The sequence below is a fragment of the Papio anubis genome, chromosome 16 (assembly GCF_008728515.1).
Source record: "Papio anubis isolate 15944 chromosome 16, Panubis1.0, whole genome shotgun sequence".
Lineage (NCBI taxonomy): Eukaryota > Metazoa > Chordata > Mammalia > Primates > Cercopithecidae > Papio > Papio anubis.
Window position 1 is genome coordinate 63,188,140 of NC_044991.1, and position 285,784 is coordinate 63,473,923.

The 285,784-nt window shown below is 48.1% G+C and overlaps 4 protein-coding genes, 1 long non-coding RNA gene, 1 other non-coding gene and 1 pseudogene across 42 annotated transcripts in view; 4 read left to right on the top strand and 3 right to left on the bottom strand.

Annotated features, from left to right (window-relative positions):
- CNBD2 (cyclic nucleotide binding domain containing 2) overlaps nt 1-15,545 on the top strand; it is a 76,676-nt gene extending 61,131 nt beyond the window's left edge. For 2 of the 5 annotated variants that reach the window (XM_009216202.4, XM_021921099.2), the window contains 2 exons: nt 7,725-7,894; nt 15,186-15,545. In XM_009216202.4, the coding sequence (XP_009214466.1) occupies nt 7,725-7,894; nt 15,186-15,504 (489 nt within the window). In that variant the 3' untranslated portion in view covers nt 15,505-15,545. The remainder of the gene's footprint in view (nt 1-7,724; nt 7,895-15,185) is intronic. The other 3 variants (XM_003904800.4, XM_009216205.4, XM_021921100.2) reach the window with 3 other exon arrangements.
- Nucleotides 15,546-34,178: 18,633 nt separating this feature from the next.
- On the bottom strand, nt 34,179-35,422 carry LOC103888036. The gene has a single exon (XM_009216201.4). The coding sequence runs from the start codon at nt 35,170-35,172 to the stop codon at nt 34,837-34,839; it is 336 nt and encodes a 111-aa protein (XP_009214465.1). The 5' UTR covers nt 35,173-35,422; the 3' UTR covers nt 34,179-34,836.
- An 11,181-nt stretch (nt 35,423-46,603) lies between these two features.
- Nucleotides 46,604-48,178, bottom strand: LOC108580827. Its single transcript, XR_001892367.2, has 2 exons — nt 47,110-48,178; nt 46,604-46,942 (listed from the first exon to the last, which is right to left on the bottom strand). It is a non-coding gene; the product is annotated as an uncharacterized LOC108580827 (long non-coding RNA).
- A 1,418-nt stretch (nt 48,179-49,596) lies between these two features.
- EPB41L1 (erythrocyte membrane protein band 4.1 like 1) lies at nt 49,597-214,404 on the top strand. Of its 29 annotated transcripts, XM_031656722.1 has the most exons (31): nt 49,597-49,672; nt 56,803-56,881; nt 57,573-57,705; nt 59,262-59,314; nt 60,214-60,288; nt 68,523-68,585; nt 95,157-95,211; nt 103,357-103,481; nt 105,377-105,445; nt 155,092-155,282; nt 156,877-157,041; nt 159,250-159,354; nt 159,925-159,967; nt 163,526-163,601; nt 166,277-166,495; nt 168,826-168,913; nt 169,499-169,651; nt 171,726-171,823; nt 172,067-172,242; nt 175,523-175,671; nt 179,504-179,686; nt 182,534-182,638; nt 187,281-189,212; nt 190,918-191,328; nt 193,749-193,853; nt 195,838-195,921; nt 200,349-200,435; nt 201,236-201,319; nt 203,385-203,465; nt 203,799-203,915; nt 210,931-214,404. In XM_031656722.1, exons 10-31 carry the CDS (start codon nt 155,106-155,108, stop codon nt 210,937-210,939), a joined length of 4,647 nt encoding a protein of 1,548 aa, XP_031512582.1. In that variant the 5' UTR covers nt 49,597-49,672; nt 56,803-56,881; nt 57,573-57,705; nt 59,262-59,314; nt 60,214-60,288; nt 68,523-68,585; nt 95,157-95,211; nt 103,357-103,481; nt 105,377-105,445; nt 155,092-155,105; the 3' UTR covers nt 210,940-214,404. The 29 variants fall into 29 exon arrangements, with proteins under 29 accessions (XP_031512582.1, XP_021776787.1, XP_021776788.1 ...); XM_021921095.2 differs by lacking the exons at nt 200,349-200,435; nt 201,236-201,319 and adding an exon at nt 176,643-176,678; XM_021921096.2 differs by lacking the exons at nt 200,349-200,435; nt 201,236-201,319 and adding an exon at nt 176,643-176,678 and having other exon boundaries at nt 195,841-195,921.
- LOC101007699 lies at nt 60,703-61,684 on the bottom strand (annotated as a pseudogene).
- Nucleotides 103,647-103,750, top strand: LOC116270906. Its single transcript, XR_004179210.1, has one exon. It is a non-coding gene; the product is annotated as a small nucleolar RNA U13 (small nucleolar RNA).
- A 3,175-nt stretch (nt 214,405-217,579) lies between the features above and the next one.
- Nucleotides 217,580-247,058, top strand: AAR2 (AAR2 splicing factor). 5 transcript variants are annotated; one of them, XR_002515144.2, is made up of 5 exons: nt 217,580-217,712; nt 221,036-221,845; nt 226,193-226,422; nt 230,289-230,422; nt 236,977-237,079. XR_002515144.2 is itself a non-coding variant. In XM_009216187.4 (4 exons), exons 2-4 carry the CDS (start codon nt 221,089-221,091, stop codon nt 246,385-246,387), a joined length of 1,083 nt encoding a protein of 360 aa, XP_009214451.1. In that variant the 5' UTR covers nt 217,580-217,712; nt 221,036-221,088; the 3' UTR covers nt 246,388-247,058. The 5 variants fall into 5 exon arrangements, 4 of the variants coding, with proteins under 4 accessions (XP_009214451.1, XP_003904847.1, XP_003904848.1 ...); XM_009216187.4 differs by lacking the exons at nt 230,289-230,422; nt 236,977-237,079 and adding an exon at nt 246,292-247,058; XM_003904798.3 differs by lacking the exon at nt 230,289-230,422 and having other exon boundaries at nt 217,581-217,712; nt 236,977-238,332.
- Nucleotides 247,059-285,784: the final 38,726 nt, after the last annotated feature.

Consider the following 285,784-nt stretch of genomic DNA (forward strand, 5'->3'; position numbering starts at 1 on the left):
CTATACATGTACACAGTGTTAACACTGAAATAAATCAGTTCAGTAAATGGATGGCAGAGGGTGGGAGCCAGGTTTTTCACAATTTAAGCAGGAATGTATAGAAAGCAGGGGGAGCCTAGAATGCTCCATGTAGTAATGGATTAGAGTTGAAAACATCAGTAGATACTCAAATTTAGCTCAATATATACTTACAGATAATTATGTATAGAAATATATGTGTAGGTGGGTCAGGCATGGTGGTTCACGCCTGTAATCCCAGCACTTTGGGAGGCTGAGGTGGGCGGATCACAAGGTCAGGAGATCGAGACCATCCTGGCTAATACTGTGAAACCCCATCTCTATTAAAAATACAAAAAAATTAGCTTGGCCTGATGGCGGGCGCCTGTAGTCCCAGCTACTCGGGAGGCTGAGGCAGGAGAATGGCAGGAACCCGGGAGGCAGAGCTTGCAGTGAGCGGAGATCGCGCCACTGCACGTCAGCCTGGGTGACAGAGCGAGACTCCATCTCGGGAAAAAAAAAAAAGAAATATGTATGGGTATGGTTAGAAACATACAACTGTTTTGCTCTGTCAGATAATAGGGCCTAAAAGAAATGATACCCTTCCAGCAATGAGCACACTTAGCACTTGGATCTTGGTTGGTTGGTTGGTTGCTTGGTTTCTTTCTTTCCTTCTTTCTTTTTTTTTTGTTTTTTGAGACAGAGTCTTGCTCTGTCACCCAGGCTGGAATGCAGTGGTGCCATCTTGGCTCACTGCAACCTCTGCCTCCTGGGTTCAAGTGATTCTTCTGCCTCAGGCTCCCGAGTAGCTGGGATTATAGGTGCCCGCCACCATGTCTGGCTAATTTTTTGTATTTTTAGTACAGGTGGGGTTTCGCCATGTTGGCCGGGTTGGTCTCGAACTCCTGACCTCGTGATCCACCCACCTCAGCCTACCAAAGTGCTGGGAATATAGGCGTAAGCCACTGTGCCCGAACTCTTTTATTCTTCTTAAGAGACAAGGTCTTGCTCTGTCACTCAGGTTGGAGTGCAGTGGCGAGTGATCATGGGTCACTGCAGCCTTGAACTCCTGGGCCCAACCAATGCTCTCACCTGAGTATTGTGAATAGCTGAGACTGCAGGTGTGTGCTGCCATGCCCAACTAATTTTTTTATTTTTTGTTAGAGACAGGGTCTCACTATATTGCCCAGGCTGGTCTGGAACTCCTGGCCTCAAGCAATACTCCCACTTTGGCCTCCCAAAGGGCTGGGATTACAGGCGTGAACCATCGTGCCTGGCCTCCATACTGTTTTTCATAAAGGCTGTCCTAATTTATATTCCCACCAATAACGTTTGAGGGTTCCCTTTTTTCCAATCTTTGCCAACATTTGTCATATTTTGTCTTTTTGATAGTAATCGTTTTAACAGGTATAACTCAATATCTCATTGGATTTTCACTTTGCATTTCCATGATGATCAGTGATGTTGAGCATTTTTTTCATATACCTGTTGGTCATTTGTATGTCTTCCTTTGAGAAATGTCTATTCAGAGTTTTTGCCCACTTCTTTTTTTTTTTTTTTTTTTTTTTTTTTGAGACGGTGTCTTGCTCTGTCGCCCGGGCTGGAGTGCAGTGGCCGGATCTCAGCTCACTGCAAGTTCCACCTCCCGGGTTTACGCCATTCTCCTGCCTCAGCCTCCCGAGTAGCTGGGATTACAGGCGCCCACCACCTCGCCTGGCTAGGTTTTTTTTGTATTTTCTAGTAGAGACGGGGTTTTACCGTGTTAGCCAGGATGGTCTCGATCTTCTGACCTCGTGATCCGCCCGTCTCGGCCTCCCAAAGTGCTGGGATTACAGGCTTGAGCCACCACGCCCGGCCTTTGCCCACTTCTTAACCAGGCTATTTGATTTCTTGAGACTGTGTTGTCTAAGTTCGTTATACATTTTAGATATTATCCCCTTATCAGATGTACAGCTTGCAAATATTTTCTATCATTCTTTAGGTTGTTTTTTTACTTTGTTGTTGTTTCCTTTGCTATGCGGAAGCTTTTTAGTTTGATGCAATCTCATTTGTCTATTTTTGCTTTTGTTGCCTGTGTTTTGGGGTCATACCCAAAAAAAACCATTGCCCAGGCCAATGTCAAGAAACCAGATCATGATTTCTAATACAATTTCCCAATAAAAGGAACAAGGGCTCTTTGGAAGAATGGTTGAATCTAGGACTAGGGCAGGAAATACACAGGATGAGTCTAGAACATATTGTAATGCCGGAAAGTAAGGAAGAGCTGGGGGAGGGGCAGGAACTACTTTAATATGGGAGCATGTCCAAGGACACGGGGGCCACCTAAAATATCTCCCAGTGGCCAAAGCTGAAACAATTTGAAAAACAAAATAAAGCAGTGTTGGATTATAACCAAAAGTACAAAATAAACATTCGTGAGTACATATTGATATAAATGAATTAATAATGAATTAATAAATGGAGGAGAAGAGACAAATCTCCCTGCAGAATAAATTTCAAGCAATTTATGTAGCTACACTGTCTTAAAGGAGAGAGAGCCTAACTCTCTACTCCTTAAATTTGGGCCATGCATAGGACTTCCTTCCAAAGAATACAGTATGGCAAGGGGGGAATGAAGTAACTTTACAGTGGAAAAAATCTGAAAAACACAGCCAGATCATCAAGGCCAACATCAATAGTAAAACATCATGTTGATAGTATTGTTCCTTGATAGGATGTGATGAAAATATCACTTAACTTCTGTGGCCATCCTCTCAATATCTTATAACTCCAGTCTAATCATGAGACATGATTAGAGGGAAAACATGAGACAAATTCTAACAATGGCATCCCACAAAATACTCAGTGAGTACCCTCAAAACTGCCAAGATAATAAAAAATGGCCTGAGAAAATGCCACAGCCAAGAGGAGCCTAAAGAGCCCTATTATTAAACGTAATGTTGTATCCTGGATAAGATAGTGAACTAGAAAAAGGGCATTAGGTGAAACAGGAAATCTAAGCAACTCATTGACTTTAGCTAACAATAATGTAGCAGCAGAGGTTCACTAATTGTAACAAAGACTTACCAATGTAAGATGTGGGAAACTGGACGTGGAGTATATGGGCACTTTCTGCACTATCTTCTCAATTTTTCTGTAAATCTAAAACTGTTTTAAAAAATAAGACCACCAGGCCAGGCGCGGTGGCTCACGCCTGTAATCCCAGACGCTTTGGGAGGCCAAGGCAGGCGGATCACCTGAGGTTGGGAGTTTGAGACCAGCCTGGCCAACATGGTGAAACCCCATTTCTACTAAAAATACAAAATTAGTCAGGCATGGTGGCACACACCTGTAACCCCAGCTACTCGGGAAGCTGAGGCAGGAGAATCACTTGAACCCAGGAGGCAGAGGTTGCAGTGAGCCAGGATTGTACCACTGCACTCCAGCCTGGGTAACAGAGTAAGACTCTGTCTCAAAAAAAATAAAAGGAATCCAAGGCTGGGCACAGTGGCTCACACTTGCTGAAGCCCAGGAGTTCGAGACCAGCTTGGGCAACAAAGTGAGACCCTGTCTCTACAAAAACTTAAAAAGTTAGCTGGGCATGGTGACATTTGCCTATGATCCCAGCTACGTGGGAGGGTGAGGTAGGAGGATTGCTTGAGCCTGTGAAATCGAGGCTGCAGTGAGCCATGATTGTGTTACTGTACTTCAGTCTGAACAACAGAATGAGAGCCTGTCTCAAAAAAAAAAAAAAAAAAAAAAAAAATGCAGTAGTGGTAGCAAGGGTAGTATGGATGACCATGCTTGGCTATGAGCTGATCACTATGGAAGCTCGGTGGCAGGTGCCAGAGCTGAATGAGAGGAGGAGGAGCAGTGTGCGGGTGCAGAGGTGGGGCGGGAGAAGGGCCTTCCAGGAGGAGAAATGGGACTCAGCCCGCCTGTGCCTGCAGACGGCTGTCTCCTGAAGCCTCATATGTGGTCATTTGGCATCTGGGAAACCGTTCCCTCACCAAGCCCTCTCCTCTGTTCCTCTGTCACTATCTCCAAGGTTGTCCTTACACCATTCTTACCCTGTGTTATGGTGGACTGTGCATGCTCCTTCTCTCCACTCACACCAGCCTGTATGTCCTCAGGGCTGGGAAGGTCAGTCCAGTACTGTCTGAGAGGTCCAGTCCCTAGCACAGTCCAGTGGACAAAGGTCCAGTCCCTTTGTCAATGCTGATTATTTTTGAGCTCTTAGAAATTTCTTCCTTTTGTTTAGTAAAACATTGCCTCCTACAACTTTAAACTAGCTCCTCTCTTCTCCCTGCCCTATCCCCTAAAACAGAAGGAATCTACTTCCTTAGCATGTGATGCCCTTAGGTATTTAAAGAATGCTGTTTTGTTTTTCATTCAACATTTATGTAGCCAGGCACAGTGCCAGTGTTCCGTTAATTATTTTCATATTCACACAGAGTGGCCTCCATTCCTTTGGTCATTCTTCAAGGAGCTTAGTTTCCAGCCTTCCAGCTCATTGCTCCTCCTGGAAAGTCCTTCTGCCTGCCCCACCTCTGCGCCCACATACCGCTCCTCCTGCCACTCAGCTCTGTCACCCGCCTCCCAGCCTCCATAGTGATCAGCTCACAGCCAAGCGTGGTCACCCACACTCCCCCTGCCCCCACTACTGGATTCATTGTTTTAGTGGTCTTATTTTTTAGAACAGTTTTAGATTTACAGAAAAATTGAGAAGATAGTACAGAGAGTCCCCATATGTCCCTCTCCCAGTGTCCCCTGTTATTAACATCTTACATTAATACGTCTTTGTTAGAGTTAATGAAGGTGGTGTCTGCTTCACTTCAATTTGTTAATGTTTCAGAGTAAGGTGCTCAGAGCTGAACACAGGGCACCACAGGACACTGAGGCCTGGGCAGGATGGAGGCATGAGGACGGAAAAGGCCTTGCTCAGTTTGGTAGGCGGTGACAGGAGGGGAGGCTGTGTCAGGAACAGGAACAACAGGATCTGTTTTGTCCAGGCCCTGCAATGCTGGAACAGGGAGTAAGGCCTTGATTTCCTAGAAGTCCTGGAAGGCTTTGGGTGGGGACTTAGCAAAAGGACCTGGCTGCTGCTTCCCACATAGGGCCAGCACATAGAAGGCCTTCAACAAAGATTTGTTAACGTGACCCCTTTGAAGAAAATGTCTGCGGATGCCTCCGTGAGGTGCCTGTGATAGGACTCTGAGCTCTCTGTGTTGAGGCCCTGACTTCAGCTGTAGGAGAATGAGAGTGGTAACTGCTTGACTGAACCCGCCCCCTGGAAGGTGGGTCACATTGTCCTCACCCTTGGGAGTAGCAGTGTGGAGCTGGGTCAGCCCTGGGAACAGCAGAGGGTGGGGCCTAGGGTAGAGGGACGCAGGTTTTGAGCCAGGAGATATAGGAAGTCCAACTTCTCCATGGAACAGGCAGGCTGAGGCCTCTGAAGTGGTCAAGACTGGATGGGCCAGAGCCATGGGCATCGCAGAAGAGAGGTGGCAAGCAGCACTTCTTATTCTCATTTTGCTTCTAATAGTTAGCTGTATGGCCACGGGCAAATCACTTTCCCTTTCTGAATCTGTGTCATGAGAAAATGAGGAGATTCATCTGGGTGAGCTGCCACCTCTAAAGTTGTGTGACTTCATTTGGGTCGCTCATTCAGCAGATATTCCTTGAGCACCTACCATGCTCCAAGCATGGCACAAAGTGCCAGTGTGGCTGAGTAAACTGACATAATTCCTGCCCTCATGGGGCTTATGATCTAGTCAGGACAGACAATAGGTAGCTAGTAAATACATAGAAAATTACAAATTGCTGTTAGGAATGGAATGGAAAGCAGGGTGGGTGGAGAGATTCTTAAATGGGGTGGCTAAGGGAAGGCTGCTCTGAGGAGGTAATGTTTAAGCTGAGACCTGAATGATGAAAAGAATAAGCTATGGGGCTGGGCACAGTAGCTCACACCTGTAATCCCAGCACTTTGGGAGGCCAAGGAAGGAGGATCGCTGAGGCCAGGAGTTCGAGACCAGCCTGGGCAACATGGTGAAACCCCGTCTCTACCAAAAACAAAAATTAGCTGAGTGTGGTGGTGCACACCTGTAGTCCCAGCTACTCAGGAGGCTGAGGCAGGAGGATCTCTTGAGCCCAGGAAGTTGAGGTTGTAGTGAGCTGAAATCATCCAACTGCACTCCAGGCTGGGGACAGAGTGAGACTTTGTCTCAAAAAAAAAAAAAAAAAGAATAAGCGATGGAACAACCTGGCAGAAAAGTGTTCCAGACAGAAGCAGCAAGTTCAAGGTTCAAGGCAGGAGGGAGGAGGCGTGTTGAGGGGATTGGAAGGGAGGGCAGGGTGGCTGGAACAGACTAAGCAAGGCAGCAGTGACACGAGGCTGAGATGGAGGGCCTGGAAGGGTGAGACAGCCCAGGCCTTAGGAGGCATGAGGAGATTTATTTGATCCCAGGTGCTTTGGGAGGCTATTTGAAGCATCTAGCCAGAGAAGCAACTGACTCCAGCTGTGTGCCTGCAGCATGTGGGTTGGAGGTGGCTGAGAGAGCAAGCAGGACAGCAGTGCTCCTGAGTGGATCCCTGGTTCAAGGTTGGGCTCTGCCACTTTATGTCTCCTTACCTTGGGCAAGCTACTTAACCTCTTTGTGCCTCAGTTTCCTCATTGTAGTTGCTGAAAGCACAGACTCTGAAGACAGACCACCTGGTTCAAAGCCTAGGTTTATTGCTTTTCTGATGTGTGATGTTGGGCAATTTTCTTTTCTTTTCTTTTCTTTTCTTTTTTTTTTTTTTTTTGAGACGGAGTCTCCCTGTCTCGCCCAGGCTGGAGTGCAGTGGTGTGATCTCGGCTCACGGCAACCTCCACTTCTTGGGCTCAATAAATCCTCCCACCTCAGCCTGGGACTATAGGCATGCACTATCACACCTGGCTAACTTTTGTAATTTGTGTAGATGTGTGGTTTCACCATGTTGCCCAGGCTGGTTAAAATTCCTGGGCTCAAGTGATCTACCCCCTTGGGACTCCCAAAGTGCTGGGATTACAGGTGTGAGCCACTGCACGTGGCACCTAACTGTTTGATTTTTGTTGTAAGTCCTAAGGAAGAGAAAACAGATTTACTCAACAAAAAAAAGAGAGAGCTGTAATTAGACGTTGGGGAAAATTTGAGAGCAATAGTGGCAGTGAGATTGCTGGAGTAGGACAGTGGGTAATCTGATTTAGGTGCTCTTCTAATTCCAGGGTCAGAGAAATTCCATGTCATGTAGCAAAAAGGGCCCAGGATTTCTCCTGCTGGTCATTTGCTCAGTGATCCCAGATAAATTCACCTCCTGTTTGAGGCCTTCTTTTTCCCATCTAGAAAATCTGCGGGTAGGCCAGGCACGGTGGCTCATGCCTGTAATCCCAGCACTTTGGAAGGCCAAGGCGGTGGATCACCTGAGGTCAGGAGTTCGAGACCAGCCTGAGCAACATGGAGAAATCCCATCTCTACTCAAAATACAAAATTAACCGGGCGTGGTAGTGCATGCCTGTAATCCCAGCTACTAGGGAGGCTGAGGCAGGAGAATCGTTTGAACCTGGGAGGCAGAGGTTGCAGTGAGCTGAGATTGGGCCACTGCACTCCAGCCTGGGCAACAAGATCGAAACTCCGTCTCAAAAAAAAATAAAAATAAAAATAAAAGAAAATCTGCGGGCAGACCTGGCCAGTCTCTGAGGTCTAACTTTCTGTGACTTCTCTCCCGAGGGTCTTCACCAGGCCTTCCTTCCAGAGGGTGAATGCGACACACGACCCTTGATCCTGATGAGCCTGGGAAATGAGTTGATACGGATAAGGAAGGAAATATTTTATGAACTGATTGACAATGATGACGAGATGATAAAAAAGTTGTTAAAGCTCAATATTGCATTCCCCAGGTCAGTACTGGAAATGTGCGTAAGTCCCATTAGGTGAAATGAACAATTTTTCACCTGTTATTTTAGTAAAAGAGGGAAAAATGTAATACCTACTGCCTACTGACAAGGGTGAAATGAAATGGGAGTTGTTGGTACACTCTAGATAGGCTCAATCCGTTTGATGATAATTTTAGCATTACATTTCAAATGTTATAAAACTGTCTTGACACTTTGAGACAGAGATTCATCTGTGAATTTATAGAGCCAAAATATAGAGAAAGCCCCTGCATTAAGATGTTCATTGCAGGGTCAGGCGCAGTGGCTTACGCCTATAATCCCAGCAGTTTGGGAAGCCAAGGCAGGCAGATCACTTGAGGTCAGGAGTTTGAGACCAACCTGGCCAACGTAGTGAAACCCCATCTCTACTAAAAACACAAAATTAGCCAGGCGCAGTGGCACATGCCTGTAATCCCAACTACTCAGGACGCTGAGGTAGGAGAATCGCTTGAACCTGGGAGACAGAGGTTGCAGTGAGCTGAGATGGCACCACTGCACTTCAGCCTGGGTGACAGAGTGAAACTCTGTGTTAAAAAATAATAAGGCCAGGCGCGGTGGCTCACGCCTGTAATCCCAGCACTTTGGGAGGCCGAGGTGGGTGGATCACCTGAGGTCAGGAGTTTGAGACCAGCCTTGCAAACATGGTGAAACCCTGTCTCTACTAAAAATGCAAAAATTAGCTGGGCGTGGTGGCGGGCACCTGTAATCCCAGCTACTCGGAAGGCTGAGGCAGGAGAATCACCCGAACCCAGAAGGCAGAGGTTGCAGTGAGCCGAGATTGCACCATTGCACTCCAGCCCGAACATGGGAAAAAACTCTGTCTCAAAAATAATAATAATAATAATGGCAATAATAATAACTAAGGCCAGGGTGGCTCATGCCTGTAATCCCTGCACTTTGGAGGCAGTGAAGTGTATCACCGAGGTCTGAGGTTTGTGGCCAACATGGTGAAACCCTGCCTGTACTAAAAATACAAAAATTAGCCGGGCATGGTAGTGGGCCCCTGTAATCCCAGCTACTCAGGAGGCTGAGGCAGAATAAGCAGACTAGGAGGCAGAGGTTGAAGTGAGCCAAGATCGCCATTACTGCCTCCAGCCTGGGTGACAGGCGAGAGATTCCATTTAATAATAATAATAATAATAATAATAATAATAATAGGCTGGGCATGGTGTGGCTCGCCTGTAATCCCCAACACTTTGGGAGGCGAGGCAGGTGGATCACCTGAGTCAGGAGTTTAACCAGCTGGCCAACATGGGTGAAAACCCGTCTCTACTAAGCGTACAAAAATTGGCAGATTGTGGTGGTGGCCATCTTTAATCCAACTATTCAGGAGGCTGAGGCAGGAGAATCACTTGAACCCGGGAGGCAGAGGTTGAAGTGAGCCAAGATTACGCCATTGCACTCCAGCCTGGGTGACAGAGCGAGATTCCATTTAATAATAATAATAATAATAATAATAATAATAATAATAGGCTGGGCATGGTGGCTCACGCCTGTAATCCCAGCACTTTAGGAGGCCGAGGCAGGTGGATCACCTGAGGTCAGGAGTTTAAGACCAGCTGGCCAACATGGTGAAACCCCGTCTCTACTAAACGTACAAAAAATTAGCCGGGTGTGGTGGTGGCCATCTTTAATCCCAGCTATTCAGGAGGCTGAGGCAGGAGAATCACTTGAACCTGGGAGGCAAAGGTTGCAGTGAGCCAAGGTTGCGCCATTGCACTCCAGCCTGGGCAACAAGGGCGAAACTCTGTCTCAAACAAACAAAAATAATAATAGTAAATAAATAAAGTAAGATGTTCATAGCAGCCATATTCATAATAGAAAAACAATGACAACAACATTCATGTGTGCCACACTAAAGGGATAGTTTACAAAATTGTGGTATTTTCTCTTGATAGAACATAATTGTTTTATTTAAAAAATGGTAAGCTTAATGGCTCTGTAACAGCAGGGTAAAATGGGTGATATAATGATACTGGAAAAGGGCAGTACAGAATTGTACAGGTGCTATGACTATGCCTTTGTCAAACACTTACCCGAGAGAAACCTAGAAGGAAATAAGCGAAAATGACAATGCCTGTGGTAAGAGTCGTTTTCTCCGGGAGGTGAGACTAAAGGAACTTTCTGGTTATATATTCCTCTCATATTTGTTCTTGCAATGCATATGCATTGCTTTTATTTTATTTTATTTTATTTTTATTTACTTATTTTTTTTTGAGACAGGTTCTCACTCTGTTCCCCGGGCTGGAGTGCAGTGGCACAATCATGGCTCACTGTAGCCTTGACCTCCTGGGTTCAAACGATCCTCCCAGCTCAGTCTCCCGAGTAGCTGGAACTGTAGACATGCACTACAATGCTCAGCTAATTGAAAATTTTTTTGTAGAGATGCGAATCTCACTATGTTGCCCAAGCTGGTCTTGAACTCCTGGACTTAAATAGTCCTCCTGCTTGGTCTTCCAAAGTGCTGAGATTTACTTTTATAATTATTAAAAATAAGTATGTATCTTGAAAGATTAGATACATTTTTTCTTCACTTTTTCATAGTGTCCAAATTTTCTAGAGTGAATGTTAATGCTTTTATAATGAGAACAAATAGCTTTATTTAAATGTAAAAATTAATTTATTGCCCAGACCAGTGGTCTCAAAACTGTTTTCATCTCACGTTGGTATTACTAAAAAGTGTTCAAGCATGTACTCCCTGGTATGTATATATATATGTATAAATAACATCTGTTGATTTGTTTTTATTATATCCACATATAGTATAACTGTACCAATATATATTATAAACATATGAAAATCGATCTTTTAAAAGAATAAGAGAAAGATAAATATAAATGAAATCTTACTATTCACATACTCTAGTGGATCTTGTACATCTCCCTGGGTGACATGTCTCTCCACCCCAACTTTGTTTCCTGTGTGTGTGAAAGAGACGGGGTCTCACTCTGTCATCCAGGCTGGCATGCTGTGGCTCAATCTCAACTCACTGCAGCCTCCACCTCCCGGGCTCAAGTGATCCTCCCACCTCAGCCTTCCCACTAGCTGGGACAACAGGCAGGCGCCACCATGCCTGGCTAATTTTTTGTATTTTTTGGTAGAGGCAGGGTTTTGCCATGTTGCCCAGGCTGGTCTCAAACTCCTGAGCTCAAAGGATCCACCCACCTTGGCCTCCCAAAGTGCTGGAATTGCATGCGCCACCGTGCCTGGCCTCCAACCCCACTTCGGGACCACCAAGCTAGATTCCTGCAAGAGTCTTATCACGGGTTCCTCCCTTTAGTCTCCTCCCTGCCGGATTCTTTCTGCCCACTGTGTTCTTGTTAAAACCCTAATCTAGTTGTGTTAAACTCCTGCTTGAAACCTCTCAATGGTATCTCACTGCCTATAGGATAAAGTCCAAACTCAGTGCTACCGCAATGACCCACCACAGTCTGACCCCCTACTCAAGCCCCCTGCAGCATCTCCTGCCACCTCCAACTCACTCCAGCCACCCAGGCGGGTTGCCTGCTATATGCTGAACATACCTGGCCTTTGCCAATGCTGGCCCTTTTGCCTGAAATGCTGACCCCAGTCCTGCCTTCATCCTTTGTGTGATAAATTCCTGCTCATTCCGTAAGATTCATCTTCTGCAGCAAACCTCCTCAGACTAACCTGTTTGGGATAAGTACCCCCTTTCTGCACACTCATAATATTCTCTGCACAGCTCTGTCATTGACCATGTTGTGTTGACATATAGTTACCTGTTTGCACAGCTCTTTCCCTTCCACCTGATCAAGTGTTTCAGGAAGGCAGGGTTGTGCTATATCCACTTTTGGTCTCTAGCACCTGTACAGTGCCCAGAATGCAGAAGGTGCTTAGTAAATGTTGACTAAATGTGAATGGGCCATACTCATTGCAGAAAATTGAAAAACACTGAACAACGAAAAAGACAAAACCCAAATCATTTGCAATCCTCCAGCAATCCCAGTTCATATCTTCTGTATTTCCTTTTAATGTTTTTTTCACTTCATGAATATGTGCCAAATATGCATTTATCGTCGTGCTCCATTTTCATAACGGAGCTCATACTTCTTACACAATTTTGCATCCTCTCTCTTTTCTTTACTTGTGGTGATATTGTGATCAGACACGGTTTTGGCAGCAAGTGTAGGAAGCGAGTGATTCCAATGGTAGAGAAAGGGGGTATGAAGGCAGACAGAGCTGCAGGTGATTCCAGCCCTGGCCAGTAAGCACACAAAAGGCTCTGACATGAGATCTTCATGACCTTGAGCAATGTGAGGTCTTCGTGACCTTCTCTAGTCTTCCGACTCCAATCAGCAAAACAAGAAAATTAGAGTAGATCAGTAGTTTTTAAAGTATGGAACATATTCCACAGGAGGGTTACAGGATGATTTTAGGTGGCTCACAGATTGACATTTTTAGTTTTAACAGTTATGTATTTATTTGTATGAATTAGAAAAAGCAACATGACTAGCTTACTAACCATGTGATCTGACAGATCTTGTTGCTTAAGACAAAGTTAAAGTAAATATTTAAGTAAAAGAAACTGAACAGATTGAAGGAAAATCATTAGTAATTTTTTTTTTTTTCTTTAGACAGAGTCTTGCTTTGTTGCCCAGGCTGGAGTGCAGTGGCATGATCTTGGCTCACTGCAACCTCCGCCTCCTGGGTTCAAGTGATTCTCCTGCCTCAGTCTCCCAGGTAGCTGGGATTACAGGCGCTGCCACTACACCTGGCTAATTTTAGTAGAGACAGGGTTTCACCATGTTGGCCACGCTGGTCTCGAACTCCCGACTTGAGGTGATCTGCCCGCCTCAGCCTCACCTGGGATTACAGGTGTGAGCCACCGTGCCCAGCCTGGAAAATCATTAGTAAATTTAAAAAGCAGATGATATGTAAATAAGGCCAACACTGGGGCAGTCTTGTGAGAAAAACAAGCTGAGAAATACTGGTGGTTCCTTCTGGTTCAAGGATGCCACACTTCTCTGATTCCTGGGTACTACCAATATAGGAAATAGCCATTTAGACCTGCCACTCAAAAAAGGGTTTAAGCAGCCTTAGCTCATTGCATAATGCCTGGCATGTGATGGGGATTGGTTAATATCTGTTGAATGGAAATTCAGAAAAGGTTTACGTAGACTTGCGGGTGGTGGGGGAGCAGATGGAACATTCAGCATCCGCCCTGCTCAGTCAGCATTTGCGGCCCTCATCTAGAATGCTGACTTACAGAATTCTGTCTTATTCATTAATTGTTGAACTCATGCCTTTCTAGACTGCTAAAACAGGCAGAAAACATATCCATTATCTAGCTCAGATCCCTCATGTTTTAACCAAAGACTCTGAGGTCCTGAAGATCATAGAGCCAGTGGCAGAGGTACCTGTCCTATGAATAGTGCAGGCTGGATATCCTGAAAATCACCCCTACAGAGCACAGCGGGGCCCATGCGGGGTAGAATGCATGGCTGCGTACACAAGAAAGTCAGGAAATCCCCCAAGGCCAAAGTGAAGAGAATCACCCAAAACAGACTGATAGTACGAACTAATGCTGGGGATTGCCCAGGAGGGCTTAAGGGCGTCATGGGCTGATTTTTTTTTTTTTTTTTTTTGAGGCGGAGTCTCACTCTGTCATCCGAGCTGGAGTGCAATGGCGTGATCTCAGCTCACTGCAATGTCTGCCCACTGGGTTCAAGTGATTCTTGTGGCTCAGCCTCCTGAGTAGCTGGGATTACAGGCGTGTGCCACCACATCTGGCTAATTTTTGTATTTTTAGTAGAGACAGGGTTTCACCATCTTGGCCAGGCTGGTCTCGAACTCCTGATCTGAAGTGATCCACCCGCCTGGCTTCCCAAAGTGCTGGGATTACAGGCGTGAGCCACCGCGCCCGGCCATGGGTTGATTTTTTAAAGCCTGAAAGGACAGATGCAGCTTTCAGTTCAAGTGAGACAGGGGATTGGAACTGAGACCACTGTGTGAAGCCGACGCTACCCTGTTCAGTGAAAAAGTAGACTAGAAATCAATGTGAACATCAACATCAGGAAGTGACATAGAGTCTTGTCTGTCTTAGCTTAGAATCTAGGTTTTAAAAAAGTTATCCCTTAAAAATTAGTCATCACATGCTAGCCCCCTCCTAGGTTTTGGTGAATTCCTTAGCCTCACCCCAATTTCTATGTTTGTGAAATGGGGTGATTGTGAAAATTAAATGAGTTAACAAATGTAAAGTGCTTGACACATGGTAAGTCCTAAGTCAGAGTGAGATGTTGTTATTATTTATTATGTAAGAAATTGGGAGTTAATGGAACTTTTTAGGTGAGGACTACCCAGTAGTGTGCTCAGTGGATGTTTAACAACCAGCTCTCCAAGATGCAGGAAGAGGACTCTAGCTTGCAGTGTTTGCTGATTTCTGTGGTGTAAATACTCCCACCATGGCCAGTTTCAAACTACCAACCTGCTGCCACAAGCATGGAGTTGAGAAGAGGTGCACATGCCCAGCTTTCATGAGCGGGGGGAAGCTGGCTTTGCCATATTGCTGACGCTACAGGACTAGCTTGTAGCCATGCTGACCTCTGGGTTTTTTCTTAAGCCAATCTCTACGGATCAAAGTTGACTTTATCTTTGTCAATATAATCTGGCTGGAAGAATGTTCTGACTTGTGAGTGAAGTATTCAGCTTGTCTGCTTAGGTAAGGGGGTACAGGTGAGTTAATTGAAGTTTAACACCCCCTTGCCTTGATGTGGTCTCAGGAGGCTCCAGTCCTTCTTCCACCTTCCTCAGCATTACTTGCTACGAGGGAAGGGGGCAGGGTGGAGCCACAGCACCATGGCCAGTCCACGGCAGCCACCAATCTATTTCCTGTCTCTACAGACTTGCCTGTTATGGACATCTTACATAAACAGAATCATGCAATATGTATATACCACACTTTATCCATTTATCAATATAAAATGATTAATGAGCTATTTTACATTCTTTTGTTATTCTAAGTCTGGTTTGTGTTTTACACTCACAGCACATCTCTATTTCAGACTGGCTGTATGTCAGGTACTCAGTAGCTACATGTGGCCCATTGCTACTACATGAGACAGCACAGGCCTAAGGGAAGAAAACTGTGGAAAGGGAAAGGGTGCAGAGGGAGAGTCTGGGAGGGTCAGAGAAGCAGGATGAAGCACCACGTGCTTAGGGAGGGGAGAGTGGCAGGAGGCAAGGCTGGAGGGGCGGGACTGGCATGAGAACCTTGGCTTTTGTGCCTGCCCTTTAGTGATGAAGATATGTGCCAGAAGTTCCTCCAGGAGAACAGCTGGAATATCTTTCGGAAGGACCTGTTGCGGCTGCTTGTGGAGCCTCGCCAAAGTCCACCATTCCCTCCAATCCGGCCCAAGAAGAAAGAGATCTACAACCCTAAGTCTGTGGTCCTGGATTTGTGCAGCATCAACAAGATGACTAAACCTCGTTATCCCATTTTTATGGCACCCCAGAAATACCTCCCCCCATTGAGGATTGTCCAAGCCATCAAAGCACCTCGGTACAAAATCCAAGAACTCTTGCCTCAGTATAAAAGTGCAGGGGTCCTTATTTAGGACAAATAAAGGATGGTGGATTGGCCACCGTGCTTTCTGAATGACCACCATGGGAGTTGTGGGACTTGGAGGAGGGGGTCCTGGAGGGCTGAGCTGTGGGTCCAGAGAGGTGTTTGGGGGACAGCAATGGGGGCACAGTCTCCCTTGACGCTCGAGGGCTGGGCTGAGTGAATGGATGGTCAGAGGCTGTGTGTGGATGGGTTAATCACTGGGCATGGTCTCAGGATAGGATGGTCTTATCTCATGAGCTGGATGTGGGGAAGGCTCAAATCAAAGTGGTCAAGACTAGGGTTGCGAATGCCTTCCAAGGTCAGACAGGTCATCTAAAGGAGCGCAGCAGCAGGGCTGGGAAGGCAACAGGGAATGGTGGAGATGCTGGGGCCCGCTGTATGAATTCCCCATCCAGATGGGGCAGCTGCCCCTTAGCCCAGTCAGTTGCTGTCCTGCCAGAAAATAATTCAGGCCTCATATTGTCAGTCTGTAGATTCTTCAAGAGAATCCAGAAATTCAGTATTTTAGATGATTCCTACCAGTTTTTAAACACAAGCAACTAATTCAGATTGTTTTCAAATAGTGTCAAACAAAACACATATGGGCCCGCAGGTGGTGGGCTGGGTCCCTGTCAGAGACAGAAGCGAGGCCGCAACTAGATGGGAGGAGGGTACAGGAGCGAGAGAGATGCTGATGGGACAGCATGACAGGAGCAGGCATCGGGTCCAGGATGACGAGTGAGCAGCTGTGATAGAGGAGGTGGAGACAAGGAGGCTGCAGAGTCGAAACTAAAGAGGGCTCCTCACTCTCTCTGCTGGGTCCTTAATCTGGAGCTACCCATCACTGATCTGGGCTTAGAACTCAGGGTTCTTGTCTCCAGCAGCCTCAGCACCACAGACCAAGCTCCAGATACCTGTTTCCCTTTGAGAACCCCATAGGTTAGCTTGAGAGCACTGAGGAGCCTGGCGGAGGCCATGGCGGCACAGGAGCCTGCCCGCTTCCAAGTCACCAGCCCTGTCCCTGGCAAGGCATAGACTCTGAGGAATGCCTGGGCGTCGAGCTGGGCACCAGGAGCTCTGGCAGTCCCAGGTGTGCTTCTGTCTCACTGGACCCTCTTGAGCACTTTGATTCCTTTATCTGTACCTCTGTTTCCCCAGTGGTGAAATGAGCAAGTTGGACAAGATCAATGGCTTTCATGAATGGGGGTGAGTCTAGTTTGAAAAGCATATTCAACATTACAGTTTTGTTTGTTTAATTTATTTTTTATTTTTATTTTGAGATAGGATCTTGCTCTGTTGCCCAGGCTGGAGTACAGTGGCACAATCATAGCTCACTGCAGCCTCGAACTCTTGGGCTCAAGCAATCCTCCTGCCTTAGCCTCCAAAGTAGCTGGGTGTACAGGTGTGCACCACCACATGGGGCTAATTAAAAATTTTTTTATGTAGGGACAGGGTCTTACTGTATTGCTCAGGCTGGTCTCAAACTCCAGACCTAAAGGGATCCTCTCACCTTGGCCTCCCAAAGTGCTGAGATTACAAGTATGAGCCTGATACGGTTTGGCTGTGTCCCCACCCAAAGTCTTATCTTGAATTGTAATAATCCCCATGTGTGAAGGGCAGGACCAGGTGGAGATAATTGAATCATGGGGGCAGTTTCCCCTGTACTGTTCTCATGATAGTGAATGAGTTCTCGTGAGATCTGATGGTTTTGTAAGGGGCTTTCCCCTTCACGCAGCTCTCATTCTCTCTCCTGCTACCATGTGAAGAAGGATGTGTTTGCTTCCCCTTCTGCCATGATTCTAAGTTTCCTGAGGCCTCCCCAGCCATGCGAAACTGTGAGTCAATTAAACCTCTTTTCTTTATAAACTACCCAGTCTCAGGTATGTCTTTATTAGCAATGTGAGGACAAGCTCATACAGAGCCACTACACTGGAACTCTGTTGAGTTTAAAAGAAAGCTGTTTTCATGTTGCATACCAGAAAAGAAGCAGCATGAAATGTTTCTCTCTGAAGGGAGTGTGGACATAAAGGGTAAAGAAGCAGTGGACTTACAGATCTTCACTTCCCTGATAGCTCTAGAGGCAAGGAGTCAGGGATGTCTGCAGCAGTCCTGGAAAGGTCGACTGTGACCTACAAGAACAAGGGGTCGCTGTTCTGGGACAAAGTAAGTAGGGGTGTCTGATCATATTTAGGTATCTTTTTGTATTTAGGGCTGTGGCTCCAAGATGATTGGTGTGGGCTTCTTATTCATCCATTTGAAATTTATTTATTTATTTATTTATTTTTGGAGAGACTCTTGCTTTGTCGCCCGGGCTGGAGTGCAATGATGCAATCTCAGCTCACTGCAACCTTCTGGATTGAAGCGATTCTCGTGTCTCAGCCTCCCGAATAGGTAGGACTACAGGTGTCTGACACCATGCCTGGCTACACACCTGGCTAATTTTTTGTATTTTTAGTAGATATGGGGTTTTGCTGTGTTGCCCAGGCTGGTCTCAAACTCCTGACCTCAGGCAATCCACCTGTCTTGGTACTTCCAAAGTGCTAGGATTACAGGCATGAGCCACCATGCCCGGCCTTGAAATTTATTTATTGAGCACTGTAGAGAATCAAAGGGAAGATAAGATGCATTTTCTGTTGCCTTTTATTTTTTAGGCTGGGGTCACCAAATTCCTTTTAAATTTTATGTTTTTAAATTTATTTTTGAGACAGGGTCGCTCTCTGTCACCCAGGCTAGAGTGCAATGGCATGATCATAGCTCACTACAGTCTCAAACTCCTGGGCTCAAACGATCATCCTGCTTCAGCCTGTCAAGTAGCTGGGATTACAGGTACGCACTATCATGCCTGACTAATTTTTTTTTCTTTTTTTTTTGTAGAGACAGGGTCTCGCTGTGCTGTCCAGATTGGTATCAAACTCCTGGCCTCAAGTGATCCTCCTGCCTCAGCCTCCCAAAATGCCAGGATTACAGGTGTGAACCACTATGCCCAGCCCAAACACTTTATGTAAGGGGTCACATGTTGAGCACTTATTACGTGGCAGTCACCTTGCTGAGCATCTGACTGTGGAGTTCAGTGACCTGTTGAGTCCTGCAGGCTCTGCCACTTAATGGCTGTTGAGGATTAAGAGAGGTGGTATGTGTATAACAAGGTGGAAGATTTTTTTCACCAAGATCTCTGGGTCCTGCTTCCTGGGAAATAAGAAAATGCTTCCAGAATAACAGGCAGAACATGTTTTCTAGGGCAGTAATGGGTGAGAAAATAGCCTGGAAGAGCAACTGAGGGTGAGGGTACTGAGAAGGGAGAGAGACTCTGGGCTGGGCTTCAGGAGGTCTTGCGGAGAGCTGAGGAAGAGCAGAGTTCCTGAAGCCACTATTGACAAAAGAACTTGAGAAGGAGAAATATCTGAAGAGGACTTCAAGGAGTCCTCTGTACTTTTCTGTGCATTGAGAATGTGTCCCTTTTTGGCATTTGTTTGAGAAACCAAGTGAACATTTGAATAGAATTATAGAATTAGGCAGTACTGCTCTATCTTTGAATCCAGTAACCAAGCAGGGAGTTGGCAGCAAGAGGTGCTTGTTATATTCAGTGTATGGTGTAAAGTCCCCGGCACAGTAAGTGCTCAGCACTCGCTAAGTGTTATTCACGTCTTTTGGACCAAGGTCAATTTGATCATCTAGAAACTCTCTTCCCCTTCAGTGGAATAGGAAACTAAGACTTTGGAAGGCTGAGCCCTCATAATCAGTGATAAAGGCCATCACTGAGTGGATTGGGGTAGGAGGAGCCCAACCCCCACACTCTTCTCTAGGTGAAGGAGCTCACGGACACATGAACAGACAGCCTCTCAGGGGAGAGTGGAGACAGGGCAGCAAACCATACCAAGCACTGTGTGGGGAGGGTACTGTTTGGAAAAAGAATGAGTGGGACAGTGTGGGGAAGGTAGGGCAGGGGGAGTGGGACTTGTGTGTAAGCACCGCCTAGCTTCCAGGCTGTGAGCTGCAGAATGAACGCTGGTTCTCAAGGCTCCCTTCCCCCAATACACACACACACACACACACACACCATATACACATACATACATACACATACACATATACACATACACACATACACACATATACATACACATACACATATACACATACTCTACACACATACACATGCATATATACATACATACACACATACATACACAAGCAACAACATGGGATCAGATTCAGGCAGGAGACTGGGTGTGGTGGCTCACGCCTATAATCCTAGCACTTTGGGAGCCTGAGGCAGGAGTTCAAGACCAGCCTGGGAAACAGTGAGACCCTGTCTCTACAAAAAATACAAAAATTAGCTAGTCATGGTGGTGCATGCCTGTAGTCCAAGCTACTTAAGGGGGCTGAGGTAGGAGGATTACTTGAGCCTAAGAGGTCAAGGCTGCAGTGAGCCATGATGGTGCCACTGCTGCACTCCAGCCTGGGTGACAGAGTGAAACTCTCTCTCAAAAAAAAAAAAAAAGAAAGAAAGAAAAGAAAGAAAAAAGAAGAAGAATCAGGCAGGGGAAGACATGACACGAGCATTTACCTGGGAAAGGAGTTCATTCAGAAGGAGTAAATACGATACCCCCTGGCACAAGTGTTTGGAACAAATTACATTTTCAGTGCTCCAGAGGTCCTCACTGCCACCTAGGCACAGATCCAAGGGTCCCGGAAGCCCAGGGTGATCTGCCATGCCTAAGAAGCCAGGGAGAAGGCCTGGGCTCAAGTATGGAGTACCCGGTGTGTGCCAGGCATTATGTGAGGCACTCTACAGAAGCCATCACTTACTCTGAAACTATTTCCTGGCAGCTAACTGGATGGCAGCATCCATTTGACAGATGAGGAGCCTGAGGCCCCGAAGGCAAAGCTCACTCAGCTACCAGGTGGTGGTTCCAGAAAATCCAGGAAAATCACAGCCCAGCACCCTCCTAGTGAATCAGCATTGAAGTGTGTGGACAGTTACACCACCATTACTCATCTATCCCAAATGAGCCACCTATTTTCAAAAAAGGAAGTCTGTACACACAGCCCTGAAACTGTGCTGGGGAGAATATAATTGCCCTCTGGAATTATTTTCCATATGTAAATAAGCATAGTCATAGTTGGAGAGGCACGCCCAGGCTGCTCGAGCCAAAAATATAGCCCCTAGTGCTAAAAGCTTCCACTGTTTGGGGGAAAAATAAAAAAAAATCCACTTGAAAAATAAATACAGGACACATTACAGCATTTGTTACAGGTAGTGTTTAAGGTCCCATCCTGGGTTTGGAAGAAAGGCATTGTTCAAATTTTCTATTCTGGTGGGGCGCAGTGGCTCACGCCTGTAATCCCAGCACTTTGGGAGGCTGGGGCAGACGGATCACGAGGTCAGGAGTGCGAGACCAGCCTGGCCAACATGGGTGAAACCCGTCTCTACTAAAATACAAAAAAAATTAGCTGGGTATGGTGGTGGGCACCTGTAATCCCAGCTACCGAGGCTGAGGCAGGAGAATGCAGCTGAACCCAGGGTGAGGAGGTTGCAGTGAGCCAAGATTGTGCCAGCTGCACTCCAGCCTGAAGCGACAAACAAGACTGTCTAAAAAAAAAATCGATTCATTTCACTTATAACTCCTAGGAAAATCTTACAGTTAAAGTTGAAATGGAGGCCCAGCGTGGCTCAACCTGTAATCCCAGCACTTTGGGAGGCCGAGGCGGGTGGATCCGCGAGTTCGGGAGATGAGACCATCCTGGCTAACACGGTGAAAACCCGTCTCTACTAAAATACAAAAAAAAAATTAGCACGGGCGGTGGCGAGCTGTACTCCTCGGGAGGCTGAGGCAGGAGAATGGCGTGAACCGGGGCCAGGGCTTGCAGTGAGCTGAGATCCAAGCCACTGCACTCCAGCCTGGGTGACAGAGCCAGACTCCGTCTCAAAAAAAAAAAAAAGAAGTTGAAATGGGTCCCTTTGCTCATCTGCAAGGCTCACGTCATAGTAGAAATACTTTCCAGGGCAGTACAGTACAGGTCATTTTACCGTGATGCCTTTCTACTGCTGGGGATTTAGGGACTTAACTGCAAAGAGGTGCTGAGTTGCCGAATTTGCAATCACTGGTTCAAGGCAAACAATGAGGGATGAGTAGCAGTTTCTAGGTATTGATAAGCAGGATCAAGAAAGCAGAAACAAAGTTTTCATGGCTGCTGCCAAACTGTGGGCTGTGGGGACAGACACTCGAGGGGCTGGGAGGGCAGTGAGAGGTGGCAGGATTCAGATGTGGCTGTGTGACTCTCGGCCAGGGCTCCATCCTTTCCTGAGCTTCATGCCTAGCATCTGTGCAATTCGAGGGGTGTGGCTGTTCTGCCGCGCCAACCTCCATCCCAGGGGCCGGGCCCCACCCCTCTCTTTTTGTTTTGTCCTCACACCTATCTCATTACTTCCGAAACCACCCGCCCCAACAGAAAGTCAGGATCAAGAAAATGGATTATTGGGAACCCCCATGGTGACATGTGAAAATGAACTGTGCAGATTTAAATGATAGTATTTATTATTTTATTCCAAGACAGGATCTCACTCTGTTGCCTACTCTGGAGTGCAGTGGTGTAATCACGATTCACACAGCCTTGACCTCCTGGACTTAGGGATCCCTTCCCACTTCAGTCTCCTGAGTAGCTGGGACTACGAAGTGTTTTGTGCCTGTGGCTAATTTCTTTTTTATTATTTGTGAGACGGGGTTTCACCATGTTGCCCAGGCTGGTCTTGAACTCCTAGGCTCAAGATCTACCTCAGCCTACCAAATGTTAAGAATTATAGGTGTGAGCCACCATTATCTGACATTGTATTTCTTGATGTCTCCTAATTGTACTGTTATATTGAGAGAATCTCTCCTTGTAGTTAGGGAAATATGCACTGAAGTACTTGGCAGTTAGAGAATTTCTTCAATTTACTTTTAGATTATTTAGAAAGGTATGTATTTCAGAAGAATGGCAAAGAAAATATAGTCAGGAAATGATGACAACTGGCGTCTGGGTGAAATATTACTTAGGAATTGTTGTTTTTTGGGGCAGGTCTGGCTCTGTTGCCCAGGCTGGAGATGCGATGATAACGGATCTCAGCTCACTGCAAGCCCGCCTCCGGGTTCACGCCATTCTCCCTGCCTCAGCCTCCCAATAACTGGGAGTACGAAGCCGCCACCTCGCCCGGCAATTTTGTATTTTAATGAAGCGAGGGGACGCTACCGTGATGCTCAGGATGGTCGCCGTCTCTGACCTGCGTGATATCACGTCTGCTCCCAAAGTGCTGGGGATAACAACCACCGGCGCCGACCTAAAAATTTCTTTTTAAAAACAATTCCTGGCGGTATGGTGGCTCCAGCCTGTAATCAGCACTTTGGGGAGGCGAGGCAGGCGGATCGCGAGTTCGGGAGATGGGGCCATCCTGGCAGCCGCGGTGAAACCCTGTCTCTACTAAAAATGCAAAAATCTGAATCAGGTGAGGTGGCTGAGGCCTGTAGTCCCAGCTACTCGGGAGGCTGAGGCAGGAGAATGGCGTAAACCCAGGAGGCGGAGCTTGCAGTGAGCTGAGATCCGGCCACTGCACTCCAGCCTGGGCAACAGAGTGAGACTCCGTCTAAAAAAAAAAAAAAAAAAAATTTAACAGAGGTGGGGTCTCACTGTATTGCCCAGTCCTGTCTTAAACTCCCGGGCTCAAGTGATCCTTCCACCTCAGCCTCTTTTTTTTTCTTTTTCTTTTTTTTTTCTGAGACAGAGTTTCACTCTTGTTGCCCAGACTAGAGTGCAGCGGTGGATCTTGGCTCACTGCAACCTCTCCCTCCTGGGTTCAAGAGCTTCTCCTGCCTCAGCCTCCCGAGTAGCTGGGATTACAGGCGTGAACCACTACGCCGGGCTAATTTTATATTTTTAGTAGAGATGGGGTTTCACCATGTTGGTCAGGCTGGTCTCAAACTCCTGACCTCAGGTGATCCAACCACTTTGGCCTCCCAAAGTGCTGGGATTACAGGTGTGAGCCACCGTGCCCAGCCACTGTCTCAGCCTCTTAAAGTGCTGTAAGCCATTGCCTGGCCTTAGGAGTTCTTTGAACCATCCTTGTAATTAAAAACATATTTTTAAATGTGGTAAAATATTGCATAAAAATATATCAACTTAATCCTTTTTAAGTGTACGGTTGAGTGGCATTAAGTATTCTCATTGTTATGTAACCATCACCACCATCCATCTCCAGAACTCTTCTCATCTTGGAAAAATGAAACTCTGTACCCGTTAAACAATGACTCCCCATTACCCCTTCCCCCCAGTCCCTGGCAACTACCCCTCTCCTTTCTGTCTCTATGAATTTGACTACTCTAGGTACCTATATAAGTGGAATCATACAATATTTGTCTTTCTGGGGCTGGTTCATTTACTTAGCATGTTGTCCTCAATGTTCATCTATGTTGTAGCATGTGTCAGAATTTCATTCCTTTCTAAGGCTAAACAGTATTCCATTTTATGTGTATATACCATATTTTGTTTACCCATTCATCCACCGATGAGCACCTGGGTTGCTTCTGCTCTTTGGCTATTGTGAATAATGTTGTTATGAACATCGGTGCAAATACATCTTCAAGACCACTGCTTTCAATTCTTTTGGTTATACATCCAAAAGTGGGATTGCTAGATCCTATGGTAATTACATTTTTAATTTTTTGAGGAACTGCCATATTTTTCATAGTGGCATTATCATTTTTGCAATTTTAAGTATGAAATTATTTTAAAATAAAAATGACAACTGAAAAAAGAAAGTAAAGGAAGCTAATATGGAGATGCATAAATATTGGCTTTAGTTGACTTAATAATTAGATAAAAATTGATTTTTAAATTTGTTGAGGCAGGGCGTGGTGGCTCACACCTGTAATCCCAGCACTTTCGGAGGCTGAGGCGAGCAGACTGCTTGAGCTCAGAAGTTCAAGACCAACCTGGGCAACATGGTGAAACCCTGTCTCTACAAAGAAATTCAAAAATTAGCCAGATGTGGTGGTGTGTACCTGTAGTCCCAGCTACTCAAGAGGCTGAGGAGGGAGGATCGCTTGAGCCTGGGAGGTGGAAGTTGCAGTGAACTGAGAGTGCAGTGAGCCTGGGTGACAGAGCCAGACCGTCTCAAAGAAAAACAAAAATCATTGATAAGCTCCGTGATATTCAGGATAAAAAAAGGAACATATTATTCATTAGAAATTAGACAATTAAGACCAAGAAGAAAATTAAGAAATAAGACAATTAAGACCAAGACCAAAAGAGGAAGTCACTCTGGATTTGTATAAGCATTAGCCATGATAATTACAAAACCTGGCTTTCACACGCCTATCAGAATAGCCAAAATCCAGAACACTGACACCACCAAATGCTGGCAAGGATGTGGACCAAGAACCATCTTTCATTGCTGGTGGGAGTACCAAATGGTACAGTTGCTTTGGAAGACAGTTCAATGGTTTCTTATAAAATTAAACATTCTCCTACCACACAAGGAGTTGAAAACATATCCATATGAAAACCCATACATAAATGTTTATGGCAACTTTATTTGTTGCTAAGACTTGGAAGCAACCAACATGTCTTTCAGTAGGTGAATGAATAAACAAACTGTGGTATGTCGAGACAATGGGATATTATTCAGCACTAAAAAGAAATGGGCTATCAACCCATGAAAAGACATGGAGCAACCTTGAATGCATATTACTAAGTGAAAGGAGCCAGTCTGAAAAGGCTACAAACTGTATGTATGTCCAGTTATATGACACTATGGAAAGGCAAAAACTATGGAGTTTACTTCAAAATTAGTCATTGCCAAGGGTTGAGGAGAGGGAAGGATGAATGGATATAGCACCAATGATTCTTACAGCAGTGAAACCACACTCAGTAATACTACTACTAATGGTAAAGCCATGTCATCATACATTGGTCCAAACCCATAGAATGTAAACTGCCCGGAGTGAACCCTGTTGTAAACTCTGACCCTGGGTGATAACAGTGTGTCAGTATTGGTTCCTCAATTGTAACAAATGTACCACTCTGGTCGGGGACATTGATAATCAGGGAGCTGTGCATGTGTCGGGAACAGGGAGTATATGAGAAATCCTTGTATTTTCCACTCAGTTTTGCTGTGAACCTAAAACTGCAATAGAAAATAGAGCCTGTTGGCCGGGTGCGGTGGCTCATGCCTGTAATCCCAGCACTTTGGGAGGCCAAGGCGGGCGGATCATGAGGTCAGGAGATCGAGACCATCCTGGCTAACACGGTGAAACCCCATCTCTACTAAAAATACAAAAAATTAGCCAGGCGTGGTGGCAGGCACCTGTAGTCCCACCTACTTGGGAGGCTGAGGTGGGAGAATGGTGTGAACCCAGGGGGCGAAGCTTGCAGTGAGCCAAGATCACACTGCACTCCAACCTGGGCGACACAGCAAGACTCCATCTCAAAAAAAAAAAAAAAAGAAAAAAGAAAATAGAGCCTGTTAAAAAACAAAACAAAACAACTGGCTTTGAGCCTCCATCATCTCCTACTTGGATCCAAGTGGTTGTGGTGGAGATGTTGAGATGGGACCAATCCTGGCCATATCTTGACAGCAGAACTGAGAGGGTTTGCTGTTGGACTCAATGTGAGGAATGGCAGAGAATCAAGAATGACTCCAGAAATGTTTTTTGAGCAAGTGGAAGGACTAGCTGCTTCCTGAGGTAAGGAAGGCTGTGAGGGAAGCACAGTTGGGGGTGGATTTCAGGAGTGTGGTTTTAAACAGTTTACAGCAAAAGGATTTAAAGATGAAGTGACTTAATATACATTAAAAACTGAGGACAGGACAGGCACAGTGGCTCACGCCTGTAATCCCAGCACTTTGGGAGGCCGAAGTGGGCGGATCATGAGGTCAGGAGTTCAAGACCAGCCTGGCCAAGATAGTGAAACCCTGTCTGTACTAAAGATACAAAAATTAGCTGAGCGTGGTGGCAGGTGCCTGTAATCCAACTACTCAGGAGGTTGAAGCAGGAGAATCCTTTGAACTCAGGAGGCAGAGGTTGCAGTGAGCCAAGATCGCACCATTGCACTCCAGCCTGGGCAACAGGGTAAGACTCCGTCTCAAAAAAAACAAAAACAAAACAAAACAAAAAAAACTTTAGGACTCTGTCTCAAAAAAAAAAAGAAAAAGAAAAAGAAAACATAGGACAGGACAGGCACAGTGGCTCACACCTGTAATCCCAGCACTTTGGGAGGCTGAGGCAGGAGGATCACTTGGGGTCAGGAGTTTGAGACCGGCCTGGCCAACATGGCAAAGCCCTGTTTCTACTACAAATACAAAAATTAGCTGGGCTTGGTGGCGGGCACCTTTAATCCAGTTATTCAGGAGGCTGAGGCAGGAGAGTCACTTGAACCCAGGAGGTGGAGGTTGCAGTGAGCTGAGATCACGCCACTGCACTCCAGCTTGGACAACAGAGAACAGAGTGAAACTCTGTCTAAAACAAAACAAAACAAAACAAAAAGAAAAAAACTTAGGACAGTATTTGGTACTTCATAACACACATGCATGTAACGTTGACATTTATCTCCATTTTAAAAATAAGATTGAAGTCTGAAGGGATAAGCAACTTGTGTACTGTATCTCTTTGAGACCCCGCTTTCAATCCTTTTGGATATGCAGTTGACCCTTGAACAACATGAGTTTGAACTGGGTGGACCCCACTTATTCGTGGCTTTTTTTCAATCAAATGCAGTGGTGGGATGCCAAACTGCGGACAGGGAGAGCCAACTTTTCATATATACAGGTTCTGCAGCGGGACTTGAGCATGTATGGATTTGGGTATACCCAGGGGTTCTGGAGCCAGTCCCCCATGTATATCAAGGTATAACTCGAAAGTGGCATTGCTGGATCATACAGTAGTTCTATTTTTAGTGTTTTGAGGAACTGTCACACTGTTTTCCACTGCAGTTGCACCATTTTACAATCCCACTAACAGTGCATAATGGTCCCAGTTTATTCACATCCTTGCCAGCACTAGTTTTTATTTTTGTTTTCCTTTTTTCTTTCTTTCTTTCTTTCTTTTTTCTTTTTATTGAGACAGGGTCTTGCTCTGTCGCCCAGGCTGGAGTGCAGTAGCGCGATCTCAGCTCACTGCAACCTCCGCCTCCTGGGTTCAAACAATTCTTGTGCCTCAGCCCTCCCTAGTAGCTGAGATTACAGGCGCCCACCACCAGACCCAGCTCATTTTTGTATTTTTAGTAGAGATGGGGTTTCACCATGTTGGGCAGGCTGGTCTTGGACTCCTGACCTCAAGTGATTCACCCACTTCAGCCTCCCCAAGTGTTGGGATTACAGGTCTGAGCCACTGTGCCTGACCTGGTTTTTGTTTTCTAGAGTCTCACTCTATTGCCCAGGTTGAAGTACAGTTTTGACCTCCTGGGTTCAAGTGATACTCCCACCAAAGCCTCCAGAATAGCTGGGAATACAGGCCATTTCTTTATTTCTATCAGAATTGGACTCATGGCTTCCTGTTTTATTCAGTGTGCTATCATCTGGATTATACAAGTCATTCTACATTTTGATGCTCAAATTGTGACAGATTTGGCCAATGGAAGCCACTTCAAGCTGGCTTCTGTGTCCTTTTGATGTGTCCCTATCATTCTTGGAGCACTTTCTTGATTCCTGCCGTAAGAGGATATTTCAAGATGATCTTGTACTTTCTTTGCTGCAGCCCCGGAATTAGCCATTTCTCCAAGGCCCATGGGTCCTTTTAGTAAAGAACCATAGCTTCTGGCCCTGGCTTTACCCCTGATGAAACTCATGGCTTTGAAGGGCCCAGCATCTGATCTGAAGAGGCAGAACAAACCATTCATTTTACTGAGGAGCCTGAGGCCTAGATGTGGTCAATTGGCCAAAGTCCCCAGCCAGTGACAGAGCTTAGACATGAGCTGAGGCCCCTGACCTCCTGTCCAGTGCTCTCTGCCTGGCAATACATATTGCTAGCCAAGAGGTCTGCTCCCAGCAGGGCCTAGCCCTCTCTGGACCTCACTTTCCTCTTGTGGCCACTGAGGGTTATCTTTGCCCTGGGGGTCCAAGACTGCCTGAGAGCTGACCTTAGCTCCTGGCTCTTTATGTGCCTTACCTGCCTGGAGACTTTTATGGTTGAATCCACCTTAAATTACAGAAGAGGTCCTGCTTCAGCCTTTGTCTCCAGCTCTCGTGGATTTGGAGCTTACAAACCAATCCCAGCCTGAAATGACTTGTGGAAGTGCATGGACCTGGGGGGACACGTGGTTTGTTCCCTCCAGGCCAGGGATTCAAGGAATATGTGCCTCCCTGAAGCCCATCTTGGTCAGCTAAGACCTGTCTCATAGAGGAGCATCAACAGGAAAGATTGGGTCCAGGCCTGATAATGGGTTGGGAAGGCAATTGGTAAGGCCTCATCTGCCTGCGCTAAGGCTCCCAACCCACCCAGGTTACACCATCCGCATCTAGGGAAACAGAGATACTACCTTCCCACATCTGGAGGCCAGTGTCTCATTAGTCTCACCTCGAAGTTGAGAATAAGAACCCCTCTATAGTCATGTTCTCTATATGCCATTAGAGAATGTTTGCTGTGCCTGATTTGGGGATAGGTTATGCTGCATCTGACCGATACCCTCTGGTTTGGTCAGCCACGATAGAAACTTCCAGCCTGGAAATCCTTGATTATTCAATCAGTGCCCTTACTAGCGATGTCACACCAAGCAGCAGTCTGAAAGGCTTTCGTCTGTTGTATTCAAAAGACATTTCCTAAGCACGTGCTGTGTGTCAGGTGTTATGTTGCACCCTGACGTTGCAGAAACTATTTAAACCTTAGCTCAATCCAAGTAGGCTTTCAGGTAACAATTAGGATGCAAGTGGGATCCATCCAAATACAAGAGGAACAAGGAGGGGCAGCAAAAGAAAGGTTGTATCGGCCGGGCGTGGTGGCTCACGCCAGTAATCCCAGCACTTTGGGAGGCTGAGATGGGCGGATCACTTGAGGTCAGGAGTTTGAGACTAGCCTGGCCAACATGGTGAAACCACGTCTCTACTAAAAAATACAAAAAATTAGCTGGGCGTGGTGGTGCATGCTTGTAATCCCAGCTACTTGAGAGGCAGAGGTTGCAGTGAGCCAAGGTGGCACCACTGCACTCCAGCCTGTGACATAGTGTGACTCCGTCTCAAAAAAAAACAAGGCCCTATCTTCTGACGTTCGCTTCTGGCACTCTGGAGTGTCAGGTTCCTATAGGCAAGACTTTGTGGAGATAACTGAAATTTAAGCTGGGCTCTGAAGAATGATTTTGCCAAGTGAAAATTGTGGAAAGGGCATTATAGGCAGAAGGAATGGCTTCAGCAAACTACAGAACCTTTAAAGTGCAAGGTTATCCTGAACAGCAGAGCACCTGGGTGGCAGCAGCTAACACCCAGGCAATGGAGGGAGGAGTCAAAAATGAGAAATTCCAGATACCTCAGGGTCCAAGCATGAAGGGGCATGAACCTGTGCTTCTGTAGAGTGTAGTGACTCTATTCTACAAGCAACGAGGGCTTAATACAGGCTTTTAAAATAACCTTTATTTTTTAAAAGTTAATATGTGCATTACAGGAAACTGAAAAACACAAGAAGCAAAGAACAAAGTCATTAAAAATCACAAGCAGTTTATAGTTTGACATGTTCTTCTAGATCGTGTGTGTGTGTAGGCAAAACATCCAATTTTATGGGACTGAGATTGTACAGTATGTATCATGATTTTTCACACATCATGAATATTTACCAATTCAAAATCCCAAAGCTATATGAGTATTTTGATAACCAAGAATACACTACACCAACTCAAACTGCTAAAAAAAAAAAAAAAAAAAAAAAAAATGTAATCCTGCCTTTCTCGGGACAAAAATTTCATAGAAGACAAAAATGGCAACACGCCTCTAGATAAAAGCATTGGCAGAGTTCCGATTTAAATGCTGCATTCCCTTAATGCTCAATTTAAAATGAAACACACAGCAACAGAATATACTAAGTATAACGTTTTTAAGAGAATTCATTAGCAGATCTATACCATTAAAATATTAGCAAAGTATATTTCCATTGAATTACTTAATGTATTTCTATAGTACAGCTAAAAGAGATGCATACATCAATGGCTATCAAAATGTAAATATGGACATACATTGACACATCTGCATACACCTCTTCCTGTATACTTCCTTCTGCCTCTCTGCTGCCAACCTAATGAACAAGTAAGTCCTGACATACACTGCTCAGAGGTGGCTTAACAATTCCATGTCCAAGATGCATCTTTTCTATCAATTATAACAAAGGTATTTACAAATTGGCTAATTCACTAGCTCTAGTTTTTATCATAAGTTGTCACCCCATTCATAAAGCTTAGATGTTACAAAATAATGAACTTTGTCCACAATGAACACAGGCACTTTACTAAAAATGCTTATAGACCTGTGGTTATCATCTAAAACCATCGTCTAGATATGAAGATACTAGCAAAGAGCCCTTCCCTTCACCCTTCCTCGTCTCCCTCTTCCACCATCCCAGTGACTAAGTATAGGATGTCTAGCTCCAAGAGGTGAACTCATGAAGGTCACTCCCAGAACACAGGCCTTCCTAAAATATAACAAAAGGACATTCACAAAGGGACTGGTTTACTACATCTATTTTTAACATACTTTGAGCATTAAGACTTATCCTTTAATACACAATATTAACTAAAATGCACATATAGAACAATGGTTAGACCATCTGAACTAATCTCAGGAGCACAGAACCCTGCATACCTCCTCCCCCCTCCCCAACCCCAACCATCCAATGAAGTCTGCATTCGCTCCTAAACATCAAGTTTTAACAATTCCATTCCCAAATGCAACCACTCCTAGTAAGTATTGAAAACAAATGCTTAGAGGGGTGTTACTTAAGCCCTCTACTCTTAACCTATATTGTGCACCTTTTTTTGAAAGGGAGTCTTGCTCTGTCGCCAGGTTGGAGTGCAGTGGTGTGATCTCGGCTCCGCCTCCCAAGTTCAAGCGATTCTCCTGCCTCAGCTTCCCGAGTAGCTGGGACTACAGGTGCACACCACCAACGACCAGCTAATTTTTGTATTTTCAGTAGAGACGTGGTTTCACCATGCTGGCCAAGATGGTCTCGATCTCTCGACCTCGTGATCTGCCTGCCTCGGCCTCCCAAAGTGCTGGGATTACAGGCATTAAACCACTGTGCCCGGCCGTTGTGCACTTTTAAACACCTAGAAAGACTAGATGTTTCAAACTGGACTGAAGTTTTCCATTATATACACAGTAGCACTGAATAAATGGTATACATACATAACACAGACTATAATTTGAGTGTCTTCTAAATAGGAACATTCTGGCCTAGAACCCTTCCCTTTCCCACCTCTACCAACCTGGTGGACAGCTATAAGCCATCTGTAATGCTTAGGGGATTTTAACAATTTCCCTTCTGTTTTTAAGAAGTCTTCCCTGTGAATTTTAACACAAAGTACTCGATGTATCAGTTTACTAATTCTACTTTTGTCATACACTGGCAACCTCTTTAACATCGACTAGATGTAAATTAGGACTCCTGTGTCCACTTATATACACTATATACACAGCACAGTAAATGAAAATGCAGACACAAGGGACAATGGTCAATGTGCCTCCTCTTAAACACACTGGACACTGGTAGAAAGCCCTTTGCACTTTGTGCTCCTCCTTCCCCCTGAACCAGCACAAATATCTCAAAATGTGTACTGCTCAGAGAATTGATCAGTTTCCAAGACAATATTTCATATCAAAAGGATAGCTACAAAATGTGTTATTTACTACCTCTACTTTTAACATACTTTGTGCACTTCTAAACATCTAGAAAGACTAGATGTTTCAAATAAGGACTTAAGTTTGTCTGCTATATACACAGTAGTGTTGAATAAACTACACACAGGTAACAATGGTTATATCTCAAAGTGTCTTCTAAATAGGAACATTCTGGTCTAGAACCCTTCATTCCTTCCAACTCCTCTCCACCACCAACCTGGTGAATATAGGCACGTGTCACTTAGAGCTGATGTTATCATTTCACTTCCAAAAGTCCTTTTCAGAAGACAGCCTTTCTACAAATTTTAACAAAGTGTACAAAATGTGTTAGTTTACTAACTCTACTTCTGTCATACATTGGCAACCTCTTTAATATCTAGAGACTAGATATTACAAAATCAGGACTCATTCGTCCAGTATATACACAATATATACAGTATAGCAAAGTTAAATGAAATGCATGTAACATATAGGCAATGGATTAAGCTGAAATTTTCTAATAAACAATGGCAAAACACCTTTTGCAGTTTTTTCCCTCCCACCTCCCAGATGGTTCAACAATTCCACTTCCAAACAGCATTTCCCATCAGTTTTTAAAAGCTATTTACAAAAAGTGTTATTCTACTACCACTTTTAAATACATCAAGCACTTCCTTCCAAATATCTAGAAAGACTAGATATTTCATATAACTTGTTCACCACGTACAGAGCACTGTTAAATAAAATTGCACACATATAACAATGGTTATCATCTGAGGTATCTTCTAAATGTGGCCATTTTGGCCTTGAATCATTCCCTCCTCTCTTCCTTCCTTCTTTGTCTTCAATCCAGTGGACAAGTACAGGAAAGTATAATGCTCAGAGATGGTTGAACAAATTCCTATGCAAAAGTCATTTACAGAAGACAAGTTTTCCTATGAATTTCAACACAAAGCATACAAAATATGCTAATTTTACTACTTTGTCATACGCTGGCAACCTCTTTAACATCTAGAGACTAGATGTTGAAAAATTAGGACTATTTGTCCATTATATACACTATATACAGAGCAAAACAAAATGCACAAAACATACAGAAAAATGTCTGAAAATGTCCAAGTATGAACACACTAGTATATTACCTTTTGCAATTTCTTCCCTCCCACCTCCTCTAAACCATTGAACAAGTATAGACATTACTACACTGCTCAAAGGTGGCTTCACAATTCAATTTCCAAAAGTATTTCCTATGAATTTTAGCAAAAAGATATTTACAAAGTGGTATTTTACTACCTCTACATTTAACATACATCGGGCACTTCTAAACATCTAGATAGACTAGATGTTTCAAGTAAGGAGTTAATTTGTCCACTATATACATAGCAGTCTTGAATAAACTGCAAACATGTAACAACACTTATAATTTAAAAGTCTTCCAAATGTGAACATTCTGGCCTAGAACCCTTCCCATCTCCATCAACCCAGAAGACATCAAATTTTCAGAAGACAATCTTTCCTAGGACTTGTAAAACAAAATGTACAAAATATATTAGTTTAAACTCTACTTTTGTCATACACTGGCAACCTCTTTAACATCCAGAAAGACTAGATGTTGTCAATTAGGACTCGTCTGTCCTTTATGTACACTATATACACAGATAAGTAAAACAAAATGCACAGAGATAATGATTCATCTTGCCTCGCTGCATGCAAGATGGCATATAGCTCTCTGCACCTCCCCCTCCTCTCTCCTTCCCGAACCACTGCACAAACACAATGAGTATTACTCAACAGGTGATTTGGCCATTCCCCCCAAAAAACATTTCCTATGAATTGTAACAAAAAGATATTTACAAAATGTTATTTTGCTACCTCTAATTTTAACATATATCAGGCACTTCAGAACATCTAAAAAGAATAGACATCTCAAAAAAGCTTAGCATTGTCAATTATATACACAGTAGTGAGGAATAAAATGCACACAAAACAATGGATAGAATATGAAAATGTCTTCTAAATATGACCAGTCTAGCATAGAACCTTCTCTTCCTTCTCACGTCTTCCAGCTCCATGTCATCTAACCCACTTAACGTGGACGTATCGCTTCCAGAGGCCGTCTAACAACTTCATTTCCAAAAGTCATCTCCAGAAGACACGTATTTTCTATGATTTCTTTTAAACAAATGAGAATTTACAAGATGTGTGACTTTCTAACTCTACTTTATCATACGTCGGCAACCTCTTTCCATCTAAAAGGGCTAGATGTGACAAATGTTTTCTATTAAAAGGTTGGGGTGGAGTTGAGAGCAGCTTTTTCATATTATATACACAGGCCTTCCAAAATTGGCCAGTAAATCTTCCCAGAGGGTGGCGGGCATTTCCAACGGGCCAAACGTGGCCTGTCATTCTACCATTTCTCTCTTCCGACAGCAAAGTCTGGTAGAACGAAGACCAACTGCCCGATGGCCGCTAATCGTTCCACCCGTCGTCGTTCGGGGCTTCGCTCACCTCCCAGGCCCGTTAAGGCCTTTGTCCGTTGTCGTCAGGACTAGGTAGGTTTCGCCCAATGGCGACAGAGTGGTCACCCGGGAACCGGATCTGCGCGGCTCCGTGGGCTAAAGAGGCAGCCGAGCCTGCCTGCGTCCCTAGGCCGCCTTCCTGGGCCCTACACGCCCTAATGGCCTCCGCCGCGCGGCGTTCGAGCGGCCGCCATGCTTCCCGGCCCGCCACGCCCGCCGCAGCCCAAAAGCGCTGCGTCCCGGCGGCTCTGCGGGGGTTTCGTTGAGGCCCGGCAGGCTTGGGCCGGGAGACCCGGTGGCCGGCCGGGTCCGGGCTGGGAGAGGCCGCCGCCGCCATCAGTCACCGAGGTGGGGTGGGGAAGAGAGGTTCGCTGCGGCTTCAAGGCCTGGGCACAGCCAGTGGGCAGCCGCAGCAGAGGCCTCCGGTATCTGCATGGCACAGGGCTCGGCCTGTCCCGGGGCCCCCCAGTTCACCCGCCGGCCCAGGGCCGGAGGGCCTGGAGGGCCCTGAAGGAGCCGGCCGCGTTCTGCGTCTCTCCGCGTTCTCTGCCGACCGGAACTGACTTGGCAGTTCTCTGAGCTGGCGAGAGAGAGGAGGAGTACCGGAAGTGCCCTTGCGCTGGGAGCCCGCGAGCCATGGTTCCGGGTCTGCAATGTTCCGGCGTGGGAGTGGGGATAGGGTGTGGTAACGTGGGGTTAGGACGCCCTCCTGGCTTGCTCTTCTCAACGGTAATTGCTACTGGCCTCAGAATTCCCTCAGCAAACGTTACTTCTCGATTTCCTTACTCCTCCACTGCTGGTTAAGAAGACTCCAATTTTTCTTTTTTTTTTTTGAGACGGAGTCTCGCTCCTCGCCCAGGCTGGAGTGCAGCGGCGCGATCTCGGCTCATCACTGCAACCCGTCTCCCCTGGCTCACACCATTCTCCCAAGGCCAGCCTCCCCGACTAGCTGGGACTACAGGCCCCGCCACCCGCCTCGCTAATTTTTTGTATTTTTACTAGAGACGCAGGTTTCACCGTGTTAGCCAGGATGGTCTCATCTCCTGGACTCCTATGATCACTCACCGCCTCCCAATCCTCCCTGGGATTACAAGTGTGAGCCACCGCGCTCGGCCAGGCTCCAATCTTTCATTTATTCACTCATTTACCACCCGTTTACCGAGCACCTATGTGCCCCTAAGCACAGGGGAGTGCAGCAGTAAAGAAAAAAAAAAAAACAGGAAAATTTCTGCTCTCCTAAAATTTACATTCTAGTAAGGGAAACAATAAACAAGATCCTTAAAATGCATAAAAGGGCAGATAGCGAAAGTGCTTTGGAAAAATGAAAAGGAAAGAGGAATATGAAGTGCGGGTGTGGAATGTTTTATAGCACGGCCAGGTGACTCTGGAGCAGAGACCCGAAGGAGGCGAAGGGATGAGCCATGCTTGGAGATACCTGTAGCGGGACAGCTTATGCACAGGCCACAAGGCCGAAGCATGTGGGCCAGGCTTGTTCCAGGAACAGCAAAGAGGCTAGGGAAGAGAGGAGAGAGAAATGGGACCATGGGAGGGCGTTGAACTGCAGTGCGGAAGAGAGCGGAAGTGGGGGGCAGGGGCAGAAGCAGGGAGACCCGATAATTGACTGTTGAAGTCAAGCAGGTGAGATATGATAGGGGCTTATGCCAGGGTGATGACAGCAAAGGGGGCAAAAAGTGGTTGAATTCAGGGGTTGACATAAGGTCAAGTCTACAAGATTTGCTGATGGACCAGATGTGAAGTGTGAAAGCGAGGACTGAAAGATGACTCCACACTTTTTGGCCTGAGCAAATGAAAAGGCAGCTGCCTTAACTGAGATGGAAGAAACCATGGGAGGAGCAAGCTTTGGGGAGAACACAAGGAGCTGAGTTTTAGGCGTGTTAAGTTTGAGATGTCTGTTTAACATTCAAGTGGGAATGTCAAGCAGACAGTTGGATTTATGAGTCTGGCGTTCAGGGGAAGGTCTGAACTGGAGATGAACCTTTGGGAGTCGTCAGCATATAGATGTCTTTAAAACTTTGAGGCTGCATGAGGGAACCAAGAGAGGGACAAGGTTTGAGGTCTGATCCCTGGGTAATGTTTACAGGTCAGGGGATGAGAAGGAACTAGCGAAGGAGACTGAGAAGTGACCAGAGTGGTAGGAGAACAACCAGGGAGTGTGGTGTCCTGGAAGTAAATAAGTAAATGAGGAAAGTGTTTCAAGGGGAATTTATCAACGGTATCCAACGCTGCTGCTATGTCAATTAAGATAAGGTTGGAAATTACACTTCAGCTTTTTTTTTTTTTTTTTTTTTGAGAGGGAGTCTTGCTCTGTCGCCCAAGCTGGAGTGCAGTGGCGCAATCTAGGCTCACTGCAAGCTCCGCCTCCCGGATTCATGCCACTCTCCTGCCTCAGCCTCCTGAGTAACTGGGACTACAGGTTCCTGCCACCACACCTGCCTGATTTTTTGTATTTTTTTAGTAGAGACGGGTTTTCACCGTGTTAGCCAGGATGGTCTCTATCTCCTGACCCTGTGATCCGCCTGACTTGGCCTCCCAAAGTGCTGGGATTACAGGCGTGAGCCACCGCGCCCGGCCACTTGCAGCTTTCAGAATTAATGCTATGATGAACTTTCTCGTGAATTTTCAAGTTTTGTGTAGACTTCTGAGTTCCTTTGGGTTTTTTTTGTTTTGTTTTGTTTTTTTGAGACGAAGTCTTGCTCTGTCACCTAGTCTAGAGTACAGTGGTGTGATCTCCGCTCGCTACAGCCTCCACCTCCCAGGTTCAAGTGATTCTCCTGCCTCAGCCTCTCAAGTAGCTGGGATTACAGGCGCCCGCCACCACGCCCAGCGAATTTTTGTAATTTTTAGTAGAGATAGGGGTTTCACCACATTGGCTAGGCTAGTCTTGAACTCCTGACCTCATGATCCACCTGCCTTGGCCTCCCAAAGCGCTGGGATTACAGGCGTGAGCCACCACCCCCGGCCTCTGAGTTCCTTTGTTTGTATTTGTATTTGTATTTATTTTTTTTTGAGGCCAAGTCTCGCTCTGTTGCTCAGGCTGGAGTGAAATGGCGCCATCTTGGCTCACTGCAACCTCTGCCTCCTGGGTTCAAGTGATTCTCCTGCCTCAGCCTCCCAAGTTGCTGGGATTACAGGCACCTGCCACCAGGCTGGGCTAATTTTTTGTATTTTTAGTGAAGACAGGGTTTTACCATGTTTGTCAGGCTGGTCTCAAACTCATGACCTCAGGTGATCCACCCACCTCGGCCTCCCAAAGTGCTGGGATTACAGGTGTGAGCCACCGTGCCTGGCCTGTATTTTTATTATTATTATTATTATTTTTGAGACAGAGTTTCACTCTGTCATCCAGACTGGAGTGCAATGGATCCATCTTGGCTCACTGCAACCTCCAATTCCCAAATTCAAGTGAATTCTCCTGCTCCAACCTTTCAAGTAGCTGGGAGTACAGGCATGTGCCACCATGCCCAGCTAATTTTTGTATTTTTAGTATAGATGGTCTCGAACTCCTGACCTCAGGTGTTCCACTTGCCTCCGCCTCCCAAAGTGCTGGGATTACAAACATGAGCTACCACTACTCTACTTGAATGTTCCAACAGTGTCTGAAACTCCCCTTGTGCAAAACAGAGCTCTTGGTATCTCCCCAAAGCCTGCTCTTCCTTATCAGTAAATGGCAGTATAATCCACCTGTTTCCCAAGTGACATGGTTTGGCTGTGTCTCCACCCAAATCTCATCTTGAATCGTACTCTCATAATTCCCACGTGTTATGGGAGGGACCCAGTGGGAGATAATTTGAATAATGGGGGCAATTTCCCCCATACTCTTCTCATGGTAGTGAATAAGTCTCACGAGATCTGATGATTTTATCAGGGGTTTCTGCTTTTGCATCTTCCTCATTTTCTCTTGCTGCTGCCATGTAAGTAGTGCCTTTTGTCTCCTGCCATGATTCTGAGACCTCCCCAGCCATATGGAACTGTAAGTCCAGTTAAACCTCTTTTTCTTCCCAGTCTCGGGTATGTCTTTATCAGCAGTGTGAAAATGGAGTAATACACCAAGTAATTCTCGATCTTCCTTGATTCTGCATTCTCTCATTTCCCACACCCCAACCATCCCCAGTCCTATCTGCCTCCTGAATACATTTCAAATACAGCCAATTCCCAGTGCTGTCCATTACAGTAGCCACTAGCTACATGTGGCTATTTAAATTGTAATTCATTAGACTGACATGAAATTAAAAATTCAATTCTTCAGTCACACTACCCTCATTCCAAATGCTCGAGAGTCACAGGGAACTAGGAGCCAGTGGCTACCATATGAGCACAGGTGGAGAATGTTCCCACTATCCCAGGAAGTCTGTATCCAAGTCCAAACTAGCAACGTCTTTCATTTGGATGACTCTAATAGCCCCTTAATTGTTGTTCTGGTTTCTACTGCTCCCCCTTTCTAATCTGTTCTCCCTACAGAAGCCAGAATGAACTTTTAATCAAAAATCAGATCTTATAACTCTCCTGCTTAAGCCTTCAGTGGCTTTTCATCACACTTAGAACCACTGCCCTCCATGACCTGCCCTTTGACCTGCCCTTTGTGTCCCTCGTGCCTCATCTTTGTTTTTTTGTTTTTGTTTTTGTTTGAGAAGAATCTCACTCTGTCACCCAGGCTGCAGTGCAGTGGTGTGATTATGGCTCACTATAGCCTCGACCTTCCTGGGCTCAGGTGATCCTCCTGCCTCAGCCTCCCAAGTAGCTAGGACTACAGACACACACCACCATGCCCAGCTAATTTTTGTATTTCTTATAGAGACAGGGTTTTGCCATTTTGCCCAGGCTGGTCTTGAACTGGGCTTCCCTCCCCAGCCCGCCCCGGCCTCCCAAAGTGCTGGGACTTTAGGCATGAGCCACTGTCCCCAGCTTCATGCCCCATCTTGAGCCACTTTCTCCCTGTCTCATTACATCCCAGCCACACTAGTCTCCTTGCTATTCCTTCCACTCTCTGAGCTCTTTGCCTCAGGGCCTTTCCACATGCTGTCTACCTGGAAGGCTCTTCACTGGCTCTTGGCAAGGCTAAGTTTCTTCTCATCCTATAGGTCTCAGCTCCAATGTTATTTCTTTGGACAGCCTTTCCTGACCTCCCTTTCTCCAGAAGGTCTCTTCCAGTTATCATCACATTGCCCTGCTTATTTCCTTCCTTCATTTATCAAAAATCTCATTATTTTATTAATAGTAATGAACATTTCTGCTCATTTCTTATATGTGAGGCACTGTACTGAGGACTTGGCTTTATATGCTTCACTCTATTTATTTATTTTGAGATGGAGTCCCACTGTGTCACCTAGGCTGGAGTGCAGTCGCATAATCTCAGCTCACTGCAAGCTCTGCCTCCTGGGTTCAAGCGATTCTCCTGCCTCAGCCTCCCTAGTATCTGGGATTACAGGTGTGCACCACCACGCCTGGCTAATTTTTGTATTTTTAGTAGAGATGAGGTTTTGCCATGTTGGCCAGGCTGGTCTTGAACTCCTGGCCTCAAGTGATCCTCTTGCCTTGGTCCCCCAAAGTGCTGGGATTACAGGTGTGAGCCACCATGGATGACCTGCTTTATCTATTTTTAATTTAATTAATTTAATTTTGAGACAGGGTTTCACCCTTTAGCCCAGGCTGGAGTGCAGTGATAACGATCGTAACTCTCTATAGCCTCAAATTCCCGAGCTTGGGGACTACAGGAGTGCATCATCAAAAAAAACTTGTTTTTTTTGTTGTTGTTGTTGAGACAGAGTTTCACTTTGTTGCCCAGGCTGGTCTCAAACACCTGGCTCTAAGCAATCCTCCCACCTCAGCCCCCCAAAGTGCTGGGATTACAAGCATGAGCCACCATGCCCTGCCTGTCTATTAATTTACTAGTTTATTTTCTGTTCTGGTTTTCCCCTATGTCCCTGGCACTCAGCACAGTGCCTGGTATGCAGTAGGCATCAATAATTGTAAAGAAATTAATGAATTGAGCACGTACTGTGGGCCAGTCACTGTGCTAAGCACTGTACATATATTGTCTCATTTAACCAGCACAGCAATCTGTGAAGTAAGTACTACTACTCTCCTCCTTTTACAGAGCAGAAGCTATGTAACTTATCTAGTTCTCAGAAAAAACTAGGATTTTAATCCAACTCATCTGACTCCCAAGCTGCCTGGGAAGGCACGATAGGGGATTTAGAAGTCTGAGCACACACAGCCTGAAACCACCCACAGCTCAGACTAGAATTGGGGAAACTAAAGGATTCCTTTCTTGAAGGGCTTTCTATTTCAGATCAGGCCACAGATTCTGGTGTGTCACTGCTCAGTCAGGAGGCAGATTCAGGGCCTGGATCAGGGCTCAGGCTTGGACAGAGTCAAGAAAGCTAAATGGCTGGGTGCCATGGCTCAAGCCTGTAATCCCAGCACTTTGGGAGGCCGAGGAGGGCAGATTGCTTGAGGCCAGGAGTCTGAGACCAGCCAGGCCAACATGGCAAAACCTCATCTCTACTAAAAATACAAAAATGAAGCTGGGCGCAGTGGCTCATGCCTGTAATCCCAGCACTTTGGGAGGCCAACACAGGCGGATCACTTAAGGTCAACAGTTTGAGACCAGCCTGGTCAACGTAGTGAAACCTCGTCTCTACTAAAAATACAAAAATTAGCCTGGAGTGGTGGCTGGCGCCTGTAATCCTAGCTACTCGGGAAGGCTGAGGCAGGAGAATCGCTTGAGCCTGGGAAGCGGAGGTTGCAGTGAGCCAAGATCATGCCACTGCATTCCAGCCTGGGCACTGAGCAAGACTCTGTTTAAAAAAAAACAAAAACAAAAACAAAAATGAGCCAGTGTGATGGCGTACACCTGTAATCCCAGCTACTTGGGAGTCTGAGGCAGGGAGGCGGAGGCTGCAGTGAGCTGAGATCGCATCACTGCACTCCAGCGTGGTCAACAGAGGGAGATTCTGTCTCAAAATAGTAATAATAATGGCTGGGCATGGTGGCTCATGCCTGTAATCCCAGCATTTTGGGAGGCCGAGGCAGGCGGATCACCTGAGGTCAAGAGTTTGAGACCAGCCTGGCCAACATGGTGAAACCCCATCTCTACTAAAAATACAAAAATTAGCGGGACGTGGTAGTGTGTGCCTGTAATCCCAGCAACTCGGGAGGCTACAGCAGGAGAACCACTTGAACCTGGGAGGCGGAGGTCGCAGTGAGCCGATATCGTGCCACTGCACTCCAGCCTGGGCGACAGAGTGAGATCCGTCTCAAAAACTAACTAACTAAATAATAATAATAAATAAATAAAATAAAATAATGTTTTTTAAAAAAAGCTAAATGCTCCAGTTCAATTCTAAGCATCCTCAGCAAGGATGGGGGTGTGAGCCCAGAGACCCCAGACAAGACCTGGAACCAGGGGTGCACCTAGTCTGATTGCTGAATCCACCATGTATTCCGTTTTTCTCAGATTAAGGATGAAACAGGGATACAAAAGTAAAAAAAAACGCTGGGCGCGGTGGCTCATGCCTGTAATCCCAGCACTTTGGGAGGCCGAGGTGGGTGGATCGTGAGGTCAGGAGATCGAGACCATCCTGGCTAACATGGTGAAATGCCGTCTCTACTAAAAATACAAAAAATTAGCCGAGCGTGGTGGTGGGTGCCTGTAGTCCCAGCTACCTGGGAGACCGAGGCAGGAGAATGGTGTGAATCTGGGAGGCAGAGCTTGCAGTGAGCCGAAATCGCACCACTGCACTCCAGCCTGGGAGACAGCGAGACTCCGTCTCCAAAAAAAAAAAAAAGAACAGTAAAAAAAAAAACACACACAGACAAAAAAAAAAAAAAAAATGAGCCTCCCTAGCACTCCTTGGGAAATACCACATGTCAGGTCTATGACAGAATGGTGTTTATTAGGCCAAAGGCTCCAGGCTCGTTAGCAGGAAGGGTGCTAAGCTGCAAGCCACAGCACAGCTTGTTTGGGAAGCAAAGGCAGTGCAACATGTGTACCCTCCCAGGCCTGGGCATATAGTCCCACCATTATTGCTATTAGCACTTGTCTGCACTGAGGCAGATCTAATTGTCATCAGGGCTCTGGAAAACAGGTGGTGTGGGGGGATGTTCCATAGAGTCCACTTAGGATCATCATTTTTTTTTAAATTTTTACTTTTATTTTTTTTTATTTTGAGAAGGAGTCTTGCTCTGTCACCCAGGCTGGAGTTCAGTGGTGCGATCTCGGCTCACTGCAAGCTCCTCCTCCTGGGTTCACACCATTCTCCTGCCTCAGCCTCCTGAGTAGCTGGGACTACAGGCACCCGCCACCTCGCCCGGCTAATTTTTTGTATTTTTAGTAGAGACAGGGTTTCACTGTGTTAGCCAGGATGGTCTCGATCTCCTGACCTTGTGATCCACCCGCCTCAGCTTCCCAAAGTGCTGGGATTACAGGTGTGAGCCACCGTGCCCAGCCAGGATCATCATTATTATCATTACTTGAATTTAGGACTGGTTTTGCCCTACTACAGAGTGTCTCAAACTTGAATCATTTCTAAATCAGCTTAACAACTTCCTTCATATCTATGTAGCACAATGTCTCAGTCCATTCAGGCTGTTAGAACAAAATATCATCAATTGAGTGGCTTATAAACAATAGAAATTTATTCCTTACAGTTCTGGAGGCTGGGAAGTCTGAGATCAAGGAAATGGCAGATTCTGTGTCTGGTGAAGGCCCAGTTTTTTTTTTTTTTTTTTTTTTGAGACGGAGTCTCGATCTGCCACCCAGGCTGGAGTGCAGTGGCACGATCTCAGCTCATTGCAACCTCTGCCTCCCGGGTTCTAAGTGATTCTCCTGCCTCAGCTTCCCGAGTGGCTGGGATTACAGGTGCCTGCCACCACGTCCGGCTAATTTTTGTATTTTTAGTAGAGACCGGATTTCACCATGTTGGCCAGGCTGGTCCTGAACTCCCAACCTCAGGTGATCCAACCACCTCGGCCTCCCAAAGTGCTGGAATTACAAGCGTGAGCCACTGCGCCTGGCTTGGCCTCTTTTATAACATTGATCCCATTCATGGAAGCTCTTCTTCCCTGATCTAATCACCTCCTAAGGGCCCCACCTCTTAATACTGTCACCGTGGGGGTTAGGATTTCAACATAGGAATTAGAAGGTGAGGAGTCACAAACATTCAGACCATAGCACACTAGTACCAGTTTCTACTTAATACCTCTCTATGAATTGACTAATTTAGCCCACCTGTTGCTACATTAACCTTGTCCTCAGCAGTGTTTGTGAAATCATCAAGTTGACATGCTAGTTATATGTTTTTCTAACATACATTAAAGTAAATATATAACTCTTTAAAAAATGTTCTTCTGGGTTGCACTTGAAATCATCTCAGTGCAACCAGTGGAACCCAAACCACACTTGGTGGAGCAATTAGTGTCAAAGGGACACAGGCAACAGCCCAAAAAGCTCCCAGCCAGGCACAGTGGTTTGCACCTGTAATCCCAGCACTTTGGGAGGCTAAGGCAGGTGGATCTCCTAAGGTCAACAGTTCGAGACCAGCCTGGCCAACATGGTGAAACCCCATCTGTACTAAAAATACAGAAAGTATCCAGGCATGGTGGAGCGTGCCTGTAGTCCCAGCTACTCAGGAGGCTGAGGCAGGAGAATCGCTTGAACCCTGGAGGTGGAGGTTGCAGTGAGCCGAGATCGCGCCACTGCACTCCAGCCTGGGCAACAGAGCAAGATTCCGTCTAAAAAAAAAAAAAAAGAGCTCCCAATGGCCAAAGCTGGAACAATTTGAGCAGCAAAATAACATAGTATTGTGATAAATCTCAAAGTATAAACCAAATATCCATGAGTCCATACTGTTATAAATGATTAAATAAATAAACGGGGGAGGGCCGGGGGTGGTGGCTCACACCTGTAATCCCAAAACTTTGGGAGGCTGAGGCGGGCAGATCACCTGAGGTTGGGAGTTCGAGACCAGCCTGAACAACATGGAGAAACCCCGTCTCTACTAAAAATACAAAATTAGCCAGGTGTGATGGCGCATGCCTGTAATCTCAGCTACTCGGGAAGGCTGAGGCAGGAGGATCTCTTGAACCCAGGAGGCGGAGGTTGTGGTGACCCAGTATTGCGCCATTGTACTCCAGCCTGGGCAACAAGAGCAAAACTCCATCTCAATAAATAAATAAATAAATAAATAGGAGAGAAGAGACAAATGATCCTTAAAGAAGAATTCTAGATAATGTAGGTAGATACACCCCCTTCAGCATGTGGAGCTTAATTCTCCCATTGAGTGTGGGCTGTACTTAGTGACTTGCGGAAAGGGAGGAAAAACAAGCAACTTCACAGGGGGAAACTGGACAGACACTCGTTTGGCCAGGTAATCAAGTCATGTCGCTAACATGCACCCTGATGAAGTCATGTCGCTAACATGTACCCTGATGAGGTCATATCGCTAACATGTACCCTGATGAGGTCATATCGCTAACATGTACCCTGATGAGGTCATGTCGCTAACATGTACCTGTGATTTGATGAGAAGAGCACTTTACCTCTATGATATGTTTCCCCAAACTCATAACCCCAATCTAACTATGAGAAAAGCATCAGATGAACCCAAATTGAGGGGCACTCTATAAAATACCTGTCCAGTACTCCTCAAAGCTGCCAAGGTCTTAAAAACCAAGAAACACCTGAGTAATTCTTACAGGAAACTAAAGAGACATGAAGACTAAATGTAGTGTGGTGTCCTGGAAGGGACTCCGGAGCAGAAAACGGTGGAATTTAGTTCATAGGAATGTACCAGTGTTGGTTTCTTGGTTGTGACAAATGCCCTAGTAATGTAAGGTGTTAATAATAGGGGAAACAGGGTGAGGGCTATTCAGGAACTCTCTGTACTTTTGAGTATGATGGTTAAGTTTATGTGTCACCATGGAGGGTGGTTTTGGGAGAGATTAGCATTTAAATGGTTGAACTTGGGGTAAAGCCACCTTCGGGGTGTGGGCGGGCCTCATTTGATCAGTCGAAGGCCTGAATAAAACAGAAAGACTGGCCTCCCTGAGCAAGATGGAATTCTCCAGCAGGCTGCCTTCAAACTGCACCATTGGCTCTCCTGGGTCATCAGCCTGCGGGCCCACACTGTGGGATTCGGGCTTGCTGGCCATCATAATTAGGCAAGCCAATTCTTTATAATATCTTTTATACACACACATACACACACACACACACATGCACACACACACCCTATTGGTTCTGTTTCTCTGGTGAGCCCTAACACAATGGGAAATTTCTGTACTCTAAATCAAAGACCTACAATTTTTTTTCTGTAAATGTAAAATTATTTTAATATAATAAGTTTATTTTAAAAAGAGAGCAGCCTGGGCATGGTGGCTCATGCCTGTAATCCCAGTACTTTGGGAGGCAAGGTGGGTGGATCACCTGAGGTTGGGAGTTCGAGGCCAACATGGTGAAACTCCATCTCTACTGAAAATACAAAAATTAGCCAGGTGTGGTGGCACATGCCTGTAATCCCAGCTACTTGGAAGGCTGAGGCATGAGAACTGCTTGAATCCATGAGGCAGAGGTTGCAGTGAGCCGAGATCGCACCACTGCACTCCAGCCTGGGTGACAGAGCAAGACTCTGTCTCAAAATAAATAAATAAATAATAAAAAGGGAAAAAAAAGAGACATGAATTTCAAAGTCATGTAGATCCATTTATTTGTTTCCTGTGGGTGCCAAAACAAATTACTACAAGCCTGGTAGCTTAAAACAACAGAAATTTATTCTCTCATAGTTCTGGAGGCCATAAATTCAACATGAGTTTCACTGGGCTGAAGTCAATGTGTTGGCAGGGCTGTATTCCCTCCAGATGCTCTAGGGAAGAATCCGTCTGCCTCTTCCAACTTTTGGTGGCTGCCAACAATCCTTGGCTTGTGGCCACATCAATCTCTGCCTCCACGGTCACATTGCTTCCTCTTCTTCTGTGTGTGTTGGTATAATCTTCCTTTCCCTCTCTCTTATAAGGATATGTGTGATGGTATTTAGGGCCCACTTGGCTAATCCTCAATGATATCCTCATCTCAACATTCTTAATCACATCTGCAAAAATTATTTTCTCAAATAAAGTAATGTTTACAGTTTCCAGAGATTAGGACTTGATATATTTGGGTGGCCATTATTCAGCCTACTACACCCTGGCTGTGTGAAATATAGGACTTTCATAGTATGAGTAAGCCGGCTCTATAATTGAAAGTAAAAACTATAACCTATTTTTAAAAAATGTTCATCTGGGTTCCACCTGAAGTCATCTTAGTATGACCACTAGTGAGGTAGGAGGGAGGACTCGACTCTGAAGGTGGGGTTCAGACACTGGACCAAATTGAGGACTAGCTAAAGCAGGGATGGGGTAGAAGAAGCTTTCCATAAGACACACCCATCATTGTGCCATGTCAGTTTACCATTGCCATGGTAACACTCAGAGGTTACTGCCCTTTCCATGGTAGTGACCCAAGACCAAGAAGTTACCACCTTTTTCCTAGAAATTTCCGCATAATTTGTCCCTGAATTTGCATGTAAATAAAAGTGGGTATAAGTATGACTGCAGAACTGCGTTTGAGCTGCTACTCTGGGCACACTGCCTGTGGGGTAGCCCTGCTCCACAAGGAGCAGTACGTCTGCTGCTGATGAACACTGTCACTTCAATAAAAGTTACTGTCTGAGACCACTGGCTTCCCTTGAATTCTTTCAAGTCAAGAACCCTCCTGGGCTAAGCCCCAATTGGGATCACCTGCCCTGCATTGGTGGGACCCAAGCCACACTTTGCCAAACAGTGTAAGAGACTGGTCTTAGAGGTCAGCGAGTTCTACATTCTAACTCTGGCAAGCTTGTGACTTCGGTTAAGTCAACATATTCCTTGAAGGTTATCTCTTCATCTATACAAGAGGACACTAGCTCTGACTCAGAGGAATGCTGTCAGAATTCCTGCAGACTGTGAAACAGATGCACAACAAATGATCAGTCACATTCTCCTCCCCCTCCATTTTATAGTTTGTTACACTTCACAAAATATTTTCTACATACAATAACATTTGATCCCCATAAAATGTGTGAGATAAAGCCAAACGTTTCCTTCTCAGATGGAGGAACTGAGACTTGATGTCAACTGACTTAGCCAACTTTGCCTAACTAGAAGACTAGAGGCAGTGGGTGTCTGAGAGCACAGTCAGCAGAAGCAGAGAGGCAGATGCCCCCCAGAGATGGGGCAGGTTTGCTGACCTGGCATTTGATTTTTTTTTTTTTTTTTTTTTGAGAGGGAGTTTCACTCTGTTGCCCAGGCTGGAGTGCAGTGGTGCAATTGCAACCCACTGCAACCTCTGCCTCCCAGGCTCAAGGTGATTCTCCTGCCTTGGCCTCCTGAGTAGCTGGGATTTCAGGCACCCACCACTATACCTGGCTAGTTTTTGTGTTTTTAGTAGAGATGGGCTTTCACCATGTTGGCCAGGCTGGTCTTGAACTCCCGACCTCAAATGATCCACCCACCTCGGCCTCCCAAAGTACTGAGATTACAGGCATGAGCCACTGCACCTAGCCTGATTTTTTTTTTTCCATGATTTTCATTTCCTTTCTGTCCCTGGTAGGCATTTGAGTTTATGATCCATGATGTTCCTAACTCTGGTTCACACTGCTAGAACTTGATCATAGACTTTTGGACTTGAAGCTGTAATACTCCTGGGGTTCCCCGGTGACAGCCCACACAGTTTTCCAGTGGCTTCTTGGCCCTGGCTTCTCTGATCTCACAGTCTTCCCCTTCTTCTAAATGCTGCAAGGCAAACCCATTGTTTGTCCTCTGGTTTGACCAGGTTCTTGGTTCTGATAGCCCCTTATTCTGAGCCTTCCAGGAAGAGACTCCTACAGGACCCTTCCGCCTCAGGACCCAGCACAGGGCTGGATGTCCTGAAGGTCTGCTGAAGGGGACTCGTGCTGAGCCTTCGGGAGGTCACAAGGAGAGAACAGAGGATGGGTTGAGGGTCCACATGCCAACATATTAGGAGTTGGACTGCTTTGGTTCCAATCCGGCTCCCGCACCTCACTGCCCCGATCCTGGGCAAATCACCAAACCCTTTGTGATTGGTTTCCTCATCTGTAAAAAGGGAATCATCATAGAACCCCAAAGTAAAATTATGAGGCTCGGGTGAAATACTGTATATAAACCTTTCATAACAGGGCTGGGCACAAGGTGAGTGCTCGCCTTGACATTGTTGCGCCAGATTCCCCTAATCACATCACTGCATGGCTGTTCTCTCCTCACCTGACCCTGCTGGGTCTGGGTCTCTGTCACTTCTTGCTGCGTCGCCTTCCGTGAGTCCTCCTTCCCAGCCCCCTAATCATGCCCGCCTGAGCAAGAGGATGAGAAAGTGCCGACCCCGCAGCTGGGGGACTCTGCTGCTGTGCGGGGCGCAGTTCGCCGAACCCACTGGCCACTTCTAGAGAGTCGGCCCCAGGGCCAGGACCTCCACTTGGCAGGCGCTGGGGCGCCCAGGGGGAGGGCCATCGCGGGAAGGGCCCCGAATCCTTGGACCCGCCGGCAGTCTGGAATTGGGCCGCGGCTGCCATGGCAACGCCCGGAGGCTGCTGGTAGGGGAGGCAGGCCCAGCGCGGACGAGGCCCCGCCTCCAGCCAACGCTCCACCCAGAACGAAGCCCCGCCCCGGAACGAGCCCCGGACGAAGCCACGCCCCCAGTAACCCTCTACCAGGAGAGAGGCCCTTGTCTGGCCCTCGGTGCCCGACGTGCCGCCTCTGACCCAGCGACTGTTCCTGACTGACCACAGGTGCCACCACCGCCTGATAATACGAGTGTGTCTGGTTCCGTCTGACTGAACGCAGATTTCATGGGTGCCTGACAGACCAAGACTGCTGGATCTGTCAGCCTGACCACAGCTGGCTGGCTGGCTGACTGACTGACTGACTGAATGGCCGACTGGCTGACTGGCTGACTAGCTGACTAGCTGACTGGCTGACTGGCTGACTGGCTGGTTGACTGACTGGTTGACTGGCTGACTAGCTGACTGGCTGACTAGCTGACTAGCTGACTGGCTGACTGGCTGGTTGACTGACTGGTTGACTGGCTGACTAGCTGACTGGCTGACTAGCTGACTAGCTGACTGGCTGACTAGCTGACTGGCTGGTTGACTGACTGGTTGACTGGCTGACTAGCTGACTAGCTGACTAGCTGACTGGCTGACTGGCTGGTTGACTGACTGGTTGACTGGCTGACTAACTGACTAGCTGACTAGCTGACTGGCTGACTGGCTGGTTGACTGACTGGTTGACTGGCTGACTAGCTGACTAGCTGACTAGCTGACTGGCTGACTGGCTGACTAGCTGACTGGCTGACTGGCTGGTTGACTGACTGGTTGACTGGCTGACTAGCTGACTGACTGACTAGCTGACTGGCTGACTAGCTGACTAGCTGACTGGCTGACTGGCTGACTGGCTGACTAGCTGACTGGCTGACTGGCTGGTTGACTGGCTGACTTGCTGACTAGCTGACTAGCTGACTAGCTGACTGACTGACTGGCTGGTTGACTGACTGGTTGACTGGCTGACTAGCTGACTGGCTGACTGGCTGACTGGCTGACTAGCTGACCGGCTGGTTGACTGGCTGGTTGACTGGCTGACTGGCTGACTGGCTGGTTGACTGGCTGACTGGCTGGTTGACTGGCTGACTGGCTGTCTGGCTGGTTGACTGGCTGGTTGACTGGTTGGCTGGTTGGCTGCTCTTGCCCGGCCACCGACACCTGGGCCTGACGGGCTGCGTCTGACCGGGGCAGCCTAACTGCCTCTGCCTGACCAGCCTCCATTTGTGCTTGGCGAGCTGTGTGACCGGCCGCGACGGTCTGTGTCTGACGGACCAAAAGGTCCCTGCGGCTCATCAGCTGCTTGACCCCATCTCTGCTGAGCCGGCTGACACCGACGGATTGACACTGGCAACGCCTGGCCCGAGTGGTGCGACCGGCTTCCAGAGACTTCCTGACCCCTGCTGAGGTTGCACCGCTCGGCGCTGCTCTGTGAGGCGCTGACTGTGGCCGCAGCTGAGTCCAGCTGCCCCTCACAGACAGGGCGTGCATAATGACAGTCGCCTGGCTGTCCCTCCCTGGGCGCCCCTGGCTGGCTTGGCTTGCCCGGCAGCGTCTGTGTCTGAGGGACGTGTTGGTGGCCGCCGCTGGCCACATCTGTCCCCCCGCAGGTGGGCATCAGGTTGTCCCCCTGAAGTGCAGCTGGGGCCGAACCTGGCTGAGGGACGGCCACCTCCTCTCTAGCTATCCAGCGAGGGCTTCTGAGGTGGTGCCCTCTGGGACTCTGGGGCCTGGACCTCTCCAGTCACAGAGCCTTAGGGGATCCCAAGCAAGGGCATTCACAGGGAAGGGAGCCTAGGAAAGAGGCCAAGGGACAGGCAGGCAGCAGGGGTGGGACTTGGAGCCAGGCGAGGAACAGCTGGAAGAAGCTCTAGGGCTGGGAGGAGGTGCGGTACCTTGAGGTGCCCGAGTTTAGGGATCCGATTCTGTAAGGGAGGCAGCACCTTGAGGAGTTGGGTTGATGTGTGGTGTCCTCAGGACACGATCCCTGACTTTGAAAACCTTTTTTTGTGGGTTTTGGGGGAATCTCTGTCAGTACCTTGCTGCTCTGCAGAAGGGTCATCCCGCAGACTTCAGATCTCGTCCTGAATTAATTAATTAATTAATTAATTAATATTTTTTTGAGATGGAGTCTTGCTCCGTTGTCCAGCCTGGAGTGCAGTGGCCCAATCTTGGCTCACTGCAACCTCCACCTCCCAGGTTCAAGTGAGTCTCATGCCTCAGTTTCCCAGGTAGCTGGGATTACAGGTGTGTGCCACCTTGCCTGGCTAATTTCTGTATTTTAGCCGGGGGTTTGTAGAGATAGGGTTTTGCCATATTGCCTAGGCTGGTCTCGAACTCCTGGCCTCAAGTGATCTGTCCACCTTGGCCTCCCAAAGTGCTGGGGTTACAGGCATAAGCCCCTGCGCCCAGCCTCTTCCTGAATTTAAATCTCTCCCAGCCTGTGTGTGTGTGTGTGTATGTGCCAGTCACACAAACCACATGCAATGGCCTCCCCTCTGGAAGGAGTTGTTCTGTACCAGAATAAGGGGGAAGGAAATACTGGTCAGAGGGAGTGTTTTTTCTTAAAGCAAGCATGGGTGTGCTATGAGTTATTGCTATTAATAATAATACAATGAAAGCATCAGACTAGTTTATCTCGAACTAGCTCTAGCATGCTAAGATGTTGTCTCTCCATTAATAACAGGGCCCTGGCTGCCTCATTGATTTCATTATAGGCCATGGGAGGAATGGGAGGAAATGAACAGCTTCACTCCCAAGGGCTTTCATAGCATGGATTTGGATCTCAGCCAGTGTGGGCAGTGGGGTTTCTCAGGGGCAGGGGACTCCTGGGGTGCTGGGAAAAAGAGTCAGCAACAAGTTGCATGGAGCATTTGTACCTCATTTATTAATTCATTTATTCAACAAATATATTTTGAGTACCATGTGCCAGGCACTGTGCCAGACTCTCATTCTGTCCTCATGGAAGATAGCCTTACGGGATCCAGGAAACCTCTCCAGTGCCTCTCAACTCTGGTCCTGCCAAAGCCACATGCTGGGTACCAACTTCTTTCTTTCGGAGCTATCTACACAGCTAGAGTGGGAGAGCTAGTCGAGTACAGTGGTTCTCAAAGTGTGTTCCTTGGACAATCAGTATCTGGACCACCTGGGAACTAAGTAAAATACAAATTATCAGGCCCTACCATAGATGGACTGAATTAGAAACTATTTTAGTGTAGGGCACAGTGATCTATGTTTTAACAAGCCTCCAGGTCATGCTGATGTGTGCTAAAGTCTGAGAACCACTGGTGGAATAATTAATTGTGTTGGCTTTAGTATCACACTGTCCATATCAGAACCTCAATGCTACTACATAAGAGCTGTGTGACTTTGACCAAGTTATTGAATCTTTTTGTGCCTTAATTTTCTCATTTGCATAATTGGTACAATTATGATTACCTTAAACCATTGTTGTACATATTACATCATACAAAAAGGTTAGTGCACAATTTCAATTCTGGGAACATATCCTATGGGCATATTTCTTTTCTTTTTTCTTTTTTTTTTTTTGGGACAGAGTTTTGCTCTTTTCACCCAGGCTGGAGTGCAATGTTGCAGTCTCGGCTCACTGCAACCTCTGCCTCCTGGGCTCAAGCGATTCTCCTGCTTCGGCTTCCCAAGTAGCTGGGATTACAAGCACCCTTCACCACGCCCGGCTAATTTTGTATTTTTAGTAGAGACAGGGGGGTTTCACCATGTTGGCCAGGCTGGTCTCGAACTCCCGACCTCGGGTAATCCACCTGCCTCGGCCTCCCAAAGTGCTGGGATTACAGGCATGAGCCACTGTGCCCAGCCCTATGGACATATTTCTGCATATGCTGAAAGACAAATGTAAGGGATATTCATTAATGTGTTGTTTATAATAGAAAAGAAACACACTATTTATTTATTTATTTTTGAGATGGAGTCTCGCTGTGTTGCCCAGGATGGAGTGCAATGGTCGATCTTGGCTCATTGTAACCTCTGCCTCCTGGGTTCAAGCAATTCTTCTGCTTCAGCTTCACCAAGGCACCCAGCTAATTTTTGTATTTTTAATAGAGACGGGGTTTTGCCATGTTGGCCAGGCTGTTTTCAAACTCCTGACCTCAGATGATCCACCTGCCTTGGCCTCTCAAAGTGTTGGGATTACAGGCGTGAGCCACTGTGCCCAACCGATGCACTCATTTCTGTTAAAAAAAAGAATCTTTATAAAATCTTTATACAGGTATAAGCTCATGTACATCTGAAAGGATACTCAAGGAACTGGTAACAGTGGAAGAAGAAATGGATGGCTGGAAATAGGAGAAGGGAAACATTTTTACCATATATATATATCCTTTTATGACTTTTAGATTTTGCAGTATGTGCATGCATTTTCTATTCACAAAAAATGAAATTTTTTTAAAAAGGGCACAGTACTTAGCACAATGCCTAGCAGTGGTGGCGGTGGTAGTGATAGCCTTTCTGTAGCTCTGGGCAGATGATTCACTGCAGAAATGCAGCCCGGAGATATCTAGAGGCTGGCCATAGCCTCCAGACTGTCCTCCTAGCCTCTCAGTCTCCTTTCTTCATTCTATATGATCCATGTTTCCCCATCGGAGAATCTTTGCATTTTAGAGATGTAAGGGGGCTTCAGATTTTCTAGTGCAACTGTTTTAATGATGAAGAAACTAAGCCTCCAAAAGATGCCATAACCAGTCCAAGGTTCAACCTAGGGCCTTTTTCACACCATCCTAAGTTTTCTAAAGTTCTACTTTCATCCCATCACTGCTCTGTCGGTGACACCTCAACCTGGCTATTAAGACTAGCTGTGGTCTAGGCCAAGCACGGTGGATCACGCCTGTAATCCCAACACTCTGTGAGGCCAAGGTGGGCAGATCACTTGAGGTCAGGAGTTTGAGACCAGCCTGACCAACATGGTAAAATCCTGTCTCTACTAAAAATACAAAAATTAGCTGCATGTGGTAGTGCACTTCTATAATCCCAGCTACTCAGAAGGCTGGGGCATGAAAATCACTTGAACCTGGGAGGCGGAGGTTGCAATGAGCTCAGATGGTGCCACTGCACTCCAACCTGGGTGACAGAGCAAGACTCTGTCTCAGAAAAAAAAAAAAAAAAAGCTAGCTGTGGTTTAACTCTCAACCAAATTTCCAGCCTTATTTGCCACCCTTTTCTATGTGAATCCTCTACCTTAGCCAGATAGATCTCTTTATTGACCCCAAATGCTCCTGCTTTTCAAGTGCCATACCTTTTCAGTGCCATGCTGTCTGCCTGGAATGCGTTTCTCTTTCCTGTCCATTTATTGTGGAGATTCTACCTAAACATGGAAGCTAAGCTTAAATCATACTTCCTCCAGGAAGTCTTCCCTGATTACTTCAGCTCACAGAGCTGTTTCCCTCTGAACTAATTAAAAAAGCAGGGGCGGGGAGAGAGTGGGGAGGGGCTGGGCGTGGTGGCTCACACCTGTAATCCTAGCAGTTTGAGAGGTCAAGGCAGGTGGACCACTTGAGGTCAGGAGTTGGACACCAGCCTGGCAAACATGGCAAAATGCCATCTCTACTAAAAAAAAAATACAAAAATTAGCTGGGTGTGGTGGTGTGCGCCTGTAGTCCCAGCCACTCGGGAGGCTGAGGCAGGAGAATTGCTTAAACCTGGGAGGCAGAGTTTTCAGTGAGCTGAGATCATGCCACTGTACTCCAGCCTGAGTGACAGAGTGAGACTCCATCTCAAATAAAAAAGTTATTATAAAAAACTCCTCTCCTTAAGAGGGACATAGGATGTTTGTCTGCTCCTTGGGCAATGGGAAATGAACTTGGATAGAGCCTGTTCCTCATTCTCTATTTCTGCAGCTATAAAATTGGGCCAATGACCTTAGCCCTCCTATTGTCTCAGGAAAGCCCTGGGTCAGGATGCCACTAAGCCCGCCTGGAGCCAGGAGCTGGTCTGCAGAAACTGCTGGGCCTCTTTCTACTCTGATGTTTACTTGGCCTGGACGCCCAGTGTGATGAAACCTGGCCCTGTTGCTGAGCACCTTGGGAGGCCTCCCTCCAGGGTCCCTGTGTGCTCAGACAGTGGCCCTTTGTGGAGTGGAGGAGCAGACTGAAAGCGGAGCTTCTGGAAACCCTTTCCTCCCCCCTGCCTCGAGCAACCTCCTCCGGCAGCCACGGACCATCCTGTGCCTGGGTGGCCTCTGCTTTAAGTCTGCGGCTGGCGGGGTAAGATAGGGTCTCTAGGCAGTCTGCTAGGCTGGAAGGGTGAGGAGGGGTCCTGGCAGGATGGCCAGCTGAAACACAGCATCCCTTAACTCAATACAGACCGCTTATAATAGGGCTTTCCAAAGAGGAGACTGGCCCCTTACAGGCAAGACTGACATTTCACCATCCCCTGCCACCACCAAATAAGCCCTTAAGATTGAGGCTAGAACTGATGTGGTTTGTCCCTTCTGTCCCTACTTCACTGGCCCCTATACTCACTAGGCGGGGATTGGGAATCCTTAGACGTAATCCCAAACCTGGTGGAGTAGTAGTTCAGTAAGTGGGGAGGAACTGGGGACAAGAGGAAATAAGGTTTAAGAGTGTTATATAGGCTAGGCACGGAAGCCCACACTTGTAATCCCAGCACTTTGAGAGGCTGAGGCGAGCGGATCACTTGAGGTCAGGAGTTTGAGACCAGCCTGGCCAACATGGTGAAACCCTGTATCTACTAAAAATACAAAAATTAGCTGGGCGTGATGGCAGGCCGCTTGTAATCCCAGCTCCTCAGGAGGCTGAGGCAAGAGAATTGCTTGAACCTGGAAGGCAGAGGTTGCAGTGAGCCAAGATGGTGCCATTTCACTCCAGCCTGGGCAACAAGAGTGAGACTCCATCTCAAAAAAAGTGTAGTATAGGTTAAAGGACACTTACTGGTCTGGGGGGCAGGGAGCCTGGGATTCCAGTTTCTGCTGAGCTACTGACTTGCTGGGTGACATTAGCTAGTTGCTTCCCTTTTCTATGCCTCAGTTTCCCAGCTGCGAAACCATGGAGGTGGAGTAAATAAATGTTGAGGGTTTTTGCAGTTCTAATTTTTCCCAATTATTTGATCAGAAGGAGAAAAGGAAAGCTGGGGGTGGGTTGGAGGTAAATAACTGGCAGGGTGCCTTCCATAGATTCACCTGTAGTCCCCAGGCAGTTTCTTCTCTGCTACCAAGATCTCTTCCCCTTCCGTTTCTCCCCCTCTTCTTTCCACCCCACTCTGAGGGCTTCTTGTGATGAGATCTAAAATCTGTCTTACTTACAATTGTCTTATCCTATCTTTTGCCCCCAAAGGGAGGAGCCTGTGCACAATCATGGAGGGCACTGGCAAGTCTGGTGGAGAGGGAAGGAAGTCAGGAAGGAAAATTAAGAGGTAAGGATGTGATGGAAGGAAGTATTGAAAGAAAGCTCAGGGAGAGTGAAAAGGAAGGAAAAGGGGAGGGAGAGGAGGTAAAAGTGAAGGAAAGAGGTTGAGTGCAGTCGTTATTCCTGTAATCCCAGTACTTTGGGAGGCCGAGGCGAGTGGATCACTTGAGGCCAGGAGTTCAAGACCAGCCAGGGCAACATGACAAAACCCCGTCTCTACAAAAAATACAAAAATTAGCAGGACATGGTGGTGCATGCCTGTAGTCCCAGCTACTCAGGAGCCTGAGGTGGAAGGATCACTTAAGCCCAGGAGGTCAAGGCTGCAGTGAGCCCTGATGGTGCCATTGCACTCCAGCCAGGGTGACAAAGCGAGATCCTGTCTCAAAAAAAGAAAAGAAAAGAAAAGAAAAGAAAGAGTTGAATGAAATGGAGAATAAGGAAGGTAGAAACGGGAGAGAAAAACAGCAAAAGAAACCGTGGGAGAAGACCAGAGCCTGGGCAAACAAACATGCAAGTGGAGACAGTGTTTTCTACAACAACAAACAGTTTAGTTTGGCTACAGCCAACAATGTGGTAGGTAGACAAAATTAGAATCAGATTGTGAAAGGTCCTGGGATGCCAGGTTAATGATTCTGAATTTTATATTTCTTATTTTTTCTGCTCAAATCCCCTACGATAAGTTGTTTTATTTTGTTTAGAGTGGGTACCAGGCAGGTTTCTGGATGAGGCCCAGAGGAGCATTTTTATTCATCCATTCATTCAACAAGAGACTATGTCTTATCCAACTTGTATCCCTAGAGCATAACACAACGTCTGCACGTAAGAGAGAAAGTAAGTGCTTGTGAAAATTGAGCATTTTGGCCGGTTGTGATGGCTCACATGTGTAATCCCAGCACTTTGTGAGGCCGAGGTTGGGGGATCACCTGAGGTCAGGAGTTTGAGACCAGCCTGGCCAACATGGTGAAAACTGCCTCTACTAAAAATACAAAAATTAGCCGGGCATGGTGGTACACACCTGTAATTCCAGCTACTAGGGAGGCTGAGGCAGGAGACTTGCTAGAATCCAAGGGGCGGAGATGCAGTGAACCAAGATGGCGCCACTGTACTCCAGCCTGGACAACAGAGTGAGACTGTCCCCCCCCCCCAAAAAAAAAAATTGAGCATTTGGAGAAGGCAGTAGTTGAGACAGTCACACAGAGAATATAAGAATAATCATATTAAAAGGTAAAAAGTGCTAGGTGCCCCGAGAGAGGCCCAGATAAGGGAGATCAGAGGAGAGACAGCCTTCCCTGCTACCTTTAGCAGAAAAGTCCTAAAGAAGATTATAATCGGGCAGTCTTGGCACTTGAATTAATCCTTGTGGCCTGAAAGATACAGTCTGTTGGAGGATATAGGGTTTTGTCTATCTTCTAAGTGAAGGGCAAAGAGTTCTCCAAAGAAAAGGGAGGGATTATTACTGGAAGAAGGGAAATTGGAACTGGCATGTCCGCCATAGTCTGCTGTAGTAGAACAAGGTGAGGCACGTACAGGGAACAGTGAGAAGGATTAGGAGCTGTTCAAGAGTGATAACAGTTAAAAATAGAGCTACAGGCCAGGTGCAGTGGCTCACGCCTATAATCCCAGCACTTTGGGAGGCTCAGGTGGGAGGATTGCTTGAGCCCAAGAGTCTGAGACCAGCCTGGGCAACATAGTGAAAACCCGTCTCTACACAAAATAAAAAATTAGCCAGGGTGGCTGGGCGCAGTGACCCACTCCTGTAATCCCAGCACTCTGGGAGGCCGAGGTGGGTGGATCACCTGAGGTCAGGAGTTTGAGACCAGCCTGATTAACATGGTGAAACCCTCTCTCTACTAAAAACAAAAAATTAGCCACACGTGGTGGCATATGCCTGTAATCCCAGCTACTTGGGAGGCTGAGGCAGGAGAATCGCTTGAACCTGGGAGGCGGAGGTTGCAGTGAGCCGAGATTGTGGGCAACAAGAGTGAAACTCTGTCTCAAAAAAAAAAAAAAAAAAGAGAGAGAGAGAGAGAGGTGCACCACGGAGGGCCTCAAATACCAAGCTGTGGAGTTTGAACTTGTCTCTTGAACTGAGAGGGCGCTTGTTGAAGTTGTGCTTTGGGAGTACTAAGCAGGCACCAAGGTATGGAATGCACTGGAGGCCAGAAGACCAGACTGATGGGAAATTGTTCTGGCATGCCTTCTGGTAAAACCTAAGCACGAGATCCTTCACCCACATCAATGTGTTTTCCATTATAACTTGGTTTGGTTTTTTGTTGTTGTTGTTGTTGTTCTTCCCATTCTAGGTCAGAGGACTCAAAAGGATGAAAGGTCACACCTCTGTCAAAGGGTGCTGTCCTTTCCTGGCCAGGTCTCTTTTATTCTCTTAGGGCTGCAACCTCTTCACCTGAGAAATGAATTGTCCTGTGATTTACAAGGGCAGGTAAGCACCTGCCAAGGGCTTTGAAGATTGATGGGCAGAGTTTCCAGCTCAATTTTTGGGGAGCAGCAGTATCAGCAGCACCCTGCCACTGGCTCTGACATAACGATGGCAGAAGCAGCTCCAAGGCATCCTGCTTTTTTTCTGAGATGGAGTCTCGTTCTGTTGCCCAGGCTGGAGTGCAGTGGTGCAATCTCGGCTCACAGCAACCTCTGCCTCCCAGGTTCAGGTGATTCTGCTGCCTCAGCCTCCTGAGTAGCTGTGATTACAGGTGCGTGCCACCGCACCCGACTAATTTTTGTATTTTTAGTAGAGATGGGGTTTCACTGTGTTTGTCAGGCTGGTCTCAAACTCCTGACCTCGTGATCCTCCCTCCTTAGCCTCCCAAAGTGCTGGGATTACAGGCGTGAGCCCCTGCGCCTGGCCAGCATCCTGCTTTTGAGCATGAGGTGGCCCAGGCCATAGCCCAGAGTCAACTCTCTCCTCATCCCAAATATCTCCACAAAGGAAGATTCTGTAGCAGCAGGGAGCATAAAACTTTGAAGTCAGACATCCCAGGCCTTGGTCCTCAGCTGTGCTTCTTCCTAGCTCTGGTATTTTGAATAAGTTATGTAAGTTACCTGAGCCTATTTCCTTGTATATAAAATGGGGGTTGTAATGCTAATTTCCTGGACTTGTGAGAGCAGACTAAGCTAAAGCTAAAAAAGCACTTGGCACAGTGCCACACAAGCCACAGGCACTTGGCAAGTGTGAATTCCTATTCATTTTTTAAGAAACAGAGTCATGTGCTGTTAGAGGTAGAGAGATGTTAGATATTCCTGGTCTAATCCTCTCATTCTACAGTGGTAAAAGGACTTCCAGGAAGGTTTCCTCTTAACCAATCTAATTCTCTTCTGTCACAGTATCTGCTGATTCTGTCCTCAACTGGAAGCAGAGAACTGAGCTCCTCCTTCTATACTTAGCTACATAAATCCTATGTGAGTTCTATACTGTTCAAAAAAGGGTATTTTGGTTCCTCCATTTTTTTTTCCCCAAGAACATTTGCCTATCATTTGCTCTTTGCTCTGCTAAAGGTGAAGACAATTAGTGTACCATACTCAAAGTGATCATGAATATGTGGGAAGATCATGAGCAACACACTATAGGTGAATCCTAAGTAAATCCAGCAATCTTGGAATATCTGAAGGAATTTGCTCCCAATTATTCTTAGATAAGCTAAGAAATAAATACAACTGTTAGTTATTGTGTTTGTGTTTTTGTTTTTACTCTGCTTAATTTTTTAACATTTTTATTTATTTCTATAATTATAGAGATGGGGGGGTCTCACTATGCTGCCCAGGCAGGTCTCTAACTCCTGGGCTCACATGGTCCTCTTGCCTTGACCTCCAAAGTGCTGGGATTACAGGTGTGAGCCACGGTGCCCAGCTTCTGCTTAATTTTTATTTACCAGTTGGCAGGGGCTCCTTAATTCTTTAGCTTTACTTTTTTATTGGATAAAATATACAAGCATAAAATTTATCATTTTAACTATTTTTTTTGACAGATAAACAGTTTCTTTATTCCTCCTCCTCCTCCTCCTCTTCTTCATCTTCCTCTTCCATCTTTTTCCCAGCAACTTTAGCAGGACCCTTTGCACCATCAAACTTTCCTTTTGCCTTATAGTCAGCAACATCCTTTTCATACTTCTTCAGCTTTGCCACCTTAGTGATGTAAGGCTGCTTTTCACTGTCATTTAAGCTATTCCACATTTCACCCAGCTTTTTTTTTTTTTCTTTTGCCACATCTCCAATAGAGATGCCTGGGTTTGTGGATTTGATCTCGAGGGCGGAATTCTGAACAGAACGGGAAGAATCCAGACGGTAGCCTTTTGGGGCATTAGGATCCTTCTTCTTCTTGCCTTCCTTAGCTGGTCCGTAATGCTTCATTTCCCGATCATAGTGTACTTTATCCACCTTTGCCATTTCATCAAATTTAGACTTCTCTTTCCCAGATATGGTCTTCTACCTCTCAGAGTACTTCTTGGAAAATTTTGCAAAATTGACAAGGACCTCTGGGTTTTTCTTCTTATGTTCTTCTCTGCACAACTGCACAAAGAAGGCATAAGCAGACATCTTTCCCTTTGGTTTCTTGGGGTCACCTTTAGCCATCCTGACTGAATTTCTTCTTCCTTCCCGGCCGCCTAGTATGAGGGAAGGCGGAGGGGAGTGAAGGGCGTGGGAAGGAGAGGGAGGGCCCTCGGAGGCGAGGCAGCGGAAGACGGTGGTGTGTCCCGAAGTTTCTGCAGGCGCTGCAGTGGCGGCCCCATTTTAACTCAAAAAAAATTTTTTTTTTTGAGACGACAGAGTCTCCCTTTGTCACCAGGCTGGAGTGCAGTGGTGCAATCTCGGCTCACTGCAACCTCTGCCTCCCGGTTTCAAGCGATTTTCCTGCCTCAGCCTCCCTAGTAGCTGGGATTACAGTCATGCACCGCCACGCCCAGCTAATTTTTGTATTTTTAGTACAGACAGGGTATCGCCATGTTGGCCAGGCTGGTCTTGAACTCCTGACCTCAGATTTTCTGCCAGCCTTGGCCTCCCAAAGTGCTGGGATTACAGGCGTGAGCCACCACACCCAGCCCATTTTAGCTATTTTTAAGTATACAATTCAGTGACATTAAGTACATTCACAAAGTAGTGTAATCATCACCACTTCCTATTTCCAGAACTTTTTCATCATCCCAAACAGAAACTCTGTACTCATTAAATAATATTCCCCATTTTCCCCTTCCCTCAGCCTCTGGTAACCTCTATTTATTTTAATTTCTGTCTCTACGAATTTACCTATTCTAGAGACTTCATATAAGTGGAATCATACAACATTTGTGTTTATTTTTGTTTGTTTGTTTGAGACAGAGTCTTGCTCTGTCACCCAAGACAGAGTACAGTGTTGGGATCATAACTCACTGCAGCCTCAACCTCCCAAGCTCAAGTGATCCTCCCACCTCAGTCTCCTGAGTAGCCAGGACTACAAGCACACACCACCACACTTGGTTAATATTTAAAAATTTTTTGTAGAGACGGTGAAACAGGAACGCTTGAAGGGTGTGCAATAGGGGTGTGGCTCGCTTCTTCAGTGCTCTGCTGCTCAAACTTCTAGGGGAGCGTACGGATGGGCAGGCTGTGGGGCTCCCACCCCACATCAGTGTCTAGGGGGTGAATGTTTACAGCTCAAGCCCCAATGGGCGTGTGTTATAGGGTGCTCTTTTAGGTTGATGTCTATAGGTGGCTTGTGTTAACCAGCTCAATTAAACCCCCTTCCTTATCACAAGGACAGAGGGATTTCTGTATCCTGGGGTTTCTTGCCTTGGTGTACCTGGAAGAACCGGATCACATGTGGGCTTGGAGGATGAGCGAAAGGTTTTATTGAGTAGAAGTAGCTCTCAGCAGATGGGGGAGCTGGGGAGCCAGAAGGGAAATGGTTTTCCCCTGGAAATGTTCTCATCACGTTCACCAACATGGTGAAACCCTGTCTCTACTGAAAATATTTTAAAAATTAGCTGGGCATGGTGTTGTGTGCCTGTAATCCCAGCTTCTCAGGAGGCTGAGGCTGGAGAATCACTTGAACCGGGGAGGCAGAGGTTACAGTGAGCAGAGATCAAGCCACTGCACTCCAGCTTGAGTGACAAAGCAAGACTCCGTTTCAAAAAAAAAAAATGTTAATAAGAATGTGGAGAAATTGAACCCTCATATATTGCTAGGGGACTATCAAATAGTATCACTGCTTTGAAGTTCTTCAAAAAGGAAAACAAAGAGTTACCACATGACTCAGCAATTCCACTGCTAGGCATATATCCAAGAGAAATGAAAATGTATGTCCATAGGCTGGGCACAGTGGCTCATGCCTGTAATCCCAGCACTTTGGGAAGCAGAGTTGGGCAGATCACTTGAGGTCAGGAGTTCGAGACCAGCCTGGCCAACAAGGCGAAACCCTGTCTCTACCAAAAATACAAAAATTAACTGGGTGTGGTGGTGGGCACCTGCAATCCCAACTATTCGGGAGGCTGATGCAGAAGAATCACTTGAACCCAGGAGGTGGAGGTTGCAGTGAGTCGAGGTCATGCCATTGAACTCCAGCTTGGGCGACAGAGTGAGACTCCATATCAAAACAAAAACAAAAACAAAAGCTATAAACTATAAGTTTCTCCCAAAGTTAGTTCAGTCTATGCCTAGGAATGAGCAAGGACGGCTTGGAGGTTAGAAGCAAGATGGAGTTGATTAAGTTAGATTTCTTTCACTGTCTCAGTCATAATTTTGCAAAGGCTGTTTCAATAGGCATGGGATTTCTTTTTGGGGATGATGAAATGTTCTGGAATTAGAGAGTGGTGACGGTTTCACAACTTTGTGGATATACTAAAAACCAACTATACACTTTAAAATGATTAATTTTATATATTAATTATATCTCAAGAAAAAGTACAGTATATAATAGTAGGCACCCATGTACATACTACCTAATTCAAGAAAAAAACGGTTACACATACAATTGCAATATCCTATGTATTGTTCTTCCATCCCATTCCCCTCCCTCTCTACCCAGAAGTGGCCACTACCCTGAAGTTGGTGTTTATCATGGCAATTGTCTTCGTTTATTTGGGCTGCTATCACAAAACACTTTAGACTGATTATCTTATAAGCAACAGAAACTTATTTCTCACAGTTCTGGAGGTTGGGAAGGCCAAGATCAATGGGGTGGTGGTTTCTGGTGAGGGCTTACTTTCTCACAGACTTCACCTTGTACGGTGTCCTCACATGGTGGAAGGGGCCAGGTAGCTCTCTTAAGTCTCTTTTATAAGGGCGGTAATCCCATTCATGAGGGTATCCAATCATCTCCTAAAGGCCTCATCTTCTAACACTGTCACATTTGGGATTACGTTTCAATGTATGACTCTTGGGGACATACAAACATTCAGAGCATAGCAGTAATACATGTCTTTATAACTTTTAACAAACATATGAATATCCCTAAACAATATATAGCATTGCTTTGTGTGTTTTTAAGCTTAATATAAATCACATAAGTTGCATCCTCTGCAATATTCTTTTCCTACCAACATTATGTTTTTGAGAATTATCCATATTCTCTCTTTTTTGAGACAGTCTGGCTCTGTCACCCAGGCTGGAGTGCAGGGTGTGATCTCGGCTCACTGCAACCTCTGCCTCCCAGGATCAAGTGATTCTCCTGCCTCAGCCTCCCAAGCAGCTGCAATTACAGGTGCCCACCACCACACCCAGCTAATTTTTGTATTTTTTGTAGAGACAGTTTCACCATGTTGTTCAGGCTGGTCTCCCAACCTCAAGTGATCTACCTGCCTTGGCCTCCCAAAGTTCTGGGATTACAGGCGTGAGCCACCGCACCCGGTGAAGTATCCATATTCCTACCTCTCACTGCTGTGTAGTATTTTACTATATGACTACACTGTAATTTATTTTCTACATTTACCTATTGGTGGACATTTAGATTGTTTCTAATTTTTCAATATTTCAAACAATGCTTCAGAGAACATCTCCAACAGGTTTCCTTTTGTGCATGTTCATTTCCCTGGGTTTTCTATTCAGGAGTAGGATTGCCAAGTCAAAGGCCTACACATCTTCTACTTGGTTAGCTATTGCCACAAGTCCATGACCAGTTAGGTGGAGCGTTTTCATGTTTATTGGCCGTTTGTATTTCTTCAGTGGCTCTATGTTCACATCCTTTGTCCATTCTCCTAATAGACATTTTTTAGGAATTCTTTATGTAGTTTTGAATTCTCATCCTTTGCCAGCCAAAACATTGCAGAGATTTTCTCCCATTTAGTAGTTTATCTTTTTTCCCTTTATGACATCTTTTGGTGTACAGAATTTCTACATTTAATCTGGTTGACCATACCAAGTTTTTTCATTTTTGATTTGTGTGATGATTAATTTTACGTGTCAATTTGACTGGGTCATGGCATGCCCAGATATTTGGTTAAACATTATTCTGGGTGTGTCCGTGAAGGTGTTTGTAGATGAGATTAACTTTTGAATCTGTAGACTGAGTAAAGCAGATTGCCCTTCCCAAGTGGGTGGGCCTCATTCAATCCATTGAAGGCCTGAATAGAGCAAAAAGGTGGAGTAAGAGAATTCTTTCTCCCTGACTGCTTCATGCTGGTACTTTGGTCGTCTCCTGCCTTTAGACTTTTTTTTTGAGACAGTCTCTCGCTGTCACCCACACTGGAGTGCAGCGGCGGGATACTGGCTCACTGCAACCTCTGCCTCCTGGGTTAAAGCGATTCTCTTGCCTCAGCCTCCTGAGTTGCTGGGATTACAGAGTCCAGCCACCACGCCCGGCTAATTTTTTGTATTTTTAGTAGAGATAGGATTTCACTATGTTGGCCAGGCTGGTCCCGAACTCCTGACCTCAAGTGATCTGCCTGCCTTGGCCTCCCAAAGTGCTGGGATTATAGGCATGAACCACTGTTCCCGGCCTGCCTTTGGACTCTTATTTGGACCATTGGCTCTCTTGGTTCTCAGGCCTTTGGACTCAGACTAGAACTAAACCATTGGCTCTCCTGTGTCTCCAGCTTGCTGACTCCAAATCTTGGGGCTTAGCTTCTATAACCGTATGACCTAATTTTTTATAATAATCTCTCTCTATTCTGTTGGTTCTGTCAGAAGCATTTGAACCAGAGCAACTCCATCTTGAGTAGGTGCTAGGTAAAATAAGGCTAAGACCTGCTAGGCTGCATTCCTAGCTGGTTAGGCATTCTAAGTTACAGGATGAGATAGGAAGGCACAAGACGCAGGTCATAAAGACCTTGCTGATAAAACAGGTTTGCAGTAAAGAAGCCAGCTAAAACCCACCAAAACCAAGACAGCAACAAGAGTGACCTCTGGTCATCCTCACTGCTACACTCCCACCAGCACCATGACAGTTTACAAATGCCATAGTAATGTCAGGAAGTTACCCTATATGATCTAAAAGGGGAGGCATGAATAAACGACCCCTTGTTTAGCATATAATCAAGAAATAACCATAAAAATGGGCAACCAGCAGCCCTGGGGGTTGCTCTGTCTAAGGAGTAGCTATTCTTTTATTCCTCTACTTTCTCAATAAACTTGTTTTCCTGGGCATGGTGGCTTATGCCTGTAATCCCAACACTTTGGGAAGCCGAGGCGGGTGACCTGAGGTCAGGAGTTCAAGACCAGCCTGGCCAACATGGTGAAACCCTGTCTCTACTAAAAATTCAAAAATTAGCCAGGCATGGTGGTGGGTGCCTGTAATCCCAGCTACTTGGGAGGCTAAGGCGGGAGAATTGCTTGAGCCTGGGAGGCGGAGATTGCAGTGAGCTGAGATCCCGCCACTGCACTCCAGCCTGGGCGACAGAGACTCTATGCCTCCACCCCCACCCCGAAAACAAACAAAAACACAACTTGCTTTCACTTTACCCTATGGACTTGCCCTGAATTCTTTCTGGCATAACATCCAAGAACCCTCTCTTGGGGTCTGGATCCGGACCCCTTTCCAGTAATACTTCTGTTTTTCTGGAGCACTCAGAGTAATACAATTTGTGATGTTTTGCATCTTGTTAAGGAACTATTTCCTTACCCTCAGGTCCTGAAGATGATTTTCTTTAGTTTCTAAAGATCGTAAAGTTTTGCTTTTCAAATTCAGGTCTTTAATCTAACTGGGGGCTATTTTCATGTATGCTACAAGGTAGGAAGCCATTTTATTTTTTTCCCCAAATGATTAACCAGTTGTTCAGTGTTATTTTTTTTTTTTTTTTTTTTGAGACAGAGTCTCGCTCTGTAGCCCAGGCTGGAGTGAAGTGGCCGGATCTCAGCTCACTGCAAGCTCCGCCTCCCGGGTTCACGCCATTCTCCGGCCTCAGCCTCCCGAGTAGCTGGGACTACAGGCGCCCGCCACCTCGCCCGGCTATTTTTTGTATTTCTTAGTAGAGACGGGGTTTCACCGTGTTAGCCAGGATGGTCTCGATCTCCTGACCTCGTGATCCGCCCATCTCAGCCTCCCAAAGTGCTGGGATTACAGGCTTGAGCCACCGCGCCCGGCCTCAGTGTTATTTTTAAACAATCCATCTGTATTAGTTTCCCAAGACTGTCATAACAAATTACCACAAGCTGGGTGGCTTAAAACAACAGCAATTTATTTTCTCACAGTTCAGAAGGCCAGAAGTCTGAAATTAAGGTGTCAGCAGCACTGGTTCCTTCTGAAGATTCTGAGGGAGGAAACCTCCCATGCCTCTCTCTTAGCCTTGGTGGTTGCCAGCAATCCTTGGCATTCCTTGGCTTGTGGACACATCACTAATCTTTCTCTCCATCTTCACATTGTCTTATTTTCTGTGTCTCCCGGTGTCTTCTCCTCTTCTTATAAGGACACCAGTCATTGGATTTAGGGCCCACCCTAAATCCAGGATGAGTTATTATTGAAATCCTGAACTAATTACATCTGGAAAGATCCCATTTCCAAATAAGTTAATATTCTGAGGTTCTGAGGGGACATGAATTTTGGGGGGTACACTATTCAGCCCACTATATAGCATCATCTTTTGTTTTTTTGGTTTTTTTTTTGAGACGGAGTCTTGCTCTACCGCCCAGGCTGGAGTGCAGTGGCGCGATCTCGGTTCACTGCAAGCTCTGCCTCCCGGGTTCCCGCCATTCCCTGCCTCAGCCTCCCGAGTAGCTGGGACTACAGGCGCCCGCCACCTCACCTGACTAGATTTTTGTATTTTTTAGTAGAGACAGGGTTTCACCGTGTTAGCCAGGATGGTCTCGATCTCCTGACCTCGTGATCCGCCCGCCTCGGCCTCCCAAAGTGCTGGGATTACAGGCGTCAGCCACCGCGCCCAGCCAGCATCATCTTTTGCTACTCTTTTGTAAATTCTATTTCTGTTGTTTGTCAAGTGTCCATTTATGTGTGGGCAGAGTGGTCATTTTATAATGTAAATCTCTGATGAAATGGTGATACATTTTTCATGAGATAATCTTATTTAATCCTCACAACAGTGCCATGAGGTAGCTGCTGCTAAAATCACCTACTGTTGAGGGGTGTGTCAGTCAGCATTTGCTAAGTATGACGTGGTAACAAACAACCCCAAACTCTCAGTGACTTACAAAAAGCCAATTGCTTTCTTCATCACATTACACATCACAACTGTAGATTGACTGCAGCTTTGCTCTGTGTCTTTTCATTCCAGGGTCCAGACTGAAGGCACAGGCCCTATCCAAGACACAACATTTCCAGTGGCAGAGATAAAAAAGTAAGATTTTAGACTCAAACATGCAATGGCACTCCAGGTTTCTGCTTCGAACTGGCGTATATCTCTCTAGCTCACATTTCACTGGCCAAAGGAAGTCTTGTGGTTAAGCTTGACAATGGGCTGGGGAAGTGCACTCCTTCCTCTGGAAGGTACACAAGTCGCATGGCAACTGGCTAGGATGGATAATTCTCTTACTGGCCAAGGGAAGGGCAAATAATGGAGAAAAATAATACGTCAACCACAAGGGTTGAGTAACTTTCCCAAGATCAAACCACTGGGAAGGGACAGAGGCAGGGTTCAAACTCAGACAGTCTGTCTCCAAAGCCATAGTGAACTCCATGACTCCCTACTGCCTGTTAGATGGAATCCAAATATATTTAAGCTTTAGGGCATTCCTGCAGCCTGGAGGGCCCTTCTACGTAATTTGTGTGCTGAATTCACTCTTTAAGACTCCACTCTAATCTCAACTCCTTGGATTCACTCTTACTTGTCATGTGTTCCCTCTGCTCTAAGGCCCTTGCACAATGTTCCCAAATGTTTGCAGTATTTTGGGATGAAAGGAGTGAGGAGCACAAGCTGCAACTGGACTGCGCTCCTGAGGAGGAGAACACTTGGCCTACTTTTCCGCCCCTGTAAACTAAGCTTAGCACCTTGTGCTTGGGTGACTCTCACAGGTCAGCCCCACATGACTCACTCTGTAAGCCTTCAGCGCCGTCACCGCAAGGTCCTGGGCTAGGGTGTGTGAGTTGGTGGGTGGGGGGGGAGGTGGAAATTAACTTTCACCTTTCAGGAACCTTTCCCTTCCCCAGGAGAAGGACAAGTGTAAGTCCTTCCCTGAAACAGTCTGGGCAAGTCTCTACTCATCACTTCTAGGAGGACTGGGGAGGCCCTGGAAGGTGCAGAGGAGGAAGCTCTGAGAAGTAGAAAGAGCACCAAACTGCACCATGGAAGACTTTACTAATTTGTCCAAGTGATTGAATTTACCTTCTCTGAGCTTCAGTTTCCCCAGCTATAAAGTGGCAACAACACTGATCTTGCTGTCTTCCTTAAGTTGCTGCAAAAAGACATCGTAAAAATCTTTACGATGCTGGGCGGGGTGGCTCATGCCTGTAGCAGATCACCTGAGATTAAGAGTTCGAGACCAGCCTGGCCAACACGGTGAAACCTCATCTCTACTAAAAATACAAAAATTAGCCAGGCATGGTGGTAGCCACCTGTAATCGCAGCTATTCAGGAGGCTGAGACATGAGAATCGCTCGAACCCAGGAGGTGGAGGTTGCAGTGAGCAAAGATAGTGCTACTGTACTCCAGCCAGGGCAATGGAGCAAGACTCCATCTCAAAAAAAAAAAAAAAAATCTTTAAGAATGCAGCCTGAAATCACACAGACTTGTACTGGAATCCTTCTCATAAGCTATGTGATGAGAAAGTTATAGATCCCCATGAGCCATTACAGCTACCTCCCAGGGTGAGAAAATTATGTAAGTAACTTTCATAGCATATACTAAGTACTCAATAATGTTGGCTATTCCTATATGAGATGATAATACTTATTACTATTTAGGGAAAGGCCCAGACAAGGACCATCTATGAACATTGAAAGGAGGGAGTACAGAGGCTAACTTTTCTTAGAATTGGTTGCTTCTTTTAGCCAAGTATAAGGTGTGGCTCAAAGGAATGAGGAAGCAGTTAATGAGGTGACAGGGCACAGAATACTGTTTGTCTTCACAGATCTTCGGGGAGGGATAGAGTGGTTAGCTGACCTTCCCAAAAGATCAGAGATCCTCATCTCTTGTCCACCCACAGATGCAGGCCACTTGACTCTGTCCCATCCCCTCCTACAAGTCCAGTCACCACGTCCTGGTGAGGCTGCTTTGACATAATAATAACAATGGTACCTGTACTAATGATACTGTTACTTTGAAGTGTACGAAGGTTTTCTAATACATTATCCCAGTTATCCTTTGTTATCTCTCTCCTATTCACAGCATCCAGAGTTAGGAAGGATATTGCAGATCATTCTGCATTTTACAGATGGGAACTCTGAAATTTGAATAAAGGAAGGGATCTATCTACTCAAGGGCTGGGATTTCCCTCAGACTACACAATAGGTTAATAGCAGGGGCAGGACTAGAACCTGCAGCTCCTGACTACCAACCTAGTGCCAGTGCCTCTTTCAAGTCACATTTGCGTTGGCTTTCCATTCCCATGGCCTCCCAGTCTATTATCTTATCTCCTGGGCCACTACAGTGGTTCCTACTGGTCCTGCCTGCCTCTGATCCCTCCCCACCCATTTCTTCTATACATACAGTCACATAATTGTCTGGAAGCACAGCTTTGATCTTGTCTTTCCCTTCCTAATAGAACTTGCCCATTTTTTCAACTTGAGAGGTCACCAGGATCCAGTTCAGTTTCCCAATGAAGACTTAATCTTTCCTTGAATATATGTATTGACAAGGAGTTCATCACTCCCAAGGTGGTCCATTCCATTCTTGGGTAGCTCCAGCTGTTAGGGAGTTCTTTATAGTAAGCTGAAATTGTCTTCCTGGATATCCCCCACACTGGAGCTGATGGAATTCTCTCTCTCTCTCTCTTTTTTTTGAGACTGAGTCTCATCACTCTGTTGTCCAGGCTAGAGTGCAGTGGTGCAATCTCAGCTCACTGCAACCTCTACCTCCCAGGGTCAAGCAATTCTTATGTCTCAGCCTCCCAAGTAGCTGGGACTATAGGCATAAGCCACCAAGCCTGGCTAATTTTTTTATATTTTTAGTAGAGACATGGTTTCACCATGTTGGCCAGGCTGGTCTCAAACTCCTGGCCTCAGGTGATCTGCCCACCTCGGCCTCCCAAAGTGCTGGGATTACAGGTGTGAGCCATCACACTCAGCCCTTTTTTTTTTTTTTTAAAGACAGAGTTTCACTCTTGTTGCCCAGGCTGGAGTGCAGTGATGTGATCTCAGCTCACTGATTGTTCAAGACACTCAACCTCCCAAATAGCTGGGATTACAGGCATGTGCCACCACACCCAGCTAATTTTGTATTTTAGTAGAGATGGGGTTTCACCACGTTGGCAAGGCTGATCTTGAACTCCTGACCTCAGATGATCCACCTGCTTGGCCTTCCAAAGTGTTGGGATTACAGGCGTGAGCCACAGCACCTGGCCAGTGGAATTCTTTCATATCCATTCCAGCAGCAAATCTGTAGTCACTGTTTCATATGAACCAGGTCCTGGATGGACTAGGTGCTGAGAAGAGCAGCATGTAAATTTGATATGGATCCTTCCCTCAGAGAGGGTGGCCTAGGAGTTTGCTAATGCAGAATTTTTTGTTTTGTTTATTAGATCTAAACGAAAAGAAACAAATCAAATCCCCTTTCTATATGATAGCCCTTCAGAGGTGTGGAGATAGTCACCACGTCTCCCCTGTGCTTTTACCCTTCTCCAAGCTATTTAAATCATTCATCATACAGCATGGCGTCCAGGTCCTCTATGTTCCGGTCTCCTGTAGACATGCTCCAGTCCTCCTGAGAATATGGGGCTCACAAATGAGCTCGGTGGTCCAGCTGTGATCCATTTAGGACAGAGCTCGCCCAACTCTGGTTTCTTTTTTTCTTTTTTCTTTTTTTTTTGTTTTTTTGAGATGGGGTCCCACTGTTGTCACTCATGCTGGAGTGCAATGGTGTGATTTCGGCTCACTGCAACCTCCGCCTCCCAGAGTCAAGGGATTCTCCTCCCTCCCAAGTAGCTGGGATTATAGGAGTGTGCCACCATGCCTGGCTAATATTGTTTTTTGTTTTTTTTTTTTGAGACGGAGTCTCACCCTGTTGCCCAGGCTGGAATGCAATGGCACGGCAATGGCGCGATCTTGGCTCACTGCAACCTCCACCTCCCGGGTTCAAGCAATTCTCCTGCCTCAGCCTCCTGAATAGCTGTGATTACAGGCACGTGCCACCACACTCGGCTAATTTTTTTTTTTTTTTGTATCTTTAGTAGAGACAGGGTTTCACCATGTTGGCCAGGCTGGTCTCGAGCTCCTGATCTCATGATCCACCCACCTCGGTCTTCCAAAGTGCTGGGATTATGGGCATGAGCCAGTACGCCCGGCCTCAACTCTGGTTTCCGTTGATACAATATTCATATTCACTTTCTCCTCCTTCCTTTCTTCCCTTTCTCTTTCTTTCTTCTCTTTGTTCCCTCCTCCCTCCCTCCCTTTCTCTCTTCCTTACTCCTTTTCTCCCTTTTTTTCTTTCTTTTTGGCAGCACATTGCATTGTTGAGCTTGAGGTCAACTAAAACCTTTAAATCACTTTCACTGTAACTACCCTTGATCTAGATTCTTTCTACACTGTATTTGGGGCACTTGCTCATTTGAAAGGGCACTGTCCAATATGGCAGCCATTGTGGCCTTTCAAATTTAAATTACTTAAATAAAATTATTATTTTGCATTTCCTCAGTTGGACTAACCACACTTCAAGTGCTCAATAGCCACAGAGGGCTAGTAGCCACCATATCAGACAGCAAAGATTCAGGATATTTCCATCATCATGGAAAGTTCTGTGGGACTGCTCTGGTTTGGACCTAAGTGCAGGAGTTTATACTTACTTTGAGGCATGTCATCTTGAGAGTTCCAGCTTGGCCTCCAAGGCTGCTGAGAGCTTTAAGAAACTGATTCTGGTTTCCGGAGTGTTCACTTTCCCTCCCAACCTCATGACAACAGTAGATTTGATCAATGTTTCATACCTTCCTCTGCTTCATCTAAAACTAACTGATAAAAATCCCCAGCAGAACAGAGAGGCTTGCAACCGAGTCCGCTATGTGGCACCCTGCTCTCCAGCCCCATATGGCAGTTGTGCAGTCATTTAACAAATTAGACCTATATCCTAGGTATTGTGCTGGGTACCAGGTACCTACAAGGAACACGGAAGACATCAAAAAAAAAAAAAAAGAAGAGTCCTGCTGAGTTGGGTGCTCTAGTAGTTCAAATGTCTTTGCCTCCCATTCAAGGCTGCTTCTTCTGTTTTGTGGTTGTTAAAAGTGGAAGCTTGGGGCTGGGCACAGTGGCTCACACCTGTAATCCCAGCACTTTGGGAGGCCGAGGTGGGCGGATCACTTGAGTCCAGGAGTTTGAGACCAGCCTGACCAACATGGTGAAACCCTGTCTGTACTAAAAATACAAAAATTAGCTGGACGTGGTGGTATACGCCTGTAATCCCAGCTACTCGGGAGGCTGAGGCAGGAGAATCACTCGAACCCAGGAGGTAGAGGTTACAGTGAGCCAAGATTGTACCACTGCACTACAGTCTGGGTGACAGAGTGAAAGTCTGTCTCAAAAAGAAAAACAAACAAAACAAAACAAAACAAAAAAAACCCGGAAGCTTGGGAGTCAGCTTTCCAAGTTTGGATCCTGGCTCTGACACTTTAGAAGCTATGTGATGTCTTTTGTGTTTCTGTTTCAGCATGCGTAATGTGGGAATAAGAATAACCTCTAATGTTATTGCGAGAATTAAATGAGTTAATGCAAATAAAGCTGTTAGAACAATAAATACAGTAAGTGTTCCTAAAAAGTGAGTTATTATCAGTTCTTATTGTTAATCATAATCTTCCTTCCTGGACAAGCCATGTTCAGTTCTGCTTTGGGGCCTCAGTTCCCTTAGTGGTGCCCTCCCTTAGTTTGTGTAAGTCCTTGGAGGCCCAAACGCTGCCTTTCCTTCCTGCTTTCTTATGTTCTCTGTTGCTCACTTTGCACCTGCTCTTAGTATCCTATACTTGAGGCATGGACCACAGTGAAGAACCAGAATTGCTGGGCTTCATCTTGGCTCTGTGCTGCCTGGAGGGGAGACCTAGGATAGGCTCCTGTTCTGCAAAATGGGATAATCCCAGCTGCCACGTAAGTGAGACAAGTAGGTGAAAGCTACTTAGTAGGCCTTTGCATATGTCCTGACTTCCAGTAAAACCCTGGCAAGTGAGTGACATTTGCTTCTTCCTTCTGTTTCTTCCTTTAGCATCTAACAAAGGAGGCCCAGGCTCATTATTCCGGGCACTTCTGGAGGGCCTGGCCCTGCCCCAGGAGCCTTAGGGCAGGAATTCCTCTCTTTATCTGCAGAAGGCAGACACTTTATCCCTGCCTCATCTTCTTCCAGATGCTATCTTGGGCTCGCTGAACACGAGTTAGTTCCTCCTCTCTCCTAGCCTCGGTGTGTACTCCAAGCAGTACCTAAAGGAGTGCCTATAAGGGCTGTGGTGGTTATAACGCTAATTTAGAAAAGCCCATACTTTGGGGGTGTTTGGGCTTGTGGAGGATGGGCATCGGGATCCCAGAGCCAGGGACTCGGCCCTTGGAGAGCCCCCAGAGAGTCCAGAGGTTGCCACCTGCGAGGGGCTAGAACGCGCTGGGCGATCCTCCGCGAGCCCTGGCCGCGGGAACAATGGGAGCGCGGCGTGGAGGAGGGTGGGCGTGGGCCAGGTCCCGGTTGGAGGTAGACGAGGTCGGCTAGCTGGGCGCGGGGCCGCGGGGTTACTCCGGGGCACCAGGCACACAGCCGAGAAGTCTAAGCCAGTGAAAACGGAGGTCGGCGCTGGCGGGAACCCGGGAGGAGGTGGGGGCCCCGGGTGGGGTCTGCTCCTCTTCTTCGCCGGGCCTCTGAGCCCCGCCGCGGCTCAGGTTCACGCCGGGCCCACGTGGGGAAGCCGGCGGCGAGCCCCCAGCGCCGGGAGGGTTCGCGAGGCTCAGCCCCTTCCTCTGCTGCCCTCCCCGGGACCGGCGCGCGGCCACAGCTCCGGCGGCTCCGGCGCTCCCCTGGTGTTGGCTGCTCGCCGCCGCTGCTTGCTCTTTCGCTCGCCCGCCCGCTGCTGCTTCGGGGGCCGGGATCGCCGCCGCCTCCTTCGGGGGAGCCGGCCGGGGCGGGGCGGAGCAGGGAGAGGAGGTGTGGGGGGCGGGCGAGGAGGGGGCTGAGCGCCGTGGGAGGGAGAGCAGGAGCGAGCGCGCGAGCGAGCGGGGCATTTCTGCGCAGCTCTAGCGCGCCTCGGAGCCCGCCGGGGCACCCGCCGGACTCCAGAACCGCCAGCCAGACAGAGCCCGGAAGCTGCGCCGCCGCCGCCAGGTTAGCCGTGCCCGCCGTCCCCCTCCGCGTCTCGGGGACCCCGACGCGTCGGGTCCCTCGTGTGCGTGTGGGGTGGCCGCCAAGGGCGGCGGGCTCGATCCCCGATCTTCGGGCACTGACAGGCCGGCGGGCCGGCTCCGGGACCCGCGGGCTTCGGTTCGTGCGTGTCGGGACTGGCGCGGGTTTGTGTGTCGGGGCTCCAGTCTCTGGGTGTGTGTTAGGTGTGAGCGCGCGTGTGCCCGTGGATCCGTGCGAGCGGCTGCTGGGTGTGCGCGCGCGTGCGTGTGTGCATCTGTGTGTGCGTGTGTGAGGGTGTGTGTCTTGCGTGTCTTCGCGCGTCTGGACTGAGTGGTGCGTGCGTATCTGGGTGAGGGTGCGTGTGTCTGCGTGTGTCTGTCGATGAATGTGTCTGTGAGAGGGTGTGTCCGAATGTGTAGCAGTGTGTACACCTCTGGGTGAGGGCGTGTGCCAGTGGCTTCGCTTGTGGCTGGAGCCTGTGGCGGGTGTGTGTGTGTGTGTGTGTCGCTGTGTGCGCGCCAGTGTGACACCCGTGTGTGCGCGTGTGAGGGCGGGTATGCGCCCGCGTAGCCCCGTGTAGCCCCCCGTGTGCGTGTGCGCGGCTTTGTCTTCGCACTGCCGGGAGGAAGGGGTGGGGGCGGCGGTCCAGGCGCTGCCGTCGCTGGGAGCTGGGCACCTGGCCCGGGCGGTGGGTGGCGGCGGCGGGGGTGTCCCTTCCCCGTCGGGCGGAGACTCCCTGCTGGCAGGTGGGCGGCCACACCCCGGGGGCCGGGGTAACTGGGCTAACAGCGAAGCCTGCGTTCTGACCTGAGCTGGAGCGGAGGGCGTGTCCTGCTTGAAGCCCGTGTGCGTGTGTGCGTGTGTGCGTGTGTGTATGTGTATGCGTGGGCGCGCGCTCGTGTGTGGATATGGGTGTGGGTGCGGGTGCGGGGTGGTGGTGGTAGCAACAGCAGTTTCCAAACTGGTGACCAGCCGGTTCAGTGATTCATTTCCTGTTGTGGCCAGGGGACCTGTCCCCTCTGGCCTCCCCCTAGTCCCCCACCAGACCTAGCTTGTGCGCCCAGTCTCACCCGTGCAGGGCTCTGGGTGGGTGGGAAGGTAGGTGGGTAGAAGCTCAGGTGCCCTGAAAGGACTAGGAGGGAGAATCACTCTCTTAAAGGGCTAGCTCCTCACTCCAAGGAATCCCTCCTCAGGAGACCTCTCTACTTTGAAAGAGATGTCTCTGGGTATGTCCGTACCCCTTTCTTCAAGTACTGGTGCGTGCAGGCATTTCTAGATCTATAGTCTGTGTGCATGTGTCCTCCCTGTGTACTTCTTGTATATTTGGGTATATAGTGAACAGTGAATGTGTATCTCATGATGTATATGTGTGTGTGTTTTTATAAGTTCTGGTATATTTGTTTTTATGTATGTGTAGTTGTTTGTATATTAGTCTGTGCATGTGGGTTTGCAGAGAAGTGGCATTTTGCTGCCAACTGGAATAGGACAGAAACATTCTGTCCAGGGCCACGCTATTTTTGAAAAACTGTGTGAAAAGGAAGTTTGGGAATTTAGTCTGCGGCTTTGTGGGTTTCAGACACAGGTACTGAAATGTAGGTAGGTTGGATTTTGACTGTGATACAAGGGTAGAGAAAAGTAAAGTCTTATAGGAGGAAGAAATTGTTCAGAGAGAAGGATATCCAAATGCAAGAATTCTTCCATTAGTTCCAGTTCTTCTGGGTAATGTCACCTCCCCCTTTGCTGCTTGACTTGCCAGGATACAGGACACAGGATTCAGAGTGGAAAGGGAGGGAGCTGGGAGTGTAAAAGGGAGGAAGGTGGATGGGTGATAGGACTGGAAGCCAGCAGTAGATTTCTGCAATTCTTAAAAATGTTTCCCTGCCAAAGGCAGCAGAGGCTGGGGAAAGCTGAGCTTGCTGTCCCCTCCTTGAATCCCAGAATCCCAGGACATGGGAAAAGCTGGCCTGGAGTTCATGAGCTCTGGAGTCTGGGCCAGAGATCTTTTGCCTTGTTCTGTCACCCAGGCTGGAGTGCAGGCAGTGTCACAATCTCAGCAAACTGCAGCCTCCGCCTCCTGGGTTCAACTGATTTTCCCGCCTCAGTCTCCTTAATAGCTGAGACTACAGGCATGAGCCACGATGCCCAGCTAATTTTTTTTTCTTGTCGCCTAGGCTGAAGTGCAATGGCATGATCTCGGCTCACTTCAACCTCCTTCTCCTGAGTTCAAGCAATTCTTCTTCCTCAGCCTCCTGAGTAGCTGGGATTATAGGCGCCCATCACCATGCCCGGCTAATTTTTGTGTTTTTAGTAGAGACAGGGTTTCACCATGTTGGTCAGGCTGGTCTCAAACTCCTGACCTCAAGGGATCTGCCTGCCTCCGCCTCCCAAAGTGTTGGGATTACAGGCATGAGCTGCTACGCCCAGCCTGGGATCTTCTTTTGACTGTAGCCAACCCCTTCATGTGTTTATCTCTTCACCCAACACTTTTTATTAAGCTTCTTTACGTGAAAGAGACTAAACTCCCTAAGCCTTGGTTTTCCTGGCTAGGCAGCTAGTGGGCTAGATTTTGGGGCTTTGATGACCCTTCCCTTTCTCAGATTGCTAGAGTTTGTCTCGTTGTTACCCAGGTTCAGGAATCCACCCTTCTAGTCCCCAGAGATCCTGTCCACCGTCCTCAGTACTTATCTCCCCACCAGTATACTCTAGTCTAGAGCTGTGGTTTTTTCACCTCATCAACAGCAGCAGGGTCACCTGGGAGTTTGTTAGAAATGCAATTTCTTGGCCGGGCATGGTGGCTCACACCTGTAATCCCAGCACTTTGGGAAGCGAGGCATATGGATCACCTGAGGTCAGGAGTTCAAGACCAGCCTGGCCAATACGGTGAAACCCCATCTCTACTAAAAATACAAAAATTAGCCGGGCGTGGTGGTGCATGCCTGTAATCCCAGCTATTTGGGAGGCTGAGGCAGGAGAATCGCTTGAACCCAGGAGGCAGAGGTTGCAGTGAGCCGAGATCGCGTCACTGCACTCCAGCCTGGGTGACAGAGCGAGACTCCATCTCAAAAAAAAAAAAAAAAAAAAAAAAAAAAGAAATGCAATTTCTTGGTTCTCATGCCAGACCTAGGAATTGATAATTCTGGAGGTGTGGCCCAGCAATCTATGTTTTAACAAACACAGGTAGTTCTTATTTACTCTGAAGCTCAAGAGAGGTGGAGACAGGGAGCCAGGAAACATCTATTTTTTTTTTTTTTTTTTTGAGACGGAGTTTCACTCTTGTTGCCCAGGCTGTAGTGCAATGGCACGATCTCGGCTCACTGGAACCTCTGCCTCCCAGGTTCAAGCAATTCTCCTGCCCCAGCCTCCGTAGTGGCTGGGATTATAGGCATGTGCCACCACACCTGGCTAATTCTGTATTTTTCGTAGAGACGGGATTTCTCCATGTTGGTCGGGCTGGTGTCGAACTCCCGACCTCAGGTGATCCACCCGGCTCGGCCTCCCAAAGTGCTGGGATTACAGGCATGAGCCACTGCGCCCGGCTGGAAACATCTATTAATTGAAACACTTGGAAAGTCTCCCCTGACCCTCACATAGGTGCCTGAAATAGCCCTCAGGCCCCACCTGGTAGGTAGGAATTCTGCTTTCAAGTCCCAGGTCTTGTGATCTTGGACAAGTCTCTCCTTCAGTGACTAATGCAATGACTCTTTGACAGTGTGCTGTGGACCAGGTTCTGAGCGAGGGGTTTCCCTGATCTGCTCAGTTTCTCCAGTTCTTACTTTGATCTCTGAGGCCCTTCAGCATCCAGTTCCTGCGCACTTCTCTGGACAACAGCTACTTTGGCCTTTTAGTTCATCTAGGCACCATGAGCTCTTTTGCTTCTGGGATTTTGCACATCCTATTCCCTTTGTCTAGCACACTCTTCCCCTGCTTCTCATCTTGATTAACTCCCACTCTTCATATTTCAGCTCAGTAGTCACTTTCTCAGGGGGCCTTTGCCAACTCTCTAGGCCAAGTGAGTTTTCCCTGTTACACATTCTTAGAGCTCTCTGTGTCTCATAGGGCTTGTGAGAATTTGTAATTGTTGTTTGAGTGTCCCTTTACTAGACTGTAAATGCCATGTGGGCAGGAACTTGCTTACTAGTCTTCTTAGTGTCCCACACAGTGCCTGACTTATGATTTGTGTTCAATAAGCTTATCAAACTGAATTAATTTATAAAATGGCAGATGGCACTAAATGATACCCAAAGTTTCGTTTCAAGCCCAGACAATCTATAATCCAAGCAGGCCTTTTCTCAAGTTGATTTACCTGTCTTTTTTACTGCTGCATCTCCCATCTTGTGGCCGTAGATCTGAGCACTCACAGTGGGTCCAGGCCCATGCTGGGCTCTGCTCTAGTGGAGGCAGGTGGAAGCTCCTCAGGAGACACAGCCTAGCTTGGGTTCTGTGTCCTCCTGGATTAGGATTGTACTGGAATGAAAAGAGGAAAAATATTGGAAGAGGAATCCAAATATCTGGGTCCATGCCTTGTTATGTGACTGAGGGCCAATCACTTTCCCCTTTTGGCACGTGTCCTCCTCTGTAAAATGAAGGTATTGGGATGGATGGCATACTTGGTAGTGGTTACTAGCACTGGCTCTGGAGTCATTCGGGGTTTGCCATGTACTAGCTGGGGGGACTAAGGCAAGTGATTCCATCTCCTCATTTCCTTACTTGTAAAACAGGACCAGTACTAGTATCTGTTTCATAGGATTGTTTTGAGAATTAAATGAGATAACATCCTTGGAATGCCTAGCATAATGTGATTGCATAAGAAACATTTGATAAATGTCAACTATTATGACCATTATTGCTACTCCACAATTCAGCTCAACATTCTTGAAGGCCTTTGTATTGGGCCCTAGGCCTACAAAAACAGAAATGAATCCAGCAGTATTCACAGGCTGGGGGTGGGAGCAGATATGTAAAGATGCAATACCACTGCAAGGACAGTGTACAAACTGCCAGGGTGTGGCTGCTTATGGAGGAAAAGGCTTCCTGGAGGAGAGAGATGGTGTTTGGGCTGGATTTTACCATCTGGGTGTTTGGAATAGCATGTGCAAAGGCAGAATGGCTTCTTAGGGGAACCCCAAATAGTTCCACATAGTTAGAATAGGAGGTGGTGAGTGGCGGGAATGAGGGTGGAGGAGTGAATGGCTGGAGATAAAGCTGAGAGGAAGATTGGGGGCAGATCTAGCTTAGGCCAAAGAACCTGACCAAGTCCTACAGATGGCGGGGAGCTAGGGAAGAGGAGCAAGTCAACCAAGAAGGATCAGATTTGCATTTCAAAAACACAGCTCTCCAGGTGGTGACAGAGGATGGTTGATCTGGGAGGAAGGGGAGGACTGTTGACCTGGAGACCTGGGCCCAGAGGCTGCTAAACAAGCTCAATGAGAGGCCCCACTGGGGTGGATAGAGACCTAGAAGAGGATGTTCTAGGAAGCTTTTTCCTCTGTAAGCCTGTCTTCAGCCTGTTTTCAGGACAGCCTGGGCCTGGAAGGTGCAGGAGAGGTGAGAGTGACTTCTCATTAGGAGCCTCCGGGTCCTCTTTAACCTCTAAAGCTGCCTAATGAGTGGGAATCTGAAAAACAGAGTTTGAGGATCCTAGGTCTGCTACTCAAAGGATGCACAGTATATTAACTTCCTAGGGGTGCTGTCATGAAGCACACAAACCAGATACCTTTGAAGCACAGACATTTACTCCCCCACTTGTGGAGGCTAGAAGTCTGAAATCCAGGTGTCAGCAAGGTTGGCTCCTTCTGGAGGTTCTGGGGCAATCTGTTTCCTGCCTTTCTCGTAGCTTCTGGTGGTTGCCAGCAATCTTTGGCATTTCTTGGCTTGCAGCTGCATCTGCCTCTGTCGTCACGTGGCTTTCTCTCTGTTTCATTTCCTCTTATAAGGACACCAGTCATATGGGATTTAGAACCCACCCTAGTCCAGTATGACCTCATTTGAACTTGAGTAATTGCATCTGCAAAGACCCTATTTCCAAATATGGTCACATTATGAAGTTTTAGGTAGACATAAATTTGGGTGGGGAGGGGACACTGTTCAACCCGGTACATGCAGGAAGATGGGGAGGAGTGCATACCTTTTAGTTCCAGAAGGCTATGTCCAAATTTAGGCTTTGCAGTGGAGCCTCTATGAAATGGGGACAGTAAGCTGGGCATGGTGGCTCATGCCTGTAATCCCAGCACTTTGGGAGGCCAAGGTGGGCGGATCACCTAATCAGATTTGCATTTCAAATTTGAGTGATCTGAGGCGGATCATTCCTGAGGTCAGGAGTTCGAGACCAACCTGGCCAACATGGTGAAACTCCGTCTCTACTAAAAATACAAAAATTAGCCAGGCGTGGTGGCGGGTACCTGTAATACCAGCTACTCAGGAGGCTGAGGCAGAAGAATCACTTGAACCTGGGAGGTGGACACTGCAATGAGCCGAGATTATGCCACTGCGCTCCAGCCTGGGTGACAGAGCAAGACTCCATCTCAAAAAAAAGAAAAAAAGGGCCGGGCGTGGTGGCTCAAGCCTGTAATCCCAGCACTTTGGGAGGCCGAGACGGGCGGATCACGAGGTCAGGAGATCGAGACCATCCTGGCTAACACGGTGAAACCCCGTCTCTACTAAAAAAAATACAAAAAAACTAGCCGGGCGAGGTGGCGGGCGCCTGTAGTCCCAGCTACTCGGGAGGCTGAGGCAGGAGAATGGCGTAAACCCGGGAGGTGGAGCTTGCTTTGAACCGAGATCCGGTCACTGCGCTCCATCCTGGGCGACAGAGCGAGACTCCGTCTCAAAAAAAAAAAAAAAAAAAAGAAAAAGAAAAAAAGAAATGAGGACAGTAGCACCTACAGTAGTGTCATGATCGTGAGACTTGATCAAAATAACAGATATGAGCATGCCTAATGAGGTAGTACACAGTAGGCACTCAATAACTACTTCCTTTCCAGCTCTCCCTTCTTTAGGAGCTTAGACAAGTCACCTAATCTTGCTTCACTTTCCTCATCTATCAAATGTGAATAATCATCATCTAGCCCTGCCTACTTCACCAAATTGCGATCCCAGGAGATAATGAGAAAGCTCTTTGTAAATTGCTTAAGGGCTTGTAGCTGTGATTTTTAATTATAATAATCATCATCATAATAACCCTTGGCCATTGCCATATCCACTGCATTCTCCTCAGAGCCCAGCCCAGCCTGCTCTTCTCCTGAGACAGGTCCTCTTTGCCTGTTTGTGCTCAGAGGTGTCCCATGAAGTGTCGCCTCTGTCCGAGTTGGGAGGACCTTAGAGATGGTCCTTGCCATTGCCCTCATTAGCCTGAGGAGGGAAACTGATGCTCAGGGAGAAAAAGTGACACCCGCAAAGTCACACAGTTGGTCAGTGGCAATTGGAACACCTTATCTGTGGCTCCTGTCTTCAGTCTGAACAGTGCTTTTTCCCTAGTTGCAACTTTAGGCCCAGAAGCAGGAGCTCAGGGCAGATAGAGGCCTGGAGTGGGCTCTGCACATGTTCAGGAGGTGAGGATGCAACAGGAGAGTGTTCTGCTAAGTCAGAATTAGAACCCCAAGAAAGGAGTCCCTGGGCTCTGAGTGAGCAGGCTGAATGGGCGGGTTGTTCTGTTATCATTCTGGCTATGGCTATCTCTGCCTACTCTGGTGGGAGGGCCACCATGCGGGGCTCTGGAGTCTAGATGTAACCCAAGGCTTCAGTGTCCCTATTGACAGCCAGGGTGGCATTTCTCCACAGGTCCTGTCCCTCTAAGCCTTGCCTTAGTGGGTCTAGGGAAGGCTCTGGAAAAGAGAGAGGGCTTATACTGTCCTGGCAGTTTCTGGCAAGTCATCTTCCTTTCCCCCCACACTGGGGAAGCCAGGACCCTCCTTGGCCCCTTGATTCTTCTTTCCTTTCCTCCCTCCTCTTCTCAGTTTGCTCTCTTCCTTCAGTCTGCTTTCTCCCCTTCCCTCTCCCCACCTTGTCTCCAGATTAGAGGTCTAAAGATAGTCTCCAGGCCCACTTAAGGTGGGTGGTTTTGGGTTTGCTTGAGGCCACCTAGAATTAGAAAGTCTAGAGTCTTCCTCATAAGAGGCTCACTGTGGTGACTTATATGTTTATTGGCTTACTGTGTGCCAGGCCCTGTGCTAAGCACTTTACATGCCTTATGTCTTTTAATCCTTACAACTACCAAGCGAGGCAGAGATGATGATCCCCATCGTATTACAGGAGGCTAAATAACTTGCCCAAGGCCTACATAGTCCTCAGCCAGCAAGTGGCACAGCTGGGATTTCAATCTAGATCTGTCCGAAGCCCACCGGTGCTCTTGAGTCTTTCCTATACTCCCTGTGATGGGGCCTGCAGGAGCATTTAGGGGTCACAGAGGGGCATGCATTTGCTCAAATTAGGAGAACAAATTCTTGACTCTCAGAGCAGGACTTCTAATCCAGGAATCTTCCCTCCCAGGCCTGCACTCTGCCAGCACCTCCGGGACTGGCCTTTCTACAGCATCAGCCTTGGGGCCCGCCAGGGCTCTGAGCCCATCTGGTTCTAGGCAGCTGCCCACCTGTAGGAGAGACACTGCATCAGTGCCAGGGGTGGTGACAGGGCCTATCTGAAGGTACTTGCCTTTTTTCCTAGTTATTGTTTTGTCACTGGCCACCTCGATTTTTCATTGAATCAAGTCTTCCACTTAAAGAAGCATATCATCTGCAAAGAGCATTACTTTTGTCTCCTCAGAAGGGTGCTTGGGAGCTTGGATATGCTGCAGGCTCAGTGACGGGTGGAACTCTGGAAGAAGTGGGGAGGGAGATAGAGACTGGAACCAGGAGACCCAGGTTCAGAGGTATACATCCACCAGAAGAGAGAAAGAAGTAGCTGGCCTGAGGGCCAGAGGGGGGCGGCCTGGAGAGAGGGAGGAATAGGAAACCTGCTCTCACCCCAAGTGCAGCCCAGGAGTCCAGACTCCCTCCCAGGCAGGGCTGCTGGTCTCAGAGTGTCACTCAGGAATCTAGGCAGCTGCAGTCAGCTTGCTCAGCCTCCACCCACCCCAACTGAGACCATTATGTTGGTCAGCCTGGCCCAGCCCAGCCACCTGCCTGCCTGAGCAGGTGGCTCAGTCAGAAGGGACCTTGGTGAAGGAGTGGTGGCTTTGAAGCTTCTATCTGCAGAGCCACTCTTCATAGACAAGGAAGCAGAAGTTCAATTTGTGAAACAGCTAAAAGGTGGAGTGGCTTAGCACCCCACCCTGTCCGCCTCCCTTCTAGGGTTCCCTAAGGCTGGGCTTCTCAAACTTTCTTCCCCCTAAGAGCAGCAAAGGTGAGCATGCTAAAAAACAAAACAAAACCCGGGTGCCATGGCTCATGCCTGTAATCCCAGCACTTTGGGAGGCTGAGGCAGGTGGATCACCTGAGGTCAGGGATTTGAGACCAGCCTGACATGGTGAAACCCCATCTCTACTAAAAATACAAAAATTAGCTGGGCATGGCGGCATGTACCTATAATTCCAGCTACTAGGGAGGATGAAGCAGGAGAATTGCTTGAACCTGGGAGGTGGAGGTTGCAGTAAACTGAGATCATGCCATTACACTCCAGCCTGGGTGACAGAGTGAGACTGTCTCAAAACAAAACAAAACAAAAACAACAACAAAAAAACCCCAACACTCTTTTTCCAGGACTCACCCAAGAGATTCAAACCCAGCTGCTCCATATGCTGGCGGGTTGTGGGGTGGTCAGATCTGAGGTGGGGCCCCGGAAGCAGCCTGCTGTAACAGACTCCCCATGGAGATGATTGGGACACAGATGGTTCTCAGATTGCCCTTGTAGAAGGCTGGTCTCAGATGTTCATGAACTTCTGAAATGGCATGCACAATGTTAAGAGTGTGCATTGTCCCCAGGAGAGGATCCACAGGCACCATCTGTCTTGGAGTCACAACCCATAAAACTTTAGAACTGCTGGCTTCAGGGTTGTTTTATGGAGTTGGAGCCTAATGTCTAGAGAAAGGTCACCAGGGAGCCAATGGCAGAGCTGGGTGGAGAGGGCTGGTCTCTCATGCCTCTCAGCACATTGTTGGCTTTGCTGTGAAGGTGGTCAGAGACTGTAGACCTGTCCCTCTGTCTGGGCCTCAGTTTTCCCAGCTGTAAAATGGGGGTTGGACAGGATAATCCCAAAGTTTCATGCAGCTTTGATCTGTGGTTCTGGAAGTCAGGTCTCCTGCTGCCCAGTCCAAGTTCTCTGTCCTTTTCCTTGCTCCTTCCTGGCTTCACCCACCACTGGGGGGACCTTCCTCTTAAGCATCTTCCACCTTCAGAGATTCTGGACATAGCCTGCATTCTGGCCCCTTGAATCCCTTCTGTCGGACCACATGCCCAAATGCTCAAGCCCTTTCTCCTTTTCCATCCCCACTCACCATAAGTGAGCAAGGTGCCCATGAATCTGGGGAAGCTGAAGGTGGCCTCTGTTCAGAGCTGGACATATGGGTCAATGCCAAGGGGAGGGCTGCGAGAACTAATTTTCTGAGGCTCCTGGGACATGCCCAGTGCTTCCTATGTCTTTGCCCCAGCTCCCTCTGTTCCTCCCTGCCAAGAATGCCACCCCCATCATTCCCCAATCACTGTTGAAATCCTGTCTGCCTTTTCAAGGCTCAGCTCAGATGCCAGCCTATGTCCTACAAAACCTTGTAAGCCCTCCCCCTCACCCCAAGATGAAATTTGTCTTTAACTCCTCTGCACTCCCTTAGTACCTTATCTGTTCCCCTCTGGGGGATGAGTTCTGTTTGGTCTTAGCTTTATCCAGGGAGGTGGCTGTTTTCTTCCACCAGGTTGTGAGCACTGGGATGTCTTATGTCTTATTCTTTGCTTCCCAGCACCTAGCATGGGGCTGTGCACAGAACAAGTGCTTAATTGAGGCTTACTAAGTTTGCAGAATCTGCATCCAGCTCTGGGCTGAGCTGGCCTCTCTACAGCCCCTATGGCCCATGCCACTGGCAGGCCATGGTTTCTCACATGGCCCCTCCCTCTATTTGTGGACTGAAGGGAGGCCAAGTAGGGCAATGAGTAAGAACTTAAATTCCAATCTTGATTCTGCCATTTCTGGGCTGTGTAACCTTAAGTAGATCATTTCCCCTCTCTGAGCCTTAATTTTCTCAGTTTAAAACAAAGAGGTAGGGATGACAAGTCTATTGGGGGCTTGGGAGAATTAACTGAAGTGCTTTGTGTACAATGCTGATAAAAGCATGGCAAAGAACAAAAAGCTAATAAATGATTATGATTTATTATTTTTTGGTTAATAGTTATTACCATTGTTTCAACAAACATCTACTACGTTCTGAGCATTGTGCTGCGGGGGCCAAGGTGAGAGATAAAAAATAATAATAATAATGACAGGAGTTCCTTGGTCTCCAGGGTCTTAAGGTCAAATGAGGCAGTAAGACTCTAGTACAAGAAGTCAGTGTCTGGCAGAGATGTGGCTGAGTGAGTTGAGGGGTGAGTCATTAGTGTAGATGCCAGGCTAGAGGTGACATTTGAGCCAGAAGGGCATGAAGCAGGAAGGGCAATGACAGTCTGGGAGGAGGCCCATATTCCCTGTGGAGAATGGGGAAGTGGGGTGCATATTTGGAGAGTTTTAGGAAGGATGTGGGAAACAGCAGAGCAGAAGCAGAGTTAGAATCTCCGTGCAGAAGGGGCATAGGGTCGGCACCCCGGATGGAGCAGGAGCTTCAAGCTTTGTTTTGCCAAGAAGAATTTGGGGGAGTGATGACTCATGGTGCCGCCATTGAGAGTGAGAGAGAGACTGCGGGAAGGTAGCGTAGAAGAGGGAGGCTTTATGGCAGAGGAAGTGGGGACCAGGGAGGTGGGGGGACATTGTCCCTCTGCCCAGGCTTGTGCTAAGAATGGTGAGGTGGGCTTCAGTTCCGGGCTTCTGCAGGGCTGCCTGTTTATCTGGCCAAGATTGGGATTTGAACATTGATGTCTGAAGTTAAAGTACAAAATGACTCCAGAAATGTCAGAATCTCTATATGTCAGAGCCCACTAGCAGAAGTGATCTCTGAATCCACCTCCCTCATGCCACACCATGCAGGTGGGAAGCAGAGGCCTGGGAGGAGGAGATGGCACCCAAGAACACCTAGTGAACTGGCCCTGCGCGCTGTGGATGGACTGTGGACCTAGGCCTGTGTTAGGGTGAGGAGGGGGCCGGAGAACCCATGAAAGATGTACGTGACAAGCAAACGTCAAGCTGGGAGCAGTCTGTTGCTAGGGTGTGTGCGTGATCCCAGGTGAGTGGGATGTGAGTGGGCCAGAGCCGTCATCATTCCAGGCTTTCCTTCCGGAAAAGGAGAAAGGGCCACATAGGTGGGAGCCAGGGGAATATTGGGATGTGGGGGAAATCAGGGGGTGGCTTGAGAAGAGGAGGCTGTTGCCAAGCAGCAAGAGATATGACTAGATGAGAACAGAAGAGGCACCCTAGCGTCTGTGGGCCTGGCTCTGTACAGCCCTGGACTGTAGAGGTATCACCTCCATTGCAAGGGAAGAAACCAGGACTCCCAAGGTCAGAGCTAGGAAGAATGGAGTCAGGAGTGGCATCCAGGGCTGGAGGACTTCAAAGCCACGTCTCTGGCATGCCCTGGGTGGCAACCATTCCAGTTTTTGTGAGATCCTGGGGTCAAAGGGGTGAAGGAAGTACTCAGCCCAGGGCAAGTCATCTTTCACTTCCTTTCACTTCCCCTCCATCAATCTGCCCATCGAGCAGGACTGTTTTCTTCTACTTTACCCACCCCGCTTAATTTGTTGATGAAAAATATTTATTGAGCACCACTATGTGCCAGGCACTGCCCTTGATTTCATGGAACTTATGCCATCACTCCTTGGCACAGAGGGCTATCCCACATTGCCAGGGAAGGATGGGAAGGAGGAGGGGAGGGGGCCACTGGCCACTTCTCTCTCCCTTTACATGAGTCACTCCTTCTTCTCAGCTTCTATCCCCTTGCAAATGCCCTAGCCCCAGATGGTTCTTGTTGAAACTACCTCCTTCCTAAATGAAAACCAGTCAGAGTTAATTGTTAAACCTAATAGCTGGTGAGAGTTTCACTCTGCTGGGCTGGTGGGAGTGGGGCTGCACCCTAGGGGAGGGGTGGAGTCACCCAGGTTTTTCTGGCTGGTACCTGCCACCTTTTCCCTACTCTGGAATCTGCTTCCAGGGCCCTCTCCTCCCCTCCTCCCCAGGGGGCAGGCTGCCATCTGGCCCTTTCCCCTGCCTCCAGCTAAGGTGTCCCTGGGAGGTGAGCACTGGCTCTGGCCTTAGTCCAAGGGCCTCTGGGTGAGTGCTCTTAGGGGAGGTGTGGGGGAGGGCAGGGTGTCTAGCCCTGGAGACCTGCCCAGAGGCCAGGCAGCCAGTGGACCTTGCTGGCTTTGCCTTCTGCTGGGTGTGGGTGGGGGAGCTAAGGATGGTGTCACAGTGGCCTAAGCCCTACACACAGGACCACTGCCAGTGCAGCCCATGCTATGCCATTGTCCTGCTCTCCTTCCCTTTTGTCCTCTTCACTGAGTTTCTTATTCTGGGCCATTCTCTGCCAACAGACTGGGAGATATGGGCACCCTGAGAATAGTGGCAAAGGCTTATTCCTTCTTCTAGAAGACTGAGCCTCAGGGTAGGCCCCTGCCAAAGTTTAGGGACAGAGCTCAGGTTTCCGAGTCAGCGGGCCTAGTCAAAGCTGGGTGACTTTGTGCAGGTGACTTACCTCTGTGAGCCACAGCCTCATCCTCTGAACACTACAGGAGTTCCTATTTGGGGGGGTTTGAGGAGTCAGTGAAGGATACGGGGTACTCAGATCCCATTGTCACCATCACTGTGTAGGCACCAGAGGTAAATATTAATATTAGGTTCAGTAAGGTTTTGTTAAATGAGTAGATGCCATTCTATTCAGAGGTAAGCTCACAGAGGTATGTCAACTTTACCTCCGAGGCTTAGCTCTGGGCTAGGGCCAAGGAGGCCATCAGCCCAGGCCCTCAAGGACTTGACTGCAGAGCTGCAGCTGCCCCATACAGCAGCCTTAGTCACATGTGACTAGTGGACATGTACAATGTGGCTAGGACCACCGAGGAACTGAACTTTTTGAACTCTATCGCCCAGGCTGGAGTGCAGTGGCACAATCTTGGCTCATTGCAACGTCCATCTCCCAGGCTGAAGTGATTCTCCTGCCTCAGCCTCCAGAATAGTTGGGACTACAGGCATGCCCCACCATGCCTGGCTAATTTTTTGTATTTTTAGTAGAGACGGGGTTCCACCATGTTTTCTGGGCTGGTCTCAAACTCCTGAGCTAGGGCAAAGTAATCCCAAAGGATTACAGGCATGAGCCACCACGCCCAGCCGAATTTTAAATTTCATTTAATATTTAATTTTATTTGATTTTAGCTAATTTAACATTTTAAAAGAATGCTCCATTTATTTATTGACAAACTATACATGTTTGGAAACCTAGATTTGTGAATATACCTTTTTTTTTTGCCCCCCCGAGACGGAGTCTTGCTCAGTTGTCTAGGCTGGAGTGCAATGGCACGATCTCAGCTTATTGCAAGCTCCGCCTCACGGGTTCATGCCATTCTCCTGCCTCAGCCTCTTGAGTAGCTGGGACTACAGGCGCCCGTCACCACGCCCGGCTAATTTTTTTTTATTTTTAGTAGAGATGAAGTTTCACCATGTTAGCCAGGATGGTCTCGATCTCCTGACCTCGTGATCTACCCGCCTTGGCCTCCCAAAGTGCTGGGATTACAGGTATGAGCCACCGCACCTGACGCCTTTTTTTTTTTTTTAAATCATAAAGGTGGCTGGGCGCGGTGGCTCACGCCTGTAATCCCAGCCCTTTGGGAGGCCAAGGTGGGCAGATCACTTGAGGTCAGGAGTTCGAGACCAGCCTGGCCAACATGGTGAAACCTCATCTCTACTAAAAATACAAAAATTAGCCGGGTGTGGTGGTGCACACCTGTAATTCCAGCTACTCAGGAGGCTGAGGCAGGAGAATCGCTGGAATCCGGGAGGCGAAGATTGCAGTGAGCTGAGATCGTACCACTGCACTCTAGCCTGGGTGACAGAGTGAGACTCCATCTCAAAAATAAAATAAAATAAAATAAAATAAAATAAAATAAAATAAAATAAATTGTAAAGGCTTAAGCCTGTAATTCCAGCACTTTGGGAGGCCGAGACGGGCGGATCACGAGGTCAGGAGATCGAGACCATCCTGGCTAACACGGTGAAACCCCGTCTCTACTAAAAAATACAAAAAACTAGCCAGGCGAGGTGGCGGGCGCCTGTAGACCCAGCTACTCAGGAGGCTGAGGCAGGAGAATGGCGTAAACCCGGGAGGCGGAGCATGCAGCGAGCTGAGATCCAGCCACTGCACTCCAGCCTGGGTGACAGAGCGAGACTCCGTCTCAAAAAAAAAAAAAAATTGTAAAGGCAAGGAGAATCTAAATATCTTATGAATATTTAGCACCTGAATCAAGATGTATTGTAAGTATAAAATACACATTGGATTTAGAAGAGGATGTATTAAAAAGTAAAATATCTCTGTAGTCTTTTTCATTTTAGTTTTAATTTTTTTTTTAGAGACAGATTCTCACTCTGTTGCACAGGCTGAAGTGAGTGGCATGATCGTAGCTCACTGCAATCCCTGAACTCCTGGACTTAAGGGATCCTCCCACTTCAGCTAGTAGCTGGGACTATAGGCATGTGTCACCTCACCCAACTAAATTTTTTTATTTTTTGTAGAGACAAGGTCTTGCTATGTTGGCCAGGCTGGTCTTGAACCCCTGGTCTCAAGAGATCCTTCCGCCTCAGCCTCCCGAAGTGTGGGGATTACAGGCTTGAACCACCGAGCCAGGCCTGTAGTATTTTTTACATTGATTATATGTTGAGATAGATATATTGGGTTAAATGAATATATTATGAAAATTAATTTCCCTCATTCCTTTGCACTTTTTAAAATGTAGCTACTAAGGCCAGGCACGATGGCTCACACCTGTAAACCTAGCACTTTGGGAGGCCGAGGCAGGTGGATCGCTTGAGACCAGGAGTTCGAGACCAGCATGGGCAACATGGAGAAACCCTATCTCTACTGAAATTACAAAAATTAGCCAAGCATGGAGGTGCGTGCTTGTAACCCCAGCTATTTGGGAAGCTGAGGCATGAGAATTGCTTGAATGCGGGAGGCGGAGGCTGTAGTGAGCCAAGATCGTGCGTCTGCACTCCAGCCTGGGTGACAGAGCGAGACTCTGACTCAAAAAATAAAATAAAATAAAATAAAATGTAGCTACTATAAACTTTTAAATTACATACATGGCTTGCATTATATTTCTATTTGACAACACCATTGTAGACGGAGTTGAGCTGGACACATTCGATTAATAATAGAAGACTACATAAAGACTAGTTATTTGGGGAAGGTTGGGAGGTCAATGAAGGATGGATATTCCCCACCTCACCCCAGCCCGGGCCTTGCCCCTTGGTGGAATGTTACCTTGGACAGCCCCATAGCCTTGAGGATGAGATCAGGGCTTCTGATGGCAAATGAAAAACCTTGGTCTGGGTCCTCATCCTGTCCATGCCCTTCACTTGCTGTGTGTGTGACCTTGGGCACTTCTCTTTGCTGAACCTGAGCCTTTCATCTGCAAACTGAGACTAATGGTGGTTAAGGGGATGGCCTGAGAAATAATCTGAGTGAGTATTTAGCACAGTGCCTGGCATGCCCAAGCAATCAAATATTTGCTGTTTGGTGGTTGCTACTACTGTTAGTGTGGGGGCTGTTGCCACGACAGTACTGTTGCATCCAGCAGCTCATATTCAGTTATTCCATGTGTCTCAAGGGACACTGGCCAGAGGGGAAGAAGTTAAAATAGCTTGAGGGTGGGAGTTGGGATGGGGATTTGTATGATACCTCATCTCGTACCTTTGTATGATACCTCAAGAGATTGCTTGGTTTTCGGGTAGCTCCTTGGATATTCCTTTCTGCAAGTCATCAGGCAAAGACAAATTCCCATTTTACAGATTGAGGAAACTGAGGCCTGTGAAGGGAAAGTGACCTGGCTACACAGCCGGAACCTGAATGCAGGACATCCTGCCCCTGTCATGGTGGTATTGGTGTCAGCTGATGCCACCATTCGAGGTTGTAGGAGCAGCGCCTGACCAGAAATCCAGAGCTTGTAAGGAATGGTTATTATTAGTCTTCTGTAACTGGAAAGGATCTTGACATTGTTTAGTACAACAGTCTCATTCTGAAGTCGAAGAAACAGAGATGAGAAAGACAGACAGAGAGAGAGAGAGAGAGAGAGAGAGAGAGAGAGAGAGAGAGAGAGAGAACTGCTGATCACATAGCAAGTTGGTGGCCAAGCTGGAACTGATTCTGTTTGCTTAGATCCAACCTTCAGCTCAGCCCCAGCAGGATGGACGGCCCTGCTTGTCAGCGCCCTTCTCTCCTGCCCAGTCCCCAGAGAAGGCTTCTGAGAAAGAGGCTTTTGTTTCATCAGCTCCTCCTGGTTTCCTCTCAAGGTAGCTGCACACGCATGCACACACACACACTCACACCCATTGGCCCCAGTTTGCATTTGTTACACACACACACTCTCACATCCTATTGGCCTCAGTTTGCATTACACACACACACACACACACACACACACCCCATTGGCCTCAATTTGCATTTGTCCCTATTCCAGGTTTAAAGGGCCCTGAAATTTGAAGCCTATCCACACATACCTACTTTCTGGGTATCCCCAGAAAGACCATGAGCTTTTACATCAAGGAGGCCTGAGTTCAAATCCTTCTTCTATCTCTGATTCTCTCTGTGACCTTGGGCAAGTCACTTGTTCTTTTTTGACCTCAACTTCCTCGTCTGAAAAGCAGGAACAGGAATGGTATATGTACAACCTAGTGGTTTAGCTGAGTTCCAGACCCCAGCCACCAGTGTAGGGGTCTCAGCTCTGCCACTTATTCACTGCCTCATCTTCAGTGAGTCATTTCATTCTTCTAGGTCTCAGTTTCCCCATCTTTGAATGGCGCTGCTACCTCTTGGACAGTTGTGATAAGGTACCTTGCTGAGCTGTTCACAGGTGTCATCTCATTTAGTCCCCCCTATTAGCCCTGGAAGCAGACACTATTACTCCTATTTTCCAAATGAGGAAGTAAAATGACTTGCCCTGGGCCACATAGCTAGTTAAGTGTTAGAACCAGAATTCAAACCAGGTCTGAGTGACTCCAGAGCCTAAGCTCATAAACCACTGTACGTTCTTCCTGTTCACCTGATTTTCGTATTCTACATGAAGTAGGAACACCTCATCCCACCTGGAGACTGACTGTTCTGAGTGTGTGAGTCCAGGGTGCCTGTAGCTTCTCCCTCCAAGTCTCCTGCTCCATTGCATACTAAGCCTGACCTGTGGTTGGAGCTCAAAGAGGATTGAAAATGTACTTACATACTCTGAGTGAATTACACCAGAACAGGGTGTGAATGCTAAAAAGACCCCGAGGGAGGCCGGGCATGGTAGCTCATGCCTGTAATCCTAGCACTTTGGGAGGCCAAGGTGGGTGGATCACTTGAGGTCAGGAGTTTGAAACCAGCTTGACCAACATGGTGAAACCTTGTCTCTACTAAAAATACAAAAAATTAGCCGGGCATGGTGGCACATGCCTGTAATCCCAGCTACTTGGAAGGCTGAGACAGGAGAGTTGTTTGAACCTGGTGTACGGAGGTTGCAGTGAGCCAAGATCGCGCCATTGCACTCCAGCCTGGGTGACAGAGCGAGACTCCGTCTCAAAAAAAAAAAAAAAAAAGAAAAGGAAAGACCCTGAGGGATCACTGATTCCAACCATATTTATTTCACAGACGGGGAGACTAAGGCAAGGAAAGGCCAAGTGGACAGCAGGGGGTATAACCATGGCACCTGAGGAGGAACGTGGAGATTGGGGCCCCCACTTTCCTTCCTCCCCATACGTCTAGTCCACCAGCAAGTTCTGGGGATACCACGTCTTAAATACCTCTTGAGTCCGTCCACCTCTTTCTATCTCTTCTGCAACCACCCTAGCCTAGGCCCTTGTCATATCTCCCCTGGATAATCACAACAACCTCCTAACTGGTGTTCCTACAGCTTCCCCTGCCCCTCTTCCATCCAGCCTCTACCCTGCAAGCCAGTGGTTTCTCTTTGCTCTTACAATAAAGAGCGAATCTTCACCTTGGCCTCCAAAGTCCTTCACTGCCTGGCCCCTGCCGCCGCTTCAGGTGCATATTTGTTACTTTCTATTTTGCTTTCCGCCTTGTCACAAGGCCTTTTTGTTTAACAGGTTCAGCAACTTCCCTAAGGTGCCTCAGACAGTCAAATGCCAGCCTCTCAATTTCCAGCACATGCTGGGCTCATGAACTCCTGTTCTGAGGAGCTAATGCTGTTTCCTCTCTCTAGGTGCCTGACTGACAGAAGTTCTTGCCCCTGGGCAGCTGGTGTGGACAGAGGAGGGGTGAGTGTTCTAGAGGCACAGCCTTATTATTCTCCTACTGAGGTTGGACAAAGAGGTCTTCTAGGCCCTTGGGCTCTCAATTTTGACATATTTGACTGCTGGGGAAGTGTGAGGCTTTGTTTCTGGTGGCATTGAAAACAGGGGCAGTGCTGGGGGCCCTCCCTGGTTTTGGCTTGTTTTGGGGTAGGGGCTGAAATGCATATTCATCAAGCTCTGTATTCAACAACAGGCTTTGCCTCTATTGCTCATCCATGCCACCATTGCTGGTGAAGGACAGTGCTGGGCCTGGAAGCTGGCCCCATGGCCCTTGCCTGCCTTTGCTTCACCACTCCTAGGTCATAGACTAGATTCAGAAGAGAGTGTTTTCATCCTGGCCCTGCCCGTTGACTACTATATGACTTTCCTTTCTATTGGCCTCAGGGTTGCGTCAACATCAGGGGATAGGGGAAAGTAGGGTCAGACTAAATGATTTGTTTTCAAACTTTCCAGAGGGAACTCTCCTTTTCCATTGCACCCCAAAGAATCTCAATGTACAAAACAACTAAAGGGGTTGCAGTGTGTGTTGAAGTTGGCATGGGGCTGGCCAATTCCTCAACCCCAGAAGCCCCCAGACAATGCAACTGACCTTTTCTTGGCTTTATGGAAGACACTTTGGAAACCACTGACCTGGGGCGTGTCAAAGCTTCTTCCCAGCTTGGAGGTGCTGTGACTCTGGCAGGGCGAGGGAGTAGAGAGGGAACTCAGCCAATGGAGTTACATTGATTGGGAAATTTCGAAGTAACATGCAAATGTCACTGTGATGTTACTAGTAAGGCACAACTGCCAGGGCTGTGATGTTTCCATTCTGGAGTCCTCTGGTTTTTAATTTTGGTTCGATGTGAAGTATCTTTGTACCCCTAGGGAAATTTTTCATTTTTTTTTTTGTGTGTGTGTGTGTGTGTGTACACATGTGTGTGCACCTGTAGGGAGCAGGAACTATGGGGAATGAAGTGTGGCCAAGCCAGGCTGGGACAGGTAGAATGAATGGTGGGCAGAGCTGGGAGCATGTTGCTCCTGGGGGTGGTGGGGATAGGGGGTGGCTTTAGCTCAGTTAAAAGGAGCGATTTGGCTCCTTCCTACAGGGGCCCCGTGGAGATCTCTGGGCAGGAAGCACCGGGAACAAGGAATCCTCTGTCCGCAGCCACAGCACAGCCAGGACAGAGGAGGTGGATTAGGAGTTCCCGGGAGGGAGCCTACCCAGCCTTTCCCTGACATTTGGGCAAACTTGTGGGGAGATGCGGAGCTCAAGGTATGTGCGCATAGGGAAGGTGGGGCTCCGTTAAGGGGAGGTTGAGATCAGCTCATGCATTTATTCCACACATTCCTCAAGCTTCCTGAAGCCTTTCAAGGAGCGAAGCTCAGAGGCAGACAATTCTGTAGGAGTCAGAGCCAAGAAAGATGAGACTCTAGGTATTAACCACCATCAGTTTACTGAAGGAGACAGGAAATGTGAGAGATAATAGACTTTCACAGGCAGCTGGGTGCAGTCGGAGCTGTTTGGCCTGTGTGTCTAGAGCCCCACATTCAAATTCTTGCTCTACAGTAATGGTCTCATGATTTCCCCTTTCTGAGCCCTCGTTTCTCCTTCTATAGAACTCAGATGAACACATCAGCCCTAGCTACTTCTCAATGCTTTTCTAAGTGTCAATTAGAATAGAGTTTTTCAAATCTTTTTGGACAGCAGAAACCCAATACTGTAAGCATTTATAGCAGAACTTGTCTGGTTCTGGGGCAGTTTCCCCAGAATTTTGCCCTCCTCATGGCTCTTAGTTTCCTGGGTGCTTTTGGAGATACCTCTGCAAATTCCCAGGGCTCTAGGAAGCAGGGTCTAAAGACACTGGGTCAGGGTATTCTTGAGAACAGGCTTTGAAAACTGCCCAACTGCAACCCAGATGATAGGGGTGGTGCCACATACACAAGAGTCATTATAATACTGGCTTCTGCTTGGCCCTGCCCATGGCCAGCGCTGACCTTATCTTAGTTAGGGTCTATACAATTGGGCATGGCTTTTTTCCAGAAACCAGTGACAAAAACTCAACTCAAAGTGGCTTTAAACCAAAAAATGACTTTAATGGATCCTGGGGCAGTTCATGGGTCTGAAGAATGAGGAATCAGGTTGACACTCTCTCTGCCATCACTGTTTATTTGTCCCTTTTAAGCTGTCCTCTGCCCCAGCTTAGCAATCCAAACAGAAAAGGGAGACTCTTTTTCTTCTAGAATCTGTATGTCAATCCAAGGGAAGGACTCTGAGTGGTTCAGTCACTGTTGCTGGGAGGATAGGAATATTCTGAGTGGCCAGGTGTGGGTCAGATGCCTACCCATGTAGCTAATGTAGGGGCACAGCTAGCACCAGACATAGGGGGAGTAGAAGACTGTTGGCAGACCACGAGAACATGCTAGGATATTAGTGGAACCCTAGGTTGTAACAGCTCATAGGCCCGCAAGGGGCTGTAACTCCCCTCTTCAGTTATAGTAATGCAAATGCCAACAATAATAACAATAGCGAATGTGCATTGAATTACTCTCTCTGTGCCAGGCATGTTCTGTTGCTTTATGTGTATTCTTTCATTTAACTCTCATGACAGTCTTTGGGTAGGTCCTATTATTCCTATTATTTCCCCATATTATTGATGAGGAAACTGAGGCCCTGTTAAGTTAAGGCCACACTTTGAGTAAGTAAGGGAGCTGGGTTTCAAGCCCAAGGTGTCTGGCTTCAGAGACCATGCTCTGACCACTGCATCTCCAGCCTCTGTTTGGTAGGCCAAGTAGCCATCTTGCTTTTGCTTGTATGCATGGAGCTCATGACCTACAGAGGCAGCCCAGGCCCAGGTTGCGCTGCTCTGCCTGTTGAAAAGGGCTTCCCTATGCAGTGCACATGTCTACCTCCATACAAATCCATCCAGACAGCATATGGCTCTGTGTTAGGTGTTTCAGGAGATATCAAGAAAAATCATCCATGAACCTGCCTGAACGGTCACCATCACAATAAGTCACATTACTGACATTGTGCAAGGCTCCATGCTGAACTCTTTATGTGCATTATGTCATTTAATTGCAACAGCAGGCCAGGTGCAGTGGCTCACACCTGTAATCCCAGCACTTTGGGAGGCTGAAGCGGGTGGATCAATTGAGGTCGGGAGTTCGAGACCAGCCTGACCAACATGGTGAAACCCCATCTCTACTAAAAATACAAAAATTAGCCAGGCGTGATGGTGCACACCTGTAATCCCAGCCATTTGGGAGGCTGAGACAGGAGAATCACTTGAACTCAGGAGGTGGAGGTTGCAGTGAGCTGCGATCGTATGACTGCATTCCAGCCTGGGCGACAGAACAAAACTGTCTCAAAAATAGAATAATAATAATAATTGCAACAACAACTCCAGAGAGTAGGTTCTGTTATTGTCCCCATTTTCCAGGGGAAACTGAGGCTCAGAGGGAATAAGTAACTAAGAAACTGCAAAGCTGGTATTTGAGTTCAGGTCTGCCTAGCTCAAGAGCCTGTACTAGAACCCACTGGAGTCAGCTGTGTCCCCTAGAGGGGGAATACATGTGTGCAGATGCGATTGTGACACAGTCAGCATGCAAATTGCCACTGAGAGGGACAGGAAAAATGCAACTGAAGTTCAGAGGAGAGAGGTGAGGGAAAGGGGGAGAAGGGGACATTTGATCTAAGTTGAAGGGAACTAGGATTTGGACATTCAGTTCAGGGAGGGATCTCCAGGAAGGGTTGGAAGAGAGAAGCAGGGGTAGTGAAGCTTGGGGAGAATGAAAGAGCTGAGGTGGGGGTGAGGATGGGGGGTGTTGTGGCCAGCTGTGCTTTCAGGCCCCACAGAAGGTGCCTCCTTCTTCCAGACTGTTCTCTTCATAGATGTGAAGAGGTTTGATCTTCTCCAGGAGAGCTCAACACAGGTGCTCAGTTCCTTCCTTTCCTCCTGATGTGAGGTGGACAGGCCCTATCTGGAGGGTAGACAAGGTACCTGGGCACCAACAGCTGTCAGTGCTTCATTCCCTTCTTCCTGGTGGTGAATGGAGGGAAGAATGGTCCATTCCCCAGGGATCAGCACTTTCTCCAGACAGCACAGTGCTCCAGGCACCAGAATGGCTGGACTAGCCATTCAGGAGGGTTCTCCATGTCCTCCCTGGATAACAGGCTGAAGCATGTGCCTCTCACCCATGGAGGGGCTCCTTTCTCCTGTGCCCTCCCTTAGCTAATCTCATCCATTTGTCAGAAGGTGGATAATGCCCCCCAGAGGCCTGGGCTCTGTTCCTAAAGTGCCTTTGGATTTTTCTCCAAACAACACAGGTGGGAAATTGGGGGAAGAGTATGATGTAATGCTAGGAGCTCTCTTGGTTTCAAAGGGTAGAATAGCAGTTATTTTTCCTGAGCTGGACTCACAGTGAGTCAGGGGTTTTATCATCCCATTTTGCAGATAAGGAAGTTGAGGTTCAGAGGAGGAAAATGATGCAAATGCAGTTGTCACATGAAATGTGAATGACTGTGCCATTGTCTCCTGAAGGAAGGACGTAAACCTAGAGACTCAACATGGAAAACTGCCCCTTCCCTCCCCTGCTCTTGCCCATCAATTCTTCCTCCTGTGGCAGTGGCTCTGAAATGCTGACTCTGGCTACCCTGGCTGCTCTCTATCCTCTCCTCTACATGGTAACAGATCATTCCTCCTGGCCTGCCTGAGAGCTAGAGGGGTGTCTCTGGGGGACCCAGGCCTCAGGAATATTGCCCACGTAAGGTCCAGACGTCCATTATTTCTTCTGTGACTCTTATGGTCTCTGCAGTCCCTGGATTTCTTCAATCCTTCTTGAAGGAATTCTAGCATTTCTGTAAGGGGAAAAGAGGCAGAGAAGGACAGAAGAATTCTTTCATTAGGGTCCTTCAACACCATGGCCCTTATCACCTGGCTCACACTAGAACTAGAATCAAAGTCCTTTATATTTTTTTCTACAAAAGGCTTTTTTGTTTGTTTGTTTGTTTGTTAGGGCTTTTCAATTTTTCATCTCATCTGATTTTCCTTGTAATCCTGAGAAATAAGGCAGGAAGGGTATAATTATCCCCATTTTGTGGGTGGGTTAACTGAGGCTCAGAGAAGGTAAGTGACTTCTCCAAGGTTGCACAAAAGATAGTGGCAGAGCAGGGCTAGAAGATAGAAGCCAGTGTCCAGGAATCCTGACCTTTCTTCTCAGTGCCCAGTGCTGACAGCTACTGGGACAGCCTCTGGCTGGCCTCTTAGTCCCTCTCCACCTCCATCCAGGACTCCCTCTCTGGTTCAGCCCAGTGTGGGGGAGGGGTCATGTCCCCAGTTCGGACCTTTCCAGGCTTCCTAAGGCCTCCAGAGTAAAGCCTCACTCACCAGTTCTGTATCTGAGAGTCCCCCAAATCCAGCCCCAACCTACGACTCTTGCCAATCTCAGCTAACATAACAGGCTAGTCTTTTCCTTCTGACAAGATGGACAAGATTAGTCATTTGTTAGGGGGCATCCCTCTGTGGGATGTTGGAGGAATGGGTTTCAGCCTGCTTGCTGCTCAGGGAGTAGATAGGGAAACTGAGGCAAGTGTCAGCACAATGGCTACATTCAGGACAGCTTAGAGAGGCAAGGCTAGGAAAAGACTTGGACTCGGCTAATATGATGGGCCTTTCCCCAGGAAAATCTACTGCTTTGTTTCATTAAATGAAACACAGATGGCGCGTGCCTATAATCCCAGCTACTTCAGAGGCGGAGGCAGGAGAATTGTTTGAACTGGGACCTAGGAGGTGGAGGTTGCAGTGAGCCAAGATTGAGCCACTGCACTCCAGCCTGGACTACAAGAGCAAGACTCCATCTCAAAAACAAACAAACAAACAAACAAACAAAAACACAGAGTGTACTGAGTGCCTATCTTTTGCTCTACTTCTATCCCAGAGAAATTCTTCCAAGGGGCTCCCTGAGCTTTATCAGAAAAGTAGCACTTAGGCCAAACCAGAACCAGAGACTCAGGTTCTTCAGGAGCATTGGAGGTTATAGCTCAGCACTTGCCAGAACAACTGGGATTCTGGAATTACTGATGATGACTGCACAACTCCATACGTAAATATACTCAAGAGAAGTGAATTGTATGTTGTAAAGTGGTACATTTTATGGCATATGAATTATATCTCAATTTTTTTAAAAAAAGAATACCTAGGATTATATTAGAGCATGCCCTGCACATGTAGGTGCTTAATAGATATTTGTTGAATGAATGCATTAATGAATGTAACATGTATTTATTCATTTTACTTAAAAATTTTTTTTTTATGTAAGAACATCTTATAAAGTACATTTGTTTGATCCTCACAGCAGCTGTGAGGAGGAGGCAAGGCAAGAATAATGATCCCCATTTAACAGATAAGGAAATAGAGGCCTGGAAAGATTAAATGACTTACCCAGGGCAATTGAATTAAAGTTTTAGAGAGTTGAAATAAGTTTTTATGCTGTCTCCTCCAGCCCCTGATTCATTAAGCAAACCTTAACCAAGTACTTCTATAATTGAGCTATCCCTGAGGATGGTGAGATACTGATATCGATGTGCCAAGACCTCTCTCATTCTCAGTAGTCAAGAGGGAGACTCAGATGAAGAACCAAGCCCTGACAATATGTTGTGATTAGTACTGAAGGGAGGTGGACTCAGGGGCTGCAATGCCTGAAGGGGCTCTGACTAGCCCTGGGGATAGCAGGGTGATTGCTCTGGAGTCTGACAACTGACTGGACCAGGAAGGATCAGAAAGATGGCCAAAAGAAAGGACAAGGTGTGGCCGGGTGTGGTGGCTTATGCCTGTAATCCCAGCACTTTGGGAGGCTGAGGTGGGCAGATCGCTGGAGGTCGATTGAGGTGGGCAGATCGCTGTTGGAGAACAGCCTGGCCAAGATGTGAAACCCTATCTCCACTAAAAATACAAAAATTAGCCAGGCATGGTGGTGCATGCTTGTAATCCCAGCTACTTGGGAGGCTGAGGCGGGAGAATCGCTTGAACCTGGGAGGGTTGCAGAGTCGAGACTGAGCCACTGCACTCCAGCCTGGGTGACAGAGCGAGACTCCATCTTGAAAGAAAGCAAGAAAGAAGGAAGGGAAGGGGAGGGAAGGGGAAAGGAGGAGAGGGGAGGGGAGGGGAGGGAAAGGTGGGCAGGGAAGGGAAGGGAAGGGTGGGCAGGGTAGGGTGTCTTCATGTCAGTCCAGGGTGCCCTTGAATCCTGTGATGAGATTAGGGCTGGCTTTGATTCAGAAGAGCAGGAGTCACTGATGAATTTTAAGCAGGTGAGGAACAATGCTAGATTTCCCTCTGCCCTCCATCCAGGGCAAGCCCATTTCAACCCATTCTTCAATACCACTCTCCCTGCCCACCCTCCTCCTCTGTACCCTCTGCACTGGTCACACGGTGAGCCTGATAGAGGTGAACTTGAGCCCAGGAGCCCTCTCTCTCAGACCAAGCTAGTCCTTGCTTCATCACTCCAAGTAGCCCTCCTCAGTTTGAGTCCGCCCCTGACATTGCTGTTCTGGCCTTCAACTGATCACAGCTAGAAACTGTCGGTAACATTATCACTAAGCGCTAATAACCATTAAAACAGATGACCATTTATCAAGCCCTTACTCTAAGCCAGGCATGGTTATAAGTGATTCATTTCTGTGTCACTTAAAATCATTTAATCCTTATCCTAAGAAATAGGTTATAGTATAGTCCCTAGTTGGCAGATCAGGAAACTGAGGCACAGAAAGGTGTCATAATTTGCCTAAGTGTTGGTGAAGGTGGGATTCAAAACCAGAGGCTGTACTGAGTCTTATCCACTGGACTGTAGAGCACACAGGAGGAAAAGGACAATCAGTCCAGCTGAAGACTGAGTGAGCAAAGAAGGACTGGTCCGGTGAACTTGGCAAGCCCCAGAAGCACACACAGGCCTTGAAGTCCATACATTCAGTGTGATGGGCAATCTGCCTTTTGCCTTTGAATCTAGGATTTCTGAAGCTCTAGGCCGACTGTGTCCCTGTCTGTTTGATGTAGCCTGGCTGCAGCCTGAGCCCTGGACAGCCAGATTCATATTTTCTCTCTCTGTTTCTCTTTCTCCTACCCACCACCCCAGTGCTTGGGCCTAGAAATGGATTCTGCCTCCAGCTGCTCCTCCCTTGAGTCCTGATTTAGTCAGCACATTGTTATTAAAAACTCCAATTTGTCCTGTGTACTGGGATACAGAGGCCAACATGGCAGGTAAACACATGCTGTGGTCTGGATGTTTGTGTCCCCCTATAATTTATTTGTTGAGATCCTAACCACCAAGATAATGGTATTAGGAGGTGGGGCCTTTGGGAGGTGATGAGGTCATGAGGGCTCCACTTTCATGAATGGGATTAATGTCCCTATAAAAGATCCCAGAGCCTTTGGTAGTTCATGAGCATGATGATTGGGTATTCACGTACGTGTGTGAGATGTGCCACCTTCAAACCTTGTTACAACATCAACGCATTACCTGTCTGACATGGAAAAAAAAAAGAGTGATCTCAGAGAGCTAGATTTCCCTTCTACCATATGATGACAAGCTAGAAGGAGCTATCTCTGAACCAGAAAGCAGCCCTCTGTAGACACAGAATCTGCTGGCACCCTGATCTTTGACTTCTCACAAAAATGTGAGAAACAAATTTTTGTTGTTTATGAGCCACCCAGTTGATGGTGTTTTGTTATAGCAGCCCGAAAGCAGAACTTCATACCATTCTCTGGCATTTCCCAAGAGGTAGTGACAAAGATGTCTCTTGGTTCCTCCATGGGATGCATGATTTCGAATTTGGAAAAAATACCTCTGTTGGGGGAGGTAGCATGTGCTGGGAGCCCTTGTGTTAGGGGTCAGGCTTGGGCTGTGATGCTGCCTCGTCTGTTGCCATGCTGGGTGACCTTAGGCTGGTCCTTGCCTCTCTCTGGTCCTCTTCCTCCCCATCTACCAAAGGAGGGGATTGGCTGGAATATGAGAACAGTCCCTGGCGTTTGTGGGGCATTTGCCTGGTCTATGTGTCATGTGCTCACAGGAGCCCAGGCTGATTCCAAGGTCCCTTCCTGCCTGGCAGTTGGCTCCTGGGTCTCACAGGCCCTGGAAGTGACCTCTGGGCTGGGTAGCTCATCAGCTTCCCCACACTCTAGCCTGTGGGGTCTCCTGCTGGCTTCTCAGAGCTGATGGAACAGGTTCCAGCAACACAGCCCCTGACACAGAAGCCAGACCTGTCCAGCAGGGACCCCATGCACTGGTGGGCGTAACCTCTTATTCTTACCTTTGGGCAGGAAGTGGGGAAGGCTGGAGTGGGGATGGAGTGAGAGCAGACCTTCAAGGCCCCTGAAACTATGCAGTTAGCCTAGTCCTGCCTCAGGAAGGGTGGTGAAACCAAAGCCCTAGAAGAGCAGCTTTCCCCAAGACTTTGCCAAGTGTCACCAAACTATGCTGGAACCCAGATCTACTGACCCCTCCCTGCACAAGTGAGTCGTGTGCTCAGCTGTTCCTGGGCCTTGCTCACGGAGTGGGGGAGGGCAAAGGATAGAGCCTGTGTGCACCTGGCCAGGTGGAGAGTGGCCACATTTTATCCTGATGTTTATGGTTGGTGGGGGAGAAGTGTCTCCATGTCATTTGTCATGTTTCCCTGCCTCCTGTCATGTTTCTCGGATAAGTTCCTGGGTCTCTTGCCCAGTTGATTCAAACAGCCTATAGGTTGAGTGTCCAGAGGAGGGGGCAATGCAGAGGGCGAGACTTTGTGCCAAATGGGGACAGGAGGCCTGGTGAGTCCTGCTGTGCACCGTTCCTGGTGGTGGAGCCGCTCAGCTGTGAGTGCCCATCCTTTCTCCTGGCCGTGGCCATGTGGCCTAGGCTAGCAGGCCCTGGAAGAGCCTGTCTGTGTCCTTCCTGGTTCTTGGTGTCTACAGCCTCACCCACAACCCTGAAGCTCTGGGCTCTGCTGCTCAGCTCTGGCACAGAGACTGGTTTGGCAGGTTTAGCCACACCCGTGAGCAGTGTGAGGGCTGGGAGCTGGGGTGGGGCACGGCTGAGGAGGCAGTGCTGCCCTGTGCTTGCCCCCATACCCCCAAATCCCAGCCTCACTTCTGCTGCCTTTTCTACCTTTCTCAAGGAAGGCTTCCTGGCAAGCTGGAAGGCAGAAGCCACGCAGACTTCTAGTCCTGGTTCCACTACTTACTCGGTATGTGGCCCTTGGCCAGCCCCTTTCCCTTCTTGGACCTCAGTGTCAGCACCTGTACAATGGGTCTTTGGGCTCAGTGATCCTCAGACAGCCACGTTGTATGATTCTAGTTGGGACTCTGCCATTTTCTCTCCATTCCTGAATAAACGATAGAGCACTGACTGCCGCAGGTTCTGCCTTGGTAAAATGAGTGCCTCGACCCTTGCTCGCTTCCTGGGGATGTCGATAGGATCAGCAACATCCTAGCAAGCATCCAGTCTCCATGGGAAAGTTTTCTTTCTATAGTTTGGCCTGCCCTTATCTGGTTCAAGCAGAAGGAGAGATGATACCTAGAGATGGGGCTTTCTCTAGGCCCCCTCCCACACTCCACTTACCCTGAGACCATAATTGACTGAACCAGGCTTTCTGGACGGCTCTGTGATTGGGGGAGGGGCAGAGGTAGAGAACAAGAACACAGAGGAAAGGCCCTCGCACTTGCTGCCTCTCGTTCCTCCCGACCTTCAGATCAGCCCAGGGTTCGGGGGAAGAGGGGAAGGCAGGAAAGTTCCACCGCTGCTACAGGCCCCCTCTGTGACACTGGGAAAATTGTGTACTCTCGCTGGACCTCAGTTTCCCTATCTAATCAGGAAGACACATGTCTTCCAGATCACATGCCCTCAGAAAATTTAAGTTCTGTTGCTTTGTTTGTTTGTTTGTTTTTGAGACAGAATCTCGCTGTGTTGCCCAGGCTAGATTGCAGTGGCGTAGTCTCGGCTCGCTGCAACCTCCGCCTCCCGGGTTCAAGCGATTCTCCTGCCTCAGCTTCCCAAGTAGCTGGTATTACAGGCATCCACCACCATGCCTGGCTAATTTTTGTATTTTTAGTAGAGACAGGGTTTCGCCATGTTGGCCAGGCTGTTCTCAAACACCTGGCCTCAGGTGATCAAAGACCTCAGGTGATCACTCCTGCTGGGATTACAGGAGTGAACCACTGCGCCTGGGCAGAAAATTTAAGTTCTAACAATGTATAGATCAGAAGAAGGAATGGGAGTTAGATGAAGAGGTCATTCCCAGTCTGAGATGGGGGATAGAGAGAGAAGAAAAAGGGAATTAACATTCATTGAGCACCTATGTGCCAGTGCTATGCCAATTACTTTGCATACAATACATACACCGTCTACATTCCCAAGTCTCCTTTCCAAGTGGCAGCCAGAGTGAACTTTGCAAAATACAAATTTGACTGGCTGCGGTGGCTCACGCCTGTAATCCCAACACTTTGGGAGGCTGTGGCAGGAGAATGGAACCCGGGATGTGGAGCATGCAGTGAGCCGAGATCACGCCACTGCACTCCAGCCTAGGCAACAGAGCAAGACTCCGTCTCAAAACAAACAAACAAAAACAAAAACACAAATCTGACCATGTCACTCAGTGCCTTTCCTCTGCCCTTAGAATAAAATCTAAACTCCTTACAATGGTGTACAGAACCCTGAGTGAGCCGGTCCCTGCTTCCCCTTCCAGATATCTATCTCTACTGGTCTCTATTGGTCATTGGAAATGATTCTATTGGTAATTTCCATCAGCCACAGGAGTCTTCTCTTTATTCATTTAGCAAATTCATTCCAGCCTCAAGACCTTTACACATGCTTAGGTTCCCTCTGCTTAGAATTCTTTTCCTGGCTCTTTGCCACCTTGGCTCTTTCTTATTCTTTACGTCTCAGTTTAATTTAGTCCTCCCACCCCCTGCACTGCTTTTTTCACCACCTCTTGATTCCTTCATAATGCTTATCACAATTTGTAGCTATTTGTCTTTTTCTTTTAATGTCATGTTCACTCTGGATTCCACATGGTATGGTGCACAGTAGGTATTCAATAAGTATTTGTTGGATGAATGAATGAATGAATGAATGAATGAGTTGTAAGGAAATGAGAGAGTGCTGGTTGAGTGCCTGGCATAGGGTATGGCTCTCAGGAGGTGCTCATAAATGGCAGCTTTTAGTGAAAACTGACATGGCAGAGATAATAAATACCCACCGATAGATTGCATACATGGTGGGTAGGGGATGCAGCGGGCAATTAAGGTTGGAAAGTGATGCGCTCGTGCCAGATCTTGGGGGTCCTTGATGCTTGGCCAAAGAGTTTAGACTTCCTGAAAGACAGTAGCTGGAAGTCATTGCTGGGCCATTAATGTAACTATAAAGCCCTACTTCTGAGATGTGGGCTCAGCCACTTTGCGTTCTCAAGGGGCTGTGCTGTATGGTGGTGGGGGTGCAGGGTGGCAGACAAACCCAGAGAGAGACAGGCTGGGAACCTTTCTGGTGTCATTCTCTGAGACAGGCTATTCCCACAAGCCCAGAAGGAGGGGACACAGTTAGGAGCATGCTGTGTTTTCTGATTCCACGTGGCCATTACACTGTTTCTGGGGAGTGGAGGTTAGGGGTGACCTAAGAGTCAGATGCTTGAATTTCTATTTGAGCCCCTCCCCTTATCACCCATGTGACTTCTGCTAGGCTCATTCGAATCTCTGATTCTGTTTCTTCATCTGTAAACAGGCTGCTGTTCGTACCTGTCTCATAGTTTTCTTGGGGAGGATCAATGAGGTAGAACCTGCAAAGGGCTTAGCAGAAAGCCTAGCACCTACTGAGCGCTCAGTAAAGGTGAGCTATTATCTTCCATTCAACAGTGGGGGATTCAGAAAGGTAGATTCAACCACAAGTGCACAGAGGCATGAAACAGGAGGGTGCTTTGGAATGGCAGGAGTTTCCTGTGTGTGTTGTGGATGGCAAGGAGGCAAGTGGAGTGGCAGGTGGGTCCAGCTCCTGCAGCCCGTGTGTACTGGCCAGGAGCTGACACTTTATCTGGAAAGCGATGAAGACACTGCAGGGTATTAGGCTGAGAATGATGTGATCCGATTTCTAGCAGTGGGGGGATGAATTGGAAGGGTAAGCCTGGAGACCAGGAGACGGATGGTAGGCTATTGGTGTGGCCTGGTGAGAAGCGATGGGCTTCATCTCAGGCTCGTGGAAGTATAGAAGAGGGAATAGATCCCAGAGTGAGTTGAGACAGAGAATGGACAGAGTGTGGGGCCTGATGGGTCTCTGGGAAGGGAGGGGGGAGAAAGGAACTTGTTTTGGATGGCTGCAGGCTTTCTCAATGGGGTGGCTGATGAGATTATAAAGCTGAAAGTATGGACAGTGCATGTGGGTTTTGATGCCTGTAGTTTGACTTTTCTGGGAATTCAGTAGCTCCCTGAGAAACCTCTCTTTCATCTGACTCTCTGTGTAGAAAATCTTTCTAAAATCTCTGAATGATGACTCCTCCATTAGGGATGAGGAGGGCCTCCTGTGGGGACACTGTACATACCTCCTAAAGAGGGGTGGCAGCTTGGCCTCCTTTGGTGGTAACAAAGCTGGAGATTTTATTTGGAAGCTGTATTTCAGAGTCTATCAGTTTTCTTGTGATTTTCTTCAAAGCATGTACAAAGAGGCAGTTCCAGTTAGTGGAATATATATATATATATATATATATATATATAATTTTTTTTGAGATGGAGTTTCTCTCTTGTGGCCCAGGCTGGAGTGCAATGGTGCCATCTTGGCTCACTGCAACCTCTGCCTCCTGGGTTCAACTGATTCTTCTGCCTCAGCCTCCCGAATAGCTGGGATTACAGGTGGCATGCGCCACCACGCCCGGCTAATTTTGTATTTTTAGTAGAGACGGGTTTTCTCCATGTTGGTCCGACTGGTCTCAAACTCCCGACCTCAGGTGATCCACCTGCCTCAGCCTCCCAAAGTGCTGGGATTACAGGTGTGAGCCACCATGCCCGGCCAGTGGAATGTTTTGTGTATTTATTCCACTGCTCTGGGCCAAGACTAGGCAACTTTTCAAGAGTGGTGAAAGGTAAGCTCCTGCGTGCTCCCTCTCCCTATTATTTTCTTGATGGGTGTGGACTGGAAGCTCACATTCCAGAGAAACTTAGGTCTTAGATTATCTGTCTAATTTTCCTTACGGATGGGAACAAGAGAAGGTGCATGCAAGTTGCTCATGATTGTGAATAATGCCACAGCTGGGCTTGGCCCAGGCACCTCACTGCCAGCTACAGGTTTTCCCATGGCATGCACTGTCTCTGGAGAGGAGGATAGGGGTGATAAACTCATGAACATCAGCACAGCCCCCGGCCCATCTCAGAGGCACACACCTAGTGGCAGCGGGAGGGCCCCCGCAGACTGGAGAGGACTCAGCTATTGTCCTAAGCCTCCGACAGTGAGGCTCATCCATACCCCGCCTCTCATCTGAGATGAGCTCAGAGATATGACTGAAGTTTCAGGGCTAAAACCAAAGGGATTGGGTTGGTACCCCCTCCTTATGAGAAAAGCAGAGGAGAGCCCTGTCTGGGTCTGGAGGAATACAGTCTGCATCCCCACCCAAGCTGATTGCAGTGATGAGGAGATGCCTTTGTCTGAGTTGCCAGGGGAACCGAAGTTTCTGCCTTCTTCTGAGGCCCTGATTGGCTCCTGCTGGAGCTTAAGCTTTGGTGAATGGAAGGGCCTCTCTTCTGCCTACACCTTCCCTGAGGTGAGAGACAAGCACGGCTGGAGTCCCCATGGATGCACTGTGTTGGTGTCTCTGTCCTACCTCCTTAGCTGGGGGTGCTGGATACCCTTGCTTATTCGTCTTTCACTAATCCCGGGCAGCATCTGCTCCAGGCCTTTCATCCTTCTAGGTCCAGGAAAACTAGCCTAAGAATCAGGAAACCTATACACCAATCCTGACATAGCCAGACTCACTCTTGGCCTTGGGCATGTCTCTTCTCCCTGGGCCTCGGTTTCCCTACATGGAAAAATGAAGGCATTGGGCTAAACTCTGGTCCTTCCAGCTCTGACTTCCCTGACCACACAGCCCACATCCCCTCCTCTCTGACCTTCCGTGGCCCTTCACATGCCTCTGACCGCATTCTCTCTCGTATGTTCCCTTGTAAGATGCAGGTCAGAATAGGGGGTTGCAACCAGCCTTGAGAATTGTTTTGGTTTTCTCTAGGAAAAATTGTGCTCCCTGAAGGCTGTCCTAAAAGCCCCACATCCTGCAATCCCCCTTGTTCTCATCTGTCTCACCTGGACCGAGCCCCAAGGTCAGAAGCCAGGAGGAACAAATGATGGGTGCTCATGTCTGTTGCAGGGTGGGGCTAGGCAGTGTGCAGACAGGAGCATGCGGGGGTGGGCAGGGGCAGCTGGAAGAGCCCTGGAGCTCAGCAGTCCTGGGTTCCAGGCCTAACTTGTCTACCTGCTGGCTAGGTGACCTTGGGAGGGTGGCTTAGTTGCAGTCTCCCCATCTATCACACAGGAATAATAATGCCACCTCACAGGGCTTGTTGCCAAGATGATGTGTCTGCCATACAGGAGACACCAAGTTCCCTTCCCTGCTCTCTCTTCTAAACAAGGCAGGGAGATAGGGAAAGTTCAGATCGAGGAGGGGCCCTAGGCTGCAGGACCTGAGGTGCCCCAGGCAGGGCCTTAGATGCTGCTCATTCCTGGCAGTGCCAAAAAGCAGGGAGAAAAAAGTATTGCCTTGGGCGGATGGGGGAGGCTGTGTGTCAGAGCTAATGTTTGAATAACACTTTTAAGATCCTCCAGGGACCTCAAATGAGGATTTTTCAGATGAGCTGAAAATGGAGCAAAGTAATGAGACTGAGCTCACTGGCAGGAAAGGGAGCAACCTTAATTGGTACTGGCCCTGCCTTGGCCCAGCGACACTCATTACCACAGGCTGCCCAGGAGGATGACCCGTGCATTTGGGCTGTAAGCAATGTCAGTTTCTTAGCATGGGGTGTGATGGGGTTGCATCTGGTAGTGACTCAGCCCTGCTTCTTGTCGACTCACCAGGTTGAGGGTTAAAGGGGTCTTCTTAGACCTTCAGAGCCTGGTTTAGTTTTTAGCTTTGTGACCTAGCCTCTCTCCACCTCTAGGGTCTAGAGGCAGCAGCCCAGACCTGACCACTATCTGTCAGAGTTGTGGTGGGAGGCAGGGATGGGATGTTGAAGTCAGGTATGAGTTGCTGGGGGACCTTCTCTCCTTTGCTGAGGTTTGCCTGGGGTCCTGGATGAGGTGGGTGGAGAGAGGGAGGAAGGGGCATGCTCAGAAGAAAAAAGACTGGTGGGTGTGTGGGTGGGTGAATTTGTCCCAGTGAGATGTGACTGTCTGGGCAAGCTTGTTTTTGTGTAGCTTACATGGAGGAGGTACAGAATGTAAGGGACGTGTCTCAAAGAGGCTGAGGGATGGGCCTAAGAAGCCAGCATGGGCAGGGGTAAGGGGTGGGTCCTGGGGGTGGTTTGCGAGTCCCTGTGGAAACACAGGTGGTAGAACTGGTATGGACCAAGAGAGTCCTATTCTGAAGACACCAGAAAATTCTGACCAGGCTCTTGTACGTGAGACCTCTCCTGTTTTGCTTGGGCTGGACTGGGGGGTGAATGGCCGCGGGTGTGTGTGTTACCGCTTCTCCTGGGAGCCTGGTTTGCATTGTAAATACTGCTCCTGGAGCCACTGGTCATGGTGGGGGCACTTTTTCAGACGCCTTCCTGGGGAATGTGTGAAGGCTGATTATTAGATCATTCTTGGCACCTGGTTTGCGTTATGAATGCAATTGGGGGGCATAAGGGCAAGCGTCAGGTCACTAGTGGGTCCCAGGCCACCCTGACCCCAGGCTCACTGCTCCTGAAGCGCTCCCTCTCCTTGATCTCCTGGGCCAGCACACCCCACTTTCTGGCTTTCTCACCCCCTCTCTGGCCTGCCTTCATTTGCCTGTTCCTGCTCCTCTCCTTAACCGTTCAGTGTGTGGGTTCCTCAGGGCTGCATTGCAGTTATTGTCTTTAAAATAATACCGTTTTTTAATTTAAAAAATTCAATTTATTCATTTATTGTAAAACATACAAAGGAGAGCTCACTATGTTGGCCAGGCTGGAGTGCAGTGGCAACTCACAGGTGCAGTCACAGCCTCAAACTCTGGGACTCAAGGGTCCTCCCACTTCAGCCTCCAGAGTAGCTGGGATTACAGGAGTGTGCCACTGCACCCAGCAGCTTTTTTTGTTTGTTTGTTTTTTGTCTTTGAGATGGAGTCTTGCTCTGTTACTCAGGCTGGAGTGCAATGGCGCGATCTCGGCTCATTGCAACCTCCGCCCCCCAGGTTCAGGTGATTCTCATGCCTCAGCCTCCCGAGTAGCTGGGATTACAGGCACCTGCCACCATGCCCAGTTAATTTTTCTATTTTTAGTAGAGACAGGATTTCTCCATATTGGCCAGGCTGATTTCGACCTCCTGACCTCAAGTGATCTGCCCGCCTTGGCCTCCCAAAGTGCTGGGATTACAGGCATAAGCCACCTTGCCACCTTGCCCAGCAGTTTTTTTTTTTTTTAAATTAAAACCATAATAACATAGTACCAAGATTTGGGAAAATAGGAAGCAGAAAAAAATTACTCCTAAATGTGATTGGGAGCTTGGAGTGTTTCCTTTCATCAGTTTTCCTTTGCTCTTTCTTGCATAGTCATAATTTCTACTGCATCATCAGTACTACCCTGCATTTTTCTCTTAACGGTGTATCGGAAGCTGCCTTCTGTGTTGTTACTGAGGATTCTATTAAATACATGATCGACTCATCCCTTTTCCTGCTGATGGATATTCAAGCTGTTTCCAGTTTTTTTTATTATGAATAACAGTGCAATGAACATTGCATAAAATGTTCTTCCTGTATTTCATATGATGATGTATCTTGGGGTGAACACCCAGGAAGGGAATTCTGGGTAAAAGGCTGTGGCTGCCTTATAGGCTCTCGGTAAACTTGCCAAACTGCTATGCCAACCTTTAACCCCCAGCATCCAGGGTGAATGGCAGGAACTGTTTTTTATTTCTCTCTCTTTTTATTTTATTTTTTAAAATTTCTCTCTCTTCCCGCCCCACCCACCCCCCAAGATGGAGTTTTGCTCTTGTTGCCCAGGCTGGAGTGCAATGGCATGATCTCGGCTCACTGTAACCTCTGCCTCTGGGTTCAAGGGATTCTCCTGTTTCAGCCTCCTAAGTAGCTGGGATTACAGGAGCCCGCCACCACACCTGGCTAATTTTTTTTTTTTTTTTTTTTTGAGACAGAGTTTTGCTCTTGTTGCCCAGGCTGGAGTGCAATGGTGCAATCTTAGCTCACTGCAACCTCTGTCTCCTGGGTTCAAGTGATTCTTCTGCCTCAGCCTCCCGAGTAGCTGGGGTTACAGGCATGCACCACCACACCCAGCTAATTTTGCATTTTTAGTAGAGATGGGGTTTCTCCATGTTGGTCAGGCTGGTCTTGAACTCCTGGCCTCAGGTGATCTGCCCACTTCGGCCTCCCAAAGTGCTGGGATTACAGGTGTGAGCCACCACACCTAGCCTGTTTTTTAATTTCTCTTAGGTCTGAAGAGCCTGTTCCTTGTGTGTAGGGACTGCTCCCAACTATCCTCTGTCCATGCATTCATTCATCCTAAGGCGGGAGGCAGAATAGGGCTGTGGAGTTAGGCTGCCTGGGTTCAAGCCAGCCTCCCCTCTTAACCACCTTGAGTCTACTTCCTTAGCTGTAAAGTGAGCATCATAACAGGGAGCCACCTCACAGGGTCCCTGTGAGGCTTTCTATGCATGAAAGCATGGAAGATACTTGATATACAGTAAGCCATGATGACAATGGTCAGGCCTAGAGAGAGGAAGGGGCTGGTCTCTCACCACCTGGTGACGCAGGGGCAGAGCTGAGGCCAGAATCAGGCTTCCCGCCTCCAGTGCTCTCTTTCCCTGATGCCAGGCTACTGCTGTGGATGGTGTGGTTTATGGGGTAGGTGGCCCTCTGTTTGAGAATATGTGGGAAGGGTGGAGTCCCTGGATGGAGCTATAAAGTGGAGTCTCTCCCTTTCTTCCCAGAGCCATCACCTTCTTTCTGGGGTGCTTTCCCCCACAAAGTTATCTCTCTAGGTTAGAGCTTGGGGCCCCAGCTCAGGCCTGTTCCCCAGAGGTATATCCAGGGGACATCTGGCCCCAAGGAGTCTCCCTGGCTAGCCCTTGAGGAGGGCGTTTCGGTCTGGAGGTAAAGGTGAGTTCTGAGGACCCCTCCCTAGGTGACTGTGTAAGTTTCCTAATGCTGCCCTAACAAATGACCACATACTTAAAACAACACAAATGGGTGACCCTAGACTTCTAGAGGTCGAAATCTGAAAATGGACCATATGGGGCTGAAGTCAGGGCGTTGGAAGAGCTGCTAGGGGAGCATCCTTACCTGACCTTTTCCAGCTCTCCAGGCCGCCCACACGCCTTGGTTCATGGCCCCTTCTAGTAGCTGCGTCCCTCCCACCTCTGCCTCCGTCATCACATCTCCTCTGACTCTGACTCCCCCAAATCCCCTTTTGACTTACACGAAGCCCTGTGGTTACATTGAGCCCATTCAGATAATCTAGGACCATTCTCCATCTCAAAACTCTTTACCTCATCACCTGTGCAAGGTCCCTTTTGCCATGTGAGGTAACATATTCACCTGATTCTGGGGATGAAGACATGAACATCTTTGTGGGTGGGGGGCATTATTATGCCTACTATGGCAGCGAGTACCAAAGATCTCTCTGGATTACTGGACCCCCAGGTCCTGCTGGAATTGTACCACTAGCCTCCAACATGGAGGGAGGGCTTGGGGGCCCAGGCCTGATATGCTGTGGCCAGGGAGGGGTATGAGAGATTCTCCATGATGGGGCCTGGAAGGAAGGCAGTGCACCTGTGATAGTGTGGTAAACGTGTTCAGTGAGGCAGACAATGGGAAATGTCACCCCTGGCCTTCAGAGGTAGGCCTGGTAGGTGTGGGACCCGCTGTGAGGCACTGCCGCAGAAAGCTAAGCACCCGCTCCACACACCGCCATCACTGCTGTGTGTGTACTTGTGCTTGTATGTGTGTGCACTCATCTGTGTCTCTGCATGAATACTCTTGGGAGGGCAAAGGAACAACTCTTGAAAAAGGTCCTTTCTGCTCTTGTTCTAAGAAAAATAATTACACAAGTGACTAATTTTATCCCTAATCCCATAATTACTTTATTATGTAGCTGGTGAGAGGACCTGAGCTGTGTCTTTGGCGCCACTCTGGCTGCTAGCCCAGTTGGCCTGGTCCACCAGCGTGGAGCCCCGCCTTGCTTCTGGCCTGGGACTGCCATGAGGGCAAGATGAGTTCCATTCTGGCTGAGATCCTGCTACCCTTTGGTATTTGGGGTCTGAAAGACCACCATTTCTTCCCAGCAAGCCCATGCACAAAGTAAGAGCTTGTGTTTAGGGAATTAAGTCAGTAGATTCAAGAGGATCTGGGTTCTAGTTCATCCCTCTCATTAACTTCCTCCCTGACCTTGAGCATGCCATTTCCCTCTGGATCTCAGTTCTGTTGTCTGTGATACACGGCCCTGGCCAGCTTAACACTCCATGATTCCATGACGAGAAATAGGAGAACTAGAGCTTTGAGATGGAAGTACCTTCTTGCTACCTGCTGAAAGCACACCCCAATCATAGTATTAAAGATAATATTAATAGCAGCTGGGTGCTATAATCCCAGCACTTTGGGAGGCTGATGCAGGCATATAGCTTGAGCTCAGGAGTTTGAGACCAGCCTGGGCAATATGCAAACCCTGTCTCTACAAAAAATACAAAAATTACCTGGGCGTGGTGGCATGTGCCTGTGGTCCCAACTACTCAGGAGGCTGAGGTGGGAGGATCGCTTGAGCCTGGGAGGTTGAGGCTTGCGGTGAGCCGAGATCATGCCACTGCATTCCAGCCTGAGCAACAGAGTGAGACCCTGTCAAAAAAATAAATAAATAAAAATAAATAAATAACAGTAATATCCATCATTACTTCATAGCAAACCTTGTACCTGATTCTTCATTTACATTTTTCTCATTCTATACTTGGATGACTAGGTGAGGCAGGTTTCACGGAAGAGGAAGCTGAACTAGCAGTTGATAAAGTGACTCACCCGTCATGATATGGTAGAGCTAGCAGTGTAGCCTATGCTCTTAGCCTCTGCCCCCATTGGCTTTTTCTACTGTATAAATAAATGATGGGCCACTCAGCTAGGAAGCGGTGGGGCTGGGATTTGAACCCAGGTCTGTCTGTCTCCAAAGTTCTTGCCACCTCCCAGAATTAGGCTTGCAGGGGTGATTGTACTCTTGAACTTCAAATATGCAAACTTAAGCTTGACACAAGAAACAGCGATGGTGAAATAAATTGGAAACTCCAGTAGACCAGAGAGTTGGTAGCCCAAGGTTGTGTTCTAGCTTTGCCACTGGCTCACGCTGTGAACTTAAGCAGATCCCCACTAATTCCTAGGCCTCAGTGTTCCCATGTGCATGAGGGGTGGGATTCGATAGTATCCAAAGGCCTTCCTGGTATTGATGGTTTGACATTCTAGGCCATCTGGTCCCAGAAGATACTGTGGGGCAGGAAACCAGCCCATGGTGGAGACCAAAGGGTGGGTGAGTTGGCAGCCCTAGTTATTTCTGTTACATTTATTCCCATGAGAACAGAGATTGCTTGGACTGTGTCCCACTGAACATTTGCAGAACAACTTACCCAGGCCATAGAGTTGAGAACAAAGAGTGGAGGAGGTAGTTTCCAGGCTGTCCCTGCAAGTTTACTGCCCAGCCTGGGCCATTAGCTCCTCAGGGGTCCAGATCTGGCATCTACTTTGCTCCAAAGGCTGCATTGGCCTCAGGTAGGCAGAAGCAATGGCTGCACGTCTGTCTGCGGGAGTCCATGTGGGGTGCCTAAGCATAATAAATAAGAACACTATTTTGTGTTTTCTCTCTTTTTTTTTTTTTTTGAGCCAGGGTCCCACTCTGTTGCCCAGGCTGGAGTGCAGTGGCTTGATCACGGCTCACTGAATGCAACCTCTACATCCTGGGATCAAGTGATTCTCCTGCCTCAGCCTCCCGAGTAGCTGGGAGTACAGGTGCACGCCACCACATCTGGCTAATTTTTGTATTTTTAGTAGAGACAGGGTTTTGCGTGTTGATCAGGATGGTCTTGAACTCCTGGCCTCAAGTGATCCGCCTGCCTCCATCTCCCAAAGTGCTGGGATTACAGGCATGAGCCACCATGCCCAGCCTACTTTGTATTGTCTATTATCACGGCCTGCAATCCACTTTCCTTGAAATACTACGTTTAATTCTCTTAAAACCATACGAGGTAGGCGTATGGTCATTCCCATTTTACAGTTGAAGAAACTGAGACTCAAAAGGTTAAGTAATTTCTTTCAGATCACACAACCAATGAGGGATAGAGTGGGATTTGGGATTCTGCCTCCGGAGCCCACGGTCTTGGCCTTAGGGACTGATACTACATGGGCTGAAGCAATAAGCATTAGGTCAGGAGTCAGCTGATTTGGAATCCCCTCTCCACTCACCATCTGTGTTTCCTTTATCTGTTGCTTTATCTGTCTGGATTTCCGTTTCTCTCTGCATAAAATGGGTATATTAATACCTGCTGGTTGGGATTGATTTAACGGTCACTGAGATGAGGGGAAGTGCAGTGTCTAGCCTGTGGCCTTTCGCCTCTTGCCCCTGCCTCCTTCCTGCTTCCCTCTGCATATCTGAGGCTCCTGCCACCCTGGAGGTCTCCCACACATAGCTCATAGCTCAGACCTTTGCATAAGCTGCTCTTCTGCCTGGAAGTTGCTATCTCAGCCTGTTGTTGTAAAGATAGACTTCCTTTACATCTAGACTTCGATCCTTTACTGTTTCCTTGAGGATTCTGGAAAGGGGAAGCGGGTGAGGTAGGTTCTCCCACAGGCCTGTTCAGTGATTATCAGAACAACCCCTCGGTAGGGGCAGAATTGAGGGTAGCGGGTAGTGTCCTGAACACCCTGGAAATATAAATCCCTCCAGAAAATTTCCTCCCTTTATACTTGACAGCTTAGGAAGGGCGTGCATGTGAGGTGAGTGTTTCCTCTTTGGATCACCTTCCTATTACTGTGGTCTCACTTTTTCAGTTCCCCCTATTTCTCTGTCATCATCTCATGACCTTTTACTTGCTTGTTTGGTTTTCTTGCTAGAACTTACAAAAAATTTTTCAAATTTGTGGTAAAATATACAGAACCTAAAATTTACCATCTTGACCACTTGTTTTTTGAGGGAGGGTCTCACTCTGTTGCCCAGGCTGGAGTGCAGTGGTGTGATCTTGGCTCACTGCAACCTCTGCCTCCCAAGCTCAAGCAATCCTCCTGCCTCAGCCTCCTGAGTAGCTGGGACTACAGGCACATGCAACTGTGTCCGGCTAATTTTTTTTTTTTTTTTTTTTTTTTTTTTTTTTGAGAGACAGGGTTTGACCGTGTTGCCCAGGCTGATTTGGAACTCCTGGCCTCAAGTGATCCAAGCACGTCAGCCTTCCACAGTGCTGAGATTATAGGTGTAAGCCACCGTTCCTGGTCCATCTTAACCATTTTTAGGTACGTGTACAGTTCAGTAGTGTTGGGTAGGTTCATATTGTGCAACACCATCACTACCATCCATTTTCAGAACTTTTAAATCTTTTTTATTTTTTTATTTTTTTAGAGACAGTGTCTCACTCTGTTGCCTAGGCCTGCGTGCACAGGTGCAATCATAGCTCACTCCATCCTTGAACTCCTGAACTTAAGCAGTCCTCCTCCCTCAGCCTCTTGAGTAGCTGGGGCTGCAGGTATATACTGTGGTTTTTTTTTTTTTTTTTTTTTTTTTTAAATGGGGTTCTTCCTTTGTTGCCCAGGCTGGTCTTGAACTCTTGACTTCAAGTAATCCTCCTGCCCTGGCCTCCCAAAGTAACTGGATTGCAGGTGTAAGCCTGAATTTTTTAATTTTTTAAATTTATTTTTCCAAGGCAGAGTCTTGTTCTGTTGCCTAGGCAGAAGTGCACTGGCACGATCACTGCTGCCCCAACCTCCCAGGCTCAGATGATCCTCCCATCTCAGCCTCCCAAGTAGCTGGGAGTACACATGCATGCCACCATGCCTGGCTCATTTTTTCTTTCTTTTTTTCTTTTCTTTTCTTTTCTTTCCTTTTTTTTTCTTTTTTTTTTTTTTCGAGACAGAGTCTCGCTCTGTTGCCCAGGCTAGAGTGCAGTGGCTCAATCTCGGTTCACTGCAACCTCTGCCTCCTGGGCTCAAGGGATATTCTCCCCTCAGCCTCCCAAGTAGCTGGGACTACAGGCATGCACCATCACACCTGGCTAATTTTTTATTTTTTTTAGAGACAGGGTTTCATCATGTTGCCCTGGCTGGTCTTCAAGCGATTCTCCTGCCTTAGCCTCCCAAGTAGCTGGGATTACAGGTATGCACCACCATGCCTGTCTAATTTTGTATTTTTAGTAGAGATGGGGTTTTGCCATGTTGGTCAGGCTGGTCACAAACTCCTTACCTCAGGTGATCTGCCCACCTCGGCCTCCCAAAGCGCTGGGATTCCAGGCATGAGCCACCACGCGCAGCCAAATTTTTTAATATTAAAAAAGTGAAACTCTATATCCATTGAACAATAACTCCCATTTCCTCTTCCCCCCAACCTGTGGCAGCTGCCATTCTCCTTTCTGTAACTGTAAATTGGACTAGATACCTCAGATAAGTGGAATCATACAGTGTTTGTCTTTTTGTGACTGGCTTATGTCACTTAGTATAATGTCTTCAAGTTCACCCATGTTGTCACGTGTGTCAGAATTCCCTTCCTTTCTAAGGCTGAATAATATTCCATTGTATGCATGTACAACATTTTGGTTATCCACTCATCTGTCGATGGACACTTGTTGCTTCCACCTCTTGGCTATGTGAATAATGCTGCTATGGCCTTGGCTGTACAGAGATCTGTTTGACACCTTGCTTTCAATTATTTTGGATATAACCTCAGAAGTGGAATTGCTGGGTCGTATGGTTAGCACTTGTGTGTGTGTGTGTGTGTGTGTGTGTGTGTGTGACAAGAGTCTCGCTCTGTCGGCCAGGCTGGAGTGCGGTGGCACGATCTCGGGCTCACTGCAGCCTCTGCCTCCCAGGTTCAAGCAATTCTCCTGCCTTAGCCTCTGGAGTAGCTGGATTACAGGTGTGTGCCACCACGCCCGGCTAATTTTTGCATTTTTAGTAGAGACAGGGTTTCACCATGTTGGCCAGGCTGGTCTCAACTCCCAGCCTCAGGTGATCTGCCCGCTTCAGCCTCCCAAAGTGCTAGGATTACAGGTGTGAGCCACCATGCCAGGCCAGCACATTTTTTAAAGCCACTATTTATTGCATGCTTAATATGTGCCAGGAACTGGGTTAATTATTTGACGTATATTGCCTCACTCAATCCCTGCGTTCACTCTGAGTAATAGGAAGAATTATCCCCAGTTTGCAGCTGAGAAAATAAAGACTCAGAGAGGTTAAGTTATTTGCTCAAAGTGTCACAGCTAGGAAGCTTTGGAACAAGCACTGGAACTTTGACCTGCTGCCAAAGCCTTGCTTTTAACTATTGTGACATGCTGCCTCCCAGTGGCCTCTCTCTCCACCTGTCTATAGAATTTTCTGCCTCTGTTGTGTCCCATTGTTTTTTCTCTCTTGCATTGTGTGTTTTCACTCTCTCTGGAAACTTTGAGCAACTTGAGTAAAGGCCCTTTGACTGCCAAGAAGTTTTTGTGAGTTGGAAACTTAGAGTGGGAGGCCTGTAATTTGCTTTCTAATCATAGTCCTCTGGATTTATAGCTGCCTGTCTCCCAGTGACTGACAGACTCTCATTCAGCCTCTTGTGGTGATTGGCTTGTGGATCCATAGAAAGCCGGCCCAAGAGGGCCAGCTTCCTGGGTACAGGGACGCTGTACTCTCAGAGAGGCAGTGTGGGAAGGGAGAGGGCCTGGCTAGGCCAATGAGGATTCTTTTGGCTCACTGATTTCCTAGCAACAACAGAGGCAGAAAATTTTACAGAAAGATGGGAAAAGAAAGGCTATGAAGTAAGTTCTAGTACAATTGCCTTTTTCTGATTTTCAAAACTATCAGAGCAAAAATATTCCTAAATTTGGTTCGAGTTTTATAAGTTCAAGCCAGACTTAAGATTTGCGTAATAGTCAGTTATCTTTCTGTCATCCTTTAAAAAATGTTTTTTTGTTATGCAAAATTTCGAACATACATAAAACTAAAGAGTATAGTGGAATGTACTTCTGTGAACCCATTGCCTAGGTTTAGCAATGATTAATATATAGAGTCACTAGTTGTTGCTCAGTAAATAAATAGATGTTGATTGATTACAAAGCCCTTCCCCTCTCTGGGTCTCGGTTTTCCCATCTGTGCAGTAAAGGGATAGGATTAGATTCTTTCTTCTTCTTCTTTTTTTCTTTTTGTAAGATGGAGTTTCGCTCTTGTTGCCCAGGCTGGAGTGCAATGGCGCGATCTTGGCTCACCACAATCTCCGCCTCCTGGGTTCAAGCGATTCTCCTGCCTCAGCCTCCTGAGTAGCTGGGATTACAGGCATGTGCCAACATGCCCGGCTAATTTTGTATTTTTAGTAGAGATGGGGTTTCTCCATGTTGGTCAGCTGGTCTCGAACGCCTGACCTCAGGTGATCTGCCCACCTTGGCCTCCCAAAGTGCTGGGATTGCAGGCATGAACCACCATGCCCGGCCTAGGTGTTTTTGCTGTTGTTGTTGTTTGTTTTTGAGACAGAGTCGCACTCTGTCACCCAGGCTGGAGTGCAGAAGCACAATCTCTGCTCACTGAACCTCTGCCTCCCAGGTTCAAGCGATTCTCGTGCCTCAGCCTCCTGAGTAGCAGGGACTACAGGTATGCACCACCACACCTGGCAACTTTTTTTTTTTTTTTTTTTTGTAGGGATGGGGTTTTGCCATGTTGGCCACGCTGGTCTTGAACTCCTGGCCTCAAGTGATCCATCCACCTTGGCCTCCCAAAGTGCTGGGATTACAGGCATGAGCCACTGCACCCAACCAGAATTAGGTGCTTTCTAAGAGACATGGTAGTCAAAGTATACACTTAGATGTCAGACACAATTGTTTTTCCATTTATTAGCTAGGTATCTTCAGGCAAGCTGGGTCTCAGTTTTCTTATCTGTAAAGTGGGGATACGACTTCTCAAGGGTGGTTGTAAGCACTGAATAAAGTAGCTGTTTTCTTGCTAATACTTTTATTATTGCTATTTTGAATATTAATATTCTGGTTGGAAGAATCCATGTATTTCAGAAATGCAAAAATAAATTGGAATGGACTAGAATTCATGCCCTAGGATTTGGCTTCTTTTTTTGTCCCAGTCAGCAGATAATCAGAAGCCCAAAAAATGAATAGTGCAAGAGCAGGCCCAGAGTGAGGGCCATCCAGGCTGATTTCATCTCCCCTCTGCCCCTGCCATGTATGAGTGTCACAGCCCCCACCCCCATGAGAGAGCCTGACCAGCCGCCCCCTCCCCTAATGAGACAGGCCCAAGATGGAAGAGCCCAGAGGTGGAGAGGGTGGCGCTGCAGGATGTCTCGTTGCTAGGATTTCTGAGGAGGCAGCAAGAGCCTGTTTCCAGAGCTGGGAGGGAATGACGGGCTGGTGTGTAGATGTATGGCACGTGGCCCCAGATGGGGTTTTGTGGGATTCTGGGTAGGGGACAGCAGCTGGGAGAAGGCACTGGGGGCAGGAGGAGGGGCTTTGTAGAATATGGCCCCTTTCATAGACTGTGGGCTCACGATTATCTGTTCATTTCTTCCATTTACCTCCTTATATGTCAATATCAGACCTGCATTGGAATCCTGACTCACTCTATGACCTTTGGCAAGTGTTGTGCTGCTATACTTGCTGGCCCTCAGTTTTCTCACCAATGGGAGGGCTAAGTGAAACATGTATAATAAAGTGCTCTGTAAAAAGGAAGACAAAGTAGAAATGTGAAGGTTCACTACAACTGTCATGTTTATTATTATAATTATTTTTTCTTTTACTGTCAGATGAGGGAATTGGACTCTGTTTGGTTTCTATGCATGAATAGGGAGCCCTGGAGGGTACTTCCACTGTGAGGGCCTGTGTCAGGAGACTGTGGGAATTGGCTAGATGGGCTCCATTAGTGAAATTCCAGGGAACAACTGAAGAGGGCAGCAAAGTTCAAAGCCAGAGAGGCAGCCTGAGGCGGGCTGTGGTTGCTGAAAGGTGGGGGCTCTAGTGAGATTCCAGGAAGCACTTTCAATGGTTCAGGCCAGAAGCTTTGAGTGAGGTGAAGGTAACAGACCTTTCTTATATAAATATGTTTACACATATATACCAGAAAGTAAGCAACAAAACAAAACCCAAACGTACACAAAAGAAATAATTCCACTATCATAAAACAACCTCTGGTAACATGTTTTAAAATATTTCCTTCCAGTTTGCTTTTTGCTAGGCATGTACACATACATACATATTTTATAGAAATTGGGGCCCGGCACGGTGGCTCACGCCTGTAATCCCAACATTTTGGGAGGCTGAGGTGAGCAGATCACTTGAGGTCAGGAGTTCGAGACCAGCCTGGCCAACATGGTAAAACCCTGTCTCTACTAAAAATACAAAAATTAACCAGGCATGGTTGCGGGCGCCTGTAATCCCAGTTACTCGGGAGGCTGAGGTGGAAGAATTGCTTGAACCCAGGAGGTGGAGGTTGCAGTGAGCTGAGATCGTGCCACTACACTCTAGTCTGGGCAACAGAGCAAAAACTCCATCTCAAAAACAAAACAAAAGAACAAAAAACACATTATAGAAATTGGATCATTTGTTACATACCCTTTTGTCTCTGCTTTTTTACTGGTATTGTGTTAAGAACGTGATTACATAGCCACATACAGATCCACAACATTATTTTGTGGTAGCTGCGTAGTATTTCAGCATACGTATGTATCACTATTTATATAACGTAGCCACTATTGTTGGACATATATATTAACTCCAATACTGTACTTCACTTTTGTATACAGTGCTTAGACAAATGTTCTTATAGCCACATCTTTGTGTCTTTCATTGTTCGCTAAGGATCAATTCCTAAAAAAGAATTTCTGCGTTAAATGGTATGCACACTTTTAAGGCTTATCATGTGCTTTTTCAAAGTACCCTCCAGAAAGATGAAACCGGTTGATAGCTGCATTGACACTGTCTGAATCTGCCCAATTTATTGGCGGCTCATTGTCTTAATAACCCGGCAGCGGTAGCTTAGAGGGTGGGAGGCTGACTTGCATGGATTGGGTGGAGGGAGGCATCAATAGCCACTCTAAAGGGACTTCGCAGAGAGAGGCCCCTGGGTGGCCCAGTGGGGCTGGATTGGACTGTGTTGAAGGGGCTTACCTGCACAGGCTGTGCTGTGCCGGGTTGTGTTGGCCTGACTGTAATTGGTTATGGGAGGCAGTGCTGGGCGGTTGGTCTGGGTTGGCTGCAGTGGCTCAGGCCTGGCAGTCTTGTCCCTGGTGTGATCCTGGGCTCAGCCTGGTGTGATCAGCGTGGTCACCAATCCAAGACATTAATTCTAGAAGGTGGCGTGGCCTCCCTGGCCATGCTGACAGACTTGTCCATTAACGTAGTGGAGAGTGATTCATCAGAGCTGGTGGTGGCAGCAGTAACTCTGACGGAGTGGAACTGCTCTCACCATCCTGTCACTTGGCCTCTAAAAATAACTCTTGCCTGTTCCGAGTGACCGCACTGCCAGGTGTCTGGAGGTGCAGTCCTGTGGTTGTGGCTATGTGAAGGAGGGTGTGTGTGTGTGTATGTGTGTGTATGTGTTGGGGATAGAGGTGCCATCTGGGGGCCTCTTGATTGGTTGACCTCTGAGCCAGGGCTTTGGGGTGGGGGTATGAGAGGCACACCAGATTCTCTCTTTTCTACCCTCTCATAGCTGGGGACAGAGACAGCTAGTGGGGGTAGGGGTATCTTTCAGGACCACATGCTCACTCCCCGCTGAAAAAGGTGGAGAGAGTGGAATGGAGAGGGTGACTTCAGAAGCAATATGACAAGGGTGAGACAGGCTCTGGGGAGGCACAGCATTTAGCCAATCAACATTTATGTCCCACAAAAGCCCATGTAAAAGCTCATCTTCTTAGTGAAGTCTTTAATGTAGGGTTCCTTTAAATCAGATACAAAATACAATATACACAGAAATACAGGTAATTTCTTATCGTGGCTGATTAGAGATCGTCTAGCCCAAGTCTTAACCAAGTGTCCATGGATTCAAGGGGTGATCTACGCATGGGCTTCATGAGGTCTCTTGATGCCTGAAAGATAATAAAGGTAGTGGGGGTGTGTGTGTGTGTGTGTGTGTGTGTATGTGTGGTGCATGAGTGTGAGTGTGACTTTGTGTGTGTGTGTGTGCATGTGCATACCCATGTACATTTTTCTGGGAGAAGCTCTGCAGTTTTCATTGCATTTTCAAAGGAAATCACAACCCATAAAAGGTTTTTCTTTTCTTTTCTTTTGTTTTTTTTTTTTTGTTTGTTTGTTTTTTGTTTTTTGTTTTTTGAGACAGTGTCTTGCTCCGACGCCTAGGCTGGAGTGCAGTTGCGCGATTGACTCACTGCTTCTCTGCTTGCAGGTTCAAGTGATTCTCCTGCCTTAGCCTCCCAAGTAGCAGAGAATACAGGCACACACCATCATCCCCGGCTAATTTTTGTATTTTTAGTGGAGATGGGTTTTCACCATGTTGGCCAGGCTGGTCTCAAACTCCTGACCTCAGGTGATCTGCCCGCCTCGGCCTCCCAAAGTGCAGGAATTACAGGTGTGAACCACTGCACCCAGACCCCTAAAAGGTTTAGAACTACGCTAGTCCAACACCCTCACATTACAGGTAAGGAAATTGAATCCAGAGAGGAAAATGACTGCCCAAGATCTCACAGCAAAGGTCAAATCAAGGTTTCTTGATGCCCAGCCTAGCACCCTCTGCCACACAGGACGCCATCCTCCCCTGCCTGGTTCCTTGAGCCAGGGTCTAGCTACCTATAGTAGGCAGGATCACAGTACCATTTTCCATAACCTCTTGGCTGGCATGGATCCAACTGAACAGGCTTGAGGCTTTCAATCACGGGGGCAGCTGAGCACTCACCTCCAGACCTTCCCACTCCCAGGGGAAAACCCATGGGGCATTTCCTGACTCATTCCTTTAGAGGGCATCTTTGCCCAGGACAGTTTAATCTGTCTGTTGACATTCTCATCCTGGTGGGACACTCCCTGATACAGGAAGTGCCTCTGCCTTGTGGGAAAGGAACTGACTGTCGGGTCCTGGAGGACAGGAAATGGAATGGGTGAGTAGGCCTGGGAATATTATATGTTGGAAAGGTCATAGCTAGTGGCAAGAGACAGATGCTGTCTCATTGTATATGGGAGGAATTAAACTGCCATAGGAATGAATAATAGGACTGATAAGTAACATTTATTGAATGCTTACTATAAGTTAGACACTCTTCTAAGATATGTACATGTATCACCTCCATTAATCCTTCTAATGACTCCATATGGTTATTATAAGGAAACTGAGGCACAAATAAATTAAGCACAGCTTGGAAACAGCTGAGCCAGGATATGAAGTCAGGTCCTCTGACTCCAGAGTATACATCATTCTGGAGCCAAAGTGTAGGCTCCTAGCCTCTCTGCTGGCAGACCTGAAACTCCAGTGTGTGTTAGAATAACAGGAGGGCTGATGAAAGCACTGTTGCTGTTCCAAACCTCCTAGTTTCTGACTCAGTAGGTCTGTGTGGGGCCTGAGGATTTGTGTACTTAAGAGTTCCCAGATAATGGCCAGGCGCGGTGGCTCACACTTGTAATCGCAGCACTTTGGGAGGCCGAGGCGGGTGGATCACGAGCTCAGGAGTTCAAGACCAGCCTGGACAAGATGGTGAAACCCCCATCTCTACTAAAAATACAAAAAAATTAGCTGGTTCTGATGGTGGGTGCCTGTAATCCCAGCTACTTGAGAGGCTGAAGCAGATAATTGCTTCAACCTGGGAGGCAAAGGTTGCAGTAAGCTGAGATTGTGATCCCGCCTCTGCACTCCAGCCTGGGCAACAGAGCGAGACTCTGTCTCAAAAAAAAAAAAAAAAAAAGGAGTTCCCAGATATTGCTGGTGTTCCAGAGACCACACTTTGAGAATCATCCCTATTTCCTGATAGGAAGAGATGAACAGAGGGAAAAGAAGTGGTGACTGATCTCACCTGGATTATTGCAATGTCCCACTGTGGTTCTAGGCTTCTCCTACACTCTGGTCACTGACTCTTCATCAGGAGCAAATTAATTTTCCTAAAGCCCAGATCTGATTATGGCTCTGCTCAAAGCTCTCTGGATCCTCTGACACTGTCCACCATCGCTGTCCAGTAGAACTGTCTGCAGTGATGAAATGTTCTATATCTGCACTATCCAGTATGATAACCACTAACCACACGTGGCTATGAATTTTACATTTTGTCCCATTAAATTTAAACTTAAATAGTCACATGTGGCTAGTTGCTAGACAGTGCAGTGTACTTGGTTTGTCATTCAAGGCTCTGCTTGGCACCAGCTCCTTTCTATCTCCTCAGGGATAGCCTCAACCCTCAGTATCCCAGGCTCCAGGCCATATGCAGCGTTTCCTGATTCTACCTTGTAATTTCCAACCACTGTGGCTTATGTTATGCTCTCTCCTCAGTCTACATTGTCCTTCTGCCCTGCCTTTAATGCCCAACCCACATGTGACCTCTTCCTCGAAATCTTCTTTGACACCTGCTGCTCTCTAATCTTTTTTTCCTCTGAACTCCCCAACACTCTGTCCTCTTCTTACAACTTTTAGTGCTTTCTGTTTTACATTGCAGTTGGCTGGTGTGGGTATTTTCTCTTACTAAACTGTGAGCTTTTGGAGGATGTGACTGTTTTCTGTAGAGAGCTCTTGCTTCCTACTGCAGGTCCCTCCAGGTACACAGAGGAGTTTGACAAATCCCACAAACCTTTGCACTGGCACACCAAGGATACAGAGATTGGTACCATAACTTCCCTGTCCTCAAGCTGCTCACAGGCTTCTACGAGAGTCTGATTCATGCCCAGAGAACCACTGAAGCCAATGGTTATTTTGGGCAGGGAGATAAAAGCCACAGAGGGCCCAGTTGGCGAGGGGAGTCCGGCAGGAGCTGCCTAAGCAGAAGGCTGTGTTTACACACACAGACAACTTCTCTGCCCAGCCTGGCCTGGTGCAGGGAGATGGGAACATTCAGGCGTCGCTGCCTGGCTGCCTCATGAAGTTGGGGATTAACCAGTGATGCAGCGGCTGGTCTAGCCGTCTGGTCCCTGCAGATGGATGGATGAAGAGAGGGTTGAAAAGACAGCAGAGCAGTGCCAGCTTCTGGAAGTGAAGTGCTGGCTGGGTGGAGTGGGCACCTGGACTGGGAATGTGAGTGCAAGCAAATGTTTGTGATCTGACAGCAGACAGCAGGTGAAATTCTGCTGGGTCTGGCTTGGGGGTTTATGAGGTCTTCATAACAGTCCCTGTTTGAAATGGAAAAACTGCTGAAGAGAGAGAGAGAAAAAGAAAAAGGAGGTCAGGTGCGGTGGTTCACTCCTGTTATCCCAGCACTTTGGGAGACCAACGTGTGTAGAACACTTGAGCTCAGGAGTTTGAGACCAGCCTAGGCAACATGGCAAAACCCCATCTCTACAAAAATATGAAAATTAGCAGTGCATGGTGGCATACACCTGTAGTCCTAGCTACTTAAGGGGCTGAGGTAGGAGGATTACCTGAGCCCAGGGAAGTTGAGGCTGCAGTGTACCATGATCACACCACTGCACTCCAGCATAGGCGACAGAGTGAGACCCTGTCTCAAAACAACAACAACAACAAAACAGAGGAAAAAAAGATAGAAACAGCTTTCTAGCTTTAGACTCTAATCCTAAGAGTATTTTACACCCTGAAAATCTCTAGCACATATTCATCTCCGGGACAAAAACATTAAAAAAAGGAAACTTTATTGATGTTATAACTTAAACACAGAAAAGTGCATAGATCATAAGTTTACACGTACTTGTGTAACTACCCCCCAGACATGAACAGAATATGTCAGTATCTCCAGAGTAAACCTGTGTGAAGCCTAATGTGTGTAGGAGTAATGATAGAACAAACACAGGCCCTGGATTCAGGCATGCCTGGGGTTGAATCCTGGGCCCCTCCACCTACTAGCAATGTGACCTTGGGTGAGCGATTTAACTTCAGTTTCTTCCCCTGTTAAATCAAGGTTGATCTATAATTTCTGCCTTACAGGGAAGTAGGAGATTTAAAACTGAAAATATAGGCAAGTTGCTAGGCACAGTGCCAGCAAGTAAGTGGGGACTCAGATTCTCCCTGCAATGGCGATGTTAATTGATGGTGATGCTGCAGCACCTTGTGGCACCCGGGACCAGGGACACACGCACAGCTTTTCTCCTGTTGCCTCTCACTGCTCCCAGCCTCTGTATGATACTCTCCAGCTCTCTTCTGACTGCAAGGAATTAGAGATGCTGTGATGATGCAAACCTCAGCTGACACTTCAGGCACCCGATGGGAGGCTGGGTGGACATCTGTATCTAGTGGGAACATGGCCAGATTTTTCATGTTCTGGCCTCAGGAATGTGGCTCCTAGACCTCCTAGAGGGGCTGATTTCCTAAGGAGCAGCTGGAAGCATGGGGACCTATTAAGAAACAGCCGAGGTGGAGATAAGGCAGATCTCAGCCTCAGGAGTGTCCTAGCATCCTGGGTGCTGACTCCTACTTGCTCCCTGGCCTCTGGCTCTTGGTGTGAAGATGGCCAACACATACTATGCACATATTGTGAACTGGGCACTGATGTGGGCCTTCAGGGGTGTGTGGGTGAGGGGGAAGGGAGTATGATGAAAAGTGGCCCTTATCCTACAGCTCACAGTACAGTGGAAGTTTAGGTCACATGACCCTGAACTTGAGGGTGGCAGGAGGGAGAGAGAGGGGCCAAGAGGTTATTTCTAGCCAGAGGAGTTGGGGCAAAGAGGAAGGGTTCAGGAAGGACTTCCTGGAGAATGCCTAGAAGAATAACTATGGGAAATGGGAAAAGGGTCTCCCAGGCAGAGAAGAGGGCAGAGCCACTGTGCCCTGGGGACCTGGAACCAGTCAGTTTGACAAAGCTCATCACATGGAATCTGAGAATGAGGCTAAAGAGCCAGGTGAGACCAGGCTGTGGAAGGTCTTGAGAGTTGGGCTGAGGTGTTGGAGTTGCTTCATCAGAGAATGAGGAGCCACTGAAGCTTCTTCCATTGAGGAAGCAAAACAAGACAAGATCCTCTTACTGTGCTCTGTGGAGATCAGTATTGTCTTTAGCCAAAGATGGCAGTCAGTCGTCCAAGCCTCTGGAGTGGGCTGTGAGAGCCTCTGGGATGCCCAGACATGTACGGGGGCTTGGCTGTGGGTATAGAAGAGGAGGAAGGGCAAGGACCAGAACTAAGGTTCCCAGCTTGGAGAAATGCCAGTCTTACTGGATACATTGGAGAGCCTCATGACAACTGAGCCCCAAATTCAGAAGTAGAGGTAAGGATGAGATGAGTGTCCAGTAGGCAGAGAAGAAGAGACTGGCTCAGGGAACATGCCGGGAGGAGACAGGGCCGGGCTTTCTGGAGGGGAGGCAACCTTGAGAATGGGCAGGCTTTGGAGACGCTGAAGGCACTGCAGGGGCACCCTAGTGGGGTCCATCTGAGGTGCGGAAGGGAGCTTGGAGCATGCCAGCACCATACAGAGCCTTTGTAGGCATTCTTACATGTCATTCTCATAGCTCTGGAAGGCGGTGCTGACATTATCCCCATTGTACAGATAGGGCAACTGAGGCTCAGAGAGGCTAAGGCCTTGCTCAAGGTCATGCAGCTCCTGTGCTAATAAATGTCCCCCATCCCTGCCCCAGCCCCCTTGCCAGACGTGAACATTGCCCTTAGGCTCTTCAGCAACACTACACTAGATACATATAGAAAAGTGCTTTGTACACTGTGACCTGCTATGCAGTTTGCAGGCATCCTCATCATTCCACGCTAGAATAAGGCTTAACGCAGAAGGGTGTGGTTCCCACCGTCTGGACTGGATGGAAGGTTATAGGAAGGGTAAGGTCTCTGGGAACTGCAGTGCTTTGACAGGCTTCTTAGAGGAGTTGGAGAAGAGGAAGTAGGGGGCAGCTGAAGCGGGGAGGTCCCTGCAAGGTGGGCACTGCCACACCCTGCCTACTTCCTCCACCCAGACACTGCTGCCCTGTGCTGCCCTCTGCAGAGTGCCAACCTCAGTGAAACAGCCTGCCGGGCAGCACTTCCCAGGCTGGTGGGTCGTGCTGCTCTGGTAAGTTTGGCTTCGGTAGCTCCCTCCCTCTGGCCCAGCTCCCAGTGGCCTGGGGCTGTCACTGGGCCCAGCTGCCCTCCAGGGCAGGAGCCAGATGCCCTGCAGTGCTCTTGTCCTGGAATACCCTCCTCCCCATGACCTCACCTTTAACCCAGCTTGGCTTGGTGTCTTCTCCTTCAGGAAGCCTTTTCTGATCCCTATGGGCTGAGTTAGGACCCCAGAGTATCTAAACCTGTACTGACCAAAAGAAATATAATGTTAGCCACACGTGCAAGCCACATGCAATTTTAAATTTTCTAGTAGCCACATTTTTTTAAAAGGTCAAAAGAAACATATGTAATTATTCAAATGATTTGTTTTATTTAACCCAATACATTCATAAGGTTTTTGTTTGTTTGTTTGTTTGTTGTCTTTTTTTTTTTTTGAGACGGAGTTTCCCTCTTGTCCCCCAGGCTGGAGTGCAATAGCGCAACCTCAGCTTACTACAACCTCCGCCTCTTGGGTTCAAGCAGTTATTCTCCTGCCTCAGTCTCTGGAGTAGCTGGGATTATAGGCACATGCCACCATGCCTGTCTAATTTTTGTATTTTTAGTAGAGATGGGGTTTTACCATGTTGGCCAGGTTGGCCTTGAACTCCTGACCTCAGGTAATCTGCCAACCTCGGCCTCCCAAAGTGCTGGGATTACAGGTGTGAGCCATGCCCGGCCATAATGTATTTCAATATAAAAATTATTAATGAGACATATTACATTATTTTTGGTATGAAATCTTCAAAATCTGATTTTTATATTTACAGCACATTTTGATTTGCACAAGCCACATTTCAAGTGCTCCATAGCCACATGTGGCTAGTAGCTACCATATTGGTTAGCACAGACCTAAAAACAGGGAGTTTATAAGGGTTGAAGCTCAGAGTTTGGCACCAGACATACCTGGCAGTCATATTCTGGCCCTGCCATTTATTAGCTGCGTGAACTTTGGGAAGTTGCTAACCCTTCTGAGCCTCAGTTACTTCAGCTGTGAAAGGGATTAATAATTTCAGTGTCAGAGAATTGCTTTGAGGGTTAAACAAATGAATGTGTGTCCAGTGCCAGGCACAGAGGAGGTGCTCAGAAAATGGTGCTGATTCATCTTCTAGTACCCTCTGATGTGCTCAGGTACGTGCCTCCACTAGATTGATTGTGAATTCAAGGGCAGAGACTGTATTCAATTCTTCCTGCCTTCCCTAGTGTCCAGGGCCTGGCTTGGTGTGAGCATTACTGCTTGCTGAATGAAAGATTAAGTCCTTCGGCTGGGAGTGCTCCCCACCCCACCCTGCTTGCCCAGGAGTCAAGGGCCCTGGTGGCTGGGAGTCAGGAGACCACTACCTGTGGGTGACCTTGGCAAGTCACTGCTTTGCTGAGGACCTTGGTTGCCTCCTTTGAAAGATAAAAGGGAGATAGGAGGGGCCCTGCCTGAAGTGTTTGGTTGAATCTCTGCCCCGCAGTGACCTTGGGGGGCTGTGGCTGACTCTGTGCCCCTTGCTTTCCCAGCCAGTGGAGCAAATCACTTCCGTTCTCCTCTAGCTTTCCTGTATCCTGGACTTGTGCACCATTAAGTTCCCTCCAGTTAAAATTTAAGAGGAAAGAATTTCTCCTGTCTCCTAGACAGAGCAGAGAGGGGATGAAGGGTCCTGTCCCTTCTCTTCTGCCAGCATCTGCTGGCCTCCCGTCACAGCAGCCCAATGACAGACATGGGACAGGGATTCTCCCATTTTATAGGTGAGAAAATTGAGGCTCAGAGATGTCAGATAACCTGCCTAAGTAATACAAAAAGAAATGGTAGAGCTAGGGCTGGAAGCAAAATTTGCAGCTAAGGGAACTGAGGAGCCCCTTTGTTGGATGGGCTCCTCTTCCTTTCTTTCTCCATGAGACTTGGTCCTCGGTTGAGTCCTGTCCCTGTGCCTCAGTTTCCTTGCCTGGGGAATGAAAACAGTCAGGTAACTCGGGTAGTAATTGCAACTGATGCCTATAGGGGCCATATATTCTTAAGTGTCTCTCCTGCTTCCTCCAGCCTGATTTTTCTGGAAAGGGTTATTGTTGGGTAAAGTGGAAAGTATCTAGTCCAGGGAGCCAGTGTAACTGTGCAAGCGTCACTTGGACAAGTCACTCCCACTCTTAGCCTCAGCCTGCCTATTTATAAGATGAGGGATGATATTATTTCACAAGATACTGTGCAGATGACACACAAAAGTATTTTGCAAACTGGAAAGTGCTAATAGAAATGTTAGTGAATAATAATAATCATCAAAATAATGAAAATAGCCGAAGCCTCATTTTCTGTGTGGTCTCAATGACCTGAAGTGAATTGAGCCCTTTGGGTATAAATGCAGAATGATGTCTGGGAACATCCTGCCTCAGTCTTTGGAGTGTAGCCTGGATTCTCCTGGGAAAGTGAGAGGCTCCATCTGGTTGAGGAGGGTGGGAAAGTGGCCCTGCCCCAGGGGAGGAGTGGGGAGGGCTTCAGCCTGGGGGAAGGAAGGAAAGGGAGAGGGCCAGGGAAGGAGAGTTGAATTAAGAGGAACAGAGAAGCCTTGGCCGTGCAGCCCAGAGCCTCCTGCCCACAGGAGCCCATGATTGGGAAGGCTCGGCCAGCAATGGAGACCAAGCCTATTTGGAATAAAAATACTTGAAGGCAGGCAGTCAAGAATCTCTTAGCAGCTGTGCATCTGAAACAATAAATTCATCTGGTATAACTCCTGAGTTTTATTGGTCCTTTCACTCATTCATTTAAATAAATGTGTGGTGAGCTAAACTCAAACAGAGCACCTTGTGTGGCAAAGTGACTTGCCCAAGGCCACGGCCTCAGGGGCGTGTGTGACACTCCCTTGGGAGCTCCTGGGAAGAAGTGAATTTGAAAGGCCTGGGGATGAGAAGTCCAAAGGCAAAGGACAGGATTTCTACAGAAGACTGCCAAGCAGGACACTGGTCCTTCTGTCAGTCGGCCTGGGCAGATTTGTCTGTCTTCCCACCTTCTGTCTGGAAGGCGGGCCTGTTCTGTAGGACTGGGAGGAGCTGGCTTCATTCTGCTCTCTGCTCTTCATCCACTCCTGAACCTGGTGAGCAGGGGGAGTGAAGGCACCAGCAGCTGTATCTAAAGACACCTGATGAAGGAGGTTTAAGTTGGAGAAGAGAAGGCTTGCTTTGGACATGGTACAAAGGGACACAGTTGTATCCTGAGTTCTCTAAAGGGTGCTGAGGAGAGGGCATAGCCTCATTCTCTGGAGTCGCTAGAGTGCATATGAGGACCCAGGGTAGAAGGTCACCATGATGGAGCAGCACACTGGGAGGGAGGAATTGGGGGAGGGAGGTGCCTGGCTCTATAGTGTGTGACAAGCAGAGATAGAGAGCCCACTGGTGAGGCTGATACTGAGGGAATCGCAGCAGGGATCGATGTGAGGGAATCACATCGAGGCTGTTTCCCAGCGTGGGGCCTCTGTGCTTCCCAGAGCAGTGGATTCTGTGATAAGAACCATGGCCAGCACATGGTAGGTACTCAGGAATGATGCGAAGAATGAATGAATAGTTGTGTATGCCTGGGGGTGGGGTTGGTGACTGGGGTGGGTCGCAGTCATATGGGTTGCAGTAGACCCATGGACAGAAATCTTTGGAGATCATGCTGCGGTTACCCACCATTCTCTCTATGGCTTCCCCATGAACTAGGGGCCCTAGAGATAGGAACGTCCAGCCCTTTCATAATTTGCAAATGAGGCCCAGAGCATGGGGCAACTTGCCCAAAGGTACTTGCTGAGCCAGTGGCAGAGCTGGACTGGAACCCAGGCCCTCTGCCTTCCAGAGCCCTCTGTGGCTTAAGGTACCCACCTTTGGATTGTATGAGATGGAGGTGCTGCAGTGGTTGGACTGGTTTTTTGAGTGGGTAACACTGCTTCTGGAGGGGAGGAGCAGGGCTTAGCTTGGTTTTGAGCCATGGTCTCTGCCACGAGCCACTTGGCCAGCCCCTGCCCCTTCCTGGAGCTCAGGTGCACACTCAGCCTATACTCACACACGTACAGCAAGTGCGCCTGTACACAGGCCTCATCCCCAATAGGTCCCTGGGTTCACTGTTACGCTTACTGTCATCGTCACCAAGGCACATGTGGACAAATGTGGACACCCTCTAGACACACTCAGAGGCACAGAGGATTCCCAGGAGACAGTTGCAATACCTCCTCTCGGTGGGGGAGGACGCCGAGTCCTAGGCAGGTTCTGCCCTGTTGCTGTGCTGCAGGGGTGGTGAGGGGATCCGGCTCCGGTGGGATGGGAGGCCCACTGAGGCTGAGTCACCCCTTCTGAGTCAGGGATCCATCCCCCTCTTCTCTCCTCCCCCTCCTTCTCTCGCTGCTGAGCCCCCAAGAGGGCTTGGCGAGAGCGAGAAGGCCCGTGGCTGGCTAGGACCAGGGTGGGGGCAGCCGGGGCGCTCGAGAGGGCCCGCTGCTGCACAGTCCCGCAGTGGTCTGGGAACTGCCCGTGTGGCAGGGACGGGGAAGAGGTGGCCTGGGAGCCTGAGAGAGAGGGCGGGGCGGGGGGGTGGTGGTGGTAGAGGAGACAGGCAGAGAGGAGGCGGAGGCAGGGGCAGGGCCGCCGCGAGCTGGGAGGCAGGCGCGAGCGGCGGCCGCCCCTGGGCTGGGCTCCGAGGCCGGGGCGGGGGCGGGGGCTGGCCGCGCGTCGGGCGCCAGGCCCGGGGCTGTGGGCACCGTGCCCAGCCCCCGGCGCACGCCGAGCCGCCGCCGCCGCCGCCGCTGCTGCAGTCGGCATCCATCAGCGGGCGGGGGTGTCGCCGAACAGGCTGCTCCGCAGAGCCCGCCGCGACCCCGCGCCGCCCCGCCCCGCGGCCTGCCTGCCAGAGGAGCCGAGGGGGCCGCCCCTCGCCCAACCTGCCCGACATGGGGACCCCCGGGCCCAGGTAGGCACACGGGGGATCAGGTGGCTCTCGGGGCCGGGGGCTTGCAACATCGAGGCCCAGCCTCCAGCCCTGGGGAGGAACGGGGGCGAGGCCGAGAACTGAGTTTTCAGGTTGTTGGTCCCCTGGCCAGTGTGGGGGAGGGTCTCGCTGTTCCTCCCCACCGACCGGTCTGCAGCCTCCTCCAAGGCCTGGAGAGAGGATCCGGAGGCTGGGGTGTGGGGGGGTTGGTCCTGCTGTAGGATGAGCGGTGGGTGGGCGCTGGGCTCCCACCGGCTGGCCCACTCTCTTTTTCGAGAGCACTTCTGCTGCCGCCTCCGGAGGCCAAGGGCTCTCTGGATTTCTCCTGCTTCGGTCGCTGCAGGAGGAGCTGTTGGCTGGAGCCTGGGATGCTGGCGAGCTCTTGCCCTCATCTCTCCTCACTCTGGTTACAGACCCTTCCCCGCTCTGGGCTTGCCTCCCCTCCCGTCTCCCTTACAAGTACCTCAGAGCTGCTAGCAGGAATCTTAGCCCTAGGACTTCTGCGGCTCCGGCCTGGCATTGCCCTGGCCAGTGACTGTCCCCTAATCAGAGGGAGAGGGCTTGTGTGTCCCACTTGTGTCTGGCACCTTCACACTTGGGGAGGTCCAAGGGCCTGAGAGGCTGGGGTCTCAGGGATAGGCATGGGGGGCCAATGTCTACAGCCACTGGGGTACTTACTGGGCGCAGAGGCCACTGATTGGCAGACCTATATGGCTCAAAGTGGTCCATGGAGACCTTGAAGGCTGGACAGGGACCAAGAGGGAGTTCTGGGGATGCTGATCTCTCCCTCAGCTGCCAGCCATGGTCGTTGCTTTTCCCTCGGAGCTCTGAGGATGCATTGGTGGGGGAGAGAGCACCACGTGTTCCCACATTCACTTCTGGATCCGCATAGCACCTCCTCTGCACCCAAAGGTGGGAATGTGAGACGGCCAGATTTAGGACCTCACCAAGGCTGTGTGGGGTCCAGTGACTTGGCTCCATTCCCACCCCGTCCCCCAACCCCCAGCATTAGGAGCCTTCCAGAATCAGTGACAGTTGGGCCAGGTCGAGATCTGGGGCCTGGATGGTGCCCTCCGCAGCTCCTGGAAGACTCAGTGCCTCCTGTCCCGGGCAAGGGTGTGGAGAATAGAGGCAGCTGTGTGCCTGTCTGCCCACCCATTCCTCCAGATGGAGCCTGCGGCAGAGGCAGCCTGTGCCAGCCTCCTCTGTGAGCCACCGTGGCCCAGGGAGGCTCTGCCAGCTCTGTGCAGGGATGGAGCTGGCTTCTCCTGGCCAGCCTGAGGTCATGCCTGCCTGGCAACCCAGGCACAGTATTTGTGGCATGCAGAGCATAGTCCCTGGGATTTCAGAGGCACCTCAAGGCAATCCTGGAGATCAGTGCAGAGGGCATTGTTCCTATTAAAGTCCTTCCTGGGCTATGTGACAGTCCCTCTGGGCTCAGCCCTGTGAGCTTCTTGAAGAGCTTCCTCCATAGAACCCTGCATGAAAACAATGCTTGGTTAGGTAGTCCTCACTCAGTCAATATTGAAAGGTTAAATGGGGCCTAGAGAGTAAGAGTGACTTAGCCAAGGTCACAAAACAGCTGAGCGGGGGAGTCAGCACTAATGTGCCCAGGTCTTCCACCTCTTGTTCTGGGGCTCTTGCAGCTCAGATGCCGGCTTCCCTGCTGCGGTGGCTGTGCCATAGACAGGCCTCTGCCAGGGGCTAGGCATTGTAGCCTGGAGCCTGAGGCTACCTGATCCCTTAGGAGGGGCATTATGTTGGCCTCCCAGCCCTTGCCCTCAGTAGATGAGCAGGAGAGGCCAGGGCTGAGAGAAAGGGCCGCCAGTGGCCCTGGACCCTCTTGGAAGTGCATAGAGCTGAGAGGATGCCAGGTGCCTAGGGATGTTCTGGCCTGAGCCTCCAGGGGGCAACAGAGAGAGTTTTCTGACTTCAGGCTGTGGTGGGAAGTGCTTTTTAGCCCCTGCAGGGACTTCCCTAAGGGCCCCTTTCTGGGCTTCTCTGTTCCATTTGTTAAAAGGGGATGATCATCTTGGCTCCCAGCACTTTGGGAGGCTGAGGCGGGTGGATCACAAGTTCAAGAGATCAAGACCATCCTGGCCAACATGATGAAACCCTGTCTCTACTAAAAATACAAAAATTAGCTGGGCATGGTGGCGTGCGCCTGTAGTCCCAGCTAATCAGTAGGCCGAGGCAGGAGAATTGCTTGAATGCAGGAGGTGGAGGTTGCAGTGAGCCGAGAACGTGCCATTGCACTCCAGCCTGGAGACAAAGCGAGACTCCATCTCAAAGCAGAAAAAGGGGGGGATGACCATCTCGGCCTGGAGATAAATACCAATGATTACACAATCAAAGTGATGGTATTTATTGAACACTTACTGTATACCATGTACTGCAAGAAGTGCTTTGAGTCATTTCACAGTAACCCTATAAGATAGGTGCGATTAATTATCCACATTTTACAGAGGAGAAACCGAGGCTCAGAGAGGTTATGTCACTGGCCTAAAGTTACACAGCTGGAAAGTGTGGGGTGGTCTGAGTCTAGAGCCCTTCTTTCTACCATGACATTTACTAGGGGCATTGTCTGGAAGTACCAGGTTGGTGTCCAGCGGAGCCTGGCAATTCATTGATAGGCCAGGGCTGGTCCAGGTGGAGAGGCGTGTGAGGTGTGTTTGTGTATGTCTGGCGAGGCAAGGGTGGCTTTGTGGACTGAATATTACTATGGTCCTAAGGGGTAGGGGTAGATAGGTACTGACTAAGAGCTCTCAGAGAAGGATCAGCCTTGGCCTTCTGCTTTCTGGCCAGCATCCCCCAGAAGTGGGGAAACACCAGACTCCCTGCTCCCATTGGCTTTTAGGGAAGATGGGCTGGCCCTGGACACATCCCGAGGCCCCAGTGGGGACTGGGCTGAGGAGGCCCTGTGGGCAGGGAGCTGAGCCTGGGTGGATGGGTGGGGGTGGAGCAGGCTGGCACTGCTTCCTTTGTGGGCTGGAGGCTTGTGGATCAGAATAATAACAGCTAACATTTATTGAACATTTATTACGTGCCAGGCCCAGTTTTAAGGGCTTCCATGTACAACTCATACGTTCTTCACAAAGCCCTGTGAGGTGTAGATGAGGTATAGAGTTATTATTCTTCCCATTTTACAGATTGAGGGAGCTGTGGCTTAGACAGTTGTTCAAGGTCAAACAATTAGGTTATGGGGGAGTCAGAATTCAAACCTAGGCAATATGGGTCAGAGCCATGTTCCTGAAGGCCATGCAAGGCAGCCTGTAGTTTCTCAGAGGCCGTACTCCGTTTTGTTCAAGGTGAAATAGTCACTCAGTCAGATGCATCCCTCTCCTCAAAGACCTCCCAGTCTAGCTGGGAGAGATGCAGACATGACACACTAAAAGTAAAGAGTGTACTATTGCATAGGCTCAGCATGGATTCCTATTTTGGTGCTCAGGGAAGGCTTCAAGAAGACGGGGACCTTTGAGCTGGGCACTGAAGGCCAAGTCGGATTTCGGTGGTTGAAGGGGGAAGGGCAGCCACTTCCCCAGGTCAGAGGGGAAGGAAATAGTAATGCCTTTGAAGAAGAGTGGGTGGTCTGGTGTGCGTGGAACAGATAGTGTGTGTGGCGGAGTGTGAGCTGGAAGGTGACTCAGAAAGTCAGCTTGTGTTTGGGTTTTTGATGGAGCTCTGGAATCCTCCAGACGTAGGCTGTAGTCACAGCACTGCATTGTATTAGCCATGTGGCCTTGGGCACATCACTCAGATGGCCCGAACCTCAGTTTCCTCATTTGTAAAATGTAGATAAACATGCTTGTCTCACAGGGACCATGTTGTGGTTGTTACATAAAGCACCTAGTGTAATGCTAACACATTGCAGGAACTCAGTGAACATTACTTCTCTCCCCCTTCTGTCTCTCTTAAATGTCAGGCCAAGGTGTTTTGACTTGACATGAGCCGGGATGCTCTAGGAACCTTTAGTCTGCTGAGGAGCATGACAGAACTGTGTTTTGGGAAGGTCCCTTTGGCAACCGTATGATCCACAGGAGAGGGTGGACGTGACTTCATAGGAGAAACCTTAACTGTGGGGACTTGGAGGGCTGGGGAGGGAGCAAGATTGACGCTCACTAAGGTGTGCCTCCGGTAGTGGGTGGCTCGCCAGGTTGGAGAAGGAGGAGCTTAGAGTGGGTCAGGCCACAGGGTCAGGAATTCCGTTGGAGGCCTGGTAAGTTTGAGAAGGGCTAGTCTCCCTTTAGTTATTTGGAAGATTGAGCAGCATCTTTTTGTGCCTCTGGCCTGTTTTTCCTTTGAATTATTTCTTTTGAATAAATCACCATCAGAGCTTCCTCTATAATAGCAGTAAATTGGGACTAAGTGTCCAACAATAGGAAGATGATTGGGTAAGCTTTGGAACATCCACTGGATAAAATAATATGCAGTGGTGAACACCCACAGAAAAACTGCTTGCAGTGGATGAAGCTGTGCAATTGCAAAGCTCTTTTGCATCCTTGATTATTTTGTGCTTATGATTGCCCTGCAACAGAGGTGGGGCTGGGGCTAGATCCTTTCTGTGTTTGAAGAGAATGATGCTAGACTCCAGTCTCCTTGAAGGCAGAGTTCACATTTTATTCATTGTTTCGTCACAGCGTGTTGCTCAGTGGTTTGCAAATACTTGTCCGATGAAAGAATGAGTAAACTAATCAAGAGGGGAAGTGACTTGATCAAGGTCACTCAAGTGGAAAGACATAGTGCCTGCCATATTCTTGCTATTCCCTGCTTGCCACATTCTTCTCACTCACCACTCACTGTCTTCGAGGGGAGTAGGACAGAGAGGTTCCCAGTGAGGACTTGGCACTTGCATAGAACAGGGCTTCAGTCTTCTTTCTGTTTTTACTAGCTGTGAGGCATTGGCAAATTAATTAATCTTTCAAAGCCCCAATTTACCCAGCTGTAATGTGGATAGTTCAAGTACCTGGTTTTAGGGTTGTTATCAAGATGAAATAAGTTAAGGCATGTAAAAATTTTGGCATGGTGACTAGCACATAGTGAAGTATCCATGAACGTTAGTGGAGATGATGATGATGTCATGATGTGATGTCATTCATGGTCTGATACAATTAATGTTAAATGGGAAAGAAGACTCCTAAGATTATCAGTATTCATATTACAGTGGTATAAAATTAGGTGTGAACGTAGATACAGATTGGAAGAAAACAGGCATAAAATGGAGTTCCAGCAAGCATATGGGAAGTAAATAAAACAGAAAAACGAATCTTTCTTTACTATTTATTTTTCTTTAGTTTTAATTACAAAAACAATTTGTGAAAAATCTAATAATTCAGAATTGTAGACCGGGCACGATTATAGGTTCACACCTATAATCCCAGCACTCTGGGAGGCTGAGGCGGGTGGATCACCTGAGGTCAGGAGTTCGAGACCAGCCTGGCCAACAGTGAAACCCCGTTTCTAGTAAAAATACAAAAAATTAGCCAGGCATGGTGGCTGGCACCTATGATCCCAGCTACTCAGGAGGCTGAGGCAAGAGAATCTCTTGAACCCAGAAGGTGGAGGTTGCGGTGCAGTGAGCTGAGATTGTGCCATTGCACTCCAGCTTGGGTGACAGAGCGAGACTCCATCACAAAAAAAAAAAAAAAAAAAAGGTGTATTCTCACCTTAGATTCCCAAACAAATCCTACTCTCCAGTCATAGCTAATAACAGCATGTTGTGTATCCTTCCAGGATATTTTCTATACCAACATAAACATACAAACCAGAATGGGATCATACATTGCATTATTGTTTTACAACTTGCATTTTTCATGTAACTACACATTGACATCTTTTCATGTCAGTAGATATAAAATCTATCTCAAAAATTTTTGCAATAGGTATGTTATACTTTCATAATTAAATTTTAATGGATAAACCCTAGCTAATTTGGCCAACCCCCTGTTGATTGACATTTGAAGTTGTTTCCAATTTTACGGTATTCTAAGTTACACTAACTGAACTCTAACAGTGTTTAGACAATGAAAATCAAGTGAGAGAAAGAGTCAGAAACCATGAGACCGTGATAGTTGCTCTCAAAGGTCTACTGCTTCTCCCTTCTCCTGTTCCCTCCTCTCTTCACTGGAACCTGAGGGGACTGGTCTTGGAGGAGGCCATCTCTCTGTCACCCTTAAAAGGTGGTGATGTCCCAGGGAGACCCCTTCTTTCACCCACCCAGTATGGAGCTCTCCTAGGAAATGTTCACATTCTCTTAGGATGCTATAAGCTGCTGCTTGGACTATGCTGCTGCCCATACTCAGACTGTCCTTGGACAGTCTGTACCTTCTCTGTACCTCAGTTTGTCCATCTGTCTGGTGGTGATCTGAGCCATTGGTGCCACTGAGTATCTACTATATGTCAAATACTGTGCTAGAGCAAGCTTCATGTGCTTTATCTGTTTTTTTCTTTTCTTTCTTTTACTATTATTATTTTTATTTATTTATTTATTTATTTATTTTTTAGATGGAATCTCACTCTGTTGTCCAGGCTGGAGTGCAATGGCAGGATCTCAGCTCAGTGCAACCTCCACTTCCCTGGTTCAAGCAATTCTCCTGCCTTGGCCTCCCAAGTAGCTGGGATTACAGGCACGTGCCACCTGCCTGGCTAATTTTTGTATTTTTAGTAGAGACAGGGTTTCACTGGGTTAGCCAGGCTGGTCTCGAACTCCTGACCTCAGGTGATCTGCCTGCCTCAGACTCCCAAAGTGCTGGGATCACAGGCGTGAACCACCACACCCGGCCATTATTCTTGTTTTTTTAAAGCGTGACAGCGTCTCACTCTGTCACTCAGGCTGGAGTGCAGTGGCATAGTCACAGCTCACTGTGACCTCAAACTCCCAGGTTCTAGTGATCCTCCTGCCTCAGCCTCTTGAGTAGCTGGGACTACAGGTGCACCCCACCTGGCTAATTTAGGGGGGCGCGGGGTAAAGACAGTGTCTCGCTGTGTTGCCCAGCTGCTCTCAAACTCCTGGGCCCAAGCAATCCTCCCGCCTTGGCCTTCCAAAGTGCTGAGATTACAGGCCACCACACCCTGCCTATCTCGTTTAATTCTCACTATATACCTTGGAGGTGCAGGGGATAGTCTTCTCAATAGAGGTTAAGTAACCTGCCTGAGGTCACCAAGCCTGTGGCATCAGGATTCCAGCTCTGGCTCCTAAGCCCATGTCCGTAACTGCTGTTTCCTGCTCACTCTCAACAATGACTAATTGGTGAGGTCCAAGCGAAATGGTTATAAAAAGATCCTTTAAATTGTAAAGTGCCCTGCATGTGGGAGGGATTGATACTGCTGTTATTATTTCTACATCCAGAGCAACGGTAGCTTTGGTTATATGGTCTACAGCAAGTTGGAGGTCGTGGGATGTAGCAGCATTGAGTGGGGAGAGCACTGGACTGTGAGCCAGCAAACTTGAGTCCTAGTCCTGGCTCTCCTTGGAACTGACTAGCCATGTGGCCTTGGCCACTAAGCTGCCTGGGAAATAAGCTCACCTACTCCGTGTGGCCCTTATGCAGCTCAAATGAGATAAAGCCCAGAAGACAGCCAGCACGTTGCCCGGCTCTCAGAGGATACCCTGCTAGTGGGAGGTCTCGCTCTGCCTTCTGCATCATCATCAGGATGGGCCAGGTGGGATGCATTTCTCCGTTTTGATGCTGTTACTCTGCAGTTCTGTGCTGTCACGTGGTCCCCAGCCCACCACTGCACATCAGCCTGAGGCTCCCCGGTGGCCCGTGAAGCTTTTGGGCAAGAAGCCAAGGCTGATGGGTGGTGGCCTCTTCACATTGTTTGGTTTAAAGTGGTGTCTGTGGGTACTGCAAGCCTCTGACAAATTGCCATCTCCCCACTGCCATGTACAAACCCGAACACCAGACAGCATGACTACAGACCCAGCTCCGTTTTTGATCCTTCTGGCCTGGCTGTGAAGGTGGCCTGAGGTCTCAGAGGCAGCTCTCTCAACCTGTACCCTCCATCCTTTCATTCATGTCCATGTAGACATTATCACTCAAGAAAGTGAGTGTTCCATACTGGGGAAATCCCCTTGGGAAGTCACATCATCTCCAGCAAGTGAGAGAAATAAAAAGCCCTAATAGGCACTCTTTCTTTTTTTTTTTTCTTGTAATTCTTCTTTTTTCTTTTCTGACTACAAAAGTAATACATGCTTATAGTAGAAAATTGAAAAATACAGAGGAAAAGGCCCATATTTCCTTCTCCAAGGGAAGGCTATTATTAACATTTTAGTCTTTGGACTTAATTGGAGAGTATCTAATATTTCTGGAGCAAATATTTCTAATATTCTGGTACGTGTCTAGTGTTTTATAGGCATGATCTGATTCCATTTTCATAGTAAGCCTGTGAGGTATGCAAGATTATAATCATGACTTTACAGATGAACAGACTGAGGCACAAAGAGGTTAAGGGGCTTGCTTACGGTTCCATTGCCTTCCTTGACTTCTTAGCCTATTCTGCCTCTTCTCAGGCTCACCTCATCCTAAATGAGCATCAGGTGGTGGATCAGTCTGATTCTGACCGGAAACAGAATTCCACTCAGATGCTTCCCCTGAGGAGATGTTAATAAAGGTGTGAGCAGGGTGAGGGGAACCCACACGGGATGCTGAGGCACCCACAAACTAACAGGGACAGAAGGCGTTACCAGCTCTCGGCCTGAATAAGCAGGAGGGAGCGGTGTTACCTGAGTTCGGTGACCGGTAGAGGGGGGCAGGGAGCTGTCGCAGAGGGGCTCAGCCACTACTGGGACCACAGAGAGAGAAACTGGGGAAGATACACCCAAGATCTTTCTCCTTCCACCTTCTGACTTCCTGCCAATGCCTTCTTCTTTATTTTTTCTTTAAGACAGAGTCTTTCTCTGTCGTCCAGGCTGGAGTGCAGTAGCATCATCTCTGCTCACTGCAACCTCCACCTCCCAGGTCTGCCTCAGCCTCCCTGGTAGCTGGAACTACAGGCACCTGCCACCACACCCAGTTAATTTTTGTATTTTTAGTAGAGACAGGGTTTCACCTTGTTGGCCAGGCTGGTCTCAAACTCCTGACCCTAAGTCATTGCCCACCTTGGCCTCCCAAAGTGCTGGGATTACAGGCATGAGCCACTGTGCCCGGCCCCTGCCAGTGCCTTCTATTGGCCAAATGGAACCAGAAGCCAGGAGACAAGGGAGCTCAAGGGACAGTCCAATGGGCCAGCCTCCTGCTTCTTCAAGCAGGCCATGGATCTGGGGGTGCAAATGGAGACTAACAACCCAGGCGGCATGGTTGTAGGGAGATGGGAGAGACGTGTCCCCTGACTTCCCAGAAAGAAAGAGTTGTCTTAGTAACTGATTATTAAAAACATCATTCAAAACAAAAGACTTTTTTCTGCCTGGCAGTCTCTTGGTGTTTTGGTGTCTCCTCCCTCCCCTGCCTCCCCGTCTCCTCTCTCACCTGGTTCAGAATTCCCAAGAACAACTAAGCAACAGTCTTTGGTATCATCAGTGTGCAGGGTTTAGAAGAGACAGCTTTGCTTGCGCCATACATGTGGCTGTGTGTGTTCTCATGTTGTTTCACTGCTGCGCTTATGCATGCCACCGTGCCTGGCCCAGGACATTAACTTTTGTATCTCAAAGTCTTTCCATTCTCTGTAATAGCCTTGATCTCCATGGCCTTCCTCTGATGTGGAGGACAGGGTCTCTCATCCCCGTTTGACACATGAGGAAACTGATGCTCAGAAAGAGGAAGTGGCCAGGTGTGGTGGCTCACGCCTGTAATCCCAGCACTTTGGGAGGCCAAGGCGGGTGGATCACCTGAGGTCAGGAGTTCAAGACCAGCCTGGCCAACATGGTGAAACCCTGTCTCTACTAAAAATACAAAAATTAGCTGGGTGTGTGGTGGCATGCACCTGTAATCTTAGCTACTTGGGAGGCTGAGGCAGGAGAATCGCTTGAACCAGGGAGGCAGAGGTTGCAGTGAGCCAAGACTGTGCCACTGCACTCTAGCCTCAGCGACAGAGTGAGACTCCATCTCAAAAAAGAAAAAAGAAAGAGGAAGTGACCTGCCCAAAGCTGATCAGATCGGAAGTGGAAGCACTGAAGCAGCAATGGTCCTGATTCTGAGTTCAGCTCTTCCTAGTATGTTTCATTTTCAATCTTGGGAAGTCTTTCTTTAGCCAGCCCCAACCCTGGGAGAAGTCAGTATAGCTTGAGCCCCCTGAGGTTGCCGGAATGCCATATAGTGGGAAGAACTCTGGAATCAGAGATACCTGGCACAGCCTTATGACCTTGGACAAATCCATTTGCCTCTTTGAGCGTGTGCATCCTCATTAGTAAAATAAGGAGAATAATATCAGGACTTTGGATGGAAACATCAGGTGTTGAGATAAACTAAATCATCAGGAGAGGAGGGCTGGCTGGTAGCCACAAAGGCTCGCAAGGTGAATGCAGCCCGGGTCTGTATCCTCAGTTGGGTAGACTAGAAGTTGTCTCTTTGTGTTCTATCCATCAGTCATCCATGTATTCAACCATTTATCCATCTACCTCTCCATCTGATGCCAGATCTGCTGAATATGAATTCTGGCACTGCCGTTTATTAGCTGTGTGACTTGGGGCAAGTTCCTTAACTTCTCTGCTTCAGTTTCTTCTTTTGTAAAACAGGGATAATAAGAGTACCTATTACCCATTATAGGTTATTGTGAAGATGAAGTGAGTTCATTGATGTAAAGTACTCAGATTAGTGCCTAGCAAATAGCAGACTACAAATGATAACTTTGTTGTTATTTATCAGGAACTGCGCTGAGCCCTGGGAATAATGGCTAATGAGACAAAATTCTTATCTTTATGGAGTTTATTTTAGAAGAAAGGATAAAAACAAATAAGTAAATCAATCAATGATAGAAGATCAGTTTGTGATAATTACTATGAAAACCAACCACCCAGCTGGGCGTGGTGGCTCATGCCTGTAATCCTAGTACTTTGGGAGGCCAAGGCAAGCGGATTGGCTGAGCTCAGGAATTCGAGACCATCCTGGTCAACACAGTGAAACCCAATCTCTACTAAAATACAAAATAATTAGCTGGGCGAGGCTGTGTGTGCCTGTAATCCTAGCTACTGGGGAGGCTGAGGCAGGAGAATTGCTTGAACCTGGGAGGCAGAGGTTGCAGTAAGCCGAGATCACGCCACTGCACTCCAGTCTGGACAAGAGAACGAGACTGTCTCCAAAAAAAAAAGAAAAAGAGAAAGAAAACCAACCACCCAACCCAGCATGCTTGCTTAATGAATTTGAAGTTTCTGTTTGGGGTGATAAAAATTTTTGGAAATAGATAGTGGTGATTTTTGCACAACATTGTGAATGTAATTAATGCCTCTGAATTGTTACCCTTAACAATGGTTAAAATGGCAAAATGAAACAAAAACAAAACAATCTAGCATGCTGTAACCAAAAAAATAGGGGAAAGGACCTAAATAAATTAGACAGGGTGGTCAAGGGGCACACAGATTCACAATCTGAAGGTGCGAGCTGCCAAGCTGTCCATGCAGAGGGAACATTACAATCATTAAGGACAAAGCCCCAAAGCCTGGCACAGTTGAAGAACAGACGGAAAGCCAATGTGACAGGCTCATGGTGATGGTGGCGGTATGGGGAGGCAGTAGGGGACCAGTAGTGGTGGGAGCTGATGCTGAAAAGATGGGTCACAGTCATATACAGAGGTCTGTAGCTTTGATAAGGAGTTTGTGTTTTATGTTAATGGGAGGCCCTTGGGGGTTTTAAAGAGGGCATCTGGCGGGCGCAGTGGGTCACGCCTGTAATCCCAGCATTTTGGGAGGCCGAGGTGGGCAGATTGATTACCTGAGCTCAGGAGTTCAAGACCACCCTGGGCAACATGGTGAAACCCCATCTCTACTAAAAATACAAAAATTAGCTGGGCGTGGTGGCAGGTGCCTATAGTCCCAGCTACACGGGAGGCTGAGGCAGGAGATTTGCTTGAATCCAGGAGGTGGAGGTTACAGTGAGCTGAAATCACGCCACTGCATTCCAGCCTGGGCCACAGAGCGAGACTCCATCTCCAAAAATAATAATAATAACAATAATAATAAATAAAAAATAAAGAGGGTGTCCACTGAGAGTTTTGGAAAGATTCTTATGGCTGCTTTGTGGATAATAAACTCTAGGAGGGCCTGAGTGGTCACAGGGAGACCATGGAGCAGGCTGGGGCAGCTCTCCTGGAACAAGCTGATAGTGGCTTAGATTTAGGCAGTTGCAATGGTGATGGAGAAAAAGAGCAAATCCAAGTTACTGGACTCAGAGATGCTGACTCATGCTAACCCTGGTTAGAGGGCCTGATGTATAAACCAGATACCAGTTGATTCATTTTTAAGGAGTGGTTTCACTGCCAGGCTGAGTGGATATTGCCTCATCTGGGCTAGGACACCCTCTCCCTGCAGGCCACCCGGATAAAGATCCACAGCTAAGAAGGCTGCTGAGTGCCCCTGGAAGGTGAGCTAGAGGAGCCAGAGGGTGGTTAGGATGTTGAAGAGCATCAGATGCTGACAGTCTGCTGCGCCAGCCCCAGCCCAGGCAAGCATCCCTGGCCTCACTGGGTTCCTTTCCCCCAGACAGAGCAAGTACAGGCGCTGTCAGCATTTATTTCTCTGGCTGACCTTTCTCTTTTCTAATCCTGTGCATTAGGCCTTTCATATGTTAGTGTCATCAGTCTGGTCCTGCTGGCTGTCTCTTAGAAACATCTCTTTCTCCATTTCTCCATTTGTTGTGGGTGGACACTTCTGAACTCCCATTCTCAGGCCCTCCTCACTGTAGCTTCCCATTACTGCTGGTAATTATAGACCCTACATCTCAGGCTTGTTTTATTGGGTGTATACCATGCTAAGTGCTTTTTTCTTTTCTTTTTTTTTAGATGGAGTCTTGCTCTGTTGCCAGGCTGGAGCAGTGGTGCGATCTCGGGTCACTGCAACCTCCGACTCCCTGGTTCAAGCCATTCTCCTGCCTCAGCCTCCCGAGTAGCTGGGACTACAGACACGTGCCACCACGCCCAGCTAATTTTTGTATTTTTGGTAGAGACAGGGTTTCACCATGTTGGCCAGGATGGTCTCCATCTCCTGACCTTGTGATCTGCCCACCTCGGCCTCCCAAAGTGCTGGGATTACAGGCGTGAGCCACCACGCCCGGCCTCTAAGAGCTTTCTCTGTGTTATTTTCCTAAATCTCCTTCACCATCCTGAGAGGGAGGGAGGAGTGTCTCTGTTTTATAAAACAGGCAACTCAGGGCCAGGCATAGTGGCTCACGCCTGTAATCCTAGAACTTTGGGAGGCCGAGGCGGGTGGATCACAAGGTCAGGAGTTTGAGACCAACCTAGCCAAGATGGTGAAACCCCGTCTCTACTAAAAACACAAAAATTAGCCGGCTGTGGGCACCTGTAATCCCAGTTACTAGGGAGGCTGAGGCAGGCGAAATCACTTGAACCCAGGGAGGCGCAGGTTGCAGTGAGCTGAGATCGCTACACTCTAGCCTGGGTGACAGAGCAAGACTCTGTCTCAAAAAAACAAAACAAAAAAAACAGTGGCAACTCAGGCTCAGAAAAGTGAAGTCACTTGTCCGAGGTCACAGAGTGAGCAGGCATTGGCACTAGGCTTTGGATCTGGGTGTGCCTGACTTCAAAGCCTGTGCTGTGAACCACTGAGCCACAGGGCCACCTGCTCTACCTCCCTTCAAGAGGTCCATGAATGACCGTATGAAGTCTCTAGCCCTGGGCCTGGCTGGCAGCAGCGCTTAGTGATGGGAGCCCTGTCCTTCTGCACGGAGATGCTTCTGACTCTTGCAAGGCTGCCTGCACCCTCCCAGCCCCATCACTCCTCCCAAGCTCCAACCAGTCCCTCCCTCCAGGCTGTTTGGTGCTCACCTTTATAGGCTTCTCACTCTGAAGTGCCAGAACGTCAAGGTCTCCTCTCCATCCCCTGCCATCCCCCTTCTTCCCATCTCTGGACATTTGCCCACATGGTGACTCAGCTCAAATGCTCTCTCTGCATCTTCTGTCTAAGGTGGCTCAAGCCTGTAATCCCAGCACTTTGGGAGGCCGAGACGGGAGGATCACAAGGTCAGGAGATCGAGACCATCCTGGCTAACATGGTGAAACCCCGTCTCTACTAAAAAATACAAAAAACTAGCCGGGCGAGGTGGCGGGCGCCTGAAGTCCCAGCTACTCGGGAGGCTGAGGCAGGAGAATGGCATAAACCCGGGAGGCAGAGCTTGCAGTGAGCTGAGATCCGGCCACTGCACTCCAGCCTGGGTAACAGAGCCAGACTCCGTCTCAAAATAAATAAATAAATAAATAAATAATAAATAAATAAATGGCTCCCTTTTTTCAACACCTAATTCCACCTTCATCCCCCACCCACCCTAGAAGCTTCCTTTGGGAACTCCAGGCTACAGTCCAGATCACCAGGTCCCCAGACTCTGCTGAGAGGCTGAAACATAAATGGCAAATCTAAATCACCTCCTGCCTAAGTGTTTAGCAATTTCCTGGGTGAGCATCCTCCTCCCACGTTGCAGCCAGCTCTTCGGGAACCAGCACGTGCTTCCCTCCAGGGGCCACTGCGGTGCCTGGCCCGGCCTAGCTGCACAGCAAGCTCCATCAGTCTGTGTTCACCTGGGCCTGGGCGGAACCATGCCTACGTGGCAGGCTATGTCAGAAGCCAGGGCCAGGCCCTCAGCTCCCTTTCTGTGGCCTAGTGAGAGAACCATGCTCTTATCCTTGGATATGTGAAATAAAGATGTCATCATATATTTTTTTAAAAGATGTTATTTTTGATTTATAAATTTTTAAAAGATTTAAACAGATTTTATCTCCTTCTCATACTGCCATACCAAGCCATGTGCATCAGAAAAATTTCTTTTTTGACCTCTAACTTAAACTTATTCAAGGAATCTCCAAGTATAGTAGCAAAACCAAAAACTACAGTTAAACAGAAGAAAAAATAATCTGTCTTCCTGCCACCCAGAAATAATTATAGTTAATACTTTGCTGAATTTTCCATATCTGTGCATGTGTATTCATTAACATAGAGTTAATCTGTACAAACTGTTGTGTATCATGCTTTTATACTCAAATCTTTTCCATGATTTTTTACATTTTTTTCTTTAACTCTCTAGAGTGAATGAGCCATCATTTCTCTCAGTAGCTCCTGGCCATGGAATGCAGAGGTGGCTCCTGCCACGTCCTTGGTGTTCAGCCTGAGCCTGAGTGCTTTCTCCTTTGCGGGGTTCTGTTGAGGTTTGCTTGAGGCAGCCAAGTACAGTGGAGAGAAGGCAGACCTAGAGTTAGGATCTGGGGAGTCTGGAGGCTGGGGAGGGAGGAGAGTGGGCGGAGGAACCAGGGAAATCTGGTTTCTGAGGAAATCACTGTCAGTCGTCCTTTTTGCTCACTGGGTCTTACCTGTAAAGGAAGAGGAGTAGATTGAATTATCTCAAAAATTATCTCAAAAGGCATCCAGCTCCTCTCCTCTGTGGTTCTGGGAGCGCCGGGCATTTGCTGCCAGCGGGCTCTGCTGGAGACTCAGCCAGAGGAAGACTGGGATATTTATTTAAGGTTGCTTTCCTGGCTATTTCAAGAAACCTCAGACCCAGGAAAAGTTCCGGGAGTATGAACTGAAATCAGATTGAGGCCATTGGAGAGGGAAGAGTGGAAGTGTCTCTTCCACTGCCTGGGCCCACGAGGGGTCGTGTGGATTCTGCATCTCACAGCAGAAAACACACAGATGAGTCTGTGGATGCTTTTTTTTTTTTTCTTTTTTTCTTTTTAAGCAAAATTAAGCAGGCAGTTATTTTAAGAGTTCTTGCCTATAGGCCTTATCTGGCATTATGACCAGTATCCTTAAGTGCAGGCTCAGAAAAGATCCTGAGCCTGGCGCACAGGTATCATGTGGACCCTTCCAAGGCTGTGGGCTCCCCTAAAGCAGCTCTCATTGCTTTGTATCCTGGCCTGGAGTCAGCACTCATTGTCCTGTAAGTGACAGAGAGCCTTTATTTAACTGTGGCTTTAAGTTATACCCATAAAGCACAGAGTAGTGTGCTTGAGTGGAAAGCATTTCTGTGTGGGGAGGAGGTGATGGGACCCAGGCCTTCCCTTCCTCCTCATCTTCCTTCTTAATAGTAGCATCAGTAACAACAAACCCTCTCATTTGTACTACACGCCTCCACATACAAAGCCTTTCCCCCGTTATCCACTCTGTGGGGGACTGAGGATGTTCAGGGTCCCAGAGCTCTCCTGTGCCTAAGTGGGGTGCTCAGGGTCCCTGGCTTTCTGTCCAGTGCTCTTGGCTTTGGGCTGGGCTGATGCTCACTGAGATGCAGGGAGAAAAACTGAAAAATGAAAAGGAAGTGTGGGGCAGGGGACCTGGAGCACGTGGCTAGCCCAGGGTGGATGCTGTGTCTGTCTGTCTGTCTGTCTATCAGAGGTGTCCCATGATGGATGGTGCAGGGGAGAGGGCCTGCCAGGTCTAGCTTGAATCACTCTCATGTAATATGATAGATTTAGAGGAAGGGCCTGGACTCAGGGGTGAGGGTTCCTGCTCATTTCTCTATTTCCCTGATTTTAGCTTCAAAGCTTTTTTTTGAGGATCTGTTGATTGGGGGCAGGAATGGTTGCATCTGATGCCCCTCCCCTCCCCTACATTTTAAAAAAGCCAACTCGTACGTTTAAAAAAGTACATCCGTATATTTTATTTATTTATTTATTATTTTTGCGATGGAGTCTTGCTCTGTCACCCAGGCTGGAGTGCAGTGGCTCACTGAAACCTCTGCCTCCTGGGTTCAAGCGATTCTCCTGCTTCAGCCTCCCAAGTAGCTGGGATTACAGGCATGCATCACCACACCCAGCTAATTTTTGTATTTTTAGTAGAGATGAGGTTTCACCATGTTGGCCAGGCTGGTCTCGAACTCCTGACCTCAGGTGATTCGCCAGCCTCGGCCTCCCAAAGTGCTGGGATTACAGGCATGAGCCACTGCTCCTAGCCTACGTATGTATATTTTAAAAGATAAAAGTAGTTCCAAAGCATATAAAGTGAAAAGTGAAGTTTTCTCTCTTATGTCACCCTGTTCCCAGGGATCTCTTTCATTTTCCTCTACCCACTTCTGCCTTACCAACCTCTCTTAACAATTTGGTGAGTATCCTTTTAGAGCTTTTACTAAATGTGTGCAAACACAAACATATGTTGTTGAGGTTACTGTTTTGTTTTTCTTTTTCTTTTTTTTTTTGTTGGAGAAGGAGTCTTGCTCTGTTGCCCAGGCTGGAGTGCAGTGGTACAATCTCAGCTCACTGCAACCTCTGCCTCCCAGGTTCAAGTGATTCTCCTGCTTCAGCCTCCTGAGTAGCTGGGATTATAGACGTGCACCACCACACCAGGCTACTTTTTGCATTTTTAGTAGAGACGAGGTTTCACCATGTTGGCCAGGTTGTCTTGAACTGCTGACCTCAGGTGATCCACCCTCCCCGGCCTCCCAAAGTGCTGGGATTACAGACGTGAGCCACTGCACCTGGCCTGTTTTGTTTTTCAAATATAAAAATGAGACCATGCCATTCTCTCTCTTTCTCTCTCTGTAACTTGCTTATTCCAGCAGAATAGCTGGGCAATGGGTCCTTGACTCTCTGAAATCTCCTCATTTACTGCTGAAAGGGGAAAATGACAGGAATCGTTCATCCCAGAGAGCATTTCTCTACGTTGCTCATGTTTTGGATGAGTCCCAGAGAGGTGAAGTGACTGCCACATTTGTGGCCGACTTGGGGAATGAGCCTATTCTTTTGACTTTTACATCGTCAAGGCTGCACGGTTTGTTTTTTTTTTTTTCCCCTAAGTTTCTTCCTGTCATTCTCTTTCTGGATCTGTTCTGTGAAGTTAGCAGGGCAGGAATTATTGAAGCTTGGGGCATGAAGAGGTGTGTCCAGCTTCAGCACTGGAAGTGTCTGGAACCCAGGGCTCTTTTGGTTAAATTCTGTGAATCCAGCTTTGCTGAGGGGCTACCAAGTGCCAGGTGAGGTGGCTGGAGAGACAGCCTAGTTTGGGCCCTGCCTAGAGGCGGTCACCAGCGGCCCCATGTGCTCCTGGCAGAGCGGGACTCCCTGGAAGGACTCATCATCCCTACGAAAGGCCCAGAGATTAGAGTCCCTGAAGAGCTGCAGACACAGGGTGGGAGGGGTGCCTGTGACCTCGGCCACTAACCCCTCACCTCCTATGACCCTCCCTCCTCCCCACTTCCTCTGTCTCTCCCTCCCTCCTCCCTTTGCCCTGTGACTCTTTGTCCGTTTGCCTCCATCTGTCTCTCTCCGCGTGTGGTTCCTGCCCCTCTCGCTGTCACACCATTGCTGTCCCTCCCTGTCACATGATCTCCTTCATGCCAATGCAGGCGTGCTGGTCACCATGACAACAGAGACAGGCCCCGACTCTGAGGTGAAGAAAGCTCAGGAGGAGGCCCCGCAGCAGCCCGAGGCCGCCGCCGCTGTGACCACTCCTGTGACCCCTGCAGGCCACGGCCACCCAGAGGCCAACTCCAATGAGAAGCATCCACCCCAGCAGGACACGCGGCCTGCTGAACAGGTGTGTGCACGAGAGCATGGGCGTCCCTTTCCTGCCCAGACCGTCCTCCAGGTCCAGTTCTTAGGGCCCCAGTATTTTTTCAGGAGGGAGGAAAGAAGGAAACTAAGATTTATTAGTGACCCGTTACATGCCAAGCACTGTGCTGGGAGCATTGTAGTTATTTTCTTTTCTTTTTGAGGCAGGTCTCACTCTGTTGCCTAGGCGGGAGTGCAGCCTCAATCTCCCGGGCTCAAGCAGTCCTCCCGCCTCAGCCTCCTGAGTAGCAGGGACAACAGGTGTGCACCACCACACCTAGCTAATTGTTTTCACTTTCTTTTTTTTTTTTGAGTTGGAGTCTCGCCCTGTCACCCAGGCTGGAATGCAGTGGTGCCACTGCACTCTTGGTTCACTGCGACCTCTGCTGCCCAGGTTCAAGCAATTCTCCTGCCTCAGCCTCCTTAGTAACTGGGATTACAGACATGCACCACCATGCCTGGCTAATTTTTGTATTTTTAGTAGAGACAGGGTCTCACCATATTGGCCAGGCTGGTCTCAAACTCCTGAGCTCAGGTAATCCACCTGCCTCGGCCTCCCAAAGTGCTGGGATTACAGGTGTGATCCACTGTGCCTAGCCATATATATATATATATTTTTTTTAACTTTCAGTAGAGATGAGGTCTTGCTATGCTGCCTAGGCTGGTCTCGAACTCCTGGGCTCAAGTGATCCTCCCACCTTGGCCTCCCAAAGTGCTGGGATTACAGGTGTGAGCCACCATGCTTGGCCCATTGTGGTCATTTTTAAATTTTATTCTCTCAAACTAAAGAGGGTAGCTACTAACTCCCCCATTTTACACTTGGGGAAACTGAGCACCAGCAGGATAAAGTGAGTTATCCAAAGTCACACTGCCATAAAGTAACAGAGGTGAAGTCAAATCTAGATCTGATTTTGAAGCCTGAGTTCTTTCCATTTATTTTCCTACCCCTGAACCTGTCTGTTCTAGCTTGGCTAGCCCCATGTTCTAGCTTGGCTAGCCCCTAAAGCTACAACAGATTCACCTCATCATCTAATTAACACCTTCCTTAATTCACGACAGGCCTGGAGGTGGCAGGGACTTGGCCAAGATCACTGAGGGCATCAGCAGTGGAGTTAGGGCCCGGGGCAGGGGGCGGGGCGAGGGCAGGTCTCTGGCCTTTCTCCTCTCTTTTAACTCAGTCCACAGCTCCCAGACTCCTGCTAGATCCAGTGACAGACAAAGAGAAGGAGACCAGATGGATGCTATGCTGAGTCACGCGCTGCTCTAGGGAGACAGGGCAGCTCTGGCCACTGGCTTTGGTTTCATGGGATGCTCCTGCCTCAGAGGATGCCTATGGCAGCAGTAGCCTGCAGGGAAGATGGGGACCCCTCACATGAGGCCACCCATTGTGCATGGAAGCCCTGGCTCTCCTTCTGCACACACCAGCCGTAGACCCTAGTTGCCCTGTGAGTCTCAGACGGCAGCGACTCTCATTCTGGGGTTTGTCTTGGCCCCAGATGCCTCCATATTGCTTCTTCCTTATATGAAAGGCCATGGCTTAAAACTCACTGAGCAAACTGTTCCCTTGCTTGGTCTTGCAGAGCCTAGACATGGAGGAGAAGGACTACAGTGAGGCCGATGGCCTGTCGGAGAGGACCACGCCCAGCAAGGCCCAGAAATCACCCCAGAAGATTGCCAAGAAATACAAGAGTGCCATCTGCCGGGTCACTCTGCTTGATGCCTCGGAGTATGAGTGTGAGGTGGAGGTAGGGGAGCACTGCGTGCCATATGTCCTGTCCCCGGTTGGCCAGCCTCAGGTCCAGGGCAGGCTCCTGTGTGTACCCAGCCTGGGCCAAACCAGAGGAGTCCTGGACCGGCCACAGCATCCAGAGAGATGACCTGGCTCGGAGCTCCTTTGTACAGATGGTGGCACCAAAGCCTGGAGAGAGTGGTTATGGTTGCAAATAGAATTAGACGAGATACAGGGCTGGCACCACGGGAAGATTTTACAGGGTGACTATACCTTGGCAAGGATGCCACCATGTAAGGGCTGATCTACAAACAGTAGACCTGGGAACTGGGCTCCCCTATTCACCCAGGAGAGACTGACATTTAAATTAAATCATTTTTATATACTGGGTGGAGAGAGGGCTCCTCCTTTCCTAGTGAATATCCCTGTCCAGGGTACCATCTCAAGTCTCCAGGACAAACTAGTCACCTGAGGGTTCTATAGCAAGCCCATCACCCCATCACAGGGAGGCGGCTCACTGGGAGGATGTCACCCAGGCCGTGTAGAAACCTTGCCCCATGGTGGTGACACAGCAGATGCCTCCTTCTGGGGTTGGCCCTCCTGGCCTCACATCTAGGTCTCCTTTTCCTGTATAGGTTCTGACTCCTGCCCTAATTCTGAGCTCTCGCTTGCCCCCTCTGTGAGCCCTTAGAGGTTCTACCCCTGCCTAGGCAGCATTCCTGGCCCTTCTCCGCATGTGTCAAAGAGCTCAGAGGGTGTCCTTGCTACTAAGATTTATAGGAGCTGCCCCCTTTTCTCCCTCATGCCCTGGTTTTAGGGATGTGACTTACTCCTGAGTCCTGGGAGGCTGAGTCCCTCTTCTCTACAGGGTTTTGTTTTGTTTTTATGTGTATGTATTTTTTCTTTTTTCTTTTTTTTCTTTTTTTGTTGAGACAGAGTCTTGCTCTGTTGCCCAGGCTGGAGTGCAGTGATGCAATCTTGGCTCACTGCGACCTCCACCTCCCAGATTCAAGCAGTTCTCCTGCTTCAGCCTCCTGAATAGCTGGGATTACAGGTGCCCACCACCACACCCAGCTAATTTTTGTATTTTTAATAGAGACAGGGTTTCACCATGTTGCCCAGGCTGGTCTCAAACTCCTGGCCTCAAGTGGTCTGCCTGCCTTGGCCTCCCAAAGTGCTGGGATTACAGGCATGAGCCACTGCACCTGACTGTGTATGTATTTTGTCTATAGAAAGATTTCACCTTCCCTGTTCCTGGGACAAAGGAAAGGGCTATCTTCTATGTCCTCTCTCCTACCGTGATGGTCCCCAAGATGCCATTTCTGCCTGTCCTAGAAGTGCATAAAGCATTTGACTGAGGCCAGGTCCTCTCTCTCTGATGATCTCCAGATTCAGGAATTCCTTGTGAGGCTTGGTCCTGAGGGCCCAACCAGACCTTACAGGGGCCTCACTCCCTCTCTAGAGTCCCTGCTTCTTTGGGTGGTGACTGCCTCTGTTCCCCTGCCCTGTGATCCCCTTATTGGTGCTCATCTTTACCCCTGTGGGTTTGGAGTGCACCCAGTCAGGTTCTTGGCTTCGTCATTTTGAATGGTGTTTCAGAGAGGCCCAAGCCTAGCTCTACAGGAGTGGGAGGAACCTATCCGGCCCTAACAATGGTTCTTCCAGCAGAAGCTGATGGAGGCCCCATGAGCCTCTGTGAAACCTCACTGGCTGTGGGGAAGGGAGTGGTGGGCTAGCCTGGGCTGCCCTGGATTTCACTCAGGGAAGGGAGGGTCACACTATGACCCTGAGTCCCAAGCCCTCCCCTTCTCCCCCTGCCTGCTTCTGTTATATTCCAGGGGCTTCTTCTCTTCCTCTCACATCTAAAGCTTGGGACTTGGTTTTCTGCTCCTTCAGTCTAAGTTAGCCTCCTTCTCTTAATCACTAAAAAGGAAGGAGAAAGCCGTCACTTCCTATGCCTTCCACTTCAGCTTCTCCCCAAGCAAGCTCAAGGTCCAGAAACCCCCACCAGAACTTGGAAGAAGGCCATCAAGGAGCTGGCCATTGTTGTCACCCCCTTAGGACTCAGAGGGCAGAGCCAGGTGGGTGGCAGGAGTGCTGCGTTCCTGTCCAGATGCCAAAAGGCCCTTGGGGTTTTTGAGTTGTCCTGGTGGAGCCTAGGGTATCTCCCAGCCTCGCCCCGGGGTATACTTCAGCCTCACAGCTGCTCTGCTTCCCTCCTCAGAAACATGGCCGGGGTCAGGTGCTGTTTGACCTGGTCTGTGAACACCTCAACCTCCTAGAGAAGGACTACTTCGGCCTGACCTTCTGTGATGCCGACAGTCAGAAGGTACCTGGACTAGGGAGCAGGGTGGGACCTGCACTTCCGTTAGGCCCCTGTAATCCTGGCCACCCCCCATGGCTTCCATTAGTGCTCAGATCACTAAGCGTCTTCTGTTTGCATATCCCCAAGGTTCAACCAGCCCTATCTACCCGCAGTTCCCTGTCTCAGCCATTTCTTGGTGACATACAGGTCACCCCCAGGTGGGAATTTGAAGAGCCCTGGTCTGGCTGCTAGAGTTGCTGGGGGAGCTTAGGAGCTCCCTGCCAGAGCCTCTCCCCCATCCTTGGGAGACTCTGAATTTCCTCCTTCCTGCCAGTCCCATTGCAGCTGTATCACCTGCTCACTGGAACTGCCTCAGGGCAGTGGCAGCTCCGGGACACTGGGTCCAAGCCTGTTAGTGAATCCTGGCCCCATTCCCCTCACCCCTTAGACCCAGGAAAAAGGGACCAGGAGGCTTAGCCAAGGAAGGGCGTTGCCCACAAGGGGCTGCTGACCAGCCATTTCAAGATATTTCTCCCAGCCCAGTCAGGTTCTTTCCTGCATCTTCCCTCTGAAGATCTCTGTCTTTTCTTTCAGAACTGGCTGGACCCCTCCAAGGAGATCAAGAAGCAGATCCGGAGTGAGTGGCTTGCTGTGGTTGGGGAGGTGAATGGGTGAGGGGATTCCAGGCCATGAGAACCTCCCTTGTACTGCTCTCTCCTCCTTTGGAAAGTGCATTCAGGCTGGGCGCCGTGGTTCATGCCTGTAATCCCAGTGCTTTGGGAGGCTGAGGCGGGCAGATCACTTGAGGTGAGGAGTTTGAGACCATCCTGGCCAACATGGGAAAAGCCTGTCTCTACTAAAAAAAATACAAAAATTAGCTGGGCTTGGTGGCGAGTGCTTGTAATCCCAGCTACTTGGGAGGCTGAGGCACTGGGACTGCCTCAAGCGATTCTCTTGAACCCAGGAGGCAGAGGTTGCAGTGAGCTGAGATCACACCACTGCACTCCAGCCTGGGCAACAGAGCAAAACTTCATCTCAAAAAAAGAAAACAACAACAACAAAAAAAGAAAGTGCATTCAGATCCATGAGTCCATGTACTCCACATGGCAGATCTTGGGAGAAGCCAGAGCGGGAAGGACAAGTCTAAGGCCCAGAGAAGAGAAACGACTGTGCAGAGTCACACAGCAAGTTAGCAGAGGAATCATAAATACATTCAGGACGTCTAGAAGGGACCTGCAGAGCCGTCTAGGACAAAGGACAAGCAGATGGGCTGGAAACAGCCACCCTTCTGTCCAGGAATGGTGCAGACTTCAGTAAGCAACGACCCTTTTCTCAGAGGCCCAGAGAGAGGCAGTTATTACCTAGGGTCACAGAGCCAAATGTTGGCTGAGCCAGGTCTTGAGTCCTGGTCTTCCAACACCATCCTGTGCTATTTTCAAGGCCTGGGGTGAAGGCAGATGAGCAGGCCAACAACCTGTCCTTTCTGGTCTAGAGAAAGCATGTTGGGAGGGATGGGGCGGCTCCCAAATGGCAGAAGTGGGAGGTAGGGGGCCCCAGCAAGGCAGCCTGAGCAGTTGGAGACCTGGGGCCTCGAGGTGGAGATGCCTCCACCCAGGGCCCCTCCCCCTTGGCTGTGGTTGGTCTCTCCTGAACTCCCTGGTCCCCTGGCTGGAAAGCTGTAGCTGAGCCTGTTGCCATGACAGCGGGCAGCTGGGCCCTGGGATGCCAGCTGACTCTGCAGGAGGGGGCTCGAGGAATTCTTCCTGTAGGTTCTGTCAGTTGGAGACAAAGAGGCAGGCACACAGACAGAGCGCAGTCCTCGGGGGGCTGACAGATCCTCTGCCTGGGCTTCAGGCTGTCCCCCGGGAGCCCCAGCCTGGCTGGGAGGCCTATGTCTCATGACTAAAGAGATTGGAACAGATAGATACAGGCAGCCGAGTGTGTGGTGTTTGGTCAGGACCAGGAGCTTGGGAAAGACAGGCGGCTGGACCAAATGGTCAGGTCTCAGCATCACTCCCAAAGGTGGCCTGCAGCCCCTGCCAGCACAGCCCAGGCCTGGTGGATGTCACTCCTTGTAGCCATCCCAAGTCATCGAGTAATAGTCTTGATCCCTAGCAAGCACCTTATCCAGGAGAGCCACAGTCTCTGCCTCTACCCCTGTAACTTCCAGCCATTCATCCTCATCCTACCTTCTGGTGCCCCAGTAGAGCAATTTTTTACCCTCTGTGTCAGCACCTCAGCCTTCTGAAAGTGGCGCCATTAGTCCTTGTAGCCTGGGCTTCAGAGGTGGGTGTATCTCCTCCCAAACCTCAGTGCACCTGGGGCAAGGTAGGGCAAAGTAGGGCACCTGGGGCAAGCTCTCCACCTCTCTGGGTCCCTGCTTCTCCTTGGCCAGTGGATTAGTAGTTCCTGCCTCATGAAGAGAGGATGACGGTTCAATGACATATGTATGGACAGCACCAAGCACATAGTAGGTGCTCAGTAGCTGTTTTCTTCTTGCTTCCCTGAGGCAATCTGGTGTGATAGTTAAGCAGACAGACACTGAGGCCAGACTGCCTGGATTTGAATGTTAACTCCATCTGCTTCTGGTGTTGACTGTGCCTCGGTTTCCTCCTCTGTAAAGCAGGGTAATGCTAGTACTTATATTTACATTGTGAGGATTAAATGAGTATTACATGTAGAATGGTGCCTGCACACAGTAGCACCCAGTATGCATTAGCTATTATTATTTATTATTATTATTGATTATTACCATTATTATTCCTGAGGTAGGAATTCCTGAGACTATTATTATTCCTTGAAGCTGATTTTTCCAAGGAGTCAGTGTGGTCAGGTGCCTGGGCTCTGGGGCCAGATGGCCAGAGTTAGGATCCCCATTTTCTACCACTGACTAGCTGAGTGACCCTGAGAGAGTGACTTAACCTCTCAGAATTCATCTATAAAAAAGAAAGTCAACTTCAGGATGATTATGAAGATCGAACCCCATACATGTGCATAAAGTTCTTAGCAAGCACAGTGACTGGCATCTAGTAAAAGGTTGAGATGTGACATCTGTATGGTGCAGATAGTGGTTACCGCAGAGACAAGGATGGTAGTGGCGATGTGACCTCCAGCGGTCCATGACCACAGCCCTGCCCTGGATGGGCCTTACTTTCTCACTTTGTCAGGGGCCGTTTTGGGCCTGAAACCTGAAATTCCCAGGGGTGGTCTGACCATTGTTGTGGATATGTAGACTTTCGCTAATTTTGTCCAGTACCTCATACCTACCTGCCTTCATCCCCTCTCAAGTGGCTACCCCTTCTCTGGGCTTGCAGAGCTTGCTTCCAGCTATAACCTCAGACTTTATTCTCCTGTGTATCTTCTTAGATGTGTACCATTGGTTTTTCACATCTAAGTGTGGAGGTTAGCATTTATCCCCCTAAAATATCCCTTTGTTACATTTAGCTCATTATATTTGCCTTTTGGGTCTTATTTATAATTCAATCCTGTCATTTGAGATGGAGTCAACATGACACAGGGCAGAGTTTTCCAATGTGTGTTCTGAGAAACATTAATCTTGCAGGATGCTCTGTAAAAAATGGATACAACAGATCAAACCATTTTTGGAAATTCTTGAATGCATGTTCCCTTCAGAGAGCTGCAATGCACAGTAGCAGGGCGAGGGCTCTGACAAGTCCAAATTTAAGAAACCTGCTTAATGTGGTATTATTTAGACTTTTTTCTTATCATTGACATACGATGACCCAGACTAGGGTATAGACCAAGGAGCCAGATGGCCTGGGTTTGAACCCCAGCATTGCCGCTTCCAAGTAGGGTGACCTTGGGCTGACTGCTTTACTGCCTGGGCCTCAGTGTCTTCATCTATAAAATGGAGCTAATCATAGGACTTACTTGTGGGGTTGTGGTGAGGTTTACTGAAGTAATGTTTGTAAAGTAATTAACAGTGTGTCTGGCATGCAGCGTCAGTTTTCTTTCTTTCTTTCTACCTTCCTTCCTACTGCTAGCTCACAAGTCTCTTAACCTGGGCCTCAGTTTGCTAATCTGTCAAATGGGAGTAATGTTGCAGCCTTCCTGATTGGATTGTCCTGAGATTACAGATAGGAGAAGACTTTGAAAAACTGCCCATAGGATGGTGCATCTGGACCACCCAATGGGGTGATAGGGCCTCGCTGATCTTTCTCCCATCTCCTCTCAGGTAGCCCCTGGAATTTTGCCTTCACGGTCAAGTTCTACCCACCTGATCCTGCCCAGCTGACAGAAGACATCACAAGGTGAGGGCTGTGGAGGGAGAGGCAGGTGTGCTGGCTGTGTGGGACTATGGATGAGGGCCTCTGGCCCTGGGGACACAGGCAGTATATGATAGCAGCTGCAAATGCAGTCTCCTACCAAGGTCAGGCAGACAGCATCAACACAGGAAGCCAACTCATTGTAAGAAACACAGTGATGCAAGCACAGTGGTCAGTGGCAGCTGACCCTTGACGTCAGAGGAAGAGGTATCACAAGGAGCTGTGGGGCCCCTTGTAGAGAGGACAGAAGCCACCTAAAACAGTTGCTGTTCCCCTCCAGGCCATTACTGTCATGTAGGAATTGGGCCTGATTGTTGGAATGAACCTAGAGATTAAAGAATAAAAACCACAGTTTCTAAATGTTGGCAACAAATGCAAACTTTAAAACAACATAGCATGGGCCATCTATGCATGGGGCATACCAAACCCATGTGAAGGCTGCTGTGCTGGGTGAGCTACCAGTTTGCAGCATTGGGAATATGGAGGGAGTAGAATGGGATGCCTTTGAACATGGGACTTTGGTCTGCATGCCACTCTGTGCACACGTCAGGCACATGGAAGTCAAGTGGGGCTTGGGACTCCCCACAGAGAAATGAGTGCAAAGCATCCTTCGGAATGGGAGCTTCCGTGGGGTTACCCATTTCTGGAAACCAGAACGGGGAAACCCTTCTCTTAAGCCCTTTCCAAAGAGGTAGTCTTACTTCATGATATCCTGGGGCTGTGTCATTCAGGTGATGGGCCTTTTACTCCCAACAGAAGATACGGGCTTGGAGTTCCCCTATAGCAGGGAAGGGGCTCCTAAGCCGGCCCCTCTCTCCCATTGGGTCCCTCCTTCACTTTCATGTCGATTGCCTGTTTGCCAGGCCATCGACCAAGGTCAAGATGCTGACTCTGGCCTTGGGAGATAAGACAGATGTTCCTGGAACAGATCAGGCCTGGGCTTTGGCGTCATTAGTCTTAGTTCTGAGCCCTGAGGTCAGATGCGGGCTAATGTGGCAGCACCAAGATCTGAAACTCCATTCCCAACTGGACTGTGTGGGTTAGGCCAGCACAGCTTCCATCCCCCTGGTCTTACCTACTGATACTTCTCCTGTTTGTGCCAGACCCTGGGCACTGTGCTTCCAGGGACACCAGGAAGGAAGTTAGGCCTGCCTAGCACAGATGGCCCTAGGAGATGGGTGCTATAGCAGCTGATTTCGCCAAAAATAGTTAGGCTCGAAATAAACTGGTCAAAATGACAAATTGATTGAAATGAAAGATTGGTCAGAATATTTGGCAGTGATTTCTGAATTTTGAGACTTTTGAATAGAATGCCCATAAGCCTGTACTTGGTGCCAGTGATGTTTGAGCTGCTGCTGATTCTGAGTCTATGCCTTGGCCCTGGGCGCACACTGAGGTTGCACATACTTTTTGCCAGGACTTCAGTTCTGACTGTGAAATAATGTCACAGAGTAGTAAGAATTATATTAAGTAAAAGGCACTTAAAAGAAAAAAGGCCAGATGTGGTGGCTCACACCTGTAATCCCAGCACTTTGGGAGACAATGGCAGGAAGATTGCTTGAGACCAGGAGTTTGAGACCAGTCTGGGCAACATGGCAAAACCCTGTCTCCACCAAAAATACAAAAATTAACTGGGCGTGGGGCACGTGGCTGTAATCCCAGCTACTCAGGAGGCTGAGGCAGGAGAATCACTTGAACCTGGGAGGCAGAGGTTGCAGTGAGCTGAGATCGCGGCACTGCACTCCAGCCTGGGTGACAGAGTGAGACTCCATCTCAAAAAAAAAAAAAAAGAAAAAAGAAATAGCAATTGAAAAAAAATGGTGAAACATAACAAAAATGGACAGGGAGGCATCATTGGCTAAAAATGAAACATTTTTTTTTAATACATAGTAACCAAAAAAGCAATAAAAATGGTTTAAAATGGTTCTAAAATTGTAAAATCGTCCAAGTGTGCATAAAAGTTATAAAAAATCATGGCCTGGTAGTTGGAAATGTTCCTTTAAACCAATTTGTTTTCAGACAATTTACTTAGAGCTGGAAGCAAAATAAGAAAGTTTTGGGAAAGCATTGGCAAGCAGGTTCATCCAGGCAATGGAATACAGTGTGGAAGTTAAAATGAATGGGGCAGAGTCACATGTGCTGACATGGGAGGGCTCTAAGGCCTGGGTATGAAAAAGTGAGCTGTTAGAATCAGAGGCAGCATTTGATGCCATTTACAGGTAAGAAACACCCATAAATCAAAACCACATGCATTTCTGGTCATCAAGAGGAAATTTAGAGTCACCTCTAAAGTGTGCATTTTTTCCTCAATATGAATACAGTATATTACTTGTATAATTAAAACTACATGACATTTTGTAATGGCCAAACCAGCAAAGTAGTCCTATTTAGCTTGAAATTGAGTTAGAAATTGAAAATGCTCTCATAATAGAAAACAAATCCCTCAAATTTAGAAATGCACAAAAATGCTTAAAGTCATGTGAAATGTTGCAAAACCATCTCACGAGACATACCCAGATTGTCAACATATGAAGCGCCAGTGTCTACAAACACCCTTTTCTGCTGAGCTGTGTTCTGTTTGGTTCTGATGGACAGCTGTGTTTGGGATATCTAGGGAGGAGTAGGGCCCTGTGCCCATGCTGGCTCTCCCCTATCTCCAGATACTACCTGTGCCTGCAGCTGCGGGCAGACATCATCACGGGCCGGCTGCCCTGCTCCTTTGTCACGCATGCCCTACTGGGCTCCTACGCTGTGCAAGCTGAGCTGGGCGACTATGATGCTGAGGAGCATGTGGGCAACTATGTCAGCGAGCTCCGCTTCGCCCCTAACCAGACCCGGGAGCTGGAGGAGAGGATCATGGAGCTGCATAAGACATACAGGTAAGAGGGTGCCAGCCAGGGCCTTCTGTGGCTCCTTGGCCAGTGGGAGCCTTCCTTGCAGGCCTGAATGTCCTAGGCCGCCGCATACTGTGCTGTTTGTACCCCACCTGGCTCTGCCCCTAACTTGAGGTATATCTGAGAGCAAATCATCTCTGTAAATAGGAATGGTAGTGACTGGCTGTGTGGCCTTGATGACCTTTTGGGACCCAAGTTTCTTAAACTCCTCTATAGGTATGATAGTTCCCTGTCCTTGGCCTCTGAGAATCAGTTTATCTGCCAGCTAGAGATAATAATCGCTACTGTGTCTCTAAGTAAGTGTCCTGGTGTCTAGATCTTGGTGTAGAGTTCAAAAGTTTGGACCCAAAAGCCAGCCTGCTAGGGTTCCTATACTGGCTCTGCCACTTTCTAACCAGGGGATCTCAGGAAGGTCATTTCACTTCCTATGCTTTGGTTTCCTCATCTGTTCAAGGTGGATGCTGTTAAACCCACCTTGTAGGATTGTTGGGAAGCCTAAATAGCACATATTAAAGGCACACTGCATGTTGGCTGTTAGTGTTGCTGTCTGTGGATCAAGGAGTTGAATAGTTGATCGTGCAGGGGAAAGTACCTTGTTCCAGCAGTTGGATGGTAATTAACTAGTGTGACTATAGGCTGGTTATTTAACCTCTCTAAGCCCAATTTTTCACCTGCATATGCACGAAGTTAGATTATCAGTGTCTCTCAACTATTGGCATTTGGGGCAGAAGAATTCATTGTGCAGAATGTTCAGCATCCCTGGGACCCAGTAAATGCCCATAACACCTTCTCAGTCATTGTAACAACCCAGATACTCCACTTCGCCATTGCTTCTGTACAGGTTCCCCTAGAGAGGAACCCTCAGAACGAAATGATTTGTAGGGTCCTTTTAAGCTGGAAGTATTCAGGACTGTAAGTCCAATTGTTATGGGGACTCAGTATAATTAATAATGTGAAGGTGCATTATAAACTGTAAAGTGCTGCACCCAGCGAAAGGAGTATGGTAATATTGTCTCATTACTATTGAGGATGGAGGAAATTAGGAGGCTCTTGTTCTGTGGGCTTCATCTGGAGAGGAGGGCCAGGGCCAGATGTGGAGTGATCGTGTACGTGGGGAAGAGCCTGCTGGGGTGTGATGAATGCTAGGTCAAGGGTGGCAAATGCTGTCTCTGAGAATCGCAAATTAACTCTGCTTGGTTAATAGTGACTGCTGTGATGTTGTGTTGAGTAGGATACTGATTCCTTACAATGCCCAGGTAAGCAATGTCCACCTGGGCATAGGAACAGGGAGTAGTGGGCTGCCTGCCATCTATTTGTCATCCCTGTCCTAGATAGCAAGACATCTTAGGATTTGCAAGAGTCATAATAATTCAGAGAACAATGTTCAGATCGATGTGGGCTGGAGAAATACTAACGGCTGTGCCTACATCTCTTTGGACCTAAAGCACACTGACATCTCATGTCCAGGTATCCCACACAGCAGCCCAGAAGTAGACAGGTCACAGGAAACTGAGGCCTGGAGGATATACAAGCCCTGTAATGAAGTGATTAGGAGCATAAACTCTGAAGTCACACAAATCCTGACTCTTCTCTTCATAGCAGTGTGGCCTTGGACAAGTTACTTAACGTCTCTGTGCCGGTTTTCTCATCTGTAAAATGAGAAGAAGAATAATACCTATCTTACAGAGTTGTTATGAGGATTCAGTGAGTTAATACGTGTAAAGTACTTAGAACAGTAACCAGCACATAGTACTCAATAAATGTTTGCTCTGACTAAGTATAAAATGTAGTCCAAGTTTCCTGGCAGCGAAAGCAAAGAAGGAACTTGATTAATTACATAACTCTTCTTTTTGGAAAGGAGAATGTGCACCTGTTCCTTAGGAGAGATTAAGTGGCTTCTGATACTGAATTCTGCAAGAAATATCCCATGTGGGTAATAATTTAGGAGCCCCTGGGTGGTTATAATGAACAGTGTCCTTAACAATGGTTTTACGGTCATGGAAAAGTAGAATTTATAGCTCACAGTCAATTCAGTGGCAGAATGAGGCAAAAATCCTGACTCCCAGCTCAGCCCTTGTGTGCTCCCTGGACTAACAAGACTGGACTTGAGCTTTGGCAGAAGATGGGGGTTGGGTGGGCTGAAGTGGGAGTTGGGGTATACCCTCCTGCTCTGAGGACAGAGGGAAAGGATTAGGGTGAGGCTCAGCATATTTGACTTCATAGAATCATGGGTTCTGATGGTGGCCACCTTTGGCCAGCAGGACTCAAGCCTGGACCTTTCCCTTGGTCACCTGTGATCACTTTCTTTCCCTAAGGGGGATGACCCCAGGAGAAGCAGAAATCCACTTCTTAGAGAACGCCAAGAAGCTTTCCATGTATGGAGTAGACCTGCACCATGCCAAGGTACCACCAGCTTCCTGGGTTCCCCTAGTGTCTGGGTGGTACCCCCAAAGAACTGTCAGGCTTTTCCCTAGGGCTTGGTGTGCCAGACCCTGTGTTACCTCCAACTTGAAACCTTTTCTGTTCTCATTCTCATTCCTCGAAGTTCCATAACCTTTTATTTTCTCATGATCTGTATCCTTTTCTCCATGTATTTTATTTATGAACCTGTTTGAGCCCCCGCTAGATTGGGAGCATTGTGAGGGAAAGATGTAGGCCTTAGTTTATTTCTGTATTCCTAGCACCTGGCACATAGCCTGGCACCAAGTGTGTGCCGCTAAAATTTGCTGGGTGGATGTATGATTGAGTGATTGACAGAGCAAATGATCAGACAAGTGAGTGGGTGAATAAATACCTAAATGGAAGAGTGAATGACTGAATGACAATGGGAGGGATTGGTCAGTGGGACTCCAGCATGGAGGCTCTAACCCTGCTTGCTCCTGGGAGCTCATTACAAGCAGCGCACAGGGCGGTGTGTTCGGGGTGGGTGGCAGGCTGTCCCCAGGCATGGACCCCGGGCCTTCCATTCCATGGTCTTTTCTCATGCAGGACTCTGAGGGCATCGACATTATGTTAGGTGTCTGTGCCAATGGCCTGCTTATCTACCGGGACCGGCTGAGAATCAACCGTTTTGCCTGGCCCAAGATCCTCAAGATCTCCTACAAAAGGAGTAACTTCTATATCAAGATCCGGCCTGGGGAGGTGAGCCTGCCTTGGGAAACCCTCCTCCTCACCAGAATCAACTAGAAAGGAGTGAACCCCGGCAGCCGAGCCTGGGCTGCCAACACACACACACACACACACACACACACACACGGAGAGAGAGAGAGAGAGTGAGAGAGAGAGAAGAGCCTAAATAAAATTATAACTGGCCGGGCGTGGTGGCTCACGCCTGTAATCCCAACACTTTGGGAGGCCGAGATGGGTGGATCACAAGGTCAGGAGATCAAGACCACCCTGGTTAACGTGGTGAAACTCCATCTCTACTAAAAAATAAAAAAAAATTAGCTGGGCGTGCTGGCGGGCGCCTGTAGTCCCAGCTACTCGGGAGGCTGAGGCAGGAGAATGGCGTGAACCCGGGAGGCAGAGCTTGCAGTGGGCTGAGATCGCACCACTGCACTCCAGCCTGGGTGACAGAGTGAGACTCTGTCTCAAAAAATAAATAAATAAATAAAAATAAAAAATAAAAGTATCACCACATACGGCCAGGTGCAGTGGCTCACACCTGTAATTCCAGCACTTTAGAAGGTCGAGGTGGGTGGATCACATGAGGTCAGAAGTTCGAGACCAGCCTGGCCAACATGGTGAAACCCCATCTCTACTAAAAATACAAAATTAGCTGGCACTGTACTCCAGCCTGGGCGAGCAAGACTCTGTCTCAAAAAAAAAAAAGGGAGGGAAAAATAAAAACAGAAGAAGAAGTATAACCACATACATTCAGGTCACACAGATAAATGAATACATGTCTGTGTAAAGTTCATGTATTTACTTATATGTTGTAAGTATGGAAGTTTATACACATTCTAAGATACACAGACTGGACTATACACACAACACACACAAATGCAAACATGTATATGTCTGCAACTCTTTTCCTTCAATTCCCCACATCTCACCCATCAAAAAGCCCATTTGGTCCTAACATCTGCTTCTCTTCCTCTCTGTCACACCTGCCTCCAGCAGCCCCCATCTTTCGCCTATGCCTATGAGGGCCTTCTCACTGCCCTCTGCCCTCCCTCGCCTCTGGTGCTCATCAGGCCATTTTCCTCATAACTGCCAGAGAGATCTTAAAAAGTCCCTTAAATCAGATCATGGCAAGCCCACTCCCCCTTCCCACCCACACCCTTGCTTACACCTTTCAGGAACTCTCTTTAACTCTTGAGCTAAACTCCAAACTCCTTCCATGGCCACCTATCTCTCCCACTTATCCCTTGCCACACTGCCCCACGCCCAAGGTGCTTTAGCTTCTTTGGCCTTGAGATCTTTGAATAAGTCAAGCTCTTTCCTGACTGGGTGCTTCGCATTTGATGTTTCCTCTACCTGAAAGTGTCTCCCCATCTCGCTTCTCATATAGCTGGTTCCTTCCCATTCTTCAAATGTCAGCTCAAGATCACCTAAATCTAGGTCTAGAGGGGATCCCCTGCTCTTCCTTAGACGGCAGGAGCCCCCATGCCTTCCCAGTTCTGCCATACCACATACCTCCCTTCATTCCCCTTGTAGCCCTGATCAGTGTCTGCAATTATCTTGTTTGCTTATTTATTATTAGAGGCCCCCCTACCCCCACTAGAATCTTCTGCCTTGATCTCCATGTATCTCTAGTGTTTAGCACTGGACCCATCACAGAGTAAGGGCTCTGTCATCCTTATTGATTCAGTGAATGAACAGGCCAAAGTCACAGATGCCTGAGAAGAGTTCAGAAAGGATGACTCACATCTATAATCCCAGCATTTTGGGAGGCTGAGGTGGGAGGATTGCTTGAGCCCAGGAGTTGGAGACCAGCCTAGGCAACATAGTGAGACCCATTCTCTACAAAAAATTAGCCAGTGTGGTGGTGTCTGACTGTAGTCCCAGCTACTTGGGAGGCTGAGCAGGAGGATCTCTTGAGTTCAAGGTTACAGTGAGCTATGATTGCACCACCGCACTCCACCCTGGGCAAATGATCGAGACCCCGTGTCTCAAGAAAACATTAAACAGATAAAATAAAAAACACAAAGAATGGTCTAGTTGCAAGAGTGAGCTCAGGCCCTGCCTCTAACCTGCCCTTCTTGGTTTTCAGTATGAGCAATTTGAGAGCACAATTGGCTTTAAACTCCCAAACCACCGGTCAGCCAAGAGACTATGGAAGGTCTGCATCGAGCATCACACATTCTTCCGGTGAGCCTGACCTTGGATGGGGTAATGGGGATGGGGCAGAGACCATGTGTATGGAGGGGAGCGGGGGAGGAGTTAGTGAGAATGCTAGGAATGTCCTCCTCCCTTTCCCCAAGTCCCTCCCTTCCTGGGCCACTTTGAATTGTCGTAGTTGGTGGGTTAGTGGGATGAAAGGCCAGCTGTGGTCTAACCTTGGGCCTGGCAGTACAGGTTTGATTCCCCCTCCCCTGCATCCCTCTGCTGCAGGCTGGTGTCCCCTGAGCCCCCACCCAAGGGCTTCCTGGTGATGGGCTCCAAGTTCCGGTACAGTGGGAGGACCCAGGCACAGACCCGCCAGGCCAGCGCCCTCATTGACCGGCCTGCACCCTTCTTTGAGCGTTCTTCCAGCAAACGGTACACCATGTCCCGCAGCCTTGATGGAGGTATGGCCCAAACTGGAGGGCTGGGGGGAATGGTCTTTAGAGGGAAGTGGGGGAGTGGGTATCCCAGGTTCTGCAGAATGAACAGGAAAATGGTAGACGCATCCCAAGTTCATCTGCACCAGGCTGGGCCCCTCAAGACCAGTGCTGTCCCTGGGCAGCTCTTGGTGGCTTAGTCCCAACCTAGAGCTCACTTCCACTTGAGATGTGACACTACCACTCTCTGGATTTCCCACAACTTTCCTGAGTTGTGGTCTTTTGGGGTCCCAGGTTCAGCCATATGGTTTGGGCCACCTACCCAAGAAGCTTAGCAATCCACCGGTCATCATCATACTAGGGGAATGGTGTCTTGTGACTGCAGTGTGGAGCTGATGATGCCTTATCTGCTGGGAGGCCAGGGCATCGTTCTTGGTCATTCTTTTGGTTTTACTGGGCTCTGGGCTGATTGACAATCTAACCACATGGCACTCTCCACTGTCTCCATTTCTGTTGGGCTGATGGGTGCCCTTAACATCAATGAAAACTGGCCCTATATAGTCCTGTAGCAAGCAGACAGGGCTTAAAATGTGGTGCACAAACCATGTCTCATCAGAGTCGCCTCTGAGATTGTTAAACACAAGAATTCCCAGGTTCTGCCCCAGACTTACTAAATCAGCATCCTTCAGGGCCCAAGTCTCTCCCCAGGATGTACACACTCGAGTTTGTAGGTGATGTTCAGAAGTCACATGGGACACTGGGGAAATTCAGAATTATGTAGATCTAAGTTCAAATCTTGGCCTTGACAGTCACTGTGGGCTATTCTCTGAACACCAGAAGTGGTTCATAAATATCTGAATGAATGGATGGGTGACCTTAAGCAACTTATGTAACTCCCTGAGCCTGTTTCCTCTTCTACAAAATAAATAGTACCTATTTTGCTGTGTTCTAGGGAAAACTAAATGAGATCATGCCTAGAAAATATTCTGTGGCCTATAGTAGCACCTTAAGAAATTGTACCCGTTTTTATTGTTTTGAGGTTTGTAGAGAGTGGCTTAAAGGTGGGAAGTGGGAGCTGAGCATGGTGACTCATGCCTGTAATCCCAGCACTTTGGGAGGCCAAGGTGGGCAGATCACCTGAGGTCAGGAGTTCGAGACCAGCCTAACCAATATGACGAAACCCCGTCTCTACTAAAAATACAAAAATTAGCCGGGCATGGTGGCATGCGCCTGTAATCTCAGCTACTCAGGAGGCTGAAATAGGAGAATTGCTTGGACCCCAGAGGAGAAGGTTGCAGTGAGCTGAGATCACACTATTGCACTCCAGCCTGGGCAACAGAACAAGACTCCATCTCAAAAAAAAAAAAAAAAAAAGGCCAGGCACAGTGGCTCACTCCTGTAATCCCAACACTTCGGGAGGCCAAGGGGGGTGGATCATGAGGTCAAGAGATCAAGACCATCCAGGCCAACATGGTGAAACCCCATCTGTACTAAAAATACAAAGATTAGCTGGGTATGGTGGCAGGCGCCTGTAGTCTCAGCTACTCGGGAGGCTGAGGCAGGAGAATCACTTGAACCTGGGAGGCAGAAGTTGCAGTGAGCCAAGATTGTACCACTGCACTCTAGCCTGGTGATAGAGCGAGACTCCATCTCCAGAAAAAAAAAAAAAAAAAGGGAAGTAGGGACTTGGGTGGGGAAGCCGTAGATGCTCCCAGAACACCCTGGGGCAGGCCTCCAGGCACGTTAGTTCTACTTATATTTTCTGAGTATTATATGTGTGTCAGGCCTTGTGTTGGGTCCTGGGTATAGTATTTAGAGTGAATAGGTTTGGCCCTTCCCTTTGAGGAGCTCGTAGAATAGCAGGTTTGTAAGCATTTGTTGTGGTTCAAGCAATGGGAGAAGCATGTGTGGAATGTAGAGCAGCTGTGAGGAGGGAGGAATTAAGTTTAGAAGGGGCAGAAAGGGCGCTAACTGGGCAGGGTTTTGAAGGATACCTAGGAGTTTGCCAGGTGATCAAGAAAGTCTGATACTTTTTCTGGTATACGAAAGTGAGACCTGTCTCAGGACTCCTGTGCATGTTTGAAAGATGTGTAGTTCTGCTAGGGTTTGTCTGAGGCTGAAGAAGCTCCTTCTTCTCCTTGGGTAGACAGAGGACAGAAAACTCGGGTTTATGCAAAGGGAAAGGTCCCTCCCCTGTAGCTTCCATTACTATGTCAGGGGCCAAACGAAGCCCAGATTCTGGCAGGCAGCAGAGGTTAGCCTGGAGCTGGTGAAGCTCATCAGAGAGGAACAGAAGCATGGAGTCTAAGCCAGGAGGCCTCGGTCCCTATCCCAACTCACCAAAAGGTCACCAGTGGGATATTTCCCCCCTTGACGTCTCCAGTCATCCTCTGTAAAATGGGGATAAGTCAGTCCCATTCCAGCCATCAACATAGGGTATTGTGTAAATCAAATGAAATATATGCATAAATGCGTACTTTGCAAAGTGAGTGTATATGAATAGAAAGGATAATTATCCTCTTTTTAAAATCTAGGCCAACCCCAAGGATAATCTGAGCTCTGGTTATTTTAAACCCATGTTTTTCAGCCTATTTTCCACCAAGACACAATCTATGGGCATAGTCGGATTATGCCCAATGCCTGATGCGAAGTCTAGTTCCACCCCTTCCTTTCCTATTCAGAAAAGCATTTTGGAATACCAGTGAGTGAGAAAGGTGTTATTGCAGGGATCTCCCTGAATTCTCCCTAATTTATAAAGAAGGTAAATTAGTTGCAAACTTAAGACTTTAGCTTTCACTAGTAAAGCTAATCTCACCATATTTGTATGTTGCTAAATGATGATCAGGTGAGTATTCAACCACAACCACCACAACCAAAACAGCAACATTTATGGGCTGCCATTGATGGAAGGCTCACTCTGTGCCAGCCACTCTTCCATAAATACTTATATACATTAGCTTTTTCATTCCTCACCTCCTCTTTCTAAAGCAGGCACTGCTTCTAGATGAGGAAACCAAGACCCAGAAATATTGTGTAATTTACCCAAGGTCATGCAGTCAAGAAGAGATGGATTTGAGATTTGAACCCAGGTTCTAGTGCTGTAGAAACCAGGAAGGAGTCCTGGGCTGGGAGGCAGGTCTGCCACTTACCGGCCATGTGACCAGAAGTCTACTTCACCCCTCTGGGCAACGGGTGAGGGGTGTGGAAGAGTTGGCTCCACTCCAGGCGCGGTTGGGCAGGGCCGGGCTGGTTCTCTGTTCTCCGGGAGGGTCTCACATGGTTGCCCGGCTATCTCCACCCACTTCAGCAGAGTTCTCCCGCCCAGCCTCTGTCAGCGAGAACCACGATGCAGGGCCTGACGGTGACAAGCGGGAGGAGGATGGCGAGTCTGGGGGGCGACGGTCAGAGGCCGAGGAGGGAGAGGTCAGGACTCCGACCAAGATCAAGGAGCTAAAGGTAGGAGCCTGGCTTTCTCGTACCCTCTGCCCTGGGGATCAGGAGGCTGACCTGAGGTCTACCCTTGACCTTGGCCTTCATATGCCCCCAGCTGTTGCCAAGCACCCTTGCTATGGAGTCCACCATGGACAGGGCCTTGCCTTTGGGTCATCTCTCAATACCTGGCCCTTGCTGGGATGGGGTGGGCATGGGGGTGGGCATGCTGCCTGCCCTGTACTCTCCCCAGCTTTGCCCTACTTTTCCAGAGGGCCACTCTGTCCCTTAGAGGACTCAGGCCTCCTTTTGCACACTCTTAATTTGCCCCTTTGACTGGGATCTGGATCTGCACTGCTCTCTTCCTCCTCAGAGCATGACTGGGTGTCACCAACAGCTCTCAGGAGTGTGAAGTTCAAGTGTGTCCCCTTCCTACTTCCCCATGCCCCAATCAGGTGCACACACACACTTCCAGTATCTGTGTGTACATGCTCATGCAGGAGTGCATGACCTTAGCCTCACACACATTTAATAACATATGTATGCACTCGTCACCCTTAGATCCATGCACACTGATGTGTAAACAACATGCACACACACAGGTGTGTGCACACACAGGCCAGGGAGAGCTTCCTCTTGGTATAGTTGTTCAGCAGGTTTCTCTCCATCTCCCTTGTGAGCACAGGGCCTTGAACATGCTCCCACTGACAGCAAGAGACAGGAAACCCCTTTCTCATATCCCACCTGCCCAGTATGGCTCTGCCCACTTGGCCTCTAGTTACCTTCTCTGCCTTCCTGGGACAGCGCCCTGCTTCACGCCTGCACCTTCTTCTGATTATCTCACTGCCCTGCTGGTGGCCCACCCAGCTGCCCTGGCCTCCACTTGGTCGAGTGTGAGTGCTCTGGGCTCCTTGCTGGACCAAGCCCATCGTGATATCTCTAATCCATCTGCTCTACTGACCCTGCTGCTTTCTTTCCCTCCTACCACATCCCACTAGCCGGAGCAGGAAACCACGCCGAGACACAAGCAGGAGGTACTGCATGGGACCTGTCCCTCCCTACCCAGCCTTTCCTATCCCCAGCTCATTTGTCACCATCCCACAGTCCATCCCAGGCTCACTTCCCTGGCACCATCTCAGCTTCAACTTCGTCTCTGGTCCCCAGCCATCGCCCTCTGCAGCCGCCCTTGCTCGCCACTCCACCACCCACTAAGCTTATCTCTCTAGCTCCCTTCTTAGACTCTCCTAGCCAAATGGCCATCTCTCCCTCCTTCCTCAGCCCTCCCACCCTCTCCCTAGCTCACCCGGTCCTCCATACTTGCAGCTCACCTGCTGACCATCCCACCTGCACCACCAGCTCTTCCGGGCCATTCTATGCTTTCATATAGCTCATCTCCCTCCACCCACCGCTTCCCTAGATTCATCTCCTCCTCGACAGCACTGTTTGGTCTCGCCTCCATCTCATCTGTGTCCCCTGTGTCCTCACCCCAAGCTTCTTTTTGTATCTATTGGCAACCAGTTGTGGGCGTGGGGATTTGGTGGGGGAGGGAGGCACCTCAGACACATCTGCATCTGCCCCAACTCCAGTCCGACACCTCCCCTAGGCAGGGTTGACTACTGCTCAACTCTGGCAAAAACCTCCTCCTCTTCTCTTCCTTTCCTCATCTTCTTCCCATTTGTTGCTTCCCCCAAATTTTTCCTCCCATGTTAACCACTTCTTGCCTCTCACACAGTCACTAACTCTTCATCTGAACTTTAACTGCAAGAGAAGTGGGTTTATTCTTGGGCTGCCTAGGGAAAGGACCAGAGACTGGGACATAAGAAGAGCCTTACCTTGGAGTCCTGAGATCTGGGTTTCAACCCCACTTCTGCCACCAACTCTTTGAAGGTCTTGGGAAATTCCCCTCAGGCCCCAGTCCCCTGTCTGCACAGCAAAGCATTCAGACTAGGTTTCTCCAATGCCCTTAACCTTTAAGGATCCCAGGATCCCAGGATCCCACTGCTTCCTGTAGCCTTCAAGGACATGACACACTCATGGAGGCAGTGGGGCAGGTTTGGAATGGAAGATGACAAGCCACATCTCAGGTTGGGACTCACTACCCATTGCAGCCCAAACCCCCTCCCTGTGCAAACGCCATCAGGTTTGACTTCTCAGGCAGCCATTTCCCGAGGGCAGCTCAGCTTGGGAAGGGATGCCTGAGGAACAGACAGATGTCTGGAGGGAAAGCAGGAGCCTCACTGGGATTGATTTCCTTCCTGAGGTAGCTTAGGAGTCAGCTGTAGTGGATCCTTGGGTACCAGAGATGAGCCCAGGGGAAGATTCTAGCTTTGTCCAAGGGTAAGCTTACCTTCCAGTGGTTCTTCCAGAATTACCTGATCTGACTTTAATAAGCTGAGATTGTCCATTTCTTGTCCTGAATTGAGTTAACATGAATTTTTTTTTTTTTTTTTTTTTTTGAGATGGAGTCTCGCAGTGTCTCCCAGACTGGAGTGCAGTGGCCTGATCTCGGCTCACTGCAAGCTCCGCCTCCCGAGTTCACGCCATTCTCCCGCCTCAGCCTCCCAAGTAGCTGGGACTACAGGCGCCCGCCACCACGCCCAGCTAGGTTTTTTTTTGTATTTTTAGTAGAAACGGGGTTTCACCATGTTAGCCAGGATAGTCTTGATCTCCTGACCTCATGATCCACCCGCCTCGGCCTCCCAAAGTGCTGGGATTACAGGCTTGAGCCACCGCGCCCGGCCGAGTTAACATGAATTTTTAAACAGTCTTACAGATAAGGGTCCTTGGGCTGCCAGCCACCGCTTTGCCCCAGAAGTAGCCAGATAAACAGCTTTGGCAGGTCCCTGCCAGCTCCTGCGCAAAGCTCGTCCTCCCTTGACCTAAGGAGATGACTCTGTCATGCTGCACTAACTTGAGCACAGACTTGGTAGTTTAATGGGGAACACTACCTGTATAGTTAGAATCCTACAACTCCAGCTATACCTGGCTCAATTCTTGGGTCCAGCCATGGGACTTACCATTCTTCTTCCTGGTCTCTAATTCTCCTAATCTTCCCGAACACTCCAAAGCATTCTAGTTTCTCTATCTGGCTATATCTCACCCTGTCTGCTATTGGTGAGTCAGTACCTGAAAGTTATCTGGAAGGTCCAGGGTGGTTGGAGAAGGTAGTGGCCCATCACAGAGGAGACTAGACTGCCCCTGGTCTCTAGTGTGGCAGCTTGGCCATTCTTCTGGATGTCCCTGGCTTGAGGAGGATCTCTACTGTGGGCCTCCCCAGGGCCTGAGCAGTTGTGCATGTTGAGCTAGGAGGGGCCCAGACTGGACATCCTGCTAAGTATAGTGGCCCAAGTCTTGGCCAGAAAGTGGACACTGGGATCCAGGAGGGATGTAGGAGGCCCCTCAATGAGCCAGAGCAGCCCAGTGAACAGGATTAGTGAGTTATTATAGCTCTCTGGCAGTTGCTGCCTGCTATGCCGTGATTGTAACCAGAGGGAAGTCACCTCTGTGACTAAGACTGGGCTTGTAGCACCAAAAGGAACTCACCCAGACCTGTGGGCTTTGGGTAGAGTTTGGCTGTTTGAAGGCTGTAGAGCCAGGCAAGGGAGAAGCAAAGGTGGCTTGGCTAGACGTCTCCTCTTTTTCATCTTCAGTGCTCTGTGCCTTGGGATGTGCACCTGTTGGGGTGGTTCTCCTTGCCCTGGTTGGCCTCTGGGGCTGCCATGAGGGCGACACAGGTCAGAGTGGGAAACACGTTGCTGGTGGAGGGTGGTGATGGTGACTGCTGCCATCATCCCTGCACCCTGCATCCCCCACTTGGAGCTGTTCCCCTAACACCACCACCCTCTCCATCTATCCCTAGTTCTTAGACAAGCCAGAGGACGTCTTGCTGAAGCACCAGGCCAGCATCAATGAGCTCAAGAGGACCCTAAAGGAGCCCAACAGCAAACTCATCCACCGGGATCGAGACTGGGAACGGGAGCGCAGGCTGCCCTCCTCCCCTGCCTCCCCCTCTCCCAAGGGCACCCCTGAGAAAGCCAATGAGGTAGGTGTCACCCTGAACTCCTCAACAGGGACCTTGGGTAAAGAGGCATTGGGTTGCTACGTCCTGACTTACACTCATCCTCCACACCAGTATGCTTCCCCCATTGCTGCTTAGGGGCTCGTGGGGATGGAGAGGGTGGTAGGTTAGCCTGAGGGAGATGAATTCACTAAATCTTGGAATCCTGGGTCCTGGAGACCAACTTAAAACATGAAAAACTCAAGACTCCTGGAAGCTTGGTGTACTTCCCTTCCATCAGCCCGAGTATAATGGGGAAGGGGTGCTGGTTAGAAATGCAGGTTTCAGGGCCCCAGCCCAGACCTACTGAATCAGATATTTGGACTCAGTGCTGGCATCGGCATTTGGACAAGTGCTGCAGAGGCTTTTCATGTGCACTACATTTTGAGAATCCCAATAGCTCTATCCAGAACTAGACCCTGTTGTGCCTATTGTGAAAACACGGATTGGGGAGTGGTCCCTCCTGAAAGGGGCTTCGGAGCCCACTGGAGGGGAATGGGCCCGTCACAGAAATCAGACCTGCTTCTGAAGCTTCAGAAAAGGATCTCACATGACCTGCCTTTCTGAGTGGAAAGCGTGGGGTGTTTTCTCGATTGAAGAAGAGATGAAGTTAGGATTTGGGGAAGCCCTGCATTTAGACTCTCAAGTCCATATTTTTAGCCCTTGCTAAATCTTGGCGATATTTACCCCAGTTTATACTTAGGTGTTTTCTCCCTGAAGCTATTGCTTACTGGTCTGAAATCCAATTGTGGTGTATACTTACACTGCTTGGGTTTGAATTCCGGCTCCGCTGCCTGCTAGCTGGATGACTTTGGGCTTGTTACTTAACGTCTCTGAGACTTGTTGGGTAGAGATAATAAAAGCACCTACGTCATGGGGATGTTGTAAGGATTAAACAAGATAACACACATAGAGGGACTAGCAGAGTACCTCGATGTGCAGTGTGAGTTATTGTTTCATTTGAGAGTTCCAGACTTTTCCACAGAGGAGGTTAACTTCAAATCAGGATAAATAAAGTATGTTTCAATCCAAAGTGTTAAAGTCAAGCATACTAATTTAACTAGAGGCATTCACAGATGACTTTTCTTTAACAAATAAAATTCCCCTTTCCTAAATAAAATAAAAGTTGAAAGGGCCCTGGGAACCTGATGAGAACCTTCATTTTACAGATAGGGGCACTGAGACCCAGAAAGAGGAAGGACTTATTCAGTGTCATAGCTGATGGAAGAGGAGCCAGAACCCAATTTTCTTGTGACCCATGCTATTGTATTTGCTATTAAATCACAGCTGCCTAGGAGCAAGACCAAATCACATAAAGACCAGGTAGAGAGTCAATTGTATGTGTACTGCCTTCTAATGCTTTGAAAATTGGTGATGCACCCATGATCTAATTAGCAGAGCATTTTATTGGATCAGTGCTACCCATGGCCTAAACCTGCCAGATAACAGACGGCTTTGTCTAGTAAGGCATAAGTCCAGAGAGAGCTACTGGGTTGGCTTTCTGGTTGGTGAGTCACAGAATTAGGGATGCTTTGGGGGCCTTTAAGGCTGGCGCCGTGGAAGAATGGCAGACCTCTGCATCCACGAAGGGCCTCTGTTTGCCTCTGGCACAAGCAAGACCCTGGACTGGGTGGTGGGGGCTGGTCTAGTGAGCCAGTGAACAGCACCCCCTTCTGCCCTTCAGCGTGGCCTCTAATCAATCCTGATGTGGGCTGGCCAGGCTTGGCGTGGCTGTGGGTGAGGTGGGATGCAGAGGCTACCGAAAGAGTGAGTCTCCAGAAGAGAAGGGGAAGATGAGCCCTGGGAAGTGGGGTCTAGAGCTCTGGAGTGTCTCAGTGTAGCCTGGTGTAGGGTGTGCCCCACCTGCTGGTGATAGCTGGAACTCCTAGAAGATGGGTCTTACTAAAAGGTAGAATCTGCTCCACCTCCCAGCCCTGCTCAGCCCCAAGAAATATAGTCCACTGCTGGAAAGAACTATGGTCCAGGAGCTCACCCTGGAGCTATGGACCATTCAGAACTGGCTTACAGGCTCCCTTGGCATTTAGGGGCCTTTGAAGATTTGGGAGATGGGGAGGTGCCATAGACAAGGATTGACTGGGTCCTTGGGTGAGTAACTTCCCCTTTCTGAGCCTCATTGCCTAGCCCGTTTTGGAGGACCAAAACTGTCATTCCATAGGGTAGTTGGGAAGGTGGAGTGAAATAATGAATATAAAAGCACTTTCTCAACTGGAAGGTGCTGGGCAGTCATGGGGCTATTGCTGATGGTGACTAGAATCCCTGATCCCGAAACCAGCTTTGTGGGGGGTATCCTGAAGATGCCTGTGTCATCCAGAATTCCTAGCAGCCTCCTCATATATTGTTGGGCTTCACCTGGGCCAAGGGGAAAACAGTGGGAACTTCAACTGTTCCCATTTGCCAAACCCAAGTTTCAATGTTTAAAGGGGGCTGTAATCCAAACTGCAGGATTGAACCATAGCCTAAGCCAGAGACATCCAGGGAAGCCCTGGAGCCAGAGTCTAAAAGGTATGGCTCCAACATCTCTGAATGAGAGTGGGCAGGGCATGGGGGAAGGGCACTGGGGCTGACTGTGGGCCTCCCTCCCTTAAGTAGCTCAGAAGGGCAGTCCCTCCCTAGCTCACCCCACAGAGTGGCTACTCCCTGACCTAATCCACAAATCCTAAAGATGTGGGACTTTAAAAGCTGGGCTATTTATGGACTTTGTGTGTGTGTGTGTCTCTCTCCTACTTTTTCTCTCTCCCTCTCTTCCTGTCTCTGTCTCTCCTTCCCTTCCTCCCTCTTCCCCTTTCCTCTGGCTCTGGGCCTCCCCTGCAGTCCCAGAGGACCCAGGACATCTCTCAGCAGGACTTGGCACCTGAGCCTGGAGCAGCCGCAGGCTTGGAAGTGTTCACTCAGAAAAGCCTCGCAGCATCTCCTGAGGTTACTGTCTTCACCTTCCTGTGCCCCTTCCTCCTGCCCACCTAGAACCACCCTCTGTGGTCTTAAGAAAACCCTTTCTCTGGGGTGAGGGGAATGTACCAGATTCTGTCAAGCAGATGGAAGCAATGGGTAACCCATGCTGTCCCCATGCTGTGATAAGGAAATGTCCCCATCCCAGAGATCCATAAAGGGCCAGCCCCTCCCTCATCCCTTGTTTCTGAGGAGAGACAGGACTGCAACCATTCTGGGAAGACAGAACAGCCTGCATTGCCTTGGCCTTGAAGGAGAGGCAGGAATGATCTCCCTCTTTCAGGCCCTGGTAAGGCAGGTGACTCTAGAGGCAGGCTTTGACTTCTATGCTAAGATCAGGGGTCATGGCACCCAGATGCCTTCTGCCTTAAGGTCTTGTCTCTGTTCAGAAGCCTGAATAAGGTCTAGCAGTGGCTAGTTAGGGCACGACATTCCAGCCATCTCCTGCCTGCATCTTCTCTGAACTCCCTTGGAGCTTGGGCCCATCAAAGAGGCAGGCAAAAGTGGACATCTTTCTCTAAGGAGTATCCTTAGGGTTGTGAAGAGATTGGTCAGGCGAGTGTTTGAAATGAGGCGACCATTGCTTCTACGCCCAGGGCGGCAGCAAGTGGAGGGCTCTTTGAAATTCCTGTGGCCCTGCATGGATGCTGGGCATAGCATCCAGGCCCAGGCAGGAGGCTGCACTCCTTCCTCTGCTGGGATTTCATGGACTCTCAGGGTTGGAAGGTATTGAGTGATCATCTGGGCAGAACTTTCCTCCCTGATAATCTGCTGCTCCTCTGTTGGCATATGCTCTCCTCTGAGGGCCTGTACCTTTCTCCATTCTCAGAGAAAACTTCCGTAGCTGCTGCAAATGTGCTGGAACTTTAAGAAAGACATAAATGAGCTACATAAGTGATAAAACATAAATCATACTTCTACTCTATGCATTTTTCCTCAATCTAAAAATAAAAACAAAACTATCTGCGCACTCTCTTGAGGGAAATCGGACAGGAGTCAACAGCATACCAAGGACAGGGCCAGAGAGATGTCCTGGACACAGAGATGCTCCTGTGACCAAGGACAGGTGCCTGTTTGGGGAGCACAGCCCACAACCTGCACCCCACGCCCCCATCATTCTCCTGGTAACGTCCATCCAGCCTCTTCCACAGCGGGTACTTTTGCTGTCCTTGGCGGCAGCCCATTAACTATTGGGAAGTTTCCGTGTTGAATTAAAACCTGCCCTTTCAAATCAGCAGCCTGTAGGCCTCATTCTGCCCGCTGGTGCCCACTGCCGCTCTGCATCCTCCTCCAGGCCAGCCCTTCAGAGACTTGAACACCTCCCCTTCCCTAGAACACTTCACTCTCTTTGCAGTTTCTCCCAGGACATGGTTTCTGGAGGGCCCCTTATCCTGAAACCCCTCCTCTTATAACGGGCAGGCCTAGCTGGGCATGGTGGCTCACGCCTGTAATCCCAGCACTTTGGGAGACTGAGTTGGGCAGATCACCTGAGGTCAGGAGTTCGAGACCAGCCTGGCCAAGATGGTGAAACCCCGTCTCTACTAAGAATACAAATAATAATAATAATAATAACAATAACAATAATAATAATAAGCTGAGCATGGTGGTGCGTGCCTGTAATCCCAGCTACTGGGGAGGCTGAGGCAGGAGAATCACTTGAACCTGGGAGGTGGCTGTGTCAGTGAGTCAAGGTCACGCCACTACACTCCAGCCTGGATGACAGAACAAAACTCCGGTTTCAAAAACAAAACAAAACAAAACAAAAAAGTCAGGCCCCAAAATGTGACCCAGAGCTCCAGGAGGGGCCTGAACAGCCTGGAGTCAGGGGAACAGCCAGGCTGGAGAGTTTCCTGTCTTGTGCCTTGAATGGCTGCAGGGCTGTGGCTACCTGGGGCTACCGTAACATTATCCCATCTTGTGATTCGGGTTAGAACGACTTTCACGCCAACCCCTCGGGCCAGGGGTGTGGCTCCACCCGTGCTTTCCTTCAGTGGAAGTTTTTCTCTTTTTGTTCAGTCTTCTTTTCCCCTTCAGGATCCTACGTTTTACTTTGTCCCCCACTGCTCAGTCTGTGATCTTGGGCATGGCCTCTCCCCTTTGGGATACCGTTTCCCCTTCTGAAATAAGGATAACGATATCACAAGTTGCCATTTGGATTAAATTTAATAACTTAGACAAAGGGCTGGCATTGCCTGGCAGATAGTAACTAACAATCACTATACGTTTCCCCTTTCTTCATGCAGTCTTATTTTTCATTCTCTGCCAGCACCCGTCCCACTCACTCTTGCTTATCTAGCTTAGTTGCTAGTTAGAATTGGGGCAGGAATGTCCCAGAAGGAGGCTCATTGACTAGCTTTGGCCATTATTACCAGGCGGATGATGTCAGTACAGCTGGAATGGAGGCAGCTGAACGAACCTGCTTCTCAAGGAAATGAGCAAAGGGACCTAGCTTCCATAGGCTCTCAAAGCACGTCCCTTTGGGATGGTTCAGGAGCTGTGGTCCTGAAGGCTTAATGACCTGAAGTAAAAGCTCAGAAACCCACCCCAGACTCTACCTAGACCTTTCCCCCTTCCTTTTATCTCGCTTTCCCATGGACAAGATTATTTTAATGGGTTCTGATTCCCTGACAATCAGAGAGATTTTCTCAAAACACAGTGGGGAACACAGAGTTTATGATGCTCTCTTGGGCCTTCAAAATTTTTCAGATCTTATGGGATCTGACAGACTCCTCACCAAGTCATAACCTGAAAAGAAGCCCAAGGTCATATAAACCTTCTCCCTCCTGCTTCTAGGAGCAGTTTTGGGCATGTCTCCCTGTGGAGGTGGTCATGGTAGGGTGGAGAGGACACACTTCACAGAACTTGGCGTCAGAGACTGAGTTTGAGGCCTGCCTTTCCACTTGCTCCCTGTATGGCCTTGGGCTCCCTGTATCTCCAGGTCTCAGTTTCCATATCTGTATCATGGAGAGGCTCTAGTTGGGGCAGTGATTTCAAAGGAGGGAGGTACCTCAGGGCACTAAGGCCACCCACACCCCCAACTTTACCAGGGCAGCTCTGTATTTCTGTCACATAGCCGACTTCCATTAAAATTTTGTGCGAAGGATCCTGTGGCCACAAGATGAAAAACCCAGTTACCTTCCTGCTTTTCTAACCATCCTAGAAGTCCATCATCCCCTCCCAGGCATTGTTCGAAGAACTCTTGGGGGGAGGTAGAGGCTGTTGGGAGATGGCCTAACAGTGCTGCGATCCAGTGCTTTTTTTTTTTTTTGAGATGGAATTTTGTTCTTGTTGCCAGGCTAGAGTGCAATGGTGCAATCTTGGCTCACCGCAACCTCTGCCCCACAGATTCAAGCAATTCTCCTGCCTCAGCCTCCCAAAGTGCTTGGATTACAGGCATAAGCCACTGCGCCCAGGCCTTTTTTTTTTTTTAGACGGAGTCTCTGTTGCCAGGCTGGAGCGCAGTGGCACATTCTCGGCTCACTGCAACCTCTGCCTCCTAGGTTCAAGCAATTCTCCTGCCTCAGCCTCCCAAGTTGCTGGGATTACAGGTGCATGCCACCATGTCCAGCTAATTTTTTGTATTTTTAGTAGAGATGGGGTTTCACCATGTTGGCCAGAATGGTCTTGATCTCTTGATCTCATGATCTGCCAACCTCAGCCTACCAAAGTGCTGGGATTATAGGTGTGAGCCACCGCGCTGGCCTCTGGTGCTTTTGATGCACGATGATGCTTGGATCTTTGCCTCTCTCCCTTCCTTGATGCATTCTATTCAGTCCTTTTCTGCTCTTTATATGGGTTTTGTTAGAATTAGAATGGGCCCTGGTATCTGTTTCTTTTGAGTTGAACCCTACAGTGTTCAAGCTGTTTAAGCCATTGTGGTGCCTGGCACTAACCTGGCCAAGTGGTATCTCCACAACTACTCTGCTTTCTTCCCAGAAGTCCTCGTAGAAAGGTTTGATTTCAGGCTGTGGCCTGTGGAACTTAACGCATCCCTTCAACTTGCCGTTAGATCACAGTTGGCACCTATATTCCGTGGTTGTAAAATAAGTTAGCAAAGATCTCCAGCCTCAAAAATCAGGCTTTCTTTTCCTGACTCTATCTTCTACTAACAGTGACCTTGCACAAGTCACTGACCTTCCCTAGACCTGTTTCCTCACTTACACAATATGGAGATGAGACTGGATAACATCGTAAGAGTACTTTTGACTCTAACATTTAAAGATTCCATGTGATGGAAACGACTTTCCCCTCTGACGGTGGCAGTTATATTATTAAAAGAGGAAGAGGAAGGGTCCTGGCCCATCCATGGATCTCCGTTTCCCCATGGCTGACATGGGGGAGGGCATAAGACCCCATCCCATTTTATCAAGTTGGGGGCAGTGGTTGAGGAAAATTGGTCAATAATTTATCAAGCACCTGATGGGAAGAGGGACCTTGATGAGAATGGCTGGCACATCATGCCTTCCTCTCCCAAGCCAGTTCTGGGGATGTGCTGTCCCAAAGTCAAACATTTCAGTGGTAGATTGGTCCCCTCTTACAAAGGGAAAAACTCACCCATTCTTTAGGTGCCTGATATTTCATGTTAACTCTTCTTGCTCCAATTGAAACACAGGGTTCAGAGCATTGGGTATTTATAGAAAGACAGTACACTAGGCCAGAAGAGCTCGGTCTCCTAAAAGTGACCACCATGCATCAGGAAGAAAGGCAGACAGGCCTTGCTGGTATCCTTGCCGACGGCAGACTCTCCAAGGTAGACGTTTTGGTGGACAAGTTCAAAGTGGAAGTGGCCACAGAAGAAATGGTGGGAACCAGAAGAGCAAACACCCAGCAACGAGGAAAAATGATTGCAAGTCCTGAAGACTTTGAGTCAGTGGGGGAGGAAAGCCCCTGGATCAGGGAAAGCCCAGGAGGGGCTGCCCTGTCTTCTGGCCGCACATTGACAGAAAAGCTCCTCAAGGGCTCCAAGCTCAGGGCAGACACCAGAGAGGCAACCATCAGGAACCGCTGCATGTCACATGGTCAGTCGGAGGGCCAGACAGAGCTGAGGAAGGGGCTGGAGGAGCCCCACACTTGTGGGAGACCCACTGCTTCAGGGACCAGGCCAGCGGAAGTGGACGTCCTCTCTCCAGCCTCCGACAAGGGAGGACTCCAGTCGTTTCTATTGGATCCAGCCCACGCAGAAGCCAGAGCTGAGTCGAGTGATGAAACTGATACCTCCTGTGCAGAGAGGAGCTTCTATTTAAACTATGAAGAAAAAGACTCAGAAGACCAAGTCCTCCCTCCACCCCTGGAGGAGAGACAAAGGCGCCTGGATGCCCCTCCTGGAGGTGAGCCCAGGCCGGCGCTAAATTCCTCAGACCTGAGGGTTTCTGCTGCTGTTCCTAGCAGGAGCAAGGACGAAGCCCACATGGCTTCCCCAGAGGAAGGGGCAGAGACCCCCAAGAACCATAGAGGACCTGGTGACCTGAAGGGACCTACTGCAGGACAGGCATTTGCTGAAGGATGGGAAGATGCTCAGTGGGGAGTGGAAGGAGAGTTTCCCCACCCAACAGCTAGCGCAACCCTAGAGGAAGGGGCCCCCGTGAGTGGAGATTTGCTGGGAAAGGCTGAGGAAAGTCCCACAGAGGAACTGAAGAAACACCCTCCTCACAGAGGATGCGGTGTGCGTACCGAACCCCAGGCCTGCGCCCTCCCTCGGGCCATCCCTCTGAATGTCAGGAAGCCAGCCAAACCAGGCAGAGGCAACTTCCCGCCCAAAGAGAAGGGAGTGGTTCCCATCCAGAAAGGAGGGGCTGAGCTGAAGGACCGTGAGGCCTCAGCATTTCTTCACATGGAGGTGATCATCCCCCTGCCGGCCTCCCCTGGTCACTCTGAGAACCTGGCAGTTCTGGAGGAAGCTTCTCCAAGCCCAACCTCCCATGGGTCAGGGGAGCCTTCGGAGCTCAGGGAGCCCTTTCTTAGACATGTCCATCTTTTGAAAGCCAGCCCAGAGCCCAAGGACCAAGTAGGCTTTGTGGTGTCCCCTGCCACAGGAAGTGAGCGCAGGCCTCCTTCCATCACCAGCAGAAAGCCCAGAGTAGTCCCTGAAGAACCTGAGGGGCGCATACCTCTGGGATTGGGGTTCCCTTCAGGGAAGCAAAGGGAGATGACCTCTTTCCAGGCGGGGGTTGAAGAGGGCTCCATAGAAGATATTAGCAAGACCTCAGTGGCCAATAAAATTCGGATATTCGAGACCCATGGAGCTGAAACTCGCCGAATGAGCGAGGGTGAAGCAAGGGCCCTTCCAAATGACTTGTCTTCAGAGGCCCCCGCGGGACAGGCAGAGCAGCAGTGGAGTACACTCTCAGACCTGGGCTTCGCCCAACTCCAGCCCCCAGGGGACTTTGCTAGCCCCAAAGCCACACATTCTACAGTGATGCCTCTGGCTACCAGACACTTCAGGGAGGACACTTCTGCATCCTACCAGGAAGCACGCACAGAACTAGAGCCTGTGTCCCCCGATTCGGGCTGTGAAACCACACTGGCAGAAGCAACTGGAACTGGGGTAACTGGCCGCGTGAGCCCCCACCCCCACCGCTGCTCCCCACCCATGGGGGCTGGCCGCATGCTCTGTAGTTTTTAGAAGCATGTTTCAGTGGCCCCTCGTCATTACTGCAATCAGAGGCTGCTTATCCATCCCTGTGAGTTTTTTCCCTAAAGGGGCCTGGGTGTAGCTCAGGCTGAATGATGGGCTTCTCTGCTTGGCCCATGTTAGCTTGGCCACAAAGACCCTCAGCTTTTGGTGTGACCTGGTGCCCAGAGGGTCACACAACCCCCATGGAGAAGGTGGCGCCATCACCAGTAAATGACACACCTGCTTTGCCTTGCCGCTCCTACCCGCTGGGTTCCTGCCTACCTTGCTTGGCTTGTCCAGCGATCTTTCTTCATCCTTTCCCATCCCTGGTTCTCCCGCCTTGGGAAAACTGACAGTCCAGAGGTTTCCATCCTTCGCTTCTGGTTCCCTCTCAGTCCCAGTGCCAAGTTTCTTTCTGCCTCCTTAAGACTAACTGTCTTCTCTAATCCAGAACAAATCCGGAGATGCGGTCAGGGAAGAGAAGCACTCCACCAACTTAGCAGCCAACACCCCTGGGAAGGGGGGGCGCCTGAGATTCACCAGCCCCTTGGGCCCTCAGGTCTCTGCAGCCCCTCTGTGCCCTGATGACCCGGTCACCTTCACCTGGCCAGGATGCATCGCCGCCTTAGGTTCCCACCTGCTGTGGCAGCACCTCTTGTGCTGCTCAACTCTGGCTTGTCTGGAATGTCTCCTTCACACCTCTCAACCTTCCAGAAACTGGCTAAATGGAGGCTTGCTTAGCAAGTGAATGTCTAAGCCCACTGAATCCCTAGAACCAGAAGCCAAGTTCTTTACAAATCTTTCATGGGTATTAGGTTGGTCTTTAAAAAGAATGTCATGAACCAGCCAAAAATGTGTGTGTGGTGTTTAATCCCTGACAGGCCAGTTGAGAGGTATGTATGTCGGACAAAAGTTGCTGGTTCCCCGAGGCACTGCCTTGGCCCGCTGTTGTCAATTACACTGATGGGACCAGAGCCTCTACTCTCTGACCTGCCCGTGGTCTACTCATGGAGCTCAGGGTAGAGCCAGCGTAGCACTCAGCTCCCAAGAAGCTTGTGCCCAAAAGGCCTGACCCCAAATTGCTCTTCTCTCTAGTAGATGCTGACCCCTCCCCCGGAGACTCAGTGGAATTGACAAACATGTTGGCTTCCTCTTTTGTTCCTCAAAGCTCTTGGCTCCAACCTCTCTGCCTTCCCTTCCTGGGTCTCCCTGAATCCCTGGATCTCCCTCCTTAGTTTCTGTTTCTCAACACCTGCCTGCACGGATGGGCCTGGGGTCCGGGCTTCCATCCCTGCCTTTCGTGCAATGCTGCTTCCAATAAGCTCCCAGATCCAATACCCTTGGATGGAGCCTCCTGTCCAGGACTCACTGGCAGGACATTTGCTTTGTACTTGCTTGTGCCATCAGTGTGAGACCCTCAGAAAGGGGCATCTCCACTCTTGAGTCGTTTTTGGTTTTTTTAAGCTTGTTATGATTTCAAGGAACCTTTCCTGGGGTGTTTTTCATTTCCTGGTCTGCTCTTCCATTCGGGATGTCAACACAGCCCCAAGATTTCTCCTGACATTCACCGTCTTGATTTCTCTTTCTCTCTCTCCCCACCCCACATCCCCATTCTTTTGATTTTATCTGGCCATAGAGAGCAGGGCTGAGGGAGGGCTCCGAGGAGAAAGTCAAACCACCACGTCCCCGGGCCCCAGAGAGTGACACAGGCGATGAGGACCAGGACCAGGAGAGGGACACGGTGTTCCTGAAGGACAACCACCTGGCCATTGAGCGCAAGTGCTCCAGCATCACGGTCAGCTCTACGTCCAGCCTGGAGGCTGAGGTGGACTTCACGGTCATTGGTGACTACCATGGCAGCGCCTTCGAAGACTTCTCCCGCAGCCTGCCTGAGCTCGACCGGGACAAAAGCGACTCAGACACTGAGGGCCTGGTGTTCTCCCGGGATCTTAACAAGGGGGCCACCAGCCAGGATGATGAGTCTGGGGGCATTGAGGACAGCCCGGATCGAGGGGCCTGCTCCACTCCGGATATGCCCCAGTTTGAGGTACAGTGGAGCTTCCTCAAGAGCCGGGCCCGCTGGGCACCGCATGCTCACAGGGCCCGGGACTACCTGTGAGAAGACCGAGCACCCAGCCTGCAGCCTGAAGCTCTGTCTCGTGTTGCATGACTGCCCCTCCGCAGAACAGCATGGTTCTGTGCTCGCATGTTTGCCATCTCGGTTTACCCCTAACACGCGCTCCTTGGCGTTTTAACCCTGTGACCCCATTGCTTGCTGAGGTCGAGCGATGACAGGTAGTCTGGTCTTACTTGACCCCCCCACCCCCACCTGTGTTGCATGGCACCTGCAGAGAGCATGCGTCTCTGGACTCTTGGGGGCTCCTGCAGCCTGGTCTGAAAGCTGAATGGTTTTTCCTGATCCAGGCCCAGGCTCGTCTCTCTGGAGTCTGGGCTTCCCAGGGAAGGGGAAGCAGTTTAAATCCATCTGGCCCTGGGGTCTCAGGGTGGTAATGGAAGCTCCTGGAAGAGAGGAAATGTGGTCATTGAGGAGGGACAGACTGTCTCTGGGCCTCTCTGTGGTCTCCTCTGCAGAGCTGTGAAGGGATTTCTCTAAGGCACATCTGCCCATATCATTCCTTTGCCCCCTCATCTCTTTTAGACCCAGCCTCCCTCCTACATTCTCCTTTCCCCAACGTTCCCAGCATTGACATACAAGCTTAGCCACTCCGGGCTCTCACTTCATGCTATACTCTCTGAGCAGGTTTTTTTCCTCCCTTTCGGTGCCTTACAAACCTATCATATTCCAGGACCAAGTTCAAATGTCAGTTTCCCAGCAGGGGCTTGCTTTCCTGACCACCCTGGGCAGAAGTATTGCCCCCTTACCCCCTTGCCCTGTAATGCCTATGCTCCAGCACTATCCAAAGCGGTCAGGTCAGTGGCTGACGAGCCTGCTCTCCTACCAGGTCGCAGCTCCTCAAGGCCTGACATATACTAGGCACTAATAGATGATTAACTGGATGAATGGCTGGGTTACAGGGTTGCAACCATCTATAAGAATCCCCTTCAGCCAGGCATGGTGGCTTGTGCCTGTAATCCCAGCTACTCAGGAGCTGAGGCAAGAAGGCAGGGGGGATCACTTGAGCCCAGGAGTTCGAGGCTACAGTGAGCTTTGATCATGCCACTGCACTCCAGCCTGGATGACAGAGTGAGACCTTGTCTCTTAAAAACAAAACAAAACAAGAAAAAAAAAAAACAAAAAAACAAAAAAACACCGGCCAGGCATGGTGGTTCACACCTGTAATCCCAGCACTTTGGGAGGCCAAGGCAGGTAGATCACCTGAGGTCAGGAGCTCAAGACCACCCTGACCAACATGATGAAACCTTGTCTCTACTAAAAATAAAAAAATTAGCCAGGTGTGGTGGCACCCACCTGTAATCCCAGCTACTCGGGAGGCAGGAGAATCACTTGAACTCAGGAGGCAGAGGTTGCAGTGAGCTGAGATTGCGCCATTGCACTCCAGCCTGAGCAACAGAGCAAGACTCCATCTCAAAAAAAAAAAAAAAAAAAAAAAAATCAGACACTCAAAGGTCATAGTCACAGCTGGCCATACCCAAATGGACCCCACATACTCTCTACTTCGCCCGTCCTCAACAAACCCTCTTCACTCGTTGACATCTCGTGCCTGGATGTTGCAGGCCTCCAAGCATATGTGGTTCTTGCTGTAAAGAAGAGTTCAGGCCGGGTGCGGTGGATCACACCTGTAATCCCAGCAGTCTGGGAGGCTGAGGCAGGTGGATCACTTGAGGTCAGGGGTTCAAGAATAGCCTGGCCAACATGGTGAAACCCTGTCTCTACTAAAAATACGAAAGTTAGCTGGGTGTGGTGGCGTGGGCCTGTAGTGCCAGCTACCTGGGAGGCTGAGGCAGGAGAATCACTTGAACCTGGGAGGCAGAGGTTACAGTGAGCCGAGATCGCACCATCGCACTCCAGCCTGGGCGACAAAGGGAGACTCTGTCTCAAAAAAAAAAAAAGAATAGAAAAGAAAAAAAAAGAGTTCGGCTGAAGCAGCTGAGAGGTGGTGAGCTCACCAGTGAGGTCATTCAGGATTCATTGACATTATGTATACAAGCAAAACATTTAGCCTGGGGCCTGGCATATAGTATGTTAATAAAATGGTAGATGTTCTAATAGTAGCCTAAAAAACAACTTATAGCCACCATAAGGGTGTGTGGCACAGGGGCGCAGGGCAGGCCTACCTGGTCCTGGTGATGGTCCTGGCTCTCCTTGCAGGCTATTTGTCTATGATATCACACCACGTCTCTTTTACCCGGACCTGAGTACCCTTCCAGAAATGTGGCCAGCTGTGGGGATAGGAGATAGCCTGCAGACCCCACACTGCAATTGCCTGTGAGCAAGGGTCATGCTAGGGTTTCAGTTACAGAGCATTCTCCCTCCTTTTCCTACAGCCCGTGAAAACGGAAACCATGACTGTCAGCAGTCTGGCCATTAGAAAGAAGATTGAGCCGGAGGCTGTACTGCAGACCAGAGTCTCCGCTATGGATAACACCCAGGTAACCTGTGCCTTCCAATGTACCCTAAGCAACAGGTATTGGGCATTTGGTGATAGGGTCCCCACTGCTGTGGCCAAAACCCTTGGCCAACCCTTTTAATCTCAGCTTCCCTGGAACCCACATTTTAATCCTGATGCTCTTCTGTGCCTCAGTGTCCTCCCTGAGCTCTGGGAAGGGGTGACGGGTAAAGCAGGTTCTTGTCCTGGGCAGACCATACCTCTTAAAGCCTCCATTTAGCCATCCATAAAATAGGAATGACCCTGTCTACCCCTTCCTCCTGGGCATATTGGGAGGACTGTACTGGCTAGTGGATTGGGACCTTGATGTTCACATTGCTTCAAGGAGTTGGAGAGGTTTCTTGAGGTATCCCAGGAGCTGCTTGGGGAGAGAAGAGGGAGAGATCCCAATTCAGCTTCAGTCAGAACAGCTCACCTTGGGTCATTTTTTATGTATTAGAGTTCCACATCAGATCAGTAAAATGAGCAAAGTGAAAGAAGAAAACCAAAGATCATGTGTCTTGACAAGAAGCAGCACCCTGACCACCTGGAGAAAGCCATCAGGCATAGGCACAGGTCCACCACTTCCAGTCCATTCCCTGCACTCCTTCCGTGCTTTTTAGACTTAGGAAATTAAGATTGAGGGTCTGATAGATGCCCTCTTGGTTTTTCCTGGCCAGAAGAGCTACAATGCTAGGAACTTTTTGGCTCTGAGGCTAACCTTTTTCTCAAGAACTGAAATAAGACCAGGCACAGTGGCTCACACCTGTAATCTCAGCACTTTGTAAGGCCGAGGCAGGCAGATCGCTTGAGCCCAGGAGTACAAGACCAGCCGGGGCAATATAGTGAGACCCCATCTCTACAAAAAATACGAAAATTAGCTGGGCGTGGTAGCACATGCCTATAGTCCCAGCTACTCGGGAGGCTGATGTAGGAGGATCGCCTGAGCCCAGGAGGTCAAGGTTGCAGTGAACTATGAGCTAGGATTGCACCACTGCATTCCAGCTTGGGTGACAGGGAAAAAAAGAGAGACAAAGAGAAAACTGAAATAAGACATAAACCAATACAACATGGGCAATTCTTTTGTTTCCAGAGTTTTTTTCTCCCACTTTTATAATGATAGTAGGAGTTTATGAGGCCGCCTACTACAGGTCAGGACTCTTGAGTTCTGATGAGCTGTGTGACCTTGGGCAAGCTGCTTTCCCCCTGACCTGTTTTGTTTTAGTAATACGTGTTTCTGTTGTGTTTTCCCACAGAAAAGTATAAAGAAACTAAAATTGGCCCTAGATCCCACAGCCCAGTAACCCTTGTCGACATAAAAACAAAACAACAAAAAAAAGTTTATAGTTATACAATTCAAGCAGAACAAAATGGGATTTTTCTTATATTACCACCCAGAAAAATGTACAAGCCTATTCCAACACAGATACCTACATCTCTATATACTTAACAATGTTTACACAGAAGCGATCATTTTCTTACACCTTACCTTTCTTCTTAGTAATTATTTTGGAGATCGCTCCTTGTTGGCCTACATAGACCCACCTTACTCTTGTTCATCTCACTTAGGAGGCAAATCTTGATTTATTTCACTGTCTCCCAATGGCATGCCTTGTGGTTGTTTTTGTTTTGTACAATTCATGATCAGCGCTGCCGTGAATTTCCTTGCTGGTACTTCTCGGCGAGCTTTTCAAAGGTTATATCCAAAGAGTCAGTTCCTAGAGATGGCTAGGTCAAAAATCACACTCATTGCAATTTGGATAGAATTTGCCAGATAGTCTGAAATTATTTTTTCTTTATCAGATACACTGGTTGAAATGTAATGAGGGCCTGTTGCACCTCTGTGATTTGGTCTGTGTGCAGCCCCCTGCCAGTGATGTTCACTCACACAGCCTGTCACTTTGTAACTGGGAGGCCGTGAGCCCAGGTGACAGATGCTGCAGGTGTACCCGGCTCTCCCCAGCTCTAACGACTCCTCCTCTGGTCAGCAGGTTGATGGGAGTGCCTCAGTGGGGAGGGAGTTCATAGCAACCACTCCCTCCATCACCACGGAGACCATATCGACCACCATGGTAAGTTGAACCCAGGAGGCTTCCCTCTCTGACCAGCCCCCTGCCCCGCCAAACAGCCAGCGGACAAGCTAACATCGCCTGGCTGATTCAGGAAGTTGTGAGCTGCCCTTGCTGTATCAGGCATGGGACATAAGTCAGCCGTTTATTGTCTGGGGCTTTAGTTGCCACAGGACATAGAGACAGGCCTCAGTTTTCCAAAGTGAGTAATGTGGGTGGTGGAATCCCTGAGTGTCAGTTATCTAGACCATCTCAGCCGCGGCAGGGAGAGAGAGAGGATGGTCCTCTTTGGTTATTGGCACCCACGAATCTCATCTTGCATTGAGATTTCATTGGCTCATCTCACCTCCACTCTGAAGGTGAGGCTGGAGTCCTTCCTGTGGACCCATCCTGGTGGCTGCACATTGTCTCTTGTCTTAGACCACTTCCTTGCCTTGGTCAGTAGATGGCGTGCGGTGACCCTAAGTTGGAACAGGATTTTTGGGACCACCCCCCTCATTGAGGGACCTCATGGTTCTGCTACTTATTTGCTGTCTGACCCATGAAGGAAGACCCTTGGCCTCAGGTGTCCTCATCTGTAAAATGGCAGTAATCCCCATTCTGCAGTTCTTAAGAGACCCCGGCGATACTAGATCCTTTCATGATTAAACAGAACAGGTAGCATTCGGCACACAGGTTGTGGTTCCAGGCAATGTGCTGAGACTCCTGAGTGGATCATCTCAGTGGATGCTCTTCCCTCCACAACTTTTACAGATGAGGAAACTGAAGTTCAGAGAGGTAAAGCGACTTACCCAAGGTCACACAATTAATAAGTGGTAGTGCCAGGTTATCCACAGGCGTTCTAACGCCAGGAGCCCCACTTTCAACCCCAGCCACTCTGCTCTGCTCCCTTAATCCTGACCATTGTGAACATCGGCCACATGGGGCTGGGGCTGCAGTTGCGGCCGCTACTCGGGCTAGGAAAGGTAGCAGTGCTGGAGCCAGATCTATCTTGAGCCACTGAGAAGTTGTTTTCAAATGCTTTTTCTTGCCAACCCCCTGACATATACATAGGAAGGGAATTCCATCAATCTAGACTAGCCAGCAGGTAGGTTTTGAATACACAGAAATTTTAAGATCAATAAGTCCAAACTAGTTACCAGCTTGCACACCTTTCCCTGGTCACTCAGTTCCTCCTCTCCCCTCAGTCCTTCACCACGTGTCATTGGGATGCTTGTAGGGCTAAATTTAAATCCACGCGTATGGTGAGCAGGCACTTATATCATTCATTTACTCATCCATCCATCCATCCATTCATTCATTTGTTCCAAAAACATTTATTAGTCTCTACTATCTGCCTGGTATGGGGGATACAGTTGAAGAAACTATACTGCCTGCTGGGATTCATTCATTCAAATGATCGTCATGAGCACCTTTAATGTGCTGTGCCCCTGTATTTAGGTTCTGGGCATACAGTGGAGAACAAGGCCCAGCTGTCCCACTTCCTGGCTGGATGACCTTGGGCAAGTCACCTGAACCTCTCCAAGCCTCAGTTTTCACTTCTGTAAAATGGGTGAGGGTAGAGGGCAGTAATAGCATGTGCTCAAAGGGCTGATGTGAGGGGGAACCAAAGCAATCTGTGCAAAGCCCCAAGAACAGTGCCTGGCACATAGTAAGTGGTCTGAAGATGTGAGCTGCAGTTACTTCTTTCCTGCCTTCATGGGATAGGGTAATAACACTCTCCTAGGGGCCACGAGGAAGGCAGCTATGGGGTGACAGCTCTGCCAGGAGGAGCCAGGAAAGGCTTTCTCTAGGCAGGGACATTTGAGTGAGCTATGCTTGAAGGATAAATTAAGGTACAGTCCCGGGGAAAGGCATTCTAGACAGTGGGAAAAGCAAGTGCAAAGGGCAGAAGGGAAGAAGCATAGCATTTGGGGAAGGGCCAGTGGTCAAGAAAGCCAGATGTCAAGCACATGGAGGAGGAGTCAGGGGTGAAGAGCTGGAAAGAAAGTCTAGACCAGAGCTTGATGGGCCTCAGATGTCATATACCAAATTCAAACTTCTGTCATGCAGACAATGGGGAATCATTTAAATTTTTTACATTAGGGACATGATGTCATCAGGTATGTGTTTCTGTGTTTTAGAAAGATTATTCTAGCAACCTCTGTGGATGAGGGACTTGAGCAAAAAATTCTTCCCTCCTTCTCTCTCTCCTTCCTTCCACAAGTGTTGATTGAACACCCATGATGTGTACAGTTCTGTACCAGCCACTGTGAATCCAGCTAAAGAAGGGAACATCCCAGAGATCTGGGGCCCACATGCCACTGGGAGAGACAGAGAGAGAAGGCAGGGAACCAGCTTAGACGTTGGTGCCCAGGCTGGGTTGGGGCTGGAGTGCAAGGAGGTGGATGCAGAGAAGGGGTCAGAGTTAAGGGATGCCTGGGGGGAGGAAAGCCCAGGATTTGGTCGTTGGTAGGATGTTCAGGGGACAAGAGGAAAGATGAGCTCGTGACACTGTTCACTAACCAGTGGTTCTCAAAATGTGGTTCCAGGAACCTGTTAGCAAGGCAGGTCCTTTGGGCTCCTCCTTAGACCTATTGACTCAGAAACTCTAGGGTGGGGCCCAGCAGTGTGTGTTTTCCCAAGCCCTCCAGCTGATTCCTCTGCTGATATAAACAGAGCACTGGGGGAAAGTGCTCTTTAGTGACAAGCATGTGTTGGAAGTGGAAGAAGCAGTGAATTCCGTTCGAGATCGGATGAATCTGAGGTGCCTGTGGAACATTTCCAGGGGAAAATGTCTAGGACACAACCGATTTTAAAGGCCTAGGGTCCAAGAAAGATCTGGGCTACAGGTGAAGGGATAGGGGACTTTGACCTCCATGAGGCAGCAGAAGCTGTTGAGTGGCCGAGGTGGCCCAGAGAGCGGGTGGCAAGTGAGGAGAGCCTGAATGTGGAGGAAGAGAGGGCTGAGTTTGCCTTGGTCAGGGAGAGAAACTGCTCCTCCTAGAGGCAGGTGATGGGACTGGCCAAGGATACAGGAGAGGAAAGGAGGAGCAGAGGGTGCCTTGTTTTGAATGACTGAAGTCCCTAGTGGTGGCCTCTGTTTTCAGTGTGAAGGTGGAGGTGAGGCTTTGCCCTGGGAAAGATAGAACAATGAGAGAATAAGAGGCTTTAAGGAAGAACTTCCCAGAATGATGCTAGGATTCAGAGGGGTTAGTGTCTGTTAAGGGGAAAGGAAGCATTGAGCCTGGAAGCTGCCCTTGGAAAGCCTGCTGCTGGGCCATATTCTGGAACTGCAGGTGCATCTGGGAACGTGCTTTGTGGTACAGTACCAAAGAACCAGGCTGCTGGCAGCCTCAGCTGGATACAGGTGGGAGCGGCAGGGGAAAGTCAGTGAGTTTCTGTTCTCACCTGCCCCTTGGTAGGCAGAAGTCCAGATCTAGTGCCATGCCCGGACCAGAACAAGAGGTCAGGCCACTGAAGACCTGCAGAATGGACACAGTTCTGGGTCTCTGGACAGACAAGGCTGAGCCTTGAGATGGTGCAGAAAGTAGGAGGTAGAAGCAGGCAGCTGGGCCCTGGCCAGATCAGGGGCAGTAAGTCCGGGGACAATTCCAGGAAGATCTAGCAGTTAGAATTTAAGGTAGGGCCAAGAGGGCTGTTTGAAGGGAAAGATTCCCAAGGGCAGAGTGGCGTGCAGAGTGTGTCAGACTTGGAGTCAGACAACATGGAGTTAAGTTCCAGCTCTACCACTAGCTTGCTGGGGGACTGAACACTTAAGTTTCTCTCACCCTGCAGTTTCTCATCTGCAAATCAGGAATATTAAAAATAATGCCCTACCGGTGTTATGAGAATTAAATGAGATAAGGCATGTAACATCCTTAAAACGATGCCTAGCACATAGCAAGCACTCAGAAAGTCATTATTATTATTATATTCTAAATAGCCAGCTTATGCCCCTATATTTATCCTATGTATTCTGGTTTGCAAAACCTTTTCTACTCCATTGGCTTCATAGGTTCTCTGTGGGATTGGGGCAAGGGTCCCTTTTTACAGATGAATCTGCAAGGCCCATAGAGAGGAAGTGGTTCTGCCCCAAGTCACATGGCTCGAAGGTGGCAGAGCAGGACACGAACCTGAATCTGGCAACTCCTCTGCTAGTGCTTCTGGAGAACAATGCCATGTCTTGAGCACTACAGCGTTCCTAACGCCAGACAGTCTGTAAATGTTGGTTGAATGAGTGACTCTGCAAGTGTGCGAGTGAACGAGTTTGTACCTGAGTGAGCAAGGGATGAGTGAGAGGAGGCAGAACTGAACGATGCCTTCAGTCCTTTGCTTCTACTGTTTCTACTCAACCTTGTGGTCGTGATAGCTACGTGGCCACGTGCTCCGGCCATCCTGGGGGCCCACCCGGCTGAGAGCTGGCCATCTGAGCACTATTGTTTCCCCAGGAGAACAGTCTCAAGTCCGGGAAGGGGGCAGCTGCCATGATCCCAGGCCCACAGACGGTGGCCACGGAAATCCGTTCTCTTTCTCCGGTAAGTGGGCAAGGCCAGCTCAGGCTAGGGGACTCCACACTGAGAATATGGGCATAGACCCATGTATGGCTGGCAGGAAGTGCAGTGTTGAGCCCAGAAGGCACCCTTCTAGGTGCAGAGCCAGGAAACTGGACCCTTTTCAGTTGCCAACAGAGCTCCTTGGTACCTGCTAGAATCTCATGAGTGGCCCTGTCCCCTCCGCCCACACATGTAAGTGGGGCATTGGTGGCGTGTGAGGGTGAAGCGGCCCCTCACCTTGGTGGTGCCGCTGATGGTTCTTTTGCATCTGCCCTCCCTACTAACCAGGAAGAGCAATGGACTAGGAGGCCAGAGGCTTGGATTCTGGACCTGCCTCTGTTGGTGCCTGCCCGGTGACCCTGAGTCTGTCACTGTAGGGTCTCTTTTAGCTCTTGCATTCTCCAAGTCTGTGGTTCTCATTGTTTAGCTCCGTAGAGAGCGTGCACCTGGCTATGACAGATTGGGGCGTCAGGAGGGCTGTGTTTCCACCTTGGATCCCTTTGGTCATTCTTCCATGATGCCAGGATTCTTAAATTATAGGGTATTGTTAGGATTCTGGGCCTCAGGAATCTCAGCGTCTAGGAATCTCAGATTCCAGGGTTTGAGAATTTGTTGGGTCTAGGTTTCTGAAGATTCCAGTATTCTTGAAATCTTAATGGCTCAAAGCATCTTGGCTTTGAAGTGTCACCTTCATGGGGCCCTTTACCCCACCCCGCCCCCACCCCTCCAGAGCCCAGTGTCCTTACCTGACACCCTGGGTGGGGGGTGGTTATATTCTGCAGATCATCGGGAAAGATGTCCTCACCAGCACCTACGGCGCCACTGCGGAAACCCTCTCAACCTCCACCACCACCCATGTCACCAAAGTGAGTAGCAGCAGGGTGCCCCATGCCCCCATCCGAGCTGCAGGCGAGAAGGTCATGACTGTTGTTCAGCTTTGGCTTCGCCATCTGTAAAGTGGGCAGAGAAAACCTGTAGTGTTTACCAGTTTCTGGAATACTGTGCGCTTTGTCCTGTGCCACATGTTGTTCTAGGCACGGGCCCTTCCCACACGGTGTTGACAGCCAGGCTAGAGGGAACAATACTCTCCTCTTTGAAGTAACTGTGAACCATGGCGTGTGCACCTTGTAGATGGGAAATGCTGGAGGAATCTAGATGGGGTGACATATGAGAGGCCCTGCAAGAATCAGGAAACATCTCCTAGAAGAAGTAGGGACTGAGTAGAGTCTTGGAAAGCCAGGCAGGACACCTGAGGGAGGAGAAGACAGATGCAGGTGTTCTAAGCAAAGCAGAAGAGGGAAGCAGAAATTGTGTGTTTGCTTATTTGTTTGTTTGTTGAGCAGATGTTAGTGAGTGTCAACTTTATTTGTGTTGGCCTCTGTGCCAGGGGCTGCTGGATGTAGCCATAAGTGAGGCCTGTTTATGGGACATGAGAATCACATGTAGGGGGTGTATCTGGGAAATTAGGTTGTACTGGGGACAGGGAGGTGGAATATAGAGCAAATAACAAATACCAGGACACATTTGACTCTGGAGGATCTGGGCCTCAGGGAGATTGGAAAGCCATGAAGATTTTTAGATTGGAGAGTAACCCATTGAAAATAGGTTTAAGGAGAGAATATCAGATCCATCAGGATGTATAGATAGGTGGGAGAAAGAAGAGGGAGAAGTATGGAGAGAGATGAATAGTAAATAACTCAGGCCTGATGGGGAGGGCCTGGACCAGGGTGTGAGTCAGAGCCCAGGCGGGAAGAGGTAGGGACAAAGGAGGGAAGCCTTCCTGGGTGACCCAGCAATAAGGACAAGGGCTAGTTGGGAGGCAGGCGGGCTGATGCGTCCATACCTATGTGGCCAGGAGGAAGGCAGGAGGGCGCCTAGCCAGGGCTGGAGGCCTGGAGCAGCCAGGTTGACGAGCCATCAGAGGAGAACTCTGGTCAGTTGCACCAGGCCTTCATTCACAGACTGTCCTGGCCTCTGCCTGCGCCTCTGCAGGATTCAGCACTTTCTCACATACCCCACAGAGAACCCACTCTCAATAAAAACATTACTGAGCAATGTTGACTTCTCTGAAAGCTTTATGGGAGGTTTTACATCCCACGCCCACAGCAGACAGTTCAGGAAACTCTTCTTCCCAAAGTCCCTGCCAACTGGGAGCCCCCTCTTCTTTCTATCCACCCCTGACTCCAGCTGGGATTCCCCACAGACACCACCCTGCTTTAACATGCCAAACAATTAGGTCCCGCCTCAGCTATTACTTCGAAACTTGTCCAAATCCTGTGCCTTCAGAAAACAGCGGAGGTCATAAGTATCATCAATCTAATTTTCTCTTGTAGTATTGTTGGAAGTCGTTCAAGGCAGAACCTTGTCACCATTCACATTTCATTCATGTGTTCATTCAACAAATCTGCATTCAGCACTGCCCTGGTTAGACTGGGTGAGGGAGTGGGAGAGGAGGGGATACAGAGATGAACAAAATACAGACCCTGCCTTCAAGAACTGGCAGCCTGGTGAGGTGAACATGGCCACAGACACACATATGGTCGGCACCAGGCAGAGAGGTCCAGAACTGTGAGAGAGACAGACTCAGTGCTCAGGGAGTACCAAGGCAGGAAGGCAGAAGCATTGCCAACCAGGGTCTGAGAGGCAGCATTGGAGCTGGGCTTGGAAGACCTAGATGGGGTGGTTTGGTAGTTTTGGGGAGTGGTGGCAGCCAGACAAGATCTGCAGTTCAAAGTCCAAAACCAGAAAAGAAAAAATCTGAGGAAGTCAGGAGAGAAGGTAACTGCTGAAGAAAAAATCTGAGGAAGTCAGGAGAGAAGGTAACTGCTGGTTCTCAACCCTGCCCTTGAGAGATGATTTGGGTAGGTCCCCTCTTGAGGCTGCTGCCCCAACAGGACCCAAGAGTGACCTCACCTCCCTCTCCCTCTGCAGACTGTGAAAGGAGGGTTTTCTGAGACGAGGATCGAGAAGCGAATCATCATTACTGGAGATGAAGATGTCGATCAAGACCAGGTATGAGGGTAGGGACCATTCTTCCCAGTGCCACTGCCCAGTCCTCAATCCCTCCTATGTCGGGTTACCCATGGATGGCTACGCTCATGGGCAGAGAAGGTGTCCACTTCTTGCTGACCCTGTTCAGATAAGAAACCCCCAAGGAAGGGGCATTGGATGGGAGCCAGAAGGAGCCAGAAGAGCCGAGCTGTAGTCTGTCCCTTTAATTGTTTGACTTTGCCCCTCCCTGGGCCTCAGTTTCTCCAGCTGTGCACTAGAGGGCTTGCTGTTCTTCACAGTCTGTCTCATCTTGGATATTTCATGGTTCCTTCTTTTGCTGTTCTTTACCACCAGGCTCTGGCTTTGGCCATCAAGGAGGCCAAACTGCAGCATCCTGATATGCTGGTAACCAAAGCTGTCGTATACAGAGAAACAGACCCATCCCCGGAGGAGAGGGACAAGAAGCCACAGGTAAGGCTCCTGAGGCCCAGCAACCATGAGAGAGAGGAGGGATCAGTAGCAAGATCCTCTGAGGACTATTTCCATCTGAGAACCCAATGGCTTGACCCCTAGTGCAACTTTGACCCGCCCCCCCACCAGCCTTCCTGATTTGCTGATTTGGGCACCTCCCCGAGAGACAAGTCCGTGGGGAGAGGAAGGAAGCCTGGTTCCTTGGCTTCTTTGGGGTTTCAGGCTCCAGATCCAGAAAAATAAATCCAGAAGTGGTTAAAAATGTTTTTAAAGGGAAGGAAATGGAGAGAGGAATGACAGTGGATATTGAGGTGGGACAAATGGAGGCCCTCATTATCTCCTTGGGCATTGCCTATAAACCAGAAGTCAGAAAAAGTCCTACTAGGCCCAGTGCCACATTCCTGGCCCTGAGTCTCTCTATTACAAGTCACTGAATGTTGTTAAGGGGACATGATGACCAGAGCCCTTGATCTCTTCTGTCTTGCTTGATTGCAATTTTTTTTTTTCTTTTTGAGATGGAGTCTCTGTTGCACAGGCTGGAGTGCAGTGGTGCAATCTTGACTCACTGCAACCTCCGGCTCCTGGGTTTAAGTGATTCTCCTGCCTCAGCCTCCCGAGTAAATGGGACTACACGTGTGTGCCACCTCACCTGGCTAATTTTTACATTTTTAGTACAGATGGGGTTTCACCTTGTTGGCCAGGCTAGTATCAAACTCCTGTCCTCAAGTGATCCACCTGCCTCAGCCTCCCAAAGTGCTGGGCTTACAGGTGTGAGCCACCACACCTGGCATGATTGCATCTTGACTTCTGAGACCTGCAGGGGCCAAAATCTTAGGGAACCTATATTCTCCTGTTTAATTGTAGGCCATCAGTGCTTTGGTGAATAAGATAAATAAGAAGATGTTGGGGCAGATAGGGCTTTTAGCAGCCTGAATTAGGGGAGGGGTTCTTCTGGGCCCTCTGGAAATTTACCAGATCTTATCAGATCTATAAAACAAAATCCCATAGACATTGAGTTGGATAAAATAAGCCAGGCACAGGAAGTATAAACTGTATGATTCCATTCATAGGGAGTCCAAAAGCAAACAAAACTAATCTACAGTGTTGAAAATCAGAATATTTCTGATTTTCTATCTGAGAAAAATACCCTTCTGATTTTTCTGTTACTTCTGGGATGCAGTATTCACAAGGAAGAGGGAAGGGCCACAAAGGAATCTTCTAGGGTGCTGGAAATGTCACTATTTTCAACTGGGTAGGTTACATGGGTGTATAGATATAAACACATTTATAAAATTCTTCTCACACTTAGAGTTGTGCACCTCACACATTTCACGGGTTCTACCACAATGAAAAAAAATCCATCTCAAAGACCCCACAAATATAACCGCTGGTCTCCTTTTTGCCCTTTTCCTTGAATGAATGAAACCAGTCTTTTCTAGAAAGATACAAGAATGTTTCTTTTCCTTTGATTACCAGACCCCTTAATGTCAGAAGAAGAAGCACTGAAACATTTTCCTGCTGCTTTGAAAGGCTGCTAACCTCTGGTCTGGACTAGGGCTGTTCAACAGAACTCTCTGCAGTGATGGAAGTGTTCTTTCTGTGCTGTCTGGGATGGTAGTTGCTAGCTGCACGTGGCCACCGAGGACTTGAAATTGGCTAGTCTAAAAAATATGTGCTTTAAGGGTGAAACACGTGCAGGATTTTGAAGATTTAATATGAAAAAAAGAATATAAATGATCTCAATAATTTTTACATTGGTTACATATTTAAATGATAAAGGATACATCAGGTTAGGTAAAATGTACTATTAAAATTAATTTCACCTGACCAGGCATGGTGGCTCACACCTGTAATCCCAGCACTTTAGGAGGCTGAGGCAGGTGGATCACCTGAGGTCAGGAGTTTGAGATCAGCCTGACCAACATGGTGAAACCCTGTCTCTACTAAAATACAAAATGAGGAGTGGGGGTTCGTGGGTGCCTGTAGTCCCAGCTACTAGGGAGGCTGCGGCAGGAGAATTGCTTGAACCCGGGAGGTGGAGGTTGCAGTGAGCCAAGATGGCACCATTGCACTCCAGCCTGGGCAACAGAGTGAGACTCCATCTCAAAAATAAAAATAAAATAAAATTAATTTCACCTGTTTCTTTTTAAATCGTTTTGAATGTAAACTAAAATTGAGAACTGAGATCACTTGGACTCAGGAAGGGGAACATCACACACCGGGGCCTATCATGGGGAGGGGGGAGGGGGGAGGGATTGCATTGGGAGTTATACCTGATGTAAATGACGAGTTGATGGGTGCAGCAGACCAACATGGCACAAGTATACATATGTAACAAACCTGCACGTTATGCACATGTACCCTACAACTTAAAGTATAATAATAATAAATAAATTTAAAAAAATAAAAATAAAAAAATAAATAAATAAAAGTAAAAAAATAAAAAAATAAGAAATTAAAATTTTCCATTTATCTAGAAATTTTTAGAAAGACAGAAATATATAGAAAATTTCAGAAATGTTATCTAGAAAATCTATTATCTAGGGAAAAAAATTATTTTTTTTTTGAGATGGAGTCTCACTCTGTCACCCAGGCTGGAGTGTGGTGGCACAATCTTGGCTCACTCCAGCCTCCACCTCCCAGATTCAAGTGATTTTTGTGCCTCAGCCTCCCAAGTAGCTGGGAATACAGGCATGTGCTACCACACCCAACTAATTTTTGTATTGTTATTAGAGACGGGGTTTCACCATGTTTGCCAGGCTGGTCTCGAACTCCTGACCTCAAGTGATCTGCCTGACTCGGCCTCCCAAAATGCTGGGATTACAGGTGTGAGCCACTGCACCCGGGCCTATCTAGGAAAATTTTAAATTTCATATGTAGTCCACATTCTATTTCTACTGGACAGCACTGGTCTAGAAGTGTAGGTTGGCCATGGGTGCAGCCTACCTCCCAGCCTTCCTCAGACTTTACAAGTGATTGCCATTCCTATCCCCTCAGTTTTTCAATCATTCTTCCTTTATTCCTCCCAAATCTCAGAGTGGTAGAGTGTAGGCCACTTGCTAAGCTGGGTGTATCACCTGGGGAAGCCTGTTTAAAATACAGGCACTAGAGAACCCTCTCCATAAACTCTGATTTAGAAAGACTGGACTGGGACCTGGGATCTGCGTTGCCTGGGAATCTTCATTTCTACCTTGGTCCTTAGGGAGTCCCCATGCAGCCAGGTATAGGAGCCACTGATGCAAAGAACTCTGTACTGGGAATCCAGGGACCTGGCTCTAAAGCTATTCCACTGACTGGTGTGTGACAGTAGGTCCGTTTCTTCCCGAGTCCCAATGAGGGACTCGGTTTCCTCATTTGCAAAATGAAGAGGTGGAGCGAGCCCCCTTCCAATTATAGTCCTCTGGCTATTTGCTTTCCTGGGGGTATCTGTTGTGTGTTTCTCATCTCTTCTCCATTCCCTCTTTCACGCCTCCTCATCTTCCCCAGGGCATTCAGAAACAGGCCCCTAGGCTCCTGCCTTCCCGTTTCCCTAGCCATTCAGAGCTCTTGTCCTGGCCTCCACATCCTGCCCCCACCCCCCGCCCCCGCCTCAATGCAGTCTTTCATATCTGCCCACCTCGCTGCTCCCTTTGCTGTCTCATTCTCTCCTCCTCGCCTCTGTTTAGTTCTTTCTTTGCTGCCATTGCCCCACGCACCACCATGCACCATCTCTCTCTCTCTTCTGGGTTGTTCTGTAAAGGTCACCTTGTTTATATTGCCCTGGCAAGCCAGAAGTTTCTCTCCCTTGCCTTTTCTGCCCACATGCTTTACCAGTAGTTATGGTTAAGTAGAACCCACATCTGACTCTTAATACAGTCAGACTCATTAATTCTGGAAGAGGTCTCCTCTGAATTTGAAAACTCCTTTTTAAAGTGCTTGGAAACATTGGCTTAATGGATGGATGCCTCTTGGTACCCCAAGGAAGAGCTCTGCACTCCTGCAGAGTCTCAAGCCCTGCCCTTTATTAGCTGTGTGACCTTTTAGCAAATCATTTAAACTTTTCAGCCTATGTTTCTTTGTCAGCCAAATGGCAGTGATCATCACATTAATAACAATCGCTATAATTTATGGAAAGCTTATGCTGTGCCGGGCACCAGGCCGTGCATTCAACACAAGTACTGTTACCTGCTCATTCATTTTACAAATGAGGAAACTGAGGCTCAGAGATGTTAAGTGGCTTGCTCACAGTCATGAAGCTGTGAACATGATGGATTGATTAGAGAGTGAAACCCAATCTGTTAGATTCCAAAACCCAATGGTCTTGACCTCACCACACTCACTTTTCATAACATCTGTCTCCTAAGGCTACCAAGATCATCCATGCAGCATGGTAGTTAGCACAGTGCCTGGCACATAGTGAGTGCTTAATAAAAGTTCATTATGACTACTATTACTATTAACTTGAAGTAGGCTAACAAAATGCTGCACACAGGGACTGTGCTGTGCTGTAATAAACCAAAAAGAATAAATCATAACACTGTGTTGTTTAGATGTCTTTGGTACTTCTGAAGTGTCTATGGGCTTATGAAGATATCCCACATACCCAGAATAATGATTACACTGACTTATAGGACAGCCACTTCATTAATTGATGCACAAACTTAAAGTGCAGCCTGTTACTGTAAGGAAAAACAAAACAAAAACCAATGCCTGGTTAGGATGTAGCAAAATTGAGTAGAAAGAATACTACTCAATTTTGACCAGGGGCCAGGCGCAGCAGGTCACACTTGGAATCCCAGCACTTTGGGAGGCTGAGGCAGGAAGATTTCTTGAGCCCAGGGGTTCAAGACCAGCCTGGCCATCATAATGAGACCTTGGTTTCTAGAAAAAGTTTAAAAGATTAACTGGGTGTGGTGGCTGGCACCTGTAGTTCCAGCTACTTGGGCAGTTGAAGCAGGAGGATTGCTTAAGTCCAGGAGGTCGAGGCTGCAATGAGCTATGATTGTGCCACTGCACTCCAGCCTGGCAATAGAGCAAGACCCTGTTTAAAAAAAAAAAAGAAAAGAAGGAAGGAAGGAATAGATGGATACACCTAGGTTTTGGAGCTAGAAACACCTTGGTGGCTGTGTGTCCAGAGGAACCTCTCTGACCTCAGTTTCCTCACCTACAAAATGTCATTAATGTAGAAATTGGAGTTGCTGTAATAACTAAACAACACCTGTGATATACTGGATCTGTGTCTTGCCTACAGAAGGGGCTCAGCAAAGTGAACCTGTTTCCTTGTCCCTCTGAGGTTTCTCCATGTTTAGAGGTTGATGAGAGCACTGAGAAAGTCAGACCATAATTGTCTACCACCAGCGTGGTGCCTGAAGCCCTGTCTCCGTGAGGGTGTTTATCTTGCTGGTCTTACTCTTCTCTTCTCTCCCCAAATCCTCCAGAAACATCTGTCTGTCTCTGCTTCAGTTGACTCTTTGTCTTCCTTCTTAACGTTCTTCCTTCTTGAAGTTCTTGCTATGAGTGTGGAAAGTCACCCATCTCACACAGAACCTTTTCCCTTCTCTCCCTGCAACCTCGCAGGTCAGACGTCTGGTTTCTGCTCCATCTTCTCCCACTGGCCCACTTCCTTCAAAGAAGACCTGTCTCCCAAACACCACCAGCAAGAGGGCAGCACTTGCCCATCTTCCTGACCTTACAAAATTTAACGGGAAAAAATTGACCTGTTCCAAAACAGGAACCTTGGGCTCTAGCCTTAGTTTTGCCAACTTGCTAAGCCTGAAGCCTCTGGGCCTCAGTTTTTCTGTCTGTCAAATGAGCCAAGAAAGATCTGTTTTCTATGATTCCATTAGCACTTGACTGTATGCAAGTAGCAGAAATGATGTTTCATCTGTTAAATGGTTTTGAGTAGTTGCTGTGTGCCAGGCACAGTGTTGGACACTGGAAAGACAAGAGTTAAAAGACAGCCCTTGCCCTCAAGGAGATCAGAGTAGTGTGTAGTTAAATTAACAACAGCAACAATCGTCATAATAAGAACAGCCAGTATTTATTCAGCACTTATTATATGCTGGGCCCTTGCTTCAATTCCTCCCTATAATGGGAGGCAGAACCCATTTTATAGAGGAAGCAATTGAGGCTTAAAGAAGTTAAGAAACTTGCCAGGCACTGTGGCATGCACCGGTAATCCCAGCTACTTGGGAGGCTGAGGCAGAAGGATCACTTGAGGCCAGGAATTCAAGGCTGTAATGTGCATTGATTATGCCTGTGAATAGCTATTGCACTCCAGCCTGAGCAACATAGTAAGACTCATCGCTTAAAAATTTTTTTAAAGGAAAGGAAGTTAAGAAACTCACCCAAGATTACAGAGCTAGCTGGCCCATAGAGTGCAGAGCCTGCTCCCTTAAACACTGAGTTTTGGAGCCAAACCTGGAATCCAGGCTCCATTTCTTTATTTAATCACTGCTGTCTGTGGTTTAATCTCCAGGACACAGCTAGCCCACGGACAACAGAAAGGAAAAACAAATGAAAAAAGAACATCTGCAATCGTGACTAAACATTTCTTAGAGCTGACAAAAGATAGGAAGAAAAAGTGAAATGATGATGATCTTAGCTTCTTGGTGTTAAAGGACATTTTAACACATTTTCAGGCCAAAGTAAAAGATTACCACCTCCCTGGAAACAAGTGAGCAAACACACATGGGCTCTGGAATCCGACAGATGTGGGTTCAGTTCTCTGCTGCCACACACAAGCTGTGTGGCTTTGGAGTGCAGTGGCCATTCACAGGCATGATCATTACATGTTACAGCCTCCAGTTTCTCATCTCAAGAGATCCTTCTACCTCAGCCTCCCAAGTAGCTGGGATTACAGGTGCAAGTCACTCTACCTTGCTGAGTCACAATAAAGGGCATATGGTAAAGGGTAGCAAAAACAACCTCTTGCCATGTATTTAAAAACAAGTGACCGAAGTTGCTAACTTTCCTTGTCCTCTTCCTTTTCCCCCACTCCCCACCCCCCATTCTACCCCATGCCTCTGGCTTCCAGGAATCCTGACCTCTGTGAAGAGATCCTGGCATTTCTGGTCCAACCCAAGCCAGAGAACCATTAAGAAGGGGCCTTCATTCTGGATTCTCCGACACAACACCGACGTCCCAGCTGCGACGTACTGTCACTGATGAGAGACTGGGAAGGGAAAAGCATATATATATAGATATATAGAGATATAGATATATATACAGGAAACACTGCGTCCTTGCACTGCTGCTGGGGCTGGCAGAGCAGTTGGCCGACGGCAACAACCGACATCTGAACACCTACATTTCCTTTGCAGACAAATTGAAGAACTGGTGGGATTTTTTTCAAGAAAAAAAAATTATATAATAACTATAATCCCTTGCTCACTCCTTTCCCCCGCCAAATAAGAAACGCAAGCCAGACCACGATGATTGTAGAAGTCCCTCCCACCCTGGTTCTGCACGTTACAGTTAGCAGACGAGCAATTCCATTTGTTCTTCTCCAGCATTTCTGAGGCCCACTTGAATGCAAAGGAAAACACTCGCGCAGCAAAGCAAGAGAAGTCGCAGCAGCAAGACACGCACAGTCAACCATTTTCCGAGAAAGAAAGAAAATTCCCCACTTGAAAGAAAGAGGAAGAACACTGGATTCTTACTTTCTGGATCTTGACACTGGGCTGCAAAATTCACCTGCCTCTCTCCCACCTCCCCTCACCCTCAACTCTCAATGTCTTGCTGTCATTTTCTGTCTCGGCTCCCTCCTCCCCCTTCCCCGACCCTACACCCCTCACCCTCTGTGTCTGGGTCCTGCTGAGGGCCACTGCAGATGACTCTCCTTTGAAATGAGAAAAAGAAAAGAAAGCAAGAACAGAAAACGAAGCCACAGGAAGGGAAGAAGACATTGTATGTTTATGGTTTCTCATTATGAAGGTGCAGCTTGTAGGAGGTTTGTACGGATGTGCTTTTAAGTTATGTATATTGCATATAACAGGAAAAAATATTAAAATAAACAGTGCTGGTAAGTATGAAGCTGACATTCTAAAATTATAATTATCTGACTGTGATTGATGTATCCTGAGGTTCCTAGATCTCACTGAACTGGCCCAGCTAAGGAGACCTGGACTCTGGGTGTGGGTTGGCTCACAGTAGGGGCTGACGGGTTCAGTGTAGTAATACTGTGTGTGGTGTTTGTAATTGGTTAATTGGTGGGGAGGGGTGGGGGCCCCTAATGGAGAGGTGTGGGTTTGGCAAGAAAGAAGCAACACAGATGTTGTCCCCAAAATGCCGTTCGAGACACCTTCTCCCTGACCCCCTGGTAGTAGCAGTCAGGACCTGGTCTGTGCTCAGGTACCGGGTCCCAATCTGGGACTCTGCTGCTGAAGTTGCCACAGTAGAGGTCCCTGGTTTAGTCCTTATCTCCCTATGGGGCTTGCCTTGGTTTTCAGTCTTTTCTCTCTCTCTCTCTTTTTTTTTTTTTTTTTTTTGCCACATCCTGCCCTTCCCTGACCCCACTGTAATAACCAACTCCATATCCAAAGGGAGGTGGTGTTCCCAGCCATTATAGAAGATGATGGCTTTAACCTGACTGTCTAAAAATTCCCAGCTCAGCCTTTTCCTCTACTTTCTTCCTTGTTCTGAATCATTTCTTCTTCTCGGGCCAAAGTAGCTGTGGTAAGGAGGCTGCACGGGGCAGACCCTGAGAGATAAAAACTGCATTTGCAAAGGCCTCCCCTGTCCCAGGACAAAGTTGAGAGTGACGGGCAATGTTGCTCAAAGGCTCCAGCTCTGCATAAGACCTTGGCTTGGAGACCTCCCTCTTAATCAACATCTTATCTCTGAGCTTGTGCCCAGAAATTGCTCCAAGACCACAGGAGCCCTTCAAGAAGCTCACATCAAAAGCTTGGCATTGCCCTCTGCCACACATGGGCTTCCTCAGGCTTGTCTGCCACAAGCTACTGCTCTGAGCTCAGAAAGTGCCCCTTGGTGAGGGAAAATGTCCCACTGCACTGCTAATTTCTCACTTCCATTTTATCTCCCAGTCCTCCTTTTAAACCAGTTAATAAATTCATTCCACAACTATTTACTGATTACCTGCTTGTGCCAGGGACTATTCTCAGGCTGAAGAAGGTGGGAGGGGAGGGTGGAGCCTGAGAAGCCACCTGAGCCAGCTTTATATTTCAGCCATGGCTGGCCCATCTGAGAGCATCTCCCCACTCTCGCCAATCTATTGGGGCATTGCCCAGGGGTGCCCCCAGGCGGCCCAGGTTAGATGCGTCCCTTTGGCTTGCTTGTCAGTGATGACATATACCTTAGCTACTTAGCTGGTGCTGGCCTGAGGCAGGGCAGGAAATCAGAATAGCATTTGCTTCTCTGGGCAAATGGGAAGTTCAGCGGGGCAGCAGAATCAGCGGCATCCCCCGGGTGCAGGCCGGTGAACCCACTCCAACTCCCCCTGAGTGCAGCAGCACACTTTCCATACACCAGGTTCTTTCTACAATCCTGGTGGAAAAGCCACAGAACCTTCTTCCTGCCCTTCTTAACTTGAGAGCTCCCACTCGTTCTGGGTCAAGAGCTGGAGTGGTGGCTCCAATCCTCTCTGGGCCACTTTGGTCTAGGAACTCATCTTTGCAGGAACCAGGAGTCCTGAGCACACTGGACACACCTCAGAGGGAGGATCCTTGTTCTGGATTTTGTACCTGGCTTCAGGGCAGGGATGAAGTGACCAGGCTTAGCTTGTGGAGTTTGTGGGCCACCAGGGCTTGGGGAAATTGCCATCCTGTGGATGCTCTGACCTCCCTTCTACAGAGACGCAGGCAGTGCCACTAGGGAGGAGGGGACCTGCAAAGCTAGAATCTAGGGCACTGTTTCCTCCCCATCCTCCTCTTTGTAGAGAATAGAGATGTTTGTCTTGTCTGTCTTCAACCTACTTTTCCTTTTCTCTTTTTCGTTTCTCATCCTCTCTGTGCTGCCTCTCCACCCAGGAGGCCATGTAGCATAGTGGAAAAAGTCCCTAAGGGCGGTTAGGAGTTCTGGGTGACCATCCTGGCTCAGCTCCTAACTCACCATGTGACATCAGGCTATCCCTGTTCCCCCTCTTGGGCCTCAGTTTCCCGACTTGCAAAATAAGCAGAAAGAACCAGATGCTCTCCAGGGTCTTTTTCTACTCTGCCATCTCATGGATCTTCATTTTCCCTTGTTTTGTTTTCTCTGGATCTTTTCCATCTGAGGGTACAGGAAGTGCCAGGACCTGTTTCAGTGTTTGAATCCTGCAAGCACATTCCAAGACTGGCCTGAAATTGCATGAGCAACATCACTCGAAATAATTTTTTTTTCAAAAGCACCTTAACAACCAATTGCGATGCTGTCCTGTTCCTTTTTACTCACACCCTTCTCTCCTCTCTCGTCCCCATGCTCCCCCACCTCAGTGCTCCGTGCTGTATGCGTGTGCTCTCTGTTCTTGTATACTCAATAAAAGTGAAATAAATGTGTTTGATGCTGAACCATACTTCCTTGGCATCTCTTCTCTCTCTCTCTCTCTCTCTCTCTCACTGTCTCTCTCTGACCTTGGCTACTGGTACAAATTGGCATTGTGGGAAGGGCTAAAACTGAAGTGGAGACATCCCAACTTAGAACATGTTTATTCAACAAATGTTTGGAACTCAAGGTGGTACAGGCCTTGGGTGACTCTCCAGGCACAACACAAACAAGGCGAAAGTCCCTGCCCTTCATGAACTCACAGGCTAGTGGAGGAAACAGATGCCAACACAGGCAAACAGTTGGTTACAGAGCGATCATCACTAGGAAAGAAATATACAGGGAAAAGGGAAGGAGGGTCACTGAAGGAGACCACTTTAAATACGGTGGCCAGGTAAGGCCTCTCTGAGGAGGTGATCTGTAAGTTGAATGAAGAGAAGGATCAATTGGCCGGGCACGGTGGCTCACCCCTGTAATCCCAGCACTTTGGGAGGCCGAGACAGGCGGATCATGAGGTCAGGAGATCGAGACCATCCTGGCTAACATGGTGAAACCCCGTCTCTACTAAAATAATACAAAAAAATTAGCCGGGTGTGGTAGCAGGCGCCTGTAGTCCCAGCTACTCGGGAGGCTGAGGCAGGAGAATGGTGTGAACCTGGGAGGCGGGGCTTGCAGTGAGCCGAGATCGCCCCACTGCACTCCAGCCTGGGTGACAGAGCTAGACTCCATCTCAAAATAAATACATAAATATATACCTGAGCATTTCCTTATACTTTCAAATACTAAATACTTCTTTTCTTTGGAAAGGTAATTCATTAAATGATACAAAGACTATACAGTGAAAAGTGATTCTTCAGCCTTCTCCAGATTTCTGTCTCTTGTCAGAGGCAACTGCTGCGAGGAACATTATGAATCCTTCCCTGAATTTTCCTTATAGGTCTCATTTAGCAATCTGTTATCCCTAGGGTTCTGGAATAGGACTTGGTTTATAAACAATGGGTCTTCATATGATTCCTCAGGACCCCGTACACCCTGATCCATATTTCTGTCTCCCATAAAGGACCATCCTCTCTGCTTTTGTGGAATAATCAAAGGTAAGTTCACCCAGATCAGTGTTTTTCAACTGCGTTGAGAGTGGGGAAATGACCCCTCCTCCTTTGCCCCCAACCCCCGCCCCGGGGACATTTAGGAATGGTTGTCACAACTGAGGGATGCTACTAGCGTCTAGTGGGTAGAGGCCAGGGTTGCTGCTAAACATCCTACAATGCACAGGACAGCCACATACAACAAATACCTATCTGGCCCCAAATGTCAATAGTGCCAAGGTTGAGAAATTCTGATCTGAATGGACATGAAACCCAAAAGGTGGGACTCCTAGGCCACCATCTACAGCTTCTACATCCATTGTTCAGTGTCCTGGAGTCTCGGAGAAGATGGTGAGCCCAACTGAAACAGGGAGCTTTGAGACCAGACCACAGAGCTCAGCACTTAAGACTGGGAGTGGGGAGGGGTGGAGAGGAAGCTGAGTTTCTTCATGCAGGAAATGAAACTTGACAGGACAGGCTGAGATTGATAAGCATGACTGTGACTGATGGAGGCTGTCTCTGGTTAATCCTGCAGTAGCTCATTGTGATTAACCATGACTGCAGGGCCCGGTCTAGTCTGCAACCCACTAAAAGATAAATTTTGACCGAGACGGATTGGCGTATCCAGCTGTCACTGAGGAAATGTGACAGACAAGCTAAGGAGCAGCAGCACAAGAGATAAGAACAGACAGCCATTGGTTTGCATTCTAGCTCTGCCGTTCTCTGGCTGTGTAACATCTCCTTGAACCTCAGTTTTCTCTTCTGCAAACTGGGAATACACATACTTTACTAGGGTTAGTGCAAGGATTAGAAATACTCAAGTGGGCTGGGTGCAGTGGCTCGTGCCTGTAATCCCAGTACTTTGAGAGGCCGAGGTGGGCAGATCACCTGAGGTCAGGAGTTCAAAACCAGCCTGGCCAACAAGGTGAAACCTGGTCTCTACTAAAAATACAAAAATTAGATGGGCATACTGGTGTGCGCCTGTAATCCCAGCTACTAGGGAAGCTGAGGCAGGAGAATCGCTTGAACCTGGGAGGCAGAAGTTGCAGTGAGCTGAGATCGTACCACTGTGCTCCAGCCTGGGCAACAAGAGCAAGACTTCATCGCAAAACAAAAACAAAAAAGAAGGCAGTCCAGGCGTGGTGGCTCACCCCTATAATCCCAGCACTTTGGGAGGCTGAGGCAGTGGATCACTTGAGGTCAGGAGTTCGAGACCAGCCTGGCCAACATGGTGAAACCTTGTTTCTACTAAAAATAAAATAATTAGCTGGGCATAGTGGCAGGCGCCTGTAATCGGGAGGCTGAGGCAGGAGAATGGCTTGAACCCAGGAGGCAGAGGTTGCAGTGAGCCGAGATCACGCCATTGCACTCCAGCCTGGGTGACAGAGTGACACTGTGTCTCAAAGAAAAAAAAAAAAAAAAGAAAGACCCAAGTTGCCTGCCTAAAATCACATAAGCCAATTCTTTGCAATAAATCACTTAACATAGATCTCCTACTGGCTCTGCATCTTTGGTGGAACCCTGATTAATAGTGCAGGGTTAGACTCACAAATAGAAGTTATTTATTAATACCAAATTATCATCATTATTAATTAAATGCATAATATATGTACTCAGCTGAGCTTTTGTGCCTGGCTTTGTGCTCGGTTCCAGGGAAACAGTGAGGAACAAGACAGGCAGCTTCTTCCCTCGAGCGTTGATAGCCTGACTAAGATGTTAGGACTTGGCCTGCAGGAAGGACGCGGGGTCAGAGGGACTGAGGTGGTGACTGCTGCTGCTGCAGCAGCGGAGGCTGACGCTGGTTCTCTCTGGGCTGGGTTTCTGAGGCTCTCCCCGAGGGCTGAGTGTGACTGGAAGCTGAGACACTGTGACCCGGATAGAGACTGGCTGACAAAGACAGTGACCGAGCGCCTGACTGGCTACTACTGAATAGTAGCCATTGGTACAAGTCTTGGTTATGCTTTAGTGACCATGACTGCTTGCGCCCAAAGTAAGATGGCTGGTGTCTGTGTTTCTGGAAGGGGATATAAAATGCAAAGGTTAATGAAAGTTGTTCACAGTTCAGAAGCTAAAACGAGAAACTAAGAGTAGCAAAAGGCAACATTGCATCCGGCGGAACCTGCAGGTACGGGCCATTCTTCCCGCGACCCAGGGCTCGGCCGGACCGCTTTCCCGGTGGCTCCAGTCAGACGCCAAAGCCAAAGCGGGAGAACTTCCGGTGCGTTTCCGCGGTACCAGAACGTGGGGCGAGGCGGTGAGTGTGGCCTCCTGGCCTCTTTTTCCTTTCCTGATTCCCTGTGTATGTGTGGCCGGGCCGCCCCTCTTCTCGGCTCAGAGTCACGGAGTGCCTTGAACTAGGCCCACCTCGCTGGGGCGGCTGGTTCTCTGCTTGTGGGACGCTGGTGTCTCTGGAGGCCCTTCCTGAGAAGCCGTCGCCAGGGCTTCCCGGGTCACACGGAGTTACTTCGCGTTTTTCTTAACTTTAGAGCCTGGGGGCCGGAGACCCTGATTGCACTCGACATGGCTCTGCCCTACTCTCTGCGTGACTTCCAGTAAGGTCTTTCCCCGAATTGAGCTTTTGTTTCTCGTTTACAAAATGGATATCATATTTGTATTAAATAAATATTTACTAAGCGTCGAATCTGTGCTAGGGATACGGCAGGACTCAAGTCTTGTGGCGGTGACAGCCCTCAATCAGACATCCAAAACTGCAGTTGTGATCATTGAAACGGAATGGTACAAGGCATCCCAGGGTATATCACAGGAGACCTGATCTAGCCCCAGGTCAAGGAACCTTTACTGAGGAGGTGAATATTGAGCTGCAATCAGAAAAAAGGATTTGACCGAGTGGGGAGGGAAGAGTTTTCTATCTGAAGAGAGAGAGCCTCCAATTTCAGGGTCTGAAAGAGGCCGTTGTGGCTGGAACAGAGAGCTTGTGGGGGACCATGATGTGAAACAAGCTAAAGGGGTTGCCAGGGGTCAGACCGTGCAGGCTTTGTAGGTAATAGGAAGAATTTTGGTTTTTCAAGAACCAGGTGGGAAACCACTCAGAAGCTGACATGGGTGGTGATGTGATTAGATTGGTATTTTGAAAAGGTTACTGCTCTTGAATGGAGAATGGATTGAGGAGCAAGCACTCTGAGTGAGAGACGATGGTAGCTTGCATTAGGGAGGTGGTGGAGAGAAGTGGATGGATGTGACTTTAGGTGTTCCAGGACTGTGAGGAACTCACAGAGCTGTCAGTGACAGAGGTTGGTAGACTGCAGAGTTCTATGCATATTTAATAAACCTTTTCCTAGCATCTCCTCTGTGCCAGGCCCTGTGCCAGCTGCTGGAGATATAGTGAATAGAATTACAGACTGGTGCAATTAGAATGAAAGAAATGTCATTATCAAGGAGGAACACACAGATGTCACAAGGCAAAATGGCTAATTGATGAGCAGTTATTCTAAATGGAATATCTGTTCATTCAGCAAACATGAAATACTTTCTGAATTCAGGATTACAAATAGGAAGATGATACGAATTATTATTATTATTATTATTTTGAGATGGAATCTCGCTGTGTCCCCCAGGCTGGAGTGCAGTGGTGTGATCTTGGCTCACTGCAACCTCCGCTTCCCAGGTTCAAGCGCTTCTTCTGTCTCAGCCTCTCAAGTAGCTGGGACTACAGGCACGCACTACCATGTGCAGCTAATTTTTTTGTATTTTTAGTAGAGACAGGGTTTCACCATATTGGCCAGGCTGGTCTCAAACTCCTGACCTCGTTGTCTGTCCACCTCGGCCTCCCAACGTGCTGGGATTACAGGCGTGAGCCACCGTGCCCTGCCTGTTGATATGAATTATTTAGAGCAGTGTCTTTCAAACCTTTATGACTGTGACCTACAGTAACAAATACATTTTATGACACAACCAAGTGTACACACAAAGCTCCAGAAAACAGTACTTAGCTTTACTACTCTTGATGTATTGTGATATTTCAAAATTTCTGTTATTTTCATTTAAAAAATAATGCTGTTGAGACCTTTATATTGATTTCCTAATCCACAAATGGGTTGTGACTTGCAGTTTGGTGAAACGCAAAGTATGGATTCAGGGTAAGAGTCACTTGCGGTGGTTCTGAGGTAACGATGTTAAAATGTGCTCTTATTTTTGGAAAAGGATTGGTCTTCGTTTCTGCACTGTTTTATTTTGTTTTATTTAAAGTAAAAAGAGTAAACAGGGCCGGGCATGGTGGCTCACACCTGTAATCTCAGCACTTTGGGAGGCCGAGGCAGGCGGATCACTTGAGGTCAGGAGTTCCCGATAAGCCTGGGCAACATGGTGAAACCCTCTCTCTACTAAAAGTACAAAACTTAGCCAGGCGTGGTGGCACATACCTGTAGTCTCAGCTACTTGGGAGGTTGAGGCACAAGAATCGCTTGAACCCGGGAGGTGGAGGATATAGTGAGCCGAGATCACGCCACTGCACTCCAACCGGGGTGACAAAGCAAGACCCTGTCTCGGAAAAAAAAAAAAAAAAAAGTAAACAGAATTAAACAGGCAGCTGGTTTTTCTGTTTGTGAAATTTTGGCATCTTGGCTAGATTGGAATTGCCTAGAGGGCAGTGACTGTCTTAATCTGTGATGTTTCTTTGGGGGCCTGGCAAAGATCCTGGCACAATGCAGGCAGTCAGTGAGTATTTGTTAAATTAATCAGGTAGGTATCTTTGGACTAGAAGGTTAGATAATGGTTTGTTTACATATGTTTGTGTTGGTACCATTCTTGCCGATATCCCAGAGGCAATGTCTGGGATATTTAGAAGTAGGTAAAATAAGTGTACTAAGCTCTTTCTCTTCTGGCCTGCTTTCTCTTCCTAGGCCAGCTTTACCACCTGAATTCATTCTGGATGAATGGTCCAGAGCCACCACTGATTGTGGGCTCTTTGGGAAGTTGTTTCACTCTCTGGAGTTTAGGTTTTTTATGAGTGAAAGAAGAGGGGAGATTTGTGGTTGAAAAGCTCTCTAGACCTCGAACAAATTTTAGATGCTGAGCCTCCACTTTCTACCGTCTGTCCGTTTCTGGGCCTTCCCTGAGGCTTATGGGAAACTGGATATGTACTTGATTTAATCTTTCCACATCTTTTGGGATAGTTTTTAGGCAGAATTACAGTTTTAAATGATTTAGGCATAGTTATAGTTTAGAGTGAGCCGTCCAAGCATTTTCCACCCTCACCCTCTCTTGTGAGAAAGAGATCTGAGACGATATTAAGAGTGGATGGTGGACAGAACACTGGCCTGCAGGCAGGGTACCCAGATTCTAATTTGGGTCCTGGTGTGACCATGAGCATGTCACTTTTCTTTCACTGGTATCTTGTAGCTGTGAAGGGAGTGTCCTTGCATGTTAAACCAAAACACAAAAATCCTTTCTTTTTAATCCTCATTTTTCTCATCTGTAAACTCAATGCAGGGTTGTCATGAGGATTAAGGGAAATAATTATGTCAGGAGTCTAATTCAATACCTGGCACATACAGAATGCTTAGCAAATGAAGCGTCTTTCCCCACATTCTGATTAACTCTGATTTCTTTCTTTCTTAGCTGTTCTGGAAGACAAAGAAAAAGGGTTCTTTTGGTCACCTACCACTGGCCCCATGGCTGCCTTGCAGATGGATCCTGAGCTAGCCAAGCGCCTCTTCTTTGAAGGGGCCACTGTTGTCATCCTGAACATGCCCAAGGGAACAGAGTTTGGGATTGACTGTAACTCCTGGGAGGTGGGGCCCAAGTTCCGGGGCGTGAAGATGATCCCTCCAGGCATCCACTTCCTCTACTACAGCTCTGTGGACAAGGCCAATCCGAAGGAAGTAGGCCCTCGTATGGGTTTCTTCCTTAGCCTGCACCAGCGGGGGCTGACAGTGCTGCGCTGGAGCACACTCAGGGAAGAGGTAGACCTGTCCCCAGCCCCAGAGTCTGAGGTGGAAGCCATGAGGGCCAACCTCCAGGAGCTGGACCAGTTCCTGGGGCCTTACCCATATGCCACCCTGAAGAAGTGGATCTCACTCACCAACTTCATCAGTGAAGCCACAGTGGAGAAGCTGCAGCCTGAGAACCGGCAGATCTGTGCCTTCTCCGATGTGCTACCTGTGCTCTCCATGAAGCACACCAAGGACCGCGTGGGGCAGAATCTACCCCGCTGTGGCACTGAGTGCAAGAGCTACCAAGAGGGCCTGGCCCGGCTACCAGAGATGAAGCCCAGAGCTGGGACAGAGATCCGCTTCTCAGAGCTACCCACGCAGATGTTCCCAGCGGGTGCCACGCCAGCAGAGATAACCAAGCACAGCATGGACCTGAGCTATGCCCTGGAGACTGTGCTCAACAAGCAGTTCCCCAGCAGCCCCCAGGATGTGCTTGGTGAGAAGGAACAAGGCTCTTTGGGAGTGGGCCAAGGGGAGGATATTAGCAGAGGTGTTTTAGAATAGGGAGTACATCTTGTGTTAGTCCAGCAGAAACTAAACCTGGCTAGGAGGCTGAAGATACAGGTGTATCTTTACCCTTAACCCTGGAGATTGTGATTCCAGAGATCTGGAGCGGGGCTCCCGCAGTTTCTGTCTGTCTGTCTTTCTGTCTAATAAACAAGCATCCTAGGTGAACCTAGTACAGATAATCTTCTGTTTGGGAACCACTGATAGAGCCCAGTCCTACAGAAGGAAAAGCTTTGGCCCACTGAGTGGCTGAACTGAGACCAGAACCCAGGACTCTTGGTTTCTGGGCCAGACTTTTGCTCACTGTAGCCTCTCACCTGCCTCCTCAGTTTGCTCCTGACCCTCAAGATGTTGGTCTCTCAACTGGCTTAGAACAGGACAGTGATTTTTTTTTTTAATCATTACAGTTTTTATTGTTGCCTCCCCTTTTATTACAAAAATGATAGATATTAATCATAGAAGAAAAACAAAATTTACTTCAAATCTTCACTACTTAGAAATAACCATTTGTACATTTTGGTATATTTATATTCCTTTTTTTCTGTGTATTTCATTTCAGTGTCTTCTCTGTTTATTTCTATGTACCTCCTCTCAGTCTTTTAAAAATTCAGTATATGGGCCGGGCGCGGTGGCTCAAGCCTGTAATCCCAGCACTTTGGGAGGCCGAGACAGGCGGATCACGAGGTCAGGAGATCAAGACCATCCTGGCTAACACTGTGAACCCCGTCTCTACTAAAAAAAATACAAAAAACTAGCTGGGCGAGGTGGCGGGCGCCTGTAGTCCCAGCTACTCGGGAGGCTGAGGCAGGAGAATGGCGTGAACCCGGGAGGCGGAGCTTGCAGTGACCTGAGATCATGCCACTGCACTCCAGTCTGGGCGACAGAGCGAGACTCCGTCTCAAAAAAAAAAAACTAAAATTCAGTATATGCATCTATGTATATATGAGTTTTTATAAAAACAGGATTGAAGTATATTATTACTTTGTAATCTGCCTTAATATAAACGTTTTTTCATGTCACTAACAGTCACTTTTTTAGGGGCTGTTTCATGTTCCATAGTTACTGGACCAGTTCTCTGTTATGGACCATTGAGATGTTCCCTATTTTCCCTATTATAAATATCATCAAGTGGCCGGGTGTGGTGACTCACACCTGTAATCCCAGCACTTTGGGAGTCTGAGGCCGAGGGGCATCACCTGATGTTAGGAGTTCAAGACCAGCCTGGCCAACATGGTGAAACCCCTACTAAAAATAATTAACTGGGTGGTGTGCACCTGTAGTCCCAGCTACTCTGGAGGCTGAGGCAGGAGACTCACTTGAACCCAGGAGGTGGAGGTTGCAGTGAGCCAAGACCTCGCCATTGCACTCCAACCTGGGCAACAAGAGCTGTCTCAAAAATATATATACATATATCATCTAGTGAACATTCTCGTGTGTACTTATGCGTACATTTAGGGATAGAATTGCTGGGTCAGACTGTGCATGTTGCCAGGAGAAGGTTTTGCATCCTTGCTGGCTGGTAGGAAGCTATTGCCCATCACCTTTGACAGCATTGGGCATGGCAGTTTAACAAAGGCCTCTTCCAATTGGATAGTTGAAAAATGGCACCTTATTTATATTTCTTAAATACTAGTGACAGCAAATATGTGTCACATTTTGAACAGCTATTATATATTTAGAAATTTTCCAGGTAATTTGCATATTTTCTTGTTGGAAGTTGAGCGAGAAATTTGAATGTAGAACTTTGTGTTTTTGGCCGGGCGCGGTGGCTTAAGCCTGTAATCCCAGCACTTTGGGAGGCCGAGACGGGCGGATCACGAGGTCAGGAGATCAAGACCATCCTGGCTAACACGGTGAAACCCCGTCTCTACTACAAAATACAAAAAACTAGCTGGGCGAGGTGGCAGGCGCCTGTAGTCCCAGCTACTCGGGAGGCTGAGGCAGGAGAATGGCGTAAACCCAGCAGGCGGAGCTTGCAGTGAGCTGAGATCCGGCCACTGCACCCCAGCCTGGGCGACAGAGCAAGACTCCGTCTCAAAAAAAAAGAAAAAAAAAAAAAAAGAACTTTGTTTTTTTTTTTTGAGACAGGGTTTCGCTCTGTCGCCCAGGCTGGAGTACAGTCACACAATCATGTCTTACTGCCACCTCAACCTCTTGGGCCCAAGCGATCCTCCTGCCTTGGCTTCCCAAAGTGCTGGGATTACTGTGCCTAGACAGGACTTTTTATATCATTGGGTCAGCTGATGATATAACGTATATTTTAACAGGTATATCTTAATGCATTAGTATTTTCATGTAATAAGTAACTTTTGAAAGTCTGGCTTAAAAATGAATAGAAATCCTGTCTTTCTACCTCTTAAACATTTCAATTCTTCAAAATATATCTTGTGAAAAGGTCTGTTACAGGAATAACTTCGTTGGGTTTTTTTTTTTTTTTTTTTTGAGACAGGGCCTCACTTGGTGACATGGGCTGGAGTGCAGTGGCATGATCACAGCTCACTGCAGCTTCAACCTCCTGGGCTCAAGTGATCTCCCACCTCAGCCTCCTAAGTAGCTGGGACCACAGGTGTGTGCCACCACGCCCAGCTAATTATTTTTGGTCGAGATAGGGTCTCCCTGTGTTGCCCAAGCTTGTCTCAAACTCCTGAACTCAAACAATCCTCCTCCATTGACCTCTCAAAGGGCTAGGACTATCCCTGCCACCACACCTGTCCAGGGATAATTTTGAATCTACATCACAGCTCTTTGAAATTATTTTTGATGTCATAATTAAATTTTAGACAAGGTCAGAAATGCACAAATTTAAATAAATGTCCTAAATGCAAAGCATAGGCTAATATTTAGTTTCACAAACCAAGTAAAGCCAGCTGAAGAAGCAAATCATTAACATATACTACACAAAGAAAATTTGACTGTATTTGAAAATACTGGTCAGAGATCCAAAATATCTCAACCAGGTAGCTATTCACATAAATCAAACTTAGTTCCATATGCTTAGGACAGGGAGCTAGTTTTTCCAGGTCTCTGGAAGTGGCAGAGATCAAACACTATGCATTTAAAGAGGTATTTGGTGTTGAGTGCATCTCTTCTTTTTATGGCCCACATGGACATATACCTCATTAAATTTCCAGCCACCTTTGAAGCAGAGAGAATGCCTGTGATGAGTGGCAGTAATTCTGCGGTAACCAGAGACCCCATTACTTGCCCAGGGACAGTGGTGTCTGGATCATCAGGTCTCTTTGTTTGAGATGGGCATCTGATAGAAATTGGGAACATAATATTTTTTGAGTGCTACTTTGTGCCAGGTGTTATTCTAAATGCTTTACGTGTACTGTATCCATTCATTTAATCTTTGCTGCAACCCTCAAATAAGGAAATCCAGGTCTTAATAGATTGAGTAACTTGCCCAAGGTCACACAGCTGCTAAGTGGCAGAGCTAAGATTTGAATCTAGGCAGTTTGGCTCCAGAGCCCATGCTCTTAGCCACCAAGCTGCTCATAGAGATTAAATCACAGAGCCCTGTGATTAAGCAAACAAAAAATAATCTAGCTGGCATGCTGACCCTGGAATAAGTACTCAGGAATTTTTCTTTGGTGGGAGGTCCTAGAACTGTTCCCACCCAATAGAGAATCTGTTTTATCTTTCCATTGCCCACATTGTGAAGCATTGAAGTGCGGCCTTGGGCAAGCCCTTGACCTCATCTGTAAAATGAGGCAAATACCACCTTCCTGATCGCCTGTGGAGTTGGGCTGAGGGTTACATGGTGTAGTGCAGTATTTCTGTGACCCTGGAGCAGACCATCCGCATCAGAATCACCTGGGGAGCTTGTCAGAGCTACAGATATGAAGGCCCCATCATCTCTCCTCAACCAGAACCTCTGAGGGGGAAGCTTGGGTAGCTTTACTTTTAACAGACTCTCAGTGATTCTGATGGGCAGCCAGGTTTGAGAGCCACTTGGCATAATATCCATGAACACATTTTGTAAACTTAAAATGCCAGGCAAATACTGGGAATACTTCTTCTCTTGCAGTCTGACTTTACAGAAATCCAAAGCCACAGGTTGGTTTCCCATGGCTTGAATTCATAGCGGTTCAGCAAACATTTGTTGAGTACCTGTTAGGTGCAAAATCCCATGCCAGGCTCTGCAGGAGTGACAAGGATAAAAGGTAATCTGTTGCTGAGGTCCAGTGGAATTGATGGCCTTGTGAACAGTGATGGAGAGTGTCAGCTGGTTCTCCTCTCCCTCAGAATCACTTCTCCTCTCTGCACCTTTCAGGTGAACTCCAGTTTGCTTTTGTGTGCTTCCTGCTGGGGAATGTGTACGAGGCATTTGAGCACTGGAAGCGGCTCCTGAACCTCCTGTGCCGGTCAGAAGCAGCCATGGTGAAGCACCACACTCTCTACATCAACCTCATCTCCATCCTGTACCACCAGCTTGGTGAGATCCCCGCTGACTTCTTTGTAGACATTGTCTCCCAAGACAACTTCCTCACCAGCACCTTACAGGTGAGCAGTCTTTCTGACTGAGCTGATGCAGATGTGGGTCAGAATTGAGGAACAGTATGTGTTTTGTTTCTTGCTATTCTTCCATGACCCAAAAATGTTTATATTTCAGTTTCCTAGTCTTGGGATATTTCCTGGTTTTCTCTCTCTTACTCAATTGTGTTTCTATGCCAGAAATTTTCTCTCTGTACCACGCTCACCCTATACCTCATCCCCAGTGTGCCTAAGTACAGTGGGGTACTTGGATTTGAATTCCTTCCACTGCTTTGGTTTACTCAGCTTAAAACAGCTTTTCTTTCTCCCTGTAGCCATGAATTGCTACAACCCAGTAAAGCAAAGTTTTGAAGTTTTTTATTCCCAGTGAAACATCTGCAGCTCCTTAGATCTCATTTAAGCATTAAAATAACTTTGATTTCCTGTTCAAACAAAATGTGCCAGTTTCTGCAGAGATTCTATGACAGAAAAAGTGAAATTTGCTTTTAACTTGGCAATTAAATTTTCATTATGAGTGGTAATTAGGAAAGAAGCTTCAAACAACTTACAATCTTCATCCTATGCTATTTCCTCCCTTTGCAAACAGATTAGTTTCCTTTATGTACTTGGGACAGCCTCTGTCACTCACATTGTGTAACTTTCTCAAGAATAGAAGAGGCAGAAGCTGCCAACTATCAGTTTCCATACTTTCCCTCCCATGAGCTTCTTTCTTCTGTCTGTGTGTAGTACCCCCATGAGGCCTGCTCCATATAAGGCAGCTTTTCACCAACCTTCCAGTCCCACTCAGGGTAACAGAAGGGATGAATATTCATTAAATGTTGGGGCTGGGTGTGGTGGTTCATGATTGTAATCCCAACACTTTGGGAGGTGAAGGCAGGAGGATCACTTGAGCCCAGGAATTAAAGACCAGCTTGGGCAATATAGTGAGACCCCGTCTCTACAAAAATTTAAAAAATGGCTAGGTATGGTCATGCATACCTGTAGTCCTAGCTACTTGGGAGGCTGAGACAGGAGGATCACTTAGCCCAGGAGTTTGAGGCTATAGTGAGCAATGATCGTGATCGTGCCACTGCACTCCAGCCTGGGCAACAGAGTGAGACCCTGTTCACTCATTGAATCCCTTTGGAACCCTGTAAGATGGAGGTATTATTCCCACTTTACAAATGAGAACACTGAGAACAGTTAAATCATTTACTTGAAGTCATACAGCTGGCAGATGGAGGTCAGGATTTGTACCCAGGCCTGAGTCTTGGTTTCCTGCCTGTGCTTATGCCCTTGTGTAGTGAATACAGTGAATCCCCTAGAAAGGATTATTGATTGATATCAGTGAAGACTTCATCGAGGTCCTGTTTCTCAGAGGTACAGAACGCTTTTCTAAAGCCAACCTACTGTTGGACGAGTCCTTGTGAGCAAGCATCTGACTTAAAGCTGGCAGTTGAAGGACCTGTGTAAACCATGGCAATGAGTCAGTCAAGCGCATGGTTTGAGCCCGGTCTGTTCCACTCAGAAGAGCTATAAAACTGTCCTTTTACTGGTTCTTCATGTAACAGAGAAATTAAACCCGTTTGTCCTTCCTCTGTGGGGAAAATTTTCCCCAAAGGTACTGGTTATGGGTTGTGAGGCAGTGTGAGGAGGCATTAGCCTGCTAACTTGCCTCTGGCAGTGGCTGTTTCCCTCCTGATGCACATTGATGCTGTCGCACAAACACGGGAGGGCCACAGTGTCGCTGGCTGTCGGGACCATTGTTAGCACAACCAGCAGCTGAGCTCTGTAATTGCCAGGCTTTGTTGCCAGCAATGATTTACAAAACAGAAAGTGCCCAGCTGGATTGCTGGATGCCCAGGTGGGTTGTGCAAAGCTGATGGTTGGAAACATTCAGTCTTTGGACTTTTCACCAAGAAAATTCGATGTCATTATTTGGAAGAATCCAGGGCATGTCCCAAAAAAAAAAAAAAAAAAAAAGTCTGAGCATTCTTCATATATAACATTCTACTGAAAGTGTTGAGGAATATATATATATATATATGAGTTAGCCAGGGTTCCTGCCCTCAACGGATTTGTTCATCGATTTAGCAGGTAATTGCTGAGCATCTGCTGTATAGAAGACTCTGTTCTAGAACTGGGAATATACCTGTGAGCAAAACAGAGTCACTGACTTGACTCTTGTATTTTGAGGAAGTTAACTAACTAAGTAACTCCAGATAGCAGTAAGTATTTTAGAAGGCAGTCCTGCCCTAGTACCATTTCCCTAGCCCCAGCCTTTTGGTCTTACCTAGATTGCATCGGAGTTTACCAGCCTCCATGCTTACCCATTACCCCATCTCTCTCCCACGCTGCCACTTGAGGTGCTGCTCCATAATGCAGCTGTGATCCTGCTTCTCTGTGGTTCCTCATTGCCTAGAAAATTAAAAGCCCAAACATTGTTCGCAAAGGCCATTCTGATCTGGCTTCTTATCCTGTTCTCCAGCTTCTCCTCCCTCTCTCTGTTTTCCCCCATCAACTCCAGCGACAGTGGTCTCTTTGCAGGTTCCCAGATAGGCTATGCTGTTTCATGTTTTTTAAAAAAAAATTGTGGTAAAAAACATGGCCGTTCCGTGGTGGCTCACGCCTGTAATCTCAGCACTTTGGCAGGCAGAGGCTGGAGGATCACTTGAGGTCAGGAGTTCGAGACCAGCCTGGCCAACATGGTGAAACCCCGTCTCTACTAAAAATACAAAAATTAGCCGGGCATGGTGGCGGGTGCCTCTAGTCCCAACTACTCAGGAGGCTGAGGCAGGAGAATCTCTTGAACTGGGGAAGCAGAGATTGTGGTAATTGAGATTGTGCCACTATACTCCAGCCTGGGCAAAAAGAGTGAGACTCCATCTCAAAAAACATAAATAATAAAAATGAAATTGTGGTAAAAAACACAATTTAGCATGAGATATGCTAAATTTTCAGTATTCAGTAGAGTATCGTTAACTATAAGCATCATGCCATCCAGCAGATCTCTAGAACTTCTTCATCCTACATAACTGAAACTTTATACCCATGTTTCATACCTTCTTGCCCGAACCTGATTTTCCCTCTCCCTGGTACATATTTGCTCATTCTACAACATGCCCTCAAGGCATCCCTCCTCTCTCTCTCTCAATCTCTCTCTCTCTCTCTTTCTCCCCTTTCCCTACTCTTAGCCTACTTTGTACTTGTCACTATCATATTGCATGAGATTAATATATTGTCTGCCTGACTCCCACACTGAGTCATGGGTTCCTTTTACATGAGGCCTATGTTTTGTTCGTCTGGTTATCTTCTTTTTTTTTGAGACATAGTCTTGGTCTGTCGCCCAGGCTGGAGTACAATGGCGCGATCTTGGCTCACTGCAACCTCTGCCTCCCAGGTTCAAGTGATTCTCTGGCCTCAGCCTCCCAAGTAGCTGAGATTACAGGTGCACACCACCACACCCAGCTATTTTTTGTGTGTGTTTTTAGTAGAGACAAGGTTTTGCCACGTTGGCCAGGCTGGTCTTGAACTCCTGACCTCAGGTGATCCACCCAGCTCATATCTGGTTATCATCAATATGTTGTCAAGGCCTAACATTTATTTCATTTCATGTTATTGGGTGTTTTTAGGTGGATAGAGTTCATAATTATTTTGGCAATGTAAATATCGTAGGTATAAACAGTGGAGTCTGATCAAAGGGCATTAGGAGCACCAAAGAGGGACTGGTTAATTCTGACTGGGGTTGAGATTTGAGGGGATAAAGGACTAGGAATGGTTTTATGCAAGGGTGGAAGTGGGGGCATTTGACCATGCACTTGAGGGATGACTGAGATTTCAAAAGGCACAATGTGGAGAAGTATATTATAAAACTTTTTTTTTTGTTTTAAATGGAGAGTCACGTTGATGCTATGTTGGCAGTGAGAGTCCAGTTCTCCACACAGAGGCATTCACTCAGGGCATTTGTGACTGAATGAATCAGCCCATAAAAGGCTTCCTCAGCCAGCCGCCTGCCCTCCCAGGTAGTCAAGTAAGTGGAACTGGCTTTCTTACTTAGGAGCTTAAATGGCTACTACCCATGGAGAGGGATTGGTGTTTGTGTGTGTGAGCACTTAAAAACAGCCACATTAGCATGGATAAAATCAGCCACGTAATGCGATGCTCTTAGCCATTAATTTTTTTTCGACTTTCTCATGTGAGGCCCTTTTGAGTAGAAGCCACTGGTTTTTTACAAATCCCTTGGATTTCACTTGAATAAAAGTGATTTGTTTTACAAAAATAGATACAGTTTTTTCTTTTATTTAAAGCAACGTAAGTCATCATAATTCATTTAAAACCAATGAAAGGATAATCTGAATTTAATGATATGTTAGAAAGTGAGTTATGTACAAAATAAGGATTTTTATTGTTGATTGTGTAGTATTTAGGCATATAGTCATCTAACCTGTTTTTAAAAATACTTCTAGTTACAATAGGCCATGTATGCTTTCCAACTTCCTTTTTTGCTAGTATTCTAAATATGCGTTCATCTTTAACTCTTGAGGGGAAAGCACCAACTCGACAGTGAGGTCTATGGTATTTTTATCACGATGCCCACTATGATAAATGTGCCTGCCTACGCCTAACACTCTTGCCGTTAGCTATTTCTTTTGCATGCTTAGTCTCATTGAGCCCTCACAACAGTGCTAGAGGCTAGGTCTGTAATCCCATTGTACAGATGAGGAAGCAGGCTCAGGGAGGTCACATAATTTGCTCAAAATCCACAGAGCTAATGGAAGGCAAGGCTGAGCTTTACATTCTAATAGCCTGTGGTGGGCTTCCGTATATGATTAGAGCCCCAGATGAAACATCCTAGATTTTTCAAACTGCCCTCAGGTGATCTCATTCGCTGCTTTTCACCTTCCTGGTCATCATTGTGAAACAATAGTCTTGCTTTTAATACCACTTTCTTCTGCTGCAAGTAGAAACAAAATCTTCTACCTATTGCTAGTTTCATTCTAAGTTGAATAATTATTTGGGAATTGAAAAATTTAGGAAATGTCATCTTTTTGGTCTAGCTAAAAAAATAGGATAAGATAGTGACATAGCTACTACCTTGATATTTTGAATTTCTCGAGGTGACCTAACTGAACTCAATTTATTTAACTTAGGTTTAAGAGAAGCTTTCACATGTATGACTAAAGTAATTTAGAATTTCATAATACACAGTTTAAATGATTAAAGTGTTCATGCTTTATTTTATATTTGAAGAAAAACACCCAGTAGATGTGCTTTTTGTTTTAGATAAATGCGTTTGTTTACAAAATATTATCCTATTTCAAAAGTACTTTTTAAATATTTAGTATTAATCTGCTGAGATTAAGGTCATTTATGTCCCAGTGATGTTAAAAAGTGTTGATTTGATTTTGTTTTAGTGAAAAAATAACTAGATCACTGTTAAGTTTCTTAAAGAAGGCATAAAATTAATCTGAAAGTAAAAGAATCAGAATAAGTTATTTCTTGGAAACTAAGTAGTATTTAAACATCTTCACTTCTGAATTGTGAGGAGTTTTTACAAATACCAAGTTTGTGAAACTGTGGTCAAAAATAGATCAGGGGATGCCAGGGGTTAGTGGTGAGGGAAGGGTTTGACTGCTAAGGGGCAGCATGAGGGAGCTGTTTGGAGTGATGGGATGGTTCCATGTCCTGACTGGGGAGATGGTTACACAAATTTATATGCACCTTCAAACTCAGAACTGGATACCAAAAGCAAACACTGTGAACATATATCACATGGTGGTTGCATGGGGGTATATATATATTTGTCCAGATGAACTGAGCATTTAAAATTGATGAATTTACTAGCCTGGGCAACACAGTGAGAACCTGTCTCTACAAAAAATTAAAAAAAAAAAAAAAATACCAGGCGTGGTGGCTCATGCCTTTAATCCCAGCACTTTGGGAAAACAAGGTGCAAGGATCACTTGAGCCCAGGTGTTCCAGACCAGCCTGGACAACATGGCGAAACCCTGTCTCTACAAAAAATACAAAATTAGCTAGGCATGGTGGCAGGCATCTATAGTCTCAACTAGTGAGGAGGCCAAGGTGGGTGGATCACTTGAGCACAGAGGTCAAGGCTGCAGTGAGCTGTGATCACATCACTGTGCTCCAGCCTGGGTGACAGAGTGAGACCCTGTCTCAAAAAAAAAAATTGTCTAGGTGTTGGTGGCGTACCTGTAGTCCTAGCTGCTTGGGATGCTGAGCCCAGGAGTTCGAGGCTGCAGAGAGATATGATCATGCCACTGCACTTCAGCCTGGGCGACACAGCGAGACTCCGTCTCAAAATAAATAAATAAATAAAAATAATAAATAATAAATAAATAAATAAATGAATAAAATTAATTGTGTGTAAGTTGTACCACAATAAGGTTGATTTTTTGTTTTTTGTTTTTTTTTTAAGTCAATCCAGACTATGCCCTGTGTCCTAGAGGCTGCAGAGGGGACAGTTCCGGAAGCACCTTGGTTCCCCACAAGGCAGTGCTAAAACTGAATATTAGGGATGGATTAAGCCTCTGTCAAGACAAAAGGTCTGGGTAGGGGAAGGATGAAGCAGAGATGCCTCTGCTTTGACAGGACTTTGCTCAGCATTCGTCACTGCGTGTTGCAGCAGGCCTAGTGTCTTACCTCTACGGTGGGAATAGTCAGTTCCTGGGCTGCCTCCCAGGCTGTGGTAAAGATCAAGTTGGTGAGTTCTTTAAAAAGGACGAAGCACTTTTTAAATTAGAAACCTTATTTGTTAGACTGAAGGTGTCTGTTTTACCTGCCTTTAGTGGAATTTATTCCCAGGCAGTGTTTGAGAGGTGCTTCGGGAAGATGGGTGATGAGCGTGAGCCCAGCTTGTTCTAGCCTGTCACTGCTGGCCATTGCCAAGTGCAGGGCAGTTTCTGGGTCTCATTAGGTCATTTGGGGAGTACCCTTTGGGCTCTAACTCTATACCTGGCCCTGGGCAATATGCTTTGTGGGACACATCAATAATTAGGACGCAGTCCCCACATTTAGAGGGTGCAAATCACTGTGATACAAGCACAGTGTGAGGAATGCCATGAGGGAGGCTTGGGCACAGTGCTGGGGAACAGAGGTCCGAGCAGTTCATGTCACAAGGAGGTGGCTTGAGAGCCATGGCGTTCAGGGGCCTAGTAAAGAAGCTGCCTCCTCCCTAAGATGAGCCTTTCATTCTCCCCGGCATCACCACATCATTATTGAACAGCTGTTTGGTGCTAGGCACTGTACAAAAGTGAACCAAAAATTGAACCTGTGGTTGTCGTCATTCTTCTGTTCACGAAACATCTAATGGGTTCTTTTTGTGTGTCGGGCGCTGTGCTGAGAGTGGAGCACAGTGTGAAAGAGCCGCTGCTGTGAGGTTGCTCCTTGTCTGGTGGGCGAGATCAACAGCAAATGGCCTGTTACCTTACTGAGACTGATCAAGGTAGTCCTGGGGCTGAGGGAGCGCAGAGGAGCACCCGCTCCATCCTTGGTCTGGAAGACATCCTAAAGGAGGTGATGTCTGAGCCGAGCCTGAGTCTTTAGGAGAAATTCGTAGGTGAAGGAGGAGAAAGCAGGAGGTGGAAGGGTGTTAAGAGCAGAGGGAAAAGCGTGTGTGCAGAGAGGCGCAGAGGAAGCAGTGGCACATGTTTGGGCGGCTGCTCAGTGGCTGAAGAGCAGGGACTGTGGAAAGTCATCCAATTCCCATGTAAGAAAGGGAAACTGGAAGAGACTTGCTAATTCAGCCCAGCAGGCTCCCCACAACCTCTGGGGATGGCCTTATGGGTGTGCAGGGCCTCCAGAGCTAAAACTGTTTGAGAGAAGGCTTCTGTGCTGTCCGTACCAGGCCCCTCCCCAGAGTTCAGCCTTGCTCCAGGCAGGCTCCACTAGCTGCCTACAGACAGGCCGACCCCTGGCTTCCCCATGGCCCTCGCCACCAAGATCACACAGCCCCTCTAATTAGTTATTGATCTGGCATTTTGTTGTGGCTGTGCTTCCCACTCCTACATATAGTCGATTCCCAAGTTAATGAAGCTGGATTCTATACCATCCTCCTTCCCCCGCATCACTTCTCCCTGGGCTCACACTGCTGCTACTCCAACGGAATGGCTCCAGACAAAGACCACTGAAAACGAGCCGCACTCCTGCTAACAGGAAGATGGCACAGAAGCGGGTGGGAGGAATATTGCCTCTGGAATCAGCTGCAGAGTACGCCTGTTGCCTTTGTTGGGTCAGGTCTCCCAGGTCCCAGCATCTTTCCATGGTGGCCTGAAAGCCAACTGTGGCATGAGGGTGATGTGGATCAAAGAGCTTCTTCCACCGTCACACCCCTGTGTCTCTGGGTGGGCCTGTAGGGTAGCAGATGGTAGTCTGGGAAAAAACACTTCTTCCTTTCTGGGTAATTTGTATTCAGTCATTTAACTCCTCTCAGCTTCCATTTCCTTAAAATAGGCATTCTGTTGTATCTTCCCAGGGTGTTGGGAGGATCCAGTTGGATGCTCTGTGAAACTTCTTTGAAAACAGTAAAACAATATAAGAAGGAATCATGGGTTTGCTGTTACTCTTAGGAAGGGGCTGGGATCCCGGACAATCTGGAATGGGGTTTCAGATGTGGAAAAAATTACCATTCTGCTCCCCTGCCCATGTTTGTATTAAATGAAACTGTTCATGAGAGCATCAGAATAAGGGGTTAATAGAATATAGAAAGAACTCCTACAACTCAACAATGCAAAAACAACCCAATTTAAAAATTGACAAGGAAGTTGAATGGACATTTCACCAAAGAAGATACAGAATGGCCAATGTGCACATGAAAACATACTCAATATCCACTGATCATTAGAGAAATGCAAATCAAAACTACAGTAAGATACTACCTCCCACCTATTAGAATGGCTATGATTTAAACACACACAGAAAATAACAGGCGTTGGCCAGGATGTGGAGAAATGAGAACATTTGTGCATTGCTGGTGGGAATATAAAATGGTAAGGCCCCTGTGAAAAACAGTGTGGCAGTTCATCACAATTGAAACGGAGTTCCCGTCTGATCCAACAGCTCCACTCCTGGGTTTCTGTGCAAAAGAACTGAAAGCAGAGACCCTAAGAGATATGTGTACACCCATGTTCATAGCAGCATTATTCACAATAGCCAGAAGGTAAAAACAACACAAATGGACATTGACAGATGAATAGACAAACAAAATGTGGTATCTGCATACAACAGAATATTATTCAGCCTTCAAAAGAAAGGAAATTCTGACACATGCTGCATCATTAATGAACCTTGAAGGATATTATGCTAAGTGAAATGAGCCAGTTGCAAAAGGACAAATGCTGTATGATTCCACTTAGATGAGGTGCCTACAGATTCATAGAGACGGAAAGTAGAATGTGGGTTGCCAGGGCCTGGTGGGAGGAGGGAAGGGGGATAGGGTAGTCGAATTCATAGAGATGGAAAGTAGGATGTGGGTTGCCAGGGCCTGGAGGGAGGAGGGAGGGGCAGTTGCTGTTCAATGGCTGCTGAGTTTTGGTTGGGGATGATGGGGTCATTCTGGAGATGGATGGTGATGATGGTTGTACAGCAATGTTACTGTACTTAATGCTACTCAACTGTACACTTAAAATGGCTAAAAGTAATATGTATATTTTGCCACAATTTAAAAAAAAATATTTAAAAATGGTTGAAGTGGTAGATCTTATGTACAAATGCTCCTCAGCTTCCCATGGGGTTATGTCTTAATAAACTGTAAAGTCAGATATACTGTAAGTCAAAAATGCATTGATTACACCTAATGTCCCTAACATTGCAGCTCAGCCTCGCCCACCTCAAACGTGCTCAGAACACTAACACTAGCCTACAGTTGTGCAAAACCATTTAACACAAAGCCTATTTTATAATGAAGTATTGAATATCTCATGTAATTTCTTTAATACTGTACTGAAAGAAACAATTCAAAATGTGGCTTCTTCTGAATGTGTATCACTTTGCATCATCATAAAGTCGAAGTGTCGTAAATTGAACCATCGTAAGTCAGGGTCCATCTGTATATTTTACCACAATAAAAAAAAATCAAAGGCAGCTTTTAAGGGGGATAGAAGCCTCAAACTGGCAGCCTGTGGCCCATTTAGAAGATTAGAGCAGCAATTCAGTCTTGTTGGCTTGGCGCCTAGGACTTTATGGGGTCCAGGGGCTTATAAGCACCCCCAAGCCTTTCTTAGGACCTTAGTACCAACTGGTGTAGCTACTACCTGTTCCTCTGGGATACTGCCCAGGTGTCCAGTAGAACCCCCCAGGGGGTGGGGCCGGAGTCATGGCCCCAGCCTTAACAGTGGGGCATCTCTGCCCAGATAGTAATTTTCCATTCTAGTCCTGCCCTAGCATCTCAGCTGGGTTTGGACCTTCTTTCTTGGTTTGGGGGGAGCACAGCAGGTGTCCTGGGCCTATGCCAGTGGCAGCTGATCCACCCGCCCCAGAGAGCCGAACACCATGAGGAAATTTCCACAGCTTTCTCGCGCTCGCCCCCCATCTTCTCAGGAGTGACTTATCCTCTGTTCTCTGTAGGTTTTCTTTTCCTCTGCCTGCAGCATTGCCGTGGATGCCACCCTGAGGAAGAAAGCTGAAAAGTTCCAAGCTCACCTGACCAAGAAGTTCCGGTGGGACTTTGCTGCAGAACCTGAGGACTGTGCCCCTGTGGTGGTGGAGCTCCCTGAGGGCACCGAGATGGGCTAACTCGGGCAGCGCTCTCAGCTGCGAGGGGCCCCTTGCCACAGGGCTGCAGTCCTGGCCTCTCCATTTACTTCTTCCTATCCTGGGACCTGTGAGGGCAGCAATCTCTCCAGATCCCACAAAGATGGAGCCAGAATTCCCTTTTTCACTGATAAATATGTTTCTTCATTGCCAAAGAGGCTGTACCTATCCTGAAGGCACATTTGTGCGTTCCCCATCAGCTGGGCCTTGGTGCTAACCTGGCTGAATTTCACACAGGCTCTTACAGAAACTCCTAGGGGAGACCTGCCTACATGGCAACCAGATTCCCTCTGAGTGAGAAGGAATTGAACCAAAAGTCCTAGAAAGAACTGATTGCTTGTTCCATAGGAGCTTAGAAAACAAGAAACCCTGGATTGCCCAGGGGGTCTGAGAGGTCGGTTGGTGACTTTTTTTGCAGTTAAATGCAGGGTGATGGGGAAATGAGCCTGCCTCTTGCTGAATGGGAGCAGAGGACTTGGGCCTGCGGCTTCTTGGAAGCCCTTGATTGGGAAGAGAGTGTCAAGGGAGGCAGCTGGATTCAATCTGGCAGGTGGTCAGCTTCAGCTTTCTCCATCAAAATCCCATTCTCATGTCCAGAGGCCCAGTGGGTCATCTCCCAAGGTGGGTGTGGCCCCTGACCTCAGGGGCCTTGCTGGTGCTGTTACCTCCCACCTGCTCCATCCTGAGGCCTCACCCAGAAGTGGGACCCTCCCCTTCCTCACCAGAGCCACCGTCACTGTTTCTGATGACCTGGAGCGTCAACAACAACCAGAAAGGTTTCTGCCCAGGGCAGGCTTCTTAAGGCCCTTAGGAAGTTTTGTGCCTTCCAAGTGCTGAAGAAGACCTGGTCAGCCTAAATCTTCCCAGTCCTGCCGTGGAGCTGTCAGTCACTGGAATAATAAGCTCCTGGTTCCTTGGGAGTCCTGGGGGCACGCCTTTCGTGCTGTGTGGCAGGGTTCCTCTCTAGACAAGTACACAGGCCCTGCCACCCTGACATCAAACTGCTGTACTATGATCACAGTCCCTGTGCCATCCTTTTCCAAGGCTGGGGCTCACACCAGGTTTTTGAATGAGAATCCCTGCTGGTTAAGACTTTTGCTTCCACTTGTTTCCTTGGAGATGTTTTTCCAAGAGCATAATGTACATTAAAGTCTTCGAGTTGAGACAGAATCCCCTTGTGTGTGTGTCTCTTGCAGCTAATCCGCCTGATCTCCAGAGCAGCCAGGCTGCTGTCCATAGACACACACCTCCCTCCAGTGTCTGGGAGACCTGCCCAACCTCTGGAGTCTGGAAGAGGCGGGCAGCCAGTGTTCCTCCTGTTCCTCTGAGGCCCCTGAGACAGGCACGCAAGGAAGAAGGGATGAGGCCCCATGTCTCAATAATAACCCAAGATTCACCTTATATGAATTGGCTCCTCTTTTTCTCCCAAAGCCCACTCATCGGAACTACCTGGGGAGCTTGTGAAAACTATCTTTAAAGGAGTGAAGTCCTGATACATGCTACAACATGGATGAACCTTGAGAACGTGCTAAGTCAAAGACAGGGACCACCTATGACATGATTCCATTCACGTGGCATGTCCACTATAGGCAAATCCACAGAGAGGGAGAGTCAATTAGTGGTTACCAGAGAATAAGAGACTGGGATGGGAGTGACTGCTGATAAGCCTGGGATTTCTTTTTGGGGTGATGAAGATATTCTGGAATCAGATGGTGGTGATGGTTGTACAACCTTATGAATTTACTAAAAACCACTGGAAGTAAGCACTTGAAAATGATTAATTTTATGGTATGTAAATTACATCTCAATAATTTCTGAAAATGGAGATTCCCAAGTCCCATCCTGCAGAGTTTCTGAGGCAGCGAATCCGGATGGGGCCTGAGTTCTGAGGCACACTCAGTTTTGTTTTGCTTTGTTTTGTTTTGTTTTGTTTTGTTTTTTTGAGACAGAGTGTTGCTCTGTCACCCAGGCTGGAGTGCAGTGGTGCGACGTCGGCTCACTGCAAGCTCCGCCTCCCAGGTTCATGCCATTCTCCTGCCTCAGCCTCCCGAGTAGCTGGGACTACAGGCGCCCGCCACCACGCCCGGCTAATTTTTTGTATTTTTAGTAGAGACGGGGTTTCACTGTGTTAGCCAGGATGGTCTCAGTCTCCTGACCTCGGAGGCACGCTCAGTTTTAAGTAACATTACCTGTAAGTGACAGCATTGCGATTAGTACCTGGAGCTCCCCTGGGACAGAATTTGTCTCCCATCAGGGCAGTACCTGAAAGTTGGATCATGTAACCTTGTTCCCCAAGCGTGTCAGTCAGTATTCCTATGTTTACACAGATGCACGCCCCCTACACACACACACACACACACACACACACACACCAGGTTAAACAAAACTAGCTACTGTTTACCAAGGGCTCTGTTCTGTTACTTCACTGAAATCCTCAGCAATATGTGGTAAGTACTCCAATTATCCCCATTTTGCTGATAGGAAAATGGGCTCAGCTGAAATCACTGCCAGGGTCACAGCCAGTGAGTACTGAGAACAAGAGTCAGGCCCCTGCCTCTGGTGTCCACAGCCCACTCTGCAGCTGCATTCACAGCTCCGATTTCCTTCCTTGCTGGCCCCACGTGTCTAGGGCAGCCTTCCCCTCCGCCCTGCTCCCAGCCTTGGCCCTGCTGCCATCCAGCTGTGTGATCGTGAGCAAGCTGCTTATGTTCTCTGAGCCTCAGCTCCTTGCACGAAATAAGAGTTGGCTTGGGGCCAGTCATGGTGGCTCACGCCTGTAATCCCAGCACTTTGAAAGGCTGAGGCGGGCGGATCACAAGGTCAAGAGATTGAGACAATCCTGGCCAACATGGTGAAACCCCGTCTCTACTAAAAATACAAAAATTAGCTGGGTGTGGTGGCGTGCGCCTGTAGTCCCAGCTACTCATGAGGCTGAGGCAGGAGAATCGCATGAACCTGGGAGGTGGAGGTTGCAGTGAGCTGAGATCTTGCCACTGCACTCCAGCCTGGCCACAGAGTGAGACTCCATCTCAAAAAAAAAAAAAGGCTTGGATTTAGGTTTCTGATATAGAATCTGTGGGCTCCCACAGGTATTTAAAAGTTGACCCTTGTGTTATTTTAAATGTTTTAAAAACAGAAACTACATTTATACAGGATAATATGACTGGGCTGACAAAAAAAAACAATAGGTCTCTTTTGTTTGGGGCTGCAGTGACGTCCACTTTAGGTCTCCTGCTCGTCCCAACAGGCAGTCCTCTGTGTGTCTTTGATGAATAAAAAATGTGAAAACAGATTAATCATTACTTAATACTTGCAGTATTTTTGGAAGGTGGACGCTTTGGGAACAGAACCAGTGGCACTGCCGATCTCCAAGCTCCCTTCCAGCTCTAACACCTCTACATGTGAAGCTATTGGCAGGACCTGGCCTGATTTAAAAACCCTCCCAATTGCAGGCCTCATGGGGTCTAGCTCTTATTTGCAAGGCTGGTTCATCCTATTAGCAGAATCAGCAGAGGTGGTGACTTTCTAACCCCCTTCCCCTGTCCCCATGACAAACCCTCCCTGTTGTGAGCCTCTTTCCCATCGAATTTCTCACCACGTGAGCAGTGGAGGAGTTCCCCACTGTTGACTGCCTCCTGCCATTGGTAATTATCTCCCCACCATCCTACGCTTGTAAATATTACTTAATATTCCCAGCGCACTGGGACATGCTGGTGTCTCCAACTAATCAGACTTTGGCTTGACTGAGATGCTGTCCCCTGCTGACCTGGGGGCCGAAAATGCAGAGTGAATGCCACGGTCAAGGCCAGCACTGAGTCACGTCCGCCAGATTGAAAGCGGAACCATACTGCTTTCATGGGGAGGCTTACCTGAGGTCCCCTGTAATCCCGGGAGCCCGTGTGGTCCTGCAGCTCTGCAGACACTGCTTTTTTTTTTCAGTCCCCCACTGACTGTAGATGGCACTTCCTCACCTCAAATTCACTGGATCTGTCCTGGACAGGCTTTGTTTGTTTCTGTTAGAGCCTTCTAGACCCTTCTATCTCCAGAGCATCCAAGGTCTCTGGTACTGGCTTGTTCTCCCCCAACCCTGGGCTCCTGGACAGGCCTCCCTGCTGAGAGGTGGGCTGAGCGAGAAATAATGCTGCTCACTGCTGGGGGGCAGGGTGCACAGGCATTCATCTGGCACTCAGCTCCCCATGTCCCCTGCGCCACCGCCGCCCCACCCACCCCCAGCCTGCCAGGCCTACTATCACGTGTCCTGGATCTGTGTCAGCTCCCTCGATTTCTCTGGAAAACAGGAATCCTGAGCATTGTCAAGCTGACAGCTGCTTGGTGGGAGGAGGCAAAAAATATGGGCATCACAGTTGCATTGTCCAATGTCAGGTGGCCCGCCCGAAAGAAACTCAACAGGTCCCTCTTCCTTGGATCTTTGTCTTGCTGCTTCTCTCTCCTGATTTCTCCCTCTTCCCTCTGTCCACTTCCAAAAATGTGCACCTGGCTCAGGTCGGGCCTCTCACTTCTAAGGGACAACAGATGGAGTTACATCTTCAGGAGAGCCCGCCTGCAGTGAGGAGCGCTGGAGAAAAATGTAGGACCTTCACCCAGGAACAGAGAGGTGGGAGGGCTGGCCTAAGGAGGAGGCCTCCACATACTTGAGGGTGTAGAGTGGGGAGCCCGGGAGAAGCTACAGGGCAGCTGAGGTCAGCTCCATGCCTGTGGCACTCAGGGACCACGCCCCTGCCCAGTGAGCTAACATCCTCCTGGGGGAGCCACACAGTAAGCATGCTAAGTAGATGGCAGAGTGGGCCCATCCTGAGAAGTGCCCGTGGGAAACAAAATAGAGCAGGGGAAGGGAAACGGAGAGTCCTGGCGGGGTGAGGGGACATGCTGTATTTTTTTTTTTTTTTTTTTTTTTTTTTGAGACGGAGTCTCGCTCTGTCACCCAGGCTGGAGTGCAGTGGCCGGATCTCAGCTCACTGCAAGCTCCACCTCCCAGGTTTACACCATTCTCCTGCCTCAGCCTCCCAAGTAGCTGGGACTACACGCGCCCGCCACCACGCCCGGCTAGTTTTTTGTGTTTTTTTTAGTAGAGACGGGGTTTCACCCTGTTAGCCAGGATGGTCTCAATCTCCTGACCTTGTAATCCACCCGTCTTGGCCTCCCAAAGTTCTGGGATTACAGGCTTGAGCCACCGCGCCTGGCTTTTTTTTTTTTTTTTTTTTTTTGAGACGAAGTCTTGCTCTGTCACCCAGGCTGGAGTGCAGTGGCGTGATCTCGGCTCACTAAAAGCTCCACCTCCTGACTTCATGCCATTCTCCTGCCTCAGCCTCCCAAGTAGCTGGGACTACAGGCGCCTGCCACCACACCTGGCTAATTTTTTGTGTTTTTAGTAGAGACGGGTTTTCACTGTGTTAGCCAGGATGGCCTCGATCTCCTGACCTCGTGATCCGCTCACTTCGGCCTCCCAAAGTGCTGGGATTACAGGTGTGAGCCACCGCGCCTGGCCGAGATGCTGCAATTTAAAGGGAGTGGCATTTGAACAAAGATTTAAAGGTGAGCAAGTGAGCCATGTAGGGATCTGGAGAGTGTTCCAGTAGAACAAGCAGCAAAGGTAAAGACCCTGGGGCAGGAGCCTGTCTGGTGTATTGCAGGAGCATCAGGGGGTCAGGGTCAGTAGGCAGGAGTGGGGTGATCAAAGATGAGAATAGCAGGAGAGGAAACCAGAGAGTAACTTACAGAGGGACCAGGTTGTCCAAGGCCTATTCGCTGTTGTAAGACAGCGAAATGGGGACACATTTGAGGGTTTCAAGCAGAAAAGTGTCATGAGCTGACCCATCTTTTTGCTTTTTTTTTTGAAACGGGGTCTCACTATGTTGCCCAGGCTGGGTGCAGTGGCTATTCACAGGTGCTGTCACAGCACCCTACAGCCTCAAACTCCCAGAGTCAAGTGACCCACCTCAGCCTCCTCAGTAGCTGGGACTACAGGCATGAGCTACACCCGGCAGCTGACTTCTGTTTGTAACAGGATCCCAAGCTGCTGTGTCGGATATAGACTGCAGGGGGTAAGGGTGGAAGCAGAAGGACCACTAAGGAGCTAGTGTGACAATCCCAGGGAGAGGTAATAGTGTCTCAGGTCACAGTGGTGTCAGGGGTGCAGGCTGTGCTGTACCATGATTCAAAAAAGGGACGGACAGGATGTCTTTGAAGATCTCTTCTAGCCTGATAGCCTCCACTTCTCCAAGGCCACAGATCTGGGCAGAATGCCAACTTGTTGGGCCCGCTCCCCCAACAGGAGTTACCTCTTGACTGTCCTATCATGGGGTATGTTGAGCCTTCCTATTCTCAGATGCCCATGGTACTTTTGAGGAGGTGGGGCAATGATGAATTGGGAGGGCTGTCACGGGTGTTCTGGGTGCTGGGTGGCAGTGGAGGACTTGAAGTGGCTCTGCTGAGAGGCAGTGGGTGGGTCAGGGCCCCTGCTAGACTGTGGTCACACCACCAGTGCCTGTGTGGATGTTCCTGCTGCTGGTGGGCAATGAGGAGAGTCCCACTTAACTGTTCCGGTGTCCATACGACTAAAAGGGAATTGAGGGCCAGCCGCCATGGCTCACACCTGTAATCCCAGCACTTTGGGAGGTTAAGGCAGGCAGCTTGCTTGAGCTCAGGGGTTGGAGACCAGCCTGGGCAACATGGCGAAACACTATCTCTACAAAAAATCGTAAAATTAGCCAGGCATGGTGGCACACACCTGTAGTCCCAGCTACTCAGGAGGCTAAGGCAGGAGAATTGTTTGAGCCCAGGAGGTTTAGGCTGTGTGAACTATGATCACACCACTGCTCTCCAGCCTGGGTGAAAAAGCAAGACCCTGTCTCAAAACCCCAAAAAACAGGAGTTGAGGGCATGTGAATTCTCTATTGGTACTAATGGTTCTTGGTTGGAATCATTCATATACCCACTTCTGCGGCGGAAGTGCCTGGATGTAGAGGCGATTACTAAGAGCCGGTGTGTGTTGGGGGCTTCCCTCCTGGCTGCCGGGCACTGTGTCAGGCCCTTGCCTTCCTCAGTCTGGAGCACCAGCTCTCCAGCGGAGGCCTCATCCTTCCGCCTTGTCCAGACAAGGAAGAAGGAAGGCAAGGCCCTGCAAGGTGAAGGGACTTCCTGGAAAGCAGAGGCTGCTGAGCCCGGCTGGTGTTGGAGCCCAAGCCTGTGAGTCCCACCCTGCCCCTACCACCATGCAGCGCTCCTCAACAAAGACGGCTACTTAATCCAAGGTCATCATCAGTGGATCCGAGGCTGCAGCCTGATGACTGGCAGTATCAGTCACAAGGGTGGCAGGCAGGCCCCACTGGCCTCTGGGGTCATGAGAGCTTGCTGAGTTTTCCACCCAGACCCTATGTGTCTGTGTCTGGGCCTCTGGGGACACCGGACTGACCTGGCTCAGAGCAAGGTGGTAACTGCGGGTGGGGTTGCTTCTGATCTGAAAGGAGCCTGCCTCTGCCCTCCTTGGGAACAACGAGGGCCAGTGAGGGGCCACTCAGGGTGGAATGCCTGAGCAAAGGCCGCCCTCCTCTCACCCATCCCTGTCCTACCAGAGCTGCTGTTGAGTTTTGCAAAAGGCATTTGCTTTAGAAAGAGATGCTACAGGCCGGGCGCGGTGGCTGAAGCCTGTAATCCCAGCACTTTGGGAAGCCGAGACGGGTGGATCACAAGGTCAGGAGATCGAGACCATCCTGGCTAACACGGTGAAACCCCGTCTCTAATAAAAAATACAAAAAACTAGCCGGGCGAGGTGGCGGGCGCCTGTAGTCCCAGCTACTCGGGAGGCTGAGGCAGGAGAATGGCGTAAACCCGGGAGGCGGAGCTTGCAGTGAGCTGAGATCCGGCCACTGCACTCCAGCCTGGGCGACAGAGCGAGACTCCGTCTCAAAAAAAAAAAAAAAAAAAAAAGAGATGCTACATACGAGTATGGTGGCTTATACGTGTAATCCCAGCACTTTGGGAGGCCAAGGTGGAAGGATCACTTGAGCCCAGGAGTTTGAGACCAGCCTGGGCAACATGGTGAGACCCTTTCTCTAGAAAACAAAAATTTTTTTTAAATTAAAAAACAAAACAAAAAAAGATGCTGCAAAAGCGAAGCCCCTGAGGGGCTGACTTAACGGCTGGCCGCCCTCTGGATAGGCCTCGCCTCAGCTGCCCACCCTGTGGGTCAGTAAGCGAGACACCGTCACTCTGAGTACAGCAGCCTGAAAGCAGGAGTGGGCCAGGGCTAGTTAGAGGAGCTCTCTGTGGTCCGCTTGAGTGAGGAAGACGACACCATTGTTCATTTCCCTTTTGGAAAGGGTCTATCTATGTCCTTTGTCCCTTCTTCTCTTAGTGTCCTCACGTGTTCTTGACACTGTATTTATCGTGTCGCAAATACATTAGTATGATAAATATTTCCCCCAGTTTGCCATTTGCTTTTTTAATGTTTTGATTTTGAAATGTATGCTTTATTTTTTATGTTATATATGTCGAGCTTTTTCCTTTTGATTTTTTCCCATTGCTTTAATGCTTAAAAATCCATTCTTATCTGGAGATGAAATGTAATTAATCTGTATTGTGTTTCAGTTTTTCCTAGTGTTATTCTTTGTTTATTTTGTATTTTACCATAGTCAATATCATGTTTCCTCAGCCCCACCTCCTCCAGCCCCACCTCCTCCAGCCCCACTGCCACCTTTCATGCCTCACATCTGTTTTCGATTTTTCCTCTCCTCTTAAGTCCTAGCACACTGCCTCACGCCTCCATCCTCGTCCCCTCCTCGGACACCAAGGGCCTCTCACAAACCCTCCTGACCCCTCCCGGCATTTGCAGTCGGAAGAACCACACACGTGGCTGGCTCCGGGTGTCCGAGTCTGGTGGAGCCGAGTGTTTTTCTTGTTGCTTCTCAGGGACTAGAATCGTCCACTTAAGATTCTGCATGTCCATACTTGGAAAGTCATTTACATAAATAGGTCATTGATTGGAATACTCCCCCGTCCTCTGTCCTTGAACTAAAGGCCCCTCGAATAGCCGGCGGTTGCTGTTGTTTTAGATGTCATAGCCCATTTCTGTTCACCTCTCTTCTAATGTCAGGTCTCCTTTGCTTTCAGGACGACGTTTTCTGCTCCCTGTCATCTTTGGTGGGAGTGCCAATCACAGTACCTCACCCTGTCCTTCCACTCACCGGGACAGACACACAACACTAGCTAGGCCAACTGGCATCTTCCCTGGGATGCTTCTTCAAGAAGGCGCAAAAGGACCCCACTTGCTTTTAGAGCTGTGACTCTAGAGGACTCTCAGTTAGACCTACTGGGGTCATCATCCCCATCACAGAAAGCCCTTGTACCTGAAGTGAGGGTGAGCCCAACACAGAAGGAAGCTGAGCTGAGAGACAAGAGCAAGAGAAGCCAAGAAAAATATCTGGAGCACCTGGATCCAGCCTCACCTGCATCCCACAATCCTTGGGCTTCCTCCTACATGAGCCAATACAGTACCTTTTAATTTGAGCCAGCTTTATGACAGGTTTTTGCTAAAGAATCCTGATTCACCCCTGCATTGTGATGCTTTGGACTTCATTGCCTGCCCGCCTGTAAAACTCCTAAGATGTCAAAGCTGAAAGGGGCTTTAGAGACCACAGTCTCATCCTACAGTTGGTGAAACGAGGGAAAGAACTTGTCCAAGGTCACGTGGTACATCGTTTCCTGCCCAGCAGCAAGGAAAAGAGCTTGAACTCACTGCCCAGCAGCCCGGATGGCGCTGTGGCCTCTGCGATGGCATTGCAGTGCTTAGTGGCTATTGATCTGTTGTTTTGGATGTGTTACCCAGACAGGACTGCCACTGCCACACGAGCGCATGTGCAGCCCAGGGAGAGCTCTAGGGCGGGGCCAGAGCGGGGGTGGGGAGGGCATCGTTGCTGCTGCTTCAGCCCCTGTCGGGAGAGAATGAGAAAATGGTGGTGAACAAGACCTTGCTGATACTCACTGTGGGCCATGTGCCATGTTAAATGGGCACAGTAGCTTTACATTCGTTCTTCTCAGCCTTGCAGCGTCCCTATGAAGTAGGTGCTATGGGAATCCCTGTTTTGTCAGTGGGAAAACAGGAACTTCCTAGTGGTCACACTGCAATTGAGCCACACGCTTGGACTAACCGGGGTCAGCCTGACTCCAGAGCCTGACTCTTGCACCAAGGAGGGGCAAAATCAGGCAGGCCACATGGATGAGTAGAGGCCCACGTGAGGACTGTGGGAGAGCGTGCCTCGGCTCCCCAGCTCTGGCCCAGGGCAGCCAATTCAAGGCAGACTTGTCAGAGCTTCCAGTTTTTCAAGAGAAGCCGGAAATCTGGACTTTTATGTGAAATGTCTCTATTTTTAAATGTTGGCAAAGAAATTCAGATTTAAAAAAAAGCACACACACACACTGTGCAAGGCAACCCAAACCACATTTGCAAGCCAGTGGATTGCAGCTTTTCGACTTTACTATATTCTTTCTGTGGCTGCAGGAAGCTGTTCTAACCCACAGGACTCTGTCCGTCACCTGGCAGGAGAGCGGACCTACCTGGATGTGGTTAGGATGCCACCCTGCCCTGCTTACACTCACTCATTTCTGAGTGTGTGTCAGAGGCCAGCCAGTGCCAGAAGCAGGGGTTGGGTGGGGCGGGTGGTGGGGCACGTGTGCTTGCCGGGGAGGGCCAGGAGCACAGAAGAAGCCTCCTTATCCAATGTTACAGGTGAGGAAATTGAGACCAAGTGAGGCCATATAAACAGCTGGGTCCCCGGCGACACATGGAAAGAGCTGCTGGGACCGGGTCCAAGGTCTTCCCGAACTGTAAGTATGGTCCTCTGAGCACACATTACCCTGCTGTTGGCCTTTTGGCTGGTAGAGGAGACACCTGGATTCTGGGATGTGGCAGAGCCCAGCCTTGCCCATGATAAGGATAATAAGGAAGTCACTGAAACTCTGTGAGCCCCAGTTTCTCCATCTGTAAAATGGGCATGTCCTCTGTAAAACAGAAGCATTGGCTCTGCCCCCACGCCCATGTAAAACTATGGCCCCCAGCCCCAGAGGGGTAGAGCGTGGCAGACTTCTCACCTCCAGGAGCAGGGCACTGAGCCAAAGATACCTGCAGCCCCTCTGCGGTGCCTCTGGGGCTGGGACTGTTCTGGGCACGCGCTGAGTTATGGTGACACATCCAGAGCTGAGTCTGTCTCTCCCGTCTGCCTAGTCCTCTGGGAAAGGAGTGGGGGTCAGGAAGGTGAGGGGGGCTTCATTTCCAGGTCACCATCCTCAGGCCTGGGCCTGACACAGAGGAGAATGAGCGGGAGGGTGGATGAACAGCATCCTAACAGTAGTTCTCGTCCACACCCTGCACCCATGTGCCAAGCTCTTAGTTTATGCCATGCTTCATCCCAGCGGAGTCTTGTGCTGTGGGGGGAGCTGCAGCCCTGCCCTCATCCATTCACCATGCATGCACCGCTGCTTTTCAGGAGGTGGCTCCCAACTCTCCCCAGGGCTCAGAGTTGTCCCCGAGACCCTGACCCAGGCCCAGCCAGGGCAGCCATCCCCAGATTTCCTTGGCACACTGGGTGTCAGCTGCCTCCCCCCATCCTTGGCCTGGTGGGACGTGGGGGCTCTCAGCTACCCAGGCAGGAGATCAGCCCCCAGCAGAATGGTCCTACCTCAGCCTCTCTGTGTCTTTGAGGGTTCTCAGCGCTTTACCTGGCCTCAGAAACTACCTCTCAGCCTGAGGGTCCCCACAAGGCTTTGGACTGATGCCCCCTGCCTCAGCTTGACTGATCGAGGTTGAGCCTCATGGCCCTCAGAGGGCAGGGCTGAGACCCATAGGGTGAAGCCACAGGAGGCAGATGGAAAACCTTAGTGTGAGGTACAACTTACCATCAAAGCTGCCTACAATGGAATGGGCTCTTTTTAAGAGGTAAGTTTTCTGTTCCCAGAGATTTGAAAGTAAAACTTGCAGCCGATGGGGCTAACACACATCTGCTAGGACAGTAGCCTCACTAAATGACTGAGGTTCCCTTCCAGTTCTTAGACCACGGATCTCCTTTCTAGGGTTTTCCTCCCCAGTCCACCCCCTAAGACAGACACAGGCCTTCGCAGGCCTGATTCAGGGTGGAGGAAGGGGAGTCCCAGGTTGAAGGCGAGTTGTTTGCAACCCACAGCTGGGCTCAGGAGCAGGGACGCTGCAACCCAGCTGCTTTTCTGCAGGGCCTTCACCTGTCCTGCAAGGACCAAGGCCAAGGCTGCTATGAGCCCCCCATCTGACCCAAGAGGTTCCCACAATGGTCCTGGGTGGTGGGTCCGGCCACTGGGTAGGTGTGGGAGCTGGGGGTTGCAGGTTCAACTTGGCGAAATGTCAGTACACCCACAGGGTCAGGCAGCTTTTCAGGGGCCCAAGGCCATGGAGCTCCAAAGGAGGGCAGCAGGGAGCACACAGAGAACTGTCCCCACCCAGCTCCCCTCCCACAGGCTCCACGGATCACACTCTGTCTCTCTCGCACGCTCCAGGAGAGACACGGCAGCACACACACAGGCAGACACAACCAGCACCCACATCCGAGCGCTCACACACATCAGACGCGTGCGCGTCGTGCAGAGACGCCCACATGGAGACACAGATACACACCCTCCCGGAGTCACACAGATGACACCCACGTGCACGCGGGCACAAACACAGGCCCTGCCTACTTCCGAACCAACTCCACCTCCAGCATGGCCACCCTGGCTGGGGAAGGTAGGCTGGCCGGGTGGGTGCCCTGGATCAGCCTCCTTGCCCTGGGAGTCCTGATCATCTGGAAGCCATGGCCTACCCTGTCCATTGGAGGTCTGCAGGGCCAGGGGCTGCCCGGAGGCAACACAGTAGTTCAGCAGCACCCTGGGGTCAGCTGATCTGGGTCAGGTCTCAGCTTTCCCACCTTCTGGATCTGTGACCTGGGCAAGTCACTGGACCTCGCTGAGCTTCAGCTTCCTCATCTGGAAAATGGGTATAACATAGTGCCAACCCTTGAGTCCTGTGATCTCTGTAGCCCCCAGGCCTGGAATATCCTAGATGTTCAGTAAACAGAGACTGTTGCTGTCGCCCCAGGGCGAGGGCTCCATTGGCAAATGGCCACTCACCCATTGCAGACTGGCATTTGGTGAGTGCACCATATTGGTGAGCTATTATTTTCATGTCTACTTCGGGGGGCTACCTGGGGTCTGAACTTCACTTGTGGGGACCCAGGATGTAGGCCTCCATGTCCAGATTGGCAAAGAGAACCCCATTCCCCTGGCAAAGACAGGGCTGAGCTAGGTAGTCTTAAACAATAAGCAGCCACTCAGCTAGAACTTTGACTGGAATATTCACAGCGTAATGTCATAGCATTCCAGAACCACAGCTGCAAAAACCAGAGGCTCTTGCCAGTGTGTTTTAGACTCTCAAAGATCTTGAAGCACAAATCTCAGAATGTCAGAGCTGTACAGAGGCCTTGGAGACATCTAGTTCAGCTGTCTTGTTCCTAAGATGGAATCCCAGAGTCCATTCCAGACCAGTGTGACAGAAATTGGAAACTGAGGCCCAGAGAGGGTGAGCGACTGAGCAAAGTTGCACAGTGAGTTAGTGGAAGTGTCGAGACCAGACCCCTGGTCCCGGCTTTGTAGCAAGTTTAGATTCAGCCCCTCTATGGAGACCCGGAGGAAGGAAGGCAGAAGAAGAAACATTTGGGCCAAAGTGAGGATTTTCTGGAGAACTGTTTTTGAAAAATCAAACCAAAAAGAAAAATGGGAAAAAGGTGCTGGCTTCCCCTTATTTTCTGCCTGTCTTCCTCTGGGCACTCGCTCTCTGCAGCTCTCAGCCGGTTCCAGCTCTGCTCACAAGCTGCTTCCAGCCGCCCACGGGCTTCCTAAAATGGTCTCTGCAAGCTAATTCCAGAGGGTGAATGGCAGAGAGCAGGCCTGCAGGGAGTGGGGGGGGGAGGGGGAGTGCACTTCCTTAGCCGAGGCAGGTGCAGACAGACTCCACATCAGTGTTGCACCGGCTGTCCCCAGCTCCAACCCCCTCCCCAGGTGCTTCCAGGGCCCTCAGCTGCCGGGACCAGGGGGCCCAGCTTTCACCTCTCACTGCCTGACCTCTTGGAATAGGTTATTTTTCCTTCTTAAATAATTAATTTTTAAAATTTTGTAATAATACGTATTTATCATCGAAGAATCAGGAAAGTATAAAGAAGAAAATTAAGATCACCTGTAATCAGCTCCTCTAAATGAAACAACCATTAGCAATTAAGCATATATCCTTCCAGTCTTAGGACTCAGCACATATTACAGAGGGGCTGATTCAGTACGTAATGTTCTAAATCCTGTTCTTTCCTTCCAATCATATATTCACAAGCATCTTTCTAGTCAACAGTTGCACTTCCACAGCATGATTTTTAGTGGCTGCATGGCACCTTGCATATCACTACACCACGCTTTACTCAGCCAATCCCCAATGCCCAGCATTTTAGCTTGTGTCCATTTCTCCCCTATGAGAAACAGTACATGGTTTATTCTTGTAGTTACATCTTTGTAATCAACCTAGTTATTTCTGTAGGACAACTTCCTGGAATTGGAATTACTGGCCAAAGGGTTTATGCTTTTTAAAAAAGATAAAATGCAAAATTATAATACTGTTCTGTCTTCCTATAATGAATGTGTAATAATTAGGTAATAAATAAAAATTAGAAAATATAGATAAGGAAAAATAAGAGAAAAAAATCATAACTTTCCCCAAATCTTACTACCAAGATATGGTCAAGAATGCTGCTGGAAAGCATCTAGACTTTTTTGTATGTGTGTGTACACATATAATGGGATTATACTATACATGCTGTTTTGTAAAACTGATCATTTGTTCATGTCGATACATAAATTTACATTCACAGTATCACTTTTTTTTTTTTTTAGAGACAGGGTCTCGCTGTGTCACCCAGACTGAAGTGCAGTGATTTAATCATAGCTTGCTGCAGCCTTGAACTCCTGGGCTCACACGATCCTCCCACCTCAGCCTCCAGAGTAGCTGGGTCTACAGGAACACACCATCACACCTGGCTAATTAACAACAACAACAACAAAACTGTAGAGATGGAGTCTTTCTATATTGCCCAGGTTGGTCGTGAACTCCTAGCCTCAAGCAATCTCCCACTTTGGCCTCCTAAAATGTTGGCATTATAGGCGTGAGTCACCACACCCGGCCCACGGCATCACTTTTATCTGCCACAGCATATTTCATTCTGTGTTTATACCTTGGTATCACCACTGTCCTGTTTTGGGGAAGTAGGTTTCTGATTTTGCTCCAGTATAAATAGCTCTGTAATGAACATGCTTGGAAAGCAGCTTTGCTTCTTGTCCATATGCGTTCGTAGGCTCTGGAGTAGTGGAATTGCTGGGTCAAGGGTTTTTGTTGTTGTTCATTTGTTTGTTTTTTGTGTTTGTTTTTGCTGTTGATATCACATCGTTTCTGACTGGAAGTCTAAACAGCAAACCAGCACAGAGGCTCCACTGAGTTGCACGGACGTCTACAGGAAGGGCCCGGAATCTGTAGAACGAGGCAGGAGCTTGTGCTGCATTTGCTGCTCTCCAGGCTGATTGCTTAGAGAAAGGCCTTGGCCTTGCATGGGGCCTTTGCCCAGGAAGGCTCCTCTGTGCCCAGGAAGCCGGGATCAAAACTAGCCCCCCCCACCAGAAGCCATGAGCACACAAGCCGGTTCCTGCTGGCTCTCCCCCGCCCACTTCCTGCAAACCCCATACCTCACGTGCCCTCTTCCTGTCTCCAGATCCCACTCACCTGAGACCATGCATAGCGGGAGAATGAATGTGAGGTGTTACAAAGTCCTCATTGTTCTGAGGAGGGGAGAGATGCAGTCAGGGTAGGCGGCCTCGAGACTGGGCAGGTGTGAGCCCGGGCGGTGAGTCTCAGAGGCGCATGGAGGGTCTGCCTGGAGAGGACAGAATGCAGGGCCAACCCACAGGACAAGACCCAGAGCAGGAAGGGCCTGGAGCCTGCAGAGGGCAACAAGGGGAACAGGCCCGGGGTAGGACAGGGAGGGCCTGCCCAGAGCTTCCGAGGGCACTGACGGCCAGGCCGGCCTGGACACCGTCTCGTCTCTCTCCATCACTGTGCTGCTCTGCTCTCTGGGATCTCAGTTCATTCAGAGTTGGGAAAGGAAAGATCCATCTTAGGAAAAGGTGAGCTGAGAACTAACCAGAAAGACAGGGAGGGAGCGGGCGAGGAAGGGAGCGAGGGAGATAGGAAGAAACAGAGAAGGGAGGAGAGCCCACCACCCTAAAGAGGAAGCCACGCCATCCAGGCCTCCTGACTCCAGCACAGGTCTAAGTGAAGACCTTCCCCTGTGGTCAGCTCAGCAGTGGCTGCAAACCAGGCGTGGTGGCTCAGGTCTGTAATCCCAGCGCTTTGGGAGGCCAAGGCAAGCAGATTGCCTGAGGCCAGGAGTTTGAGACCAGCTTAGGCAACACAGTGAGACCCTGTCTCTACAAAAATATTTTTAAAAATTAGCCAGGTGTAGTGGTACGTGCCTGTAGCTCCAGGTACTCGGGAGACTGAAGTGGGAGGATCGCCTGACCCTGGAGTTAAAGTTTGCAATGAGCCATGATCGCGCCACTGCACTCCAGCCTGCCTGACAGAGACCAAGTCTCAAAAATTAAAATAACAATAATAGTAAGAGACTGCAACAGACCTTCAAGCTGGGAGAGCAGGTTTTCAGGCAGCTCAGGACCACAATCCCGGTTCTAAAAAGTGCGTGCAGGCACGTCCGACAACGAGGCAGCCACGCAGGTCTGGGCGCCAGCTCAGAGAGGAGAGTCCTGCATTAGGCTCAGCCATTTCGGCTTCTTTCCACTCTTGCCCTGCATTGAATTCCCGTGTTTATTAATCCCCTCCAGAGCACAAGTGAACCCATCTTGTGAGATGAAGGAAAGCGTCAGGGCTGCCCGTTGCAAACCCAGTGTGGCGCAGTGCCCAGGCTGTGTGCAGTATACAGTATAGTATACTATATGTGCAGTATAGTATACAGGCCGTGTGCCTCGATACTATGGGCAGCTGCCGAGGAGGCATCTCTTGGAGCAAAGTTTCTCTGCTCATCACCCCCCAACTTCCCTTTTTGTCACTTGATTCAGGTGGGGTTCACCTCTCCGTGGCCTCTCCTCTCTTTCCTTCCCCACCTCTGCACTCTGGGCCTGCTGGGAATGGAGGAGAGATGGGTGGGCCGTGGTGTGCTTCGCTCACAAACATCCACCCAGCACCCAGGTGTGATTGGGGGAGGCTGGGTGGCCAATGACCTGTGAGCCTGTAGGCCACCCCCTTTCCCCCAGGGGACAGCTTCTGGGAGCCTGAGGTCGGGGGTCTTGGAGAAAGAACAGAAGCACACCCTTGGCTCCTTCAGGTTGGGGGTGGGTGGAGTGGAGAGCGGGGCTCTTGCCTGAACGGTCAAATCATAAAACTGTGAAGAGCTGGCCAGGCATGGTGGCTCATGCCTGTAATCCCAGCACTGTGGGAGGCTGAGATGGGCGGATCACCTGAGATCAGGAGTTCGAGACCAGCCTGGCCAACATGGCGAAACTCTATCTCTACAAAAAATACAAAAATTAGCCAGGCGTGGTGGCACACTCCTGTAATCCCAGCTCCTCAGGAGACTGAGGTAGGAGAATCACTTGAACCCGGGGGGCAGAGGTTGCAGTGAGCCGAGATTGTGCCACTGCACTCCAGTCTGGGAGACAGAGCAAGATTCCATCTCAAACAAACAAAAAAACAAAAAAAACACAAAATACTGTGATGAGCTGACATTTAAGCGCGCTCAGTACGTGCCTGGAACTGTCGAGTTAGTACCTTGCTTAGGTCATAGGAGGTGGGTACCGCCATCATCCCCACTTTTTAGATGGAGGAAACAAGGTGCAGAGGGTGAGTAACTGGCCCAAGATCTCACAACCAGCAGGTGGCAGAGCTGGATTTGGAGCCTGTGATTGTCCCACCCAGCCAAAGTCTAATCAGGCTTTTTGTCCTCCAAGCTCTGCGAAGCCATCCTTGGCTTCCCAGAACCTTTCTTTCCCTGGTCCGAGCTCCCAACCCACCCCCTGTCTGGGCTCGAGAGAGGAAGTCTGGAAGCCACCCGGTCTCTATCCAGTAAGAACACGCTCCTGCCCACTGTAGCCCCGGTGCCTACACGAGTGCCTGCAATATAGTAGCTGCTCAATAAAGATTTGCTGACCAAGGGCCAGGGTCAGTGGCATGTGCCTGTAATCCCAGCTACACAGGAGGCTGAGGCAGGAGGATCGCTTGAGCCCGGAAGTTTGAGACCATACATTGACACCCCATCTCAAAGGGGAAAAAAAAAAAAGTTTGCTGAGCAAGCTCTGCCCTGTGTAGCTGGTGCTGGGACTCACAGGGGGCCTGCAACAGTCAGGAGGGAGGCCTGGAGCCAGGCTGCCCTGTCCAGTCCCAGCCGTGTGATGCTGGGCGAGTCACCGCGTACCTCTGGGCTGCACTTCTCTGCCTGTAGAGAGAGAGATGCCCCAGTGCCTGCCTCCCTTTGTGGGGCCCTGAACAAATGCTCCGTGGAGACATAGCTGCTGCTGTTATTGCTGCCATTATCCAGGGACACCATCTGTATTCGGCCCTGGGGCTGGCAGAACGTGGTTCTCTCCCCCACTGCCCCTCTCCTGATGCTGATGGAAGCCTGCAGGGGTGTGGGGAGCCTGCCCTGGCCCAGGTCTTCTCCTCACCCGTGTCAGGAAAGAGACCCTGTCTGCACCTGTCCCCAGCCCCAGCCCAGCTGCTATTCTTAGTCCCTCCCCATTTTCCTCATCTCCAGGCATTTTCCCTCCTAAACTTGCTCTGCGTTTCCATAGGAACCAGGGGAGGGTGGAGATGGGGAGAGGGTCCTCCCCCACGGAAGGGAACTTCATTTGGGGCTCTTTGGGAGCGGCTGGCAGTGCCTGGTGGAACTTCCCCCACTGTGCTGCTCCCCTCCTCCCCAGACCCCTCCTTGAACAGCCTGTTCCTCCAACCGTTATTTTTAATGCATTTATCCTGCCGCTTAATTTATCCCGCATTGTGATCAGATTTAGCTGAGAGCGCTCCGCAGCCCGGCCTGCCTGCATATTCATGAGCCGGTTCATTCATGCCGCCCCCAGAATGCTGGGCAGTAGTGGGCAGCGCGCTGCCTGGTCCCCGGGTCCCACCTGCCACAAGGGCAACCGGGGGTCAGAGGTCAAGGGCACAGGCTGCAGCCAGAGAGTGGTGTAGGGTACAGCACCTGTGGGTAGGGGGTGGGGGGTGTCCCTGGGTGGAGGCTCTGGAGCCAAACTGTGCTAACATCTTTCTCTGCCATTGCTGATAAAATCACTTCGCCTCTCAGTTTACTCATCTGCAAAAGGGGACAATAATGTCCCCTGCTCTGGGTCACTAGAAGATCAAACAAGAGAATATACATAAATGATCACAGTGGGTATTCAGTGTAGTTCCCTGTTGTCATTGGCGTTCCTGCTGAGCAGTGACTCATCGTGGCTCTGGGTCCTGGAGAAGAGGGGTGGTAGGCTGGTGCACAGGTCTGCCCTGGCGATGAGGCTATGGGCTGTTTCTGTCCAGCCTTTGCTGACTGCTGATACGAGCTCCTCCCCTCAAGTGAGGGTCAGGAGGGCAGTTCCCAAAAGGCAGGTGGGGCCAGAGGATGCAGTCCGGTCTCTCAGGAAGGGCCCATGGGATCGTCCAGGGTATGTAGCCCCCACCAGGGGCCAGCGGGGAGGCTGGGGCTCTGGAAGGAGGCAGGGCTCTAGACTCCAGGTTCTTCTGGCCCTCGGGAATTTCTAGGTCAGTTATTCCCTTCAGTTATTCATTGTGTTATTTTACTGTTGCCAAGCCCGTGCTGGGCGCTGGGGATATTGCCCTGTTGTAGCTCGGGTGGACTACATCCCATCAGAGAGGTGAATCAGGCTACAGAGTGGTCAGGGCCTTCAGATGAGGCCAGATCAATTGCCTGGGGGTTCAGAAGGGGAGGAAATCATCCCAGCTGGGCATCTGGAAGGTTTCCTGTAGGAGGCAGCATTTAGGCTGAACCTTGAAAATGTGGCTGTAACAAGACTGGACGGAGTAAGATGGATACTTGAGGTCTAAGGGACAGCAAAGGCAAAGGCTGGGGATGGGAACACAGCTTGGGAGAGGCCAGCCAGGTGGAGGCTGGGAGACCCCTGAGCCCCAGGTGAGGGATCCCAACTTACATCAGCCATCCCCCGAGGTGGGAGCCAGAGGGGCCTTACCTCTGTCCCTCGCATGCGTGTACACACAGGGGCCACATTGCAGCTTGCTGGGGAAAAGAGAGGAGCTTCTGCCTGGGTCTCCTGATTAATCTATAATTAAATCAGCACAGACGCCACAGAACCATGTTGTCATTAGAGAGCTGGTGAGGGCAGACCGGGATTTCCTTGGGAACTGAGAGGCCTGCCAGTTGGCCGCAGCCCACGCCATGCACGGGTGGCCTTCAGGGGCAAGGGGCAGGCACGAGAGGCCAGAGCCTCAGCCACGAGTGAGAAAAACAGCAGCTCACTCTTGGCCATTTACAGTGTTCCCAACACTGTCTTGGTTAATCCTCATGACATGCCATGGACTGGACCAAGCGGGGTATTATTATTTACTCGTATTTTACAGATGGAGAAACTGAGGTGTAGAGAGCCAAGGGATAAGCCAGCCTGGATCCATGGGTTTTGGAATCAGAAAATCGTGGGTACGAAATTCCGTTGCCAGCTATGTGCTCTCGGGCAGATTGCTTACCTTCTCTGTGCCTTAGTTTCTCCATCTGTGTATTGGGGACAAGACCTTATCACTTCAAAGCATTGCTTAAGGATTGAATAAGGCAACTCACACAAAGAACTTAGCATAGCGCTTGGTGCTTGGCAAACACTCATCAAATGCTGCTACTTAACACTTCGCTGTAACTGCTTCTCTCTTGTCCATCTTTCTTGCCAGAATATGGACTCCATGAGGATAGGGACTGTCTGTCTTGTTAATTTCATAGTGTTCAATAAATTACTAGTATGTGAGACAGCCTTTGGTAAGCTGCAAAGTGCTAAACCATTAGATACTATTTTCTCTATGTTCTACCTTGCTCTAAAAAGGATTCAAGGAGATAAGTATTAATATTATTATCTTTGTTATTATCACTGTTATGTACCAACTCTGTTACTCAGAGGTGGTTCTTCCTTAAATTAATATAGAAAAAAATCTAGGCCAGGTGTGGTGGTTCATACTTGTAATCCCAGCACTTTGGGAGGCCGAGGCGGGTGGATCATTTAAGGCCAGGAGTTTGAGACCAGCCTGGGCAACATGGTGAAGCCCCATCTCTACTAAAAATACAAAAAGTAGCCAGGTGTGGTGGTGTGTGCCTGTAATCCCAGTGCTGGTGGAGGCTGAGGCAGGAGAATCACTTGAACCTGGGAGATGAAGGTTGCAGTGAGCTGAGATCACACCACTGTACTCCAGCCTGGGTGACAGAGCAAGACTCTGTCTCAAACAAACAAACAAGAAAGAGAAAGAAAGAAGGAAGAAAGGAAGGGAGGGAGGAATGGAGGGAGGGAGGGAGGGAGGGAAAGAAAGAAAAAAGGAAAGGAAAGCAAAGGAAAAACAAAAAGTCTAGAAATAGTCAAGGAGCCTCAATTCATAGGTGGCTGCTAAGAGGTGAGGCAGAGACCGGCTTCTGGAGGGAACATCTAGAGACAGCTGCAGAAACCTCTGGGCCAACCAAGGAGCTACAGCCTGGGAAGCCCTGGAAGAACTCCTTGCTCTTGTAATTTGGGAGGCTCTGGATTTGCAGCAAGACCAGAGGGGCTGGAGCCTTTAGCCCACCTAAGAAGACTGGATCTAAGGAATCTGCCTTTGAAGAGTGAGAGGGCATTTGGGGATCATCGTTATCTCCGTGGCACAGTGGTTTCCACCCTCTCCGCTGGGATCTGAGGTTTCTTACACAAATAACTGTTAAAGTCCCAGATTCTCCAAATGAGTTACTTTAAATACGATCAATTAGAGCGGATTCAAAGTTATCCCTGAGACAGTGTGGCCCCACGCACCTACATTTTTGAGTGGACAGTGAAGGACCAGAGCTGTCTGTTGTTCACAAAGCCTCTCTTGCCTGTGCCTCAAGCCCCTGAAGAATGACGACTGTTGGCTGTCCCTCACCTGTGGACATCACATTGTAGCACAGGCTGCTGTGTCCTGCCCGCATTCCCAGAGGTGCCGGCCGAGGGCTCCCTGTGACTCTCAGCCCGAGACTCTGCGCAGAGCCTACTCCTCTAGAAGTGCCAAGACTCGATTCCCCCGGAGCTGCTCTCGAGCAAAGGGCCTGGGGGCTGGCCAGGAAGGACTTCCTTGACCCTCAGTGGGACAGTCACCCACAGTGGCGGCTCATGTCTCCACTTCCCTCCCTTTCCTGGCTCGTTCCCCTTGTCCCAAGTAAACTACTTGCACCCAACTCCTCATCGCAGGATCTGCGCTTGGGGGGAACGCAACCGCAGACACACTCCAAAATTACAGTTGCTTTATTGTCCTGCAGGAATTTCTGAGAGGTGTTCAAGTCTGTGGATATGCCTGGGAGGGCATCCATCATGTGAGCTGTGAGGGCACCTGGGGCTTGGTTGGGCGGGGTTGGGGGAGTGGTGGTCAGTGGATCGTTCTGGCCAATAGAGGCTGACGATAAATCGAAAGCCTCACCTCAGTGCCTGGCAGGAGCAGGTGCAGACCCTGAACTGAGGACTCCGCTGAAGCAGGGAGGCACCTGATTTGTTTGGTAGTCACCAATTAAGCACCTACTGTATGCTGAGGATAAAACAGGTGAATGAGATAGCAACCATCCTTGTCCCTGGGGAGGTCTGAGTCCGTGGGGGAAGAGAGTTGTATCAATGCATGGATCAAGGTTAGAGACGAGTGAAGAAGAACTTCAGAGGCCTCTGGTAAATTCATCCATCCTTTTAAGGCATTTATTGAGTACTTATGGCTTATGAGGCACCGTGTTAGGCCTTGTGGATGAAAGAGATAGGCTATCATCACGCTGTACTCAGAAAGGAGACAAGGTAACATCTGACATTTACTAAGCTCCTACTATTGTGTGCCAGGCACTGAGTAGGGTGCTTTCCATAGTTTATCTCATTCCTTTTTGTTTGCTTGTTTTTGTTCTGTTTTGTTTGTTTGTTTGTTTGTTTTGATCTTGCTCTGTCACCCAGGCTGGAGTACAGTGGTATGATCTCAGCTCACTGCAACCTCCACCTCCCAGGTTCAAGCGATTCTCATGCCTCAGTCTCCCAAGTAGCTGGGATTACAGATGTGTACCACCATACCCGGCTAATTTTTATATTTTTAGTAGAGATGGGGTTTCACCATGTTGGCCAAGCTGGTCTTGAACTCCTGACCTCAGGTGGTCTGCCCACCTCAGCCTCCCAAAGTGCTGGGATTAGGTGTGAGCCACTGCGTCCAGCCTTGTTTTGTTTTTTTTTGAGACGGGGTCTTGCTCTGTAGCCCAGGCCGGAGTGCAGTAGTGCAATCATAGCTCACTGTAGCCTCCATGTCCTGGGCTCAAGCTATCCTCTCACCTCAGCCTCCCAAGTAGCTGAAACTACAGGCACGCACCACCACGTCCAGCTAATTTTTGTATTTTTTGTAGAGACGGGGTTTCACCATGTTGCTCAGGTTGGAATCTCATTTCTTATCACAACAAATCCGTTATGGGGGTAGCTATTCTTATCTCCACACAGAGAAGAGGCCCTGAAAGGTGATGCAATTCACAAGACCACATGGCTGGGAAGTGGCAGAGCTGGGCTTCAACCTAGATCTGTCGGATTCCCAACCCCCCATACTATTTTTTCCCTCGCATCAGACCACAGTCTGTGGCTTTTGTCTTAAATACCCACTGAGTGAACCAGTTTTTAAAAGAACAAAACCTGGAAGCAAACCAGGCCAGGCTCAGATGGAGCTAGAACAAGCTTTTGCTGGGGTCAATCTCCCGCTCCGAGGCCCTACCTCATCTACAGGGGGCCCAAGCCTGGTCTGTGACCCCTGTCTGTAGGGAATCCAGGACACCTGGAAGCTGACCTCATTTCACCCTAACGAGTCAGGGAAGGGAGGCTCCGGAGAGGCCCTGCTCCCTGTGCCCAGTGGGTCTCCCCTGTGGACTGATACATGGTTCAGCAAAGCCCAGACCCTCCCTGCCACCTCCCCAAAGGTAGTCAAGGCAGGACCTGGCTGCTGATGGGAGGATGTTCCTGTTATTACTACAGGAAAAAAAAATCAGCCTAAATCTTAGTGGCCTAAACTAACAATTTTGTTACGTTTACAGACTCTGTGGGTCAAGAATTTGGACAAGGCACAGTGGGGGCGTGAGCTCCATGATGCCCACTGTCTCACCTAGGAAGATTCAGTAGCTGTGGGCACCATGACAGCTGGCAGCTGGAATCATCTGAGGATCATCACCCACATGTCTGACGGTTGATGCTGGCTGTCAGGTAGGACTTCAGCTGGGCTGTCAGCTGCAACAGCTACCTGTGTGCTGTCTTTTCCTGTGGGCTAGTTTGGGCTTCCTCCCAGCATGGCGGCTGAGTTCTAAGGACAAGTTGGGTTCTAAGGGCTCTCTTCCCAAAAGAGCCAAGTAGAAGTTGAATCTCTTTTATGACCTAACTTTGGAAATCACATAGCCTTGTATCATTTCTGCAAGAGTCACAAGTCCACCCAAATTAAAGACAGGGGGACACAGACCTCACCTCTCAATGGGATAACATATGGAATTGGAGATACTGTTAAGGATATCTTTGGTCACATAATTTACTACCAAAGACAGTAGGGAGGAATTGGTTATCCAGGTGTGAGTGATTGCCTCAAGGGTGGAGGGGCAGCTAGCATTGAATGGGGGCCAGTCTGAATGGATGACAGGGAGAGCAGCTTGGATTGAGGTTGACTTCTGAGATCCAGGCAACAAGGCCAGAGATACCAAGGCAGAGGTTCAGCTGGACGCAGAGGAACAAATATTGTTTTATTTATTTACCTATTACCCCTCCATCAGTCTGGCCACCTGGTCTCCCATCTATCTATTCATCCATGCACACATCCATCTATCCATCCATCCACCCATCTACCTACCTACCCACCCATCCACACACCTATCTGTTCATCCTCCATCCACCAACCCACGTATCCATCCATTCATCCACCTATTCATCCATCACCCATCTATCCAATTTATCCATCCGTCTGTCCTTTCATCCATCCATTTAGTCTACCCACCTATATACCTTATTCACTTTCACTATGACTCAGTTTCCTCATCTGTAAAATGGGGATCATAACATAAGCCTCATGGGATTGTTTGAGAATTCAATGAATTGATAAATGTAAAGTCCCCAGCACATATTAATAACTCGATAAATATTATCTATTTTTATTAACATGAGTATGATTCTTTTATTCAGGCATGTACCCACATATAAATCTATCTTCCCATCCACTCTCCCATTCATCTGTTTTTTTTTCATTTATTCAGTAGTACAGTTAACCATATGCACATTTAATTTATATGAGTTCAATTCTTAGCAATAAAGAAAGATGGAAAACGAATTTTAAAAGCACAGTTGACTTTTCATGCCATTTTGCACAATGGGTGTGTGGCCCAGAGGAAGTGTGAGGTGAGCCATGTTACTAATTGTGGGGTTGGAGGTGAGAGCAAAACCACATAGCTGCATTTCTGGGGCAGTTTATTGGATTTTACAGGGTAATTTTAACTGTCCTTGGTTCATGCTGACTTTCCCACCTTTTAAATGGAGTAGGACCCACCTCTCTATGATGTGCCCTGGCTGGCTCCCAGCAGCACAGATGCAGCAGGACCTGGTCCCTGCCCTCAATATGCTCACAGTGCATGGCATGTTCAGTGGCACAGACGCATAAACAGACCATGATGGTGTGGTATGAAAAGTTCAAGCTGGAGAAGCACTGTGGGCAAATGACTGCTGTGGGGAGGGCAGAAAGTTCAGCAGGGAGGCCTTTGTGAGCGTGTGACATTTAAACAAAATCTTAAAGCATATGAGCAGAAATTCTCAAGACACTCAAGAAGGAGAAGGGCGCACCAGGCGGAGGGAACGGCACGTTATGCAGAGAGATGGAAGATCACAGGGTGTCGGGGGACACAAGCCTGGAGGTGTCATCAGGGCTGATCTGAGCGGGCCTACGGCACCAGCCAGGGAGTTTGGGCTTTATCCTGCAGGTGGCGGGCAGCTGTGGAGAGGGTTGGTCAGAGGAGAGGTAGGGTCAGAGTTGTGATTTCAATAAATTGCTCCTGCTACTGTGTGATGGATGAACAGGAAAAGAAAAGTCTGGAAGCACAGAGACCAGAGTGGGAGGCTGAGCCCCACCTAGTTTCCAGTGAGTTCTGGGAAGGTGGGGCTGCCACAGAGAAGGCCTGAAGACAGTGAACCAAGTGCCCCGTTACTGGGCAGATTTCCCACTTTGGTCTTGAGATTCCCCATATATGGCCTCACAAGTGTTTTAAGTCGAAACAGCAGACCTCCCCTCAGGGTCAGCTAGAGGGCTTAGGATCTGCACCCCATAAAGTCTGCCTGGGGCTGGAAAGGGCTCTTCACTGGATATATAGTGTCATTTTATTGTTTTTTGGGTTTTCTTTGGTTTTTGTTTTGTTTTGTTTTGTTTTCCTTTGTGAGATGGAGTCTTGCTCTGTTGCTCAGGCTGGAGTGCAGTGGTGGCCTCGGCTCACTGCAACCTCTGCTTCTGAGGTTCAAGCGATTCTCCTGCCTCAGCCTCCTGAGTAGCTGGGGCTATAGGTGTGTGCCACCATGCCCGGCTAATTTTTGTATTTTTTGTAGAGACAGGGTTTCACTGTGTTGGCCAGGCTGGTCTCGAACGTCTGACCCAAGTGAAATGCCTGCCTCTGCCTCCCAAAGTGCTGGGATTATAGATGTGAGCCACTGTGTCCAACCTGTTGTTGTTTGTTTTTTAAATTTATCTCCCTTAGGGTTCATTTTGACTCCTGAATCTGAGGGTTCGTGTCTTTCATCCGTTCTGGACAGTTTTTTGAATGCTACCTTTCCCCCATTTTCTCAATTATCTCTTCTTGGAACTCAAAGTAGAGGTTGTCAGACCTTTTTCATCTATCCTCTGTGTCTGTCTTAGTTTTCCCTCCATTTCTTTCTGCTGTATTCTGGACAATTTCTTCAGATTCCAGGTCACATTTTTTTTTTTCTCTTCAGCTGAGGTTAACAACCTGTGGTTTAACCCTTCTAAGAGTTAAAAATTCTAATTATTGTATATTTTTTATTTCTTGAAGTTTGGCTTGGTTCTTTTTCAAACCTGCCTGTTCTTTCTGTAGCATCCCTCACTGCGTATTCATTGTTTCAAGCTCCTCTGTTCTGTCCATAAACACATGGAATGTATTTACTGTATTTTACATTTTGAATCCTACAATACCAATATCTGAAGTCTTTGTGGATCTGACTGTGTTGTTTGCTGTTTCTTCTGTCTTGCTCAGGGTGGCATGTCTCTTGGATGCTTTGAATTTCATTTTTATTTTCAGTCGGACCTCTGGGAATTTCACTGAGGACCAGGCTGAAGGAGTTTACTTCCAGGGAGAGTGCAAAACATTTAAATTGAATTGTTATTGAGGGAACATACAATAGAGTGCATTAATTTTAAATGCACATTTTAAATAGATGTACATCCCCAAAACCACCATCCAGATCAAGATATAGAACGTTCTCAGCACTGCAGAGTCTCCTCATCTCCCTTTCCAGTCTACCTGCGCCCCAAGAGGGAGCCCCATTCTAACTTCTGCCAAATCACTGAGGAGTTGTGAAATGATATACAAACGAAACCATATGGTACTCTTTTTTCTTGTTTTCAAGACAGGGCCTCACTCTGTCACCTAGGCTGGAGTGCAGTGGCACAATCACAGTTCATCGTAGCCACAAACTCCTGGGCTCAAGCAATCCTCCCACCTCAGCCTCCCAAGTAGCTGGAACTATAGGTATGCACCACTACACTGGCTAATTTTTAAAAAAAATTTTTTTGTAGAGATGGGGTTTCCCTATGTTGCCCAGCCTGGTCTCAAACTGCTGGCCTCAAGTGATCCTCTGGCCTCAGCTTCCAAGAATGCTGGGATTACACGCATGAGCCACCTTACCTGACTGTAGTATTCTTTATCTTGATGTATATCTGTGAGATTCATTCGTGTTATCCCATGTGGTGACACTGTCTTTATTTTCATTTCTGTATAGTATTCCATTGTATGAATATATCACAGTTGGGTTTTCCATTCTCCTGATGAGTTATGCAAGTTACATTTGGCTAATTTCCAGTTAGGAACTATGATGAATAAAGTTTCCATGAGCATTCCTGTTTATTTCTTTTGGTGAACATTGCATTTATTTTTATAGGGTAAATACCCCAGAGTGAAATTACTGGGTGATGGAATATATGGATGTTTGGCTTTAGTAGACCCTGCCGAAGTTTTCCAGGGTGGTTGTGCCAATTTACTCTCCCACCATCTGCATATGAGGATTCTGATTACTCTACACCCCTCCCAGCACTTCACATTGACAGTTTGCCATTGTGGTGGGAGTGTAGTAGTATTTCACCATGGTGTTAATTTTTATTTTCCCGATGATTAATGACGTAGAACACCTTTCCATGTTTATTGGCTATTTTGATCTATTTGATGTAGTGTAGTCTGTTGCCTGTTTTTTTTTTTTTTTTTTTTCTGAACTCAAGTGGAATTCACTGGAAAGGTAAAGTGGCTTATATTCCAGGTTATATAACACCTCCAGCACAGTGTAGGGCAGTGATGTGCTGGCAAACCGGTTCTCAGATTTTTTTTTTTTTTTTTAAGACAAGATCTTGCTCTGTCTTCCAGGCTGGAGTACAGTGACACAGTCTCGGCTCTCTGCAGCCTCAAGCTCCTAGGCTCAAGCAATCCTCCCGCCTCAGCCTCCTGAGGAGTTGAGACTACAGGCGTGCCCTGCCACACCTGGCTAATATTTGTATTTTTATAGATAGGGGGGTTCACTATGGTGCCCAGGCTGGTCTCAAACTCCTGGGCTCAAGTGATCCTCCCACCTCGGCCACCTGAAATGCTAGGATTATAGATGTGAGCCACCATGCCCAACCAGATTGACCAGGTTTTTTTTTTAGTAGCTGATTTGCAGGTTTTTTGTTTTTTTGGTTTTTTGTTTTTCTGTTTTTTTGAGACAGCGACTCGTTTTATCACCCAGGCTGGAGTGCAGTGGTGGGATCTTAGCTCACTGCAAGCTCTGCCTCCCGGGTTCACGCCATTCTCCTGCCTCAGCCTCCTGAGTAGCTGGGACTACAGGTGCCCGCCACCATGCCCGGCTAATTTTTTGTATTTTTAGTAGAGACAGGATTTCACCCTGTTAGCCAGGATGGTCTCGATCTCCTGACCTCGTGATCCACCCGCCTTGGCCTCCCAAAGTGCTGGGATTACAGGCGTGAGCCACCATGCCCGGCCGATTTGCAATATTTTCTGATTTCCATGATATACATAGTTCAACCATAGCCAATTTCAAGCTACTGAATGGCTCGCAAAACTCCTGAATATTTAACAAATGGTTCCCATGAGCCAGGATGGATTAGCTCCAGGACACCACTGTGTCTAGGGTAGCACCTCTAATAAAACTAATTGATATTTCTGCAGCAAACTGTGTAAATATTCACACTAATTGGTATAAAACATCTTCATATCCATTGAGGTCAGATTTTTGCGTGCAAATGAGTCAACCATGAATTAACCGTAAAAGAAGGACTTTCAGTTGAGAAAGATCTTTGGATTTTCACATTGCACGTAAAAGATAGTGGGTCTGTTTCGCATGGATTCTTCCGTCTGCAGGTTTGCTGATACTGTTGGGATCCTTCAGGAAATCCTGGTTGTGAGCAGCAGTGAGCAATGATTTTGAGCTCAGTGATCTCCAGCGTCCCTTCTAGTTCTAGAAGTCTATGGCTAAACATTTAAGAAATATTTCACTAACTGCCCATTTGGCTTTATTTCTGTTTTAGTACTACTGTGGGCTGGAGTCTTTCAAAACATGGTTTCTGGAGCCATGAAGCGCTGGTTTCTGGTAAACCCAGTGCCCACATGGTCCTTCTCACAGAAGGTTCTGGAGTCAGGCTGCCTAGACTTAAATGTTGGCTCCACCACTGGCTTGCTCTTGGATTTGGGGCAAGTCACATGAAATCCCTCTGTGCCTTTGTTTCCTCACTGATAAAAACTGACGTGTGACAAAAGGTGGAATTCCTGAGGTCCATCTCTGGGCTGCCCATGGGGGGCTTCCTCAGACATAGGACCCCAGATGGCATTGAGCATCTTGAGTCAGCCAGCGTTGACCAGTGGAGGGGGCAGTTTGCAGTGGCCACAAGAGAATCTTACTCTGCACGACTTAGTGCCTTGGTGTTCCCCATCTTCCCTGAGGCAGCTTCTTGGTCAGCGGCGCTCAGACCCAAGGCCTATCCCTTCCTCAGGAAATCCTGCTCCTACTTGAGGAAACTTCGCATCGAAGGCCTCCCCCAACCCTGGCAACAGGTCGAAATCCACCACTGTGAGATATCTCAGACTTGGTTTCTTGAGTCTTTTTCTTCCTGTAGGGCCTGTCGGGAGATCCTGATTTAGATCTCACCTCTCCCCTCCCCTCCCTGATTTAGATCTCGCCTCCTCCCTCCCTCTAGGGGCAGCGGAAGCTGTGACCAGGCTCATGCTTTGTGTCCTGCACCGTCTGGGCCAAGGGAAGGCCACCTGCCAGAGGCAGGGCCAGTGGCCACTCTTGTCAGGTTCTCATCATTAAACTGTTGTTCTGATGTCTATTTGTAAAATTGGGTTGTCTGTCTTGTTCCTGTAGGTTCCTGGGAGCTCTTTCGTCTGGCTCTCAGCCATCAGTTGGATATCTGTGTTGAAAACATAATGTCTCCTAGTCTGAGGCTTGCCTTTTACCTCTTCTAAATGAAGAGTTCAATATTAATGAAGTCTAATTTATCATTATTTTCTTTTATCATTAGTGTTTCTTTGTTTGTTTGTTTTGTGAGACAGGGTCTTGCTCTGTTGCTCAGGCTGAGTGCCGTGGTATGATAACGGTTCACTGCAGCCTCAACCTCCCAGGCTCAAGTGATCCTCCCACCTCAGCCTCCCGAGTCGCTGGGACTACAGGTGCACACCACCATGCCCAGTTAATTTTTGTATTTTTTTGTAGAGATGGCATTTCACCATGTTGCCCTGGCTAGTCTTGAACTCCTGAGCTCAAGTGATCCTCCTGCCTCAGTCTTCCAAAGTGCTGAGATTACAAGTGTGAGCCACCGTGTTCAACCAGTGTTTCTTATATCTTTTAGGAAATGAAGATATTTATTCATATTTTCTTCTAGAATTTGTATCGTTTTTGTTTCCAAATACAGATCTATGAAATTGATCTATTTTGAAATTAATTATATCTTCAATTATTTTTTGTGTATGGTGCATGATAAGAGTCAAAATTCCTTTTTGTCATATGGATATCTAGTTTTGGTGGAATATTTATTGAAAAGACCACCCTATCCCCCACTGAATTTCAGGATACGTCATGAGCCAGCTGATGGGGCATGGGTCCAGTTTTGGACTGTCTTCAGTACTTTCTATCTGTTTGTCTTTGCACTAATGCCACACTGTCTTGATTACTATAGCTTATTTTTATTTAATCTTTTTGTCTGGAGAGAATTGTAGATTTGCATACCATTGTAAGAAAGAATACAGAGAGATCCCACATTCCCTTTACCTGGTTTCTCCCAATGGTAACATCTTGTGAAACTGTAGTATAATATCACATCTAGAACATTGATATTGATGCAACCCTCTAGTCTAATTCAGATTTCCCCAGTTTTACCTGTATTCATTTGTGCATGAGTGTGTGTATGTTTAGTTCTGTATAATTTTATCACCTGTGTAGGTCTGCGTATCCACACACAGTGGAGCTTCAGAACACTTTCATCACCACCGGAATCTCGTGTTTCCCTTTTTTTTAGCCACACCCGCCACCCTTCCACATTCTCTCTTCACCACACTCCTAACCCCAATCCCTGACTAATTTGTTCTCCATTTCTGTGTTTTTATCCAGAAATGTTATATAAATGGAATCACACAATGTGTAACCTTTCGGGATTGGCTTCTTTCACGCAGCGTAAATTCCCGTGGGATGCACACGGTGGTTCCGTGTGTCAGTAGTTTGTTCCTTTTTATTGATGAATGGTATTCCATGGTGTGGATGCACCAATTTGTTTGGCCATTCATCTGTTGAAGGATATCTGAGTTGTTTCCAGTTTGGGGTTGCTATGAATAGAGTTGCTATAAACAATTATGTGAACATGATTTTTGTGCGAACATAAGTTTCTATTTCTCTTGGATAAATGCCCAAGAGTGCAATTTCTGGGGTGTATGGTAACTGTATGTTTAGGGTGTTTTTTTCAATTGACTTTATTTTGTAGAGCCATCTTGCATTTACAGAAAAAAATTGAATGGAAGGTACAGAGAGTTCTTATATGTCCCCAACCCTACATACACAGAGCCTCCCCCGCCTCGAAATCCCACCACCAGAGTGGTGCATTTGTTATCATCAATAAACCTAAATTGACACATCATTATCACACAGAGACCATGGTTTACATTAGGGTTCACTCTGGTGTACATTCTGTGACTTTTGGCCAATGTAAAACGACATGTGTCCCTCATTACAGTGTCATTCAGATAATTTTCGCTGCCCTGAAAATCCTCTATGTTCCACCCGTTCATCCCTCTCTACCCCCAACCCCTGGCAACCACCTGATGCTTTTACTGTCTCCATAATTTTGCCTTCTCCAGAATGTCATTTATAGCTGATACTTAAACAATGCAGGAGGCAGGGGTACTGACCCCTTGTGCAGTTGAGAATTTGAGTATAACTTTTGACCCCCAAAACCTAACTACTAATAACTTACTGTTGACCAGAAGCCTTACTGATAACGAGCAGTTGATTAACACCTATGTTGTATGGTATACGTATTATATACTGTATTCTTACAATCAAGTAAGCCAGGGAAAAGAAAATGTTATGATGAAAAATCATAAGAAAGAGAAAATACATTTACTATTCATTCAGTGGAAGTGGATAATCATAAAGGTCTTTACCCTTATCTTCACATTGTGTAGGCTGAGGAAGAGGAGCAATAGGAGGTGTTGGTCTTGCTGTCTCAGGGGTGGTGGTTCATCTGTGAATTTTTTCAAATTATTGCAAATTTCAAAGTTGTCATATATATATATAATCCACATATAAGTGGACCTGTGTGATTAGAACCTGTGTTGTTCAAGGGTCAACTGCAGTTGAAATCATACAGTAGGTAGCCTTTTCAGATTGGCTCTTTTCTCTTAGTAATAGGCATTTAATATTTCTCTATGTCTTTTCATGGCTAGATAGCGCCTTTCTTTTTAGTGCTGAATAATATTTCACTGTCTGGATATAGCACAGTTTACTTGTCCACTAACCTACTGAAGGACATCTTGGTTGCTTCTGCATTTTGGCAATTATCAGTAAAACTGAAATAGAATTTGAAGTGCAAGTTTTTATGTGATGTAAGTTTTCAACTCGTTTAGGCAAATACTAAGGAGCATGATTGCTGGATCAGATGGTTAGAGTATATTTAATTCTGTAAGAAACCACCAAACCATCTTCCAAAGTGGCTGTACCGTTTGCATTCCCACCAGCAGTGAATGAGAGTTCCTGTTGCTCCACATCCTCACCAGTGTTTGGTGTTGTCAGTGTTTTGGATTTTTGCCATTCTAATAGGTGTGTATGGAGTGATAGCTCATTGTTGTTTAAATTTGCAATTCTCCGATGACATATGATGTTGAACATTTTTCATATGTTTACTTACTATCCGTATATCTTTGGAGAGGTGTCTGTTAAGGTCTTTTGCCCAGTTTTAAGTCGAGTTGTTTGTTTTCTTATTGTTGAGTTTTAGGAGTTCTTCGTGTATTTTGGATAACAGTCCTTTACCAAGTATTTCTTTTACAAATACAGTCATGCACCGCATAATAATGTTTCTGTCAATGACAAGCCACATATATGTAGGTGGTCCTATAGAATTATAATGGAGCTTTAAAAAAAGTCGTATTGCCTAGTGACATAGTAGATGTCTTAATGTTCCAGGCTGACACATTCTTCATGTGTTTGTAGTAGCGCCGATGTAAACAAACCTACCGTGCCACCAGTAGTATAAAAGTCTAACATATACAATTATGTACATTTAATAATGATAATAAACAACTGTCACTGGTTGTGTATTTACTATATCATGTTTTCATTGTTATTTTAGAGCGTACTTCTACTATTAAAAAAAGTTTACTTAAAACAGTATGCCATGGTATGCTGGCAGCAGCTCATGCGTCTCGTGTTTATTCTTGTACAGCTGTACAATGTGTTTGTGTTTTAAGCTAATTGCTATTACACAAGAGTCAAAAGTTTTTGTCATTGTTTTGTTTTGTTTTTGAGATGAATTCTTGCTGTGTTGCCCAGGCTGGAGTGCAGTGGCGCAATCTCGGCTTACTGCAACCTGTGCCTCCCAGGTTCAAGCAATTCTCCCTGCCTCAGCCTCCCAAGTAGCTGAGATTACAGGTGCCGGCCACCATGCCCGGCTAATGTTGTATTTTTAGTAGAGACAGGGTTTTGTCACGTAAGCCAGGCTGGTCTTGAACTCCTGACCTCAGGTGATCCACCCTCCTCGGCCTCCCAGAGTGCTGGGATTACAAGTGTGAGCTACCGTGCCCAGCCAAAAAGTATTTTTTAAGTTTAAAGTTTATAAAGTAAAAAAGGTACAGTAATCTGAGTTGAGTTCTTGTTGCATTTTGAGAGTTCCTTGAGAGTTTTAAGGTTAATTTATTATTGAAGAAAGTAAAATATTTTTTATAAATTTAGTGTATCCTAAGTATACAGTATTCATAAATTCTATATTAGTGTATAGTAATGTCCTCAGCCCTCACATTCATTCACCCCTCACTCATTGACTTACCCAGAGCAACTCCCAGTCCTGCAAGCTCCACTGATGATAAATGCCCTATACAGGTGTACCATTTTAAAATCTTTTACACCATATTTTTACTGTACCTTTTCTGTTTAGATATGTTTAGATACACAAATATGTACCATTGTGTACAGTTACCTATAGTATATGGTACTGTACCATATTGTACAGGCTTACAGTCTAGGAGCAATAGGCTATACCATCCAGCTTAGGTGTGTGGTAGGCTATAGCACCTGGGTTGGTGCCAGTACACTCTATGATGTTCTTTGCACAGGGACAAATTCACATAATGAAGCATTTCTCATAAAATATCCCCACCATTAAGCAATGCCTGACTGTATTTCCTCCTAGTCTATGGCTCATCTTCTCATTCTCTTGATTTTGTCTTTTGCAGAGCAGAAGTTTTTAATTTTAATGAAACCCAGCTTATAAATTATTTCTTTTATGTCTCCTGCCTTTGGTGGTATTTGTGTGTATCTAAAAAGTCATTACCATTCCTAAGGTCATGTAGGCTTTATCCTATTATCATCTAGGACTTTAATAGTTTTGTGTTTTATATTTATGTCTATGATCCATTTTGAGTTAATTTTTGTGAAAGATATAAAGTCTGTGTTTAGACTATTTTTGTTTGTTTGTTTGTTTTTGGCACGGGATATCCAGTTTTTCCAGCACCATTTGTTGAAAAGACTCTCTTTGCTCCTCTGTGTTGCCTTTGCTTCTTTGTCAAATATCAGCTGACTATACTTACGTGGTTCTATTTCTGGGCTCTCTATTCTGTTCCATTGATCTGTTTGTCTTTTCGTTCACCAATGACCACATTGTCTTGACAGTAATAGCTTTATAGTAAATCTTGAAGCTGGGTAGTATCAGCCCTCCAACTTTATAAATCTTCAATGTTTAATTGTCTATTCTTGGTCTTTTGCCTGTCTGTATAACTTTTAGAATCAGTTTGTCAATACCCTCAAATAACTTGTTGGGATTTTGATTGGGATTGCATTGACTATAAATCAAGTTGAAAAGAACTGACATCTTGAAAAGATTGAATCTTCTATCCATGAACATGGAATAACATTCCATGTATTCTGTTCTTTGATTTCTTTAATTGGAATCTTATAGTTTTTCTCATGTAGATCTTATACATATTTTTGTTAGATTTATACCTATTCATTTTGGGGATACTAATGTAAATGGTATCAGGTTTTTAATTCCAAATTCCACTTGTTTGTTGCTGGTGAAAGTAATTGATTTTTGTATATTAACTTTGTATCCTGCAACCTTGCTATAATTGCTTATTAATTCCCAGAGTTTATGTTTAATTTTATTTTTTAAAAACCTGTCAAACTGTTTTCTAGAGGGGCTGTACCACTTTACATTCCCACTAGCAACATATGAGTGATTCACTTTTTCTGCATTCTTGCAAAATCTGGTGTTGTCACTGTTTTTCACGTTAGCAATTCTGATAGGTATATAACGCTATCTCATTGTACTTTTAATTGGCATTTTCCTGATGGCTAATGATGATGAACATTTTTTCATGGGCTTATATGCCATCAGTATGTCTTCTTTGGTAAAATGTCCACTAATGTGTTTTGCCCATTTTCTTATTGGATTGTTTGTTGTTTTTTTAAAAAAAAATTATTGAGTTTTGAGAGTTCTTTATATATCCTAGATACCAGCCCTTTGTTGTAAATATTTTCTCTCCAATATATGTTATAATATACCCTGAAATCTAGTAATATTAGTCCTATAGCTTCATGCTACTTCTTCGATACAGTCTCTGCAATTGAAAGTCCGTTGGATTTTCATATAAATTTTAGAATGAGCTTATCAAGTTCCCAAGAGGATGTTAATTGGGATTGGGATCTATAGATCCATGTGGGAAGAACTGTTATCTTTCAAATAGTGAAAAAGTGCTGAGATTACAGGAGTGAGCCATCGCCCCTGGCCATATTGGTTGATATTTTTTTTTTTTTTTTTTTGAAACAGATTCTCGCTATGAACACGATATATCTCCCCATTTATTAGGTTTTTTTCTTTTTCATTTGTTTCTGCAGGGTTTTGTGATTTTCAGTGTAAAAGTCTTACACGTCTTTCATTAGAGAGATTTCTGGGTATTTTATGGGTTTTTGGTGATATTATGTTGTCTATTTAAATTTTTTTGTTCGGGCCAGGCACGGTGGCTCATGCCTGTAATCCCAGCATTTTGGGAGGCCAAGGCGGGTGGATTGCCTTAGGTCAGGAGTTCCAGACCAGCCTGGCCAACATGGTGAAACCCCATCTCTACTAAAAATACAAAAAAATTAGCCAGGTGTGGTGGCGTGCACCTGTAATCCCAGCTTCTCAGGAGGCCAAGGCAAGAGAATTGCTTGAATCCAGGAGGTGAAGGTTGCAGTGGGCCAGGATCTCGCCTCTGCACTCCAGCCTGTGCCATAGAGCTATAATCCGATTAAACTCACTTCTTAACTCTAATAGTTTGTAGATTCTTTTGGATTTTCCACATTCACAAAATGTCGTCTGTGAATAATGATATTTTTACTTCTTCAGTTCCAGTTTGTACATTTTTTCTCATCTTTTTGCACTGACTAGGATCTCTAATACAATGTTAAATAAAAATAATGACAGTAGACAGTTAATCTAAAGGGAAAAGCATTCTAAATGTTTTTCACCAATAAGTGTGATGTTAGCTATAGGGTTTTATAAGTGCCCATTATAAGGTAAGTGAAGACCTTTTCATTTTCTAGTATGCATAATTTTTATTTTGAATGGGTATTGAATTTACCAAATGTTTTCCACATTTTTAATTTTTTTTTTCCACATTTTTTGAAATGATAGTTTTTTAGAACATTTTTTAAGTAATGGCCGGGCCCGGTGGCTCACGTCTGTAATCCCAGCACTTTGGGAGGCCGAGGCGGGCGGATCATGAGGTCAGAAGATCGAGACCATACTGGCTAACATGGTGAAACCCTGTCTCTACTAAAAAAAATACAAAAAATTAGCCAGGCGTGGTGGCGGGCACCTGTAGTCCCAGCTACTCGGGAGGCTGAGGCAGCAGAATGGCGTGAACCCAGGAGGTGGAGCTTGCAGTGAGCTGAGATTGCGCCACTGTGCTCCAGCCTGGGTGACAGAGCGAGACTCCGTCTCAAAATAAATAAATAAATAAATAAATAAATAAATAAACAAACAAACAAACAAACAGAACATTTTTAAAGTGGTGAATTATATTGATTTTTTGTGCAGTGGCAGGATCTCAGCTAACTACAACCTCCGCCTCCTGGGTTCAAGCGATTCTCCATCTCAGCCTCCCAAGTACCTGGGACTACAGACATGCACCACCGTGCCCAGCTAATTTTTGTATTTTTAGTAGAGATGGGGTTTTGCCATGTTGGCCAGGCTGGTCTTGAACTCCTGACCTCAAGTGATCTACCAACCTCAGCCTCCCAAAGTGCTGGGATTACAGGAGTGAGCCATTGCACCTGGCCATATTGATTGATTTTTAAAATCGGATTATAGCTCTATGGCCTAGGCTAGAGTGCAGTGGCGAGATCCTGGCCCACTGCAACCTCCACCTCCCAGGTTCAAGTGATTCTCCCACCTCAGTCTCCCCAGTAGCTGGGATTACAGGTGTGTGTCACCATGCCCGACTAATTTTTTGTATTTTTAGTAGAGATGGGGTTTCGCCATGTTGGCCAGGCTGGTCTTGAACTCCTGACCTCAAGTGATCTGCCCCCTTTGGCCTCCCACAGTGCTGGGATTACAGGTGTGAGCCACCATGCCCGGCCATATTGATTTTTTTTTTTTTTTTTTTTTTTAATGGAGATGGAGTCTCACTCTGTTACCTAGGCTGGAGTGCAGTGGCGCGATCTCGGCTCACTGCAATCTCTACCTCCCGGGTTCAAGCAATTCTTCCACCTCAGTCTCCCGAGTAGCTGGGACCACAGGTGCATGCCACCACGCCCAGCTAACGTTTTGTATTTTACTAGAGACGGGGTTTCACTGTGTTCCCCAGGCTGGTCTTGAATTCCTGAGCTCAGGCAGTCCACCCTCCTCAACCTCTCAAAGTGCTAGGATTACAGATGTGAGCCACCGCACATGGCTGATTTTTGAATTTAAAAGCAGCATTAAATTCATGAAATAAATCACATTTGGTCATGTTGTATTGTTCTTTTTATATAACACTAGATTTATTACGTTAATATTTGTTTAGTATTTTTGCATCTACATTTATGTAGATATTGGCTTATAATTTTTCTTTTTTGTAATGTAAAGTGAGTCAGGAAGTATTCATAAATTGAGTCAGGAAATATTCCCTCCTTTACTATTCTCTAGAAGAATTTATAGGATTAATGTTCTTTATTCTCTAAATGGGAAAATTCACCAGTGAGATCATCTAGGCTTAGATAATTTTTTTGTGTGAGAAGGCTTTAAATTAGAGATTCAGTTTTTAAAAATAAGTATAAGGCTGTTCAAAATTTTTATTTCTTCTTGTATCCTTTTGGTAAGTAATGCTTTTCAAGGAATTTGTCAATTTCAATTAAATTATCCAAGTTTTGGCATAAAGATGTTTACAATATTTTCTTATTGCCTTTTAAATGACTATAGTATCTATGGGTGCAGTGCTTTGGGAGGCTGAGGCATGCAGATCACTTGAGGTCAGAAGTTCAAGACCAGCCTGGCCAATATGGTGAAACCCCATCTCTACTAAAAATACAAAGATTGGCCGGGCGCGGTGGCTCAAGCCTGTAATCCCAGCACTTTGGGAGGCCGAGACGGGCGGATCACGAGGTCAGGAGATCGAGACCATCCTGGCTAACATGGTGAAACCCCGTCTCTACTAAAAAATACAAAAAACTAGCCGGGCGCAGTGGCGGGCGCTTGTAGTCCCAGCTACTCGGGAAGGCTGAGGCAGGAGAATGGCGTAAACCCGGGAGGCGGAGCTTGCAGTGAGCTGAGATCCGGCCACTGCACTCCAGCCTGGGCTGACAAAGGGGGACTCTATCTCAAAAAAAAAAAAAAAAAAAAAAAAATACAAAGATTAGCCAGGCGTGGTGGTGTGCTCTTGTAGTCTCAGTTACTCGGGAGGCTGAAGCAGGAGAATTGGTTGAACCCAGGAGGCGGACGTTGCAGTGAGTTGAGATTGCACCACTGTACTCCAATCTGGTGGACAGATTGAGACTCTGTATCAAAAATAAATAATAAATAAATAAGTCTATAGTATCTGTAGTGATGCCCTTTCTTCATTCTTGATGTTTATAACTTATGTTATCTCCCTCTCTCTCTCTCTCTTCATGATCTTTTTTCAAAGAACCAATCTTTGGCTTTGTTAATTTTCCTATCCATTTACAATGGAAATTCTCAGGCTAGGCGCAGTGGCTCACGCCTGTATTCCTGGCACTTTGGGAGGTCAAGGTGGGTAGATCACCTGAAGTCAGGAGTTCGAGACCAGCCTGGCCAACATTAGTGAAACCCTGTCTCTACTAAAAATACAAAAATTAGCCAGGCGTGGTGGTATGCATCTGTAATCCCAGCTACTTGGAGGCTGAGGCAGGAGAATTGCTTGAATCGGGCAGGCAGAGGTTGCAGTGAACCAAGATTGCGTCACTGCACTCCAGCCTGGGTGACAAAGGGGGACTCTATCTCAAAAAAAAAAAAAAAGAAAGAAAGAAATTCGGAGCTTGAATTTTTTGGTATCACGTAAATATTTAGAATTCAGGCCTTGAATCCATGTGAGGGCCGGTCAATATCCACAACTTCTCAGAGGTTACTCCTCTTTAATCCCACCCAGATCCAAAGCTGAGACAGATCATTTTCTTTGCTGTCTGTCTTCATGGGGCAGGATTAAAAAAAAAAAAAAATCATGCCTTTCCTGAGTCCATAATTTGTGTAGGGTGGTCGCTGACTCATTTGGCTGTCTGTCCTGTATAGGCTGCAGGCTTTGTATTGCCTGAGTTAGAGATGTCTGCATGGCGTCCCACAACACCAGTGTAGGTTGATCTCCCAGGACTCATATTCCTGCTTTGTTTCTGGCACAAGAGAATTTCTCTACTTTCTTGAAGACTTATTCATTTATATATAATGTTTAAAATCTATAGCATTTGACAGTGGTGAGAGTGTAGTATCTCTCACCATAGGCTGTTTGCATTGCTGTTCCCTCCAGCTGGAATGCTTTTCACCGAGATATCTGCAGGGCTGCCTCCTTTGCTCTGTTCCTCACATCTTACCTTCTCAGTGAGTCCTACCTGACTTCCCTATTTAATCATCTTCATCAACTCTAGCACCCCCTATTCCCCTTACCTTCTCTGCTTTTCTTTTTTTATGTTTTTGTTTTTGTTTGATTTTTGAGACAGGGTCTTACTCTGTTGCCCAGGCTGAAGTGCAATCATAGCTCACTACAGCCTCCATCTCCTGCGCTCAGATGATCCTTCTGCTTCAGCCTCCTGAATAGCTGGGGCTGCAGGCACACCCCAGCATACTTGGCTAATTTTCAGTTTTTTTAGTAGAGATGAGATCTGGCTATGTTGCCCAGGCTGGTCTCAAACTCCTAGACTCAAGTGATGCTGTCGCCTCAGCCTCCCAAAATGCTAGGATTATAGACACGAGCCACCATGCCTGTCTCGTTCCTTTTTGTCATAGAACTTATAGCCATCTGTGTCATTTACTGATTTATTATGTTTTTTGTTTATTGACCAGTTCTTTTTGTTAGATGTAAGCTCCACGAAGGCAGGTTCTTTGTTTTGTTTGCTCCAAATCCCTAGAACAGTGTCTGACACATAGCAGGCTCTCAGTAAATATTCTTTTTTTTTTTTTTTGAGACAGAGTCTCGCTCTGTTGCCCAGGCTGAAGTACAGTGTTGTGATCTTGGCTCACTGCAACCTCCACCTCCTGGGTTCAAGTGATTCTCCTGCCTCAGCCTCCCGACTAGCTGAGACTACAGGCACCCACCACCATGCCCAGCTAATTTTTTATATTTTTAGTAGAGACAGGGGTTCACCATGTTGGCCAGGCTGGTCTCGAACTCCTGATCTCAGGTGATCCACCTGCTTCAGCCTCCCAAAGTGCTAGGATTACAGGCATGAGCCACTACGCTTGGCCCAGTAAATATTCTTTTAAAAATGCCCAGAAACTGAGTCCTTTTATTGGACAGAGGGAAAAATAGGAGTGTAAAGAGGGAAAGGGATTTGTCTAAGGTCACCTGGAGAGATGGTGACAGAGCCAGGACCAGAACAATTTCTCCTGGCCTGTTACGATGTGCCCGTTGTCTCCTCTGAGCCTCCCCACAGGACTCAGGTGTGGGTGGTGCAGAAGCAGCCTGCATCTCATAGCACTGTGGGCCACTTTCTCCTTTGGGAAGCACAGTCTGCCCTGACTTCTGTCACATGCCACTCGCTGTTTTCCTTCTTACCTGCTCACATTCTTTTAGCCTCTTTTGCTTGACCCATGAAGTGGCTATGTCCTGAGGCTCTGCCCGGAGGATTTTCCTGTCTCTCTCAAGGCCCACTTATTGAATGACCTTGCTCACTCCACGCCTTCAGTCATTCCCTCTCCAGGCTCAGCCTCTCCCCTGAGTGCCCATTTTTCTGGACATCTCTTTTCAAGCCTCTGGATGCCTGGCAGGCTCCTTGTGTGCAAGAGAAAAGCCTTGGTCTTGAAGCAAAACACCCGGCCCCACAGTCACTCCGTGAATCCGTGGGTCAGTCCTCACCACCCTCTGAGCCTCCAAGTTTCCGTCTGAGAAAAAGCACATCTTCTCATTCAACCCCCACAGGTTTGTTGGGAGGTTCCAGGGAGACTGTGGATTAACAGCTGTTTGCAAACTTAAAACATGGCGCCAAAGGAGGAACAGCACTCTGTGTCCCATAGACAGTGCACACAAGTCCCCAAGTGGGCCTTCCTCTTCCTGCCTCCCCCTGCCCTTTGCCCAGACCTCCTGTCTCCAGGGCAACCCTACCAGTCCCTCATACCAGATACTGGAGCCTGGTTTTGCCTCCTCCTCTCCCCCATCCCCACTTTGGGATCCATCAGCAACAATGTCAGTTCTGCCTACTTGCTATGTCTTTCCACTGTTCCCTCCTCCCCCTCCTACATTCCAGCCCAGTCCAGGTCCCATCAGCTCTCTCCTGGACAGTTTCAGTGGCCTCCTTTCTGGTGTCCCTGGCTTCCTTCTGTTCGCAAAAAGCCTCTCTTCTCCTAGACTTCAGATGTGAGAGTTGCCTCTAAATCCAAGATTTGGATTAATAGGGTCAACAAGATGGGCTGCTTGGGTGGGTCACCAGAGGATGCATGGGTTGATGGTTGACCAGATGTTCACTGGTGAGGCCTGTTTACGAGATGCTTTGAGTGGGATTTACTAGATGCTGAGGCAGGCAGGGTTTGGTTGTCCCTCTACTTGGGTGAAGGTGTCAGATACCCAGGTGAGGTCAGGCCCAGAGCTGACATGAGGGAGCTGAGGCCAGAAAAGCGCTGAAACCCATCTGTCCACATCCCTCCATTTCTCCCTCTCCACCCAAGGGTCCTTGGGTTCCCAGCCACAGCCCCTCCCTCACCCCGCTTTGTATGGGTCTGTGGGACAATTCCAGAGAGTCGTCTTCTGCCCACTTCAGCATAACCTGGGACTTTATCCCGGCTCCACCACTTTCTCCCTTGGAAAAATGCATTTACTTACTTGGGCTTCAGTTTCCCCTCAGAAAAGGGGGCTTTTAAATCCTCGCAGCTGAGGTATCGGGAGAATCAGTTGAAAGCCCCTCTGAAGACTTTGGCGCGATGCTCAGGAAATACAGGGCCAGGGGCCTCTTCCTCTCTATCCTTCTACCCCTCCCACTTGTCCCACGCTCTGAGCATTCGAAGGGAGAAGACCTTGTCTTGTTCCTGAGACACTCCTCCTACCCCGTGCCTGGCCCAGGGCCTGACATACAAAAGGTGCCCAGAAATGTTTTCTGAATTGAATCAAGGAAGGGAGAGGGTGTTGGGAAACAAGCAGTGCCCTGGTCAGGACACTTGGACCTGGAGTAGGGACAGGACTCTCCCTCACAGTCCCAAACACACCTTTCCATCCTGTCAACAAATTTTGGCTTTCAAGTCCTACAGACCTGGGTTCAAATCCTGGCCCGGCTCCGAGGCCTGGCACAAATGATCTCAGGTCTGCAAGCCTCAGCTCCTTAACTGCAAAGGCCCTGGAGCGATCTCCAGTTCACAGGGGTGCTGACACACAGTAGGTGCTCAGGAAATGGCACCCAGCCCATATTCCTCCTTCCCTTCCTCCTTTCCGCCTTTCCTTTCTTCCATATGAGAGATGTCTCCAAGGAAACAGGAGGAATTATTTTAAGAAGAGCCGAGGACTCGGGTGGGAGCGGATGGTGGCTGGGGCATCTGGCAGGCAGAGGCAGGCTGCACTGGCCCTTCAAGTAGACGGTGAGACCCAGGTGCCTCCTCATCTCAGAGAGCACTAGGCAGGGCCTATGGCAAATCTATGTTGAGGGGCAGAGGAAAAATGCTCCTGGCACCACAGAGCAGGGACAGAGCAATGGACTCCGCTGTGCATTTACCTCACTTGGTGGCCCTGAAAAAGTCCCAGCCCTCCAGCCTTGTGGCCTGGGGGTGAGTGGGAGGTATTACTGCAAGGGAGGTGGGGAGGGAGAAGGTGGATTGGGGCTGGTGAGTTCCCGGCTTAGGAGAGTATAAGCGAAGGTCTCAGGGTGCTCCTGAGCTGGGCAGAAATTCATTCATTCATTCATTCATTCATTCACTCATTCAATCATTCACTCGTTCAACTCATATCTACTGAACTGAACACCTTCCTCCTCTCTACCAGGCAATGAGCACACCTCATTTCACGTTTTCCTCAGAATATCCTTGCTGTGAGATTTTTGTCCCCATTGTGCAGATGAGGAAACCAAGGCCCCGAGAGGCAAAATGAATCACCCAAGTCCACGAAATCAAAGACTCAAGCAGGGCACGGTAGCGTGCACCTGTAATCACAGCTACTGGGGAGGCTGAGGTGGGAGGATCACTTGAGCCCAGGAGTTTGAGGCTGCATTGAGCCATGATCATGCCACTGTACTTCAGCCTGGGCTACAGAGACAGACCCCATCTCCAGAAAAAAAAAAAAAAGTCAACAGTTCTTTCCCAGCCTTTTCCTCATTTTCTATAGATCACTATCACCTTCAATAGAAAGTCCTGATGCCTTGAGAGGAACTCACGGTCACAAGGATCCAATCCCTGCCAACCTTTCTGGCTTTACCTTTTAAGCTTTCGAGGCTTCCCTCTCAGTGAGCTGCCAGTAGTGGCTCAGATGTGCCCCAGCCTGGCCTCCGGGTCTCTGAGCAAGTCCTTATGCTGCAACGTCCCCTCTGTCTTCCCCTTGCTCTTCAGGCTAAGTCCTGCACAGCTTAGGGGCCGCCTCTTCCTGGAACCCTTCCCACCCTCTCCCAAAGCTCAGTTGGTGCCCTTCAGGAGTGGTGGGTTTTCTTGTGTCTCCTCTGTGGACAGCAAGCCCCTTGAGGCCAGTGACATTCCTCATGCAACTCTGCATCCCTGGTACCCAGCAGGGGCTGGACCTGGGTAGGTATCAGTGGGCATCAAGTGAGTGAATGAATGAATAAGGAACAGTGTGGAATTGCTACTTCTAGCCTCAATCATTTTGTTCTCCAAACATTTCCCAGGCACCTCCTCCATGTCAGGCCTGATGCCAGCCCCGGGGAAGACGATAACTCAGCCTTGCATTTCACTTTGTGGTTCACAACGTGCTTCCATTATAAAAGTCCCAGCCACCCTACAAAGTAGGTGTTTGTGTTGTTTTGGGCTGTGTCCATTTTTTGAATGTGGAAACTGAGACCCAGTGAGGTTGGGTAACTTGCCTGGTCACAGCCAGTGTGTGGCAGAGCCAAGATATGAATCTAGGGCTGCTCAGTCCAGAGCCCACACTCCCTCTACACCGGGAAAACACAGCAAAACAGAGCAAAGGAATACATGACACTTAGACATTTATTTTGGAACAAATTTGAACAATATAGAAAATTTGGAAAATATGGGGAAGGAGAAGAAAGGAGGTAATTCTGCATAGCTCCCCTCTCCTGGGATACATGAGAATCTTCTGCTTGTTTTGGCTGAGCGTGGCCAAGTTCATACAGATGCAAGCAGCATGCAATATGAATGCAGATTGTCAAATGCTGCCTTTTTTTATTTTTTTATTTTTTGAGGCAGGGTCTCCCCCAGTCACCCAGGCTAGAGTGCAGTGGTGCAAACACGGCTCACTGCAGCCTTGACCTCCTAGACTCAAGTGATTCTCCCACCTCAGCCTCCCAAGTAGCTGGGACTACAGGCATGCACCACCACACCCAGCTAACTTTTTAATTTTGTAGGGATGAGGTCTCGCCGTGTTGCCCAGGCTGGTCCTGAACTCCTAGCCTCAAGCAATCCTCCTGCCTCAGCCTCCCAAAACACTGGGATTACAGCCATAACCGTGACAGGTCTCAAATACCACAATATAAGGTTAATTTAATGTGGCCTGAACCCCAAGGAGCTACTTCCAGACTTGTGGGAGAGGTAGAAGTAACAGGTGTGCCTAAGTGTGGGTTTCTCCCAAGTAGACCCTGAAACAGGCACTTGAGTGCATGTAGTTTATTTGGGAGGTGATCCTGGTCTGCAGGAGGGAGGCAGAGGAGGAGGGAAAGTCAATCAAATGGGCATTTGCCAGCAGGGCACCACTGTGGGCCACTGGAGCTCTGTGGGGACCTTCTGAAGAATGGTGGAAAGCATGCCTGAGACTGTCTCCCTGAAGGTTCGGAGGCTGCAGCATTTCCTTTGTGACTCTTTTCCCCAAGGGACTGAAGATTCTGCTGGGGACCTTACTCTCCTGCATTTCCAAGCCATCCTGTGCTTGGATGGGACAAGCTCTTGCAACTTCAGAAAATGCCATCAGGCAGGAAAGTGGAGAGACCTGGTGGGTGCTTGCAGCAGACCAGAGTTCAGGAGCTGTCCACCAAGGCTGCAGCAGAACTCAAGGCAGGCACCAATAGCATTTGCTTTGAGACGTGGTGTGTCTTTGTCATCATAAAGTATTTTGGGGATATAAAGCCAGGAATGAGACATAGAAGTCAGGGGTGATTTCCCCAGAATAGGTGACATTTGAGTTGAATTTTGCAAGGTGACTACACAATGGGAGAAGAGGCATTTCAGATAAAGGCTGAGGTGTGAAACAGCTTGTCTTCAGGAGAAACTGCAGAGCTTGTACCTGAGTCATGGGGTTTGGCCAAGATTGAGGTAGGAGCAGATGTGAAAGCCAACTGGTGAAGGGCTTTGAATACCAGACTCAGGAGGTCAGACTTTATCCCCAGGTACTAGGGAGCCAAGGCAGGCTTCTGAACAGGAAAGGGGCACAGTCAGATCCATATTATAGAAAGATCTCTCTGGGGCTGGTGTGGAAGATGGATTGCGAAGGGGCAGACTGGAGCCAGAGCCCTGGGAGGAGGATCCCTGCAGGGGTCCTCGGCCCAGGCTAGCCTGTGAGGCTCCTCCCTCCCCATTTCCCTGAGGGGTGGGCCCTGCCTGACATATGCTTGATGAACCCAGAGAACAGCACTGGAGTGGGCATTCCCCAGATCCATGTTGACCGATCTGGACCTTATCTGGTTTGGTACAAGCTCAATGTCATCATTAGCTAGATATGGTCATTATCTGGATTTAATCATTATCAAATTACAGACCTGGCTTATATTCCACTCTCACTCCATCTCTGTGGGCCTCTCCATCTCTTTTTCTGTCTTTGTCTCTGAGTTTCTCTCTCTCTTTTTAAAAATCCATACTTCAGATACACACAAGTGAGTTAAACTGAGTCCTTGGTTCATGACATGCCTTCAGCATTGGTGCATCAAGTCCTACAATGTATATAATACAAGATAGTAGAAAACATAATCTAATATATGCACCTGGATCCACTGCTCACCCCAAGAACTAGAACAGAATAGTATCTGACATCCGCCTCTGTGCTGCACCCCGTCCCATCCCCCAGCTGTCTGCTGGAGGTCACTAAGATTCTGAATTTTGAGTTTATCCTCTGCTAGTTTCCTTGTTTTTAGTATTATTACATGTATATATACCTAATCAATATGTAGTTTGTTTTTACTTGTTTATTAATTTTATGTTAAAAGTGCCATACTGTATATACTCGTCTTTTCTTTTTAACTCAATACTGTTGATGAGAATGTCTCCAGGTTGTTGTATATAATCATGATTCATTTGTTTGAAGGCTGTATGTGACTATACCATTATTTATTTATTCTCCCTTCAGTTGACAATCAGGTTGTCTTCCGGTCTTCTGCTATTGCAAACAGTGCTGTGTGGCTGTTCCTGTGCATAAATCCTAAAGCTCTGCAAAATGCGGTCTGGGCATCCTCAGCCTGGGCATCCCCTGGAAACTTGTTAGAAATGCAGAGTCTGGAGCCATGCCCTAGCCCCGCCAAAACTGAATCTGCATTTTAACAAGACCCCTGGGGGATTCACTGGGTATTC

Coding starts and splice junctions, on each gene's coding strand:
- EPB41L1 (XM_009216189.3), top strand. CDS start 155,106: ATGACAACAGAGACAGGCCCCGACTCTGAGGTGAAGAAAGCTCAGGAG. Junction 163,602..166,276: donor CTGACAGAAGACATCACAAG/GTGAGGGCTGTG, acceptor CCCTATCTCCAG/ATACTACCTGTGCCTGCAGC. Junction 203,466..203,798: donor AAGATGTCGATCAAGACCAG/GTATGAGGGTAG, acceptor CTTTACCACCAG/GCTCTGGCTTTGGCCATCAA.
- AAR2 (XM_003904798.3), top strand. CDS start 221,089: ATGGCTGCCTTGCAGATGGATCCTGAGCTAGCCAAGCGCCTCTTCTTT. Junction 221,846..226,192: donor CAGCCCCCAGGATGTGCTTG/GTGAGAAGGAAC, acceptor TGCACCTTTCAG/GTGAACTCCAGTTTGCTTTT. Junction 226,423..236,976: donor TCCTCACCAGCACCTTACAG/GTGAGCAGTCTT, acceptor TGTTCTCTGTAG/GTTTTCTTTTCCTCTGCCTG.
- LOC103888036 (XM_009216201.4), bottom strand. CDS start 35,172: ATGGCGGCGGCGGCCTCTCCCAGCCCGGACCCGGCCGGCCACCGGGTC.